Genomic DNA, 271,788 nt, shown 5'->3' with positions numbered 1-271,788 from the left:
AGAATATTTAGGTATGCGAGATATTAAAAGAATTAAAATAATAATAGCATATTACTAATGTATATTAGGTTTGACTTACGACTTAATAAGTTGAACTTTTGGATTAAATTAATATGCAATCTCATCTATGTTAGCCTTGATTAATTTGGCTTAAACTTATCGTTCAACTTAGAATCATAATATGATACTAGAGGTAAGGTTCATAAAACAATGAGTGAATAAAAAATTATAAAATAAATAAATAAACTAGATATTGGCTACAACCAAGTGAAAAATAAATCTAATCTATCCTAAACAATAAGACGAAGACAACTATATCAACCACCCATTTATAGAGAGAGAAAAGAACTAAGGAAATATTCATGTATCAAAAATTAAAGGGACTAAAGAATAATCTTATATTATTAAAAATTAAAACAATCCCATTGATAGATAGGTTTGATTCATAATTTAATAAGTTTTTAGATTAAATTAATAGCTTTTTATAATCTCTCTCTCTCTCTCTCTCTCTCTCTCTCTCTCTCTCGTCTTTGGGTGCCATTCACGCTACAAGTCGGGTGGGGACGGACAATATCGTGCGTTGAAGCTTAGATAGATGAAGAGCTAATCTCATAGTGGCATTCAACATTGTTGTGATGGCTAATGAAGATGTCATAACAGGAGAGGTGATCAAAGCCACCAAAACATGATTGCTAGCTATATCATCTCATCATCTATGGTGCTCCTATGTGCATTTATTGATGATGTACTCGAATAGCTAGCGAGCTAGCTAGCTTCATAATGACAGCATATCCTACGTGAACACGAACGTACCTATTACATGTACTCCGATGAACAAATCTTCTATTTATCTGTTTTTGGAACACAAACAGAAAAAGAAAAGCAAAACTTTCATCGATAAGACATGTCGATTTAGTCGATGGAAGTCTCGTCGATGCGCACAGACTATAGCTGGCTTGACTTTGTTACCTAAGTCCGGCGGACCTCATCATCATCCTTTTACTCGAGGCTTTTACGTTTCTTCTTCGTCATCCTCCTTTTACGTGATCGAAGTGCCTCCTTAGTGTGCTAGCAACCACCACTCAAACATGCCCCAAAAGTGTGTGATGCTTCCTCGGAGAAGATAGGCAGATCCATGTCAACTTTTGCCTTGAAGATATGGAGTGGAGGCATGCGTCAATGTGGCGTGGCGTCTTTAATTAATCCCTACACGTAGGTGATCAAGATTTTATTCCAGCTGAAATTCAATAGGATGACTAGTTGCTTTCGAATTCAATCGAAATTGATAGGATATATTCTAGCATTGTCCTCGTGGTCACAATCATATGGTACAAAGTCGCTTCGAAAAGTTTGAAACGGTGCCATGCGACATCGTTCCGTGCAAGTCGGTAGCACTCGCACAAACGTACAAGCTGACTGCCCGAGGAGTCAACTACCATCATCAAATCATGTACGCTACTGACTTAACCTTCTGAGGGGTTGAGTCAAGAAATCCTCCTCCTGATAACGGAGAAGATGCACTCAGAAGATGAGGCTCAAACTCAACTCGACTCGACAGAGGCTCCCATCCAACAACCAGCCACACTGATGATCCTGCACATCGAAGGTCGAACCGAACCATACAGACACGATTCGAGAGTTCGTCGACAGAAACTGAAAACCAGAACCGTGGAATCGGTTCATCTTGGAACCAAAACCAACGATTTCAAAACCACGGCCACCCGACTAACCCCTACCGCTAGATGAAAAGGGTCGTTTGGATTTACACCCGTGAAAGGCCGAGAAGGAGACGCATTGTTTAGGCGATTGGATTTGCATGCACGAGGTGCTCAAGTGCTGAATAAAGAGTTGGCCTGAGATGATACATATACGGAACCTTTTGCAAAAGAGTTTATTTACCTAACGCTACTGATGTCTCATCGAGATAGTCTCTTTGGATACCAAAAGCATTCGCTTTTGGAGATGTGCACATGAACTAATGAAACCTATAGTGATGCGATGGTGATCAACCTGACACCACCGTCGTCCTCCTGTGGATGAATGACCAAGCACTATGGTCTGTAGAATAATACCCAGAATGGAAAGGGTACACCACCCTAGTGGAATGATCCACTCATCTACTTGCAAAGAGCAGTGGCCAATGAGGAGGGTGAGCATGCAAAGAGGATGAAGCATTATCAGAGTGGACATTCACGGCAAAGCAACATGGGGATCATCCATGGCGTCACTAAAGACTCGACTGCCATCGAGGCTACAAAGGTCTTTGAAGGCTCAAGTGTCATCTTTAACCTCAGACTGCATGTAGATACTGATGAAGGGTGGAAATGCGACTATCTGATACTGATCAGTCTGGGATCCAATCGGTGGAGATGGCAGTGTGAGTAGAAATGATTCCGACTGTGCTTATCAGACCGCAAACTTGAAACTTGTTTGGCCATTGGTTAATGTAATATAATATTTTTGGAAAAAAAAAAAGTTGACCATCTTAAAACCAGACCAAGTTAAACATTAATTTACGGCAACCATTTCGTGAAATAAAATTTTCATGAATGAGATGAGATTATGTTTGGTGAATGTAATTACCATGGTCCCTCTTTACGACTTATAGGACCACAAGGACGTCCGTACGGTCGTAGTACAAATGGTGATTGTTACAAGTCCAAGAAAGAACGTCTTCTGGCCCCAATGGACTGCAGTGTGATGCATGCATTACGATGCACGAAGCATTACGATGATTAATGCCGCACAGCCAATCATCTCTTCTGACCACGATGGGTTTCAGTGCGTTGCATGCATTAGGACGCATCATCCACAAGCATGATAATGCCCAAAGCAGACGTGAGAAGAAGAAGAAGAAGAAGAAGAAGAAGAAGAAAATAGGAACCTGTCCGTATTCCATGTATTCCAAGACGGTCAAAAGCAAAAAGGCTCAGTTATTGTCCATCCGGCAACAGTTAATGGTGTTTGTATTTTGTGACATGTCAGCAGCCTCTTCACAATATTACTCCACTGATATCTTAACTGTGTTTTTAAGAATACTTTTCATGTATCCATGTATCTGTGTTACACGATAGTGAGTAAAGTTCCTTACATGAAGCATGTGTTGTCGGATTGGATCAGAAGGGATCAGTGGCTCAATCCTCCTAAGACCAACATCTCTCTCTCTCTCTCTCTCTCTCTCTCTCTCTCTCTCTCTATGTTAACCCATTGCCTCTTCAGTGTGACTACAAGAAAATTCTGGTGATGTCTGAGTCATTTCCCACCATATTTCCAGGTTAACACCCAACCCTACCTTCGTGCTCCAACATATACTCTGTCTAAACTTGTGCCATTAAACACGGGAAGCACAAGAAGTGTTGCCGTGTGTGTGCTTCTCTCTCTATCTATATATATATACACACACCCACACTTCTCTGACGGGCATCCATGCAAAAAGACGGGTTAATCACTTCCAAGTGTGCTTAACTTTAACAACTTTGAGTTAAAAAGTGGATAAAAATAGAAAATATCTGAAATATCCATCATATTCTTATTATTATGATGTTAACTAACACTTAAATTACTGTATTTAGAGGGATATATATATATAATGAAATTTTAATAAAGTATACACGTAATTTTGATGAACAATTATGATGAATATTTGAAAAAAAATTAAAAACTTTCATTGCCATAAATTATGTTGGATTTGAATCTGAGACCTATTATTTTTACAATAATATATTAGATATTTGAAAGTATTACTAAGAGAGTAAAAAAGAAAATCTTAAATTAAAAGTGAAGAAGATTTTTCTTATTTTATACTAACGGTGTTGGCTTACCCTCTCTATATATATACGTATTGGTTCCGTCCTCTCCTCCTCATCTCTATATCCGAAGGAGAGAAAAGAAGAAGAAGAAGAAGAGGGGAAATGGTGAAGTTTTCACGGGAGTTGGAGGCGCAAATGATCCCCGAGTGGAAGGACGCCTTCGTCGACTACCGGCAACTCAAGAAGCACGTCAAAAAGATCAAGCTCGCCCTCCTCCGTTCTTCCCTCCCTTCCTCCTCCTCCCCCGATGGCAACCCCGACGGCGTCGCTGGCTGCTGCGACAGCGGCTATGGCTTGTTTCTCTTGGACTCCGCTCGCGCATTCGCCGCCCGCTTTTACGCCTGCCGCGATGACCATCATCTTCCGGTAAGATCCCTAATCGATCTATGCAATATCTGTCTCTCTTTACATAAATCACGTCGAAACCTCATTAGGTCGGTCGTTCAATTCCTTTTCTTCTTCCCCGTCTTGCTTCCGATTCTCGGTTTCTTTCGGTTTTCATCGGATGAAAAAGGGGGGAAGAGACAATAGCAAAAGATGACGCTTTTGCTGTCAAAAGGCAGCGGCAGTTCATCGCGCCGTCACCCCATCGATCGTTGCATTCGATTTACTTCTGGACACGATGTGGTTTTCCTCATGGCACGAAAGCCACGCGATGATATGTACAACGTATACATGCGTATGTATGTTCGTGCGCGATCGATTACGCCCTCTCTGTTCCTCTTGGTCGGCGATACTGATTTGTTGATCTGTGCCGTCGATTTTGCTAATCGAATCGAATGGAATAGAATCGATCCGTATTCCTTGGCACTGAACGAAGGGTGTGAAATTTGCAGAACAATTGCAGACGGGACTAATCAGTGGCTCTGTTCCTTTTGTGTTTGTTGGTAGGCCGATGAGGAGAATCTCTTCGAAATGGTTCTCGTCCAATCCAGAGAAGATGAGGTAATTTGCTTATCGCATTTGTGTTGTGCATGTAGAAGTCGGAAACGTATAGCAGTAACAAAATGGATGGGTGGAAATTTAGGTGAAGGAGTTTCTCGAGAAGTCGGAGCAGGAGTTGAAGAAGGTGAACGCTTTCTACGCCAACAAAGAGAAGGAGTTCTGCGAGCGGAGCGAGATACTGAGGAAGCAACTCCGGATCCTCATAGACCTCAAACAGCTCCTCCACGAGCATCGCTGCAGCCGCCACCAATGCAGCGTCCCGCCCTCCTCCGGCGGCGGCAGCGTGACGTCTCTCCTTAGCGACGCCTCCTCCGTGTCCGGTGAGCGCGTCGACTATCGCTAACTCGGATGCTGATGCGTATCACTGAGCTGTTTTGCACCGGTGGCAGTGGGAAATCCCGAGAGCCCAGCGGCGGGAGCAGAGGAGCGGGACAGCCTGACTGAAGAGGTGATATCGACGCTAGAGAGGAACGGCGTGAGCTTTGTCGGTTTGGGGAAGGCGAAGGCGAAGAAGTCCGCGAAGCCGAGGGCGGCGACGTCGCTAAGGATCGATATCCCGGCGACGACACCGGCCCGGGCCATATCGATGATGTGGGAGGACCTCGTCAACAGCTCCCGGAAGGAGGACTCCGGCGGCGGGGATTACCTCAACCGGAAGAAGCTCCAGCGCGCTGAGAAGATGATCAGGGAGGCGTTCGTGCAGCTCTACCGAGGGCTGGCCCTGCTCGGCACATACAGGTTGGTCGATTACTCTGTTTCAGATCAGGCAACTCCCCATTGAGAGGGTGGGTGAGGTCGTCAATCTACATGGTAATGCATGCAAGAGTTGGACGTGGAGACGAGCCTTGCGTGCAGGTCGAGAAGACTGACCGATTCAATGACACCTGTTTCTTACTATTGTGTCATTACAAGACCAAAACAACACCGTAGTGCACAATTTCCTCCTCCTCACCTCCTCTCTTGGTGGAGGGATGACACACTCTGTGTCCATGGAAAAGTTAATTTCTCGGTTTAGTCGCATACATTTGTTTGTCAAATTAATCGATCGATTACTTACAAAAGGTTGTTCATTTGTACGCAGCTCCTTGAACATGGAGGCCTTCAGGAAGATCCTCAAGAAGTTCGAAAAGGTAATGCAGCACTTAACTCTATGGCCTTTAATGCGTAGCTTTAATAGATGACAACTTGGTCAATAAAGTGGCATGCTGTTTCTCTTCCTCTTTCGTTTGTTTCGTCTTTTCTTGATCTAATAATGATGACAAATGCAGTTCATCAATGTACATGCTTAATTCATCAATTAGATCGGGACACCGAAAGCTGTTCCAGCTAGCTATCATTCTGAATCCTACAGGAGCGAACGTCCAGGGCCATCAATTTATAGATACCTCACTCACTGCTGTGGTTGTTGGGTGGATGGGATAAAAAGCTGTGCCCAAGTATGGTAGAAAGGTGGCTTCTGCCCCTTTTACACATGAGGGGCATGAGGTGTTAGGTTTTGTTGGCCATGCCTATAAAAGATGAAGGAAGGAAGCTACTTTTACTCCTCTTCGATCTCTGCCATATATTTTTCTTCATTAAAGATATATTTGGGGAATGGTGATATTGTAGCTTGCATGATCATTAAGTAAGTGGCGGAGACATTACCAAGTATTAATTGAGATAGGACATTCTCTGTTTTGAAGGTGTCGAACCATCTGCAAGAATCGGCCGCGTTCTCGAGCAAGGTTAAGAGGTCGCACTTCATCAGCTCGGATAAGGTAACAATCACATCCCAACCCCACGTCCCTTTACTTATGGCTTTATTTATGGCATCTCTTTAGCTGCTATCATACTCTTTGTGCTTCTCAGACTAACCTATCCATGTGTTGTTAATACGATCTAATTTACCACCTAGTAGGATGAGCACTGCTTATCCCATGATCTAAGAATCATCCATGCATGAGGAACCAAGGAGGGGTAGATGTTGCCTTCGGATATGGAGAAGAGTAGACTCCACCACCTTATCTGCTCAAGGAAAAACAAAAAGAAAGATCAATAAAAACAAATTAAGTGGCTAAAAGGAGTATGATTGAAGTAACACGGTTGCCCACAGGTGTGCACCAATAAAAGATTAGCCCGGTCTTGTAGATGACCTAAAACTTTTAAGTCTCTCTCGGCATGGCATGGTTACTGAAATCTCCTGCAATTAATGCTCTACGTGACTGATAATGGGACCATAGTGGAAAATCCATTGACGGAGATCACAATCGTTGTCGTGGCCATATGTCCTTTGTTTTGTGTTGGAATCTCTTTTTCTATTTAAGAATAATGAACAGGGTCTCGTGCAGGTGATGAAGTTGGTGGACGAGGTGGAATCCATATTCACAAAACACTTTGCTGGTAGTGACAGGAAAAAGGCCATGAAGTTCCTGAGACCTCAGCAGCCCAAGGAGTCCCACACTATCACCTTCTTCGCGGGTACGTCGCTTTGGTTCTCGTCTGGTCTGTTGTTGTTGTTTTTTTCTTTAATTAAAAATAATTTCATATAAGGAGAGAGAGAGAGAGAGAGAATATTTTAAAATTTAAAAAAAAATCTAGAAATCATTAATTAAAGAGTATACTACAATATTTAAGATTAATGTGATTCAACAACTTTCATCTTATATAAAGTCAATTATAATATCCTTGAGTTATTGTCACTCAAACATAATATTTTTTTTCTACACCTCTCATATAAATTATGAAGAATTTATTATTATTATTATTTCAATCTTTTAAGAAACCTTGGAGAGCACCTCAACATATTATATAAAAATTCAAAGGCACCCAAAGAATGTTTTGAGTATACGATGGAGTACCGGAGAGAAAAACCTATTGCATGGTAGCCAAAGCATTGTGTCATCAGGTAAAACAAGCCTAAAGACATGGAAATTAAGGAGAAGAGTAGCCAAAGCTGGCATCTACTATGAAGAAAAAGATAGATAGCAGGGATCTCGGTGTTTGTTTTTGTCTTCAGGCTGCTGCCGTGCAGCGTGGACTTTGGTTTCCTTCCTCTGATGCCTTTGGGTTGTCTTTTCTGCTGCATGCAGGCCTCTTCACAGGCAGCTTTGTGACTCTATTCACTGTATACGCAATCTTGGCTCATTTTTGTGGCATCTTTTCTTCCACCGATGGTGAAGCCGGTTATATGCAAACCGTGTACCCTGTTTTCAGGTGCTCCCCTTCTCTTGGTCTTTTTTAATGCCTCATACATGACTTCCATCTTTGCACATCTGCTTTGCTTTCCCAGAGAGTATTTATTGGAGAGTAGAGACATCACTTGTAGAGTTACGTGCAAGAGTTTCCGGTCAACTGCTTGGTCAACTGAATCTATTATGTATCATGTGGTCTCTGCAGCATGTTTGCGCTCCTTAGCCTGCACATATTCTTGTATGGCTGCAACATATTCGCGTGGAGAGGCACCAGAATAAACCACAACTTCATATTCGAGTTCTCGCCAAACACAGCTCTAAAGCGACGGGATGCCTTTCTCATCAGCGCCTCCTTGATGACCGCGGTCGTCAGTGCTCTGGTCGTCCACCTCCTCCTTCGATCTGCTGGGGTTTCCCAGAAGCACGTTGATGCCATACCCGGAGCTCTCCTGCTGGTATTGAATCAAAAATCCTCAACTTCTTCACCTCTTTGTATCCTTTTCCAACCCTTATACGAAGCATTTCCATTATGTTTCCTTACAGGTATTCACGGGCCTGCTCTTCTGCCCATTCAACGTCTTCTACCGCTCGACGCGATATTGCTTCATCCGAGTGATGCGCAACATCGCGTTGTCGCCCTTCTACAAAGTAAATGCTCACCTTTTCCCACTTCTTCTCGGTTTCCCTTAATCCAGCAAACTACATGGCTTATGACACGGTCCATCATTTCAGGTACTGATGGTCGACTTCTTCATGGCCGACCAGCTAACCAGCCAGGTGAGTTACAGCTACCTGACAAAAGTTGCGGCAATAAGAACTTGCTCATGGTGAACTATCCGTGACAGATTCCACTGCTAAGGCACATGGAACTCACTGCGTGCTACTTCATGGCGGCCGCATTCAAAGTGCACCCTTACGAGACGTGTACTCGCGCCCAACAGTACAAGCTGTTGGTCTACGTTATCTCCTTCCTTCCTTATTATTGGCGTGCCATGCAGGTATGTGTGTATATATATAGAAATATACATGCCCACAATGTGTTTGTTCTGCGGCGCCTACCCGAGTAGCTGAACTTTGCATCGCCCTGCTGTTTCCAAGTGCGTCAGGCGGTACATCGAGGAGGGGCGCGACGTCAACCACCTGGCGAACGCCGGGAAGTACATCTCGGCCATGGTGGCGGCTGCAGCCAGGTTGAAGTATGCGGTGGAGGCCACGCCCCTGTGGTTCGCCATCGTCATCGTCACGTCCACGGGGGCCACCTTCTACCAGCTCTTCTGGGACTTCGTCAAAGACTGGGGACTACTTGACCTCAGCTCCAAGAATCTCCTCCTCAGAGACGATCTCATTCTAAAGAACAAATGCGTCTACTACGCCTCCATGGTGGGTGAAATCTCTCCGATTTCACTTCTCACTTCAAGTAGATCCGATTTCAGTTCCTAGATTTTGAAAACTAGAACCACATAATATAAGAAGAAGGCCGGTTTGGGAATATAAAAAATATATATATTCCAAAACCATATATTTTAATTTTAATTAAAAATTAAAGTATTTTTTTTATTATTTTTAATTTAAAAATATTAAAAACATATATTTTAATTATAAATCATCGATTTCGGTTTCAAAAAACCAAGAATCATTAACCGAACTAATCAGGTCTGGTTCGGTTTAGAACCGATGAATTAGCAATCTGATTGGGATTTTGTCCCAACCCGGTTTAGTTCCGATTTAAATTGGAACCCAACTGTCGTCGCTACCAACTCTTATAGATCGAATGTGATTTCTGGCTTGCAGGGTTTGAACTCGGTGCTTAGGCTTGCTTGGATCGGGAGCGTGATGCCGCTAAGCCTGGGGCAGGTGGAGCATCGATTGCTGGATTTCCTGCTGGCTTCGCTGGAGATCGTCCGACGTGGGCATTGGAACTTCTACAGGTCAGTCTCCTCACCCATTCCCGCACCTTAGTTGTTGCTATCCACACGTCAAGAAAGCTAATGTGGTGGTTTGTATCGGTTCGGTTCAACTTATTTACAAGTAAAGGTTGGAGAATGAGCACCTGAACAATGTTGGCAAGTTCAGAGCTGTGAAGACCGTCCCACTACCTTTCTGTGAGTTGGTTTCGGATGACTGAGGAGGAATAGGGTTTAGGGATTCGGATGGTTTGGTCCTGAAGCAATTCCGGTCATTCCAACAAAGTGAAGTACAGAGGATTTCTCACCGAATGCAGCAATCAACTTCGATGAAATAAAGCATGATTTGAGAAAAGAGTCCTAATTTTCGAAGCACGTTTAACATCCTGACCAAAAAAGATCAATGTGAGATTGAAGTTGCACAAGAGTAAAAATCCTACTTCAAGGCACATGCTGACTTCACTGCGTCTTACGTCATGGCGGCTGGATTCGAAGTGCACCCTCACGAGACGTGTACTCGCGGCCAACGCTACAAGTTGTTGGCCTACGTTATCTCCTTCTTTCTATATATATTGTAATATTTGGATTAATTTCAAATTCAGTAGGACTAAAACTATGATTGGTTTATAAAGATATAATAAATATGTTATTATCAATTTTAATTTAAATATTTTGATTAATAATTTAGATTGAAATTAATATATCAATTAACTCATCATTGTGACATTTAATATCAAAATCTATCTAATATTTAAATATGATGATATGAACGAATAAGAAAAGACTATTCGTGGATCAAGTTATAGAACTCATCCTAAAATGAACCGGATTACATCGAAATTATAATGCTCAAATGAGTCTCACATCAGCCTTGAACAAAATTAATATTAGGTTATAAAGATCTAATAGGAGAGAGAAGCATTGTTGAGTGCAATTGAGATTGAATTTTACACAAGAGTAAAAAAATATTATTTAATTCAATGATTTTTTTTTTTGCATAATTTAACCAAAATTCACTAGAAAGAACTATAAACACATTCATCAAACAAAGTTGACATATCAAAAGAAACAAAAAAAAAGTCCAAAGAAAAACACCAACACATAATTATTTTTAATCTTTATCTAAGTAGCGCTAATCGATTCGAACCGAAAGCTAATCAAGTTAGAATCGAAATCAAACCTAAACAGTTTGATTATGATACCTGATTTTTTAGAACCAAAATCATCAAAACAGATGATTCCAATCAATAATTTATAACTAAGAAAATATATAAATTTTATTTTAAATTATTGTTCACTAAAATAAAAAAAAGCCCATGGTTCCAACCAATTTGATTCCAAAACCAATCACACACAGTCAACTCAATTCCAGTTCTGATTCCTAAAATTTAAGAATAAAAATTATTAGTTCTAGAACCAAGACCAAGCCTAGATCGAGATAACCAATAGCATGCAAGGATAACTGAACAAAGTGTCAGGATATAATTGATAATAATAGCAGGGATTCAACTTTTAAATTGATAATTAAGAAATAAATAAATAAACGTTCTTAGAGATAAAACAAACATTAAATAGTACAGACCAAAGAGTTATATCGAACAAATATAGGATAATTCTGATAAATATTATAAATACCTCCATAAAGCTGGGCGATCTCTTGATATGACAAGAACTCTGGATCCACAGTAATCAAAAGTGGGGCAGTATAGATCATCGGGGCCAATGCTTTCCTTCACGCATACTGTATTCCCCCGATCAAAGCAAAAAGCTTGGGATCTTTCATCCTGAAACGCATCAAACACAAAAAGTCCCATCCCGCAAACGCCCATGACGACGTTGGTGTTTCCCCATACCTGAGTTAACGAAGAGTAGTGTGAGTGAGCATTGAATTCTGGCAATTCATAAGTCGTCACAAGCTTTCCTTTACGCAAGGAGAAATGTTGGACACGAGACCGTGGGCTGCCTTTGGCCAATCTTGCTTCTGTGCTACCAACCAATATGGAATCCCCACGAGAGAAAATTGAGTGCCCGATCCCTCCATGCCTAGAGATTTTTAGACCAACACCTGCCGGGACACGGAAATCAAGTACGTTGATACTTTCTTGCATGCAGAACACACCATCGTTGCCCTCCATTTCGGATGAACTCGCTCTGCAGATTAATTCAAGAATCAGCAGATGCTAAAATGAGGCAAAATGTAACAAAAACAAGAAGTGGACAGCATTCAGGTCATCCTTACACAGACACACGAATGTAATGCATTAAACCACTAAATATATATATATATGTTGAAAATAACATTAGAAATTAGAAATTCACCTCTGACGAACACCGCAGCCCGATTCAGCATCAGTATTGTTGACATGAAGGGAATGGACCTTTTTACCGGCACAGGTGACAGACAACAGAGGCTGCGGGGTAAGAGAATTTACATCCCAAAGGCTAATGGCTTCACTTCCTGCCACGACCACCTTTCCCCTACTTCGCCATTGTAGAGGGCTCGAGTACTCCATCCCCGTCACTGGGCTTTTGACTTCCCACTTCATTATTAGATCCCCATCGCGGATATCATAAGCACTGACAACCTTTTGCCCACTTCCAGTGCAGATTAAGAGTGGTCCACAGGGCCTGTACCACCACTGTGGTTGTCCAACAGTCTGCATTGAACATGAAGCACTTCTGCTAAAACCTCTATTGCTCAGCGAGCCAAGGACAATCCTGGATGATGATGGTGAGAAAGAATTAGTTGTCACATCCCCAAGAGAAAATGCTTTCACATCTCCTGTATAAAAATCCCATGAACAAAATCCAGATTCCAAAGCATTCCCAGCTGATGCAGCGACAACATATTTTCCAAAACATCCATCTGTACCAGGTGCACGGATTAACCAACAATCACCCCATATATTATGGGTCACTCCTGGTGGATTGTATACAGCCTTGAACTGAAAACAGAGAATGTTAAAGTAAATTAGTAGACAGCAGTACGAGTTTTTAGTTTGAGTTTGTAAGCATCATATTATTAAACTAAACCAAGAACTTCTTGATGTTTTTCATTGACTGCATACAGAGTATATCATATCAAAGAACAGAAGCAACATACAGCAATACTGCATCTACGAAGTAATTAGGATGGAACAACCAATGATCTCATCGGTGTGTCCTTAGACCAAGAGCTGGGTAAATTTTAATGCTTCTTGGGCCTATGGACTCAAATCTTCATTGAAAAACAAAAAAAAGATGCTAGCTATAGGATGCTGTCAACCAAGGATAAAGCAAAAGTGTTATGTGAGCATTATGCAATGGTCTCTGAGTAAGAAAAGAAATCAGAGATGTTTTAGGAAGCATTTTTGCAACCTGGAAACACTGTTTAGGAAGGTACTTGATGGAATAAACCTAGAATAAGGGCAAGATTTGGGTTGTTTGATCAAATTTTCAAGCTGTTGCATCCTTTACCAGGTATCGACCTATCTCAATCTGTACTTTGTTTCATTATTGTTCTATAACTCATGAATATATCAAGTCTCTTTACTCACAGAAAAGGAGATACATATAATGTTACAATTGTAAACTGCATATTGCTGCCATATAGCAATAGACAGAAGATTATTATTATAATGCAAACATGGGATGTTAATAATTAAGTCATTACAAAGCAAGTTATATGTCCAGCACATTTGTCATATCCAACAAAAAAAAGAAAAAACCTAAAGAAGAGTTGAGAAAGATACTAATGTAGATTAAATGTTCAAAAGTTTACCTCATTATTAGCTATGTCATAGTAGGAACAGGATCCTTCATCGTGGGCAAGAAGAATGGCTTCTCCTTCAGAGACAAACCATCCACCAGTTGATGGTTTTTGTCCAATCTCACATAAATGCTTCACGCAAGGCTCCTCGTTATCTACATGCAACATCATTGCAGTTTTCTTCTCTCGGTCCTCAAACTCTTCATGTTTTTCATTGAGTTCAATTCCAGCCTTGCAATGCTCAATGACCTTCTTCCTTGAAACATACCTTTCATCTGATGAGCCCTTATCAACCCCCAACTCTCGTACTGCCACATGACCAATGGAGACACTTTTGCTAGGCTCCGCTTGTACAGAATTTAGAGAAGCCAAGAACTCCAATGCAATGGGATTTGCTTCGATAGGACTCCCTGGCCCATCTTCCACATCTGGATTGCTATTATGATTTGTTCCAAGTCGTCCAGATGATCTCCTGTTCGTTAGTAACTTGTGATGAGGAAAGAGCCTTTCTTGTAATCCTTCATCAATCGAATCATTAACTAAATGACCTGGAACACTTATTTCCTCACACTGACGTGATACCACATTATGATTATTGTGGCAATCGACTCCTTTCATAATTTTCGATGGACCAAATTGACATATAGTACCATCAATTGTGCAGCCTACAGCTTTCTCAATCCCAGATATCTTGCTCTGGATATCAGACAGTATCAGCTTAGATTCATCTGGGTTGTTGCTATCCAACATTTCCTTAGTTCGTTTGATTTCAGAAGCAATTTTCTGAACTTTCCCTTCCAACAGAGCCAGCTTCTCATGAAGCTTGCTTGGCTGCTTATTAGCTACAGGAGCACCTTTCATGTAGTCCTTTACTTTCTCGAAGACTGTAACATCTGCAGATGATTTTTCTGGAATCTTCACTGTTGGAACTGAATCGATACACCTTTTCTCAGAAGGATCGTTCTTAATGTCAACATCACCACCCGCCTCCTGTGAAGTCTGTGATTGTACAACTATGCAATCTTTCTTCTTGTCGTTCGACAGAACAGGGGCAGTATCTTTGTTAATATCATTTAGAGCTTTTGAATTAGATGCTGTGCAACTCCTGCCCTTCAAGCCATTTCGATCAGAAACATTCTCTGCAGTTTTGCCATCAGTAGATGTTGAACATGATACCAGCCATACCTTATGTTTGCTTCTATCGGAACACACTACTCCGGATTTTTGCGCCAACAAGTTGGTTTCCTTTTTCTGTTCTGCAGTTGTTCCTTTCTCTTTGGCACAATCATCACCACCGTCTGCTACCAATAGCTTTATAGCGGCTACCTCTTTGCGGCTATGTTTCTCTGAAGCCACACCGGCGGCAGTTCTGCCACTAAGTTTCTCCGAGGTAGCAACCGTAGCTTTTGCATCTTTCTTAGCCGCTGGCAAGCCGATAAACCCATTAGGCTTAGGGTTTTGCTGCTGTGAGACGGCGATCCTCGTAGCCTGTCTCTCGTTATTTTTCTTCAAATTTGAGCCCAAAACCCCCTTCCCCTGGTGGCAACCATCCGAATCCCTAACCCCACCCGATCGGCCGGCCTCGGCTTCCAGATCCCTGCCTAAATCTCCTGCCGTCCGATCGGATGAGGAAACCCTAGGAAGGCGGCGGTTGCCACGGAAATCGGAAACCAACCTCGAGAGATCAGAAGGATTGACAGCCTTACCTCTCGGCAAAGACGACGTGGACCACCGGACGCCGACAGCCGCTGCCGGCTTCTCGACGAGCCTGGGCACAGGAGTGGGCCGGATGGAAGATATCTTCCCGCCGGAGAGGGTCCTAAGGTTCTCCTTGCCGGCAGCGATTGGGGTCCTACGGGCGGCGGGGGCAGCTTTGTCCTTGGGGGTGGAATGGAAGGGGAGCTTTTGGGGCTTGGACGCCGGAATCTTCCCTCCGCCGCCGCATCTCTCCTTGATCCGCGACGACATCTCCCGTCAACGGCAGGGATGGCGATAATGTTAGCAAGGGGTGAACGTGACGGGAGAAGAGAAACCGAGTTGGAGGTGAGAAGGAAAGAAAGAGAGAAGAGAGGGAGGAGAGAAGGGAAAGGACAAAGGAAGGCCGTGCCGATTTGAATTCGAAATGGAAAGAGGATCGAGCGGGGAGGCTAGGAAGAATTAAAAGAAGGAAAGCGGCAGCACAAAGTTAGCTCCATCCAACGGCACGGCTTTGATGGAATAAGCACGTGGACGGCCTTGGATGATCCATGTGAATACTTACGGTTCGGAGATGGGAAAGAACGGTGTTGGGTCTGAAAGATGGACGGCTTTGATCATTCATTCGAGTGAGACTGATTTGGTTGGTTGGTAACGAAATGAGAACACGAGCATTTTAATATAAAGTAAATATACACTTAATTATTTTTATTTTTATTTTTTACACCGAAAGAAACATTGAGTTTGAATTTCAGAGATAATCTCTCAAGACAACGATTTTTATTTTTTATTTTTTATTTTTAAAAAGAAAAAAATATTGATGTTGCAACCAATAAGTGATTCAACTGCATTCATCTTGTTATTGTAATTACTTCAATAAAGTCAAATAAATCACGACGATAAGTTTAAACATATAGTTTTACCATTGATAGTGATAATGGCGATGGGATGAGGGTTAACGTCAGTTGCGTCCGGATAACGCCTCGCGTCTCGGTTGACCTGACAGCGCCTGTTCAAAACAGACCGGAACACCGACCGAGGCACATTAACATCTTGTGCGAGCCCGGTCCTTCACGCCACGCCAACATCGGTGTCAGACGTTACCAGGAGTACAATCCTGCTCCCTGCAAGTGGACACATTACAACAGTAAAACTTCCCTATAAAAACTCTCACGTTCGGATAAGAGAGGGAGGGAAAAAAAAGCCCCCTAAGATTATCCACTGACTTGATCGTCAAAGGGGTCGGGTTGATCCTCCCGACCCGACCTGTGTGTAGGGACGAAGACGGGGCGCCTCTCACAGCATGCCCAGGCGAGGAGTTCCCTCCTAGAGGAAACGACTGACGGGGCGCCTCTCACAGGGGTCGGGTTGATCCTCCCGACCCGACCTATGTGTAGGGACGAAGACGGGGCGCCTCTCACAGCATGCCCAGGCGAGGAGTTCCCTCCTAGAGGAAACGACTGTCCCATCACGATCGGACCACCACAGTCGGCCACCTCAGCAGTCTCAAGGGTCATCCCGAGAAGATCCCCAATCATTCGGACTCGAACCAAGCCGTGTCGGCCCCGAGGCCCCGACTTAAGGTTGTTTATACTAACAACCATCGTATTAGTGACGATGAATCATTAATGTCAGGAATAATTGATTGTCATTTTTTTGTTTATTTTATCATTACAGTAGTTTTAAATTCATATGACTATTTTTTTTTGTTTTTACCATTGCACCACTCATTCGAATTTGTCCCCGGTAGCATGTTATTGTTTTCGACTTAAAAAAGCTCACTTTCGTCATTAAAATAATAATAATAATAATAATAATAATTTAAAATTTTTGAGTGACTTCGGATGATTTGAGTCTTTTGTTTTCTTCTTATACATATTTTTTATTATATTAAATAAAAAAATTATTTTCTTCTTCCATCAAGTCAAAAAAAATAATATATCAAGAGGATCTAAACTCCTCAAGCAAAGAACCCCTTACGCAAAAAGAAATAATGATCCTTGTATATTTTCTTTTTTTGCTTCAAGTTTACTAAATTTATACCATAATATGATAGCCTTGACTAAAAAAAGATCATCGATCAATCTAAGTTAAGTGTGGTAGCAAAACAAATAATTCCATAGGATCAAGAAAAATATATATGAAATCCTTGAACGTCAAATGAAACTATATTTGGATCAACAAAAAACTACTTTGTGTCCAATTTGACCTAACTTTATATACTGGTACGTAAATATGGATCGAATACTTGCCTTGGTTAATAAGACGCAAAAACCTAAGAGTATTAAGGTTAATCTTTATATTCATCAAGTTTATGATATCTCGGGGTGTAATGGATCTTATGATAACTCGAATTCTTGTGCAGCTATAGGATTCATCTCCGTTATTACTACGAGCGACAACCCTCTCAACTGATGCCAAGTGTATGTATCATTAATCATTGATTATACCATAAAATATTTCCTTTAGTTGAATAAATTGCTTTTTTATTTTCCAAAAAATTAAAATTAAATATGGGTTTGTACACGAATGGACGCCTCGTAGGATGCCTACACGGCGAATACATCGCTGATGAACGGTGTGGAGCGCATCACAGAATAATGATTGGCGTATGCTCCCAAGGCAGAGAAAATAGCCGTTGCTCGGTGTGGCCGTAAGACGACGCTCCCTCTCTCCTGCTTACGAAACGTCTATCATCCCCTCCGTTTCGAAAGGGAACCCATTAAACCGTTCTGTTTCCCTTCTCCTCTCTTCTTGCCCGATAACACCACCACCACCATCTCGATCCACATCCCACCGTCGCACTCCGATGGCTCCTCCCAAGCCGTCTCCACGAAGCGCTCCCACTACCCCTCACCACCACTCCAAGGCCACTCCCACTCCTCACCACTCCAAGCACCGGCTTCACTTCCCCAGCCCCAACCCCAAGGCCCCCGCCGCCACCGACCACCCCGTCGAAGTCATCGGCCTGATCCGCAACCTGCCCGCCGACCTTCGCAAGGACGAGGATGGGCCCGCCGCCTGCTCCGTCCTTGAGATCTCCGGCGACGGCCGCTCCCTCCGCGTCCGCGCCGACGTCGGCTACCGCGACTTCACCCTCGATGGGGTTTCCATGTCCGAGCACGAGGATCCCGAGGCCTTCTACCGCCGCTTCGTGGCGTCCAGGGTGGAGGGCGTCCGCCTGGGCGCCAAGTGCACCATCATCATGTACGGGCCTACCGGGTCCGGCAAGAGCCACGCCACGTTCGGCTGCCCCAAGCAGCCCGGGATCGTGTACAGGGCCCTCAGGGACATCTTAGGAGAAGGAAGGGATGGTTCCGATGGCAGCTCCACTGGCGCCGCCGCCGCCGCCTCTGCCAACGACGACGAGGACGGCGGTTTCGGTCCTAGGTTGTTCGTCCATGTCGCGGTCTTGGAGATTTACAACGAGGAGATCTACGATCTTCTTTCGGGGGCATCCAATGGGGGAGCGGGACACACCGTCGGCCTTCCCAAAGGCAATAGCACGCCCAAGGTTCGATTCGTTTGCTGCTTTTTGCATTTATTTGATGAACTTTCTGAACCAAATCGTCCAGCTTGAATTATTTCTGCCATCCTTTTGAAGGAAGAAGCCCTGCTTGTGGTGTTCTCCATACAGTTTCACCTCATCGATGAATCTTTCTGTAGCTCCAACATTCTGGCCTGTATACATATTCCGGAGATTAATTCTACTCATTTTCCTGTGCTTAACAGGTTCGGCTGGAGGTGCTGGGTAAAAGGGCCAAAAATGCAAGTTACATATCTGGAAATGAGGCTGGAAAGATTACAAGGGAAGTTGCCAAAGTTGAAAAGCGGCGGATTGTCAAGAGCACTCTTTGCAATGAAAGAAGCTCACGGAGCCACTGCATGGTATATTCACTACCAATTTAGTGATTGTTCTTATCTTCTAATTCTAATAATTGTTCTTCAGAACCACTAGACTCATTGAATTTTGGAAATTTAGCTTACTATTATTATTATTATTATTTCTCAACAAATATGCAGATAATCTTAGATGTTCCTTCTGTGGGAGGAAGGCTGATGCTTGTCGACATGGCTGGTTCTGAAAACATAGAAGCAGCTGGTCAAACTGGTCTTGAAGCAAAAATGCAGGTATCATTCTCAATTCACAAATTTACCTCTTGTTATATTTAGTACCCTTGACTGCTTAGCTGTTGGCAGATCTTTTCATACATGTATCTATATCAGTCACTCCTTTTGTAAATGTTTCTATGCATGTATAATCTGACATGCAAAAATGTATTTTCTTGCTAATCATGTCGATTTCTATCATTATTGCTTTAAAAACTTGGTCCAATTTTGAGCAAGTGAACTCGTGTTGAATTATACATCTGTTTCTGCGAAGTGTTTTTCTATGGATTCTTGTGGCATTGTTTCTGCTGTTAAATTTATGATATGTTCATGAATCAGATATTTTGACTTGAGTGATGATGGTGAATCATTGGCAGACAGCTAAAATAAACCAAGGGAATATTGCTCTTAAAAGGGTGGTCGAATCCATTGCAAATGGTGATTCTCATGTTCCGTTCAGGGATAGCAAGCTCACAATGCTTTTACAGGTATTCATTCATATGATCTTACCGATTGCAATCTTATTCGACGATTTCTTTCAGTATAGAAATGAATAGTGATCAAGAAATTCTTGCCTTTTGTTTTCATTTTCTCAGGATTCCTTTGAGGATGACAAATCAAAGATTTTGATGATTCTGTGCGCAAGCCCTGATCCCAAGGAAACCCACAAAACCATTTCTACTCTCGAGTACGGAGCTAAAGCAAAATGCATCATCCGTGTTACTCGTATGCCAACACCCAAGGAGAAAGTTGATCCTGAGGAATCCTCGCTACTCCTTCAGTCAAGAATTGTAGCAATGAACCAGGTCATGTATAAACTTCAAATGGAGAACAAGCTTAAAGAGAAAGAGTGTGATGATGCTCGCAAAGAGCTCTTGCAGAAAGATGCGGAACTTGCAAAACTCGGAGCAAGGCTCCAACTCATTGAAGAAAAGGAATCAGAAGTCGAGGAGGCAGACATCAACTTGACGGTTGACGAAAGAACCAAGACTTTAAAACTTGAATTGATGAAGATGGAAGAGATAATGTTACAACAGCAAGCGGAGCTTACTATGCTAAAGCAGAGACTCGAGGAAGTGGAACTTGGAAGAGGAAAAGCCGGTGAGGATACATTGCATGACATGGACGGAGGAAGATTTATGAAGCGGCTAGAAACTTATGCAGGAGAACCAGGTATGGTGAAATCTATGGATTTGGACATGGGAGATCAACAGGACAGTTATGATGTAAAGGAGATCAGAGAGGACTCCTACCGGCATGTAAGCTATCCGAAACAGTCCCCACTGGATGCTTGCCTTTCAGCTTTTGAAGAGGATGCTGACTCCAGTGTGCTTAGATTCCCAGAGAAGGTGAGTTTGAGCACTGTTTTTGAGGGAGATGAAGAAGACATAGAAAGCACCGAAGACGAGGTTGATAAGGAAGTAGTCGAAGAGAACATGAGCCATGCACGCGGGATTGGTTGCTTGATGCCGTTTGAAGATTCTGGGTTGAACGATGACCATGATGGGTGTGGTAGTGATTCAAAGAAAAAGCAGGTAGGAGCAGAAACCAACTCTATCAAAAATACAATAGATGCCATCTCTGCTAGAAGAACATGTGTCCAGAATATTTTCAGACTCTGTGGAAACCACAGAGAGCTATCACAACAGGTGAAAGTTTCCTCTCCTCTCAAGAGAGGTAATCAAGATGAAAATAGACGACCTTCTTCTTTGATGCTTGGCGAAGAGTATGAATCAAAGTTAGGCTTGCGACTGGAACAATCTCAGCTCGCACCTCAAGGCAAGTTGCTCTCCGAATCAATAGTTACAGAAAGTGCAGTTTCCACACTGCTTGTTACATTTGCGTCGCTTGAACTCGGAGATGAGCAAAAATCAGCTGATCAACGACTCAAAAGATGTGTTTCTTCTGAACCACCAAAAGATTTGATGGAGAATTGCAGCCCTGGAAAGGTGGATGCAGATGACATTGTGAACATATATGTAAAATGGGAGGCCTCGAAGGAAATTTCAGGCAGTCTGATCAGGAAGCTTAAGGTGTTGAGGGACTCAACTCTTGCTGATTTGCGCAAACTCATCGATATAAATCTCGAGGAAGACAACAAAAAATTCACATTTCTTTTGCTTGGGGTAGGTACAGTACTTTGTTTTCCTTTTGTTACTTGGTTTTGAGTAATTGTGATTAGTGCAGCGCACTTCCTTATGAGCTTCGATTGGTAATATGACATTCCATGTTCCAAACATACTTGACCAGTTTCAGCTGAGATGTTTAGTTCAAGAACGAAGTTATCTTCTGCAGACCATGAAGCCAATTGTGCATGCCTTGATGATATCGTTTTCGGTGGATGTAACAGGATCCCTCAGGAGCTCCGGTAGCTAAGGAAAAGGAAGCACGTACTCGAGTGAACGAATTGCCCATCTGCAATAATCAGCTGAATGGTCGTCTTGCCTGCTTGCGTCCCGTCAAGAAAGCAGTCCAGAAACCAGATCATGTTCCATTTGGTTCGTTAGAGAATACACTCCCACTTGGGCTAAATTCTCCACCCTCACAAGTAGTTTTACCTAAAGTGAGTCAAATCAACACAAACTATGTAACAGGATTACAGGTATAGATCAAGGCATGTACTATAAGCAAGTGTTGGGCCACTTATCCATTACTGGTGGTTTACAGAGGTATTTTTTAATGTAATTTTAGCCCCTACATAAGTAAATTCTCATCTAAGCGTGATAAGTAAATTCCTGCACAAAATATTTTTTGCATGCGTTGGTTCAAACTAGCTTTTTCGCTTTCTACTGTATGACTTTTTTTTTTTTTCGTTTGCTAACTCAATTTATCATCACATTTCATGTCAGTGCCTCTCAGTCAGCTCAATAATGGTAAAAATTCAATATATTATGATGTGACCTATATGAGGAAAATATTGGTGGTGACCTGGAAGACCAATCAATCTAATACACCTCGGAGAGTTAGAAATGAGGTAGATCTATACAAAGATCGATATTGGATGTGGTTTTCAACTTGCTACTCATGTTAGATATCCTAGTACAATAAGGGAAAGTGAGGACGAATGAGGTCTCACCTTGATAACTATCATTTGATTGACGTTTTATAAGTGAAGAGAAAGTGATATGATTTATGATGTATATATTTTATAAATATGATAAATGATATGTTCATATTTTCAATATTTAAAGTTGAAGTACATACTTTCTAAAAATATTGTTCTCAATATTCTACGAAATATTTGTTGAGCATATATAAGAATTAATATTTATTTTAAATATATTTTATAATAAAAAATGTATAGTTCTTCCGTGTAAGAAGCTTAAGTGTATTAGCGGCTTTAAGTATAAGATTATGTTTTTATAATAAACATATATATATATATATAATAATATATAATATGAGACTATGTATATACTATGACATATGATATAGAAATGCACGTATATATTACAATGATGTGTCGTATGGAAGTACATACATATATTATGATATGACATATAAAAATTCATAAATTTATTATGTTTTTTATATATAGTATTTTAAAATATTTTAATATAAAATTTTATATTTTATTTTTCATATATTATGTTATAAGATTATGTTTGCTATATATATATATATATATATATATATTGAAAAAAACAGTAAATGCGCAATGTATGTTTGTTTTGGGTTGTGAACAGGATATTTTTTAGTAAGTGCATAAAACAATAGTTCATTTTATTCAGTATTTATGACTGACTTGAGTGTAACGAGAACTCCTGACTACCCATGGAACGGTAGTCATGAATGCTACGCACATCTTCTTCCTCGATCCTTCGATGGTAACGAGCAATCCGACCTGTTTCTGATGTAGCCTTCAATTTGCATCGTAAGATTTCGCCCTTCTGATCTCCTCGGTGACCGTGCAGACTCGCTATACCTTCCATCCGTCTCCAACAGCCATAGAGAATAGATCCGTGCGGGTGGTGCGACGGAGGGCAAATGCGTCATTTAATCACTCCTTTTCCCTCTCTTTGTCTCTCCAAGTCCGTGTGGGCCCTACTCATAGTGCCAACCAGCCAATAATAGTCTCTCATCTTCGTCGCCTGCTGACAGTGCAGATCGATCGGTTCACGACGCGATTCGCACTCGCCATCATCATCCCTCTCATCTCAAGCTTGTCAATGTACATGCGAGTTGCCGACATACCCAAATTTAGCACCGACCCATCTGATTTGATCTCCATCATCCAAATGTTCTTATATTTACATACTTCGACCCTCACCAATCTATGTCGTCGCCGTTGCGAGTAATTTATCGTAACATTCACCAGAAATAATATATATCTCCCATCGCTCTCCAAACCTCTCAGATCTGCTTCTCCTCCCTCACTTCACTCGCCCACTCTCTCTCTCTCTCTTTTCCCCCTCGTAGCAAAAGCCCGTTTCGATCCGTTCTTTTGGAGATCCCTCGCAGGGTTTTTCCGATCTCAGATTCCGGGTGAGTACTCCTACATCTGGATCGGCTTGCGTTTTAGGGTGCGAACAGAGATTTTTCTGCTGGGATCCTCTCGACGAAGTTGGATCCGTTTCAAGGGTTTCTTGCGTTCTTTATATTGCTTCCCTGGATCAGGTGCTCTGCTCTCTGGTCTTAATTGCATGTTGCCTTTCTTGATTTTTCTTAGATCGTCGTCGGATCTTCTCCGTGGTTGGTGGCGTTGTTGATTCTTTTACCAAGTCGAGAACTGTAGAGATTTATCCCCAGAAAAATTTCCGTAATTGTATCTCCATTCCTCTTCTGTCGGTGATTTAAGTACCGCGGGGCTTAGTATCGTGGATTAGCCAATCTCTTTTTGCTAGTGGATTTATTATTGCTTGCGTGATGTTTCTGAATCTTTTACAAAGAGACCCCCGATGCTCTCTGCCACATATAGCAAGAAGGTTCTAATTTGTGATAACTTGGCTGCGATTGTCGCTCGTTTCGGCGCTTGGTCTTAGAAATTTTTTCCCAGAATCTGTACGTTTCTTCGACATCTTCCATTGTAAACTGAAGCTTAGTTGCATAAATTCCATCTTTCCCACCTTCTGTGTTTGCATAAATGATCAGTCTCTTCATCTTTTCTTTTTTTGCTCTCCACTCTTATAGATACTCCTTGAGCTTGCACATATCGTCATATTCACATGAAGAAGAACATATGAATTTTGGTTACATCTTTTCTTGTATACATTCAAAAAATAAAATGCTGATAATGAATCAAGTATAAACATCTGGTTCTTGCAGGTCGTTTGCTTTGAGTTGGAACAGTCAGATCAGAACTTGTAGGTATTGTCATTCCACCTCAGCAATTTAGTGTTTGGCAGGAAAGAAACATATCAGAGACTTTGAAGGTTCACCACCCTGTTCATAGCTTGTTGTAGGGGTTCAATATGTTTGATTACGTGGATTGAGGGGTGTCATTATAAAGTCTATTGAGAGTTTTAATAGAACGTCCTCTGCTAGAACTCTATTCCAAAAGATGAGGGGAAGAGATGGAGGCCAAAAGAAACACTTGGTCCCATCATTGTGTGTTGTGGTCCTCTTTATAGGTTTTCTGGTTCTGTACTATGGCTCTTTCTTTGGCCCCCGTGGGCAGCATGCTAACTCCGCATTGGAGTATGGTAGTAGAATTTCAAGATCATTTGGTTGGTCTAGCGTTGATAACGGAGAGGTAGGTGAATCAAAAGAGTCCATTCTTGGTCAGGAGGGTGGAGAGGATGGTCTCGTACCCAAAAGTTTTCCTGTAAGTGAATTCTGAACTAGCTATATCTCTTTATGAGCACCGGTGATTGTACAAGCTTTAGTTGATTTGTTCTGTTTTCCCTAAGGTCTGTGATGATCGGCATTCGGAGCTCATTCCCTGCCTAGACAGAAATCTTATTTACCAGACAAGACTGAAGCTGGATCTAGCTCTAATGGAACATTACGAGAGACATTGTCCACAGCCTGAGAGGCGTTACAACTGTTTGATTCCACCTCCACCTGGATACAAGGTTGGACGAGGAATAATTGCTGCAAAAGATGCCCTTGGGCACATCCTTTTCATCATCTTCTGCTTAATGCTACTGTTTTATGTTCTCTTGGGCAATTAATGAGTGTTTTGTGATTATTATGCTATAGGTTCCAATGAAGTGGCCAAAAAGCCGAGATGAAGTTTGGCAAGTGAATATTCCTCATACACACCTTGCACATGAGAAGTCTGACCAGAACTGGATGGTTGTCAAGGGAGACAAGATTGTTTTTCCTGGAGGTGGCACTCATTTTCATTATGGAGCTGATAAGTATATTGCACATCTTGCAAATGTGAGTCTGATTTTCACGTGCTGGTCATATCATGCAAAATTTTATCTTTTTTATACATTTAGTTGCTGTTATCATTCTTGAAATAGTTATGGACTTCTGAAATTAACTCTTTCTTGATATATTCTATTGTCTTCACATTTGTTATTTTATTGGTTCTTTGATTTTTCGGTAACTTTGGAACTCATTCTTCATTTGGATCAACAGATGCTTAACTTCACCAATAATAATTTGAACAATGAGGGAAGGATCCGGACAGTTTTTGATGTTGGTTGTGGAGTTGCCAGCTTTGGAGGATATCTTTTGTCATCTGATATCATATCTATGTCTTTAGCACCTAATGATGTTCATCAAAATCAGATCCAGTTTGCTCTAGAGAGAGGAATTCCTGCTTACCTTGGTGTACTAGGGACAAAGAGGCTCCCTTACCCAAGCAGATCTTTTGAATTTGCACATTGTTCTCGATGTAGAATTGATTGGCTTCAGAGAGATGGGATCCTTCTTCTTGAGTTAGATAGGCTGCTTAGACCAGGAGGCTATTTTGCCTACTCATCTCCTGAAGCATATGCACAAGATGAAGAAGACCTCAGGATATGGAAGGAGATGAGTGCTCTAGTTGAGCGGATGTGTTGGAAGATTGCTGCCAAAAAGAACCAAACTGTGATATGGGTGAAACCTTTGACAAATGATTGTTACTTGAAGAGGGAGCCAGGAACACGACCACCTCTATGCAGATCTGATGATGATCCGGATGCAGTTTGGGGTGTTCCAATGGAGGCTTGTATTACCCCTTACTCTGAACGTGAGTGCTCAGCTTTTGTGGTGATCTTCATTTTTCTATCCTCAACATGATTTTCTTTTGCTTGAGGCTTTCTGAGCTTCTTACCATTTGAGTTTTTTGCATGCTACTCTTTGAAGACTTCCGTTAACCAAAGTATTCTTAATGAGATCTTTCTCCGGAATACTTGACAATGTTGATTTAAACATAACAACAAATATGGCCCTACCATTGGACTCGAAGATTCAAAAGAATAACTTAATTAGAAACCAATTATGTCATGTTACACTTGAGCCAAAAGATTTTAAAGATGATGACCAGAAGTCCAGAAGTCTCTAATTCTTTTCTTTAGCAAAGATGTGATGTAATTTAGCCTATGCTGCCTGAGATTATTTGTCAAATTAACAGTGTATTGAGGCTTTGTTGATTCTTAAATCACCCATATAGTGGTGCCTAACAAATGTTTTCCCATTTTGCCTAATGGATATTCTAGAGTCCCAATAAAATTATTAGCCTATTTTAGTATGACACGGTGAATATATAAGGAAAGCTGCTGTCATCGTCACACCAGATCTAACGATAATTTACTTGCTAACCAATAAAGATTGGTAGAATAGTCATACTCGTGGGCATAAATTTCTTGATCATCATTGCTTTGCTATATTCATGAAATAACTGTGATTACTATAGGATAAAAAAGATGATGTAATGTAGCTATTAGTACATAGTCAATTACATTGAAAGTTCCTGAAGTAAATTTGGTAATGAGAGTTTCACTTTTGCAGAGAACCAAAGAGACGAGGGAAGTGGATTGGCTCCTTGGCCATCTCGCCTAACTACCCCACCTCCACGCCTTGCTGATTTTGGTATTTCAACAGACATGTTTGAGAAGGATATGGTAAATAACGTGTATCATTTGTAACATGCAATTCTTAGTGCTTGCAATTTGATATTGCTTCTAGGTGCGACTACAATCATGAAGATGGTGACACATAACTGATCCTCGTAGCAATAAATTTTGTTTTCTGAACGCATATGATTTGCAGGAAATTTGGCGGCTGAGGGTTGATAACTATTGGAGCCTTTTGGGTACAAAAATTCGGCCGAATACACTGAGAAATGTGATGGATATGAAGGCAAACATGGGATCATTTGCTGCTGCTCTCAAAGATGAGCCTGTTTGGGTTATGAATGTTGTACCAGAAGATGGTCCGAACACTCTCAAGATAATATATGACAGAGGCCTTATAGGCAGTGTGCATGACTGGTGAGCTTTATATTTATTTATTATATGAAATGGGAGTTTGGTTTGTAGGTACTGTAACTAATTAGTAAAGACTTGCATTTAACTGGTTGCATAATTTTTCTATACCTATCTTTCCTAAACATTCATAGACATGTTTTTCTGCTTGGTTTTTTCTCTCCTAGCTACTGGATAGGCATGTGATACATGTTTGCAAGTATCAAAATTGAAGGAATGACTTCTTAAAACTGAGCAAAATAGTTTCTTTAGAGCTTTAAGTTTCAGAATAGCTTCTTTGAAACTGCCAGACTTCCAATTGTGGATAACTTCCAACTGTGGATAACTTCCAAGTCATTTGTCTTGGTTTTCCTTCAAGCAACTGAAAATTTCCATGTGTCTTTCTCCATGCTTGTATAACCTCAGAATGGTCTATAAATTGATTGAATCCTTTTCTGCCATAGTTTGATGTGAAAATATGAACTAAATATGACATACCTGTAAATCTGATCATGTCACAAGTTTCTTCCCTCTTTCTGCTATTACTTTTTGTTGGGAAGCTAAGAAAATGTATAATTGTTTTACTATTATTTGAAGTCCCATATTTTCCCCAGCCGATGCAAAGCTAGGGGCATCTCTAACGACTGTCTGAAATTTGGTTCTTATGTGATGATATTCCATGTTAGTTCTAAACCAATTGAGATATTCTGCCATTTATTTAGGTTGCCAATTACATTAGCTCCTTATGTTGCAAGTCCATATCATTGGTTTTCCCTTGTACATTGAGGTACTTTTTTTATTCATTATTTTTTTCTTGCTGAATGTAGCGAGAACTGATTCTAGGTCATGCAATTGTTAAATTCATGGTCTTGGTACTTTTTGCCTCTTCAAGCCCTCATTGCTGTTTCCTTTGGGGACTGGCCTCACCACCTTGTGGAAGCGCTTGCGCAACATTGAGTAGTTTGTAGTCATCCAGAATACTTTTAGGACTAATCGTCATAATATGCTTAGATGTTCTGACCAAGGCAGCGGAACCTTGGTGAAATGCTATAATTTTTATGCAAAATCACTTGGTTTGTTCTTTTACTTATCATCACCAAACAATTGACAGGTGTGAGGCATTCTCGACGTACCCACGAACCTATGACCTCCTTCATGCCTGGACCGTCTTTTCTGACATAGAGAAGAAAGGGTGCAGTGCTCAGGACCTGCTTATTGAGATGGACCGCATTCTAAGGCCAACCGGTTTCATGATTGTCCGAGACAGGAAGCCAGTCATAGACTTCATTAAGAGGCATTTAGCAGCATTGCACTGGGAATCGGTGACGGTTGAGGATGCGGAACCCAATTCAGATTCAGAAGATGGGGAGATGGTATTCGTGATACAGAAAAAGATGTGGCTTATAGAGGAAAGTGGCAAGGATTCTGCTTAAAGCGTCTGAATTCCTTGTTCTCTATGGAGTTGGGTCCGACATGAGTCGCCTGCATTGGGATTGATTCTTTAAGGTCGAGCCGCATCATGACCCGTCTTACTTCCACTGTTGCTGTTATTTGTAGGCTAAGTGCTGTCATTTAGCATATTCTTGTTTTGTTGTTAGCTTCTGCTAAGACAGTCCGGTCCTTCCTTCCATACATGCTGAATCAAACCCTTCCTTTTTCCTTTGTTCCAACCAAATAAAAAGGTTATTTATCTACTCTGCTCGTTCGGATACTACATGTCATCTCAAATGACAATGTTGCATTTCTTGCCTTTTTATATATATACATGCATGAGGCCATTATGGAACTGCGCGTCAATGAATTCGAGACAGTAAAATAAGAGTGTCGTATGTGTTGGCAGCGTAGAGATGCGTCTTAATCAATGTGGGAGCAACCTCTCGTGGAGTCGTATTGGTCACACTCGCCACTGTCACCCCTCCGTCTCTTCCTGTTGGTTTGAAAGTGTCAGAGTTGATCCAGGTGGAAGCCATTACGTCGCAAGGGCGAGCACGGATCACTGGCTGGCCCGTGATCCATAGTCCCTCGTGAAACCGATTAAAGATTTCAACTTGACTCGGTCCTACGAGCATATTCTCGCTAACATCTGTCGGTTTCGAAATGTTCCGATGAGCGTCTTTTGATGCTTTATTCTGTGTCTCTACCTGTCTGTCTTGTGTCTTGGATTGTTCTTGTTGGTTGAAAGGTTGATCTCGAGTGTTGAGTGTGTGCCAAAAGGATCATATGATTGTTTTGTTGAAATGATTGGTTTTCTGATCAAAGGCTGACCACCCCATGTCACGAGATAAATTAATTTACACATAAATAATTATTATTTTTTAAAAAATAATATATTATATTAATTTTTAAGTTTTTAAAATTATTATCGATTATATTTAATCGAATATCGATAGTCGAATTGGAGAACCAAATAGTCAATATCTAATAAAGAGGCAAATGACACATTTTAAATCATGTAAGCCGTATTATATACATATATAGATATATATATATGTTTAAACATATAATAAAAGCAATTTCGTGTGGATTCTTCAAAAAAAAAAAAAAAAAAACACTTTTTCATGTACTCGGGGCTGCCACCATCCAACATGATGCGTGAAGAAGCACTGTCCCTACGACGCTCCAAACTGCACTTGCATGCTTCTGATCATTCATGTTGCCATGGAAATGCTTGGGAGAATCTTGTCATTCCCACTGTCCTGCGCAAAACTTGCAGACAGCGATCTCCCTCCTTTCCACGCTGGCTATCTATCTATCTATCTGTCACATGTCCTCGTTGCTATCTACTTGTCGTTCGACTTGGCATCTGCATTTTAATTACGGCTTGTCATCGTCAAAGTCAAGGTCAAGGTCAAGCCAAGCCGCTGCCAACTCTGTAAGGGAGCAGTAAACCATCACGTGAAAGGGGGGCGTATCTCTTACCATACGTTTAAGTCCATCAAAATTGACGTATGTCACTTCTGGGGATCACTCTACCATTCGTGCATTTACTTTTACATGCCACACTGTGCATGTCAATGTATCCTCGCTAAGATAACGCAAGATTCCCTGAGCCTCAACCGCGGCATCGGGGACAAAGTTTTGTTAGATTCGATGTTCTATCAGCAGAGTCACTTTCCTTTCAACATTATGCCATCTTTCCTTCTTTTATTGTTTGTTTATTTGTACTAGTGTGATGATAATGACATAGATGGGTGGTGGCTCATAATTGTCATCCTGAAGCAGTGTAGATAAGAGGACTACAGTTGCCCATAGCATTTACCGAAGCACAATGATCGGAATCCTGAATGATTAGGCTGCCCAAGTAACTGACAACGTCGCAGCAGAGGTGCTGTGTGTCATCCATGGAAGGGTATCTTTCGTTGATTTGAGGAAGGTTGATTGCCGGAAGAAAGAAGAGTGTGGAGGCGTCACTCTTCCTACAACATCTACAGACAGCAGACTTCGCCATGATTCCCGATCATACAGCACATTGATGTTTAGCTGCAACAAACAGAATGAAATCGTCAACATCTCGAGAGGAAGAAGAGTGAAAGAAAGGAGAAAGTTTCATTAGTTCCTCATGTGAACTGCATTCACGTGCATGTCTTCTTCTCGGATCAACTCGATGGTGGGTCGTCAGCTTATCTGAGCGTCCTGAAAACTCTATTTCCTGAGATTTAGTTGCTCGAGATCCAAGATGTTTGCATGGATGGCGAATGTACAGGTTGTCTTGCCCACTGAGGTGGGCGCCACGTTCCTTGGACATGGCGACTGCACACTGCCGCCAAGTCACCTTCCCCTTCGTCTACGCCTGAACCCTGACATGGTTAACGGCAACATTAGAATACTGGATCGCGTCGGTATCCCACCGCTCATTGGAGGAGATATTCTTCTCCAGTTCAGCATGAGGACCCTTGCTGCCTCCCAGGTGACGGCGACGACACCTCTGAAACAGTAGAGACAGCTTGACGGTCTCACCAACTACACTGCTCGTGGCCTTCTCCTCGTGCTATATAAATATGTATCCGTGTCTCGGTTCCCCATCCTCCTCTTTGTGTGTCAATCTGACTATATTCTCTGGTGCAGCAAAGATTTATGGATCTAAGGGACATCGAGTCCACCCTCCCACCAGGGTTTAGGTTCTGCCCGAGCGACGAGGAACTCGTCTGCTACTACCTCTTCAACAAAGTAGCTAATGAAAGTGTTTCAGGCGGCGGCACAATGGTCGAGGTGGATCTGCACACTCGTGAGCCATGGGAACTTCCAGGTCGATATCTGCTTCTCTCCTCCTCCTCCTCCCCTCCCCCGCTCCACATGATTCCAGCTATTTGGTGCACTTCTTTGGACACTGATTACAGATCTACACTTCGATGTGGTCAGAGGTGGCTAAACTCAGCAGGGACGAGTGGTACTTCTTCAGCTTTCGGGACCGGAAATACGCCACGGGATTACGCATGAATCGAGCAACCAGGTCGGGTTACTGGAAGGCCACAGGCAAAGACCGTAGTGTATATGCACCCACGACGCGCACCTTCGTCATGGGGATGAGGAAGACCTTAGTCTTCTACAGTGGAAGAGCTCCCAATGGGGTGAAGTCCGACTGGGTCATGCATGAGTTCCGACTGGAAGCTCCACATACACCTCCCAAGGTATTCATCCGGCTTCTCTTCCCCTCGGCATCATAAACAACTATCAGTCACTGACCTGAACAAACTGCAGGAAGACTGGGTACTGTGCCGAGTATTCCGGAAGAAGAAAAAGAGTCCAGTGGTTTACAGCATGGAGACCGAGGAGTCTTCACCTCCTCTTCCTCTGCCTGAGAGTGGCGTTGCCGAGGAGTGGCAGGAACAGATGATGACGACGCAGGAGAGACAGGAAGACAACGGTTCAAACACCGTCCTCAATTGGGCAGTATTGCGTGGCAGCCTTGTGGACTTCCCTCGGGAGTTGGGGAGCGGTAGGACGATGGTGATGGGAGTGGGCTCGAGATGTGGTGGGGATGACTACGAGATGCTGCTGGATATGAGCCTGCAGGACCTCGATGCCATGGGAGGAGGCATTGCAAGTGTAGGGTGTCTGAGGTTTCAAGGGAGTAGAGATCAGCTCCTGTTCTAGAGGGGATGTGTAAATGTTGGATGTCCACCGTGTTCAGTGTCTGAGAAGCTCTGCTTACAGTATTGCTAGAAGAGTGAGTGATTCCAGTAAAGTTCCTTGTTAACTCTCTTTGTGGGACAACCCATTTAATTCGATTCCCATTTAAGTTGGACTATATAAATATAGCTCACATATAAATCTTGGAAGCCCAATCGGACTTTTGGTAGCCCAAACTTGGCATCATCCCAACTAACAAGTATATGAGTTGGCTCCAAAGTTAAGAGATCCGACATCATGACGACTTGGATTGCGTCTCGACCAGGCTCTCTCTTCTGTTTTTGGTCTCCTGCTTTCATGGATGTCACCTGTCTAATACGTGGCGAGTTGGATTGCGTCTCAACCAGGCCTTGTTATGTTTTGGTCTCCCATTTGCGTCTAAGCATTTGACCAGTCTAACATATATCAAAATAGATATCAGCATAAATTTTGGACTGAAGATCCCTGTTGAACAAACGATTACCCACTTTTCCGATGTAGATTTGATCGGTTTAATTAGGATTCATCATATAAAATCTAATAAATAAAAAATATAAATACCCGTAATATCAATCTTAAACCTAAACGAGAAAGGTGAAGGGTTATTTCAGGCCACTTACAATCTATGTAAAACTATGTTAAATCTTATGAATATAGATCTTAACCGATTTCAATATAAAGCTAGGTCATCACTCGCAAGTGATGCTTTACCGAGATTACTCGAAAGTGGCTCATCATTTTGGATCGATTTCAGTTTCTAAATGTGGTGCCAAGTAATTAAATGTGCACTCATTATTTTGGACCGATAATAGCAAATAAATTAGTCTAACAATAAAATGTCAAGTTAGCAATACGAAATATATGAATACTTTAATGAAAGATATTAGAATGGATAGACATTATGATTAGAATAATAATAATTATTATTTACTTATAAGCGACTATGCGGATTAGAAAAAATTGATAGTATTAAATTTAAAATTTGGTATACTGAAAAAGTGAAACACAAAATTGCTATTGATAAGGATCTTAAAAATAATACTATAGATGTAAAAAGATTTTAAAATAAAATTATAGTTCTAAAACATATATAATGATAAGATATTTTAATGTCATTAGTGCTTATACGCCTGAGTCGAATTGAATGATCAAACAAAAAGAAAATTTTAGAAAAACTTATATGATACAATTCAAGGAATGTATATAACAAAAAAAACTTATAATAAATATAAAGGGATGCATGAGAGCTTTAATTATATAAAAAAAAAAATAAAGATAGTGGTATGATTTTGGATTATACAACTTCGTATATTCTTATTATTATAAATAATCACTTTAAGATGAAAGATGAACATTTAATTACTTATAAGAATGGCCATAATTATAGTCAAATAAATATTTTTCTCACTTAAAAGGTATTAGATATTGTAAGAATTGTAAAGTTATATCTAACGAAAATTTAACGAATCAACATAGGTGATAGTATTAGATATTTACTTCAGAAAATGAAAGAAGATCTTGATAACAGAGATTCTCTTAATTATTTATTTTAGATCATCTGCATTTGCTTATAAATAAATAAGAACCTCTAGGAATTACATATATTCTCATCTCTTTTTATCACCTAGTCTATCATTTATAATGATCTTATGAATGATAGAAAGAGAGAAGAAGACGAATCTAATTCTTTTTTAGATCGATATTACTGTGTTCAACGAATTAAATAAAAAGATTTTTGGATGGCATCAAATCGAAAAATACATATCGATATATTATTATTTGATGTTAGATTTTGACACTAAATCTATTCTATATAATGACATGATTATAATTTTATGCTTACACATGATCCCACGAGATCAATGACATGGGATCGATGGGATGTTGATTCGACACCAATAGACAACGCCAAGATTTAGGTGAGTCATTGCCATGCAATCATAGACTGGACGGTTCGATGCGATGTTATGATCCATTGATTGCCAAACAATTTGTGCAATCATTCTTGATAAATATTTATAGTAATCTTAATGTAATAGTTATCTCAAATGGCTATAAAAAGGTTTCTCTTTAGAGGAAACCACTTTATTATTTTACTAAATACTTTAAATTCTATACTAATTTAAGCAATCTTTATCGGATATATATTCCCCTGACACTATTTTTGTAGGGTCATCCGAATTTCCAACTTCGAGATTCCTGGGGCCTGAGATAAGCTCAAAACTGAACATTGGTTAACTTCAAACTCACTCTACCTATCGGATAACTAGCATTTATACTTAACATCATCCAAGTCTCAAATGCAATAAGATCAAGACGAAATAATAATAATAATAATAATAATAATAATAATAATAATAATAATAAAGAGATCGAATCAAACTTTATCAAATTGGGTTGACAATCGCAAATCTTGCACCGACGGATTTTGAGTTGACGTCCAGGATTTGTGCTAACAAATTCGAATACCTGTTGTCGCCTTTCCTCGTCGCATTGTTTCTATCTGAACACTTGGAACGTGCAGATTTTGGTTGAGCCTACCCGCTCGCACTACAGTGCAAAGGAAGAAGAGTATCGTAACATTGACACTTAACTACAGCTGCAAACAACCATCTCCATCAAGCCTCACATGGAGGGCCTGATTCCGTCGCTCGCTCAGCAGATTAATGGCCGCTTTAGTATGGTATCTATCCGAGTCGAAGGTCATGATATGATCGTTACTTATTCTGCCTCCTGTGCTGCTACTGCGATTACATCGACAGCGTACTTGTGCTGCTGCTGTGGGTGGAAGCCGGGAGAAGTGACAGAAGAACCCTTGCTGCTGCTCTTCCGTTTATTTGTTCGGGCGATGAAGCGGCTCTCGCTGTTCGTCCCCTTCTCCCACCCTCATTCAACGCTGTGGTGGGCAGAGTCTTCTTCTTCTTCTTCATGTATCTCTTCTTCTCTACATCTCTCTCTCTCCCCCCTCCCTTCTGCCTTCCACCTTCTGGTGCTGCTGTACTTGATGAGGAGAAGAACAACACCACACTACTGTTCCGACGTAAGCACGCCAACAAACACACACAGGACATGACATGGAGGAGGCAGCGATGGAGACGGAATGGGGGCGGGGCCAGCATTCGCAACATCATGCTCGGTCGGCCGGGCACTGTGGGTTGATCGAACGTCGCGCAGCTTAGAGCATGGAAGGAAAGGGAGCGATGGGGTTATGTATGTCACCATCATGCGAATCGTCAATCAATTTGGCGATGTCTTAAAGATGCATCCATCCATCCATCCCAGTATGCATTATATATAGTAGAAAAGATTTTACCGATTTGACTCATGTGAACCACAATTGTGCAAACCGAAATTTCGATGGCTTTTGCACAAAAATCACTGTTGTGGAAATATACAGATAAAAAAAAGAGCACCGAAAAATAGTCCATATTATTAGAAATCGATAAGTAATATTACATCAAACATTTAATTCAAAGGTTTCACTTTATTAGATGAATTAATTTTTAAATTGATTTGTGTTAATCATGATTACTTCCATTCAAACTCATTAATTTTTGACATGATATCAAAACAAAACAAAATGTTCAGAGTAAAAAAAATAAATAAATAATGTTGGCCATAATCAGTTGAACAAAATAGTTTCGACCTACTCTTATAAATAAAAAAGGGAGATAGATTGAGCTGCACATATGAATAGAAAATGATATTAATAAATATTCATGTGATGAAAAAATATTAAAAAGAGAAATAGTTCGATATTGGTAAAAATTTAGGAGTTTGGATGATATATACCGAGTTTGTCAAAAACAAAAAAAAAACTTAATAATCTTAAAAAAAATTTATTGAATTGGACATACTCATAAAATTGAGACATTAAAAGATCATTGACTCTTGTTAGATCCAATTCCATCTTCGTCACTTAATTTTCTAGAGACATATAATATGGTAAAAGAAAAAAAAAACTAGACATATGTTTAATAAGGTAATATATGCTATAATAATATTTATAAGAGCAAATTGAGTACATGTATAATTTTTTGGTGCATAAATAGAGTAGGTGCATTTTTTTTCTCTACTTGAATTTATAGTTTTTATTGATAATTCAGGACTTGATTTAGTTTTAACAAACAAGTCTCCCTATAAGTTCAATCAAATTGTGTGTATGTAGGATCAAGTATGGGATATGCCTTTCACTATTATCCGAATAAATATGTTTTTATCATCATTCTAAGGTTGAACATGTCCTGGACAATGTTGTTCTACAGCTTTAACCTATTATTGCTTTTCTCTTTTCTTGGGATGTTTCAGTTGAGTACTGGATGTACTAGAGAGAGAGAGAGAGAGAGAGAGAGAGAGGGAGGGTTGTTTTGATCGCTTTAACTATTGTAAAACTATATTCCACAATGAGGCTCTTTAGAGCATATCATAACTCCATCTTAATCCATGTAACTCTTTTTAATGCTTGATAAATTAATTTGGTACTAACTTGTCATTCAGATGGTCACAAAGAATACAAATACGAATAAATAATTTTTTAAATTATTATTATTTTGTTAACAATCTATAAGTTCATAATTTTTTGAATAAACTATAATTATCTAGCACATTTTTTTAAAAAAAATATATATAAAAATTTAAATATTTAGTTATTTGAACACATATTATCTTGTGCATTGTACTATTTTTTTGGTACTAGTAATAAATTATAAGAACAACAATAACAACGATAACAAGAAGTCCGTGAATGTACATTGTCATATCCTTTTCATACTCAGTCTCAAGATCTTTTAAAAAGAGCAGGATTGCATTAAGTATATGACATCAAGAGTCATATGAATTCTTTATTATATCATATATCCGATGATTTATTATTTTTTATTTAGATCATTTTATTATATTTTTTAAAAAATATATAATAACTAATGTCTCAAACACTTATCCCTATTAAATAAGCTTTAGCCATTGAAAAGACTATGGTACACCCATGTTGGGTTGTGGGCCAACCACATGCCCGCTTGTGGGTGGAGGTACTTTAATTTTTTTTTTAAAGATAATAAAAGGTTAGTTAATTACAATTACTTATGAAATAATAAATAAATAAAAAAATCATAAAAATTCGTCAAACATAATAATGAATAGCTCTGATGACAAGGTGTTGATATACCGAGGAAGATTTTTAAAAGATAATAAAAGGTTAGTTAATTACAATTACTTATGAAATAATAAATAAAAAAAACCCTAAAAATTCGTCAAACATAATAATGAATAGCTCTGATGATAATGTGGTGATAAACTGAGGAAGAGATGTGTGTTTGTGGTAAGAGAATATAGTGGTGGTATTATGTAGTTTTGATGAGAGAGAATAAGATCGGAAGAATTAATACGATGAATGATCCATACAAAAAAAGGGAGGGGGGGAGGGTGGAAACGAATGAAGAGGAGAAGGAATGTTAGGAACGAGATGGATGAATCATGAAGGTTTATATATATTTTTTGTTGACAATAATGTCAAAACTGATTTGAAGATCAAATTTATTATATCACTTTTTATTTTTATTTTATATTATATAATTATTTTTTTAATATTAACAAATCATAGGAATGAGTATTGGGCTATTAGATAGCCCCAACGTATCATTCATTAAATATATTGATAATTAGTTCTTCTCTTATTAAAAAAATAGATCTCATGAGCCATTAGAATAAAAATAGGAGATAATAAAGATGATAAGTTTGTCTTATACTCAAATCAAATGGATAATAAGGCATGTTTGGATTCATAAACAATAATTCAACACCATTCTATCCTTTCTAATAAAATAAGAAAAACATTTTATTTCGAACATGAAACTTATAATTTATATAATAAAATACTAATAAATTCGAGTATCGCAAATATTTGGTTATATTTAATGAGTTCAGCTATTGCATGAGGATAATACAAGAATGTTGACAGCAAAGAACGGCCCAGACAAGCTTAGGGTTCCTTAATCGTAGGAAGTACTCGTGAAAGAGTAGAGTTTTGATTAAAGCTACTAATTGTCATCTCGAAAAGGACGCTCCATTCATTGAACCCAATAGCTATTTCACTGTCCTTCACACACACACACACTGCCCCCTGTCACCATCATCTTCCACCCCACTGCTGCCAACCCCTCCCTTTCACTCTCATATCCCCGCCCCCCCCACCCTTTCGGGCCAGTCATAGTATCTTCTACCTTCTGAACTCCCTCCCTCTGAGATCATAAGCATGAGATCTACCACTCTCAGAGCCTCTCGTGTTCTCTAGCAGCATCAGCTAGCGGAGAGAGAAGTGACCTGATCAAGTAACAAAAGCCTCTCCTTCTCCAAAGATCTCGTCTTCGGCTCCCATCAACTATACTTCTCCGGCCTTTCCCTTAAACGAGTACTTTCCGTCTCCCCCGTCTATCTATCTGTCGCTGCTGTGGTTTCTAGAAGATCTCACCTTCCTGACTTCCGCATCATCCTTTTGCCAAAGGAGATCCAACTGCTTACTGCAGGAGCGACAGTGTTCATGCCCACTTCCACCTGAATTATATTTCCGGTTTGCTCTCTCTCTCTCTCTCTCTCTCTCTCTCTCTCTCTCTCACTGTGGTGTGTGTGTGTGAGAGAGTTAAGGATGGTATGCAGTAAGGAGGCAAGAAGGGAAGTATAAGCGTGTCAGGTCCAGACTCAGTCGGCATATATTTCTAGATCAAATCATTATCATCATCATTCCAAAATCATTTTGTAGCAAGTGCAGAAACTATATATATATGTGCTGTATCTGATCTATAATACTTGACGGGTACTTCATCTAATAGATCAGACCAAGGAAGAGGACACCAAGTTTCATGCATCATGGACATTATCCCGAGCCCTGCCAGTCCTTCCTCCGATGGTTTTACAGTCAGCCCAAACTCCGCTGCCCCGTCATCCTCCTCACCCACCCCATCGCCAAGCAGATACGAGGCGCAGAAGCGGCGCGACTGGAACACCTTCTCTCAGTACCTAAAGAATCACCAGCCACCGTTATCACTGTCGCGGTGCAGCGCCGCACATGTCCTCGAGTTCCTTCGGTACCTGGACCAGTTCGGTAAGACGAAGATCCACACCCCAGCGTGCCCCTTCTTTGGCCACCCCAACCCACCTGCCCCTTGCCCTTGTCCGCTCCGTCAGGCCTGGGGCTCCCTTGACGCCCTCATTGGCCGCCTCCGTGCTGCTTTTGAGGAGAACGGTGGCAAGCGCGAAGCCAACCCCTTCGGTGCACGGGCTGTCAGACTGTATCTCCGCGAGATCCGCGAGCTGCAGGCCAAGGCTCGGGGTATCAGCTACAGGAAGCATCGCAAGAAACCACAAAAGACTACTTCCCCGACACCGTCACACCCTCACAACCCACACAGCCCACCACCCGGCACCAGTTCAGCTGCTTAATTCAGAAAGAAGCACGGGCGCAGCATTCGCCATATCATCCAGCCATCGTCTTTTATGATCTATTCCTCAATTCTCATATGATGTGCATGTCAGTAAGTACAGGGTTTCAACTCGTAGCTTAATTGTTTGAATAGGAGGTACCTTCCCTTCATCTGTTGTTGCTGAAACTTAAGCTTTCGTGGAGTTGCTGACAGGGACAAGCAGCTTAGATATTGCACTATCATGATCAAGCGAAGTTGCAGGCCAGGAGGGCTAGTAGTTAACTATGGTTCTGGACCGTAGTTGGTAGTCGTGTTAGCATACTGTTACCGGTGGTAAGTAATGGTAGAGCACTGTGTCTTGAACTGATAATTCATCGTGTACTTTTTTTCTTTGCTTCCAAAGATGAAGATTGTTCATGGTGTACTTGAGATCTCAACTATGGGAGGTTCAGGATTCGGCCACCATATTTGAATTCCCTCTCCTTCCTTTTGTCTCTCTTTATGGTAGCAAAGGTGCGGGAGACGGTGAAGAACGCAGTGTTGAGGTGTTGAATCGTCCGCATGAAAGCGATAGAGGTAATGCGATCAACGGTTCTTTTCGGGTGAAATCATTCCATCGACCTTTTCTTCGGTTTCGACTTTACTTGCATTGCAAGTGCTTCCGAGAGGAGTCGTGAGGCGTTTTCTTTGTTTGACTTCTTTTACTTCATATGGAGGATGAAAGGACTTGACTCTTTGAAGGAAAGTCTGCTCAACCTTGTCTTATCGGGGCTGTTTGGCCTCGCCATGTTTGCGAGAAAGGAAGTAATCGCCATAGGATTCGCCCACTTTCAGAATTTCTATTGCTTTGCTATGATGTATATGAGCGGTTGGTGGTGAGAACTGTATGTATGATTTCCCATCACATATATGAAGCCACATATGGTTGGGGACTTGCTCATATATGTCAAGGAAACATCCAAAAGACATTCTATTCATATCCCAGAAAACATATCCATTGGAAACTACAACGCTGCCATACTTAATTCATATTGTGCACCGCCTTCGCATCTTCCTATCTAGCAAAACAAAAACTGGGGAATCTTGCTACTTTGTTGTTGCAAATTGATGGTCTTTTATCCTCCTATACGCTTCAAGCTTTTCGATTTCCTATTAGTTATCTGTGACCTCCTCCTGTGTGTTCTGATCACGTGCTCTGCCATGTTTATGTCTTGTTACGACTTCGTTGTGCAGATCAAGAGAAGCGAAAAATAGCTGTTTGTGTCTTGCTATACCTTTCTGGATTGATCCGAAGGTAAGGTTCAGATTCACACTGCATCATCAGAACATATGCTTTGTGATGTACTTGCTTGCGTTATATGGTTGCTGCACATCATCATGCTTTAGGTGGAATTAGTTGGCCGCTAATGTTTATACTCATCAGCCACACATGCTACGACACAATTACTCTGCACAGTCCTCGCAAAAGGTCATCAGGTTCCTTTCTTTTTTTTGTGAACGAGTGAGTGACAGATTGAATTCCTTGGTTTCATGTAAGATGAGTAGAGATGATGACAATCTAGGACGAGCTACCTAGTAAGGTTTTATGTGGATATCAAGTGGTCAAGCAATCCTTGAGCTTCGAACGCAATGAAATTGTAGGCGCAGAAACACTACAGAAGATGATGATCAAGATAGAAGCCAAAAGGAACTTCTTTTCTGCATGAGCTGAATGAAATGTGAAATTTAGCATTTGTAGATCAAAAGAAATTGCTATGGCAGAGTGTTCTAAAATCACATCATATTCACTAAGATATCTGGGAAAGACAGGTAGCAATCCTGAGATCCATCTAAAAGCCAAACTAGACTCCGGTGCACTCAAATTTTCTTATTGTTGCTGTTGTGCATTTGAGGATAGCTTTGTGTTGATGGTTTTACTTCTCACTTTCGATTGGATTCTGCTACCCAGACTTTTGGCTGTCAGTTCTTTGGTGATAATGCATTATCGATGGTTTAATCATGTGTGATAATGCATCAATTTGCATTGAGTCGACATGTTTGTTTGTTTGTTGTTAGCTCGAAGCTATGAAGCTCACTTGCCAAGCATTAATCTCTCATTTTCGTCTATCAATAATGTTCAATATGTTTTTTATTTTCCTTAGAAAATGGGAGTTCACATCGAGTTATCACCGCATTATACAAAGGAAAATTTCCTCATTAAATAGCTTTCTCTTGCAAGCATGATGTTATCTACTCCTACTTTCTTTGGTTCTTCAAGAATATGTCATTCGCCAAAACATTCCTCCAATTGGGTGCTTCATATATATGTTTAAGTGCAAAGAAGAATTAAACCTCATCCTTGATGTGAACCAATTGCATGAAGTGGCTCGAGCTCACCATAAGGAGTTCTCTTGAGGGCATTTGGTTACTTGCTATACCAAATGGCTTGCTTATAATACATAAGCATGCATGCAACTAATGCATTGCATGCTGCAAGTACATCTGTGAAGTGCAAGTCAAGACTAGATCTACAGCTCCTCTTAGCTTCTTCCTACGTTGATTTGGCTAATGGTATACAAGAATTGTTTACCAAATAATAAACTCCAAACAACACAGGGAACTTGAGAAGCGAGAAGAGGGAGAGAGAGAGAGAGAGCGAGAGAGAGAGAGAGAGAGAGGATGTATTCTTGGTGGTTCAAGTAGCTCGCTTGATTCATGCATACGCGACAGGCAGAAGCGTAGGCGAGACATCCACATGCATGTACGTACTAATTGGTATCATGACACTGTCGAATGAAAAGATACATGCGGTTAATTTCATTTAGTGCAGCTGCACTGATGCATAGCGTAAATCTATCCATCACACCCCATCTCCTCTTGCGAGAACTGCATACATACAGCAGTAAAGATCGATGGATCACGCGGTAGATGGGAGCTGCACAGCTTACTAAAGCTGTGCACGAGACTCATGATAGATCGACAGGAACTAAAAGAAATCAGAAACAGGAGGGAGTTCGGGAGTGCCTTTTTGACCGGGAAGAGGAATTCTGTAGATGGGAAGAATGTCCCGTCCTCCTTTTCCAGGGTTTCTGGCCCCCCCCGTTCCTTCACTTATTTGATCTTTATACTGTTCTTTGGGGGGCCTGCATGCAGGCTTCCGGTCCTTTGAACCGGCGGGGAACAAGCAGAAAACATCACCTTCTCCACTGTCCTTTGTCTCATTTTTGCTCCTCAAACTTACTCTTGTTTCCGGAAGAGCAATATCCAAGCGTTTTCCAATATCTCTATCGAATTTGATAATAAGAGTTTTAGAATTCGATACCATTTTGTGGGGAAGGATGAGATGCGTTCCAAATATACCGGAAAAAAATCTTGATATCAACAATCAAAGGAATGAATTTATCGAAAATCGATAAAACAATTTTATGTGGTTTGGTGTTTCTTATTTGCTTAATAGAGAAAATTAAAATTTTCATCATGTAACATCAATTACAAATATCATTGAGTTAAATTTATTTTATACACTCTCTTATATAAATATTAATAAATTTCAGTTCAATAAGAACTATTATTTTTATTTTAAATTTTTAATCATAATCAACAGTCTAATCCATAAGTAGATTTTGAATCAGCATTATATAATGTTGGATGTATCTCTCTTATTTGAATCGAGGATATAATAATTTTCTTTGGATCTATCTTAATTGAAAAAAAAAATCTTTTTCTATAAACAATCTTTTTTCTTATTTTAAATTTATATTTTAAAAATACTTATCGATCAAAATAATTATCGAAAAATAGAATAAAAAAATATTCTCTTTATCGATCTTTGCTACTGAAATGAGACTGACTAATAAGGGACGACCATCTCGTTCCATCCTAGGGTTTAAAGGTTACTTTACATTTATAGCTTAAGCTTCGACGGCTGTGTCTGTGTTCATCTCGACCACAAGATTAACAGAACTCATCAGACATTAGTATACAGATTACGTTAGATTTAATCCCATTCCTTATCGATGAACATGGCACAGTGTTGGAAGCTTTAGGACCTGCGTTCACTCGCAAGAATACGAAGCTGACGCAGTACATTTCCGTCTCAGAGGTCGTGTGTGACGTAAGAAAGAATCCGCCGCCATGGTGTCATACTCTGTATTCTTCACTGGCAGAAGGTAATCCTCAATGGCGTCGTTTAGTTGGGGAGACGAACGTTTCTGGCTTGCTGCAAGGTACGACATCAAACGCTGTGCTGTCTTCACGTCGCGGTCAACGTCATGCTCCAATCTCCATCGCTTCGACCGTGGAAATAGACCGACACCCACAAGGAAGGAGAGAAGGAAGCGGACTTGTGCTTGCATTTCAACCCACAGAGATCCATCATCTATATGCTGAACGCCAACATTGCTCAACACAAATACGCATTAAATCATAGAAATAGTTAGTTACTCTAATAGTTTCCAAAAGAAAAAAAAAATCCAATTTGTTGGATGATGAATTGGTTTGGTTTGGGTTTTTTTTTTATGATTTAGTAAACCGGTTCAAGGGCTCTAAGTTTTCATATGTATTTACTTTTAAAAATTCCTTCACTAGCAATGACAAAACTTTTAATTTTTAAGTTTCCTATCAAAAACACCTAACTAGACGAACTGATTAAACCGGTTTGATGTTAAATCGAACCGCGCTCATAGTGTTTTTTTGATGAAAATTATAAAGGCCACTGACATAATTTTTTTTTTCGTTTTATCTTAAATTTAGATCTGAAAATTTTGAATATATTTTAGTATAAGATATTTATAATATTTTATTATGATAATATAATAATAATAAAATAACTAAGGACTTATAGTATTTTTCAACAAAGTTACAGTGTTTCTACTTCATTAATTAAAAACACTATATATATATGAAAAATATTATAAATTGATAAATACTATAATTCTATTTAAAAATATTATATTACTAAATTTTGATAGAGTTTTTAAAGGTATTTTGATTTTTTTTTTACAAAGAGAGGAAATTCTCTTTGAGAATTATAAATAAATGAAGTCACCCATTAAACAATAAGAAAAGATAGATTTTGACTAATTGAAGCGAGGTCAAATGACCAAGTAAGACCGCTGGATTGCAGTCAAATGAACACTACAGTGGTCTTGAGATCAAAAGGGCACACTATCTTCCCTTCTCTCTCTCTTTCTGGCATTTTGGTCTGTCGACAGGGGTTCATGGAAGGAGAGGGCTGCGTCGACGCAGGGGCATGTCACGAAATCAATAGCGTCGAAGTCGATTGATCTGAAGACCTGGATTTGTGCGTCGCAGTTCATAGTCCTCGACCCACACGAGCGGAGGTATGGTTGCTTTGCGATTCATACTTCTTGGTTGGGGATAATTTGGAGGGAAGCCGTGACCTGAAATTTGGGTTTTCCTCTTTTCCCTTCTTGTTGTTGAATGTGCTTGTCAAGATTCTTCTTTCTGTTGTTTCAATTCGAGCCCAACGTGACCTTAGACCAAAGTCGGCGGCTGCTCCTTTCTGGTGGAACTGTGGGGAAAGATTGCTGTTGGTAGTTCTTGTCAACCTATTCTGTTTCAACTCTTCATCTCGACTTGGTTCTGCAAAAGATTCAACTTTTAGGAGAAAGAGAGAACAGAAAATGAAAACAGGAAAATTGAGATAGATATACGATGCATGAGCTTAGACACCGCCATGGTAAATCTTAGCGTACCTTTATCTCCTCGGAGAGGTATTCATGTAGCATAGCATTTAGGCTTGTAAATTCTGTTCAATCTTTCGGTGAGGCTTTTAACACTACCTAATCAGACATAAAATTTATGTCTTAATTCTTCATTACAAAAGGAAGAATCAGTGCCTATGTTGTGCTCATAGTTTTCATCCAAGTTCTATGTAGTTCTTCCTTTTGACGCTCCCGTGACTCTTTGCTGTTGAGTTTTTTTTGTCTTTTTCCAGTTCTGTTTGTGAGTTGAGCTGTATTCATTATATGTTGTGTTTCCACTAAAACAATAGTAATGGATGGAGACGTCACTGGCGGACTCATCAACAGCATTTCTCGATTTATTCATCTGGTGGCTTGCCAGACAACAAAAAGTGCCTCTTTAAAGGACTTCAGAAAAATAGTTGGTATATTGAAGCTTTTGAGGCCTGTTGTAGATCAAGTATTTGATCCCGAATTGCCTTTTGATGAACATCTCATGAAAGAACTTGAGGAGCTAGATGTAGCTGTGAATGAAGCTAGAGAGCTAGTGGAGAAGGGACCCCAAAGAATGAGCAAGATATACACTGTAAGTGCCTTTTGTGTTCTATGTTTTTTTTTCTTTTTTTCTTCTAGTGTTGTTTGTTCGGTTTGTCTTTATCCATTTCCATCTCACCATTTTTCATCAATAATGATGCTGGTTATCCTTTTTGATCTGTTTGGTTGCTCAAATGCAATCTGCGTCTCATTTCGTGTTTTTTCTTAATTGATCTGTCGACTAATTTCAATAGTTCTTTAGGTTATATTTTCAGAGCTCTCTCCACAAAGATGCAATCTGTTGAGTGCATGAAACGTGTGGGCATGCTTATGACCTTGCTGGAGTTTAATTCACTCACTGATGGTGCCTTGTTAGTTGAATGCAATAGTAATGTTATAATGTGAGTTAGAATTATGAATTTTAGCTCCTCCAAGACCCCAACTCCTTATCGACTTGAGTTTGATTCTCTGTATGATACCTGCCATATCATCTTAACCATTAGAACGTGAGAAGTTTCTTAGATGAGGTCATGTCTGTCTTGAAACCTGGTCATGTTTACTACTAATCCATCAAACAATACTACTCTTCACAAACCACATGCAGACAACTGCAAAGTTCAAATAATGATGATTAAAGCATAAAACACCCTGACATAAACCTGTTGATGCATAGTTTTTCATGGTTCAAACTTTTCATCAATTGCAATAACAAATGGCAATGCCGTGTCACCTATAATCATTTGTCTGATGTGTGCAGAATGAATGACTGTAAGTCTTAAGTGTTATGTTGAGTCAACCTAAGGAGAACCTATGTTGTATATGCATAAGTGGTGTCCTGGTCACTTCCTCATGAAAACTAATACGTATTATATCTTATGGAATGTACGATGACTGTTTTCGACCTAAGGAGAAGCTATGTTGTATATGCATAAGTGGTGTCCTGGTCACTTCATGAAAACTTATACGTATATATCTTATGGAATGTAGAGATGACTGTTTAGAAAAATGAGAAATCATATTGCACGAAGAAAATTTATATGATTTGGTTTGTAAGCCGACATCCATGGCCGGACACTGAGATGATGCACACATCTGAAAGATGTGTTGTGCAAGAGTCTGTCACATGTCTAATTATATAAAACCCAGAATTCCATTAACTCGAGACTATTCAGATTACAAAGAGAATCTTAACAGGGTCTGATGCAACAATGGATCAACAAAATTGAATCTGGCCATATCAGCCCATGTTCCTTTTGCTACTGACATAGACCTCTTGATATTTTTGATAATTAGTTTGTTCCAAAATTGTCAGCACAGGTAGGTCAAACATAAGTATTCCTGAATTAATGCTTAGATTTGAATATATATACAACATCTCTGGGATAGTGATGTTGGCTACTGCCCATGTATCATGATCCTCATTCTTTGATATAGTGCTTATGTGCAGGTTTTACAAAGTGAACCCATCTTGTTGAAGGTCCAAAAGTCAGCACTAGAGATATGTCATTTCTCGAGTGCATTGCTACAGTCATCTTCGCTCTCAGCTCACATCCAGGTATTTGGTGTGCGACAGTCCGATCTTTTAGTATGGAGGCATCTTTTTTCAATCGCTAGGTCTTAACTCAAGTGATACCAATCTCTTGTACTCCAGGTAGTAAAAAGCTAATGTCTACAAATTATTTTCTAGAATTGCATTCAGGAGCTTCAATATGCGGAGCAGGACACAGTTTCAGAACTGATTGATCATGCTCTTAAAGATCTAAAGGCAAATATCATACCTAGCATTGAAGATCTCATAAAGATCATGGCTACTCTTTGCTTGACATCAAATCAAGAACTCCTGATGGAAAGTATAGCTCTTGAAAAGGAAAGAATGAAAGCTGAACTCAAATCAAAAGCAGAAGTTGTGGACCATATAAATCAGGTCATCGTGTTAGTCACACATATCTGCTATTGTATCGAGAAACTCGAACAATTTGGTGTTCTCAATGGGCATCCCGTTCCCTCGCATTTCCGCTGCCCTCTCTCTTTGCAACTTATGTTGGATCCAGTAATTGTGGCCTCAGGGCAAACATATGAAAGATCTTTTATACAGAAATGGCTGGACAGTGGCCTCAGAATTTGTCCGAGGACCCGTCAAACTCTTGCTTACATAAGTCTTATCCCCAATTACACGGTTAAGGTGCTTATTACAGATTGGTGCGAGGAAAACAAAATAAAGCTAGATGTTTCTGCTCAGTCCGGCAATGTCACAAATCCTTTTCTATCTTCTGCAGCTTTTGAAGACCACATGCATGGTGATGACCTTAAGCATTCAATGGGCAGACATTCAACCCACAAATCCTCTCTTGAAGGCCATGATCAGACTCAACATCACAAAACTAAGGTATCACCTAAACGTGATAAAAAAGATTGTTCCTATTCTACTGATCACCAAATGATGCCAAGTATGGTCAATATGGAAGCTGATGCTTTGGTTGGAAAAAGTGGTTGCCATAGTCACAATGAATCAATGTCAAGTGTCATTTCAAGCATCGGGATCATGAGTAAGTTTGAAGACAACACTTGTTTGGTAGGAGACACTACATATCCAGCTTGTTCTCCCTTCAATAAAGAGCTCAGTTCTTCTCCATGGTGTGGCCAGAACCAGCTTTTTGGCTCTGAAAATGGGCATGAAAAGAATGTCACAGGGAAATTCTTGCTTCACAGCTCAAATTTAGATGACCTTACCACTTCTCATCATGTCCAAAAATTAACTGATGGTCTAAAGAGTGAATCTCCTGAATTGCAAACAGCTGCTGCATCAGAGTTGAGACTTCTTGCAAAGCACAATATGGAAAACCGTGTCTTAATTGGGAAGTTTGGGGCTATTCCTCCATTAGTCTCCTTGTTGCATTCTATGGTAAAGAAAGTTCAAGAAAATGCAGTGACTGCTCTATTGAACTTGTCCATCAATGATGATAATAAAATTCTTATAGCAGAAGCAGGAGCTATTGGAGCACTTATGCACGTTCTAGATTCAGGTACTACAGAGGCCAAAGAGAATTCAGCAGCAGCTTTATTTACCCTTTCTGCCTTGGAAGAATATAAAGCAAAAATTGGTCGATCTGGTGCAGCCAAGGCATTAGTTCATCTTTTGGGATCTGGCAACCTTAGAGGAAGAAAGGACGCTGCTGCTGCTTTGTTTAACCTCTCAATCTTCCATGAAAACAAGGTGAGGATAGTTCAAGCGGGTGCAGTTAAATACCTCGTCGAGCTGATGGATCCAAGCTCAGGAATGGTTGACAAATCCGTGGCTCTTTTGGCTAATCTATCGACAATTCCTGAAGGACGCCTGGCGATTGTTCAAGAACGTGGTATACCACCTCTAGTAGAGATCGTCGAGACAGGGTCTGCGAGGGGAAGGGAAAATGCAGCATCGACTTTGTCACAACTGTGTCTGAATAGTCAGAAAATTTGCAGTCTAGTACTGCAAGAAGGTGTCGTGCCACCTCTCATTGCGCTTGCTCAATTTGGAACACCCAGGGCGAAGGAAAAGGTACGAAATCTGAGCTGCTTATTGTTGTCTTGTGTCTTTGGTTGAGTATTTTTCTTTGAAAGAAAAGATGTATGTCAAAATTATTACATTTCTTGGATGAGATCTTTGACCTCATTCTTCCATGATTTTTCAAATTCGTCATTGCAAAATGGAGTTTCAGGCTATGGCATATCCTGCTTTGCAGGCACAACAGATCCTAAGTCACTTGCGCAGTCAGCGCGAGGGGATCGGACGAAAAGCAAAATCTTGATACCTTTTTCTCAATGTCATGTTCTTGGAATCTATCTACACGAACTAGGATAAATTGGGCATTCATGTGAAATCTCCATTGTTATGGGATGGATGGATTATCCGTGTTTATTGTTGAAGCTAGCAAGCAGCGCTCTCCTTCAAACGAGATGATGATGTTGGAGGCAGTCCAAGAAGATGTGGAAGGTGCAATGCTTTTACTGTTTTCTTTTTGTTGTGTGGATTGTAAATGAAAATAGTATGAATATTGATGCACATACTCTCGGGTGTAATATCAACTCCAGCTTGTATTTTTGGACTTTTCACACGTCTCCTTCTTCGAGTAGTGCAAATATTCTCACATGTATATATATATACATGTGTATATATGTATATATATATATACATGTGTATATATGTATATATATATATGTGTATATATATATATATATATGTGTGTATATATATATATGTATATATACATACATACATACATATACACACATATATACATACATATACACACACATATATATATATATATACATATATATATATATATTGTGTGTGTATATATATATATACATATGAATGTATGTATATATATGTATATGTGTATGTATATATATGTATGTGTGTGTATATATATATGTATATATATTGTGTGTGTATATATATATGCATATGTGTGTGTACATAACATATACATAATTGTTCATTATTCTAATTCTAAATGCATGTTATTTAAATAATTTCTGAAAAATAAAAAGAGGAAGGAGTAATTATATAATTGTGTTGTTTATTATTTTAACTGAGAAATTTTAAATGGACCCAAAAATATGAAGATGGAGCATACTATAAAGAAGTATGAACAATGTATAAACATAACCTAATGAGAGAAAAAGAAAAACAGAACAAAGGAACCACCTCCATAGAGACCTAGGATTATTATTATTATTATTATTATTATTATTATTATTATTATTATTATTATTATTATTATTATTAAGGTGCAGTAGAAAAGTTTCAAAAAAAACAAGCTAAAATGTGAGAAAACAAGCTAATATTCTTCATTAAGAAACTGAAGAAATGAACAACTATCAATCCAGTCATGGTTAAACTTTGGATGCAGAATATATCATTCATCGATCTCTCTCTTGCATGGCGTCAATTTTTCAACGTGATCTCACAATTGACATATACCAAAACTAACATGGTGCTATTTTTTCTCACACACATTGATGCATCCCGAAATTGTGAACAAAGAAAACAAAAATATTTTCGTTGATATTATCTTCGTAAACCAAAGATTCATTACATCGAAACGACACAAGAAGCAAGCGAATAATAATAAGATTACAAATTAAAATAAATACTAAAGGTGCTCACTGGAAGGAAGGGATTGAAAATGGCTAGAATTCAATCTACAAACCTACTTGTTGTATGTCATGGTCGGGGTTCCCATAATTGGCCGGATCTGTCATTCCATCTGAGAGGACAGTCGGGTAGAATTAGGAAGTGGAGCATTAGAAGCGGCATTCCTCGGCAAGCACCACGTCTCCATCGATGAGAAGATGATGATTCGCCTCCCAGCCCACGTCGAAGGCCCCGCAGCGACGACTTTAGGCAAAGCCCTTATATGTGTATATGATCAAGTCATGCACGATCCAACCTGCTCGTTAATTAACTCTTCCATCATGGTGTGAAAATTGTATGTGTAATCCGTCGACCCCATTTCGCATTAACTTGTTCGATTGATCATAGTGATGACAGCAACGACAGCAACGCATGACCACGACGGTTCGCATCCCAATTGCCAACCTTGGGACGAAATAATTGGGCCAACTACTGGATCTATCAGACAGAATAATTGTGCCAACTACTTCAGTCCGACCACACTCATTAAGCAATGACCAGGAGTAGTAATTAAACCGATCAGCCAGCATGAAAGCAAAATGCTTTATTTCCATATGCAATCGGAATGGAAACATTTATATCAGAGTACGTCCGAAATTGATGATGTTGCATTCAAATTATGAGCAAAAAGAAAAAAAGAAATCTAATGTTTATTTTGCTTCGATGATAATGGAGAAGCTGATTTGTGCCGTTGGTCGTCATCTCCAAGTGGTGGAATCCCCACTTGCACATTCAACCTCTGCTTCGTCGAAAAACAACTTGGAAAAATAAACAGCATCCACATCTCTCGAGCAATTTGAATATATCTGAACAAAGAGATGTACAACTAATGATAAATGGTCATAATTTTTGGATTCTAATCTGGTCCAGTTTCTTGATCCAAAGAAACTGAAGCTTAGTTACTTGGTACAATAACTGAAGCACTATTTCTCACTTAAATGATTCCAAACAGGAACAAAGAAAACAACAATTTATTGTAGAAACAAATGGCATCAAACTAAACCTCCCAATGGAATTTACTATACAGATGTCTAAGACTTAAACAACTGCCGTCATCCAGGATGAACGACGAGAACATCACATAAATTAAATCCGTCATCCTCTTTCCCCATTAGTTGCCATTAGGAAGGTATTTTTCCTTCAGCTACAGAGTTGTAAGCATTGAGCTTCGGCTTAAGAAAGCTGAAAAAGAGAATAACACATCAGAAAGCATTTTGTTCCAGTGTTAAGAAACACGACTAACAAGAATGACGAGAACGAAGCAACTTGGAAATGCAAGTAGATGTACAAAAGAAAGAAGAAACAATAACATCCAAAATAAACATAATTTCACCCACAATAGGTCACGAGATTGCAAAGTTGCAATTGCAAACCATCATTTGGTTATCACAAAAGAGACACAAGCCGGTGGGACATGATGGAGGATCCAAGATACAATTTACAATGATAGTGCAGAGTACAGAAAAGCCCAAAATAATTTCCTTAGAGAATCAAATCAAATGTTCTCCTGTTTTCGCTTGCTATTCTATGAATGTTTTATTTTTCTACAACAGAATTTATGTTTCCTCAGTCAATACTTGTAGCATCCTAATAGTTGAAACTATGTATGCACGCAACCATCACAATAATTCCTTCTGTAACAAGCTAGTTTAGTGGTCATAATTGCTACATCTCTATAAAATCAATCAGAAATACACTACAAAGTTGGTGAAGATTTCCTTGTATCATACAGTATCATCTTGTATAATTTTTAAGACACCTTTCAAGAATAGAAATATGCTTCCTTGTAACGAGATTAAATAATTAACAAAATTAGACCGGCAATAAGGCCCTATTATTTGGCAGCCTTTCTTTTCAGGCATCTTCACTCCTGTGTTGACTTGATAAAAGTTTGCTGCCATTTAACAATTGATAGCAAGAACCTGCTTAAAGAGGATTACTGCCCCAAAGTAATAAACCACAGAATGAGATCAGATCATGACGATGACGATTATGCAAACGACAAAGATGAGCATGTCATAGCTTTAATGTCGAGTAAAGTGGACTGAAGATGTAGATCAGATCTCTCATGTATGTAATAACTTCACTGATCATGTGAAGTGACATCAGATGAACTCAAGCGAACAGCCCTATAAGGTTTGTTAACTCGCGCCTATCATCCTTCACATCTCCACCAAGATAAGTTCAAGTTCAGGGTATTCATGCTCTCCACTTTGTAGCAACCTTACTGGATACTTCAATTTTAGGTTGTTTGCAGTGTTTGACATTGAACAACTTGAACTTAGGGACTTAAAGACTATTCATAATCAACTGATCTTAACAAAACAGGATGTTATTCGGCATCATGCATGAACATGAAACCGTTGTAAAAATTTCTTAAAGCCATACATAGCTTCCACAGACGATTAAGTGATTTTGAAGATCAATTCTTCCATCGAAAACCCAAAGAACAAACAAATAAAAAAAAATTACAATCACATGCATATGTCCACATGTCATTTTTATGAATTTTTATATGACAGGTTGTAAGAGACACCTGGAGATCTGACAGAATGACACTCATGCTTCAAGACCAAGAAATATATATCCTTTTGTGAATATATTGTTTGTTGATATATCTGAAGCAGCACATCCAAGCATCTACTAGAGCTCATGCGAAATAATTTCTTTTCAGAAAAACAGACACAGAACCACTACTTTAATAATGTTAGCTTAATAGTTAAACATTATCTGAAACTGAAAGATAGGAAGGACATTGCATGACATGACTTCCATGCATGATCATTATAGTATTAAAAAATTAATGAGTTTTTAAATTTTCTTTGAAAATCAACCATGAACTCTTTCACCTTCTTTTTCTGACATATTTGCAGCTCATTGATAAAACATCCTTTATCAACCCAAAAATAACAAATTTAGTTAACCATTATATATCTTTGGTGAAATTTAGTACCTTTACGCATCCATCATTTTACATTGCATCCTAAAATGAGGAAATTCAAGTTGATTGCTATTATGTAGTTTCAGTTACAGCATTTCTTTCAGCAGCAAAACACTAGCCCTTAGATTTATCCTCCTGTGGACCTAGTTCGCTTTGTTACATAATGATTGAGCAATCGGTATTTTAAAGAACAAGCAGAATACAACTCTCTTCCGCTGTTATTAATTATGAATGACTGTTGAGCCCAGAGTCTCTCCTGTCTATCTGTACTCATCAAACATGCAACACTTTTTCCAATTGGTCATAATAAGTTGTAACAGAATCGATGTCAAAATGATTTAATGGTATGACACTGAGATAAATCTTCTTGGTTTACATTCTTTTTGTTGTCGTACCCAAGCCCAGACAAAAGAGAAGGCAAAAAATGCTGTCTACTGATATTTCACCCATATTACATGATACATACTGGTCCAAGCAAAGATCAGTTGCATGTAGATCGCCTAATTTCAGGTGAGATAAGTTTAAACCCTGGAATTAGTTAAAACTCCAAGATTTTTCTTGGCTCCGGCCAAACTAGGATCAGTAATAACCATATCAGCAAATATTGGGTCAACCGATTTTGGATCCTATCGAGATGCCCGGCTATGAACAGTCTCACCAAGCACCAATTATGAACCTCAGCACTTGATACTGCTCAGTATATCATTTATTTTTATTTTTTATATTATTTTATCCAGCGAGATCAGGTGGCATAGGCCAGTATACAGTATCTCAGTATCATACTGGATTAATAGGTAATTGAAACCTTGGAATTAACCAAAATCGATTGGACAACCACCAAAATTACAATTCTAGCATATCAATCAACAGTTGTTGACAGCTAGACTTATCCAAGTGTCCTTTTTTTAAGTGAAAAAGAGTTATTTTCATGGTTTATCCTCTTGCCTCCTCATTTTATACCTTTTTTCCCAATCAGTACTTGCAATAAACCTGATCATATTGACATAAAGTACTGATCGATAAATGAACCATGCTAAAACTCGAAAAGGAAACGTGTGAGGAGGATTGCGTTAGACATCTCAAAAAGCCTACAAAAAGCTGAGTCCGATTAAATGTGAACTTAAATAGACTGACACCAAACATTTGAACATGACTGCTTTGGTGATATTTGTTAAATGGCATTAGTAAAAGTATGATTGTTGGCGAGACACTTCTAAACTAATTATGAAAAAGAAAATACATAGTATGAACTTGACATGTTAAGCTCAGTTTCTTAAGCAGCATGAGACTTGGTGGTCCCAAATTTTGTGATGCAAAATTCAAGTAATCTAGCTCTTTGTAACTCCTCTATAGTCGATTAAATTTTCAGAAGCACTCAAGAATAATAACGCCCTAAGAAGTCTACATATAAATGAGACCAGAATCTTGACAATGTTTTCCAGTACTGGTACCAAGCCAAGAAATTATGTAGAAAAAGTTCCAGGTACTGTATGCATTAGCAGGCTTCGTAGCAAAAGAAATTGCAACTTGGAGATTTGTTTCTCACCAAAGAAGCGGCATGTATAAACCTTTTTTTTATTTTCGATATACCCTTCTAGAACTAGAGGTCTTTTTTTTTTCTGGCATGGCGAATGTATATCTCAATGATACAATCACGGAAACATCTTTGGCATTTTTTTTATAACCAATTCAATTAAGGAACAAATTTCCATGGATCATATTTACAGCGGAGGGGGGGAACATCGAGGTACCTGTCGTAGAACTCGGTGGCGGATTTGGATCCATTGTAGAAGATGAACCAGAGCAAGACAAGAATCAAGATATCTAAACCCCGAGAGCTAAAGCAACCCATCAACAATCAACAAAGAAATCACGATCGATAAAGTAATATATGGAAAAGAATCGGTGGATGAGGCCGCAGCGAATAAATCGGGAAAGGATACTGAAAAGGTAGCGCTCCCACCAATCGAGCATGTAGAGACCCATGGTGACGTTGTAGAGGTGGATTTTCCGGCTGATCCAATTCATCCTTCCTCTTGGCTTTCCCCTCCGCCCACACCCCAACGCCGCAGCCGCGTCCTCTTGTTCTCGCCGCTCTCAGCCCCTCGTCCCTAATCCGCCGTTGCCGATCTCGATCGGATCCGTCACCGTATGGTGGATTGAAGAATAGCGAACGAGGAAGGGGCAGCAAGTTGGTGGTGGTGGTGGTGGTTAGGTCAGAAGCAGATCGAAATGATGATGACGACGACGACCGCGGACGCCTCCTGCACAGAAGCAGAGCGTGTGATGTGAGATCCAACCCGTGAGTCACCCGCAGGATGTAGTTAACGTCTCGGCCGAGTTAATTACAGTTTACGATTATTATTATTATTATTATTATTATTATTATTATTATTATTATTATTATTATCTCGACGAGTTAATTGCAGTTTACGATTATTATTATTATTATTATTATATTATAATATTATTATTATTAAAATTGTAGGGTAATTATCATAAAGAAGCCCTCTTTTTATTATTATTATTATTTTCCGAGAGACGCCCACCTTTTTGGTTTTTCTAAAAATTGTCCCCAAAATTTATATGATACCAAAACTACCCCTGCATCAATACCTTGTGGATCGATCCAAAACGCCCCATAAATTGGTTGCCTCCCCCCTTTAGTTCGATTTAACGTTTACATCCCTCCGTCTTCTCTCCCTTGTCTTCTGAAACATGGGACTTCGTTTTTTTGCACCCCTTAGCTCTCCCAATTAGCTGGTTTTACATGATTTCTCGAGCCTATCTTCCCCTGTTGGCGATTTCCACATCAATCGCCCCCCTCAAGGCCTAATCTCTTGTTGCCTCTTCTCGTGCCATAAACCTAATTGTTTCCTTGCCTCTCTTATCATGGGGTGTGTGTCGTCGACTCTTTATTACCATTTTGCTCTCATATTATTTTTTCTCTTTTCACTCTTGTATCTTGTTTTTTCTCTTCTCGTGTCCTAAACTTTAAATCTGAAACTCTCTCGTGTTGTTTTCTCTTTTATTGTACCTTAAACTATAAATTTTTGTTAGTTGTTTCCTCTCCTCTGGGATTGTAAACTCTAAACTTCTGTTGTTTGTTTTCTTTCTTCTCACGTCGTAGTTCTTATCGACTCTATTTTTTTCCCTCACTTTGCTCAAAGAAACTAGAACATTTACATTCAATAATTATTTGAAGATAGATATTTCTCTTATCCTGTGAGGGTTTAGTTTTCCTCTATCATAGGTTGTAGAATATTCGTCGATCTTCTCTTGTGAGGGTTTAGTATAGGGTACGAGTGGAGAGGAAACAATAAGATATGAGAGTTCAGGATTTAGGCAGCAAGAGGAGAGAAAATAAGATGAAAGATAAACAGTGAAAAAGAGTCGATGACACATGCCTCTTTAGAGAAATAGAGAGAAGAAAGGAAATATGCAAGTTTAAGGTGCGAGTTTAGAGCTTATGGATGATTAGTGTGAAAACAATTGATGAGAGAAAAAGTTCTCAAAATTACATGAAACCAATAAAAGGGTGTACTATTGAAAATGAACGAACACAAAATTATTAATCGTGTGCTTCAAAATATTATAAGGTAAAAGAAAAGATGAAGGGTCGATCAAACTAACGGGAGCGAACTAGTCTATAGGATGAAATAGTACCCCGAGACTAATCCAATGATAATTTTGGATCATTGAAATTAGAGGGTACCATTCGAAAAAAGTTAAAATATAGGATGCCTTTAAGAAAATAAAAATAAAAATGAAGGTTTTTTTAGAGAAATTACCTAAAAAATATAAAATAAAATAATTTATTTATTTGAGATAAAATATTTTTTATATTTTTATAAAATATAAAAATATAACACAAAATAAAAACTATTAAAGGGATGGTTGGCTTAAACTTTCATTCATTGACAGTCAAACCCCACTTAAAAAAAATATATTTTTTAATTAAATTCCTAATCACGATGAGAAAAAACATGTATACCAATCGCTGACACACGTCCATCCGACAGATCGGGCAACGTACGAAATACTCATCCCTTGCTTTGGCATCCCTATATTCTCTACATTATTATGCTTGTTAAATACGGGATCAAAGACGTCATGATATCATCCTATGCTCATTATGTTATGGTAACAACAACACCTTCTTATTTGTGTAATCTTTACTTATTGCGAGCCCACTTTATCTATTTATGTTGCGTTCTTCAATGTCTTTTCAATCGCTCGTGGTGATTCTTCAATCACTCCTCCAATGCTTCTCTCTCTCATAAGAAGCTCATTTTGGCCATAAAGAAGAGGATGATGGCCTTCTTTTCCTTCTTCTTCAATCACTCCTCCAATGTTTTATCTCTCATGAGAAGCTCATGTTCGTCGTAATGAAGAGGAAGGCCTTCTGGTGCACCCAATTCAATGGTTGGACGTAGTTTGCACGACTCATACGTAAATTCTATCTATCACGGAGTTGATACCTTAGCATTATGCGGTTAACACCTTGAGTAGCATGCGATTGACACTCCATCGTATGTTTAGTAGTTTAGAGTCATGTCGATTAATTTCTCAACATCGTACGATCGAAACGATGTCACGATTTTTACGTGTATTTCGAATTCAACATAATATGATTCCAAGAAGAATAAGAGAGGCATATAATCATCCTCGATGTTTATATGCATATTGAAGCATAATAATCTTGAAATCATATTATAAAAATCTTGTTTATTTTTTGAGGTTTAACATCTTCCGTAACAAAAGAGAATTTGATACTTTCCGAACCCTAACCAGAGATAAATACAAAATAAAATTTTGGTTAATTCCGAGCAGACATCGCAAGCGGATAATCAAAATATGGGTTACTGCCTTTCTATTTTTAATATTTTTACATTTAATTAATGTAATAAAAAAAGATACGTAGGTTCGACAAACGACATGTCAAACAAATAAAGTGTCACATCATAAGCTGAATAATAATATTTCCTTTCATCAACCTCATAAAAATATTTAATTCTACAGTATCTGTTCCACCATGTGACGATGCATACAAAACGAACGAGTCACTTCTTGGCTCGTTGCCGGAAAACTGGGTTCATGTTCTCGAGCATTCGTCCGCCGGCGAAGACTTCTCCTATATGTCGACGTCACCCACTCACACTTTTTATTTTATTTTTATTCTTCTTAATTCCTCCTCTTTCAACCTATTTTACTAGTTTGCCCTTCTCCCGTTCCCCTCAAATCTCATTATATTTCCGGCCACGAACACTACGAGTCTTCGACACCGCAAGTTTTTTCCACGTCTTTACCCACCGTCATGTTGCTTTCGAGCATCGATGTATCTGCATATCGACTTGGTCATATTGGGTTAGGAGTGCATGATGCCAATCATTTAATCGTCTTCCCCTTATCTGATGTCACGCGAGAGAGACCCCTCGATCCGATCCACAGACACAGGGGATCTCTCTCTCTCTCTCTCTCTCTCTTTTCAAACATGATTAATTCGCAGGGCCCCACTGCTTTGCCGAAGCATCCATCGACTCCATCCTTGTTGCGGGACCCGCCTCGAGTCACAGTAGCCAATTCAATGAGGCAAACAAATTAGTTGGCAGCGCAAGTGGCAGTGGTGGTGGTGGTGGTGGTGGTACGTAGTAGGCACGCACCCATCGAAGCGTAGGGATCGATGACTCGTGCGTCGCCCCTTCTTTGGTTGTTTCTTTCCTGCTCTCGCCATCGCGTGCGTGGAGATCCAGTTGTGCAGCCCCCATTGGTCCGTGAAGTGGGCTCCATGTCGATCGACGCGATGGTTAATGGCCCAGTTTAATACCCTCTACTGACTGACCCAGGATGATGGCTCGACAGTGACATCATGCGAAGAGTAAAATTGGCCCTGTGGCCCACCATGGTCCTCTCACACCACCAAGAGTTACCCGCGAAACAAATACGAGGGCAACAAAAAAAATAAATACATCAGTCACAATAATTAAATACCAAGATTTATAAATAGATTTATATTGTTTTAAAAAGACATCAGTTTATAGATTCTATAAACAGTCTTTATGTATAATATTTCAGAAATTATAAGAAATAGGGTTATTTTTAAGAAATATAAAAGATCACATCTTAGAGAAAAAAAAGGGGGGATTTTTCCGAAAATTCGTCCAGATAATTATAGCATTTTCAATTTAACGAATGAATAATCGGGTCGCTGCTGTCATCTGCTTCCCCTAAAAGTCTCTCTGTCATAACCACCGCCAGCTTGTGTGTGTGTGTGCTTGTTATGGCGGCAGGCGCATAAGATCTCTTTTTCTTCTTCTTCCAGCGGAACCCTCGGCTCCGTAGCCCCCCGATCCCGGAGCTCGATCTCTCTGTTGATCCACTTTTCCCCGCCTCTTCTCTTGCCGGCCTCGAAAAAAATATTGAAGGAAAGAAGAATAAAAAGATGGTGGGAAGCGGGTGGAGGAAAGCCAAGCTCGCCCTGGGGGGCTTAAACCTCTGCCTCTACTCCTCCGAGGCCGTCGATGGCAGCGGTGACGCCAGCCCCCCTGACAGGCGGGACGACGACGCTTCGCTGGAGACGGAGTTCTCGGATCTCGGAGCCCCGGCGCTCAACGCTCCTAGCCTGTCGTCCTCCAGCCTCTGGGCGCGGGCGTCCAGATCTGGCAGCGGATCCTCCAAAGTAAGATTCCATTGTACTTATCACCTTCGAATCGGTCGGTCAACCGATCGACGGACGCATTAAGTTAGGCCTCGAATTCCTCTTTGATTTACATGGGACTTGCGATTTTTGGGGTCTGGCGAGTGCCTGAGGTTTGCTCTGCCCGCAAATGAAGCTCTACATAATTCCCTTGTGGTATTCAACTCTGGATCTGTTTAGGAGCCATCTGCTCATCCATTCGGTTGCTGTAGCTTATTTCCCCTTTTTTCCCTCTCTTATATACAATCCGAAGAGCGTCACGATTCATTGGCCAAAAATTTTTCCCTTGGCTTCAGTTCATCCTTTTAGATCCATGCCCTGGTTTTCTCTGTAGCAAGCATCACAGATTAAAGACCAACGTAAAAGGGTAAGAGCATAAACATCGTATGATCTAATTAGTGATAATCTTGTGCTTGTCCAGCCCCTCTTCTTTCTTCCGACCTTTAATATCGCATTCAACATTGGCGATTTTGCAGTTGTTTCCCTAAGTCATTTGTTAATCCAGTACGCTTGCTTTAATGGTACCATATTGGGAATTAGGCTAAAGCAATTTGATGTTTTCTTCTATATGAAATTGCTAACTCATTTGTTATTCCAGTATGCTTTCTTTAATGGTACATATTGAATTTGATGTTTTCTTCTATATGAAATTGCTTGTGTTGTGTTTCCCCTATTTGTCCATTTGTGTTTCCTTTTTCTTGTTCTTATTCTTATGCAATTTCTACACTAAAGATAAGTTTCTTCCCTTTGTCCTCTGTAGCAACATAATGTTTACATGCTTCATGAAAGCTAATAACCTTACTTGTATATCCATAGAGGACATGTGCTATTTGTCTGGCGACCATGAAACCAGGGCAAGGTCATGCCCTCTTCACTGCAGAATGCTCCCATAGCTTCCATTTCCGCTGCATTGCCTCAAATGTGAAGTTCGGCAACCATGTTTGTCCAGTTTGTAGAGCTAAATGGAAGGAGGTTCCCTTCCAAGGTCCTTCCTTTGCTGAGTCCTCTCATGTAAGATCTAGAATTAACCCAGTGATTTGGCCCCATCACGGGGGTCACATGAACATTCGGCGCCAGAACTCTGTGCCCCCGTTGCGTAGCTCAGAGCGTAGCGTCTTCGATGATGATGAGTCGCTGGGCTCCCCATCCAAGGTTTCTGGAGTTCCCCCGCATGGATGTGCCAAGATGGTGGAGATAAGCACATACCCGGAGTATCCAGCCATTTCGCAGTCAGCTTCTACGGAGAACTTTACCGTTCTGATTCATCTCAAGGCACCTCTTGTTCCCAGAACACAGAATCCCGGCAAAGATGTCCATGGAGATGCCCAAGTTCCCAGAAGCTATCGAGCTCCAGTTGACCTGGTCACGGTGCTTGATGTCAGTGGTAGCATGTCGGGCACGAAGCTTGCACTTCTGAAGCAGGCTATGGGGTTTGTGATCCAAAACCTCGGTCCGTCGGACCGTCTTTCAGTGATCACTTTCTCCTCTACAGCACGAAGGCTGTTTCCTCTCCGCCGGATGTCGGAGTCTGGCCGCCAGGAGGCCTTGCAGGCGGTCAATTTGCTGACAACAAGTGGCGGAACAAATATAGCAGAGGGACTCAGGAAGGGTGCCAAAGTGATTGAAGATCGCAAGGAGAAGAATCCCGTCTGCAGCATCATTCTCCTCTCCGATGGGCAGGACACCTACATATTTACTCCCACCATTCGCAACGGACAAGCGACGGAACCAGACTACCGATCACTTGTGCCGTCCTCCATTCGAGACGGAAGTGCGCATCACGTGCCCGTTCATGTATTTGGCTTTGGCTCCGACCATGACTCCGCATCGATGCATTCCATCTCCGAGACCTCTGGCGGGACATTCTCATTCATCGAGGCTGAGGGTGCAATCCAAGATGCATTCGCACAGTGTATCGGAGGTCTTCTTAGTGTGGTGGTGCAAGAAATGCAGGTGAGGCTGGAATGCTTGCACCCTGATGTGCACCTTCGATGTATAAAATCAGGCAGATATCCCAGTAGGGTTGCAGATGATGGACGCAGTGGGACCGTAGCCGCCGGGGACATGTACGCAGATGAAGAGAGGGACTATCTGGTTTCAGTCAATGTTCCTGCCGCCGACGTCGACACTCCATTGCTCAAGGTTAGCTGTGCCTACGGAGACCCTGTTACGAAGGAGGTAATGCGTCCGGAAGCTGTACAAGTAAAGATCCCTAGGCCAGTGTTGGTGGTGTCACAAACGATGTCGCTCGAGGTGGACCGTCAAAGGAACCGGCTCCAAGCTGCAGAGGCCATGGTGGAAGCAAGGGCAGCTGCCGAACGTGGTGAACTATCGGAGGCTGTTTCTGTGCTGGAGGATTGCCGGAAAAGAATTGTAGAGTCCGAGGCTGGGAAATCAGGTGACCGGTTGTGCGTAAGCCTGGACGCAGAGCTGAAAGAGATGCAGGAGAGGATGGTGAGCCAGCAAAGATATGAGGCAACTGGTCGGGCATACGTTCTGTCAGGGTTGAGCTCACACTTGTGCCAGAGAGCAACTACACGTGGGGACATGACAGAAAGTGGCAGCTTTGTTCAATCCTATCAGACGCCTTCCATGGTTGACATGCTGCAGAGGTCCCAAACATTTAGTCCTGCCACTCGGCGTTCAAATCCGAAGATGCGACACACAAGGTCATTCCCAGCCGGGCCAAAACCGAGATAGTTGGTTTCCAATTACTTGTGGAAACAGATGGATCTGTCCTGCTATTTGTACTCGGTGTCCTATTTTCTCCTGTTCTTCAGTGACGAGGGAAGATTGGGTGGGATACATTGAAGAAAGAGGAGAGAGGGAGATGATCCGGAGGATTTTAAATTGGTGCTGGAGTTATTGTTTTATTGCAAATGAATAAGTTGGGATGGTTAACAAGAGCAGGAATTGGGCTATATGTGTGTGTGTATATGTAAGAAAAAGATTGTACTAATAATTATCTGGAACAATGTTTCGCTTTGTCCGCAGAGTTGACGTCCTGAGCTTCTCTTCTTCGTAATCCGCTGTGATTCAATGTGATGCAAAACTTACGAGTGCTCTCCAGAGGAGCCTGCAATTGATGTTTGTCTACTGTTGCTTGCTCTTTCGCCATCTTAATATGATTCCAAATGGAACCACCTTTGTGTTCGTCCTTCCAATTGGTTTCATGATCTTGGCAGGTTTTTGTTCTCTCGTTGGTCTGTTAATTGATTGGGCCAGAATCAGGCTGATGCACGATGGAAGCGTGTCCTCAAAATTGGTTGCTCTAAACACCGTAAAATTGGACCAGGATCGTTAGATTTGTAAGCATATAAAAAATCTATCATCGTGCAACTGTTATAAAAAAAATTTGACTCATATATATTAACATTAATTTTTTCTAAACATATATATTAGCTGACTTATTCAAGTCTTATTTATCTTTTTTAACCGAGGAAGAAGAAAATTAAGAATAAACTATTTTAGGAAAGACTCATCTATATTTATATTGGTTGACAACTTTACGAGTACCCTATAGGGCCAATTGGTGTGTGCGTCATCGTGCAAAACTTCTATCACAATGCCTAAAGGTGTTGCACGTTGTCCACTAATGAAACTTCGACCACTTACACCGCCCTCAATGTTGTTGCGATGTAGTCCATCGACCTCTTCAATATAGTGATGGTCACGATCAAAGTGTTGAGTGTACCCTCAAACACATGGGCCACAGTAATTTTCTTTTTGGGTGTTACCTTTGTGAGTATCATCAATAGCATTAGCCTTTATTGTAAATCATAACGGGCCATCACCCTTCGTAATGTTGTAGCTAACGGTAAGCTACTAACTACAACCCATTAATCAAAATCGAGTAGCACGCTTTCATCCGTGTGAACAAGAAACCTTCACCGCTCATAAGCAAGAAACTAAGACGGACAAGATAAACTAAATAGATTGGAACACCCTTCACAAGCAAACGATGATAACACAAAATAGATCTAATATAAAACAAATCTAATGCTTCGACAATATAAGATATTTGATTTCAAAATATGCTCCGATATCAATTGTAAATATAAAAAATATAATCATGTTATTGCTATATGAAAAAATTAAATGCTAAGAACTAAAATCAAATAACAATGAATCGAATATCAGATCTGCATACCTTTCGATGTCATTCAAAAAAATTTATTAGGTCCAAAAATACGCTATGTAATCCAATCAACAAGCAACAATAACACAAATATATAGGATGAACTAGGCTCTCATCTTCTCTTTCAATTCTTTATAAGGAAGATTAAGAGATTCTACCTACCTATAGATAAGATCAGGAAATCTAGAATAAATAAATAAATAAGAGAGTTCTTACCATCAATAAGAGAGTTCATATCATAAATGAATTTTTTTTTTCTATTGATTGATAATTATAACTAAAATCTAATTAAATTTATAATATATTTTATCTAATTAAATAGAATCATATAATCTAATAAAATTATACTTCTACTGAATATAAAATGTAAGGAGGATTAATATATATAATCTTCGACATTCTTTGCTCATCCCAAATGCTTCCCTTTGTGTCGCCTGTAGCATCGAAGCAGCATCAACCCCCACTTCCACCTCCACCTTCCCGGGCCCTTTTATTTTTTCTTATTCTCTTTTTTTATATTATCTTTCCATTACATAACCCATCGCTTCTTCTCTCTGTAAGGAATTTATTTAATTGGTTAATGGATGAGCTCATTTTTGGTCTGTTGTTTCTTTCTTTCTCCTCATTCGCCGACGCTAATCAAATAAAAAGGCAAAAATACAAAATGATGCAGAAATAAGCTGCAATAAATACCCGCCGGCCGACACATAGTGAGCGTACGATTGCGACGACTAACCCGCTTCTGTCGCCGTAAATAATTGCTCTTGTTCTCATCAGCCTTTATGGCGTTGGTAGAAAGTTTGGAATCAGCTGCTGCTTTTGCAATGGACAATACTATTTGGGTTGGCTTAATCGTGCTCAAGAACAAAAGTTTCTTTATTTTTTTTCTTCTTTTTATTGATAACATCAATCACAATCCATGGAGTAGTACATCGAGATCTACCGCAAGGCCCTCGAGATCCAACGAAAGCAAACTGCAGGGTTCGGTAAAAGGGAAGCTGCATTCCACGGATCGGTTTCCGCGCATGGGGAAGGAACGAAGTCCGGGCGACACAACCACCTCCTGGAGAAGGCGCCCCCCCGCGTCACGGTGATGTCGGAAGTTGTAGTGCGGGCACGGATCCCCATCCACGGATCATGCGTCGATCCCCCTCGGATCCCGCTGACACTGTGACCTGTAGCGGACACAGCTGCGCTGCGGTGGACCCGTAATCGTACGAAATATAGTATCAGTTAATTCGAAAAGAAGTCAAAGAGAATCTAATCTAATTCAGCTGACTCGCTCGCTAGCTTTGCTTCGGCAATAAATTCGTTCACGAGGAAGGAAATCCATGAGCATATCGTTTTCTTGCAGACGTCACTCAAAGATTTGCCATTTTACCCGTACATTATTATTGCTATTGTTGTTATTTGCAATACGATTATGTCGGTGGCGTGGATTCATAAGTGCCTTGGAAGCGAAGTTGTCCTATTTCCCTCTTCTTTTCGCTTTCTCTGTCGAAAGAGGAAGTAACCGTTGATCATTTTGAACATTTGCTGCAGGAGAGAGAGAGTTTCTTGTTTTCTTTTGTCGCTGCCAACCCAGCCAGAGAGAGAGGGAGAGAGAGAGAAAAGGGGTTTGATTTAGTTTCTCCTCTCGTTGATAGCGAGAGTCGCATATAATGAGAGGAAAGATACTTGATTGTAAATGGGGGGGACGGTTGAGAGGCCGCTGTCAGGTTGGTGAGGGGATTCCTTCCCTACGTTTTTCTCTCTTTCGGAGGAAGTGAGGGAGAGGTGGTCGTTTCTTTCTTTTGTTTCGATTTGGGTTGGACGAGAGGAGTTCTCCTGCTATCTGCATCATCACCATCGCCTCCTATTTGCTTCGATCCAGCCATCCAACCATCCAAAAATCCAATTTGGCGAGTTCAGCTGCAGCACCAGCAGCTGATTTGTGTCCGCCTGCCTGCCTCTCTTCTTCTTTCTTGGATTTGGGGCGCCACTCCACCTAACCCATCCATATTTACCCAACCTCCTCCTCCTCGAAGGTGCTTGTTGAATTGTCTTACCGTCCTCATCGGCAAGCATCGGCATATGGTGAGGGGATGTCGCCGAATGCTGGAGCTCGAGCCCCAATAAACAAAAGGAAAAGGGGAAAGAGAAATGATTGATGCTTGAGATCAACTCTAGCGAACGAGGCGGATTTCTGTTCGGCCGAATACGACTCCTACGTGTTGGTGACTTTCCTTTTTTTTTTTAGTTTCAATCCATCATTGGTTTGGGTTTTATTTCTTGTTTGGTATGCTAATTATTTTTTTATGGATAACCATATAAATTTATGATGTGTTCGCTGATTCATGCTTCATTCATACTCTATTCCTCCTTGTGGCTTTTCTATATGGCGGCATGTCAATTTGTGTGGCTAAATAGCATTTGGATAATTTTTGTGGCAAGCTGGGATCAAACCATCTGGTCAAAGATCATTAAGTAAGGCCTTTTAAATGTTTGACTGATACTTCTTCATAATGCTTTGCATGTTTTCTAAAACTATCAGAGTGATGATTTTTTAACTAAAATCGAGGCCACAAGGAACTCACCTTTTCTTGTAGTGGTTTTTTTAGTAGGTTAAGCAACCTTAGGATGTTAAATAGGGAGCTTAATAAGCTGTTGTTACTCTGCTACATATAGGTGGGTGAGTGACTAATGGCCTACTTTCTAATTTTTCATGAAGGATCTGATTTCTTCGTTTCAGTGGTCTTTATGGTGTAGTTTTTGTTCTAGTCTATACCATGTTTTCCGTTACCATGCTAGAACATGAAAGGTAAAAGTAGTTCCGATAGATCAATGCTTAATTTTGCTAGTAGATATTCATTGTGTGTTATGCTGATATTCCATATTCACTTTGATTTATACTTCCACAGGCACTCGTTGGAAGCGTAGATTTTAATGCCTCTCTGACAGAGGGTCTGGATGAAGTCGATGGAATTACATTCAAGAGTTGCCTTGGCTTCTATTAGTTGGCTTCTCTTAATTCAATTTACATCCTGTGGTCAGTATCAAATTTCTTCTATATTGAAAATAAGTTGAGGTGGTTGTCTCTCCATTTTCAACTTCCATATACAAAATTTTAGAACTTAATGATCTTTGTGCAGCGTCAATTCTCAGGATACATCACTAAATTTGGTTCTCTTTTACTCGTTACAGAGGACACCAGAGATCAGCCAGATACAGTAAAGTGGACTTGTGTATGTGCTGCTGGTCCTATAGCTGCTTCAAATTATACTCCTGCATCTAATTGTTCGGAATCCTGTGGATGCACTCCTGGTATAACTTTAATCAGCTACCCTAGACTTTTTAGTTCACCTGGAACTCTGTTTTCTTTTATGACATCCTCGACTGGATTTTAAGTCAGCTCAGAATTGTTACTATCATGATTTATTAATTTTTTGATTGGTATCCTTTGTCATTGCTAATTAATTGCTTTTGCTGATTTCACTGATATTTATGTCAAGAAACGGCATGCTTGATTCATAGTATAATGAGGGATTGGTTATCAAGCCCATGATCATGAGTTGATCCAATGTTTATTCGATCAATCAGATAGCTTTTCTCAATGAATAGCGAGGATAACAAATGACATTAGAAAAAAAATGCCATTTTGCATGGTTTGTCAAAGCATAGCCTGGCATTGTTGATCTAATAGCTTTAAGCTCTTGGGATTACTGGTCATTGAATTAAATTTTTATGATGGTGATAAATCAAGTATTGAGTTTGAATCATATATCAGGCCCTCTTTCGCAGTGTTTAATTAAAAATATTCTTGCAACAATCGGTCTTCATTTGGGTTTATGCCATACGCTTAGGCTTCATTCACACCTCAGGTGTAATGACTTGCTCATGAGAAGGGATGTTAACGCATATATTAAGTCCTTTTCTAACCATTGAAGCTTTTAGGATTTATGATTACCCAATTAAATGTTAAGATTGTTCATGTCTTCTTTGTTTTCAAGAAGGCTTAAATGTCATCGTACAACATCAATAATTGGATTTTATGGTCTAACTAATCATGATAAGCAGAAAAACTGTTTTGGTTTGTCATGCAGTGGTTTATTTTGATCTAAAATAACATAAAATGGATATAAGAATGGGTTTTTGAAAGGATATTGAAGGAGATTAATATGGTTTTTGTGTTAGTGTAAAAAAGAATAAGACGAGCAGACTATCTCGTGCATGGAATACATTCAATCCTTTATTTTTACAGAAACATTATTGATTGGTATGTCCATTCTTTGATGCAACATGCGTCTGATTGGTGACATCTGTAAATTAAAGTACAGTTAGTTTATATAATGGAAGGGGGACTAGTGCACAAGGCTTCATCCAATGTGGGGTATGGAGAGGATCAAGTTAGGAATATTATGGCTTGTAGTGTGAAAGTCAATAGGAGCAAGTTAACAGTCAATTTTATACATGGATCATATTTGACATCCTTGTATTGATTTTGCATACTCTTCAAGACTATATTTTCAAAACCATTTTGGTGAACTCAGCTTCACGGAAAATATCATGTTCTGAGAAGGTTCTTTGAGATCATTTGGTCCATGTTAGTATTTTAGATAGTTTAAGTACTACTGAAACCTGAAATGAAAGGGTTCAACCTATTGTTAAGACTTAGAAACAATTTGTAATTCTCAAAGCTTATGCATCTACAGTAGGAAGTCCAGTAATGAGTGCGAGGGGGGCTAGGTTGACTTCTTTAACACTACTATGAGTATTCTTTATCTTACCTACTACCTAGAACCTCTTCAAGATGAGGAAGGAATTCAACTAGGCCAAAGCCTTGTTAGTTTCTAGAGTAGATTTTTTTTCTAATCCTTGCTATTCTTAGACTCCATACGCGTTCCTTTTCCTTTTGTATCTCATATGGTGCTCTCTGCATATTCAACATGGTTTTTCCTGCATTAAGAGCATTACAAAATTAACTTTTCTCTTGTGATAGTAACAGGAGGTTCAGATAGAAGTACATGGAATTGCTCATGTGCAATACTAGGTCCTCAGGTCCCTGGCGACATCCATGATACTACTTGTTTTACCACCTGCAACTGCACCTCAGGTAACTTCCTATGCTGTACAAAGTTGTGTTCTTTTTGTCTGCTTGATGTTATGTAGCTGAACATAATATTCTGCCAAGTCAGAAGCTCACTTTGGGGATCATATCTGGCGGACATTCGTTTTGTTGTTGAATGCTCATAAATTCCATATTATTTGTTGATTCAGGTTACAATCATTATCTTTTGTGTTTTGCTTGGGTTACTTATCAATTCTTTTATGCCTTGTCCAGATCCCACAGGAACATCTGTGGCAGCAAAGAAGCACCTATCTAACAGAGGTGTTTTAGTCATCTTGCTTCTCTGTGTTGTACTTGCAACCATAGCATTGTTAGCTGTGGCTGCATATTGTTTCTATTACAAGGATAGACTTTCCATGCGACAAGTGCAAATTTCATCTGAGAAAGACTCGAGTTGGAACAGTACAATAAACTTGATAAGTCATCGATCTGCTTCGTTTCCACAGCAACGAAACAAGATCGGTCTTTTTTTCAAGCCTATCTCAGGTATAGTATAATTATCCAGGTAAGTTTCTGATTAGGATTGCAGAAGATTGTTTTTTTTTTTTTTCAGTTTCGTTGCTCTTGCTTCTTTCTTATTTTCCCTTTTGAGATCAGAGAAATTGTTAGAAGGGAAATTCTGTTTCTCATGGGTGAACAACCTATTGTAAGATCTGTAAAGTCGGCATACCTCCGTTTTGTCTGTTTAGCACTTTTTGCACTTGATATGATTTGCTGACTCATTGCCTGTTTGATTGGCAATAAATGATTTGGACGCAGGAATGTTGAATGACTCATTGCCTGCTGCCATTCTATTACAGTTCTAATAAGCAGAAGAAACATCAGAAGCCTTCTTGTTTGCGTAGTGCATGATATTCCTGCACTGTTTGAAACCTCATGTATTTGATTTAGTTGGTTCAGAATTGTCTGATACTTTTGCTTTTCAAATTTTTGCTGCTACATCAACTTTATTGTTGGAAAGCAAATATTCAATTTTGTTGTATGTGCTTTTCTGAAGCGAAACTCGTGCATCCATCTAGTGGTTGTCACTAATGGTAAAAGAAATTCTCTATGCTGCAGGAGTCATACAAAAATTGACATACATATTTGGAAGTGGAAGTGGAATTTTACCTGGTGTAATTGTCCAATTTTCCTATGTTGAACTGGAGCAAGCAACCAATAGATTCTCAGATAACAATCTAATAGGGGTTGGAGGGAGCAGCAATGTCTACTGTGGTCAGCTTAAGGATGGAAGAATTGTTGCTATAAAAAAATTAAGACCGCTAGGAGGTTCAGAAGCTGATTCTGAATTTCTATATGAGGTACTGTCTAAACGCCACTCGTAAGTGTCCAATTCTTGCTCATTCTTTGTGAGTGGTCTAATCATGTTCTTAACACTCTAACACAGAAGATTTTCTTTATTATAAGCTTCATTCTGAATTTTACATCTGGTTGGTCTGTTCAAGCAATATCCTATGATTTTACTGTTTATTCTGTTTGGGTGAAAGTGTTGCTTTATATTGTAGGTTATTCTGTTTTGGATCTTGGTTACCTTGTCTTTGGCATCCGTATTACGTCTTCTGGATGAATTTTTTTCTTTTTAGCCAATGGCTGATTTAACATAAAATAAGTGAACTAAACAAAAGTCAGAAGGTGGCACATTGTTGATTCATTTGCATTGTTATCCATATTCCTGTTGTTCCGAGTATCTAAAAGCAATTACATTTGAACTTTTCAAACCTTCCTTTTACAGATTGAACTGATATCAAGGCTTAACCATTGTCATGTGGTGCCTTTGCTTGGATACTGCATTGAAACCCAGGGAAGGCAACTGGAAAGGCTCCTGGTATTTGAATATATGCCTAATGGAAATTTGAGAGATTGTTTGGATGCAAGAGGGGGAAAGGAACCAATGGATTGGGAAACACGTGTACGAATTGCATTGGGAGCTGCAAAGGGCCTAGAATACCTTCATGAAGCAGCTGCTCCCAGGATTCTGCATCGAGACATCAAGTCCACCAACATTCTTTTAGATGACAATTATAGAGCTAAGGTGAGTACTTTTCATGAAGCAGTTGTCTCACTATTGATGTGCTGAAGAATATTCCTGCCTGTTTTGTAGGCAGCCCTGATCATTGGGAACACAATGATCTTAGTTGATGCTTTTGTGCTAAAATATTGTTCGTACCCCAGTTGATCCATTAGGCCAGAGCTATTTTGAATCTTAGTAAAGCATAACTAAAATAAATAGGACAATGATCTTAGTTGATGCTTTTCTGCTAAAATATTATTCGTACCCCAGTTGATCCTTTAGGCCAGAGCTATTTTGAATCTTAGTAAAGCATAACTAAAATAAATAGGAGATCAAGTATCAAGAAACTGTCGGGCTAATTTGTTCCTCTTTCTCATCTTCTTCTTTTCTTGATTCTTTTATAATTAAAATAGAATATGTTTAACCCTCCTGTCAGTCAATAACAGCATTTAGAGTTGAAGCCACTAGGAGGCTGCATCTATAAAAACAGTGTTGCATACTTGCAGTAGCATTTTAAAGTTGCTCCTTCATCATCAAACTATGTAGCATGAGATCTAAAATTCTTGTAAATCAAAACTCAAAATTTCAACTTGCTTTTCAATGTCTCAGTATAATATAATGAAAATTTAAATTTTCAACTTTAAATTGGAAGGCCAACTTATTAAGTATTATGTGAAATTTAATATTTTTTTGGCACACTATGGATAGGTATAATTTCTCATGGTTGCTCCATTTTCAATAATCTGGCCTTTGTAATGTTTGTAGTCTTTTCCTTTGTCCTTGTTCTTTAAATCTGTGTTGTGCCTTTTTATTTTTCATGCAGATAACTGATCTTGGTATGGCCAAACATCTCATGACTGATGATCTCACTAGTTGTTCCAGTTCACCAGCAAGAATGCTGGGGACATTTGGATATTTTGCACCAGAATATGCTATTGTAGGAAGGGCATCACGAAAATCAGATGTCTTTAGTTTTGGAGTGGTTATTCTCGAGTTGATCACTGGTCGGAAACCCATCTTCAAGTCTTCAAATAAAGAAGAGGACAGCCTCGTGATATGGGTAAGTCCCCTGAGCATCATATATGGGTAAGTCCTCTTTAGTTTCAACTTTAAGAGACTTTGGTTTGTATCAATCTTTCCCCAGGTGCTGATTTTTGTTATTCTTTATTAAGATCTTAACATGATGCAGTAAACAGATTAACTTGCACGCAATTTTTCCGAGAATGTTTAAATATATGAAAGAAGGGGATTTCATTTCAGGTTACTGTCCTACTCCAATCCTAGTGGATGGATTTTAAATATTCTAGTTGCACTGTGTCCATCTCTAGTGAGATAAAAGAAAATTTATCATCAAGGGTGCATAAAAAGCAAGTCAATTTTGCTACCATATGCAATTAGTTTAATGCTGCTTTTTTTTTTTGTTTTCATTGTTCCTTTAATTTGTTCAGATCTACATATCTGAATAATTAAAATGTTCATAAAAATGTAGGCAACAAGTCGACTGCAAAATAGCAAGCTTGTTGTGTCAGAACTACCAGACCTACTTCTAAAAGGGAAGTTCCCAGAAGAAGAGATGCAAATAATGGGTCACTTAGCCAGAGAGTGTCTCCAGTGGGATCCAGATTTAAGACCCACCATGAGCGAAATTGTTCAGATCCTCCTAACGATTGCTCCCGACAAGTCTAGAAGGAGATACATACCAACAGGCAATACACTTCTCTGGGTATGCGTATACGCTTCTCTTTCGCTATCCTAACTTGTGTGAAATATTAGTTCAACCATGATTCCCATGTCATTGCGCAATCCTAACTTGTGTGAAATATTAGTTCATCGCTATCCTAACTAGTGTGAAATATTAGTTCAACCATGATTCCCATGTCATTGCGCAATCCTAACTTGTGTGAAATATTAGTTCAACCATGATTCCCATGTCATTGCGCAATCCTAACTTGTGTGAAATATTAGTTCAACCATGATTCCCATGTCATTGCTTCATTGTTCCTGCTGCTTGCTTTCCAGAAAGTTTTCATGACTAAAATGCCTGTTGTGCCTGTCTCTATACCAAAATTTAGCAATGCATTTATTCTCTATACCAAAATTTAGCAATGCATTTATGCACAAATTTTCCCACCTTTTTGTTCTCAATCGTTCATACACCGACTTAAACGTCCGCGGTATATTCACAAGCACAGCTACATGAAGATTGGTTTTTTGGCACAGCTACATGAAGATTGGTTTTTTGTGCGCGTGATGGTGCATGATACATGACATGTACTACTTGCAAACACATACTTGAAAATTCTTGTTATTCTTGTGCGGTATTATCTCCAGCAGAATGACTATTCAGTAACAATTCCACATTACTGTGATCAAGAGTAGTTATAAGCAACTTTTGATAAATAGATAGATCACTGTGATACCTGGCTGATAGAGTACCAGATTATGCATTTACTTGCAATATCTGTAACAGGCTACATCACACTGAACATTGGTTGATATATGACCAATGTTCATGTTATGTAACACCTTTATTTGCTTGCTTCCAAAGGTAAAGCTGTGTACGTAGATCTTCTTTACTTCCAAAGGTTCATATAAATGGTTCTCTTTTGCACTATTCAGAGTTCATACTCTCACAGCATTCGCGGCACCAGCGGAAGTCAAACTCCAGAAGTTGCAGTTGAAAGGAAGGATCCAAATCGAGCAGTCTCCGGGAGATGCCATAATCCATGTTCATTGCCAATGCCAGTTGAAAGAGACTCCTGCGGTGACCACCAAGCAAAACCGGAGCCGGCTGTATCAGCTGAGCACATGGAGAGGCTGATCCTGCTGACATCAAATGGTCGGAGTTGGCGCTCATCGGACGATGAGACGGTGGACCTGACGGAGCCCCGTCTGGAATCCTTCATGCAGGCATATATGTCGTCCCTCTAAGTAGATGGTTGGTATCATTCATACAGATATGACTCGAGAAGATGTCGCAATTCTGTGCAGACCACAAACACAATAGAGGCGATCATAAGGAAGACAGAAGAAGTACAGCACCTACACTGCAGTGGGTATGGAGAGTCTCCTGAGTTCTCCCGCCCGTAGAACCTGGCAAGAAACCATGCCGACTTTTTGTTTATCTTTTTATTGGACAACCGACGATGTTGATAAGTAGGAATGAATTGTTTTGTTTTCTCCTCTTGATCTCAGTTCTGATGGTAGAAAGATCATGGCAATCACCTGTTCTACAAGAACATCGAGTGTTTCCTTTTTCTTTTATTAGATCAATGCTTCAACCCGTAAAGAACAGTCGATACATCAGACAACAAAACTATGAACAGAGGAAACTTTCATGTATGTGATTTCTATGTATAAACAGGAAACTATGGATCAACATCACTCCACCAAGTAGGTATAGCCTTGCCTATTTCAGACATATCATGGACTCATGGTAAATTCTCTCAGCCATAAGACCACAACCATGGAGTCCGTATGACCACCAATCAGTACAAAAAGCTGATGCTACTCACAAGAAAATGGATCTTCACGTTAAAGATTTTATCATGACAATAGGATTTGGTAATTTCTAGTTAATCTACCATTCAGGGGTTATTGTGACTCTCCACTGATGGAAAAATTTCATGATTATTGTTAGCGTCTTCAACATTTACAATAAAAGGGAAAAGAACATTTCAAAATAGTGGACCTACAAACATTAGGAGCAAAAAAACATGACACTTATTAAAAGCCAACACAGATTACACCATACAAAAGAAGATGCTGACCATGTTTGTTTTACTCAATTCTTGCTATCTTTCCCTTCATTTGGTCTGGGAATTCTCTTGTACTCATAATTGCTGATGTCAATCTTTTGTTGCAGAGCCTGCAGGTTGGTTGAGCAAAAGTTTGGATCACAGTTAAGGGAAACATAGTAGTAGTCACCAACTTATAAGCGATCAAGTACCTTAAGCTCCTCCTCCAAAGAGAGCTTGCTAGGCTTGTAGCTGTCCTTGGGGCCGGTTCGAGTGAGTGCTTTTGTTGTTTCGATAATCTCCCACTCCAGATCATCTTTTTCTTTTATTACTTCTTTGCTGAGCAACAATGATCGAAAAGAACAGGTAAAATACACATTAGCAAGACGATCGCATTTTAAGAAATCATAAGCTACAAAACATTGTTAAGATATTGAAAAGAATACTTTTGATGGAGAACTGCTCTTGCCTGCCTTGTATGAGATGCGCAAGACCAACAGATCCCAACACTGTAAGGGAAATGAGTGGAAGACCATATCGAAGGAAGGGATATTTCCTGCCCCAGCGTTTAAATTGAGAAGCCTTATGCAAAATCTCAGCTGGAGGAACCATCGGACCAACTTTGCGGGCAGCACTAGTCTTTGATTCAGTTGCCATATCGATCGATCGATCGATATAGGAACCCAATTCAACAGACTCCCGGGGGTGCCAGTTCTAGAAAACCCATTTAGAACAAAAGATTAATCAAGCTAGCAAATTGATCAGAGATCTCACACTTTGGCACACGATTTTCACAAAAGTATTTCGAGATCCAGATTCTTTCGATTGGAAAAGGGAAAGCGAATCACAAAGCTTCTAAAAATCAAGCCTTTAGAGGAGTTCAGTAGTTCGCCAAGCATCCAGCCGTACCGGACATGAACCCTTGCAATCAAGTCGATACTAATGTATTGTTAACAACCGATGTCATCTTCTAATTCGATACATCATCCAGCAAACATATAAAGTTTGGCACCGAAGGATCGGGGAGGTGACGAGATAGCAGAAGAGGGTAAGAGGGAAGAGAATAGGAGAGGAGAGGTGGACGGTGAAGAGAGAAAGGAGATGGCACGAGACTTGAAAAGAGGCGACAAGAGGAGATGGTACCTTCAGGAAAGGGAGATGGCGGCCCGCGGCAAGGACAAAGAAGAGTTGATCGGCCGGCGACGTTGGCGACGGTAGCAGCAGAAACGCTAGGGTTAGCGTAGATGGTCGACAGGCCCTCCTCGCTGAGTTATTCCTCCTCTATTTTAATACTTGATAAGGAGTTTATACGAGATTAGGAGAACTCGACCGATTTCACCGAGTCGACTCGCGATTCGTCCACCATATATCGGAGCCGCCCAACCCGCCGGGCCTATATATATATATATATATATATATATATATATATATATATATATATATATATATATATATATATATATATATATATATATATATATATATATATATATTGAACCGGACCGGAGCGGTCTGGTCCCGTCCCGCCTCTGACACGTCTTCTTGGTTTGGGAAGCAGTCGTCGCAACCGATTCCCATACACGGGGCTGGTGGACTATGACTCGGAGAAGCACTCCTCATCAACGAGGCCTCAGTACTCGATTGATTCCTGCCCGAGCCATTCTATCTCCCAGTCATACGGCACCCTCCTAAGGGTACAAGTGGTCTGCCACGAGCGCCGGCCATCAGCTCCAGTCTCCCCGATGTGATGATGATGGTGGCCAGGCAGCCCCGACTACATGAACGGTAATCAGAGAACCTTCATCGACCACGCTGTAGCTTCTTCTCGCCTTCCTTCTCCCACGGTAGAAGACAGATGAAGAACAACCACCTGCCTCAAAAGCCGACCCAATCATCACCCTTTATTGATGCCACCATGTGGGTGATGCTTACTGTGGCCAGCAGCCCGTATCATCACGGATGACCATGGCAATGGCAGCTTGTCTTTTCGGCATACCCATCGATTGGCTGAAGCCTCCTCCTCTCGTCCATCTACTCTGTCACTCCCCTCTTCTGGAAGCGGCATCCATCTCTGCTCCCACATGATCCTAATTAGCCTCACGATGGCACCTCTTTTCTCAGAGCATGCAGCGATTAGGAGAGGTGGCGAAGAAGCAAAGTTTAATCATTAGGTCCAATATAAAGAAGCTTTGAATAGATACTGCCATTTCCCTCTTTCGCATTTGTATATCTTGGCTCTGAATGGCCAACAGCAGGGCCTGGTGATGGCCCCTCTGGTTTCTTCAGCCATTCATTGCATTCGGGAACAATCATCGGATAAGGAACGATCGAGAATATTGAATCATTCGGTCGAGCAATTGGAGGCTTATGGAGCTCTCACTCGGTTCCCTTGTTGCTTGTCAACTTAAGCACCTTGTCAGCGACTAGTGGGCTGTGGAGATGCAGCCGCTTGTGACTGGTGTGTGCTGCTGCTGTCTTTCGTCTCAAAGAAGAGAGTTGATTTGGCCATCGAATTCTGCTTCGCGTGTATAGGTGCACGTCTGTGGAGCAAGTCTATTCCATTCCGAGTTATGGATATCGAGAGGATGACCGGGAAAAGACACCGAGTAAACATTTATCCATGTCCTGCATTACAGACAAGTACAAGTAAGCTGCAGGTTATGGGCCTCATCAGATAGTGAGGTCGGCAGTTGGGAGGGCCAAAAGGATCTTTCGTCTCAGATGCGAGACGCGTAGGAAGACAAAAGACACCAAAACAGACAACGGAGGCAGTACACAGAGGAATTCAACTCGGACGTGACAAGGAATCCGCATTTTTGCCTAAAACTAAGATGGAAGCATGCTTACCTGCGGTGAGAGTGGGATAAGAGAGCTTAGTTAGCTCCTACGAGCTAGGGGAATGGGGACGGATTAGAAAAAGGATTTTGTAGGAGGGAATGGGACATTGGATTCTGGATTGGTTTAAGTTACAAGGTATCGGAGGATGAGAAGAATGATAAGGGGGGAGGGGAGAAGAGGGCAAAGTATAATCAATGGGAGGGATGGCGTGGATGGAGGAGGGCATGCTTGGTCTGGTGAGGAGGGGGATGGTGGTATGGGGGAATGGAGAGGGCGTGTCCAATAAAAATACCAATATGTTTCCTCTGCATGCAGCAGGACATGTCCGGCAGGTGAAGCTGCAGATAAGGAGGAGCCTTTTTATTATATTGCTCCTCCTCCGTTCACCACCCAAATGCATGCGGAGCCATCTGCTTATTTTTAATCTCCTCCCTCTGTCACTGTGCGAGTGAGTCACTGAGTCTTCTTCCTCAATACATACCACAATAATTGAATGAAATATACACGTACTAATTCCCAGACCAGTCTCACTCACTCGTCCAATTTTCTTGTGCAGGGAAACCAAACCGAGATGCAGTGGAAATGGAGGGAAAAGACATCAGTAACGAGGAAGGGAGCAGCCGGGCCCTCCATTTCGAACACAGCTCCATAATCATTTACTCTCTGTCCATGGCGTCTTTTGTGACTCTCTCTCTCTCTCTCTCTCTCTCTCTCTCTCTCTGTCTCTGGTTGTGAGCACGTGTTGCCTTTATAAATCTCCCTGGAGAGCGCACCGAAAAGTGCCTAGTGTGGATGTTTGCATTGCGCCAATGACGCTTGCAGCAGCATAAGGAAGACGGAGGTAAAGCTATAGGAAACAGAGGCAGAGGAGGAGAAACAGGGGAGCCAAGAAGAATGGAGGGGAAGCAGGAAGCTAAAGCATCCAAATTTACGAGGATCTGCGTCTTCTGCGGCAGCAGTCAGGGGAAGAAGAGAAGCTACCAAGATGCTGCCATCGAGCTAGGCAAGGAACTGGTATGCTCCCTCCTCCTCCTCTTCTTCTTCTTCTTCCTTGAGAGATCTACGGTTGTGGTGTGATGCACATCAAAACTCTGGCGAGCTATAGAGAAACTTGCAGTCTCTCTTCTCTTCTCTTCTCTTCTTTGCCGCCGCTAAACTGGGTGGGATTCCTTCAGGTGTCGAGGAACATCGATCTGGTGTATGGTGGGGGAAGTGTCGGACTGATGGGGTTGGTCTCTCAGGCCGTTCATGATGGTGGGAGGCATGTCACAGGGTAAGCTTCGGACTCATCTACTGTTCTTTGGAGTAGACTGTGTCGCCTCGGTCATGTGCGGTTCACTCACTCTTTGTCATGCTACTTGTCTGACCGCGCAGGGTTATTCCCAAGACACTCATGCCTCGAGAGGTATGCTAAGCTAAATAAAGCTTTCGGCCTTTCTCTGTCTCTGCTGGTACAAAAGCTACGTTCTACAGTATGTTTGTATTCATGCTTTTTTGGGCCTTGGGGTGGTTGCTTCTTACAGATAACCGGGGAGACCGTAGGAGAGGTGAAGGCAGTCGCCGATATGCATCAACGGAAGGCAGAGATGGCGAGGCGCTCCGATGCCTTTATTGCTTTACCTGGTTAGTGTATAAAAACCTGCAGATTTCTCTGCACTGTCACACGCAGGGCATCTCTCTCTCTCTCTCTCTCTCTCTCTCTCTCTCTCTGCTTTGTTTTCTCCCCCTAAACATCAGCACAGCCACAGAGTCTCATTTCTCGTTCTTCTGAACGTTCATACGTGATACTCATCTAAGCATCGCTTTGTCTTCCCTTTTCACCTTCCTTTGACAGAAGTGAAACGTAGAAATTTTGCTTAGATAAGATGATCATGTATGCATACCTGTTGTGCTATGCGATGTACTTTTGCCAAATCTGCATGGAGCTGAATGAGATGTTGGTGTGCAGGAGGATATGGGACTCTTGAAGAGCTGCTTGAGGTGATAACGTGGGCTCAGCTTGGCATCCATGACAAGCCGGTAGGATCGCTGAACGTCTGGTGGTGTTAACGCTTATTTAGATCAATCATCTGGTGGTGTTCTTATCCCTCCCAAGCGGTCTTGTGCAGGTAGGATTGCTGAACGTCGATGGATACTATAACTCCTTGCTATCGTTCATTGACAAGGCAGTGGAAGAAGGTTTCGTCAGCCCAAATGCCCGTCATATCATATTATCCGCTCCAACGGCAAAAGAATTGATGAAGAAATTAGAGGTAAACATACAAATGACATTACGGAGATATATTATGTTTTAGTGGACGATCAAACTAGCAAGTGTACAAAGCCAACTGATGTCTGTCTGTTTGGTGTCATCAGGAGTACTTCCCTCGACATGAAAGAGTGGCTTCGAAGCTGAACTGGGAGACGGAGCAGCTTGGTTACTCCAAATACGAGATTTCACGATAGAGATTGATGTTGGGAGTAGCAGGTTTTTGTCAAGAAATTAAGGTGTTGAAATTGGAGTGGACCAGAAGCAAGTGCTTGGGATTCTTTCCTCTGTAAATTATGACAAAATGACTGGAAAAATTTTATAAAGCTTCACTTCCTTCTTCCTTGGAAATGGGGGGATTGTCTTTTTCTTATATAGACATGGAACTAATTTATGATGAATATACTGTCTTCTAATGTCTAATCAATCATGCAATATGATTTGACTGTGATTCCTGGGAGCTTGGAGGATGAGCATCTGGAAATATATATATATGCTTCATGGCACTCATCCTAAATAAGCAGCTATTTATATCTCTCGGTAAATATTTCTTTTCAGGAGTTCCCCAAGTCCTGCAAGGATCAAGTAAGTATATATAGCATTTGAATCTCCAGAGTTGTTCGAGTGTTAGAACATGCTCTTATTGTGGCTATTTAAAAACAAACAAGGTTGGGTCTCCCAAGTCCATATTACTGACTATTCCATATAATCATATTTAATCTGAAGAGTTGGTCTAATAAAATGATCAAAGTATATGATTCAAGAAGCAGATGCTTCCACCCTGTGACCAAAGAAAAGAAAAGAGGCAAAAAATGAACTAACAAACGACAAAGAGATCATGCCATCTAACCACTGCTGCTATTCCAATTAACACCACCGGCACAAAATGAGGTGCATTTCTTATCCTTATTAACCCATAGAAAAAACAGGTTCTTGAACTCTGCTATAGCCACAGCATCAAAGCATCTGATTGCCTTTTATCAGTGACGTCCTCTCCTTAGTCAGAAAAACAGCATCTAATACTTCAATCTTCCAATTGTGGATTCATGTAGCAGTTGACAGTCAGTATGATGGCCTCCTTATTACCACGATCTAGTCTGCAGAGTACTCAGAATATAGTCATTATTTGGGCATGAAACCGGACACATCTTGCTTTTTTTAACCGCAATGAAGCTTCCTCTGTTGAGGAAACCAGGATTCCTGCTGTTAAGAATATAGCTTGCTTACCAAGGAACAATAAGTTTATTACCCACCAGCACGGAAGCAAAAGGAGGATTTGAATTGCTGCTTGCATACGAGGGTTAATCAAATTGTGCATGAGAATCTGAAGCCAGTATTGAGGATTTTGTTGGACGATACGCCTCTTTATTCTCAAAGTTGGGTTGAAGATTAATTGCACTTGCATTCCCATCCTTTAGTTTTGATTTGTTTCAAGGATTCAAACTGCTTCTGCAGTTTCATGTTTTCCTGACAGCAATAGTATCTAAGAAGCAGCAGCAAGGAGCTGAAAACTGGAAATGAGATACCATGACTGCATAGATACCTTTTGCAGCATGCTGAACCTCCTAGATGCCCCAGCTAACGAGGCCTTGACCTGCAAACAGGATAAATTATCAGACTTTGAAAAAGTACAAATGAAAAAAAAAAATATATATATATATATATGGACTGAGGTACAACATATGCATAGCAGAACAGCTTAAACATCGGAATAAGGCAACATATGTAGCAGAACAAAAAAATGATGAAGTCTAAAAAGTTCAATTAGCACAAGTCAATTTGATAAAAAAACTGGAACCAGCAAAACATTGCAGCCCAGTCACTGAAAACAAACTGCAATATCAAAATGCAGAATAATTTTAGTAATGCACCTTAATGTTATAGGAAAACAACACTATGGAAGCAGATTCAAACAAAAAGGAATCTGATTTATTCACTTTCTCACCATAAACAGCAGAAAGAATGCAACTATCACGAAAAGAGAACAAATCTGAGAATAGATAAAGGAGGGAGATACTATAAGGTCTCCTGCCAAGGCAAAATTTACACTTTTATTTGTCTACCTGGGAAGTCCACAGGTTAAATTGATTAAATCTGAAACTGTATGGCTTCATCTAAGATTATTATGGTGTATCATTATATACATCACCCAATTTTATATAGAACAATGAAAAAATACCTTCCAAGCTTCAAGATTTTGTGATGGTAACATACTCACTGATTCCTCTGTATGAAAATAGTTGTCAATTGACCTCCCTGCTCTTCTGTCATTTAGTGGTGCATGGATTCGTTAATTACTATCCTACATGATCGCAGGTTAGTTGAATCAGTTGCATCTCAAAATCATAGAAGATAGGATGTCCAAAACAATCTCAGCAACCATCCTTATTCTATCCATTTTTGTAAGAAAAAAGACTTCTTGGTCAAAACAAACAAACTTTTTCTCCTTCCAGAATTGGCAGGAAAAATTTCAGCTAATTAGTGCAGTCTATTTTCTATTTTATTGGAGATCACATATCGAAAGTACCCAACAAGAGCAAGCACAAAACAATGGTAATTGCAATCAAAATTTATAATTTAGTACAAGCATTGAAAATGAAGGAAAGGGAAAAAAAAGGGTGTACCTTTAGGAGTTCATCCTGAATTTGCCTACTTCTATCCACTTCCACATCATATCTCATTCTCCATTCAGCAGATTCATCCATCGCTTCCATATTTGCATGTTCAAATTCTCTTCTGCAAGGTATATATAAAAGTTGCATAGTAGAATAACTTAGGAATGACACTTTTGGACCTGTAGGTAATGCTCAAAACAAGATTCTTTGCTGTACTCAGCTTGTAACAAAAGAATCTAAAGAAAAAATATCAACACGATTTATCCAACATATGAATACAAGTTCAGTTATTAATTGCTCAAAAAGGCAATGATCCTGATTATAAAGGTAGATACTTTGAGCAGGCCTTTTCTCAGATGCATCCTAGTGAAAGACACATAGATAACTAGCTTAAGAGCATATTTGAGAACACTGGAATGAGAAGAGTAACTAGCTAAATGTAAAGTCATGCTTATGGTGTCATAATATTTTAGATTGAATTGCATATTTCAGCTAAACAACTTCCTACGTTGACAACTTATCGTGTGCAAAACTTTTCATTTCTTTTTTGCATGGCAAGTAATCACTCAAATGATGCCAGAAACTGGTCTCTCAGACGACAACCAAGGGCAACAATTTTTTGCAAAGGCTTCATTACCCTGTCCCCCAATCACCTGTACAACCATCGAATGAGTTCACATGAAGAAAGTCCTAGAAAGACAGTCAAGAAGATGTTTGACTCCAACATGTGTGTGTTAACTCGTATATTGTACACCTAACATGCAACCAAAAGAACCTTTAATCGATATCGGTGGTTAACTAGTTCCTCGATTTTGAGCATAAGAATGTTTCCGTTGTTTTGACATACGACAATTCTTGTCGCCAATACAATGATGATATCCTGCCCAAGAAATAAGAGGGTTATCAATGTAGACCAGAAATGGACTCCATAAATCTCTAGAGTAGGAGCCATCAGACCTATCAGAGGTCAGAGTCAGCATCAATCCCAACCCCATAAATCTCTAGACATCACGATTGCCAAATGAGCATATTGCCATAAAGGACAAGTAGATGTAGAAAAGATAGCCATCCACACACATTCCTTTCGGGAAAGCGATTACCCCTAATTCATGATTACAGTTTCGAGTCGACACCGATGATACATGCATAAACATGAGCGAAGATGAAAAATCCGATCAGGAAACAGTGGCTAATGAGATCGAGACCAACTGATGTCAATTCACTATGATCGATTAATGAAAACCAACACACAAAATAAGCAGATTAAAGAACAGTAGTTCTTGAAAGAAAGGAAAAAAAAAAAAAATCAAGTTGAAGTAAAAGATTCCGCTTGGAACGGAGTATTCGGCTCAACCCCCATCAGATTGGGGTTCCTCGGGTCTTCAATTCTAAAAATTGATAGAATAGCAGAAAAGATCTTATGAGAAATGAATATTACTTGTAACAATTACATCAAAGAAACTGAAATCCGATGGAGAAACAAACACCCGAAAGAAGTAAGAAGGGAGAGGCAGGCTGAGGAGGAGGAGGAGGAGAAGAGGGATTCAGACCGAAGGGCGTCTCTGTCGTCGCCAGCGGAGAAGTCGTCACCGTCGATCGACCAAATCCGAAGATAGATACCGATGCCGGTAAAGAGAGCCAGCACGAACCCCAAGAGCATCCTTCTCCTCAGCACCATCGGATCGAGCCGAGCACTAAATCAAAGTAATGTAATCAATTTATATGCGTTAAATCCAAATGGTTCCCATCCATAATCCCCCACAATTACTCGTTCCCAGAGACCTAACCACGAACCCACCGCCCGTTTGCACCCGCTCGGATGACAAGCCATCTTTGTTTGACTCGACGCGACGGTATCCGTCAGGGTTTGCAGTAAAGATCGCGTCATGGGTTGCAAATGGTGAAAGGGAAGAGGATGTTCTCATCGATCGAGCACAGAACTTGAGGGCTTATATAGTGTATGGACAATCTCACAGGCCGATTGCAATCCTTAGTTAGGTAGCAGAATGAGGTCGCCCAATGAGACTAAATTAATAGGGAGGAGATATAAAAGTAAAGCATTGTATAGATGGTGAAGAAGTCAAACCTTTCAAGTACATAATAAGAAAGCACAATTGGGACAATGAACACCGATTTGGCGCATCACTGTCCGTTAGTTTCTTAATCATGACATGACATGACATGACATTGTTCTTCGTGTATTCTTGTCATGTTTATCTCAAATCATGTTGATTTTGGATTAGGATAGGGAGAAACTCCTGTTTATATTAAGTGATGAAGAGAATGTTAGCTACACATCACCGATCATGGATCTTTAATTTTTTATCGTTGAGGAAGGAGAGAAAATTTTTAAAAAAATAAAAATAAATAAATAATATATTAAAAAGTTGAAATAAAATTTAATACCCTCATTTATATCTAAAAAAATTTAAAATTTTTAGTGAGATCAATTATAAAAATCTTAAATTATTTTCATTCAACTTTTCCTGTATACCCTTTCAGAATTTATACATTTCTCTCGTCTTCTTTAGTTCATTATCTTTTTAGAATACTAGCGTAAGGTATTTTAATTTTTTAATTTTTTATCTACTTTTGAGAAAATACTTTTACCTCACATTTCTTTCAATTTTCATCACTCACTTGTAGAACAGATCTTTTGGACTATAACACCACTTTGTCGAAAAGAATGAGAAAAACTCGAGAATCGAAAAAGAAATTTAGAGCAATAAATAAGTAAAGTACCAAAAAATTAACATAAGATTTAACATGATTTGATAACTCCAATCTATATCCACATCCATGAAAAAAAATCAACTTCTTAACATTGTGAAATCTCTACTCAAGTATGACTCCCTTTATATACTCTCTCATATTAATCAAAAAATTTATATCTTTCTCTCACCCTCTAAAAAGACCCAAAGAGCGTCATCCAAAGTATTTCTCATATATTATTTTTTATTAAAATACGAAGATATATAAGATATTTATCTTATAGAATCGTTCGTTTAGAAGATTTTTTTAATATTAAAACTATAAAAACTCATAGGATTTCTTGTAATCTTCGGATACTGACTTTTAGAATCACAAAAGCCGCATCCAAATCAATTGTGCATTCGTTAGAAAGAGAGAAAGAGAGAGAGAGAGAGAGGGAGGGATGCACATTGCAACTCTATCTATCCGCAAAGAACTTGCGTCGTGTGGTTCTTTCCAACCTTCAATCATTCCGTCCTTGAAATGATGTAAACCTTCTTAATGACATCAGCTGCGACCTGCTACAAAAGAACAAGACGCTGTTTCAACATTTCATTGTCACTTGTACCACCTGCTTTCAGTTTTCCATACTTCAATTTAAAGACATGATATGATTAGGTAACCATAATCCACAACCTAAAACCCACCTAACTTGGACATATTTAATGTGTTCAGCATCTCAAGTTTATGATGATGAAGATTGTTCTTAATAATGCTCACAATGGCCGACTTTGATCTAAAGAATGTTAGATGAATGATTGCAAAATGCTAATAACCTAATGCTAAACTTGTCATTAACCTTTGTCTTAAGGGTTCACACAAGAAAATTAATAAAGTGAAGAGGTAAAGAGAGTTAAGAATTAATATTCTCTTGGATTTCTTTCCACTCCATCAGTTGTGGAATTTGGATGTCCTCCGAATCTTGAAATTGTTTCATATCTTCTCGATTCATTTCTTCCTATATCTATTCCCTACTATGCGCTTACATGATCCATCAAAAAGATGCAGTGGCTTATCTCTTCCAGGAATATCTCCTTCAATCTTTCACTTTCTTCTCCGCAGATCCATCTCCCCATAGCCTTTCATCCTTCCTGCCAAACTCCATAACAACAGTTTGTACCTCATGGCATAATCCAGGCATGGAAGGCGAATCAGGCGGATACCGACGGCCCAACGACGCTCTCGGGTTCTTTGAGAAGAAGCAAGAAGACCACTCCTGCTCCTCCTACCCTTCTCCTGCCATATCCTCCACCACCACCACCGCCGCCGGCGAGCCCGTCGTCAACCCACAGAACAAGCCACCTCCCAAGAAGATCAGGAACTCCAACAAGGACCGCCACACAAAGGTGGAGGGGCGCGGGCGACGGATTCGCGTGCCTGCCCTCTGCGCCGCCCGCATCTTCCAGCTCACCCGCGAGCTTGGCCACAAGACCGACGGGGAGACCGTCGAGTGGCTGCTCCAGCAGGCTGAGCCCGCCGTGATCGCGGCCACAGGCACTGGCACCATCCCCGCGGCCGCCGCCTTCACCTCTCTCAGCACTATCTCCCTTCGCAACTCCGGCTCCAGCGTTTCCGCTTCTCCTCACCTCCTTGCCGCTAATTACTTTAACAGCGATCGAAGCTTTTCTTTCTCCTCTGATGGCCAGTCAACGTCAACCTCTATGTTTCTTAATGTCAATCCATGCAGTAAGCGCGGACGGGAACCGGAGATTCGTCAACACCGACCACATCCATTGCAGAATCAGATAGCAGTCCACGGCCAAGCTAGCCATGGACGGATGCCAGGGACACTATGGCCGGTGACAAACCCTAATACACAAGATACGATGGGTGGTGATGACCGGTCTACTTGGACGCTCCCTGATCAATTGGGCAGCAGCAACATGCTCAGAGTGTCTGCCTCCAGTGGCCTGCATTCCATGAACCTTTGTACATCCATGGCTATGCTGCCGAGCCAGCAGCTAGATCTGTGTTGGGGTGGTGACGGTGGCACTCCTGCTTCACTCGATGGGTATCGATCACTGAGCACCGCAGAGAGGATGCCATCTCCAACCCGACAAGCGCACAGAGACGGTAAACACCATGGCAGGATTAGAACCGGTGATCCATAGATCATCGAGCCCAGTCTTTCTTCATTAATTGTTATCTTGATGATGATAACAAGACAGCTTTGTCTCTTAAACATGAAGGTCTATGCGGCGGGACTTCTGGAAACTTAGCCAAGCAGCTCATCCAAGAATACAACAACAAGAACATGTAATTTCCCGACAAGCAACGTTATCGTGTGCTTTAGTTTAAAGACTATCTTGGGAATAATATATATGTATATATATATATATATATGTATATATATATATATATATGTATATATATATATATGTATATATATGTATATATATATATGTATATATATATATGTATATATATATGTATATGTATATATATGTATATGTATATGTATATATATACATATATATATATATATGTATATATATACATATATATATACATATATATACATACATATATATATATGGTTGGACGCCTCCTTGAATGATACATCTATCGTGTTGAGTTCTAAATGCATATATGCTCACCTAGCGAACGACGGAGACCTTTTGCCTTTTCTAAGTTGTACGCATCCAAGAAATATGTTATGCTTAATTACTTCAAGTTAAAAGTTCTAAGTGCTTCACAACGAAAATATCTATCTTTTGTACTTTGGATGCTTATTATTTATCTTTGGAAGATTTAAAAAAATAATCTTTTTTTTTAGATTTTTCCTGAAAGGTGTCAGTTTTCTATTTATGTTTTCTCTAATATCCTAAATACTCCTCAACCACATCTCCTCCTTCGAATGGTTATTGTCGATCATTACTTTTCGCCCCCATAGTGGTCACCTTCCGCCCATCGTCTTTTCTCCGGTTATAATTGTTTCCTTCCTCTCCGTGAGATCTTATCGCTTCCATCTCATCGTGTTCACCTCTTTCCCCTCCACGAGGTATGTCGCTCCTTTTCTATCACCTTCACCCCACAACGACACCTTGCCACCTTCGTCTCATTGTTTTCGTCCCATCGTGACTATGTTCTTCTCTTTTGTAAGCCCATGTTAATTCCATCCCATAATGACCATGACCCTAGCCCCTTTGTCCCCTCTACGAGGCCTCAATGCTTATACGTCATCACCTTCGTCAAACTACTTCTATCTCTCTACTACAACTATATCGTTTTCGTCCCATTGTGATCATTTTCGTTTGATCGTGACGACTCATTGCCTTGATCGCACCACCATTGTAACGAAAAAAAAAGAAAAAGAAGAAGGTGGCAGTTGGCGAAAGATATTTAAAAGTGTTAGAGAAAAATGAGTATCAAATAAGTAAATTAAAAAACGAGGATATATACTTTTCAAGAAAAATCTTTAAAAAAAAACCTTTTCAGAAAAATCGTCCATTATCTTTGATCGCAAATTGAGATATAAAAGCCACAATCGACTAGGCCACTTTCTGTTCTCTCTCTCGTCTCTCTATACAAAGATCTCCCTACCCCCTTTTGGAGCGTTCTATACTCTCAGATGATGCTGAGACTGTTGATCTCGTTCTCATCCACCATTAAAAGCACGTCGCATGGGACATGAAGATGAGAAGATGAAAGGGTCAGCACGCACATGCACCGCACGGGCGGCCCTCGGATTCTTGAAGTGCGTGCAGCCTACCGATGCCATCTACTTCCTCTGTAGCAGAACACCAACCTCTGGTTCCCTGCATCTCTCTAGCTGTAACTTGGACTCTACATCTTGTCCTCATTAAGAGTACGCATATCTTCTTTGCATGTAGTCCACCGGTTCGTCCTTCCACCTTCTCTCACTACCACCGGCATGCATGTTTTCCTTCTCTCTTCTGCGAGATCCAATGATACATGTCCCTCGCTCCTATGCCCTTCATTCCAATCTCTCTCCCACTTTTATCTCAGAAAAACAGAGGCTCATACCTTTCCCTTTCACCAGGACAACAACAAGCATCCACCAGGACTTTTCGTGTCTGTGACCTGCAATGTCTCACAATGGAATGCCGCCATTCTTCTCTGCAAGCTTGTTGTCACGGATTCCTTACGAGGAGAGCCACCACGCACCCCACAACTCCACGAATCCACTAATGCTACCCACCTATCCACAGGACTTGAGAGGTGAGATCACTGTTTTCAAGATCTGGCACTGAGGCTTTCGTCAAACGAATGCATGGATGCAGGGAGAAGATCCACGTCCTTCTCGGGGATGGAGACCTGCGAGGAGCTGAACCTGGAGGATGATATTTCCGACGACGGACTGCAGCCACCGGGGGAGAAGAAGAAGAGGCTCAACTTGGAGCAGGTCAGGACGTTGGAGAAGAGCTTCGTGATGGGGAAAAAGCTGGAGCCAGAGAGGAAGATGGAACTAGCCAGATCTCTCGGGCTGCAACCGAGGCAGATAGCTATATGGTTCCAGAACAGGAGAGCGAGGTGGAAGATCAAGCAGTTGGAGAAGGACTACGATGAACTCAAGAGACAGTTTGAGATGATGAAGGCACAGAATGATGCCCTGCACGCCCACAACAAGGAGCTTCTTTCTGAGGTACTCCACTCTCTCCTGTAGGGAGATTTGATTGAATTGTCATGAATTGCCTTGGAGCACTTGTCATTCTGTGGATGAATACGCATCGCAGATTTTGAGTCTCAAAGGCAAAGATGTCTCCGAGTCCATCAATCTCAACAAGGAAACAGAGGGCTCCTGCAGCATGAGGAGCGAGAACAGCCCTGACATCAGTCTGGAGATCTCAAGGGAACCAATGAACCATAACCCGTCGGATCTCCACCAGCAGAGCAGAACCTTCTTCCCGAGTGCTTCCCAGCTTCTTCATAGCTCCTCCAAGTCAGAAACACCCAAGGTGGAGAGCAGCGTCCAGAGAGACAACCTCTGTAACATGTTCTACAGCACAGATGATCAATCTGCCTTCTGGGCGTGGTCAGAGCAACACAATTTTCATCAGTAGGCCATCTTTACATGCTTTCTTTACGATGACAGGGATCATCATCGAAAAGAAAGCTGCCAGTTAGAATTGGAAATGTGATACATCTTCTGTGAGTGTATCTGTGTGTCACCTCTCACCGGACTAAAGTTGCAGCACACTAGGTTTTAGCGAGTGTCATTCATGGTCGTTTGCCGAACCATCATCATTCTTGTAAATGAAGCTTCATTCTTGATCGAAGAAAATAAATGTGCTCGCTTTCGAATACAAATTCGGTTGCCTGATGGTTTGTTTACAAGCCAAGAACAGAAAAGAAAAAGAAGAGAGAAAAGAAGAACAACTACTTGGTTGTGAGTTTGGTGACAAAATAAGGTTGAAGAGCAAGTAAATGTGAAGTCGAGGAATTAGGAGAAAGGTAACTGTGAGATATTCCTCCGCCATGGACTATTTTGACTTTGGTCAGGAACATTAAATGATTGACTCCTTGTTTTGTTGAATGTAAATTCTTCCATGTTTTTAGGCAGGAAAATAGTGTAGATGCACGTACAATCGAATCATGTAATTTTTTGGTTCTTGGAGATGCGAAGGACGGTGTATTTTCTCGTTACACTTTGTAAAGTTTAGTTTTCTTTTCGAAAGAGAGAAAGAAAAAAAGAAGTGTTCTGAGAGATCGTTTTCTGTAGTTTGGAGTTAAATGTTGTGCTGACAAGGGAGAAAGAAAAAGAAGGCTACCTTCGACATCACAGCCTTGCATTAATGCTATGAATGATTCTTAAACCTGCAATAGAAAATGATTCTTAATCTCTCTTCCCGTCACGAAACTTGTTCCTGATTGATGAATCTTCTGTTGTTGCTAAGCAGCCAAGGTCCTCGTGGTTTCTTTCTGCAGAGACGGTGGCCTCTCTAGCACACAGTAGGAGTCCTTCTTGGACCAAGTAAGGAATTGAGCATGCGGAGTCGGAGGCCTTCGTTTTTTTTCCTCGAGTACAATTAAGTAAGCCATCATTTAACACTAATCATGGACATCCGAAGATGTATCATCGAGAATCTCAATAAAGAACAATGGAGCGTACGACCATAGGTAGTATAGTCATGGAGAGGGACACCATCGGCTCCTTCTTCTTCAAGAGAGAAAGAGAGATGGTAAGGAGAGGACGAGCATTCCATATGTATCCAATGGAAGCATTAGGAGAGAAATGGTGAGGCTGTTGCATTGTGTTCCTTCCTGCACACCAAAGGACGTCCTGATCCATGTGGGAGAACAGTGATCGCAGCGTCTCTATTAGGCGACATGTCTATCTGGGACAACGATGCTTTCGGAAGATTCACGCACAGTTTCTACGTAGTAGATGAATGCGTCTCCTCCTACCCGTCCTCGTTAATTCTTCTTTTACATGAGAGAATCAAATATTTCGTTCAATCCTCTTATCTAAATTGGCTATATGTTTCTAATTGTTGTACTATTTAAAGTTGGTGTAGGAGACAGCTTTGCAAATTCTCAAAAATCCAAGCTCCAGGGAAGTTCTAATGTCTTTGTTGGAGGTAATCGAATCATCTATTTGTTGCACAAGTGTCCCTTTTTTCCAGTGTATACATCTATTTGTTGCACAAGTGTCCCTTTTGCGGTGATGCATATTCTTTTCCAGATGGATGTATCTAATACAGCAGAAATGATGCGTTGACAATCTAGCTTGCACAAGTCTTCCCGTCGACCTCCATGCCTAAGAGCATCGAAGCTTATCTATGCTCGTGAAATGGTGGAGTCGCATGGCATCTCTGGGGTGCTATGACACGAAGGACATAGGGAGTCGGCCAAAAGGATACATAGCCGGAGGTGGCTTTGTGGTCACACCCCTGAAGGTTCTCTTCCTCCCTCCTTATCGATCATGAGACCTCAAGTGTGTAGGTTCAGTGAACGACGAAACGTATGCACCCACAGCTCTGGGAGCAACCAATCGGATAACCGGCTCTTACAAAGGGAATGGTTATAAATAGGTCGTAGCATGCTTATGAAAAGAGCAACAAGAGTTGGATTACCTCTGGAGTCCCTCAAACAATTCAGTAGGGCTCTTTGAGCTTAAACTTGAGAGCTGGTTCTCACTGAAGTGTTTGGGGGAACTCTGGATGTCATCCAACACCTCAAGAACTATGTGCTATTGTTTAGATCAAGCCCTCTTTCTTTCTCTCTCTCTCTCCTCTTTAGGTGTTATCATATCAACTTTCACCTGGAAAAATAGTATTACATTAGGTAAAGTGCTGAGAAAATCTTTACAGCATTTTTAGAATTATATTTTTTTTATTCTAATATAATAACGATCTTATAGTTGTTCCGTCTTTTCAAGGATTTTACATGAGGATAAACCTCCAGTCACTTGATATCTAACTTGTCATAGATTTTTTGATTTCTCAGTGACTTCATGTGTAGTTCTTCAACCACACTCTAAGAAAAATGACTACTAATCATTAACGAAAAATATCATTATTTTTTTATATGATAATTCTGTCAATAAATTATATTTTTAATGATAAATATTAGTACTTGTGGCTTAAAATTTACGACTGACAAGGAGGTTTTTTTTAATGACAACATGCATTTATCGTCATAAAAAATCTGAGGTATTTATCTTTATATATATATCATTTTCTAGAGGAAAATAAAAAAAATAGGTGGGTTTTTTATTAGATACTAAATCCATAAAATACCTGCCAAATCTTCTCACCAGCTGACGGAAAGTGGATCTCCTTGTGATCATCATCATCCTCAAATTTCGTGCTATCATTTGGCTCCGTGGTGATTCCTTGTTCATACTCTACTTCTTCAGCGATTCCAGACCTACGTGTTACTATCTCATTGGGCGCGGACATATTGTTCTGTACGGACTCCATCATCCCATCACATTGATTTCACCTCGTTCCCTCTAATAAAAGCCGGCAGATTCCGCTACGTTCGCGATGTCCGAGACTTCGGCTGTATCAAAGCGGGCCCCACACGCCAACGCGTTATAAGGGCGGACGCGGAGCATCTCTAATAAGCGAGTGGATATATCACAGTGATAAGCTGCGGACCTTATCCCCACCTTTACCATGAATCCAACCGCTCTCGGCTCCGAATCCTCCTCTGACAGTCCGATTTCTGTAGGTTTCGATCGAAATTGCTGGTCGCTCGTCTCGTCTCTGGTCTTTGCCTCGCTCGGATCGATCCGTCTCGCCGTCTTCCCGTTCTTCTGCTCTTAGGTGAGCTCGGATCTCCCTCGCCTTTTCGTTGGAATTTTCGCTTCCCACTCTGGCCCTCTTTTCTCCTGTTTTTCTTATTCTTCCTCGATTACCGATCCTGGTGCTGTTCTTCCTTCGTCGATCTGTTCAAGCCCTAACGGTTCGGTCCTTGATTCCGGTGCCAAGCTTAGTTGTCTCGACGGAAGCGATAGAAGAAAATTTGGCAAATCGAATGCTGGTCTCTTGGTCTTCTTTGCTTCTGGTTCAAGTTTGGATTCATCGACGGTTCCATTTTTCAATTATTTTCGAAATTTGGTTATGAGTTGTTCTCCAAAAATTGATTTTTTTTTATTCAAGTTCGTGTGGTTGATGGGAAGATTTATCTTATTTTGTCTTCTGTATTTCTTTTATTTGAGGAATTAGGGTTTTGAGGTGGAGTCAGGGGCAAGACAATGTCGTCTCTCAGCAGAGAGCTGGTGTTTCTGATTCTGCAGTTCCTCGATGAAGAGAAGTTCAAAGAAACAGTTCACAAGTTGGTGACATCGTTAAAAATTCGATTTTTGGTTGATTGATGGGTTTTTCTCGTGGCTATCTCGTGACTTTTTCTTTTTGGGATTTTTCTCTTTTTGTGGGGTTTGGATGCAGGCTTGAGCAGGAGGCTGGCTTCTATTTCAATATGAAGTATTTTGAGGATGAGGTGCATAACGGGAATTGGGATAACGTCGAGCGGTACCTCTCTGGCTTCACCAAGGTTGATGACAACCGGTACTCCATGAAGATATTTTTCGAAATAAGGAAGCAGAAGTATCTTGAAGCATTGGACAAGTACGCTTCAGTTTATTATTTTATTGTTCTTTTTTTTTTTGAAGAATTTTTTTTTTATAAAATTGATCCTTGTTTCTGTTCCCTAGGCATGACCGAGCAAAAGCAGTTGAAATCCTTGTCAAGGATTTGAAGGTCTTTGCCTCATTTAATGAGGAGCTATTTAAGGAAATCACACAACTTCTAACTTTGGAGAATTTCAGGTTCAACCATTTATATTCTCATCACTTATGTTTTATCTCGATTGTTTGCCTCATCGTTTACTTCTGTGATGCCTAATACAGTAGCTTTTCAGGGAGAATGAGCAACTCTCAAAGTATGGGGATACAAAATCAGCACGGACCATAATGCTTGTTGAGCTCAAGAAGCTGATTGAAGCAAACCCTCTATTCCGAGATAAATTACAGTTTCCAAACCTAAAAAGTTCTAGACTACGTACCCTAATTAACCAAAGGTAAGACTCTAAGAGGTTACACCATGTGCTGTTAGCGATACTTGGATTTTCATTCTCTTTACTGAAGAGAGCAGCAAGTAATCTATTATTTCAAGCATGAGGTAGCAGCTCAAAATTATTTCACCTACATAAAAGCCCTATAAAGACAAGCACTCAGTAACATTTGGCACATTGCATATCTAAAATAAACTCCATTTTTTTCCTTTTGGAAATCTTTTCCAGCTATAAACAAAGAATACCATCTAACCCTGTTCACTTGATATCTGATCTTCAGATTCCTTTTCTACAACAGTAGTGTTTACATCATCTTTTGGTTTGTATTTAAACAATCACAATAAACTTCTCCTTGTGATTTTTTATTGTCATCATATATAGAATAAATAAAAAATGTTGTATAGTACCTTTTATGAATCGGTTAAGCCAACTGTTGGAAGTGAAAGCCAGTAAATGCAATTTCTCTGAGGTTATCTACATAACTTGGGTTTGAATGAGGCAATAGAAGATTGCCTGATGTACCTGGCACCAGATGGTGGGGTGACGAATCCATGCTTGCCAGTTATTTGATGATGATATAAGCTTGCTCAAGTGAATTTTGCCTAAAATACATCATTAACATGAGGAAGTTACTATTATATATGTACATATATTTCATTAGCAAACAGTGATCTTTGGTAAAGAGCAAGATGGTGCAGTCATTTCCTGAATATATTGGAAGACATCAATGTCATGGATATAGATCCAGTTGCAGATAGAAAGAACTAGGAAGAATGCTCAACTTAAAGTTGCACAGATGGCATAAACCTGCCGTGGTGCATTTGGAAGCTTGTTTTTAATTTGCATCTCAATCCATTTAATCTTGAACAATCAGATGAGTCATCTCAATTTTCTAACTATTTGGAGTTTGTTGATAAGTACTCAGTTTCACTAATCATTATGTGATATGACAGTTTAAACTGGCAGCATCAGCTATGCAAAAACCCTAGGCCAAATCCAGATATTAAAACTCTTTTTGTTGATCATTCATGCGGACAACCAAATGGTGCTCTTGCTCCATCACCGGCAAACAATCCACTACTTGGATCCATGCCCAAAGCAGGAGGTTTTCCACCGTTGGGTACTCATGCGGTAACTTACCTAATCTTAATTTACTTGTTTTTTTATCATGAGATCACTCTCAAATGTTTAACATATCATTCTTCTTCAGCCTTTTCAACCAGTGCCAGCACCAGTTCCTACACCCCTGGCTGGCTGGATGTCTAATCCTTCAGCTGTAACCCATCCAGTTGTCTCTGGTGCAGCTATTGGACTCAATGCACCTACAAATCCCGGTAGTGTGGTGGACTCTGTGATAGCTGGTAGCACAAGTTTATGGTGGAATGTCAGTTGTTTTGAACTTTTTTTTTTTTTTTTTCTGTGTAGTGGCAATTTTGAAGCATCCAAGGACTCCTCCAACAGCCAACCCTTCTATAGAGTATTCATCAGCAGATTCTGACCATGTATCAAAAAGAACAAGACCCATTGGAATTTCTGATGAGGTATGCTGGATGTCTCTGCTCCGTACGTGTACTTATGCACTGCTTAATTATGTTACTTGCTGGGTAATCCTAATGTTCCTTTGAATGTTGGCTACTTAATTCAGGTAAATCTGCCTGTAAATATACTGCCAGTTTCTTATCCTCAGAATCATAACCAGGCTACATACACTATAGAGGACTTGCCAAAAACAGTTGCACGAACGCTGAGTCAGGGCTCGAACCCCATGAGCATGGATTTTCATCCATTACAACGGACTATTCTTCTCGGTATGCTTTTTGTCATTCTTGTGCTCCTCTGAGTTATAAGTAATTTCCTTTTCATGACTTGCTGAGTCTGGTTGTTCTTTTGTTGTTGTCATATTGTAGTTGGTACAAATGTGGGAGACATTGCTTTATGGGATGTTGGCACTAGGGAGAGATTAATTCATAAGAACTTCAAAGTTTGGGAGCTTGGAACTTGCTCCATGTCTCTTCAGGTTTGGGTTTTATTTTCTGATACTACACACTGTTGAATGGTCCTCTGGTGTTGCACAATGGATCTGAGTTCGGCTCCATTATTCAGGCATCTCTGGTTAAGGATCCTGCTGTATCAGTTAATCGAATAATATGGAACCCAGATGGCTCCTTGTTTGGTAAGTTTGTAAAAACAATAAGTTTTTATGTGGCTCCTTATTGGTATGTTTATAAAAACGAGGAGTTCTTTGTTTTTGGCTTTTTGTATATGAATATTCTGCAGATAAAAAGGGACTGTTAGGGAGTTGTCATTAGTATTCCCTAATTACTCCTTAACCATTGCGTAGGTGTTGCTTATTCGAGGCACATTGTCCAAATATACTCTTATCATGGTAGTGATGATATCAGGCAGCATTTGGAGGTTTGGAAATCTGGATTCATCTTTAAATGCACTACTTTCTCTGTTTATTCTTATTGATGGCTTCTTTGAACATTCAATCCGCAGATTGATGCTCATGTTGGCGGTGTTAATGATATTGCATTTGCTCATCCCAGTAAGCAGCTTTCTTTTATAACTTGTGGAGATGACAAGACAATTAAGGTTTGTCCTGAAGAACGATAGAACATTAGACTCTGAAGTATATGTGCTTGGTTGCTTGCTTGACATTTTAATCTAATTATGTGTTACGTTAGGTGTGGGATGCAACTAGCGGCACAAAACAGTATACCTTTGAAGGGCATGGGGCACCTGTGTATTCTGTTTGCCCTCATCACAAGGAGAACATTCAGGTAATCTACGCATTTAGTCTTTTAAGTAAGTTATTGATACAACTAGGTATTCTTCTTTTGGATGAGTTTTTGTGTTCAATTTAATTCTTTTTACCTTTTACCTTTGTTGGTCATACAGTTCATCTTTTCAACCGCACTAGATGGAAAAATAAAGGCATGGTTGTATGACAATCTGGGATCCAGGGTGGATTATGATGCCCCAGGACATTGGTGTACTACAATGGCCTATAGTGCTGATGGTTCGAGGTATATTTCCGCTGCTATTGCCTGTTTTTATGAAAATTTAGAATAAATATACAGTGGTTCTGCATTTTTCAATGAATGTTTCCTCTCATTTTCTGTAGGCTGTTTTCATGTGGGACTAGTAAAGAAGGGGAAACATTCATAGTGGAATGGAATGAAACTGAAGGAGCTGTGAAGAGAACATACCAAGGATTTCGAAAACGTTCTTTGGGTGTTGTGCAATTTGACACCACACGGAACCGGTTTTTGGCTGCTGGAGACGAGTTTTTAATCAAGTTCTGGGATATGGATAATACTAATTTATTAACAACCATTGATGCTGATGGTGGCCTTCCAGTCAGTTCTCCTTTTACTATCCTCATAAATAAATATTTTTAAATAAAGTCCCTGTTTATATATCTTCAACTTTTAACTTCAGGCAAGCCCAAGGATACGGTTTAACAAGGAAGGAACATTATTAGCTGTTTCTACACATGATAATGGAATTAAAATTTTGGCAAATGCTGATGGAATTCGTCTGTTGCGCACACTTGAAAATCGTTCTTTTGATGCGTCTAGGACTGTTTCAGAGACTATAACAAAGGTAGGCTTTTCTGGCCAACTACTTGTTTTTGACAAGGTGAGAATGTCATGCCATTATCTTTGATATCTGATACAGCCTATGATGAGCACATTGTCTGCTGCTGCTGTTGCAACTACCTCTGGAATAACTGATAGAACTGCTCCACCTATGCCAATATCTGGAATGGTTTGTGAACTATTCTTTCATACACAACTTTATTCAAAATTATCATTTTAATCTCAGAACCCTGCTGTATTGCAATCCATTTTGAATTCAGGAACTTCTATAGACTATTATTGTGCTAACTTTGTATTCAATTTTGGTAGAATGGAGATGGCAGAAACTTGGTGGATGTAAAACCTAGAATTACTGATGAATCGATGGACAAATCAAAGATCTGGAAGCTTACAGAAATCAATGAACCAACTCAATGTCGGTCTTTAAGGCTTATGGATAATCTTAGAACAAGCAAGGTTAGTTCTCTGCAGTCAAAATTTTACTGAAAATTTTATTTGGCATTTATCCATATGGGAACTTGTGATTGATATGCATTGTCAATTCAAGAACCTTTTCTAAACTTGCTCACAGTGCATCTCATCCTTTTTGTTTCTTGGAGTGTTCCACAACTTTGCATTCTATTGAGACAAGACCTTTGTGCATTTATCAGGGAAAAAAGTATGTACCATCACTGTCATATATAAGGTCCATAGATGCATATCTGTATGGCAACCTACATTACGTTTGTTGTAAGAATTTATTGCTCTATGGTTGTCTTTGTTGAACTTGAAATGAGTCTTACTTGCTTTAGTAACAATATGATGAAGACGATTCTAATCTTAGTACTGAATCATTCAATAATACGTGCATTATTGACCTCTGAAAAGATGCTTGGAATTTGACTGCATTTGTTCTTTGGATCAATCAGTTAAACGATTTCTCCATTAATTTATGTAGATATGTTTTTCAATGTATTATTTTCATTGATGGTGATTTGGGCTTGAACTGCTTCATGCTGAGGTTGTGTTGCTAGGCAAATAGGTGTCAGGTTATGGCGTGCAGTTCAATTTATAAGGTATGAGCATTCCTTTCAGATTTTACATCCATCGGAGATAGCTTTTGGGAAAGCAAACCATGTGCATAACTTTCCTTCAGATTTTACCAGAATTTAGAAGTAAAGCTGTCGTCTCAACAAATTGTGATAACAAATTGTTATCACAATCTGTTGACTTTACAACAATCCTTCTTTGTTAAGGTTATCCAACATGAAATTCATTAACTGTGATCCTTATTCCACTTTACTAGATAGATTCTATAACATCCTTGTTAGCTTCTGATCCTTTGCCTTCACTAATTGCACAAGGCATATCATAAAAGCAAATGAACTAAGAATATGAGTGGTTTCTATGCTTCTTAAACATAGATGAAAAGTAATATATAAACCTGTAACAAGCCATCGTGGCTGCTTATTTTCTTAAATCAAAGAATAATCGAATGTGATACAATATTCAACTGAATACTGACTTTAGAAAAAAGTAAAGTACATTTGTACTGGAGGATGATTTTGAGGCTAAAACAAAGTAAGCATGAAGGAATACCTTATTAGTCTTGTAAGATAAGCTAATAAGAAATATTATTTGGTCCATGTGATGTGACCATAGGTCACTAAACTTTGTCTGAACTTTAACCTAACTATTTTTGGTATCTTGAATTTATCTATTGCCACAGATCTCATGATTGTTGTTTGAGATCCGAGAGTTGCTTTTGGTAAACAATACAGAGATCTAGGTGGTCCATTAAAAAGTGACCTTTGTGGTTTCTTGATGTGCTTGATGAGCTTCCAAAAATTGATCATCTTCGAATGTAGACCTATTGTCATAATCCTGAGATGGTTGGATGCGACAAATACTTTATTTAGAATTTTAGATTATACTAGATGCTTCTAGGCTCAAGTGCTCATGGCTTATATATTAGGCGTAAAACATTTTCTTTGTTCCTTTTTCTTCATGTGACCAATTGCTTGGAGAATGTTCTAGTAGTTTATCAAGAAATGTCTTGCCATTGATTGAATCTCATGGTGCATATAAAAAATGTACCAACCATACTGTTAACAGTTTGATCATGTACAGGTATGCATTATATTTTATGTACCATGTTGAGATATACGGACACTTGCGTTAATGCTTCATTAATTTCTTTTTGGCAAGAATGCTTCATTAAGTTTTTTAGTGATATACCAGAGTCTATTCTACTAGTCAGAAGGGACAAGTACGTGCTTGGTTTTTAAGATTTAAGTCCTTGCTTCTATCTACTGTATGTTCCCTTTGATGATTGTACCTGAAGTCCTTAATCTAGATCTAAGAATCATTAGCCAATCTACTAGTGAGATAAGTTGGTCATTCATTTAGGAATTAAAAGACGTTGTTGGTTATGCACTTGGAATAGGATTTCCATGTGGCATCAAAGTTCTAATGATTTTGGAACATCATCGTTTTGACTTCTTTTTGCCATTGGATCCTAAAGTTGCATTTATCTTAGTTGTCATGCAAGAAAAGTATTGTTTTTCAAGGCCCTGTTTTGTTACAGATTTCGAGACTGATCTACACCAATTCTGGTGCTGCCATTTTGGCTTTAGCATCAAACGCAATTCACCTGCTCTGGAAGTGGCCTCGTAATGAACGCAATTCAAGTGGAAAGGTAAAAGAAACAATAAATGCCTCCATAAAACACCATCCTTCTTCAATTAGCATAAATCCAAAATTCTGCCGATACTTCTCACAAAGGGAATGCTTCATTTTGTAGGCAACGGCAAGTGTTGCCCCTCAATTATGGCAACCACCAAGTGGCATATTGATGACTAATGAAATTACTGACACAAATCCTGATGAAGTTGTCCACTGCTTTGCATTGTCAAAGAATGATTCATACGTCGTGTCAGCATCAGGAGGGAAAATATCTCTATTCAACATGATGACTTTTAAGGTCAGACATAAAGTTTACATCATGCATTACTGCTTTGTTCTTGCTTAAATATTGACCATTTTGTTTTAAATAACAGACTATGACAACATTCATGCCACCACCACCTACAGCAACTTTTCTCGCATTTCATCCACTAGACAACAATATAATTGCTATAGGAATGGATGACTCTACAATTCAGATATATAATGTTCGAGTTGATGAGGTACTTTGCTATTAAAGCAACATGTGACTTGTGCGAAGAAAGAATGTTGTTTACAAGATATGCTTATGCAGGTCAAGAGAAAACTTAGAGGCCACTCGAAGAGAATTACTGGTCTTGCCTTTTCGAATGCCTTACATGTGCTGGTCTCATCTGGAGCTGATGCTCAGGTTATTCACTGATGCTTTATTTTTGAGGGGGATATGGGACATGTACCATATAATGAGCTCACATATGGTTCTTTAATCACAGGCTAACCTCTTTATGTGTACATCCGCTTTCCTTCTTTCTTTTGCTACAGTTGTGTGTTTGGGGAACTGAGGGGTGGGAGAAACAGAGAAGCAGATTTCTGCAGATCCAATCTGCTCGCACTCCATCAACCATCTCAGACACACGTGTTCAGTTCGATCAAGATCAAATACACTTCCTAGCTGTGCATGAGACCCAGATTGCTATATATGAAACTACTAAACTAGAATGTGTCAAGCAGGTATTCATGTCAGCTTGTAAATGTTGGAGCATATAGGTTATGCAATGTTAATCCTCATAACAATAGTCCTTTTTTGTCTTTCAGTGGTCTCCTCGTGAAGGTTCTGCGCCCATATCACATGCAACATTCTCTTGTGACAGTCAGTCGATATATGCTAGTTTCTTAGATGCCACTGTATGTATATTTAATGCTGCAAACCTCAAGTTGCGTTGTCGGATCCTTCCGGCTGCATATCTCCCTGCCAGTGTCAGGTACGACGAAGAATCAATTCATGTAGTCTAGTGTTTTTTGCACTTTTCTCTGAGTTGATATATAATGGATACAAGTCTGTGCACTAACTTGCTTTGCAACTGTAGCCTGGTTATTCATCACATAAAATGATGCAATAAGATCATATATATAATATATATATATATATGCAGCATGCCGTATTTTGTCACCCATGTTTTTGCATGCTTTTAGGCTCCATTCCTCCAAAAAGAAAAAGGCACAATAAAGATCCATACTACATGTTTTGATGATTATGGTTATGGTTTTAGTTTAGTTGCTGATGGTGCTTCTCGCCTTGTGAATGTAGCTAAGAAGAGTCATAGTTGTTTTCTTTCTCAACTTAAAACAGTCTGCAGTTTTACCTGCACACGATTGATTACTGTCTGCTTGTTTTGACAGCACAAATGTACATCCGCTCGTGATTGCTGCACATCCATCAGAGCCAAACCAATTTGCCCTTGGTTTGACTGATGGTGGTGTCCATGTGGTAAAGCCACTAGAATCTGAAGGCAAATGGGGTGTTAATCCACCTGCTGAGAATGGGTCGGCAAGCAGCTTGTCCGCGCCGCCCACCACCGCTGGACCCTCTAGCTCAGATCAACCTCAGAGGTGATGCAAATTATTGCGAGCACATTATTTGACCCTTTTTGCTCTCATTCTCTCTCTCTCTCTCTCTCTCTTGAGTGGCTAAGGTAGGCAGTTCTTAACAGTCAGTAATGACCCGTTTCAAACTTTTAAATGAGTCAGTCCTATTATTTTTCACCTGCATTTGCAGTCAGGGCATGTAATCTCATGGAGTTAGTTGTAGTTGGCTAAATCCTACAAAATAGCATGTAATCCTTTTTTTTTTTTTTATACGCGTTGTTTATGTATGCTGTAAAAGAAATATTACATGGTAGAATTAGATATGCTTATTTGTTGCGAGAATGTTGTCTTTGAAATGAATTGAATGCCGCCGATATGTTGCAATCTCTAGCAGGGAGGCAATGGCATGAAAACATTTGCAGCAGCCTTTGCCTCATTGTAATTTTCATCTCTCTTAAACTTAAAATTAGGTCGAGCTCATTAATCTAAGATTATTTGAAACTTAAGTGTATGGAAAAGTAGTGATGACAAAGAATTTTATTATTATTATTATTATTATTATTATTATTATTATTATTATTATTATTATTATTAGTGTAAATAATGTTTTGTTCTTTATTTATTTTTTTTTACCTATTTTTAACTTTAATGTATTTATTTTAAAAAACTAGAGTAAGTAACAAAGATTTGGTTTGACCCGAAGATATCTTTATATTTTTTTTTACAAAGAATAAATATTGGAAGCGAGATTTGAGTCTAGAATATTACAATAAACTGTAAAAAAAAATTAACCAATTAGTTTAGCTAATACCTTGTAAAATATGTGAGATGATGTTTTGAATCTTTAACCTTTGATAAGTGAAGAACCTAATACACCATCACCACATCAATGTTTAACATGATACCTAACTTTACCTTCTTATACATCACCACCGTATCTACATCCAATAACAGGGAAGAACTCGAAACAAGGAACATAAGGTAATCGAGTTAGTAGGTATCACGTTTAGCACCGATGTAATACTCTCATGCATCAGTGTCTTTAATTATCCTAACAAATTACAGCTAAATTTGCCTCAAAAATATCCATAATCCATCCTCACACAAAATTTGGTTTGCCTCCACTATCTATATTGAAGTAAATCATTAAAGGCTTTCATGATGAAGCCTCAGTAACTACCACTTTCAGCACCCAACTCTTGACTGCATCATGCATCGTATAGGACGAGAAGAGCATATATGTTTGGTAAACTACTGCTAACCATATCGAAAATACTTAGTGTCATCACCGTGCTATCAAAACATCATCTATCTAGTACAAGAAAATTTTGGTCGGCCACAGACCATAATTGGCACATCCAGGTGCTGACCTAGATGATATCACAGTAAGACAAAACCCATGTATGATAAAGAAGGCAAAAATGGTAAGCATAAGTTCATACCACCAATAGCAGAACTTGGTGGTGGCCGAGGAGTGTGTTCTTGAAGAAGCTGCAAACTCCTCTTATCCTTGTTCGCCTGCCTGCCTTAGAACATCTTGAACAGCAGACCACCATGAGCAGCGAAGAATGGTGCGAAAACTAGAGATTCCACTGCCATCAGCTTGATGAGGATGTTAAGTGATGGCCCAGATGTGTCCTTCAGAGGATCCCCGATGGTGTCGCCTATCACAGCAGCCTTATGGGCATCTGATCCTTTAGGGCCGAGCACCCTAGCATGCTCCGATGCACCAGCCTGAACAATCCGACATGACATTAGTAATGGTTGCTTACAGGTGGGAACAAAGTTTAAAGTGGAGAAGGCTGAAGGCGCATGATCTTTGAACATTATCATCATCCTAAATGGCTTGAAGTAAAAAAATATAGTATCATTCATATACATGTCCTCGTATATACCAACCAGTATGAGAGTCAGGGAAAGCTAGAAAATGCAACATGAAATGTTTAGGGTGGAAGAACCTCAATATACTTCTTTGCATTATCCCATGCACCACCAGTGTTTGATGCAGATATGGCAATCTGTTTAGCACAAAGAATAATCACCAATAAGAGGTACACAAATTTTCTAGTTCATATAAGCTTAGCTGATTCTACATACCTGAACTCCAGAAACAAGGGCACCAGCAAGAACCCCAGCCAGAGTCTCCACACCAAAGAAGGTTCCAACAATTAGAGGTGTGAGCATCACCAGAGCACCAGGAGGAATCATCTCCCTGATTGAGGCATCAGTGGAGATCTTAACACAGGTGGCATAATCAGGTTTAGCATTACCCTCCATAATCCCAGGAATGCTGTTGAACTGTCTGCGGACTTCTTCTACCATCTTCAGAGCTGCACTACCAACACTCTTCATGGTCATGGCTGAGAACCAGTAAGGCAGCATGGCACCAACAATTAACCCAATGAAAACTTTTGGTGTGAGAACATCCACGGTGGAGATTGCCGCCCTACTCACAAAGGCACCAAAGAGTGCAAGCGACACCAAAGCAGCAGAACCAATGGCAAAACCCTAAAAAAGAGCAAGCAATATAACCACAAATTTCAAGTACAACAACTAATATAAGAAAAATTACAAATACCCTCCGATTGGTTTTCAGATTGGTTTTCAAAGAAGCCTCTGAATAAACCAGGTAAGCATCATTTCACAACATGTTTAATCAAAGTATGCAATTGCCAAGTGAATGATGACTTCGCAGCTATGCTCATCACCACCATAAAGTAAGTTAGCCAGTCATGTTTAAATAGATTAGTGATAATAGAACAACAAAGATTTTTGTTTAAAGCTAATCACACCTTTCCGATGGCAGCAGTAGTATTGCCTGCAGCATCCAATGCATCAGTTCTCTCACGAATCCTGTGGCTCATGCCAGCCATCTCAGCAATACCTCCAGCATTATCACTGATCGGACCATAGGCATCAATAGCCAGCCCAGTTGCAATGGTGCTCAACATGCCAAGGGCAGCAACCGCAATGCCATACATGGCAGCAAGACTAAAACTAACAAATATGCTGACGGCAATAGCAAAAATTGGGATGATGACAGATTTGTATCCCAAAGCAAGCCCAAAGATGACATTAGTTGCAGCACCAGTTCGGCATGAGTCAGCGACATCTTGCACAGGGCTGCAAAAAAGTTGTAAGAAGAAAACTCTCTTAATTACAACCACACACAATCTTGGATAAATTTATAGAAAACGAGTTTCTAACCTGTATGCATTGCTCGTATAGTACTCAGTGACAAACCCAATAACCAGGCCAGCCCATAATCCAATTGCAACACAGAAGAACAGCTCCCTAGCAGTTAAAAAAGGGTGTAAATTGCTGCTTAAGACCCTAATCTATTAAGCAAATAAGTGTATATTTAGTTACCAATTCTTCACTTGCTTCTGCTCACCAAAATTGAAGATTGTGAAGGAACTCGGAAGAGCTATCCAACTAACAGTTCCAATACCAATGGTCATAAGAGCAGTGGAGATTATGAGCTGCTTCTTAAGTGTAGGTTCAATCTCTTGCACTGCCTTTATTTCAAAAAACTCAGTAGCAAAAAGTGTAGTTATCAAGCAAACAATGATACCCATGGAGCTAATGAGCAAGGGGTAGCACATTGCAGTAAGGTCATGGTTGATTCCGAAGGAAGAAATAGAAGCCACAACCAGGGCAGCACATGAGGACTCAGCATATGAGCCAAAAAGATCAGACCCCATCCCAGCAATATCTCCGACATTATCTCCAACATTATCAGCTATCACCTGTAACACATATCCAGAAGCTTAATTGGACAAAAGAATTAGTGTTTAATACCTTAGGATTACCAGCACAAATTGAATATGACATCTAGTTATCTGTGAGATAATGCTGAGAAGTAAATATAAATGAAAGAGAAGACACAAAATTAACAAAATATAGTAATAATAGATATTCTGCATTGTTCAAACAACTACCAGTTGTACAACACTAAAGGAAGTTACTGATAAAAAGAACTTTTCAGATATTAAACTGATAAGAAAAGATACTACACTTGATCTTAGCCAAAAAGCCGAGAAAGGTATAAGAACTTTTCGAATAACACACTAAAAACTTACAGCTGGATTTCGAGGGTCGTCTTCAGGAATGTTCCTCTCGACCTTACCAACCAGATCAGCACCAACATCAGCCGCTTTTGTGTAAATACCTCCACCTACTCTTCCAAAAAGAGCCATGGAGGAGCCTCCAAGACCATAACCGGTTATGGCTTCAAATAGACCTTCCCAGTCATCACCATAATACAATTTGAATAGGTTAATTGCAATGTAGAGCACCAGAAGGCCATTTGCTGCAAGCAAAAAGCCCATAACTGCTCCAGACCTGAATGCGGTAATAAAAGCTTTTCCAACACCCTTCCTTGCTTCTAAAGTTGTTCTTGCATTGGCATATGTTGCAATTTTCATCCCAAGAAAACCAGATACTACAGAAGTGACAGCACCAAGCAAAAAGGATGCAGTACTAAAGAGAGCATTTGCAAGTGCCGGTTTGCAGTACTTATCCTTGCTATAGGTGCATGGCTGGCTTTTTGTGCTGAAGCCTTCCACAGAGCCAAGAAAGAGGAAGATCAAGACTGCAAAAACGGCCATGAAGACTCCAACATACTGGTATTCAGTGAAGAGGAAGGAAGTTGCTCCTGTTTACAGGTATGACAGGTGAATGTCAGATATCTATTTTACAAGTCCAAAGTTAAGCAAACATATTTTCTTACTCCCTTTCGTTAAAAAAAATAAAATGGGTAAAAAGGAATCAGCAATGAAAGTAAGACACCAAAACCCAAAACGTATTCAATGGATTTAAACATTTTAACATATTAACCTATGTCTTGCCATGTTGACAAGGTCAATGGTCATAGGCAACAACTCAGTGTGATCTATATATCATAATATGAAACACCATTGCAAGTTCTTCACCATTAAATGGGTTAAAAAAATTATTTAATACATCAAAATTAGATGGCAGCCAGTTATCATGAGAAAATAAAAGCTGACTAACCTGACGTGCTATTAATATTGACATATCAACATTCAATAGATCATGGATCAGAATATTAGTTGATTTTAGCGCTTCTCTAATACTGTCACTGACAAGCTTCACGGCCAGATCAGCTAGGAACAAAAGCCACACTGACAAATGTAACTTGCATCTTATTTGTAGTGATACTGGAACTAGGTGATATTGTTCTTGCCCACAATATAGAAGCAAGTTCCATGACCCACTAGAAATATAGATATTCATCTCAATGAAGTGATGAACACAAAGCAAAATTATAGTTGTTTCGCATCCCATGATCAAGAAACCTCTAGATGGCAAGCAGGGCAAAAGTGTTTTTCTCTTTACATGCATTATTCATGAATTTGCACGAACCAAATTTGTGCTATGTACAACCAAGAATGACACATACAACACAAGTAATAGATCTTAAACGTCGGATAAATTTGTTAAATCCATGTCACCTAAATTTCTAATTACTTCTATTTCTATTTGCAAGTTTTGCCAAAGTGAAAAGTAACTTCAGATGTTAGCTTTCACGAACCATTAAACTGATTATTTCTGATTCAACAACAAACTATGCGAGCTAAGAGTCGGCAACCAGCATAGCCAAGTGAATCAACATACAAAAAAACTTGTGTCAGGAATGCTGTAACAGCCTTTGGAATCCATTTAAAGGCCTGTTCTTCCATCAACTCAGACGAACAAACTCTAAGGAATCATTATAAGCTTTTTCAATGACCTTTGAGCAAGAAAATTACCAGAACAAATTCATAGCGATAGAAGGCATGGCTTCTAACAACCAAATACAGTAGCCAAATTGCTACTACAAACAGTTACTCGTATAACAAGACAGATGGTGAAAAAGGAGTATCAAGTCAAATAATATATACAAGGAAATGAGACTAAAGGATGTCAAGTTAAAGCAACTAGAACAGCTATGCTGGATTTTAATATGAAGAAAAGAGGAGGTTTAACATGAATTCACCGGAGCACAGATTCGAAGATAAAGCTATTCTTAACACTATACCACAAGGTATTTTTAGACAAAAGGAATTAACAAACACATGGACAACAAAAAACTAGTCGACACAAATAATCTTTCATTTTCTAAAGAAGACCTTCGGAAATGGCGCTCTGGATCTCGGCGCACTTAACCACGACGTTGTGATCGTTGAGCCCTTCCTCCTCCTCGATGAGGTAGTCGGAGTACTCATTCTTGTCGTTGCTTCCGCCCCCCGGCTGCCTCTCCGGCGAGAGCTTCACGGTCGACACGAGCAGCCACTGAACCAGCGCGAAAGCGATCCCGATGACGGCGGCCACCGGGATCAAGACCTCGGTCACCTGGTCTGTCAGCATCGCCGCCCCCATCGGATGGTACCTGTGACGGGAACTCAGGCGGCGGGCAAGGCGAAGAAAGAGGATGAGGGTCGAGGGTTTGAAGGCATATATATAGGGTAGACGTTTGGGCGCCTCTCCGACGCTTAAATAGAGAAAGAAAGAGAGAGAGAAAGAGAAAGAGAATAGAGCGAATTTTGAAATGGACAATTTGTGGGAGATTTGTTTTTTTATTCAAAAATAAGAAATGAGATGATATAATAATGAGACGACGACGACGACAACATGGCGTCCTCGGAAAGAAATAGAGCATCGCCACCGCAGAGTGATGGTGGTCATTCCTGTTGGCTGTTCCTTCTTTTTGACCCAGGCGACACAAAGTGCATCATCGCCCACTAACGTGTCGACGGCTCGTTAAAGCAGAGAGGGATAGATAGTTTACGACTGGGCTGGTAGGTAAGATGGGTGGGTGGGAAACGGCTGGGCGAGGCAACAAAAGCGGCCCCCATAGCATGTGAACAAAAGAGGCTCAGATTCTTCTTCTTCATCGGATGCCCAATTAAAGGGTGCCTCCTCCTCCTTTCCTTGTCATATAACTTTTTATGTCCACCTTCTTCCTCGATCGATTCGATGGGGAGGATAACGAAAGTTTCCTATTTTCCTGGAAAATAACATTGTAATTATTTAAATATTAAAAATATAAATATATTCTCGAACGCAACTATAGTAATTGTCCGAGGGATGGAAAGCAGATCCAACAAAAGCATTTCTTCTTCTTTGAGATATCTCTTGCCTTTACGATTACGAGCACATAAACAAAAGCTATGCCCTATTTCTTCAATGCGTATGTTCCTCGTTGCTTCGGGGAAAAGGCATCAACTTTAGTCGTATGACTTCTTCACGAATCATCCTCCACACCGCACCTCATCTATACACTTTGGTGCTGCTATTTATTCCTGCATCTTCCTTCCTGTGAAGGCAAACTCGCTTCGCACGAAAACACGAGGTTGGGTGGTGTCATCGCTGCTAAACTAACGACGGATGAATCTCGGGACTAATTACGTATTGTCCAATAGTTAGTTTATTTTAATATTACGATCCTTATACCTTAAAAAATTATATTAATATTTCTATAGTTATGAAATTAAAATAATTATATTTATTTACCGTAAACGATATCTGTTTCATCGACGGAAACATAAAAATAAATGATAAAAAAATAATTTTAATATTTGATAATAGGCAACATCGATGATAAACGACAACACAGCTAAGATCGATGGTGGCAAACTCCTCTCCTTTTACATATATGTAGGCGTCGATACAAATATCGAATGACTCTTTTGATCTATGCTTTCTTACCATGCTTTATACCGTGTCCAACCACCTCCCCGACGAGTGGTTGCTATTGTTGGACAAGTCCATCACCTCCACTCGTGCCTCCCCGATCATCCACAGCACCTCCCACATTAGAGGTTGCTTCTTCATCTTAACTGCGACACATACCCCTCCTCCTCCTCCCCGACCTCACCCCATGATCTCATCACCCCCTCCTCTTTCATTGCATCCTCCTCTCTCTTCTACCACACGCTCGAGTCCTGCCTTCCCAAGCCTTCCTTCACCCCTCTCTCTAATGTCTATAGCTTTATCGTCCTCCTAGAGTCTATCACCAAGAAGACCTCATTCCAAGACCTAGTGGAGGAGCACGACGCTAACATCCCTCAGTGGGTTTGCTCCATATGAGAGGAGGAGCGGAATGGCTCTAGTGAGGACCCTAAGTCGTCCGAGAACAAGGCATCTGAGGAGAAGTTGACAATGTTGCTGAACATCATGGTGGCATGCATAACGGTCGAGACAGAGAAGCGATCGCCAATGCAGGAGGCATGGGCAGAGGTGATGTTCTCGTCTAATAGCACAACCACTCATCGGGGAGGTGGTCATACACGGTGCAAAGCTTGGCGAGGGAGCACGGATCGGAGGGCAATGATCGCACGACATTTGTGTTAACATCGACATAGATGCAAAGGGGGAGGGATCCGCCACCACCAATGCCAACGATGCTACCGTTCGCCATCGATACTATTCACCATCAAATATTAAAAATATATTTTTATCCTTTATTTTCATAATTCCATCGATAATACTAACATCGTTAGGGTATATAGATATAATTATTTCACTTTTGTAACTAAAGATATATCAATGTAACTTTAAAGTATAGGGACTAGGATGCTAAATATAGCTAACTATATGAGGTAATATGTAATTAGCCCCGAATCATGTAGCATCGCTCCATCATCACGTGCATTTTATGATCATTACGTGGTTGACATTACTATTTTCGATCAATGTACTTTTTATAATTTTCATTTGAAATTAAAACTAAAATAGAATTCTTTGTATCATATACCCAACAATGATCGTACCAAAATAGTTCATTTATCGGATAGAATGTGTTGAAAAATCAAGATAAATCAATTGACAAACAAATCGATTACAAAAAGCTGATCGGATAAAAAATTATCTGAATATTCTTAACTTAATTATTTATTTGAGGATATTTTTATCAATGACGAAATTAGGGTTAGCCTTCAATGTGACTTATGATACTTACGATCTTTGTGACTTGGATTTTAATACGATGAAAAAAAAAAGATGGATACCACAAATAAGAAGAATGAGATTTGAGGATCAAATGAATATGAGGAGAATGAAACAAATATTATAACAAATAAAATTGAAATTATAATACAGAATTGACTCGTTGTGGTATAATTAATTAATATCATTTTGATGACTAAATCATCTTCATATTAAAAATTCATGTGTTTGTGTTATTTAAGTCATCACAATTACGTTAGATAAACTTTTTTTTATCATTGAATAATTTATCTTGGATTGGATTAGTGTAATAACTATCAGGACAAACATTTAAACAATGTTAGTCCGTATTAATAATTTTATATAATTTTTAATTAGTTTTAACACTTTAGAGTTTTACTATATATATAATTTTAAATTATCAATATATTTTATTTTTAAATTAAACATGTGATTTAGTTGATCCATCGATATGACCAATGATCGAATGACTCAAGATTTATCTGATTTTGGTAACTATATTTCATGTACTTATATTTATAAGCATACTTATTGAATGTATTTAAAGTAAGGATTAAAATTTTATATCGTATTAGAGTTTCGAGATTCACTCGTTACGGATATGATACTATATACCGAACGGTATATTTAGATATACCACTCGATATATATATAAGTGAAAAAAAATATTTTCGTCGAGGTGTCTCCTCTCTTCTCCTCGTGATATCGAGGATTCCTCTCCCCGCACGAATGAAAAGTTTCCAATAGACGAAAAGGGAGAGCGATACCGATCTCCATATTCTCTTCTTCTTCTCCTTTTTCTTTCTTCTCTCGCGATCACCGCCCGACAATAACAAGACAAAAAGAGTATCATCCGATACCTGATTTAAAGCCGGTGATAATTAATATGATGATCTTAATTAATAGAGGGGAGAGAGAAAGAAGATAATTTGAACTCATCTTCGCTGGAGGTTAATTACTTCAATTTAGACAAAAAAAAAATCATCTAATATAACTCAAATGACTCCAACATTTGGATAATTAAGCCTCTAATTACCGTATCAAACCCAACGAAGTATGGCCATTGATGTCCCACCCGGTCTGATTCGCGTCTGTCACGCACACGATGATGATGCCATGTGTTGGTAACGGCGGAAAACAAAAGACTCGAAGTGAGCAAGACAGACAACACACATATACATAAGACAAAAAACCGAAACTAAATCGATCGAAATGGAGAATTCCCCTCTCTCTTTTCCTTTTTGTTGCCGCTGTTGATTGCGAGGAGGAGAAAGAAGGGATCGTAACACAGACCAGTTGTTTGTTCTTTGTTGTCTCCTTTCGCTCCCTGCTGCCGAGAATCGAGAGGAAGGCGGAGGCAGATCGGTCACCGGTGTGATGGCGCCGAAGGTCGGGCCGCTGCTGCCGGTGTCCGATCGCAGGGGCGGCGATGATGGCGCCCTCCTCTTCAAGGGCTCCGCCATTGCCATGCGAGGCGCCTTCGCCGCCCTATCCTACATGACCTGCGCCGGTCTCCCCTTCACTATCCTCTTTTTCTTTCTTTGATCGTTCTCGAGCTCGCATATTTTGTTTCTTTAATGTTTTGAGATTAACGTAGATCTTCAACGAATTTGCTTTGGAATTGTTGTGATTCTCTTCAGCATTTAGCAGAATGGCCCTTCTATTGTTCCGACATTGTGTTTCAGTTAGGTTTTATGCGCGGCTGCTTCAGATTTGAAGCTCGTTTGCAATTTGATTTGAGTTGGCAAGTGATCTGTAGGTATTTGTGTGAATTCGATAATCGTGAGGTTAGAGGTGTTCAAAGAGGTTTGAACTGAATCATTAAGGGTCGAATCGAACCAAATTGAAAAAACAGTTCGGTTAGTGAAAGGTACATGTATACATGTACATGTACACATGTGTGCATGTACATGTACACACACACACATATATGTATACGTATATGTATATGTATATGTATATGTATATGTATATGTATATGTATATGATTGCCACAATATCATCACCTAGATGACATATAAGTGCCAATATATTAGTCCATAGAATGAGAGGAGTCATGACTGATTGTATCTACTAGATAATACATCGATTACATAATCCAACAGCAACTTTGTTGGGAATTTTGGCTGAGATCATCATGTAAGGCTGACTGCATATCTATACCTTCTTGGATAATGCTAAATTGAGATCAACGGTCATCCATCAAGAATATCATGAAAGGAATCATGGTTATATTGCTGAATCAGTTATGGCTTTTGCAACTTCCCCATGTAGACATACTGTATCAGTTATCATATAGCAAGCACAAAAAAATACATTCATTCATTTAGTGGGAATCAAGTTCTAAGGAGATGAGCCGAGTAATGAACAAAGAGGAAAAAAGGAAGACCCTTTTGTTGGGTGTGTGGAACCTAAAGCATTTTCAAATGAAAAACATAATTACTTTCTCCAAAAGCCGGTAATGTTTAATAATTATATATATGGTTTGATTTAAGGAAAGTGGAGCAGTTGGTCTCGCTAATTCTTTTGGTGAGTCCAAGAACTAAGTCTTAGCTTCTGCATACAGTATAACAAGTTGGAAGTATTCAATTGTTTTATTATGGTATCGGTTGATCAGATGTCAAATCTTTCTATATCTTGAATCCACCATCAGTGAAGGACAAAATTTCACTAGGTAGCAGAAGCTGTAATGCATCAATCAGGTTTACAATTGCACAGATATGAGTAGAATAAATTGAACAAGAATTTTGTTCAAATACTTCATAGATAGAACTTAGAAGGCCATTAACAGTGGTACTATTGTTTTCTTACAGAGCAAAACTTAGTTTCAAAATAATTGGTATTTATATAGCACAAATTGAATATAGAAGATTGGATTTTTATTTAGAGGAAGTGAAAATAGGTGCACAAGGAGTAACGGATTCACCACTTTGCCTAATAAGCAAGCCAATTTATCTTGTTTTCCTGGCATAAATACCAGGATCAAATTATGTGAGTTTGTTTTAATTGTCAAGTGAAGTAGGCGCATATATTACATGTTATTGATGAATGCATTTTACATCAAACAAGCAAAAGGAGCTGCATTCATCATGGTGTGTGTGTGTGTGTGTGGAATTTATCACTTTACCATTGTTTCCCATTGGTTTAGAATTGTCCTTTCTTCTCTTATTTTTATCATCCCATTTACCTTTTGTGTTGGTTGTACCTTTTGCAGTGCTTCTGGTTATGTTCAACAAAGCAGTTCTATCTTCATACAATTTCCCTTGTGCTAATGTTATTACTCTTTTCCAGGAATTTTATATTTTTTATGTCATTCTTCCCCTTTGTGACTTGAATGTTTATCTGTTACTGATCACTTTACATGACACATTAGGTTAATGATATCATCCTGGGGCGATCCCATGGATGCTTGATAGGGTGAGGAATAAATTGAAATCAAGTAACGTTAGGATGGCATCAGCTGGTTTTTGCTAGCTTGGAAAAGATGAAGTAAAAGTTTAGAAAATAGAAGGAGAACAGGCAGAAATCATGGAGAAGAGACTATGCCTCTAATATCTGTTCATAACCATATTTTATCAAAATAAATTTTGTATACAATCTGAAAAAAAAAAATTCACCCCTCTATTTTATAAAAATTGTCTGGCTACTTTTTTACTTATTCTAGGGCCACCATGCCCTCCAGGACTTATATAACTAATGTATTTTAACAACCTAGTATGAAGGAACTGTTTAAAAAGTGAAATGCATGAAGGAACTGATTAAGAATGCACATGTGCTTTGGCCACAGAACCTAATATCTGTTCTCACTTCTCTGTCCAATTATATCATTGTCTGCCTCTTTCTAACCATAAATTGATGATAAATATAAAATCCAATTCTATATAATATATTACCGTTGGAGCCACCATATAATCAGACCTCAGGATAGCGACTTTTCATCAGTTTTTATTAGCCATTAGACAGTTTCACTGCTTATTTGTGAAGATGAGCAAAAACACAAAATGATAGCAACCACTAAAATATACCATGAAACATATTACAGAATTTAGAATCTTAACCCTGGTCCAAACTTCTCTGCCTTGCTCCAAGCAAAATGTAAGAATCTAACACCAGGAGAATTAACTTCCCTCATCTTATGGAGGAATTATGATGTATGATGATCAGATTGTCTATATGCATAGTTTTAAGCGCTTCTAGCATCTCTCCCACGATGAAAATGCTATCAACTACTCGTTTGTCTAGGTTATTTTTTGTTTTTTCTCTCAGATGAACTTCTTGTTTCATTGCAATGAAGCGTTGTAGAATTATTTGTTTTTGAAATGGTGAACCACATAAAGCAGGCCTTGTACCTCCTGAAACCATATTGCAGACTCTTCCCCTTTCCATTGCATATTTGCTTTACATGGTATGCAGCACATATTCTCTATGAAAATGAACTTGGCTATATTTTTGTACCTGCTACTATTAGAATCATCAGTGATATCATGCAAATCATCATGGCAATAGCTGGCTACAATGGAGTCTGTACGTCGAGTGAATGTTCCAATGTATACCACCCTTAGGCGTACAACTGTTGTGTTTACAATGATTGTGGAGTATCTACTAACAAGGCAAAAGTACACCCGCCATGTTGTCGGCAGGTAACTAAATTTTTGAAAACTTATTTTTTCTTGAGGCTTAACATTTTATCAAACCAACTAAATGCATGTGTTTTATGGACCACAGTGCTTAAATTTGTAAAGTGATTGTTTCTGAACAGTTTATATATTGAAACATAGATCAACATTCATTTGTGTTTAATATGACCGAAGACTAAGAGTTATTTTGAGGTGCAGCTGGATGCATTTTATTTTTTGCTGACAGTATTCAAGGGCAATGTCCCTAACATTTTTTTTCAAATTGAAACATATAGCACAGTTATTCTCATAGTGGTCTGATCTAATTACTAATATCATAAAAGCATTTTCCATTCATTTTCTTATTTCATTTTTGATGGCATGACCAAGGGTTTTACCAGTGTTACATTGATTGTTCTTGGAGCTTTTGTCACCGGAGCTGAAGACTTAATCTTCCAGTGCTTATGGCTATGGCATGGTTTTTGCTGCTAACATGACAACTGCAATATATCTGGCATCTGTAAACCGTGTTGGTAGTATCCCTACAACACACTTCTTAATTTTCATTCTTTGATTCATCTTCACATTTTTGCTTGATTTCTCTTTTCAAGGAATATCCAGTGGTCTCAATAGCTTTGGTCTCATGTGTTGCAATGGTAATCATGCTGGAACAGCCTCAGTTTAGACCCATTCATTTGACAAAAATTATTAACAATCATTTAACAGAATGAGGTTTATATTTTTTTATCATAGTTGTTTTTCAGGAATAGTGTGTGGACCAATCTTGTTATTATGGACATATTTTCGTGGTGATTTAGGGCTTACAATGAATTTTCCCTATCTTCATTCTGTTGGATTTCAGGTAGGTCTCAGTGTGTGTGCATACGAGCTTGCCCTTGTGTGTTTGCTTGCAAGCATTTGTGGTCTTTCTTCTTTTCTTTTACTTCTTTCCTTTTTTTAATTATATTCTGTTTGTTAGATATAGAGCATAAAGCAAAGCACAAAGTAGCAAAAGATTCAGCTTCTTCACTGAGTCTACACTGTTAGAACAATTGCTGGTTGATTTTTGCAGGTTGTGATGCTACTTTCCTGTATACTGGCATTTTTTTGAACACAAACTTGAATTCTGCACTCACACAGACAATGTGCGGCAAACTGAAGGTTTGATTTCCTTTACAGCTGGCCCTTTTTGTTACTCATTTCTTGCATTTAAATCTTTTTATGTGGAATTCCGTCTGTGTTTCTTTAGGATCTATTTACCATCGGACTTGGCTGGCTGTTGTTTGGTGGGCTTCCTTTTGATGTGGTAAGATCATATTCTCATCCCCATTCTGTGGGCTTTTTCAGTTTCACAGTCCTGAAGTTCTGAGTCACTTCCTCTCCAGCTGAGTGTCACCGGCCAAATTCTTGGTTTTGTGGGCTCTGGTTTCTACGCATACTGTAAAATCAAGGGAAAGTATAATTTCATACAGCTGAGCCAGATATATGACAGGATAAGCCACCGATGAGGTCCTGGATTTCACTCTTATCTCACTTGTGAGATGGAATTAGCACTTGGTGGTGCCAGCTCTCCTCCAGGTATGAATTTTTTGTGGATGTTACATACGCCTCTTGATGATCCATATGCATGCATGTGAAACAGAACCTTCGCTTAGCTGTTGAGGTTATCAATTGCATGTGATTGCATTATTATTTTTTTCCGCTGACCTAGTAGTATGATTATATTTCAGGCTTTGATTAGAAATGAAACTAGTTCTTCTTTTCCCTCTTTGAAACGAAGCATGGTTCATTGAACTGGTTGATTCAAATGTTGACCAATGGGCTCCACATGGCTGACACATCGGAGCCACTTGGTCGATACGTCGACTCCAAGTGGAGGACATATAAGCTCCACGTGGTCAACCTATGGGCTCCACTTGGTTGACACATCTAAGCCACCTGTTCAACACGTTGACTCCTAGTGGATGACACATCATCTCCACATGATCGATAAGTTAGAGTCATTTGGTTGACATGACGGAGCCATCTAGTTGATCATTCATCGTCACCTTAGTGTCACATCCTAGAGAGTAAAGCCATAAGGTTGCATTCGATGAATGCCACGTGGAGAACAATTATGTAATCTTGGGTTCGACATCGGTTTACTGGTGAATATGGTCGAACTTCACGCTCTCATTACTGTATAAACTAGGTGATGAGCGAACGTAATGGTCTCAAGCACCTATTATAAAAAGTGATGTATAGGTACGTTTCAACACAATGACCACCCTAAGTTCGACTTGTCTGATTTATTTGACTTGTTGATTACTTAAGTCTTGGAAGGGTATTGTCAGGAGTGCCCGCAACATAATCTTGTAGGGATCAGATGATACTCAAAGGAGTTTGCCTTGAAATCGACTAGAAAAAAGGAATCAGGTTGGATCTGAGCTAGGACAACCAAAAATTGAACTAACGGGAAGCAACTGCAAAATGACTCTTGGGCCTTATAAGGAGAACCTTGACATTAAAATTATATGGATCTCTCAAGAGAATGCGTATTTCGTTGGTGTAGAGATTTTCTTCGTTCATTGAACTCGAAATCTTATGGAAGGCCAAAGAATATGTATTTGGTTGTTGTAGATTCTGGCATTTATCATTCAAGCTAATCCTTTTCTTTCTCGAGTTGGTATTTTAGAGTCTGTTCTTGAAGACGTACAAGCCACCATTTTCAACCATGTTTCACAATCTCTCACCTAACGCTTCTGTTCTTCAAGTCATAGTCTCTCACCTAATGAAACCGACACGACCTGTTGCTTCCGTCGTTTGTCAAAAAGGCCTTCTCTCCATCCTTCTCCATCAGTCACCGGAACATACTTCCACCTGTTGCTTCCAACAACATTTGACCTTCTTTATCTCAAGGAGATATTTTAATGGTTAAAACTTGATACGTAGAGAATCTGTGGTTCATAAACACAAGGAGATATGCTTATGTAATGTTTGAGTCATGGTAATCAGAACATATTTGACCTTCACTATGGTTCTTCTTTTGTCTTTGCTTATAGAAGTGGCACATCTTTTTGCCTCGGGAACTTCTACTTAGGATCCTCTCGTAACAAAAGCAAACTCTCGATCTGTGTAGAGTCCCACTGAAAGGTTTCCTTGGTTGAGTCCGGCTAAATAGCAAGCCTCCTATTTACTTCATCACTTCTTGTCGTCACTGACGTACGAGGAGAGTGAGGGAGAGTTTGTGAATCCCCAGAAACCAAACAGATTTAGTTCTATTTTTTTTAATATTAAATTTATAGTATGCACATCAACACGTTCTTGTCGTGATACATAAAATTATACGGATAGCTTAGATGGTTAAGGGTGTATTCAGGTCTTTTTCTAAGTGGTTGTGGGTTAAGATCCTCTCGTGACCATCTGTTTCGGCGACAGATGACTGTCTCCATTCATCATATGTGCATGATGCAATATATATATCAGCTCTTCTTTCTCTCTATTCTTTTCCTAGTTAATTTTTCTTCTGAACCAAACCCATGATACACCGAAGGGAAAAGTAAATATCAATGAGCGATAGATGCTCCATGTGGGAGAGAAAGCGTCAGCTGGTCTAATGATTGGTTGGGCAATCCACACATCAATTGGGCCGCCTAGTTTGACTTTGACTTTGTCTTACCTTCTCCTGCATAACCTTTCTGTATCATACATACATAACTTCAGCACTCCCAAGTATTTTTCCATACAAACTCTTAGTTTTGTTATCACATTTCCTAATAATCGATTCATGCACTACTAATGTGCGCGCTGGGAATCATTCTTCTTCACCTTCATCAATCAAGTTTATAATATATACCCAAAAGCCCGAAGTTTAGTGGAGAGTTGGTGGATGGGTGACCAAGCACCAACTGGTAATGGAGAATCGTATTACACACAGCCACCGTTTCTATGTCTGCCGCTATCATCACCAACCATCCTTGTGGGACCTAACGGGGACCCACACCACTCCCACCCCATCGGTGTTGCCCGCCTTACCCGACTCACCACCAACTCTCTCTCTCCCTTTTCCCATTATAAAAGTCTTGGGCTCTCTCCCCTGTCAAACCCAGGCGACGCGGAGAAAGCAGCGGAACCAAATCGGAGAAGGAGAGAGCAATGGCATCGGAGAACCAGAACGGCGACCGCAGGCACCAGGAAGTCGGCCACAAGAGCCTTCTTCAGAGCGATGAGCTCTATCAGGTACATATCTTTGTTCTTGCGATCATCATCTCTCCCCGCGAGTCTTTTACGGTCGTAATCCCGGATTCAAGTTTCTCCTCGATCCTACCGCAGTACATATTGGAGACGACCGTGTACCCTCGTGAGCCTGAGGCCATGAAGGAGCTCAGAGAAATCACTGCCAAACATCCATGGTACGCACGCGCATTCCTGCCATTTCCTCTTGCGTGAAAGACTCCTCTGCCTCCCAGATCTTACATGGTGGTATCTGATGCAACCAGGAACTTGATGACCACCTCGGCCGACGAGGGGCAGTTCCTCAACATGCTCCTCAAACTGATCAACGCCAAGAACACCATGGAGATCGGCGTCTACACGGGGTACTCCCTCCTCGCCACCGCCCTCGCGCTCCCCGACGACGGCAAGATCCTGGCCATGGACATCAACCGGGAGAACTACGAGATCGGCCTCCCCGTGATCCAGAAGGCGGGCGTCGCCCACAAGATCGACTTCCGCGAAGGCCCCGCCCTCCCTGTCCTCGATCAAATGATTGAAGATGTAAGTCGACGTCCTCGATCCAGATCTATCTTTCCGCCATTCGTTTGTAGGTCGATCGACGAGTTATGAAATGGGATCCTGGGAACCGCAGGAGAAGAACCATGGGTCGTTCGACTTCGTCTTCGTGGACGCGGACAAGGACAACTACATCAACTACCACAAGCGACTGCTGGAGCTGGTGAGGGTGGGCGGCGTCATCGCCTACGACAACACGCTGTGGAGCGGGTCGGTGGTGGCGCCGCCGGACGCCCCCATGCGCAAGTACATCCGCTACTACCGGGACTTCGTGCTGGAGCTCAACAACGCGCTGGCGGCGGACCCCCGCATCGAGATCTGCCAGCTCCCCGTCGGCGACGGCGTCACCCTCTGCCGCAGGATCAAGTGATGATGATGATCCGAGGAAGAGGATTCAGATCTGTGTCCGACGCAGTGACTCTTTATGTTTTCCTTTTGCTTCACTTCGTTGTTGCCGGGTCAAGTTTACACAAACATTTACCGTCCTTTTTCATTTTAATTGCCTCATCGAGACTTGTACTATTTTATGCCCATCATTGACCCACTCTTAAAAGTTGTGTTGCAGTATTAAGTTACGGGGTCCTATTTACTTCTCTTGCTACTGGGCTTGTTGATGCTGTCACGGCGTCTTCTTCTTTTTGTGTGTAGCAGCATGTGGTTTAAGAGTTGGGAAGCCGTTGTTGACGGAGTCGGCGAACGGAAAAATAAAAAGGCTTGCAGCAACTAGTGGTCCAGATGGACCACACCAGACACGAGGAATGAGAGGCCAACCACGAAGACACACGTGGCGATGGGATGGCTACAATGTTTGGTACGACTATGATGGATGCGTGTGGACCGTCCGTCGTGTATTGCCACTCGATATTCTCTGGACCCGGTTCATTGAATCGGTTTGGATCAGTTTCAGTGAAAATTTGATTTAGGTGGGCACCTTCTTTCTTTCTCCTTTCATCGATCGCTGCCATATTTGGTAAAAATTAATTTGATTTGATAACTGCATCCATGTTGATGCAGATACAGTAATCATCCGCTGCATCTTATTATCATTAATTAAAATATTAAAATCATTTTTATTTTTTTATTTTTTATTTTTATTTTCGTCGATAAAATCGATAATATTAGATTAAATGAATTTAGATCTCAATATAGATTTAAAATATTAAAAAGATAAAAATAATATGTAAATTAAGCCAAGCATTTGTCTCACATCTTTTACCACTTAAGCACCTTTTTGGTTCTACGTGGCGTAATCCGCGAGAATGAAGCTGGATGACGATATCGATTGTGTGGCTCGGTTGATGCTTCCAATCGGGGCAACAAAAGAAAGCGGTTCACGAGTCGCTCTCGTCCCATCGCAAGCATTCGATTTCAACCAATCCCATCGTGACAGCAGCACCGGAGCGATTCACGGCACAAATAGGAAATAAAGAGATTTTAGTGGTGTAATTGTATCATAGGATTGAAGTCATCATCTTTCTGATCTAAGGATTATTGATGATATAATATTAAGCTATCAGATAGTTATTTTTACGTCGTTATAATACTCATAATTAGTAAATGTTAGGTCAAGCAAAATTGACTGCCACGAGCTCTAGAAGCTACGTTACGAGCTGGCCTGCCCCAAATCCCCCGCACCGCACCGCACCGACACACTTGCCGTAGCGGTCAATTCTTATTTCGAGTCCATTATTTGCCTTTCATTCGCTCCCTCCCTTTGGTCCGCCATAACCATTACCACCATCGCCCTTCTTCTTCTCCTCTCTCTCGTCTCGCATCATCAATTGGGTAGTGGTTGGTGCTTCTCTCTCATTCTGACATCGCCTCCTCTTCCTATTATATTAGATCTGCGCCGTTCTCCTCCTCATTCTCTCTCTTCGCTCTGCTGGATGGGGAAGATGATGGCGCGGCCGGCCACTCTGCTGCTTCTACTAGTAGTAGCTGTGACGGTGGCGGATGCGTCCAAGTCGAAGCAGAAGACGTGCGACAAGGGGTGGGAGTGCAGCGGGAGCGTCTACTGCTGCAACGAGACCATCACCGACTACTTCCAGGTGTACCAGTTCGAGAACCTCTTCAGCAAGCGCAACGCCCCCGTCGCCCACGCCGTCGGCTTCTGGGATTTCCAGTCCTTCATTACCGCCGCCGCCCTCTTTGAGCCGCTTGGTTTCGGTACCACCGGCGACAAGCAGACCAAAATGAAGGAGGTCGCCGCCTTCCTCGGCCACGTCGGCAGCAAGACCTCCTGTAAGTCATCTCTCTCCCCAATTTATTGCTGCACCTAATCGAATCTATTAGTTGCATCCATGAGAAATTGCATCGGTTTAGGAGTGATTTCGGTACCAAATTGTTACGGAATTGTGGGTCAGTGCATTGACTAGTTCTGGAATCATGCGAAACTAAAAGGGGAAAGGAGAAATAAGAGGATTGGCCGTTGTAACCTATGCCAAAGGCAAATCTTTGAGACACCAAAAGCATGGCGGATGATAGAACGATACGAACAGGTCATGCATAATATTAGTTTCTTGGCCAAATCTTTGTGCGTCCATCAACGTATTTAACATCTTTTGTAATGCTGTACGTTTCTGCTTCAGTAGGGAAAGATTTTGGGTCTCTATTTGGTTAGGCATTTCGTCTTTAGAACAAGAGATAACTATCCACCTTGCTTTTATGCGCAGTGCATATCAGGGAGCCACACATCATAGGCATTCATTCTGTCTATTATGCAGATCTGACGAAATATATCAGTCGATGGCTTCTGCTTTAGTTAGATCTATATACATATAGGTTTTGGTTTTCAAGAACAATAGTCTTAGGTAATTGAGCACAGCAAAAAAAAAAAAATGCAGAGACTAATAGCATATATCTAAGACAAGGGAGATAAATTAAGGGAAAAAAACATATGAAAATAATAATCAGGCAACTCAAACAATGCCATTTCTCTCAGCCAATCTCTGATGTCTTTAAATATTTCAACTACAACCCTAAGTGAAATAAACCACATGTAGATTTGAAACAATTGGACAAATTAATATAATAAAAAATGCATCCTAACTGGACTCTTTTGCACTCGTCATCATGTCTGGTCACAATAAACAAGAAATCAAGAATGAAGAAAGAATTAAACCAGACATTTGGAGATATATGAACCTAATAACATTGACACATATTTACTCAGTTAAGACTTTCTAGTTGAAAATGTAAACAAAAGTTGACCGAGGAAAGCTAATTTTGGTGATCCAATAGGTGTGTAATATCACCATTTCCCTGCACAATCAGATTTCTTTGATAGATGGGATTTGAATTTGGCTTCTGCAGAAATAAGATTGAAGGTATTCCTGCAGCTGTTGCTCCCTCTTGAGCTTCTAGCAGCTATGCCCAGACTAAATGTAGTGATGCCTGTTAAGGGACAGACATCTTGTTCAAAGAACTGTTGAAAAAAATGTTAATCTTTATGGAATCCTGATCGTGGAGAGTTATTGACTGTACCTAATTCTGGGCTGCATTCTGTCTGATGATACCTCAGATATCTAGGAACGACTGTCAATAGCTACTTTAATAATTTTCTTATTACATATATACATTACCGATGATCTTTGTTATAGGTGGGTATGGTGTTGCCACTGGCGGTCCACTAGCGTGGGGATTGTGCTATAACCATGAAATGAGCCCAAGTCAAGACTACTGTGATCCAAACTACCTTTATCCCTGTATCGATGGAGTTCAATATTATGGACGTGGTGCTCTGCCTGTGTACTGGTATGTCAAAGATATGCTTCTAGTTTGTGTTTGGTTTAACGATGGAACGTGGTCATTAAGCTCATTGCTGGATTCAAATAAATCGAAAGCTTCCGAATCTAATCATTGCCTTTCAGGAACTACAACCATGGACTTGTTGCTGATGCTCTAAAGGTAGATCTGTTGAGCCATCCAGAATACCTGGAGCAGAATGCTACCCTGGCTTTCGAAGCTGCCATCTGGAGGTGGATGACCCCGATGAAGAAGAAGCAGCCTTCGGCCCATGATGTGTTTGTTGGAAACTGGAAGCCCACAAAGAATGACACTTTGTCGAAAAGGTTACCTGGCTTTGGGCTTACGATGAATATATTGTATGGAGACAATATTTGCGGCCAGGGCTACATTGATCCCATGAACAATATCATATCTCATTACCAATATTACCTGGACTCGATGGGAGTAGGGCGCCAATTCTCTGGAGACAATGTGGACTGTGCTGAACAGGTGCCTTTCAATCCATCATACAAAGCTGCTACATCCTAAGCCACCATTAGTAAGCTGTGAGAAATACCGGTTGATTCTTCAGCCACAATGCCCCAAATAAAATGTTGTGTCGATTACCGCTCTGCCGTAAGACATGTTTGTTTGAACGCTTGCTGCTAAAGCTCAAGCAAGCATCATGTGTTATTCTTTATAGTAACTGGACTGCATTCAGAATTCATCATATATCATTTGCAATTGTCCGTCGTGCAAGTGGTGTCACTCATTATGTATTCACTCAAATGTATATGATAACTACTCTCGTCTTTGTTGTGGAATTTACAATACATGTATATCTATGTTGTGTTTCAAGGTGATGGTTGCCCTATCGGTCACAAATCCAAATAAGATCTTATGCTTAGAGTTCGTAAAGCCTCTGATCTTAAAAAGTTGCAAGGCAGCTGTGTGCAAAGGCTGTTCCTGTTTTGCTTTCCGTCAATAACTGGTTACTTTTCCATGGTGATACTGAGATTTTATCTGCTATTGTGATGCAGCTAAGTTTGTGCCGGTGGCCATCAGTTTCTTCCAAATGCTTATCTATATATGTCGAATAAACCTCCTTAAATAGAATGCTTATATGTTGGGTTTTGTCTCAGACATGATATAATATATGTTTGCACCAGCTCAAGCAGGGATTTGCTTGCTTGGCATTGTAACTGCGAGACGAGAAAGCCCTTCCGGTGCTTCCATCAACCACCCGCATCGCCTACCGACCTAAACGCCACCCACCTTCCTGCTCCCTTCGCGTTTCTTTCTTCTCTTACGCTGGATCTCTCACGTTCACCGTCTCCATGAAACACGCTTTTAAGTTCTCCATCCAACCAAGCTAGCTGGCCGAGGGCTCGACCTCTCGCCCGTCCCACGTGCTTCCTCCTCCATTCCCCACAGCAACACCCTTCCGCGAAGTCCCACACAAGCCAAAGTGAAACGATGAAGTTGTCGGAGATGCTTCTTCCTCATCAGGGGTTCGAAATCACAGTTCGACGCTTCGGATTCTAAGAAGAATACAATCCAGTCGTTGACCTCCTCTCGTAGCGTCAGTTGTTTGCATGCGTGCATGGAGACTCCCAAGTGAGCACAAAATGAACCGCCAGTGGCTTCCGCGTTGTGTGTAGGAAGACGAAGCCTTCACACGTCGGAACTATTGAGATATCCATACAACCCCAGTCGTGTTGTACTACTTGAGTCAATGCTACATTGATTACTGGAACATGCAGTGTTTTCAGATCAGGCGTCGGAATAAAGTAATGCATGATTCCTGACCTTCTACCTATATAAAAGCACCACCCCTCCCCTCCTCCTCAACATTAACGAGTCCAACAGGAAGCGGCAGTACTGTGCAGCGAATGGGGATCGGCATGACGAGCTTGGTGAAGAAGATGGTAGTCTGCGGTGGCGGCAGGAGCTTCCCGGGCGGGCTGCCGGAAGGCCGTATCTGGGTGTGCGTGGGCACGGAGGGGGCGGCGGTGCAGAGGTTCGAGGTGGAGGCGAACTTCTTGAACCACCCGCTCTTCGAGGACCTGCTGCGGCTGTCGGTGCCGGAGTTCGGCTACGCATACGAGGGGGCGCTGCGGGTCGCGTGCGGCATCGACTTCTTTCTCTACTTGCTCCAGCGGCTGAGGAGCAGCGACCCCTCCGTCCACTACATGGAGCTGCAGGACCTGATGGCCAGCTTCTACGAGTCGGCGGGCGGTAGCGGACAACATCGTCCGAGTTGCCACCACCACCGCCGCCGCCGCCGATTCTAATTTTCCTATAACAAAACTATTCTCTAATTCTTTTTTTTTTCTTCTTCTAAAAAAAAAGAAGAAATATTTGCTCTCTCTGCTTGTAATTAAATATTATTATTGTTTTACTTATATACATACATTCTTGAAAATATTTGGGTCGTAAATTCTAAGAAAAGAGATGTTCTCTGCTCAAAAATAATTATAATGAAGTGTTTTTTAGATAAATTATCAATATATATATATATATATATATATATATATATTCCAAAATAAAATTAATTTATAAATTCAAGGGCCTAATAGGCTAATACATTATAGCATCAACACTCAAAAAAGAGGAGAACGGATTAGGCTAATTCATATTAACAAGTCCAATCTAATTGTCTTGCCAATTAGACCGATTCAAACCCTCACATAATAATAATAATAATAATAATAATAATAATACATATTAACAAGTCCTCCAAGAAAACAAATATAACAAAGGATTGCAAGGACTTGAGCACATGTAAAAGCTCCCAAGCTAAGCTTGCTTTCCAAAGGAGATAATAATATGTATGATATGAAGTAGGACATGGTGGGAACGCCTATAGATAGATAGATAGATAGATAGATAATAATATAAAATGATGATAAAGAGAGCCTATATTAGCGACAAACTACAAAGATGGATTGATCCTTCATTAAAAATAACAAAAGAAATTGATAATAATATGGATTGATCTACAATCATTTCCTTGCGAATCAAATTATGCTGTGTGAAGATTTTGCTAATCATAGACGTCTCGTAAAGAAAGGAAAAAATAAAAAGGAAAGATCACGTATAAATCTAATTCGTTCTCGGAAATAGTAACATAGTTGTGGCCTACGATTCAAAGCTAATTTTTTTTTTAAATACTTACAAGAAATAGATAAAAGAAGGTTAAAAAAATCCTCTATCATTGATCACTACATTAGTATTCATCAAATAAAATATATTTAAAAAATATTTCGTGTTACACTTAATATTCCCTTAGGTTACACACCAATATTAACTTGGGTGTAATAGAGATCATGCTGAGGAGCCCCACTCGTCCTTGGTCTTCCACACTAGATTAGATGTCCAAAATCTTTTAGACCATACTTAAATTTGACAAAAGCCATTAACTTAATTTGTGGTCTCATAATCAACCAAAGTAGACAAAAGCCATCGACCATCTATCGCTATTGCAACATTCAACAAATAAAAACAATTTGCATAGATTTAATCGGACGATGAAAATATACCTAATTTGCGATAAAAATGCCCCCATATAATTATAAAAGATAACAAAAGATAAATTATTATCTTGAAGTTATTGCATAAGGGTTATTACTAGTTGTGAATAAAGACAAGTCAGAAGATCGATCAACTTCGCACCCTTGAGGACTAGTCAACGAGGGCATCATGGTAATATGAGTCGAAGGATAACGTTGGTAAGTTACCTCGATTGCTATTAATAATAAGAGGCTTATTATTTAGAGCACTTTTTTACCATTCGTAATTCCTTAAAAAAATAATACTTTATTATTTATAGCCCACTATTACTAATTTTATATATATTTTTCCTTCCCCACAACCCTTACGATCATCACCATATGTATCCTACCGATATCGATGCACCCCCCCCCCCTAACGATTATTTTCCTATACTTCACCGTTGCTCCCCTCTCCTACGATTATCGCTCTATGCTTTGCTAATGAACTCTCCTCCCATGCTTCCTATGGCTCCACACTTCATCGATGATTCCTTCTTACTAGCTCCCTATGGCTTGCTTCATCAATGCTTCTATCTCCCACACTCTTTGTCACCCTGTGCTTGGTCGATGCTCTCCCCTCCATTGTTGTCGACCTTCTATGGGATCGATCATTGTCACCTTGTTGTTGTGAAGAAAAAAAAGAAGGAAAAGGATCAGGAGGATATTTTCCTTCATTTACGAAGGATTAGTTTAAAAATATTAAAAAAATAAAAATAAGATTATGAAGAGTAATTAGTAAGTTACGAATAGTAATATTGAATAATAATAATACCTTAGCGGCAAAATTTAATCGGAACTAACACAATGCTATACCCCAGTCTATATCTGCCGGGCCCCACCATCTCTTGGGGTTGATCTCACGCATCTCTAGCTCGCACCTGCAAGCAAACACCACAAGTCTGAGGAATGAGGCAAAGAAACAAAAAGAAACGGCATGAAAGGGAACGAGAATGATAGAAAGTGACTGCACCTACGCGGAGAGAGAGTGAGAGAAAGAGGCAGCGCTTAGTCGCGAACTGGAGAGTGGCCGAAGACGGTGGGAGCACACAGCAAACGAGCAGTGACGAAGAGAAGGGGAGAGAGAGAGAGAGAGAGGAGGGACGGCGGGACCTACGGACACTTGTGCTGCTTCTCTTCCTCAGTCCTGACTCGAGCCCGGAACTATAACCCACGCAAAGCAAACTAGCAAAGGCCTCTACTTCTCCTCCTCTTCCGAGTAATCTGATCATCTGCGGAGCAGAGCAGATCCTGCTCGTTCCAGAGACGACAATGTGAGCAGGAGCAGCAGCGGTCGCGGATAGAGAATGGCCGGAAACGGCGGTGGGGGAGCGGCGGCGACTATCAGCGCTGCGGCAGCCACGGGCATTGGCTCCGTGGAACCGAGGCTGGGTCCTCAGGACACAGTACGTATGATGCGCTTCGCTCTCTTCGCTCTCTCGATCTTCGCTTAATAGCTTGCTCTGCTTCTTTTATAGTGAATGGTTAGGTTTAGAGCGACTCTTTGTGCGTTTTGGATTCGGTTTGATAGCAATTGCAGTGCCATGAAAAGAAAAAAACAGATCGGAGACCACGTCGCGCGTCCATTGCTTCGTCGCGGGCGTTGGTGGTCAGATCTAGGGCTTCGATGTACAGATTTTGCTCGTCTTGTGTGGATGACAGCTCTTTTTTGGCATCATCTACCTAAATGCTGCCCCTTTTTTTTTGTTTTTTGGTGGATCAGTAACTTTCTTAAAAAATACATATAGGTATTTCTTTTAGAAAGAAAAAGAAGAACTTCAAAGTGGGGTTTTGGTGCTGGGAATTAGGAAACTGACATCTGATCTCGTGATCAAAAGTGATTAGTCCAAGACTTTTCACGGATCTTATTTACGTTGATCTTTTGAAGGATAAATAAGACAGGTTTTGCCTTAGTATTTGGATCTTCAAACTCTTTTCGTTTACCATTAACTTAGTCCGTGGAGCATCCACCTAATATTCTGGATAATGTTTTGCTAACCAATTTGACGTTTGGGATCCACAAAATTATCTTCGTAAAGGTGCTACTTTGATGGCAAAATACTGCCCTTATATTGTGTGTGTATCTGTGATCACAGACTAATGCAAATTATGCTGATGGTGTGGTGCCTGCCTTTTCTTGTATGAACTGTTGGTTGCGTTCGACCTCACTATCCTACTTAATTAACTGAGGTGTCTACCTGTTCTATTAGACTGTTGCAAAGCCAATCGTCGAGTCATCAAGGCTTTTATGAAGTCTTTGGAACACGAGCGTATATTCAAGTTTCAGATTTCATCATATCTGTAGTTTGGTTCACAAATTCTTGTTGCCTTTCTCCGAAACATTACCCATTATTATTTCCCATTAATCCAAGAAAACAGTGAACAAGATGTCTGCACTGAACAAATGTGTTCTATCAAATGTTTTCTTGAGAAGCAAATATCATCCTATTTCTTTTAGTCCCTCATCGTTGGAACATAAGTAGTTGCTATGTGTTAGTTCTGCTTTTATTGATAAAACATGTGGTTGCTATTTGTTAGTTCTGCTTTTCTTGATAGAATAGAGCAAAATCCATGTTCTCAATTGAAATAGATACTCTTGAATCTCTTTTGGTAAACGAGTTAGAGATGAGATTTATGTTTTTTTTTTCTTGTCAATTGAATGCATTGTTATGTTGTCTCATTCTAGCAATGTGCCACCGAGTATTGGACATGTTTCTTTATATTTGTGGTTGGTCAAACGTTTTAAGAAATACAGCCATTATCTCAACAGAAGGGGGCCTACAAGTTGTGTTTTATCAAGTCCTTAGTCTATAGATTAGGTCATCACTGGACTTGCTTTGTTGGTTCTGGTTGGCTCATTTCCTTTTTTAAGCTTAATCTGTTTGATTTTTAATGTGACTGATTGAAGCCGTACATCTATTTATCATTTGGTTTTTAGTATTTGCAATCTTGCATAATTAACAGTGATTTTACTGTAGTATGAATAGTGATACAATAACTTTATAGTCTTCTTTTGTCCTTTAGCATCCTAAGTGGATCCAAATCCTCCTCCCTACTCAAAATAGTTATTAGATTAGATTGAAAAGTGATAACTGGTGGCTACAAATGCATCTATAGACAGCACATTCTTGTTAGACAACAGGATAATGAAGCAAAGTTAGGGCTATAATTTGTTGTTCGAAGTAAACTATATTAATTCTTTAGATAATCAACATGCATGGTACTTCCGGGTATGATTATCCTCCATTTGGACATTACTTCCCATAATTGATTTAGTTGAAGTTATGCAAATGCATGGTTGGAATACAGGTTTGTTTATTTGCATTATTTTATGTAACTCATGCATGTTTCTCTTTTCTTTTTTTTTTTTTTTTGTGCCAGCTGAGTCGCTGGGGTGGCTGCTTTGGTGGACTGTCCTGTTTTGGATCACGTAAAAGAGGGAAACGGATTGTTCCAGCATCCCGTACTCCAGATGGAAATGCATCAACTACTCGTGCAAGTGGGCCTCAATCTGTTGGAATTTCTAACGAAAATACAACACTGAACTTGTCTATTCTTGCCCCGCCTTCATCACCAGCATCTTTCACGAACTCTGCACTCCAGTCAACTGCCCAATCACCCAACTGTTTCTTGTCAATATCAGCCAATTCTCCTGGAGGACCATCATCAGTCATGTTTGCAACTGGGCCATATGCTCATGAAACTCAATTGGTGTCACCTCCTGTATTCTCTACCTTCACAACGGAGCCATCAACTGCTCCACTAACCCCTCCACCCGAGCTAGCTCACCTTACAACTCCCTCATCTCCAGATGTGCCTTTTGCACGGTTTCTATCTTCATCTCTGGATATTAAAAGTTCTGCAAAAAAGAATGGCGTGCCTTGTTTGCCATCGGGTTATGGGGTTGGCGGTGATCTCCGGTTGAATTATTCGCTTTATCCTGGAAGTCCTTCAAGCAGCCTTATATCACCTGCCTCAGGAACCCCTAGAACTGGGCTATCTTCACCTTTTCCCGAGCAGGATATTTCTACACTGTGGGATGCTTCTGCATCTGCACGTGACTCTCCCTGCTCCACGAATAGATCATCCAAGCTGTTTGGACTTGATTCAGCTACAACTAGAAATTTCATTATGTGTCCTGATTCCAGCTTCTTTTATTCTGCAACATCTGCTCAATTTCATTTGGACCAGGCACAGCAGTCATTTCCTCATGCCGGAGGGAGGCTTAGTTTTTCCAGGGAAGCTGATGTTTACTCCAGTGGCGGAAACAGACACAACAAAACTTGCAAACAAGATGCGGAAGAGATTGAAGCCTACAGAGCATCATTTGGGTTCAGTGCAGATGAGATTATCACGACACAAAACTATGTGGAGCTATCTGATCCACTCGATGAGTCCTTCAGCATGTCTCCATTTGCAAATAGTAAAATCCGAATGGAAGAGTGCCCCATTACTGAGTTTGATGTCAAAGGTAAAATGGTGTCTAATTTGCTGGATCCTATGAGCCCAAAACGAATGACAGCTCAGGTTGCAGTCAAAGTTGATTGCAAATCTGACCGCAACTACATGTATGCAGGTAATCTTAATTATATTGAAGTTGGCAATATAATGAGATTGAAGTTGATTTATATACTGACTAAAAATTAACTCCCCAAATATCACTGTGGAGTGTAGACGATACAAGACAGATGCTACGGAATACCACATCTATTGCATCATCTTTTTTTTTTTTCTGTATAAATCTAATGCGTCCATAACTTTAATGCTGCCCAGGTCCTAAACCAAACTTGCAGTCCGAAGATACCTCTCCTTTGCTGGTTGTCAACCCTGATACAAATGGTGGAGAGGAAAATGACCTGGGGGCCCCAGACCACCATGTTGGAAAGCGAGCTCATCTAGGCCTATCATTCTCAGATGCAGAAATTGATTATCAGAGAGCACGGAGTTTGAGAGAAGCCAATACCCTACTGGTATGGCGGAACTCACTGCATTAACTGAACCGCTGATCTCTCCTAGTTGGTAAGATGTTCGTATTTCTAAGTTATCAAATGTTTCAGCTGGCAAACCTTTCTGTCGATTCTGTTCACGACTGCTAGTTGCAGACAGTGCAGGGTTATGGTGATTGGTGAATTCTACTTCCAATTCCATTTCCATAGCCAAGTCTTTGTCTGGATGAAGACATTAATCCCATTGTTAAATGTTGTATGGAACTGCCAGCTTGTAGGCTATGCTATTTATGAAGTGTAGCTGCTCTTGCTCTCATAAATATGTTGGTTGTAGAATTTGCAGCTTATAATGATGATCCAGCTTTCTGAATTAATCCGGGAACTGAGAGAACCATCCCAAGTCATTTCGGTAGAGGACTATTGCTTAGATTTCGATCTTGCAGAGTGCAGTTGAAGTTGATCTCGCAGGATTCAGTTTGTGGTGCCAAGTCTGTGAGTGTTTTTTTCTTTTACCCTTTTTTGGTTGATTTCATTGCATCACAGATGACTCGAATCTTTCAGCGACGGTGTTTGTTGTATCTATCAAGTGGACTTTTGGTTCTTCTTGTCCAAGCTATGCATTCAATGGATGTGATGTGTACTCCGATCATGGTTGCGTAGTTGCACCTCCTTGCTCTTTGTTATTATATGTGGCATCACAATTGTCTCCTCTCTGCTTGTCCTCGTTAGTTCTTTGGTGTATATTTGCTCCCCGGTAGCCAAGCTGACGTCAAACAACAGGGAAAGAATGAACACGTAAATTTTCGAGTACACAGCAGAGCGCGGTTTAAGGTTTGTGGAGGGAGAGGTGACAGGGCCAGATTACATACATACATGCATGGCTTGCGTGATGTGCTTATTATATTTGTATGCGTGTTGATTGTGTCGAACCAGATTACATGCATGGCCAACGTGATGTGCCCCATCCCATCCTCCATCGTCCTACCACACCATCTTGTTCTTCTCTGTCTCACTTAGCACGCATTCACCAGCCCATCCTCCATCGTCCTACCACCATGCCACACGCTGCCGTCTCAGTGTTTAAGGTTGACTATCTGTTATGTAGATTACGTCGATTTCGGAAGTCTTGGACTCGTGCTTACGAGCGTGTGCAATCGTACCGTGTCACTGCCATTCGGTCTTCACTGCATCCTGGGGGGGCAGAGAAGGCTCGTTTGGGTCTCTATTTTCTTCGACTGGGAGAGAGAGGCTTTCTCCTGCTCCTGTTTTGGAGGAGGGAGGTTGACCACTTGTTTGACTTCAAAGTTTTGACTTTCATCAACCTCAAAACTGCGCACCCTATTTCAGTTCGTCTTTCGTGCTTTACCGCAACTTTGGAAAAGACACTTTGATCGCATATGCTAAACCAGATACTCTTTGCCTCATCAGCTCATCCTTCTTTACATGGGGAGGATTAGAGAATTCGGAGGCTACGTTTGTTGACAAGCAAACAACAAGCAAACAAGTCTACTTTACACATGGTTCAAGCATTAGAGAGAGAGAGAGAGGGGTCCCCATCGATCACTGGCCTGCTTGTGGTGGCTCCTGCATGCGTCTCCACCGAGCCACAGCTCGATGTGATGTACCGGAGCTCGACCGGTGGTTGTGGCACAGTCACACAACATCTGTTGGCTTGGTAGACATCTTGTTCTTCACAGTAGACCTCCTTTCCACCCTATCTCATGAGAGCTTTTAGGTTCAACTCTTTGCAAAGATGTCATCGTGCTCGCTGATTCATCTTCTCTTTAGCCTCAAAGAATCAAACTTTGTATCTCTCGAGATGAACGTATCCTAGTCGATATAAGATGCATGAAGCCCACTTCTTCCTCACACTTCCATTATGTCCAAATAGGAAGGAGAAGAAACTAAGAACCACACACTTTGGTTTCGTTATTCCTATGGTGTTATATATTCACGGTACATATCCACAACCTTAGAATGGAGCCCGATGAGGCACGCCCTTCCGTCGGGATGTCCGGTAGCTGATGACGATGGGAGGAGTCCCGGAAGAGATGCTGCTACCTTCGTTGCCCCATTTCGCTGCAGGGAGCTGGGTGATGCTTCTGCTAATGCCTGAGGTCTTTCGCAGCTTTCGACCGGTCGATGACTCGTCGGATTCAGAGCCATGCATCGGCTCGCGGCGAGGCTTGGGGTGGAGGGTGAAGGTGAGCTCTGGGTCCGTCCTCATACCTTCTAGCTGAGAACACCACCACCACGATATACAGGGGGCGATAGACGTTGAGATTGATTTGGATTAAAGGTGTGAAACGATTCGGAAGAGGAGGAAGAAGCAACCAACCTTGCAGCCGATGGAGCAAAACCGGAAGGAATCCAAGAGGTTGCGGCTGCAGATTTCGCAAGCGTTGGTGACTCCCTTTCCGGGCCTCGACTGCGGCCTCTCGTTGAGGAACACTATCTTGGCGCTGTTGATAATGTAGGTTTGGATGCAAGAGATGTCTATGAATTTGGACACCTCCGACACTCTGATCACATTGTGATACGAAGACCTCCGAATCTACGCAAGAATTACCGACGGATTCAATGGAAATTCTCTTTCCATGAGAATAAAGACAGAGAGCAAGAGAAAGAACCTGAACGACGTTGTGATCCTTGTGGCCCGGGAGGCAGTATGAGCAGAGCGCATTCCCCATGCAATCCAAGCAGTACAAGTTACACTCGCTCTTGTTGGAATCCCCATGGAATTGGCAGGGGACGAAGAAGCTCGCCTTCAGGAGCGGCCGCAGCCATGGCGGACCCGTGTCCTCGTTCCCCAATCGAAACATAGGGCTCATCATCACCTGGAAACTCAAATCCTCATCCGTCAATAAAAGACGAAGAGAAAGCGCGTCAGAAAACATAAAGATGCCGCCTTTACCATGTCTTCCTTCTCTCTGCGTCTAAAAACGCAATCTTTTAGCTACTCTCGATAGCGACCACCAGCTCGGCCTCTGGAGGAGTATTCCAGCGCCTGGCAACGAAACAGAGGACTTCCAAGTCTCAAACCAAAAGACCAAAGAAGACGCACTCAAATGAAGCTTCCTGGTCACCGATGGCCACCGGAGAGATGAGGAAAGCGGCGTTGATGTAGAAAGAGGGGGGGGGGGAAGAGGAAGTTGGTACAGAACACAGAGAAAGCGTGTTATTTATATATGGCTGTTTGCCGAAATGTGCCGAGCATTTTCCTCGCAAGAAACAAAGAAACAAAAGACAAGGAGGAGTTCATATCCAGCGAGTAATTCCACTGCGGTAAACATTTCCCGAGGTATCAATCATTGATCACTACATGCCTATACCGGCTTTCACTTCGCTTGTGTGCATGAATGTGTTCACCAAAGGAAATCCAAAGAGAGAGAGAGAGAGACAGAGAGACAGAGAGTAATTTTCACATACAAAGAAAGAGACTGAATTCACTGCATCTTTCATGCTCTGGTTAAGCTCCTGCTACGGTTCAATGCCGAGAGACGGTCATCGGTAACCTGCAGCTAAGAAAGGACAAAAAGATGAGAGGATGGTTTGAGCATCACAAATCATTTTCCCAGAGGCTGTAGGATGCTCAAAGATTTCTGAAGAACATATGTGGCAGAACCATTGTGTTGGAAATAATGCCAACTAATTATATGACAACGAATGGATGGATGATCTGTTCATCGAGAATTGAAGGCTGAATTATTGGCTGAGCTGTGTGTACATTTGCAAGAAAGCTACATTCGGAGGAGACACCGTCTTCCTATTTTATTTAATCGTAGTAGTTGAGTGAAAAGAAAAAGGGAATCCAGTAGTAGTTGCTCGCCCAATAGAAAATCTTGGGATACTCGGATCGAAATTTCTAAGAGTATGATCAACATATACAATATTATGAACTATGCAATGAGTGGGAGATGTAGCCATCAACATCAATCAAAATGAACCAGTGGTTGGCTTGAAGTGGAGCTCTAACCCCAAAAGAAACCAGTGGTGTAGCCATCGCCGGGACACATAAGAAGAAAAGAAAATTGAACGCTAAAGCAAGGAATCTTAATTTCTTCCCCTCCTTCTTATCATTTCTCCCTTTCAAGTGTGGTTGGAGGTTTGCAATTGAAAGTCAAATCGTGTTCCTTTCTTTGCTAAGTTCCATAGTGTCCTCTTCCCATCATGTATGCCTGCGGATAGAGCGAACACATTCATTCTTCCCCATGCGGAACCAACTCTTCCCTCTGCTTCGGTCGACGAGCGCTTCTACTTGCGATCAACATGACATGGTGGAGCCTTGGAGATTACTTTTACCATCGAGTCATCGCTCTTCTCCCGTTCCTACACCTTTAGGATTCCAGCAAAAGCCATGGCAAAGAGCTCATTCGTACCTTTGCAGCACTCACACGGAAAGCGATGCAAAGATGGAAGAGATGAGACGACAGATATAGAGAGAGTAATAGTTCATGAAAACAGTCAATTCAGAATACCGATTGTGCATCAAAATCTTTTTCTTTTGTTATAGTGTTTTTGGCGACTTCAATAAAACCCACTTGATAATACTGTAAATTATTTAAATAAACTTTTAACCTCAACTCAATTAACTACAAGCCTAAAATATATGATATTATAATTATCTAACAATTAAAGGTTACGAAAACTGATAAAAAAATAAAAAAAAAACATTTTAAGTATTTTTTTACATTTAAAAAATGTTTATTTTAAAAAAGAAAAACTTAAAATGTATTAGAATTGATTATTAGTTTTGTTTGAATTCGAAGATATTTGTTGTATTCAGATTTAGCATATTTCGGTTATAATTTTAATTCAAACAATTGATTTTAATATATTAATAAACTATTATAAATATAATTAAAAGTACTATAAACGAGCCAATCTGTACTAGTGATATAGAAAATAGCGAAAAAACTTTTAAAAGAATATTTTAAGTATTTTTTACATTAAAAATACTATTCAAAAAATAAAAAAAAATGTTATAAGAAAATACTTAAAATGTGAATATTTGTTAGGAAAATCGTGATTGCATTTTACCCTGCTTCGATGTGATTGATCCACCAATGGACACGTACTCCCATCAAATGGAAGACGGAGGAGGGAACCCGCGAGCCGCCAAGTCATCTAGAACCTTCCAGCTATTTCCAACCCCACCTTTTTCTTCTGTTTATTTGAAGTAATGGCACGCCCCCTTCTCCAAGCATCCGCCGCCGTCTCGAGGGTTTACTTCTCTCTCTAGGGTTTTATATTACTCCTCTTCGCCCTCAAGAAACAAACCCCTCCTCCTTCCGCCCCCCATTCTCTTCGAGGCTCTCGACTCTTCTTCGATGGCGATCGGCTCCGTGCTTCTCTCGAGGATGGCCAGATCCAGGTCCAGGTCCAGGTCCTTGGTCTCTGCCGTCACCTCCGCTCTGCCGCAGGTCCTTCGCTACACCCTCCTCTATCGAGTTTCTACTGGAGAACTCCAACCTTTTCTAATCTGATCTATCATTTTTAAACCCAAGACTGGCGAAATGATTTGTTGTTGTTTTGCTTTTGTTTTTCCTTCTGTGAGTGGCATAAGACCGGTCAATCTGTTGTTCGAAACACAATCTTGGCAGTATTCATTTTTCATGACAGGATTATATGTTGTCTTGGGTGTAGAGGTCATTTAGTTTCTAGTTCATACACCCTGTGAGCTCTCGCCATTCCTGTCCTAATCGATATAATTTGTCACCGCCGTGAAAGATTATGTATGAGGTTTTACTGTTTGTGTGGTCGGATCTGGAGGCTTGGTTGACATCAAAATATTGGGCGGGTGATTGGGGTTTCCGAAGGATGCATGAAGCCGTTCAAAATTGGCGATGTTTGTTTGGTTTTCTTTACTCGAGGACATAGTGAGTGTCAATTTGCAGAAATGATTGCAATGATCCTTTATGAACCTTGTAGAATATCAAGCTTAAAGTTTTGAATCTTTCTGGGGCTCAGCTTATCTGTGGTTGTGCAAGTTTTGTTCTGTATGCGTGTTCTTCACCTGTCTACATTTTCACATTGTTGTTCTGTATATCCAGACTTCTAATCTTCTGAAGGCATCACATGGCACTCCATTAACGCAAAGATGGGCTGCTGCTGCAAGAGCATTCAGGTAACGCAATTTGGCCTCTTCACCTTTCGTTAGATCCTCTTTTTTTGTTAATTTGTATGCCTGTCTGATAGTTGTTCCACTGCCTTCTTGCATCTGATCTTTTTAAACTGACTGATTTTTGCAGCTCAAAGCCTGTAAGTTCAGATGTTATCGGGATTGATTTGGGCACCACAAACTCGTGTGTCTCTGTCATGGAGGGAAAGGTACACCTTTGTTTACATGTTTTGTTTTCTATACTGGGCCATTTTAGGGCCTTCTTGATTGTGGAACTAGTACAAGTTATAGTAAGACTTTATTATGTTGTTGAAATTATCACTTGTGCTTAGAACTTTTGCCTGATCCAAAGATTTTCTAATAGAATGAATATATCTTGGATGATTGTATCAGAGTCCAAAGGTGATTGAAAATGCAGAAGGTGCAAGGACCACACCCTCTGTTGTTGCCTTCAATCAGAAGGGTGAACTTTTGGTGGGTACTCCGGCAAAGCGCCAAGCTGTGACAAATCCAACAAACACTTTATTTGGCACCAAGCGGTTGATAGGAAGAAGGTTTGATGACTCCCAGACACAAAAGGAACTGAAAATGGTGCCGTACAAAATCGTCAAGGCACCCAATGGAGATGCTTGGGTTGAAATGAATGGTCAGCAATACTCGCCGAGCCAGATTGGTGCATTCGTCCTCACTAAGATGAAGGAAACAGCAGAGGCTTATCTTGGTAAATCTGTTTCAAAGGCAGTCATCACTGTCCCTGCATACTTTAATGATGCACAGCGTCAGGCAACAAAGGATGCAGGGAGGATTGCTGGGCTCGAGGTCCTGAGGATTATCAACGAGCCCACTGCTGCTGCCCTTTCGTATGGAATGAACAACAAGGAGGGCTTGATTGCCGTCTTTGATTTGGGTGGTGGTACTTTTGATGTCTCCGTCCTGGAAATCTCCAATGGGGTGTTTGAGGTTTGTTCTTGACATGCTTGTCTAAATTCTTTGTTATCATTTTTCATTTTTTATAATGTGATTTTCGGTTTCCAGGTCAAGGCTACCAACGGGGACACATTCCTTGGTGGTGAAGACTTTGACAATGCATTGCTGGACTATCTGGTCAGTGAATTTAAAAGAACCGATAACATCGATTTGTCCAAAGACAGATTGGCATTACAAAGGCTAAGAGAATCAGCTGAGAAAGCAAAAGTGGAGTTGTCATCAACCACCCAGACGGAGATAAACCTTCCTTTTATTACTGCTGATGCTTCTGGAGCAAAGCACTTCAATATCACACTGACACGATCAAAGTTTGAATCTCTTGTTAACCATCTTATTGAGAGAACCCGCATCCCGTGCGGCAATTGTCTGAAAGATGCAGGCATCTCGGCAAAAGAAGTCGATGAAGTACTTTTGGTTGGTGGGATGTCAAGGGTCCCAAAGGTTCAGCAAATCGTCAGCCAGATATTTGGGAAGACACCTAGCAAGGGTGTGAACCCTGATGAGGCTGTTGCCATGGGAGCTGCCATACAAGGTGGCATCCTGAGAGGTGATGTCAAGGAGCTTCTTCTGCTTGATGTCACCCCGCTCTCCCTTGGTCTCGAGACCCTCGGAGGGATCTTTACCAGGCTTATCAACCGAAACACAACCATTCCAACCAAGAAGAGTCAGCTCTTCTCTACTGCAGCTGATAACCAAACCCAGGTCGGCATCCGAGTACTGCAGGGTGAGAGGGAAATGGCTTCGGATAATAAGCTTCTTGGGGAGTTTGAGCTCACTGGAATTCCTCCTGCACCAAGAGGTATGCCCCAAATAGAGGTTACCTTTGACATCGATGCAAACGGGATCGTGAAGGTCTCAGCCAGGGACAAAGCAACAGGCAAGGAACAGGAGATCACTATTAGGTCCTCGGGCGGGCTATCTGAAGAGGAGATAGAAAAAATGGTGAAGGAGGCAGAGCTTCATGCTCAGAAGGACCAGGAGAGAAAGACACTGATCGATGTCAAAAATACAGCAGACACTACGATTTACAGTATCGAGAAGAGCCTTGGGGAGTTCCGAGATAAGATACCAGCAGAAATTGCCAGAGAGATTGAAGATTCTGTGGCTGATTTGAGGGCTGCAATGGGCGAAGACAATGTGGAGAAAATAAAGGAGAAGATGGATGCTGCAAACAAGGCTGTCTCAAAGATCGGGCAGCATATGCAACAAGGCGGAGGAGGTTCTTCTGGTTCTGGATCTGCCGGCAGCAGCGGAGACCAAACTCCTGAAGCCGAATACGAGGACAAGGAAGCTAAGATGTAGGCTCTTGCTGCAGGTTTTCTGCAAGCATATGCTTTGGCTTTTATTTTGGTAGGTAACGGTGATACATTCACTGAAACAAAGAGCTAAGCGATGAATGTGTTGTAATAAGACGAGTCTTTTTAGTATTGTTTAGCTTAGTAGGTATTGGTGATGCATTCACTGAAAACAATTGATGTCACAGAATTACATGAGGAATCGTACTTCATTTATTTGGCTTCTCATGGGTGTAGTGTAATGAGATGGACTAATTTGTCGAGAGTTGTGGCATCGTGCTCTTGATTCAAATGTGAGACGGAGTTCTTGTTCGGCAGTGTTCCTAAGCTGATAAATAGAAATGCTAATTGTAATTGTAAGTGTAATTGGCTGAGAGGAGCAAAAGAGAAGCAAAGCAGCGGCATGGTCATGCCGAAATGCTCGCCTATTGTCGAGCCACGGAGTCGCCGTTCACGGAGTACGTAAGAGCTCGCATGTAAAGATCGATGCACGGACTCTCGGTTGCATTGCGCACCTAATAATTGCTGTTGGGGGGATATGGAGTCACACAATTGCACGGGAAGAGGATAGGAAAAATCGAGGAGGCAACAAAACTGTAAAGAAAGCAAATACCTTCCCTCAAAAGGAGGAAAAAGAATCTAAAAGTGAGACAAGTGGGAGAAATAAGAGGCTTCGATTTCCGCCCTTGTGTTTCCTGTCTTTGGCATGCTGGCTTTTGGAGCTCTCCGTCAAACGGGTCAGCGAAGTTCCGCCCCTTTCTCTTACCAAACTTTGACGTTTTTCCTCCCCGCTTTCTCCTATTTTTCGTAATTAGAGGCAATTTAATGATTTTTCAGCGAAATTGGAAAACAAAAAAGGCTGGAATCTTGGGAAGAATCCAGAGACGATGGTGTGGTAGGGTATTTCCCTGACTTTTTTTTTTTGGGTAGATCCTGATTACTTTTAGGGTTTTTATTATGCTGCCATGGCCTTTCCTTTTTATCTCGTTTAACTCATTATTTGTTGCTTCGTATTTCTTTTGCTTTGTCACTTCTTGCTTTCTACTGTTAATCGAAGCTCGATCCTGTTGCTATTGCTGTAAGTCTAGGTAAAAGATTGGATTTTCTCCATAGCTGTTTACTGCTAGTATTTTCAAGCTTCCTGTTAGTGATTTATTTGGTAAATATTGCTTTCCTGATCTTGTTAGTTCTTGATTTGAACAGTAAAATTTCGTGACTTCGATGGAAATAGACGAAGATTTTGTTTTTCTTTTCTTCTTTTTAGACTGGAAATGGTTGTGGACTGTGATGATCTATCATAATAATGAAGAGTAGAGCTAGAATTCCCAGTGATGGCCTCTGGAGCTGCTGTTTGGTTGCGTTGATGTGAGTTCCAAACCGGGAATCATGGCCTGTAGGGAATCCTTCGACGTCAGCATGCACAAGTGTCCGGGGCAATCCCCACGAGGTGGATTCAGTGCAGGAGGACCTGATGGAATGTCCTCGGCGATGCCTGCACATGTTCTAAACATCAATATGGAGGAGCCTGTGAAACGAAAGCGCAGGGAAATATGGTCCTGATGGTTCAATGGCCCTTGCCCTGACCCCTGTACCGACTGCCGCTCCGTTGCTGCCCGGATCTGGTGGATTCTCACACTCTACAGAGGCTACTAACACCGTGACATCGGTCTCAGCAGATACTATAAAGAAAGCAAGGGGCCTGCCAAAAGGTTTTGGCAAGAAGCTGCAGATGCTTGCTCTGGGTAATCTCAGTTGCTCCACTTTGTTAGCATCGTATTCATCATAATAGACCTCTATGTGCATTTATATGTCTAATCGGTCTTTGAATTTTTTTCCAAACTATCATATCGGTGACATATATGTGCATTTATATGTCTAATCGTATCAGTTGCTCTGATGAACTTTTTCATTATCGTTAATGAAACATGGATAGGATCTCTAATCGGTCTTTGTTGATCTGTGTCATCGGAGTTATACTATTTTTGTTATAGGTTATAAAAACTGAACCTTTTGATGGTGTAGGAAGCATAGGAACTATGTCAAAGGGGTGAGGAGGTTTTTGGGTACTGCCAGGACTTGAGTTTCTGGGGGATCTGACAGTCCAGAAATGACTCATTGGAGAATTACCTCTATGCCTTCTCCCTTCTTGTTATTAATAATGAAGTCTGCCATATACTGAATGATCTTTTCCACACTAAACGGTTGGAAGTTGAAATTTTAAACTGCAAAATATGATTGTATAGCATAAATTTATTTAGTTGTGCATTTCTCGGAAAAAGACGTCGACCTGGTTATTAAATATATGGTAGACTTTAGCTTATAGTCAAGAGTTCCATATGCGATCTATTATTAGGTAATGTCATGTTTATTGTTGAACTTGCTGGATTCATTTTACGAGCGCATTATAATTCATTTTGTTCTCTTGGCAAGCGAAATAATTATCTCTGTCACCATAGGTAATTTATTTTGTTAATTATGATTGTCTAAATTAGATGCACTTTTGCAAAATTTTCAAGCGAGCATGTATAGTCTGTTTGTATTGGCACAGTTTGTGTATATTACATTTTTCTGAGGCTTCTGATGTTTGTTGTGTCTTTGATCATCCATATCAGTTGATCCTGAAATTTTTGGATAGTTTACTTATAATCCAGATTGTTAATTCTTGTAACAAGAAAATAACTTGCAGGATCAGCAGGGGTTGGGTTTACTCCTCATGTGATTACAGTAAAGACTGGAGAGGTATCTTATGTTTTGGATGATAAGCTTGTTTTTTTATTTGGAAATGGGTAAAATGCTAGCAATATTTTCCTTTTAGCTAGCATCACACTGTTCTTGGATGTCTTAACATCCTTTATATAGATTTCTTTTACTACAGTTATTATAAAAAATCATGGAAATGACTGCACTTTTTGGAAGCTCATCCCTGATTCTTTGTTTCTGATCTTATGGGCTATGAACCACACATGTGATATGTTGCATGAGCTTAAACTTCAACCATGCAGATATTTACCTGCCAATTTGCCTCTTAAGACAAGTTGCTCTTACCTAGTTTGTTTGTTTGTTTGTTTGTTTTTTTTTTTTTTGAGTTGAATCAGGCACCAAGAACTGCAGAATCTTGACATTGATTTGATAATTTATTTTATGATTGTTAAATTCTTGAGAACCTTAATGATTATATGTTGTGCTCTAAAACTGGCCCCATTGTTCATAGCAAAAAGCTTGGATGATGGCTATGACAACTTTGAATTTCCTGCTGACTAGTTGCCAAATGCTTCAGATTATTCAGTCGCTTTTATGCATAAAGTACATGAACTGGAGCACAACAATTTAGGCTAGTATTTTCTGTTTTATTTTTAAAATGCCTTTGTTTGGATTTGAGGATGACGATCTTGATTACAAATACCTCACTGAAATTGGATGTCCAAGAAGAAGGTCCATGAACTTCTGCAAGATCTTGATACACAAGGGATGATATAATAATCGTTCTAAATTTTATATTTTCAGGATGTATCATCCAAAATCATGTCCTTTTCTTAGAATGGACGACGTGCCATATGTGTCCTTTCGGCAAATGGTGCTATATCAAATGTAACTCTTTGTCGGGCATCAACATCCGGTGGATCTGTAACTTATGAGGTTTGTTACTTAATAACTGATACGGCTTAGTTTTGAGTAATTTCAAAAGCTATATAACCATTGGCAAGTTATAAGATTTAGTTTCCTTTGATTTGTGTAGATTCATTTCATGACTGTGAATTTAATCCATATACATGACCAGAAAGTGTCCTGGATGCATATGACATTTTGGCCGGCCAAATAGAAAAGAACAGTTTTTTATGCTGAAATAACTATCGATCTTGTTAATTAAACAGTGTTCCTTCATGTCTTTTTAGAATACCAGCCAAAAATGTGATTTTCATTATCAGATCTTGTAATTCAGAGACCTACTCCACCTGAAGGTTTTAAAGACAAACTCATAATCCCGTTGTCTATTGTCTCCCTTTGACATTCAGTATTCAGGATATTTGACTCTCTATTTTCTTTCTCTGGCTTCTCACGTGTGTACACATTCTTATGCAGGGACAATTTGAAATCTTATCATTATCGGGATCATTTCTACTCACGGAGAGTGGTTGGTGGTCAGCATAGTCGAACGGGTGGCTTGAGTGTTTCACTGGCTGGTCCCGATGGACGTGTTTTAGGTGGTGGAGTTGCAGGACTTTTGACGGCTGCATCCCCGGTCCAGGTTTGTCATTGTTTCTATTGCATAATATTTCTCTTATCTTTGGCATACTTCACATTATATGAGCTTCTAAGTCTGGTTTAGATTTGTCTTCATTTCTACTTTGCCCCTTTTTCTCTTGCTTAAAATTCCTATAAAATCAACATTACTGCAATATAAGTTATACATAACTGCTAAGTAATTGCTGATTCCCTCAATTCTACCACCTTTTTGACATTCCATGACAAATTGCTCGGGTCAACCCTTTTCTTTTTCGAAATTGCTTGTAATCTGTCAACTTATTGTTGTTGAGAACTTATCCTGCACCCCAGCTCAGATGCATGTGAAGTTGTCTCTAATTCTACAAACTTTCAGTTAACAGTTTAACCCTTCAATTCTGTCCAATTTTCCTGATCCTTCCCGATAAGATGATTAGTCGGTGGCCATTCAGAAGTTATCCTAGGTTTTTTTATTATTACAAAAAGCGTAGCATAAAAAAACATAGCACGAAACTCCCACCAATACAGGGTCAGAAGAGGGTCAATGTATGCAGCCTTCCCTCATTGTATCCGGCTCGATATATCGTCTGTAAGTCACAAAGGAACAACCTTACGAAAAGCACAGCATATTAAATCTAAATCGCCAATGTGCTGACTTTGCTTGTAAATTCAGTAACGGAAGCAATTCATTGTTCTTTGGCAGGTGGGAAAAAAGAGTCAAAGCAGATTAATGACTTAGATTCGGCATCTGCCCCTGCAAAGCTTTCTCCAGGAGGGAGGTCGCCGGCAGGCAGCGGTCCAACCTCACGGGGCACCTTAAGCGAATCCTCCTGCAGGCCTGCGAGTCCTCTCAATGGGAGCACTGGGACACTCAACAACAGCAACCGGCAAGGCTTCTCCAACATGCACTGGAAATAGCTGACCCTGACACCACCGTGGAATCTTAGTTCTTGGTGAAGAAATTGCTGGTCATTGCCTGCACCACCTCAGATCTTTGCTCAGTACCGTGTTGTAGTTTAGAGGCAAGCAGATCATCTTTGTAGCTACATTATCTAGCTGTTTGTGCTCCTAACAGTGTGTAGATGTTGCATGGAGTTAACCCGTGCATTATTATTTCTCTGGTTTGACTAGCGACTGCTTGTCTCCGTAGTGCAGATTCATTATTTACTAGTGGATGGGCATCAATTTTTTGTTCCATTGTCCATTAAAATTGAATTATACAAAGCAAGAATCATTACCAAATGTCCAAGGCGACAAGATGGGCATCAACCTGCGAATGTCTATAACCCAATAAAAAAGATTTGTTATAATTGATTTATTAACTCTATAAACCATAGATCTCCCAGTGTCACTGAGCTTTATATATATATATATATATATATATATATATATAGAGAGAGAGAGAGAGAGAGAGAGATTTTTATCTATGTACGTTACTTTTAAATTATATTTATATATTTGATAGAAAATATTCTGATTGTCATAAAGGTACTAATATGATTTTTTAATACCAATCTTATTCCCTCGTTTGATTGTCATAAAGGTACTAACATGACAAAATGAGAGTGAGTCATCCTTCACTAGGTGTCGATATGGAGGAAGATATAGCTTGTCGGTCCCGTGGATAATAATCCACGGAGGGCCATTGGACCAACCCAATCAGTCTATGTAAACAATAATCTACGGGTGACCGACTGAGTCTACCCACCCTCCCTTCCTTCGGTCGATTCGCATGGGCAAAACACTAGGGGAATGACTTTACAAATGTTACAAGCTTGTCGCCCCATGGAAGGAACGCCAAAGCAGAGGCGTTACAGTCGTTACAGGCCTGTTGCCACATGGAAGGAATGCTAGAGCAGAGACATTACAGTTGTTACAAGCCTACTACCCCTGTTGAAGGAACATCAAAGGAAAGATGTTACGACCATTACAGGCCTATCGCCCCCATTGACAGAATGTCAGTGGGAAGGCGTTACAAGTGATTCCTCCATCCATGTATAAAAGGCTATAGAATTCTAAATTTTGAGGATGAAATCAATTGATGAAGTTATAAACTAATGAGTGTTTGAGATGAGTAACGCAAGAGAAACTTCGATCATATACTTGAATCATTGAAGCAGGAGAATCAGTCAACATGCCGGAGGATGGACTTCATGCCATGAGTTCAGGCATTAGGCCGGAAGGATCGGGTATTATGCCAAGAAAATCGAATGCTGCGAGAGATCAACATGTCAATGGATTAGGCAATACGCTAAAGAAAAGGATGATACGCCGAAAGTTCGAACAAAGTGCTGGATGAACAAATGATATGTCGGACAATAGAGGCTTCATGATTATAATTATTAAGTCTTGATCAAAGTAGTTTTAGAGTATAATTAAGTTATTTTTTGGTGTAATCATGCCAACATGATTAGGAGCCCATTGGGCCTAAATCAAGGTTGAATTGGGCCTATTGGAACATCAATTCAATGACCTAAAGTTGGGCCAGGCGATAGCACCGGAGAACTATTTCTCTCTCAATTTAAATGACCCTAGCTAAGGATTTGTTTGAGCAAGAATATATAGAATGTTCCTCTCATGATACCGAGAGTAGATGATCATATATCAACACTTAATAATTTTATAAGGTTGGCACCACTCTTGATAATCGGTTGTGCTAGATCTGAAACTTCTATGCCTATAAGTCCGACATTAAAGGGTGGAGTACTCATACAGGACATTCTTAGTGACTCAAGTCTAAGGACCAGAGCAATACTGGATGACGAAATCACTGTCTAATAATGAGGTATCATTAACCATCTAGCATTCTGTGAGCGGATCGATTAGTGAACTCATTTTCAAATGAGCACATGCACTGTATCCCTAGTATCCCCCATATGAGCAATTATGAGACCAGCCACCTCTATTATATGGACGAGTATTCAGCAGATTAGTCTGTCCTGTTATCTCAATGTCCCTCTCGAGTAACATATGATTAGGATTATTTAGAGTCTATGTTTAAAGAAGAATCGATCTTATTATCATGATCTCATCACGATCTGATTCCAAATCAATGGACATTACAATATATGTAATAGGCAACATAACGTGAGAAAAATATTAATAAATAATAATAATTAAAAAGAGTGTGTATCGTGTTACGTGTGTCATCACTCACGTGATTGACTTGCAGGGCATCTATGACTAGCAATTCTGATCGAGTTTAGAAGAATAGGACCAACGCCGAGAAGGGGAGAATGAAGATTAACCCGCCCTTCCGAGACAATATAAACACTCCTTTAGAGATCTAGGGGAGGCAGGATTGGGAGCTCCTAACATCCCAAAAAATTTGGAGCCTAGAGGCCTAGGTATGGAATGAGCCTTACTCCTTAGTGAGCGAGGGATTTAAGGGGGAGTTATCAATCTCTCTCCTCCCACAATCGACACAAGTGTCCCCTCTATAACAAACCTCAAAGGGTCTCAATGGTTGGATAACCCGAAGCCCACCTTAATGAGAGATACCTTGAAAATCGCCATAATGTTATAAGCCTCGAAATCCACCACAGTGGAAAGATCCATGAAATTAACTGTGTTAGAGTGAGGCTTCAAAGCCCACTATGAAGGAAGCTCGAGATCCACTATGATGAAGAAGAAAAAGAAGGCCCGCTATGACGCAAGCTCGAGATTCACTACAACAAAGAAGGGAAGAAGGCCCACTATGATGAAAGCCCGAGATCCATTATAGTGAAGAAGAGAAGAAGGCCCGCTATGATAAAAGCCTAAGATCCACTACGACGGAGAAGGGAAGAAGGCTTGCTATGGCGGAAGCTCGAAATTTGCTATAACGGAGACGCCCGACCAAGTGCACCTAAGGATTGTGAGTTGGGAAAATTTGGTCCATGCCAAATCCGCTATGGCGAAAATGTTGGGCCAAATATATCCGTGGCGAGTGAGTTAAGAAAATTCGACCCACGATAAATCCACTATGATGGAGACATCGAGCCAAATGTGCTAAAGGAGAGTGAGTTGGAAAATCTAACCTATGTCGAATCTGTTATAGTGGAGACAATGAGCCAAACATGCCCGAGAGTGAGTCAAGAAAATCATACCTGCACCAAATCCACTACAATAGGATTGATACGCCAAACGTGCCCGAGGTGTGTGGGTCGAGAAAATCTGACCGACACTAAGATTAATCCGCAACGGACAAAGTATAAAACCAATATGCCAGAGACAATTGAATCGAAAAAACCCAACCCACAAGACAAAACCCGGAATGTTCTCATATCATATGAGCTAAATAATGTGCTTCGAACCCATTTTGTAAGTCCCGAAGCACGCCTTTGGGGAAGGGACAAATGATAGAAAATATTATGGCAACCAATCTTATCCCTCCAGTTGGTCGCCACAAAGGCACTAACATGAAAAAGCAAGGGCCTAGTCATCCTCCACGGGGTATTGATATGAAGGAAGATATTGCCTCTCAACCCCATGGATGATAGTCTATGGGGGGCCATTTGGGCTTGGCCTGATGGCATTCGTAGATAGCAATCTACAAGTGATCGATCGGGTTTGCTCCCTCTCGATTAGTCCCTGCAAGCAAAACGTCAGGGGAATGACATTAGCCCCTACAAGCCTATCGCCCCCGTTGACAGAATATGAAAGGGAAGACGTTATGATCATTACAAGCCTGCCTGCCCCATTGATGGAACGTCAGTGAAAAGACGTTATGACTGTTATATAAGTTATTCCTTTAATTAGGTATAAAAGTTGACCATCAGCTTCAGTCCATGGGGTCGAATCTCTTTGCAACTAACCCTCTTACATTATAAAATTGTCCCAAAGCTAACTTAAACATCGGAGGGATCATATCGAGAAACACCCATAACACTAACACTGATCTTTGTATAAGGACTCATCGATGTGTTGAAATTCACCTTGGCCCACTCTTAGACTTGCCTCGAACACTTTGACTCCATTCAAAAGATCGATGTCACCTCATCCACCTCGAGCTCGATCAATCACCTCGAAGAACTATCTCGTGAGTTTCTACAATTAGGTCAACTCACGATCGATAATACGATCCAACAACTATATATATATATATATATATATATATATACACGTGTGTGTGTTACGTGTACAATACGTTCGTTACTAACTAGCGCAGGGCTTCTTTTGGGCCAAACGATGAGCTCTTTGTCGCTACTTCGTCTCCGCCCTTATCGGCATCCCGACGCCCACGGAACCCTAATTGCCGGCCATGGACGGAGTTCGCTACCTCCAAGGCGGCAGACGCGGCAGGGAATTGTGGCCGCCATACCCACCGGAATCGTCATGAGAGATCGGGCCAAGAACCGAAAGCCCACCCAGAGGGGCCGCTACCTCAGCACCGAGGCCATCCAGGCAGTCCAGGCCCTGAAGCGGGCCCTTGGGACCGTCGGAGGCGGCGGCGGCGGGGACTCTCTGGAGCGCGTTCTCGCTGCAAAGGTCCGGCGGTTGATCAAGGGCGACATGGTCGCCGTCCTCCGCGAGCTCCAGAGCCAGGGTGAAGGCCTCTTGGCGCTTCAGGTTCCGCTTGAAATATCCTTCTTTTCATCGAAAGTTTTGGTTTTTAGCATACATCTTCTTTGAAGATTGATTGAGTACTGAAATGCCTCATTTTTTTCCTTCTAATATCGGGGTTTGCTTTGAATTTGGAGTTATTTTGAACTTCCTTTTGGTCTTTTTGGGTCTTTGAGACTAGTGTGGAGACTCTGCGCCCAGTGGTTATATGAGAGAGATTGTTTCATTGGCTCTGTGGCTTAGTGATTAGAGCAATATCTCTATTTTCTGAGTGCAGGGGGCACACTAACATTTTTTCCACACTGTTCTCCAGTAACTAGACGTTGTGTTCTACCTCTTGTGACTGAACTTTATATGTGGAGGACCTGTGTGATCCTAATATCTGATCTAACAAAATTTGGCTTCACTCATGAAATCCAGAAGAGGGTGATTCTCTAATTTTATATATTTTAATGAAATACAATGTAATATATCTTTGACCTCTATATACCCAACATGCCACTCTAGAAAGGCTGTAGTATTGTTTTCTCAAGGTCAACAAGTATATGACCTTCTTGCCTCTTCAATGGTTGAATCCAGTCAGTTTGAATGGTGCTGATTAATGTAAAATAGGCATAAAGCTTAATTAATTATGATACATATTGTCCTTTTTTGGGTACATTCAACTTCTTTTTAAATATGTCTTATTGGAAGACCACTTTCTAAGGGTGAAAAAGAATATCTTTAGTTTTTGAATGATTTATTAGGTCTGGCATTACAAAGATACATATAGGTTTGGCACTGTAATTACAGATTGATTGGTACATGGACCAAATTGCTGGTTTGCCTACTTTAACTTTCTGCAAGATCTTATGATTCAATTATGTAAGAGTTGAAGTTTAGTTTATGGTAATGAACTTGAGATTACCAAAGTTGTACCTAGTAGCAATAGAGCAAATTCTTGTATAGTATAGCTATGTTTCTGTTAGGTAATTTAATTTACAAATGGAGCTAGATCAATAACCACCACATCCACACTACACAACTATGTTCTTGTCAGCACTGTTTAAATTCTCTGATGCAGATTCTGGAGGCCTGGAGCACCATTAAGATTAAGCTCTCATGTTTGAGTTTGAAGCATATGATTAATCTAGTCTATAGCAGAGCCCAAGGGATATGGATTTGCACATGCAAAATTGTTTGTGGTCGAAGAGATGACCTTAATTTGCTGATGATTTGTTTAAGGAATAGTTCCTTTTTGTCATCATTGGATAGATCTGGTGGCTTGGTCAAATGCCACGATTTCTCTATATGGTGATCGATTAGTTTCCATAACGTTTTACTTTTCTTGTTTTAGTCTTTTTCCAATTCTAATTTTTATCTTTGGCAGTTACTGGTTACTTTTCTTATATGAGTAATATTTCTCAGAATATCTATTCTAGATTGCAATCAAAGTGCTGAGATGATGCTGGACATGCTAATTGCCAACCAGGTTTTTGAGGAGGTTCGAAGGGAGCACTGGTATAAGCCTCAATTATCAGTGTACAATGATATGATCAAAGTGCTGGCATCCTGTGGTTTGCCTGAAAAAGTGGAGAAGGTATGCTCATATCTAAAGATGGAGCATTTGGATGCTGATACTGAAGGTTTTAATTTGGTCTTGAGGACATTATTGGATTTTGGTTTTGTACAAGCTACCATGGACTGCTTTCGGCTAATGAAGCTATGGGAAAGTGAGCCTGACGAGTCAACATATGCAATATTAATCAATGGCCTTAAAGCTGAGGGAGAAGTAGATCTTTCAATTTCGGTAAGAGAGGAAGCAGAGCAACATCTTGGTGGGCCTTTGGTATTCTTAGAGAAGATGGAAGATGAGATGGAATTGACTGGCTATGGCAACGTTCATTCTGAACCCTGAGCTGAACACTTTCAAAGGAATATATGTCAAAACAATGTCCTTATGACACATCATCAGGAATTGTAAGTTTTCTATACCTTTTGCAGTTCAAGTATTCGACTTCATCACTGTAAAATAGGCTATAATCAATTTCACTGATTATGTGATACCTTCTTCTTCCTCAGGTCACTGACCAAGGAGAGTTGCATTGCAGCGTGTAGTCATTTCCGTCTTACGAGATATTACAATGGAGAATCACCACCATAATTTCTTGCTTCCCTTTCTTGTAAGGTTAATCACTCTGCTCTCCTTTCACATAACTATCATGAAAGTGGAGAGAAGGCCAGACCCCAGCACCTGATATCGTCGCTAAAGCTTAACACATGTTTTTCTTTTTCTGCCAGAATTTCCAGTACCTTAGTAATGGCTTCTCTCCTTTTTATCGTTTCTGCTCATCTCAACCTTCTCTCTCGTATGCATATTGTATAACTTGATGATTTGATCATACTCAGGAAGTAGAGAAAGCTCGTGTATCTTTGTTATCTGCATGATGGTTGCACCTGTCATTTTAACGTGTGCTGATTATATTTTGTGAGCAGATAGAACTGTATGAGAGGCAACGCCAAAAACATTCTTTTATTATTCTTAATTCAACTAAAAATTGTATCCTAGATCCATGTAGTGGGTCACAGATATGATGTTTGGAGGGTGGCGAATCTTCTTACGACACGTGTTCCCTTCGAGCCTGTAATTACGATGACCCATATGTAACCGTTCGCAGATGACGACGTGTTGCCGACGAGGTCGCCTGTGCAGACGTGACAAAATCTGTTGCATGGGATGAATGCGATGTACCGCCGGAGGTCTCTAAGCGACACTGTTGCATCGTCCCCGACTAATCAGCGAGGGAACCTATAGATGGAAGAAGGAAAGGTTTGACAGGAGGCAATGAGAATTAGAGAGACGCGTGCTCCCTAACCACGTTAAGACAAAAACTATTCCGGTAGTTGCAACTAAGTTGACTTCAACGCAGCCTCGTGCAAAGCGCACGAGGACGGCACATGTCTCTCGTTTCTCCCTCGCCCCCTCCGGATTCGTTGCAGCGACTCCTCGGACACTTGGGTCAGAGACGAAGCTTCGTTCCGCTCTATACAGCCAACCCCTTCGTGCCCCCTCTCCGACTCGCGCTGCTGCTTCCTCATGGATCCCAACTTCTTCTCGAGCCACAGCTCCTCTCCTCCGGTCATCTCCGATGACTCCTTCCTCTCTCCTCTCTACGAAGTCGTGTTCCCCTTCTCCGCGTCGACCACGGCATCTGCCATCCCATGTAACCCTCGCACTGCCGTTTCTGCCTTTGGTGAACTATCCACGAGGATTCCTGCTGGATCTTTTACCTCCTTTCTCACTTCAGATCATTACGAAGGTTTTACCTCAACTGCGTGCCAGAAGCCCGCCCAAGACAATGCTTCTTCCATGGCGTTTCCTCCTTTTCCTGTTTCGTGCCTTCACCTCCCTTCCTCCACCATGCCGAACTTTTATGATCCCATCAAAGGGGGCCTTGAACTTGAGCTTGGCCTCCAAAGCTCCAGCAGCAGGCCCTTCACACCTTACTTTGACCCAAATCCTCTGGACTTGCCTGATTCAACTTCGGAGCATGCTAAGTACAAGTATAGTTGCGAGGCATGCCAAGTCGGCTTCTGCACATCGCAGGCCTTGGGGGGACACATGAGCTCTCATAGCAAGGAAAGAAAAGGAACGACAGTAGCAACAGCAAAGCCAAATGCAACATCATCTGCCTCAAAAACATCGAATAAGAAGAAGAAGATGAAGAATAAGCAGAAGAAGAAGAAGAAGAACAAGTCCAGCCTTAGTCCGATCTCCAAAAAAATCGACAAGGGCAAGGTGGTTGTGAAACGTGTTCCAGAGATGTCGAGCACCATTAGGCTTGTCGCCAAAAAGAACTCATCTCCAGAGCTTCCTATCGAGAGTCGATCTGTGAAGGAAACCGCGACCGTCGAGCAAGAGAGGCTTAGGAATAGTGCGACAAGTGTTGCAGCGGCTACAAACCCTCCGGAAGAGATCGACAGCTTGAGTTACATGATTGATGCAATATGGCTCAGCGATGTCTGTGACATGGACTTTTCTTCCTTGTTTGACAGTTAGATGATACCAATCCAACGTTATGCTATGGTGTTTCTTCTCTACATGAATAGTTTGGTTTATTTTCATTTCTACCAGAGATGATGCATGTCTCTTTCGCTGGTCCTTAGTCCTATGACGACACCTCTCTATCCTATTCGAAGCCCTCTTATATAAGACTATGAAAACGTGACTAAATTGGCCCAAATCAGACCAACAAAAAAGTGTAATTTTTAATAAGAAAAAAGGTGTAATTTTTGTTATTGTATTCGGTGTGAGTCTAAGATTACTTATTTCGTTATTTTTATTTTTATTTGTTTAAATTCCGAGGAGGAAAAAGAGAACAGTCTCGCTGCTACGCTAAACAAACCCTCTTCTTCTTCCCCGCCTTCCCCGCCTCCAAATCCATTCCCAAATCTGAAACACGCGCCTCAATCTCTGCGCCGAGAAAGAGAGAAATTCCCGCCCTCTCAATCCCGCCCCCCCTTCCCAAATCGGGGACTCCCAACCTTTTTAATCGGAGCCTCCGCTTGGGATCCCTCGATTCGATCATCAGGAGGGGGGTGAGGGCGCTTGGTAGTGTTGTGGCAGTGATTTCCCCATCCATCGATGAAAGCTTCGATCAAGTTCCGGGAGGATCGGGCCCCCTTGGTGCGCGCCAAGGTCCCCGTCGGCGTTCTCGGCCTTCCCTTCGTCTCCGGCGTCACTGCCGCCGCTGGCCGAGGCGGCGACGAAGATGCCCGTGAACTCCGCCTCGACCTCTCCACCGCCTTCCGTGCCGGCCCCTCCGTACGCCTCTCGTACCGCCCCAACGATACCATCAACCCCTTCTCCCTCGTCCTCAAGATCGGCGTCGGTGCCCTCGGCTCCCCCTCCGCCGGCTCCCCTCTCTCCATGGCCGCCGAGTTCGGCCTCCTCGGGTCCCGCCCCACTTTCTCCCTCCTCCTTAAGCCCCGCATCGGCGACTTCTCCTTCCGGAAGTCCGTCTCCGCCGCGGTCCCAGCCACCGCCACGGGCGCCTCCAACGCCGTGGCTGTCACGGTCGCGCCAGTCGGTGACGGTCACGCTATCGGGGCGCCGATTGAGTTCCGCTCCGATAATGGGATCCACCCCGGAAGGAAGTACAGCAGCTTCCCAGTAGACCTCTCCGCGTTCGCGGCCGGCAGCGGAGGCGGGATCGATGGGCTGCTCTCCGGGTACGAGATCAGCGCGAAGAGCGTCCTTCCGCTCCAGAACCGCACGACCGTCCGGTTCAAGTGGGGATTGAAAGTTCCTCCGGAGCTCCGCACTTCGTTTGATGATCCAACTGCCGGGATCTCGCCGAACAAGCTGCCGCTCCTCGTGATGAACAAGATCTCCATCGAACGCTCGACAGATGACAAGAAGGCGAAGGAGAAGAAGCCTTGTGGAATCACTGACGTGAACGATGCGTGTATGTCAGTGAAGCGTGAGGTGGAGACGCTGCAGGTCGAGTGCGGTCTGCTGAGGAGTTCCGTGGATGGGCTCCGGGCAGAGACCGGCAGCCGGAAGCATGCTTCGGTAGCTTCACCGGTGGTACGGAAGAGGGACTGCCGGAGCGATGGGAAGTCGTTGCAGAACACAGGGAAATCTGAGGGCACGACCGAAGAGCTAATGCAGCTTTCGACAGCAAGCACCGCCGCTATGGCACCTTGAGAATGGTAATGAAGGTTTGGTACTTGTGTTTATATATTTGGTGAATCCATGCGACGATAATAGCTATGAGATAGATTATGTGCTATGTTTGCTTTGGCATAGTTTTGGTAGAATAGTACTCGTAAATGATGTCCATGTTTGCTATCGTAATCAGTTCATGCTATTGCATTTAGTCCTCGTTTATATTCAATTAATGACGTTTTGTTCTCAGATAACCGCTCCATTTGACTGTTGATTATCCTTTTGGTATGTTTGTTTGAGAAATTGGCTTGGATTTGTAATGGAGGATGCGTGCCATGCCCTAGTATAAGGAACATGACTGAACAGAGGTGAGATTTTGCTTGATGATGATAGCAATTCAGCATTGTTCTTTATTAGAATTGTTTACATGTGAAGTCAGCATACTGAATGTTACTGGCAATTACGTTTAGTCATTGTTTGTATTCAATCGATGGTGCATTGTTCGTAAATAACTGCTTGATTTGACTGCTGATGATCCTTTGAGAAATTGGCTTGGATGTAATGGAAGATGTGTGCCATGCTCTAGTATAGGGAATATGAACCGAACAGCGGTGAGATTTTGTTTGATGATGATAACAATTCAGCATTGTTCTTCATTAGAATTGTTTACATGTGAAGTCAGCACACTGAATGTTACTGGCAATTGCATTTAGTCATTGTTTGTATTCAATCGATGGTGCATCGTTCGTAAATAACTGCTTGATTTGACTGCTGATGATCCTTTGAGAAATTGGCTTGGATGTAATGGAAGATGTGTGTCATGCTCTAGTATAGGGAATATGAACCGAACAGTGGTGATATTTTGTTTGATGATGATAACAATTCAGTATTGTTCTTCATTCGGATTCCTTGCATGTGGGAGTCAGCCCACTAAATGTTACTTGCAATTGCATTCAGTCAGTGCGTGCTATAGCATTTAGTCATTGTTTGCATTCAATCAATGATGCTTTGTCCATAAATAACTGCTTGATTTGACTGCTGATGATCCTTTGGATACATCTGTTTGAGAAATTGGCTTGGATGTAATGAGATAGGGAGAAATGAGATATTGGCCGATAAGCATGGGGATGTCTTGTAAAGTCAGGACACTGAATGTTGGTTTATGGTTGTGATACCTGCATATAGTGCTAGGCATGATGACAATCTCTTGAGGTCTATCTGCAGGTTAATACATCGAATGGAATAGCTACCTCTGAAATCATGGTATTTCATTATAATTTAGCATGTTGACTCTGATTTTTATTCCGTGTAGAATAAGGTTATGTTTAATGTTCCGTACTCTTTCAACATTACTAAATCGTGTGTAGCTCTGCATTCTTATTGGCACTTGGGATGGCTATCTGCATTCATGTCATTTTATATGGTGCAAATCTAGATGATAATTGGAAGTGTTCTTTGTTTTTATCTTATTGCTTGCATCCAAATTATAGATCCTTTAATTCCTGCTTCATTTGCGTTTTCTTTTGACTGGCTGAGAGATAGTGTTGATGAAAAAGGAAGGTCACCAAAATGATGCTGCAGGCTGTCTTGGTGCATAATATCATCAATGCATTGTGAACATGGAATGAAGCGAGGATTGACGCAATCATGCCTACAGTTTCAAGTCTTGTTTTAACTTATTCACCGGAACTTTTATTTAAATGATTATTTATTTATGAAGATATCGTAGGTAGATTGAGATTCTTTGTAATTTTAGATTTTGATAAGTGTCGAGGGAAGGTGTCGTTGATGCTCGAGTCAATCTGGTTTGGTCTTGACTTGGAGGCATAGAGATGTTCGTGGATCTCATTAGTTAGGTGGCTTTGAAATGATTGAGGTGGTTTTTGTACAACTTTGAGGTGGCTTTGTGGTAGGATTTGACTTCTTGGGGGGTTTTGATATAAAGATCAGTGTTGGAGGGAGAGGTTTTCAATTTGATTTTTTTTAATGCTTAAATTAGTTTTGAGGTTTTTATAGGATGTGAAAGGTTTTTTTAGAAAAAAAAGTATGATTCTTGAGTTGACATCGGAGGGTTAATTTTTATACATGATCGGTTGAGAAAGTTTTTTGAAATGGTCTTAATATCTTTTGCTTTGGTGTTTTGTCCTCTAGGACGACAAAGGGGAGATAAGCTCGAATAATATTATGTGGACTCTTGTCCATAGATATCGATAAGTTATAACCATCTTGATGTTAGCAATAGGGGGAGGATGAGGATGATCAGGTTCCTTTTCTTCACCCAAAACACTCATTAGATTTGGATGGGGTAGATATAGGTTTCTTTTCTTCACCCAAAACACTCATTAGATTTGGATGAGGTAGATATAACAATTGAAAACCGAAGTATATCATAGCCGATGAATATTGAAGATTCTAATTAAGAAAAAAAAAATGGAGGAACGAGTGGATCTATTTCTATTTTTTTTTCTCTTTTACAGATTTTATAGATTTCTTTTATCCTCTCGTTGGGAGTTTTTGAGTTACGAAATTATTATGAAACTTTGAGTTTCTTCTATGTCTTGAATATTATATTTTCATATCTCTTTGGACATTCTCTCCCTGCTTTCTAATCCTTCCAAATTGCTACTTATTTTCATCACTTGCAAGTGCCGACCTTTTTCTTCACGTGGCTGTTTTGGTAATTACGCAGTCCCAAGCACACAGCCATTCGACAATATTACGAGAATGCCATGTGATCTAAATGACCAAAACACCTTCCTCGGTGACGCCCTGTGGCTCTCATCACTCGTCATTTCATTTCAATCTCGTGGTCATTTCGTGGAGATATGGGTCGCCACAGTGCGTTCCAGAGACGCGTGCTGCGGTAAAATGGAAAATATGCGAGCAGCCGACATCTCCGCCGGAGCACCCGCGCCATACACTGGCTTCTAACCCGAGGCAGGGAGGTGAGGGGCCCGCTTCAAAGGACCTTTGTCTTCTCAAGACGTGGCAAGTACGACGGAGGGTAGCGAGCGTGCCATGCCGCCCGCTGCAGCCGCCCAGGCGACGCCCTTCTCTCACGTAAGCGCGCGTACCGTACGTGATGTGCAGCTCCCGGTCTCCACCACGTGTCTCCACCGCCAGCTCGCTCGCACGTGCCAAAACAACGGCCCAAAGAAACCGCACGCGAGAAGAATTTGGAGGACGCTAAGGCCCAAACTCTCTCCTCTTTCCCTCGACTGCTCGACTCCTCCGTCCTCCACATCTATTTCTGGTTCTTCCTTTTTTTAATCTTCTCTCCCACGTTGAAATGGCGGCCACCTCCACTTTGTTTGTAGCCCTCCTCATATCGACGGCGCTCCTCACGTCACCTCGTCTCATCATCGCTTCGCGCTCCAGTACGTACATCCATCCCTATATCTTGGCATCACTCTTCGAACGCAGAATGCATTGGCCATCATCTTTCATGTGTTCATGTGTATGGCAGGTCTCCAAGCTAAGAAGACGGTGACACCAACAAAGTTCTCAAAGGTGAGAGACATCAGAAAGTCGATGAACATACAGAAGAACGATGTTATTTTGTTCGACATGCAGTTGATTATGTACATGAAAGCAGGTCGAAGGGGAGAAGAAGCTGGTGGGCGGAGAGCACCATGCCGGTACGCCGGCGGTGGTGGCGTCGGAAAGGAAAGTGCCCACCGGGCCGGACCCGATTCACCACCACCAATCTCCCATCCGCCATTTCCGTTGATGTTCCCTCGTTGCATGAACCATATTGTCCTCCTCAGGAGGTACTGCTCTGGTCTCCGAGTTTCTTTTGATAGGATACGGGTGGTTTCATTTTCCTCTTCTTTTGTCGGTGGTGGGTGGAGAAGCTTTATCGATTTGCTTTTGAAGATGTGCTCATCGTTGTTGGCCGGACTAAATAGTTTTGATGGTAAAAGTATGTCACTGTATCCAAGAAAGGAAAGGGGGCAACCTGCTATGCCCGTTTCGACCTTTGTTGTTCTTTTGATAGATGATGGTGATGATGATTAGAGTTGCGAGTAGATTTATACGCGCTGTTTTCATAAGAAGTTATCTTTTTCAAATACATAAAACATCATTCGTTCCGTCATATATAATTATTTATATCAAATCTAGACAACTCGAATGTAATGTATTTGAATAAAGTTACGATTTTTATTTCGACGAATCAAATATAATGAGTTACAATGCTTTGTTGAGTACTAGAAAACATTCCAACTTCACTCAAAAACTTTGTAATTCATTTTTTTTTTCTTTCTTCCACAACGAATGAAACAAATATTATAAAATTTTTCAAAATATATAAACATTAGTATAATGCTAAACCAGAAAAAAAAAATTAAAATATTTTTATTGTTTATTTTTGAAATATATAAAGACATTTATAGTCTTTATCAAAATCACTCACTAACCTTAACCCCCATTTGAATGGAATCCTAGAATGGCCCCATACATCTCTGCAAAAGCGTAAACGTATTAACCGAGATTAGAAGCTGAAATTTCACCTCTCCCATCAATAGGTTTAGCCAGCCCATGGTGGATTCACAATCCACTGCCTTGATCCACTTGGCTACGTCCGTCCCCTTTTCTAGCTAAAGGATTTGTCCGTGTCAACAAACAATTCGGAATACCTCGACAGTTTTGGTGCTTTTTACTTTTATTTTTTTTAATTAAAATAATTTAAGATAACAAAAAACATAATTTATCTATTGTTAGAATCGTATTGACAGATAGTGTTTTCGTTAAAATCTCAGTTTGAAATTTTCATTGGATGAAACCATATTAAAAATAAGTTTAAACTTAGAGAGCAAATGAGAATAGTAGATAATTAAATCAATAACTAATAACAATAAAAAAATTAAATAAAATGTACATCGAATTTATAATGGTTCGATCGTCGCGACCTACGTCCACTCTATTAAGACAATCAGTATTCACTAACGATTTTCTTTCAATAAGAAAAGACCAACTATCCTCTTTTTCTCCTTTTCATAGGTTCGGAGAGAACTTTTACATCTTTTTTATATATAAGATCTCACTCCTCCCTTAGAAAACTTCTACCTTTAGGAGGAAAAGTCTCTGAGCCACCTTTTCTATTATATTTTTTTATTATTCCAAGCAAGAATTAGTGGGATATTTATGGCCCCAAATAATTTTAGAAATGAAGAAAAAAAAAACCATCGATGCAAATGAGAAGCGACTTTTTCGTCGCTCTGCATGTACGTCGATACAGACATAGATGCAAAGCGACGAAAGGATCACTTGATAACTATGTTGACGTTAATGTTGATCCAGATGTCACTCGATATTTGTGTCAACATCGATACAGTTGTCGAGTAATGAATGAGCCTACAATACAAATGTCGAGTGATCATTTTGTCGCTCAGTAATTGCATTGACATTGATGCAGATGCAAAGTAATGAAAATATCGTACAGTAACTACATCGATGTTAACAAAGATGTAGAATGATCCTCGTTGCTTTATTCGTCCACAACAATCATCCATGACCATCTACCACACATCATCCGCTACCACCAACTGAAATGTTAAAATTATTATTTTATTTTTAATTACATATTTTCGTTGATAAAACCAATAATTTTACGATAAATATATCTACATACTTCACTTTCGTAACTATAAAAATGTCAATATAATTTTTTTTAAATATAAAAAATAAAATATTAAATATAATTAATCATATAAGCTAATATATAATTAGTCCGGTACAAAAGATTTTTCTCGACTAACTTTTCGTAATGCTTGGAAACCATCCATTTCCCGTGAACACGTTTACTTGATGATATGGCATATGACGACCGCGATTCTACGCCCTTTGCCAACTTTGCAGCATCGACACCACAATGGAATAAATCCCAAGAGCTCGCTTGCAGAAAGAAAGTGACTCTCTGTTCATCAACAAATTCACCGTAACATGCCTGATTATTGCAAATGCAATGCGAGATTAGGATGTACACATGGTTGTACATGCAATTACTGGAGCGAGCCTTTTCAGGCATCAGAACCCCGAAGGAAGGAGGAATATACAGCTCCATGGAGTCCCAAATCCTCCTCTAATGGCGCCACCAGTGGATGCAAAAACGAAGGAAGGGGGTTGTTAGTCGAGACTCGCTCTCACCTAGCCCTAAGCCCAAGCAGAAACTCAGATGGCAGAGGAAGAGCGGATCAGCAGCACCGGTGTCCCGAGACCAAGTAGATCTCAGGAGGAGGTCAAGGTGGTGGCGGTGGTGGGGCACGAGGCAGCCGAGTTGCTGCTGGCTTCATCTCGTCCATCCCATCGCTGTGAAACGAAATATTTCATTCATCGCATCGACATCAGAGTGCGCATGGCCTTCCTCGCAGGCGGCTTCGGCGCCCTCTTCAGGTTATCCAGCACAAGCCTTTCCATCTCCGATATGGTGCTCTGCAGCTTCTTCTCGAATTCAGTCGGCTTCGGATCTTCGGTTGATGGATCGGCGAGAACACGCTCCGTAGTGGAAAGGGGGGTCTCGGAGGAGGATGGGGTGCGGAGTGGCTGTTGGGTTGGAGTAAGGGAGGAAAGGGTGGATGATGCAGCAGGGCTTGGGGAGGCATCAGAAAAAACATCCGACGGGAGGGCTTCACCCACTGGAGTGTGTTCGGAAGCATTCATTTCATCTACCGCAGGATCAGTCACAGGCGACGCCTCAGGGTTGGCGTTCCTCTGCCTGGCTCTTGCGGCCCTCTCACGCATCCTTCTCTCCAAGGCCTGCAAGTTCCCAAAATCCAATCGACTTAGAGATGGAACAAAAGCAACCCAAACCCTATCATAGAATTCACATGTTCTGGGCGAGAAAGTTCACGTTGACGATGATGGTGATGTCACGGAGAGGCGTCCGAGGATACCAACTTGGCAGAGGACTTTTCCTGTTCCTGGGACGGCGTCGAGCTGTCGCCGCCCGTGATGGGTGTATGTTCTCCTTGTCGTCGATTGCAGCCAACAAACTCTGGATTCGCCTTCGTCTTGAACCCGGCATTGCCGCTGGGTAAGCTGCTCTCCGGATCCAAAACCCTCCAGTGAAGTCACCCGTCGTCGCTCGTCTCGCCTCTGGCATTCCTTCCCACCTCTGCGACCACCAATTAGCACGAGGGCTTCAAGATCATTTGCCCGGCAATTTATAGAGAAATAGAATTGGACGTTCAAGCTACCGGATCTTTCGTACATGACGAGCTTACTGTTTACCTAAGAACGGTTCGGATTCTTCCCGATCCTTTTCCTACTTCAACATCCAGAGGAAAAAGAGAAGAAGAAAAAAGAAAATGGAGATTTCCACTTCAAGATTACTTGAAGCAAGAAAATGCAAATCGGCGCCCAGATGAATTCATAGAGAAAAGGTTCTTGGAAAGAAAAAGATGATCCCATGTTCTACCAATATAACATTCAAGATCATCTATGTCTTTGTTCCCTTGTAACTCCAAAAGAAGAAGAATTGAATGCGGATAAGCTAAAGACAGACTAAAACACATGCAGTCGGTATCATACCCTGCTTCAATCGGCAACAGCAGTTTAAAGATCCAAAGGAAAATAGTTAAGGGAAAAAAAGAGTTAATCAATGCAACATTCAAGAAAATGGATCATTGCAATGTAAAGATAAGTTTCTTGCCGAAAAAGATTCAGATTCTTTTCACAGGTCGTCGACGACTCCAATAATCGAAGAAAAAGAGCAAACCCTGTATCGAAACGATGAATAAGTCGGCGAGAAGAAAGATAAAGCAAAAACAAGCTCCTCTCCGTTTAACTGAAAATTGGTTCTTACCGAAAACAGCTTCGGATTCTTCTCTTCTGCTACAATTCCCGATCTATGATCGACTGAATCAAGCAAATACAATCCGAGGTCAAGAGAAAAAAATAGAAAGATTGCGAGAACTGGTCTTCCGAATATATGCCTGTTTTCTTACTAAGACAACCCTCAAGATCTTCTTTTCTTCTTGTTCTTCCTTCCGAAATAACGAGGAAACCCTACGTCAGAATCGAAGTTTAGAAAGACGCGTCAAGAAAATAGGCATTGTTACTCAAAGCAAGCAGCATTTCTTACCGCAAAAGGCTTCAGATTCTTCTCCTTGTCACGCCAACATCAGATCACAGATTCAACAAAGAAGAACCAAATCAGAGCCACAACTCTCGGGAAAAAAGCAAAAAAAGTACCAAGAAGGCGAAGTCTGTTGCACTACAATCCCATTGTTTACCCAAGCAAAGCTTCAGATCTCTCTCTGTGTGTTCTTCTTCTACGGCTTCTTTGACCTCTTCCTCCACGTCGTGTTCGCCTCCAGAAAGAGCGAGGGATACGGGATTGGGAATCGGCGGCTGGAAGCGAGGAAAAAGGACGAGGGTGTTCGACTTAAGTAGCGTTTAGGGGGGAAAGAGGCGGTGACGGGACTCATAACCGCTTGGGCCGCAGAGTCTGGAAAGACGCTGGTGTTGCGGTCGAGGGATCACCCCGGTAAAAAGTTTCGCCCTGTTTCAAAATTTCAAATTTTTGGAAAATGGGCGGTCAAAAGATGTCTGGTGTGCCGCAGGCACAATTTACTTAACTTGTTCACTCTGCATAATGCATGAAACTCCAAATCTGAAACTGTTGCGTAAAAGAATCTCACTTTCGTCATTTGCTTTGCTCTGTATAGGAATATGTTATTAACAATATCTAATGTCACTTACGATTGCATCCTTTAGGAAAACAACTTTATCCTCAACCATTGTGTCTTTGGACTATATACAAATGTATATATAGATATATACATATGTATATGTAGATATTATACGCCTTCCTTATTAGGGGAAAGATTCACCATTTTAAGCTTGATTTGCTGAGCCAAATACCAATCTACATTCACAATTAATAGTAGTCAACCGATCGCAACATCGGCTTCCTTTTGCTCTTATTTCTTTCTTTGAGGGGAACTAATGATTCGTTCTTATCTCGCTTATCAACTTGCAAATCTTGAGAACACTATATATTCATCAATTTGCACATTGACTTAGATGATGCATCAGAGATTCCTAAAATGTCCTCATCAAGAGGTTGACCCTGGAATTTGAATAGCACAAGGGATTAGGGATTTATGTCTCCAGGCTGATGCCACAGATCTGGAAGAACCAGCCAGGCATCATATACTTCGATGCCATGTTCCTTCAAAATATATACCATATATTCGTAAAGTGCTTGCTTTAGAGAGCATAATCACAATCCATTTCAGCTGTGCCTCTCTCATCACATTCTTCGAGTTTGATGTCGATCGAGATTTCCAACAAGTAAGATAGCGATAATGTTGCTGCAGAGTTGTCATGCTTCGTAGCTTCCTTCACGCGGTCTGCAAGTTCATCTTGATCAGAAAAGTCAGCTTCTTAATGTCATGAACCTATCCATTGGAAGCTATTTGCAGTGGCGTTAGAGATGATAAGATGGAATCGATCTCTTACAGTTTGTCATCATCTGATCTTAATCGGGAGATGTGACGGTACTCTCTCGTCTTTGTTAGCTGCATGCTGCATATTATTTTCTGTGTGCCATTTGTTCTTACTTGTAACAAAAATATTTCTTCTCTTATCTTTACTGCAGATTCGATTCCCAATCTGGTGATTGTATGCTTCTGTCCTTCTCATGTCTCAATGTGCTTCAGCAGGTGGGCGTGATGGTCTCCTGTGCTTCGAGCTGAAGGCACTTTGTTCCCGAGACAGGAAGGTGCAAATCCAAGGAGAAGGCCAAGCTTCCCTGCAAGAAGAGAGAGAGAGAGAGAGAGAGAGAGAGCTGAGTTTTTACCAAATGATATTATAACTCCAACACTGACTGCAACATGGGATGACAACTCGAATGAGAAGCTTCCCCAATAGATGTCCTCCCATGCAAATTTGATGGACAACCAAGTTGTTGGTTTACATAAATGACAAGAACAAAAGAAGCCTATACTCAAAATAATTGAACTGATACATAAAAAAATATTTTCTTTGTGGACTCTCATATGTGATTTTTTTTTTTAATTTTTTATATAAAAAATAAAATGAGATTTCAAACTCTCAATTAAATAATTTTTATTTTGTGCATGCTTGATTTCTAACAAATTCTTATTTATGGAGTTCGAAGCCTGTTCAGTTATTACGGGAGAACCTTTCCTTTGGTTCCATATAGCATCTCAGCCGTCGATGTCTACACCTGAAGTGAGATGCGAAACGTGGCAGAATGTGGACGGTCGCGATATTGAATTGCAGGCTTCCAAATCTCCCTGCTAGTTGGAGAGGATCCGTCACTGACTTCAAATTCTTTACACGAATAATTTTGCCGGTTACTTTCTCTACTCATTTCGTTTACCTTGTTTTCTATTGGAGAATTAGGGTGGCGTCTAATAGGTACGTCAGACTTGTGACATGCTTTTTTCCCACCACGACGTCGGGGAAGTCATTATCGCGTCCAACAAGTAAATACTCGTTAGCTCTTGAATCGCCGATTTGCTCATTGCCACATCGGCTTAGAAGGCCGGAAGCGATCTACAAAGGCAAAAGCCAGAGTTTTATGGTTCGATGCAATCGCTTGCTCAACGCTGAAGCGAAGAATTCGAGTTCACCATGGCGTGGGAGCTCCTCCTTTGGCTCCTCGCCTTCGCTGCTGTGATCGCTCTCATCGGGTTGAGCGCCTATCAGGTAAACCCTAAAATCCAAACCCTAGCTAATCCTCTCTCAAGAACATCCCACGCCGTACTCGGTTTTTGGCTTTGTTCCGTAAATTTTGGCGCCTTCTACTTCAGACGGCTGCGCTTCTGTCGTCTTTAGTTTTTGTTGTTGATATTTGGCCTGTGTTGAGATTTTCCATGAAGAATTGCCTTCTTTATGCTGTTCACACTGGTGCTTAGATTATGGTGTACGCTGCTTGCTCGAGTAGTGAATGCTGGTTTTAAGGGGAAAAAAAGATCTTGATTCCTACTTATTTCTTGTGCTCCACCATGAACATTGCATTTGTTCATCATGGCAATGATGAAGTCCTTTGTGGGGACTCTGTTGTGGTGATCCAAGGCACTAGTTTATCGATTTCTCTGACGAAATTCCCTTTAACCACTTTATTGTTATACTGCAAAATAAGAGTAGTCAATTAGGTAATTGGCTGCACCATGAAAGTTAATGCCCTTAAACTAATGCTGTTTTAGATTATTTTTCATCCTAGTGCATTATCTTTATCAATTCTTCCCTGAGCAGCTGAAAATTGTATTTAAGTGAAAGAATGATATAATGATTCGTATACAGGTAGCTCTATGTTTACAAATATCATGTAAGACTCTTGCAAGTCTTTTGGCCGTTTGCTGGAGCTCAATGTTGAGCATGATCTTCTGATGCTATGCGTTAAACCATTCTGCAAGGCATCAAATTGGAAGTCTAGAACACATTCTGACTAGAAATTGTAGGGGTAAGAAAGTAAGAATGTAGAACAAAATAGAAGAATTTTTAAAATCATATGAAGCATATAATACACTTTGAATTGTTCAAGGCATTGAAGTTGACAAAACAAACATCATTAGGGCATCTTTATTGAAACTGCATGATGATGATTGGAAATAGAAACTGGTAGCGTGTCGGAGAAGATGTCGGAAATGGAACTATGTTGGGAAGACATGTTGTGGGCATATGCTAGCCTAGAGATCAAGTCCACAGGTCCTAAGTCCTCATCCATCAGAATAGTTACAGGAAAGTGATCATGGTTACCCCAAGATATCATCTGTGTTTAACTTCCCATAGGCCCAACAAGGAACTTGGTGTACGTGATCACTAAAACCATCATGGAGTGAAACCGTCAAGGAATGCCTTGTCATGTATCAGACCCATACTTGTTGCTAGCCAGATTGGTACGTACCAATTGGCACATGATACACTGTACATATTGGTGTTTCAAAGACGAAGGAGAAAAGGAGTGCACAATGGAGGAGGAAGGAGGAAGAAAAGGGAAGAAGAAGAAAGAAGAGGAAGCAATGGAAGAGGAGGAAGAAGAAAGAAGAGGAGAAGGACGAGAAGAGGAGGGAGCGTACTGAGGAGGTAGGAAGTGGCAACGGCCATGATGACGGTGGCATCGGTTCCACAGGCCAAGTGAGAAGAGGACTCTCTTTCGTGAGCTCTAATAGGTGTTTAAGTTTTTTTTTTTGTTTTATATTAAGTTGGATCGGGCTGTTTGAAATGGATGGTCCAGGTCTTGTAAGTATGGCCTGTTTCGCACCAATCCAGGCAAGACTGACTTCCTTCACGACTGTGACCATTTTTTTACCAAGGTAGTATGAGGCTCTTTGTTTGCTGCTTGTTGATTTACTTGATTGGCTTTGCTGCAAGCCTGCAACATTTAAGTTCTAGTTTTCAAGAAATAGGTCAAGATTTCCCAACACATGAAGGTGGCCAAAAGCAAAGTCAAATGGGAGCTGAGTACACTGTGAGCATATTCCTCTCCATGATAACAAAGCAACCAAGTGAGAGTGCAAGTGCATGGGATAATGGAAAATTTAATGCATGTGATTTTAACCTTAAATAGAAGATTACAAATTGATCTTAAACTTCTCTGTGATTGTTAATCTGAAGGCTGCTGCAGAAAGAACTGTATGATAAATGAAATGGACTCTATGCCAAATTAGCAGATAGATCATAATTGGATAGTTTTGGGGTTTGTTCAGTTTAATATCCCGCAAAAAGATGTGTAGTGAAATACAGGGAAGAGGTTGCTGCTAGTGAAAACAGCATGTGTACAACTGAACTACGGAAAAGAAAAAGATGAATGGGAACCAATTAGATTTGACAGGGCCATACTTGATTGGACCATATAAATAACAGAAACGACTGGAAGATTGATATATAAGTGACCCAAAAAGGAAAAAAAATACAGATAAGGTATTTATAGAAAGAGAAGAGAAAGACCCATCCAAGCCAATTTTCATTGTTCATGTGTCATTATTAAAAGAAAATTCTTCTAAAATTATAAAGAAACATATTATACCTGCTAGAAAGCCTATGAGCCATATTGTCCTACCTAAAGATTTAACTAATGTCGTAGGGCTTAACGTCTTCAACCTGATATATACCTAAATAAGTTCCATAGATATCAGTCCTACTCAAAGTAGAATTCTAGAAGCACATCTAGTATTGCATGAAAAATAATGGCTAAAGTCCATTAGAGTCCTTCTAAGAGAAGGATAAGCTTGTCCGAATGATTCAATTAAATACTCGGAAGTGTTTCAGCTTAGACTTATTTTATTTTTCGTGCATCAAAACTTAGGCAAACTGATTTCCGTGATATAATTTACCTTTATGACACACTTGCTTTATCACCTTTATAATCGATAACTAAAACAAGTTCCATAGATACCAGTCCTACTCAAAGTAGAATTCTAGAAGAACATCTAGTATTATATGAAAAAAGAATGGCTGAAGTCCATTAGAGTCCTTCTAAGAAAAGGATAAGCATGTCCAAATGATTCAATTAAAGACTCAAAGTTTCTCAGCTTAGAATTATTCTATTTTTCGTGCATCAAAACTTAGGCAAGCTGATTTCCGTGATATGATACCTTTATGACACAGTTGCTTTATCACCTTTCTGTTTCTTTTGGTTGATTGAAGTAGTGATTTTGGTGTATTGTTGGTTTATTTTGTCGATATTCTTCAGTTTGATCGATTTTTTGAACTACCTTTTTGTTTCTTTGTTTTCCAGATGTGTTCCTTGCAGTTTCTACAGCCTGTGGTTACCATGATGATATGAGTTTCTAACTATGCTATTTTTTCTCTCTTCTAACCTCTTTTTGGTTGTCCTTATGAAACAGCTAATTTGCTTATCTGATTTGGAATTTGACTATATCAACCCATATGATTCATCATCGCGTATCAATGCTGTCGTGATTCCAGAGTTCTTGGTGCAAGGAATTTTATGCATTTTATTCCTCCTGACGTGGCATTGGTTTCCATTTCTAATAATGGCTCCCATCACTTATTACCATATAAAACTGTATGTATATATCTTGCCTATTGTTATATATCTATTTTTGTTTCTGATGTGTTTTTTAGTTTACTTGAAAATTCTTGGAGCTACCAAGATGTTCATATATGATATCTTTGCTGCATAAGTGGCATCATTATCTGCTGACCCCATGCTAATGTTCAGTTATCAAACTTCTAAGATGTATTCTGGTCTTTCCATGATCTGAATCTGAACACGTCATTATGCCTGATTTATCTGCTTGATGTTTGTGAAACACCTCAATAGTTAAACAAAGTTCTAATACTTCATGCATGTCAGTCTTTTTTGTCACAATTCAGATTTGTTGATCACACATAGAATGGGCTTGGTTCTGACTTAGCAAAGTTTGGATCTATGTACATCCGCTGCATCGTGCTTAGTGGAGGTTTTTGCCTGTACATCTATGTATGGGTTCAAGCACTTACAAAATTATATAGACATCATTTGTTTTTTGTTTATTATGGGTCTTGCACTCTAAAAAGAAGCCTCAGAAACTGAATTTGGTCCCATATCAAGACTTAGCAAACAAAAAAGAGAGAAAGTGTACCTTGATTTATTGTCAATTAAACTTGAATATATACTTATCATACATATTACAAATGAAACTTGTGGAATGGTCATCTTTCACTAGTATGTTATCTTACTGTTGAGTGATCTTTTGCATGTCTTGAACATGTTAATGTGCATGTTCTAATAAAGTGGTTGGCTTTTCATTATTTATCTCATGCAACTCATGACATCTTTTGTTTTCTAAATTCAGAGAAATGGAAGTAACTTTACATATGATGCATTTTTTACCACAGGTATATGAAAGGGAAGCATCTAATTGATGTTACTGAGATATTTAGATTGCTGAGTGGAGAGAAGAAATACCGAGTAATCAAGCTTGCTTTCTATTGCAGCATTTTTATTGTAGTTATTTACAGGTATGCTGCTAGGTGACAATTGTTTGTCTTTCATGTTCAGAAAAGCAAATCATGTGCTATTGTTAGAATTCATGTATGTTTGATTCCTTAAATAACAACTTATCACATCCTATTGATCATGGGGCCATACTTCTGCAATCTGCCAGTTAAAGTGGAGCAAAAAGTATAAAAAATGTTTAACTTCTTCCTCCATCCAACCAAGCCATGAACAAAGACCTAAACAATAGGAACATTTGTTGAACCCCAATTTTTTGCTGTTCTCGAATCTTCACATGAACAATTATTACTTAGCTCAAGGATAATAGTAAAACAATCTAATACAAAGCTGAATTTTACTTAAAGCTGTGAATTGCAACAGTAAACTGTGGTCAAGTGTCTCCATTGACTAAACTATTGCTGTACTGTGCTTAGTCATTGGGTTTCATGGTGTTATTTCTGCATCATTATCATGTTTATTAAAAATCTTAGGATGTTAAAATTTCTGGTCATTGGTAAGGCTAAGATAACGAAGAACATTTATGATTACATGGAAAATATCTTTAATTTCCTTGTGTGATACATGTACTAACATTCTCCAACTCTCATGGGTTTCTTTTTCCTCATTTCTTCTTGTTTCTGCTATTAGTTCTAGTATTGCTATTATCAAAATTGATGTCCTCACATTCATGCAACCCTTCTTGCAGGCTTGTTACAACTTCTGTTCTTTTACTTATAGAAGAAGATGATCAGGCTTTGGAATCTGGGATATTTTAGTATTTGCTTCTAAAGGTACACAGTAATTCTTTGTCCCTAGATTCTTGATGGATGTTGTCAGCTAAATCATTGAAAAATCTTCTGCTTGCCTGAAGGTGCAGAGCATGAATACTTTTGTCATGATCAGCATCTGAAATCTAATGGACTTGTTTACGCTTCACTAGATCAAATCCTCCATTATCGATCTGATCTTCATACTATGCTGTTCAGATGATCTAAGTTCATGTGTCAAAAGTGCTACTTCACTAGATAATCCATATACGTCTGAACTTTCTCGTTTAATGTCATAAAGAGTCAGGGTTACCTTAAATTTGATCCTTCATGCCGTGTGGGTGACTAGGTAGCAATAGTGAATTTTGTGATCAAGAATATCATACAGGCTTTGCTGCTTTAATGTTAGAGAACAATATTTGTCTTAGATGTTGTTAGATTCAGTTTCAGGGGAAGGAGAAGCCTCCAAAGTGATTTAAGCTGCTAAATTGAACTAATATTATCGCTGGAAAATACAAGAAAAAATGATGAGAAAAGTCTTCACATACTTATAGGTCCACAGAGGCCTCTTGTCACATTATCTTAGTATTTTCATCTCTAACTAGACTAGAAAACTTATCAAAGACCAATTTAGCCCATAAACCAAGTCATTTTTCTAGTCTTCTGTAGGAAACACATGATATATGATAAGGCTAGAGACATATGAAAGGTTAAGGTTTGCTTCAAGTTCTAAATTGTATTGTTCCTGTTCCTTGCACCTTGACACCCATTAGTTCCGATGCATCAAATGACCATAGTTGGTTAATAATGAGGGAGTTTTTCTGATTCACTAGTTGCATTTTTAGATCTGTCAAATTTGAGGTGCATTTAACTCGATTGCCAGCTTCAAGAAGTTACTCTTCTGAAACTCCAGGCAACTTCAAGAAGTAAATCGATTAAAAGGTGCTTTGTTACCGGTGAAGCTGCTGTCATCTGGTGTTGGATAATAGGAGGATGCATTTGAGATGATTTGAGCGTTTACTTTTTTTTTTTTTCTCTGACACTGGTTTCATCGATCTTTCACTCTCATTTGACCAAGATATATTATTGTGTATTAACATGATGCTGCAAATTGTTAAGCGTAAATCTCATGTTGTCGACTCTTTTATCTTGTGGTTGCCGTATTGGAGGATTCGCATGTTTTGTGTTGTTGTTTTAACTTTCAAGCTGCTTGCTTAAACTTGTAGTTATCTGGAGAGTCAAAGAGGAATACGTACACCAATTGCTATCAAGTCGATTTATGAGATTGCAGATAAAACTAGAGAATAAGCCACCACGAATAGCGTTCGCTGCTGGTGAATTGAGTGCGAATGATTATGATCAGCTGGAAGAAAAAGGAAGGTACCTCTCTAGTGAGCTTACCGAGTGTCCCAATGCAATTCGGATTCGGGTTGCTTGTGCTTACCGTCGGTGAGCAGCATCTAAATTTGTAACCGGCCTTCCGAATGTGCCCGAACGGCAGCGGGTATGGTCCATGAAGTCCAAAAACTCGCTGTCTGTTTACCTGATGTCAGTCGATACGAGAAAAGTCGTCCCCAGAATAATCTTGGCCCGAGAAATGGTTGTCGAGCGGGTGCCTTATTCCCACCGTCCGTGAATAGAATCTAGATTAGTAACGGGCTTAAATGGGCCCGAGAAGTGTAGATACTCTCTGGTGAGTTTACCAGGCAGGCGTCACCGTTACCAGAAAAATTTGTGTTGCTCCAAATCCTTCGAGTTTGGCTTCCCTTTTCGCACATGCGGTGGGCAGAACACAGACTCGAGTGGCCCCCGGTCGAGATGAGCAATTCGGGACTCTTCTTATATTTGCTCCGTGGCTCAACACATCTCCTTGGTATGTGCAAAAGTAGACAGAGCCAAGTCACCACGTTTTCGGTATCCTAAAGGCCAAAAATCTTCATTGAAACTATAGCTGTGACAACATCAACGTTAATTAAAGGACTTTAAACCTAGTCGACACAAGTCACGTTAAGCATCATCACTCGCAAGTGCAATCAAGGATTGACTCACCTTCGTTATGCTCCACAATGGTACAACAAGATGCACGGTCCTGATTCAACCACGTCGACTCCTTTGACACTTCGCTTATAAATAGGGAGGGTGTAGGCGAAAGGCACTGACGACCACTTTACTCACACCTCTCTTCTCCATTCTCTCCACGCATGCAGTACCACCATGCCCGTTTCTCCACATCCCATGCAGCGCATGGAGGTGAAGCATCAAAAGGGAGAGTGGGAGATGCCACTGATCCATTCGAGTAATGGTCTCCTCCAGTAACAAGTTCGGCGATGTCCTACCTGAGCTTTTTCCTCCCTTCCTTGGTCTTTGTGCGCCCGGAGGCCGAGGAGGAGCCTTCTCTGGCCTGCAAGTCGTGCTGCATTCTTGACCTTGCAAGGCCATATCTCCAAGTGGCAGGTCTTGTTTCTGCTCAAGGTCCGCATGATGGGTCAAAGTAGCTCCGTTTATCTCCAGCACTGTCTATCCCTTCTGAGCTCTATCGACAACTCCCACATCTTTCCTCGTCTTCTTTTCTGCCAAATGAAGTTGCAGGAGAAGGCCACTCATCCCTTAAACTTACTCGTCACGTATCTTGTCGTTGTAACCTGTTTACTACGGCTGTTTAAGGCTCTTATCTGGTCCCAGATGATTGATTCTCCTTTATGATGAGATATAGTGACTGACCGGAGCACTTGTCTTCTGCATGATTTACTACTTAGAAGCCTATACTTGAACCGTGAAAAGGTCGAAAAGTCAAACAGATGCAGTTTATGTGCATGTCAGGTGACGACGTGTTCTCATATGTGAACCATCTCTTAGCTTTTGTTTGGAATCTTGAGTTGTGATGAAGCTCGTGGTTAAAAAGAGAGCTTGATAGAATTATAAATGGCTTCCAGTCCATGCTCACATGCTTGCATGATATGATCCCTAGTGGTGCACACTTTTTAGGGTTAGAACATAGGTATCTTTAACAAAGTTTTTGTTAGGGGTTAGGCCATAGGCTCCTTTCTCCAATCAGCTGTGCGATGGCCCCTCCACCAATTTGTGTTGGGGTCACTGGGATTCCCATTCCCGTGTTTAAGTTGGCAAATGATATGATTTTAGCTCACTTGCTCGTTCATATATATATCTATATATATGCACAATGGCCATTAGTTGAGCTATCCTGCAACGAATTGCCTTCCGTTTGGTCATCTTGAGATATTGATCGACGACGTACTATTGTTTCGATGAACAAGGAAAAGATTTTTAGCAACAGATATTATATGTTTGATGTTGCATGTCGAATCACAAATGAACTCCAAACAAATCCCACCAGGATCTTTCTTTCAAACCAAACCAATGTAGAATGAATGGAAGAAAGAAAAATACAAATAGGAATAAGACAATATCACAAGCAATTATTCGTTCCCGGAACTGTGGGTTCCTTCTTCCTTTCTCCTCATGAAGCTACTGCAAGTAGAAGGCGAAGAAGGAGAGGACGGAGGCCCCGATGACGGCTCCGACGGCGGGGGTGACCGCGAAGGACGCGCTGGCGGGGCCAGGAGCCGGGGCCTCAGCGGCCAGGGCGCCGGTGGCCGAGGCCGCGGCGACGAGGACGGCACAGGCAACCTTTCTCATCTCCATCGCTAGCGGTGGGCGGCGAGGAAGACTTGGGTTGGGGACCGCCCTTTAAGCCGCGGAAGAGATGAGGAAGAGGGACTTGTTGCTTGTGCAGGCCTGAGGAGGAATGCGGAGGGGATGGGAGGGGATTTATAGCGTGTTTCGGTGGCTTCGATGGCTCTTCGGAGACGGTAAAAGCTTGGTGGTGATGCGTTGCAACGAAGGCGGGTTTCACGTACGTGCTGGCATGTGGATGGGAATTGGTCCATGGTCAACGCTATTGACCGAGCCCTTCGTGAGAGGTTACAGGCATGGTTGTGGAAGCAAAAAAGCTTTCTGCTATTGCAGATTCATGAGGACGATATCTGAATGAATGCCCTTCGAAGAACCAAAACCCTAAACGTTATAAATATCTGATCATAGTTTCAGAGAGAATGTTAGCGCAGAGTTCGGAATGCACTCTGAAGAACCGAAATCCAAACAAGAGAAGATGGCAGTGGCAAAGATGTTGGACATCATCCTAGCTACGAGCATGCATGAGGAATAGAGTGGGTAGGGTTCATGTAGGTGCTCATTTGCTGTTCATTCTCTCCTGTGTGCCAGATGACAAAGTCCTTTGATTTAGCCAGTCTGCCAGTGTGGATTTGTTTGGGAGTGACCTGCGAATCTCTATGCTTCACATCATGTCAAGCAGTTGGAACCAAGCTTTCCATGACATATGGCTAGTGTGCAATGATCGACCGGAGCACGGAATACTAAAGTCACAATACTCGATTGTGGCCATCACAAGCACTGAGAAATCAGCTGCCGACACACATTATGGAGGAAATGATTCATTTGCATGCTGTAGTATGGCGGTAGATCAAAGGAGAGTAAATGGCAATATGAAACACCAAGGAAGTATAAGCTGCATTCTGATGCTGGCTAACCAAAAACATACTTTGGATCTGAAGAAACTTAAGCTTAGTTGCGGAAGAATTGACTTAGCATATCCATTCACCCCTACAACATATGATAACAGTTCAATCATCATTAGGGCAGCTGTGCAGTTTTTGAGTGGGGTTGGGGCATATCTTATGAAGAGAGGAGGAATTGAAGTGTTTATTGGTTTCGGACTGGCGCATTTCTGGGACATGCACTCCACCAAAGATGACAAGTTGTCAACCTATATTAATACAACATATTTTAATTATTCTTCCTGGAATAATAATAATAATAATAATAATAATAATAATAATAATAATAATAATAATAATAATAATAATAATAAAATTTTCGTATTGCTACAGATCCAAAACTTTTTCCAGTCCTCATATTTAAGTTCATATTGGCCTATGAATCAAAGTGATTTTGTGATGTTAGTCCTATAGTCGACACAACACTTTGAGATACTCATCATGAAAGAGCTTTCAACACAAAATTTTATAATTAATTTGGACTTTTAATCTGAAAGGCTTCATATTTTCCATGAAAAATGACTATATTTGATAAACCACATGTCTACATGTGTTTGTATTGAAAAAAATAATGTGTCATAAGTTTGTGACTTAAGACTACTATATATGTATGTATATGTATATATATGTATCATCATCATCCGGAAACGATGGATCGAAACAAGTGTAGATAAGCATAGCCAAAGAACTCAACATTTGAAGATACTAATGCTATCTAATATGGAAAATGAATATGTTCGATAAAGAATAGTACTAAAAGGCATTCATTGGATTTTACATGTGTATAATACATAGAGTTAAAAATAATTTGTAACAAGTCAATGACTTTGCAATACTATTTATATATGCATCATTACCTGTAAACTAAACTACAGACTCAAACAAATCTAAACAACCTTGGCAAGAAACTCAAGATTCTGTGATGCCAAGGCTACCTAATCTAGCAATTCGATTGTAATCTATGTATAGGCATCTAGACGGTGGCCAATGACCCTTCATCTCACCGATCGTTGTCATCTCTTGGGTGTTCATATTATAGCAAACCAATATTCTTTTCCGTAGAGAATTCGATAACATCTCCATATAAATCCTATCTCCACCTGTGAATGGGAGGGGTTCAAATAGTTTGAATTCGGATGATACTGTGGGTATGTTCTCCGAATAATATTTCTTGATCCAGTCTCCATCCTTGCTCATCATCCATATTGTTATTGTATTATTTTGCGAGAATCGAGTGCTCGTCAAAACTCCATCATCTGTCACCCCAAGCACATGTTGGGACACCGAATTTTCAGCCTGTGGAAGCAGTGTGTAACCTGCGACATCCTCATCCACGTCAAACCACAGTGCATAGGGATTGCAATTCCAATATATGATTCGTCCTGCACAAAAAATATCCCACGATATTCTTTTGCCTTGGGGGATCATAATCTTGTGATTAGACATAGTCCACTTCCTAGTGCGAGAGGAGTAAATCTCAAAGGAGAACTCTTCTTGGAGCCCTTTTCGTTGTTGTACAAGATTTACTAGTCGATAACAAGCTGGAGTGATCGAAGGATCAAAAGCAAGTCCAACAAACCAACCACGATAGTCATCTTCGGGGATGATATGGCCTTCTTTCGTTACAAAATTCCACACGTAATGGAATTCGTAAATCGCGTCTTGATATTTAGTAGAGCACATACTATCATTTTGCTCATCTCTTTTTCTTTGCACGAATAGCAAGAGGAGGCCATTGACGGCGGCAGTAATCCTTATGCGCTCTGTGCCATTGGGAAGGGGGAAAAAGGATGAGCTGGTGATGCGTACGTTGAGCTCCCCGGGGATGTCGATGGGGATGAAGTTGATGCTATGTTTGTATTGGTAAACGCTGCCGAAGGAGATGGGAGACCCATGGCGCGACTGCTCATGCGCAAATATGACGTCGTTCGAGATGAGGTGATGCCACTTCTTGCAGATACACTTGAATCTAGAGAGAGACTTGTAGGGGAGTCGTGGGAGGATTTTATAGTCGACAACATCACTGGGGATCATCGCCACAATAACATCATCACGATCGCTAGCCATGCTTCTTTTCAAAGGCGATGAAATGACATACGAGAATCTTGAATTTTTAATGATATTTATACGAACGAAGATTACAAAATTGGTAAAGTTCACAAAATTTTGACTATCAAGAATAAAATGTAAAACATACATTCCAATAATACCGTGTTACTATGATTGAGAGAATTATTCTTTATAATATCCTCTCTTTCTTAATATCGAATTTGCTCTGCAAGTTATTGCTCTCATCGATCTTGGACTGAAGTAGAAAAAATCATTGGGAAGAAAAATGATTCGAAAGGAAGGGACTTAGCAAATGAGGGTAACTTGGACATCAAGAAAGTGGGAATAACAAAATTTTTATGAATAATTGGGACCTTTACTTCGACTATTTATCATCAAAAAGAATAAATTCTATAAACTACAAGAACTAACATCTTAATATCTTCATTCCTATTAACCTTTTCTTTTACCACCAAAAACACATGCAAAAATAAATGCCACAGAAGTAGGCAAAACGTGATCAAGAAGCAATAAGAAATATTTTTTTATTTTTATTTTTATTTTTAAGGTGGGTTTACATGAGAAGAGATTGTAGTCAGCCAAAGGTAGGCTTCCTGAGTTTAAGCTGCATTCTTATTATGTTGGTTATGTGCATAAATAGCTATCAAAGTTTACTATTTAAATGAACTCTGTAATTACATCTCATATTTTATCATGGAATCAGAATCGTTTGCAGCAAGCTCTCTTCTTGTTGTCTAACTCCTCACACAACCTCGTTAGTGGAGGTGATCGATGCAGATGCTGCCACTTTGCGTTGGTGCCTCTAGTGCTGTAGACACTGGTGCTTCTTCCCTCACCGACGTTGCTGCTCCATCCTCGCCATCATCCTCGCTAGCAATAGCAAACCACCTCCCTGCAATCGCTGCTGATCCGATCTCTAGATCTGATTCCGATGAGACTCTATCATCGACCACCGAATCACTACTAGTAGATCTCCCTATTGCAGGCCTTGTTCACGCCGGACTTATACTGTTTCGCTGGTCTGCTCGATGGCCTATTCTCTTCGCTGTCAACCAAATCACAGCTTCATTCACCGCTACCAATGTTCTCCTACCTGAGCCAGCGGTCGCCTGTCATTTCCTCTGCCTCGACGCACCTCTGGTAGCATTAATCTAAAGCAACAAAGGTCCTTCTTCCTCTCTACGGCGCATCCGCTTCTTCCTCTCTATGCTGGTTCCTGCAGACTGACGGAGCGATAACCACTACTTCACGGTGCAAAAATCTCTCCTGCATCGCTGTAGAAATCGCTGCAACTCTCTCCAGCATCGCTCCAACACTGCAGATTTCTCCAGCATCGTTGGAGAAATCGTTGCAACTCTCTCCAGCATCGCTGCAGCTTTCTCCAGCATCGCTGTAGAAGCTCTCTCCAGCGCTGCTAACACTACTGCAACTCTCTCACACACTGGTGCAACCATACCTCTCGAAGAAGCAGTGCAGCATTGTAAACAGTTTTGTCGTCTTCCAGCAGATCTATAACACTGTAGCAACTTAGCCTCCGTGTGTATATATATATATATATATATCTTCATCGTCTGCAGCACTTATTTCCTTCAAATTATCTAAAGACGGCAACTACTCATATTAACGGGCATAAGTTTCTAATCTTCTATTTGGATATGATCTCCTAGGCTATGTTGATGATTCTCTCTAGTATCCACATGCAATGGTCAACATCCCAAGAGAACCTAATCCAGTATCAAATCCAGCCCACAAATTGTGGTTACGATAAGATCGCCTCATCCTCCAAGCAATTCAAGCCTTAGCTGTTGGATCTGTTTTTCCACTGATATCTTCATGTACGACTGCTGCAGAAGCATGGTATAAGTTGCAAACCACCTTGGCAAATCGCTCGCGTACTTGCATGCTCGGCCTTCTCTCCAATCGGATGAAAACGAAACAAGAGGGAAGTACTATTGCTGATTATTTACATAATATCAAAGTTATCATTGATGACTTGGCTTTGATAGATCATTCCCTTAGTGATGAAGAAGTTCTAATTCATACCCTCAATGACCTAGGAGGCGAGTACAAAGAACTAATAGCAACACTTCGGGCACGCGACTTACCAATATCATTCGAAGAATTTTATGACAAGTTGACAAACTATGAGATATACTTGAAGCATGATGATAGGTTGCTTGGACCACATATTACAGCTCAGGTCAGTTAAAACTTCAAGAGGAAGAGCAACCAGTACACTTTGAGATACTCATCATGAAAGAGCTTTCAACACAAAATTTATAATTAATTTGGACTTTTAATCTGAAAGGTTTCATATATTCCATGAAAAATGACTAAATTTGATAAACCACATGTCTACATGTGTTTGTGTTGAAAAAAAAAAATGTGTAATAAGTTAGTGACTTAAGACTACTATATATGTATTTTATGTATATGCATCATCATCCGTAAATGATGAATTGAAACAAGTGTCGATAAGCATAGCCAAAGAACTCAACATTTTAAGATACTAATGCTATCTAATATTGAAAATGAATATATTCGAGAAAGAATAGTACTAAAAGGCATTCATTGGATTTTACATGTGTATAATACATAGAGTTAAAAATAATTTGTAACAAGCCAACGACTTTGCGATACTATTTATATATGCATCATTACCTGTAAACTAAACTACAGACTCAGTAATACCAAGGCTACCTAATCTAGCAATTCGATTGTAATCTATGTATAAGCATTTGGATGGTGGCCACGCATCCTTCATCTCACTGATCATTGTCATCTCTCGGGTGCTCATATTATAACAAACCAGTATTCTTTTCCATAGAGAATTCGATAACATCTCTATATAAATCCTATCTCCTCCTGTGAACGGGAGGGGTTCGAATAGGTTGAATTCGGATGATACTGTGGGTACCTTCTCCAAGTAAAATTTCTTGACCCAGTCTCCATCCTTTCCCATCATCCATATTGTTATTGTATCATTTTGCGAGAATCGAGTGCTTGTCAAAACTCCATCATCTGTCACCCCAAGCACATGTTGGGACCCCGAATTTTCAGCCTGTGGTAGGAGTGTGTAACCTGCGACATCCTTATCCACGTCAAACCACAGTGCATAGGGATTGCAATTCCAATATATGATTCGTCCTGCACAAAAAATATCCCACGATATTCTTTTGCCTTGGGGGATCATAATCTTGTGATTAGACATAGTCCACTTCCTAGTGCGAGAGGAGTAAATCTCAAAGGAGAACTCTTCTTGGAGCCCTTTTTGTTGTTGTACGAGATTTACTAGTCTATAACAAGCTGGAGTGATCGAAGGATCAAAAGCAAGTCCAACAAACCAACCACGATGATCATTTTCAGGGATGATATGGCCTTCTTTCGTCACAAAATTCCACACGTAATGGAATTCGCAAATCGCATCTTGATATTTAGTAGAGCACATACTATCATTTTGCTCATCTCTTTTTCTTTGCACGAATAGCAAGAGGAGGCCATTGACAGCGGCAGTAATCCTTATGCGCTCTGTGCCATTGGGAAGGGAGAAAAAGGATGAGCTGGTGATGCATACGTTGAGCTCCCCGGGGGTGTCGATGGGGATGAAGTTGATGCTATGTTTGTATTGGTAAACACAGCCGAAGGAGATGGGAGACCCATGGCACGACTGCTCATGCGCAAATATGACGTCGTGCGAGATGAGGTGATGCCACTTCTTGCAGATACACTTGAATCTAGAGAGAGACTTGTAGGGGAGTCGTGGGAGGATATTATAGTGTACAACATCACTGGGAATCATTGCCACAGAAACATCATCACGATCGCTAGCCATGCTTCTTTTGAAAGCCAATGAAATGACATACGAGAATCCTGAATTTTTAATGATATTTACACGAACAAAGATTACAAAATTGGGAAAGTTCACAAAATTTTGACTATCAAGAATAAATGTAAAACATACATTCCAATAATACCGTGTTACTATGATTGAGAGAATTATTCTTTATAATATCCTCTCTTTCTTAATATCGAATTTGCTCCGCAAGTTATTGCTCTCGTCCATGATGTCGATCTTAGACTGAAGTAGAAAAAACCATTGGGAAGAAAAATGATTCGAAAGGAAGGGACTTAGCAAATGAGGGTAACTTGGACATCAATCAAGAAAGTGGGGATAACAAAAATTTTATGAATAATTGGGACCTTTAGATTGAAAGGTCGACTATTTATCATGAAAAACGAATAAATTCTATAAACGACAAGAACTAATATCTTAATATCTTCATTCCTAATATCTTTTTCTTTTACCACCAAACATACACACAAAAATAAATGCCACAGAAGTAGGCAAAACGTGATCAAGAAGCAATAAAAAATGTTTTTTTTAATTTTTTATTATTAAAGGTGGGTTTACATGGAGAAGAGATGGTAGTCAGCCAAAGTAGGCTTCCTGAGTTTAAGCTGAATTCTTATTATGTTGGTTAAGCAGAAAGAATATGGTCGAGGAAACAAAATATATTCACATTTCTGCACGTAATTTTGATCTCCAGAAACTTATGCTTAGTTGAAGTATAATAGTTTAATCATCATCATCATTCAAGAATTAGAAGAGAGGAGGAATTGAAGTATTGGTTTTCATACACCGCACCAAAGATGACTATAAATAGAATGCATTTTAATATCTTCAATTGGTCGGCACAAGTAATCGATTCTTTTGTTAACCAATCGATGATGAATTGTTCTTCCGTGGAAAAAGATAAAGGATTCATATAATAATAATTATTATTATGAAAGAATAATTTGATAATTTAGATAGTATTACTCTTGTAAATGATGATAGAATAAGAAAATTTGACATAGATGGGTAAGTCATTTAAATTTCATATATCTTATCTGATAGATAGAGTTTGGTTCTTTAAACATTCTTATAAACCTACATATGAAGAGATGAGATCAATGGAAGGGGTGTTTTCTTTTCACCTTCGCTTCTTCTCGTTTAACCAAAATTTGGGGTCGAATGAGTTGTTCTATGGTGGGTGTACACAAATTTTGATTCATTCTATTATTTCCTTTATAAAAATGTCTTCTGGATTCCTTATCCTCCAATAATATTTGTTTTAGAATCCTAAAATACTTATTAATCTAAACACAATGTCCAAATATTTATCTATCTCGAGTTCCTTTCAAGCTTGTATTTTCAACTTGATTTGTTTGTTCATTCAATGTTTTTGCTAAACAACATCTTCTCCTCCTTATTTTTCATAAGGTGAAATTGTTTCTTTCACCAAACTTTTCTATAGAAACAACCACTGACATCTTTGTTGAATCTCTAATCACTTTTGGGACTTTGGGCTCTAACACAACAAAGGACACTCCACTCCACTCCACTCCACTCCAAAGATCAACAATTAAATACAAGTTCTTATCTAAAATCAAATCAAAATATAAGCACATGAGTTAAAGAAGTCAATATTTTGAGATACTAATGCTGTCTAATATGGAAAAATGAATACATTTGAGAAAGAACAAGTCTAATACTAAAGAAAAAGAGTCAAAAATAATTTGTAACAAGTCAATGACGTTCCAATACTGTAAACTAAATTACAGACTCAAACAAGTGTAGATTAAGCCTGGACAAGAAACTCAACATTCTGTAACACCAAGGCTACCTAATCTAGCAATACGATTGTAATCTATGTGTAAGCATTTGGATGGTGGCCAGACATCCTTCATCTCACCGATCATCGTCATCTCTCGGGTGCTCATATTATAACAAACCAATATTCTTTTACTCATGCAATACGATAACATCTCCATATAAATCCTATCACCTCCCGTGAATGGGAGGGGTATGAATAGCTTGAATTCGGATGATACTGTGGGCACATTCTCTAAGGAAACTTTCTTGACCCAATCTCCATCCTCGCTCATCATCCATATTGTTATTGCACTGTGTTGCAACATTTGAGTGCTCGTCAAAATTCCATCATTCGTCGCCCCAAGCACATGTCGGGACCCCCCCAAAGCTTCGAGCTGCGGTAGCAGTGTGTAACCTGCAACATCCTTCTCCACGTCAAACCACAGTACGTAGGGATTGCTAGCCCAATATATGATTCGTCCTGCAGAAAATATATTCCACAGTGTTCTTGTGCCTTTAGGGATGACAAACTTGTGATCGGACATAGTCCACTTTCCAGTGCGAGAGGAGTAAACATCGAAAGAGAACTCTTCTCGGATCCCTTTTCGTTGTTGTACGAGATTTACTAGTTTGTAACAAGCTGGAGTGATCCAAGGATCAAAGGCAAGTCCGACAAACCAGCAATGACGATCGGTTTTCGGGATGACATGGCCTTCTTTGGTTACTAAATTCCACACATAATGGAATTTGCCGATCGCATCCGGATAATTGATAGAGCACATACTATCATTTTGCTCGTCACTTTTTCTTTGCAAAAATAGCAAGAGGAGGCCATCGACGACGGCAGTAATCCTTATGCACTCTGCGCCGATGGGAAGGGAGAAAAAGGATGAGTTCGTGATGCACACGTTGAGCTCCCCGGGGATGTCGATGGGGATGAAGTCGATGCTTTGTTTGTGTTGGTAAACGTAGCCGAAGGAGATGGGTGACCCATGGCGTGACTGCTCATGCGCAAATACGATGTCGTGTGAGATGAGGTGATACCACTTCTTACATATAGATTTGAATCTAGAGAGAGACTTGTAGGGGAGTCGTGGGAGGATTTTATAGTCGACAACATCACTGGGGATCCTTGCCACGATAACATCATCGCGATCGCTAGCCATGCTTCTTTTGAAAGACAATGAAATGACATATGAGAATCTTGAATTTTTAATGATATATATACAAACAAAGATTACAAAATGGGAAAGTTCACAAAATTTTGACTATCAAGAATAAATGTAAAATATACATTCCAATAATACTGCGTTACTATGATTGAGAGAATTATTCTTTATAGCATCCTCTCTTTCTTAATATCTTCATTGCGAATTTGATCCGTAAGTTATTGCTCCTGTCGATGATGTCGATCTTGGACTGAAGTAAAAGAAATTATTGGAAAGAAAAATGATGTGAAAGGAATGAGGAAATGAGGGTAACTTGGACATCAAGAAAGTGGGGATAACAAAAATTTTATGAATAAATTGGGACTTTTACATTGAAAGATCGACTATTTATCATGAAAAATGAATAAATTCTATAAACGACAATAACTAACACCTTCATTCCTAATAGCCTTTTCTACTACGAGAGACACAGGGAATGAGGAATGGGCGTTGATTCGAACCGGGTCCATTATCGGATCGGGTCTACTTGAATCCTACCCGATCCATCCATTGAAAAGAAGTCCACTAAGGATAAGATGAGCTGTGTACTATGAAGCGCTTTCTTCCCCTCTCTTCCTCTCGTCTCCTCGCAAACACAACGAAAACGTGATGGCTTCGACGACGTCGCTTTTCCTTTCCTTCTCTTCTCTCTACAACCGACCCAAAATTGCGCAACTCCGAACCCTAATCCCATCGCTGAGAAATCCAAGCCTCCGTCCTCCAAGACTGAAGGCGTTCAGCCGAAGATGGCGCTCCTTGACGATCTCCGCAGCTCTCCCTCCTCTCGATCTGACGGAGGAGAACATCCGGCAGGTCCTAATTGACGCCAGGTCGGAGGCAAGTGCCGCTTTCTTTTAGTAATCTAAAGCAGGAAGAAAGAAAAATCATTTCTTTTTAGGTTTTTGCAGATTGTTTATGTGGTGCTAATGCCGAATTTCTTTAACTGATGGATCAAATTGTTCCTTTTTTAAAGAAATCCAAAGCAAAATATATCACATTTTGAAAATCTGGACCGGGTTTATTTAGGGAAATGAGAATTCCTGACAGATGATTATCTTCTTGTATTACTGAGTTGAGCATGACTCACGTAGTGATGCGTTGCTTAGGGAATGCTGGTAGTCTTGTCTTTGGCAGGGGAAATCTTCTTCGCCAATAGCAGCTCGTCACATGGCAGTACAGTCAACGGTGAGGAGCAGGATCTGCCGAATGATCGGGCCAAGTGGACCTTAGTCCAAAAAGATGGTTAGGGAATGTTCCGTCCCAGAACATTCTGCGAAATATTCCTCTTTTTAAGCTGCCTTTGACACAATAATCGAGATTAGTTATTCTTTACTAAATTTACTCTACCATCGTCGGGACTGACTTAAGCATCAGATAGATCGAGTTGGAATATCCATTTGGCCTTAATCTTCATTTAGGTCATCTTTGGAGTGCATACCCGAGTCTTCCTCAACCTCCTAAGGCACCGTTGGCCACCTCATCCATCTTGTGCATATAGTAGCCATTGGCCCCCTTGCACAGTCAGAAGCAAGCAAGGAATAACTTGCAGATCAAGGTTATGCTGGCATGGCAGTTCAATCTTTATTTGACTCACTCTTTTTACTTGACTCAGTCCAAAAAGGCGATAAGGGAATGTTTTATCCAAAAACATTCCATGGAATATTTCTCCTTTTTAACCCACTATAAAAAGCTATCTTTGACACAATAATAGGGGTCAGTTATTCTTTACTAAATTTACTCTAGTCTCGTCGAGACTGACATGAGTGTCAGAGAGACTAGGTCGGGCCACCTAACTTCGATCTTCATGCAGATCATCCTTGGAGCATACACCTGAGTCTTCCTCAGCCTCCCAAGGAGTGCTCAAGCCACCTCATCCCTCTTGCCCACATGGGCCCGAACCGCATCGGGTTGATTGAGACATCACTGACTTTTTCCCTAACAATCTTGTCATGACATTTTGTCATGTTAGATATAATTTGGATTTCTAAGTGAATTTGTTTTGACATGACAAGTAGTGACAAATTCAAACGTATATATACTAACATTTTTCTTCTTTTAACATGATTCAGTTTGCACAGCTCTTTGACACATCAGTTGGCATAACAGGTGAGCTAAATAATTGAAAGTTAAGTGTATTCTGTTGGTGTTTTTTATATATAGTTGGAGTGACTCTTAAATGTATATCAGGTCAGGTGGATCTTGCTGAACTGGATGGTCCTTTTGTGAAGATTAGACTGAAGGGTCGATTTTGGCACATGCGAAACACAGTTTTAGAACGGATCAGTAATTATCTTAAGAATCGAATCCCCGTAAGTTACCTTATAATTTATGTGTCCATCTGGAAGCTATATATTTTTCTTTGAACCAGATATTAAAATGACAACGACTCATGATTGGTTCTAATAGGAAATTCTTGAGGTGGATATTGAAGATGAGAAACAGTTAGATGACAGCCCGGAAAACTTTTGAGGTACTTAACTCTTTTTGACAACTCTCATCATATCTACAAACAGTTTAGTCTCTCCGGTTGGGAATAAATTAGTAACTATAATGGTATAATCCCTGCTATCACTCCAGAGACAACAGAAAACCCATCTGGCATTGCATTGGTCAAAAAATTGATCAACACCACAGAACTTGATAAATCTCACTTTTTAGCAGATACCAGTAGACATTTACACATAGTTTGTTCCATTAAAAGTGAAAATTAGTTTGTAGCTTCTACTACGAAAGAAAGTCGAGTACCCAGAAGATCCAGTTCCAATGAGTTTGGTTATTGGTGGTATAGTGGAAACAAATTGGATTCCATTTGTTGTATTGGTTTAGGTGGACCTGAATTGCATTTAATTTATCAGATTAAATACATAGGTTAGCTCGGATCTAGAATCCTCTGGTTGAATTGGGTTATGTAAGGAAAAGTTTGATTGATTTAAATGTGTGAAACCAAATTATCTTAAGTTGTCTTTGAAAAAGATCATATCGATACAATAAACACGCACCCTTAGTTGGAGTTATTTAGTTAATTCTTGAAAGTGGGTTCTTTTGGAACTTATGTCTTAACACAGCCCCATATCCAGAGTGCCAACACTTGTTTTGCCCACTTGTAATCAAAGTGCTGTTTGGGCAACCCACTGCCAGCAAAGCAAATTGCCTGTGTTAGAATTTTTCCAGTTATCATCAAGAATTTAAATCCTCACCAATTATACTTTTCCATCCCTTGACTGATAATATAAGATCACGCTGACCTTACACTGTGATCGCAGAGACAGTAGTTGATTGTTTGTATTAGAATTATAATTTGATAGTTTTGATTGAACCTGCCATGAGATTGATTGACTCTTGAAATTTGAAGTCAGTCTGAGCTTATGTTTCTCACACCACATGATTTGTTCCTCGTTGCTATTATGTTCTCATTTTAAGACTAATTCTTACTGCTTATTCAATTTTTTACTTGTCTCATTTGATATGGAGTGGATCATTCAACTTTCGCTGCAGTTGATCGTCGGTGGAGAAACTTATGAACACCTGGTACATAATCAGCTTAACGAGACGCATGGTGTTCAAGTCCGTGAATACCAGTAATATCCACTTTTATATGTCTGAGATCCACATCTATTAACTGAGTAATCAACTCTTCGACAAGCTGCTCTACAATGTTAGGACATCCTCTGTATTCTCGATACCCAACTTATGATAAAGTTAAAAATTAGGCCAATTATGGTTGTATATAAGTTTCTTATGTATCGAATAATCAAAAATTGATTTAACATATTAGTACTAGTAGAAGAATGACATGACATGATCTCGTGGTTAATGGCCAATTGGGAAGGACGATGTTGTACCTCACAAGAATGTCTGACCTAAGAAAATACTAATCTTGGAAGGAGATTCATCATATTCAACAAACGTGCACCAAATTGCAAACATCTATTTTATAAAAGTTTAAAATTTGATTGAATAAAAAGTTCATAGCCCCATTACATGTTAAGCTCACAGGCAAAAAGAGAGGGGATTCTCGACGACAAAAAAGAAAAAGAAAGAAAGAAAACAAATTTAAAGTGGCTATGAAGGCAGGCACGGACGGGCTCGAGTGCCTCCACCTCCTTGGTTGAAGTCATCGACCACAACAATTGCCTCAGACGTCGAGATAAGTTCAATGCCTTAGGTCTCCTCGGCATCAACAGAAACTTCAGTTGGAGTCACTCCACCCACCAAATTGGGGACCTTCGTGATGACCATGTCTCGGTGCTCCATTGACCTCAGGTCACCCGCTTTTAAAGCATCATCTCCCAAAAGTTAATAGCACATGCCACACACAAAATGATGAGGTATGAACAACATGATCGAATCTAGCCACAACGCTTCAACTTAATAATGATGCGATCAAATTCAATCATGAAGTGTCCTTTGATCCACAAGGCATCGCTTAATAACGTGACCGAATTCGATTACTAAGCATCCCCAATCACGATGCAATAGAATTTGGTCATAAAGTATTACTCAACAATAAAGCAATTAGATTATCTAATCATGAAATACTTCCCTCGATCATAATGCAATCGTTTTCGGCCTTAAAATATCACTCGATAATGATGTGATCGAATATGGCCTTAAAGTATCCCTAAACCATGATGGTTAACCAAATATAGCCATGAGGCATCATTCGACATGATACGATCATATCCGATCATGATGCGACTAACTCTAGCCATGAAGCATCGCACGTAAACAACATAGTCAAAGTCTACCATAAAGCATCTACCAAACGATCAGAAGTCAACATATCCGTATACACAATGGATGACATGGCCGGATAGCCTACCAAATAAGGCATTGTGTGCTGACTCCTAATGGGGAGGTTGATAATACGAGAGTTCTAACAAGTAACAATATAATGACATATCATACATATTAGTTACAAGTGCCCTATAAGTTAATCACGTGAGTTGATGACACGTATGACACACTACACAATCTTTTTAGTTATTATTATTATTATTATATATATATTTTACTTTATATTATGTAATAAATATATATTATGATGTCCTTGGATCTGTGAAGAGAATTGAATTATGATAAGATCATGCTAATAAGACCAATTTACCCATAAATATAAACCCTAAATTTTCTCAATTATAGGTGCCTTACAAGCTAATTACGTAAATAATGACACGTGTGACGTGCTGTACAATCTCTTCACTTATTATTATTAGTATTTTTTCACTTTATGTTATATGTTACATATATTATGATGACTATAGATCTGTGTAATGAGAATCGATCATAGGTGCTAATTATAGGTGCCTTACAAGCTAATTACGTAAATAATTGCACGCGTGATGTACTGCACAATCTTTTTATTTATTATTATTAGTATTTTTTTTACTTTATGTTATATGTTACATATATTGTGATGTCCATGGATCTATGCAATAAGAATCGGATCATGATAATGAGATTGATTCGCTTTTGAACACAAACCCTAAATAATCTCAATCATAGGTTACTCGAAAGGGACATCGAGATACTCGGACAGACTAGTACATTGTATACCCATCCATATGATGGAGGCGATTGGTCTCATAGTTGCTCATGTAGGGACACTAGGGATACAATGTAAGTGCTCGTTAGAGAATGAGTGTGCATGGAGAGGAACATCATTTAGTAATTTGAGGAGCATCGTCGCCCCATCTACCATGTTGATCACTATTAAAGAGGATGATAATTAATTTCCTTCATCTTCTCTTACAGATCTAAAATTTTTTAGGGATATATGATCTCCCTATATAACACATCTCACATGATACGCATGATTTTTTAGTTTTATAATTTTTAGTACACCAATCATTGCATGACGATAAGATATTTTCTAGGAAATATATTTTTTCTATTCTTCTATTGCGCATGTGATGCTCTGATCAGATTTTCTAATAATAGGTACTCGATAGGGACATTGAGATAACCCGATAGACTAGTGTGCTATGCATTCGTTCATATCATGGAGGCAACTAGTCTAAGAGTTGCTTATGTGGGGACACTAGGGATATAGTGCGAGTGCTCATTGGAGAATGAGTTTACTGAATGATCCACTTATGAAATGCTAGTTGGTTAATAATACCTCATCGATAGACAATAATTTCGTAGTCCCAATTATGCGTTTGATCCTTGGACTTATGACACCAAGGATTCCCTGTATGAGTACTTCGCTCTTTGATATCAGACTTATAGGTCTAAAGGTTCTAGATCTGACACAACCTTATGAGGGTAATTGAGTATCAATAGAGGATCATCCATTCTCGATATCATAAGAGAAATATCTCATGTGTTCTCACTCAAGCAAATCTCTAGTTATGGTCAATCGGATCACGATGAATTCGATAAGTGTGAGATTCAGATTGAAAGAGAAAGAGTTCTCTAGAAGAATTCAATTAAAGTGAGACTCAGATAGATTTCATATGGGTCTGACAACGTGATGCTCGGTATATGATCTCTAGGATGTTAGATAGATGAGGGACTATAGATGCATGTCAGCTAAGGGTCAATAGGTCTAATAGATTAGATTTCTCTATATCATCTAAGGACTATGACGCAGTGGCCTATAGTTGATAAATTGAGTGAATTATTATGAAAATAATAATTAACTAAGTCAGAAAGAGTCAGGTCTAAAGGGTCACACATATATAATGAATTTGTTCCGTAAAGCACAATAAGAACTTAGAGTAGATATTTGGAGACTAAGACTTACAATAATTTATAATGTTCTCATGCATGTATCATTATGAACTTCAACTTAAAGTGAATCCGTTCCCGTGAAACCCAATAAAAACTTAGAGTAGATATTTGGAGACTAAGACTTATAATAATTTATAATGTTCTCATGCATGTATTGAACTTAACTTAAATATTTTAGATTGTTGACTTAAGTTTAACAAAATTAACAAATTAGTTATCTTAAGCTAGGTCATGACAATCTTTCTCCAAACTAATTCTTACTCGGGCCAAGCGGTTAGGACGACAACTTAAAAATAATCATGATATAAGTTAATTTAAATTTTTATTCACTTTCAAATTATAAAAATAAATGAGGATGTTATATTCATTGATGTTATAAGGTGTATCACAAAAAAAGATTATCTCATTTGGACTGTTACTCTCTGATCTGTTTTACCGTGGAAAGGGTATGGGACATCATTAGTCTTCTCTCGGAGAAAACTGATCCCCAACCTGTCTGCAATTCTTATCTATCATCTCATCAGAGTCAAAGCATGTCACATCACGATCCTGCTGTTTCAGTGATGTGCATAACATCTGCACGATACAAGTCATGCGTCAAGTGGTTGCGATGTCAAGCTCAGCTGACAGAGCAAGGCAGCTGAACATTCCTTGTGAAGTCGATTGGCCTTAGCCGACCCATGTCACAAGCTACTCGTAAGAGCAGGCTACGGGTGCAGCTAGCTCTATAGTATGACCTCACATCACAGTAATGCTGATGCAGCTCGACAGCTTCGTCCTCTCGGTGGAGTAATGCATTTGTTGGCAGGAAAGAACACAAAGAAGTCTCGATGTTCCATTAGAACTCTTGTTTGCAAAGGAAGACGGAAAGGAGATTCTATGAATCTGATCTCATCTCAAAGATGAACCTTTTCTTCTTGTTTTCCTACATGTCTCTCTTTGTGCTTGTATGTCTTGAATGCTACGAACTAGCGAAAACAATTATGAACTATTTACATTAAATATTCCTCCATTTCTATTTTTCTGTGTGCTACTGTTTGTATTAAACGAGGAAAAGAGGTCATTTTAGCCCAACTTTATGCTCACCCAATATTGGCAAGTAATCTTTATGCCTTGGCCCTTCAAATAATCTTTTTTTCATGTCTCTTCTGTTAGATTGTTTCACCAACTAAAAGAAGAATAAATATTGATATTGAGATCAACAAGGCTGAGACCACTTTTGCTCCAAAAGAAGAGGTTTTCTGTGCCAGATAGAGGCTTGGCACGCCATTCTGGATCAAGATTCAAAGATTTCTCCAGTAACTCTTGCAGAGCTTCCAAGTAATCTTCAATATTAATACAAGAACTAATTGTTAATTCTAAAAACTCAACACCGATTGCTTATCATCTTAGCCTTGTTTAGCTGCTTTCACTTGCTTTCTCTAGGATTTATGTCAGTTGGCCGAGAAATATCTTTGTCCAGATTGTCTTGGACATGTCTTGAATCCAAACACTTCAGCAAGGCCATGGATACTGTGACATCCCGTTAGGCCAACCAATTCTTCTGCCTCATAAAATTGCTAGATTCACCTTCATCTGTTAATTTTAGACGCCAAACCAGCACAGGAATCCTTGTTTTGGGTTGCCGGTCTTTCGCCTGCAACTGGTGGTGCTTCATGTAATCCAAGTCTTTGATGAATCGTCTGTTGGTGATAATTTGACAGTGATATCTAGCTAACTGATGGCAACACAATTGTCTAAATCAATGCTCATCTTCAACTTGTGATTCCTATCTTCCTTTCCCTACTTCGAGCATTTGCATGCCAACAAGTACATCTCGGTAACAATTTCTGCCCTGACTGACCATCGGTCGGCTGCATGCATGGATCGGTCAGTAACAAATGTCTTCTTTGAGAACTCATTCTCACATCATGACTATGTTTGTTTTCACCATTCTTCATCGTCGTTTAGCTTTCGATTGGTATCACAGTTACAATCACCTACTTATAAACATGATTTTGTACATACCATTCAGTGTTCTTTTCCTGCCAAAGAAACAATTCTTTCCCTGCAATAACCATGAAGCATTTACTCACGGATTGGATGAAACTAAATGGTGATAGTTTGGTGATCTGTGAGAGGATAATTTATTTTGTCACTTCAGATTCGATCAGGTATCCACCAAACATTTCACATGGATTGGTTCCTGCTTCAGATACCTATCGAATTTTACGAAATCTTTACGACTGATGCATGAAATGGATAATTTCACCAAATGCAGTAAGCAATTTGGAAATATAATGATGCATGCCTAGGCATATGGTATCAAACTTTATTTCCAGATTGTAGAATGGCAAAGTTACCTGATATTTTCATTTCAGAATCCAAGCATGTCGAAACAAATGGATCCTTTCAGGGACTCCAAGCAGAGGAGTCAGACAGGTCAGTGATGAAATCTAAAGAAAGTGGACTTGCTTGTAAGGTTCATAAGATCCAAAAGATTGATACAAACAAGTGCAACTTGGTTTGCTTTATTTAGTCTGCAATCAAGTCGATGAAGATGCCGAAATGAAAAGGTCACCTCACCGAGCTTCTTCTCCATCTTTTGAACCTTAATTTGTCCATGAATATGGAGTGTGGACAATGGCCACTTGAATGTGGTAGCAATTACTGTGTAGAGTGGCGGTAGATGGGTGCATTTAATTGCTAATCAGTTGGGTGTTAAGTTGGTGAATTCATTGATCACCTTTCTATGCCAAACTTCTTGTGAGGGAGAAAGAATCTTGTGGGTTCTCCAAAAAGGATTTTTGTTTTCCTTTTCCTTTTCCTTTTCCTTTTTTTTTTCTTCTCTTCTGGAATAATGTGGGATCTTTCAAATTTTCTTTTCTTTGTATTTTTTGGGTTTCTAGGATACGACAGTCGAGCTACAATTGGGTGGGTGTCACCACCATCCACCTCAATTTTCAGATGGTGTTGAAGTTCCACCCACTTCTTCTTTTTCAAGAGTTGAAAGCTACTTTTCTCAGGCTCTCACCACCACCACCACCACCAAAGAAGTACCTCGTGCTACCTTGGAATCCCTATATAGAGCCCACAATGTCCGAGCACCAAAGTACCTTCCGGTGTCCAGGTCTTAGGAGAGATGGGATTGCTTCTCTGTCTACCTTTCTACCTCCTGCTCTCAGCAGCATCATCTCCCTTGAACGATGTTCCCAACAGCTCCTGCTCTGCCAACTTCATGGGTACTCTCTCTCTCTCTCTCTCACAATATATACATATATATATATAATCCACTCTGGCAAAAAAGTTTATGATGGTGTTGAACATATTATGTTGATCAGTCAACTTTTAGATGAGATGAATTGTCAAGAAAACTCAATACAGGTTCTTATCGAGGTAGGAAGTTTCAGAAATGTCTTCCAACGTTTTGATGCCTGATTACTTTCCATCTGCTTTATTTTCTTTTGCTTTACGAACCGAGAGGAATTAGATAATTCAGAAGAAGCTCAAACATCATTTTGATCATTGTAGTATTAGAAAGGAAGAGAGAGAACTTTTCTCGTCACATACTTCTTCCCTCGGTCCTCTGTTCCTTGCAATACTTTGGCAATTGGCATTCCATTCATAACAAGCGATTGATGAAGCTGTCTCTTGATCAGGCTGTTGACCAGGAAGCATTCAAGACTGGTCAACAGATAAGCTTCACATGGTTATGTGGAAACGACCAAATGGTGGCAAGTGCAAGTAATGGGTCCACGGTCAACCACCATATATATTCTTGTGTTGTCGACAACCAAGTCTAAAAAAGTCAACAAAAGAAGAGAGAGAACGAAATAAAAGTCATAGTAGTGTTTCTTCTATCCTCTGAACACATTTACACCTATCATATGCGACTCGACCGTTTTTATGATTGCTTGTGTTGACTAACATGGTACATGTAATGCGTTGACTTACTTGCCACACGCAGGTCCACTCCGCAACCTCAACAGCTCGGGCCTCCACCTCACTCTCCATCACCCCAGGAGCCCCTGCTCCCCGGCCCCCTTCCCCGACCTTCCCTTCTCCGCCATCCTCTCCCACGACGAGGCCCGCGTCCGATCGCTCGCCGCCCGGCTGACCAAGTCCATGCCCAAGCCCGTGTCCTCTCTCCTCCGGCCAGCCGCCATCTCCGTCCCCCTCTCCCCTGGCAATTCCATCGGCGTCGGCAACTACATCACCCGTATCGACCTCGGCACGCCTGCCAAGTCCTACGTCATGTTGGTCGACACCGGGTCCTCCCTCTCCTGGCTCCAGTGCTCCCCTTGCAGCGTGTCCTGCCACGCCCAGGTGGGCTCCGTATTCAACCCCGCGTCTTCCGCCACCTACCGCGCCGTCTCCTGCTCCGCGTCCGAGTGCGACAGCCTCGAGTCCGCCACTCTCAACCCTTCCGCGTGCTCCCAGTCCAATGTCTGCATTTACCAGGCCAGCTACGGTGACAGCTCCTTCTCCGTCGGTTACCTGAGCAAGGACACGCTCTCCTTAGGCTCCGGCCATAGAGTGGCTAACTTCGTCTTCGGCTGCGGCCAGGACAACGAGGGCCTCTTCGGGCAGTCCGCCGGCCTCATCGGCCTGGCGCGTAACAGGCTCTCCCTGCTATCTCAGCTTGCGCCAAGCTTGGGCTACTCTTTCTCTTACTGCCTCCCCACCACCGGATCCACCGGATACCTGTCGATCGGCTCCTACGAACCGGGGCAGTACTCATACACCCCCATGCAGTCGAGCTCGTTGGACGACACCTTGTACTTCGTCAGGCTCACCAGCATTACCGTCGGCGGGCGAGGTCTGCCGGTGTCGTCCTCGGCCTACACCGGTACGCCGACGGTCATCGACTCGGGGACGGTCATCACGCGGCTCCCGTCGGACGTTTACGACGCATTGAGCAGCGCGGTGGCAGCAGCGCTGAGGGGCTACCCGCGGGCGCCGGCGTACTCGATACTCGACACCTGCTTCAAGGGGGGCCTAAGTAGGCTGGCGGTGCCGGCGGTGGAGATGGTGTTCCAGGGGGGCGCCACGCTAAGACTGGCGCCCAGGAACGTGATGATCGACGTGGATAGCTCGACGACGTGCCTGGCGTTCGCGCCCTCCGGGAGGGTGGCGATCGTCGGCAACAAGCAGCAGGAGACGTACAGCGTGGTTTACGATGTGGGCAGGTTGAGGATTGGGTTCGCCGCCGGTGGCTGCGGCTAAGATTGTGGCTGTGGTGCTTGCAGTGTGATATGATGTACGGTGGTGTGCTATGGTATAAAAATGCTAAAGCTGGGAGGTTGGGTGATGTATAACTGGACAGTAGAAATACTTGTTTGGTGCATCCTGATGGAATCTAGCGTTCCACAATAATACGATTGTGGGGATTGAGTCACCGCCACGTCTACGCTAAGGAAGTCAGACGTGGCCGTGACAGTATTAAATAAATGGATCTCGTTGTTTCATATCTCGCAACGTTTATTATAGACAGAGCACCTTGTGGTCACAGTGAGACCACCGGCGTGGCAGTGACCTCCCAGTTGTCGCATTCGGACTACTTGTAGATGCCGTTGGTCAATGTTATTCATGATCATGGTAATGTGGCCCATTTATGCTACGGCACACACAAGGCCCATTGCTGCATTGTTACTGAGCAACAGTGTCAGGATCACATCATGTGCACCGTGTCATTTCCTACGTGTCCGAAAGCACAAGTAAATATGATACATTTCTCCTAGAATAAATTTACTGCTTTATGTAATTGTCGCTATCTAGATATCCACTGCACATTGAAGAGATGACAAAACAACCATCACAGGAGGAATAGCAACTCATGATATATATATATATCAGTATAAAAGAAGAACAAGTTATAAGATGGTGGTAAATATCATGGTTTGTATCCAAAGTTGGTTCACCAATTAAGGTATAGCTTATCATTGTAATTCTAATATTACGCAGGGTGGACATCATGTACTGCTAATTGCCCAGCAAAGTTTCCAAGTCTTCTTTCTCCTTATTGCAGCAAGCCTACCTAGTCTTGCTATTACCAGTGAGGAGTAGCGAGTAGCAACCCTTGGTCATCAGCTAGAGGATTCTTATCCCATGGCATATTTCTGGGTCCAAGATCGGGCGGTTGCCTCATACTTGACGCGATCAGTCTTGTACATGTGAGCAATTTCAGGAACCAATGGATCATCAGGGTTAGGATCTGTCAAAAGTGAACTGATGGATAGGAGCACCTGCATAACATCGTGTAACATGCATGTATCAGTGTTGATTACCAAACTTCCTTAATTAAAGCGTCAAGAAGCAAAACTGTAAGATGGCAATCTCACATCTTGCCAACTCAAGTGACTCTCTTACAATACTGACAATGCAGAACTAGCTCTAATATAAAATTTACTCGCTGCTACGACCTATATCCATTTACAGTATTCATGTCCCCCCTGAGTTTGATATAATCCATTCTTACCACTGGCCTTCTCCATTCCAAACAATATAAAGCATTATTACTTCACTCATGACGTGTCCATTTACATTCATGTTCGCAAATTTGACATAACCCATTCTTCCCATTGGCCTTCTTCTCCATTCCAAACAATACAAAGCATTATTGCCTTGAACTTCGACTGATACCACTGTAAACCTCTAGGATAACCCATGGTTTAACATATTCAATGTCATAGTCAACATAAGTTGCTACCTGTTTTACCTACCCAAAAATCATTATATCTACAAGAGGATACCCAATGTTGTGACATAAGTCAGAGCACAGATTGACAAAAACATTTTTCGTAAACCGACTTAGAAGGCCATAACCACCATTACTTAACCCTAAACTTAGCCACAGGCAGTTTATATTCCAAAAATCTAACTAACCTGGAACTTCAAAGCAAAATTGATGGGAAAGTACATACAACTTGAGAGAGGCAACAATATCTGAAAGAAGTGCTCAAACAAATTAGAATCACCTTGGATATTGTCAGAGCAGGACTCCACTGCTCCTTTAAGATGTCAAGGCAGATGCTTCCATTGCTGTTGATATTCGGATGATAAACTTTGGTGCGAAACGAGACCTGAAAATTATTATATGACCAAATTTCCCAATGTGATATGTGGCATTGCTATCATAAAGAGACTAGACTTCATTCAATATTAACCACATAAAACAAGTATCGCTTCTGTTTAGATTACATGTTTCACACTCAATTTGTCAAGATTCTGTAGACCAATGTTAAGTTACATGCACATGCCCAGATTAGTTAACATCACATAATAAATTAGCATATATAATTACTACTTTGGCAAAGCAGTGAATGGTAAACCAGATTCTAATTAGCATTCCAAAAACACACATAAAATTGCAAGATGATTAAAGATCAGCCAATGCCAAAATGGATTTGACCACATTCCTATTAGAAAACAAAAGCCATCCTTCATCTGGCTGTAAAGTTTAACCTCAGGTTATGAGCTGGCACAACACAATCAAATATGACTTAGCCAATATCTACATGACGGTAACAGTAATGGCCGATCACTGATATCCAATTATTATGGGGTTCATTAATCTTCTAGGCCTCCAGCAAACCCAGTAAGAACTCTTGGGCTAAAGACGCATCAGTTAGTAGGCTATTCTTGGCCAAACAAAACCAGGGTCTTACAGTAGATAGTGATTGACATAGGACAACCCATAAGAATGCTGAGATCAAGGAATCCCCTTTTCACATTTATGCTCTGCCACAATACTCTCCACTTAGTCTTGTTGGGACTGAACTGTCTTCATCTTCATCATTAATTACATCTTTTACAAGGCTTTTTATATTCCCTTTAATGATGTCTCAATATTCTTATGTCATTATTTATTTATAATGGACTTCACATAAAAAGGGGAAAAAGCAAGAAGTGAGAAAATATAGAAAACCAAAAATATTGCACAAACTGCCACTATTTCTAACTACTCGAAGCTAGGGAAACAGGCGTAGAATCTCCACTATCACAGGAAGTAAAGATATTGCAATATGGATGTCTCATAAAAAAATCTAGAGACAATTCAGGGAAATGCACCATTTGAAGCAATCACTATAAGGATTAGAGGACAAGCATTTATTCCATAGGTAACAACCAACAACAAGCTGTAAAGTCGCAATTATTTGTGTCAAGTACATGGACCACCACTAAACTTAATGTAGAGCGATATCACTATTTAACGACAAGCAATCAAACCTCTTTTTGTGATTCCAGTGAACTTTTCTTAGGTCTTCATATCCTAGTTTCTCAAAACTAACCTTAATCGGAAATGCTCATCCAACTGCGCTAACCATTGGTATCCTTTGAACATGTTTAAAATGGATTTACCTTATTTTATCCTCCAGAGGAGCTATAACTAGTTGTTAGTGAATACAAAATATTTCTTATTCTATACTTTCTCGAGTACAAATTCAGCTTAACAGTTTCATTTCAATGACAACCTTTTTTAACATGTTTCCTATTCAATCAACATACCAGTTCATAAAGCATGGCTGGCCTATGTTATATGATTTATGTTAATTAACAGGGACAAGATCACAAAAATTCCCAAAGTAGAGAATAGCTAGTACTTTAACTGTCTCATAGGATTTTCCTTTTAATTCAAGAAAACTCAACAATCACACAAAACTGTCAAAGCCTATATCCTTTAACCATATTGCTTTACTCTGTTAGATAGTAAAAGTAATGGTCATTATGAAGGCAATGTCTCCATGCATAAGATAACCACATAGAGAAATTAGATAGGTACACAGATTATGCTGAAGTAGTTACCTTGGGTGGCTTGAATGGGTAATCAGGTGGAAAGTGAATATTCACAAGAAATATACCACCTGCAAATGGGCTATCAGCTGGTCCCATGATGGTCGCCTGCCAGTGGAATATGTCCTCAGCCACAGGGCCTATAAAATCAACAAATATGTAAGACAAACCTCTCATTAATAGATTCCTAACAGCTTGCAAAGAAAATGTGGTGATTCACATATCATGCTAAAGACCTTAAAAGAAAGTCGAATGTCTATATCACATTTTGAGGGAAAAGGATCAGAGGCATGGAACTATAAGAACAGGAATTCAATATTTCATCATATTGCTGCTAACTAGACCGAGATTTAGTGACAATTTATCTAAAATTGCTAATAAAACTGAACAGTCCTATGTCGGAATAAGGGCTAATTTTATGTTTCAATGAGCCCCAAAGAGTGAGTTATTTGTGGTCACCATGGCTTTCACTATATTATTTTTTCCATTAGGGACAACAGCGAATGTCAAGCTGCTGATTTGCAGCTCATTTACCAGAAAACATGCTTATAAAACATAATTGTAAGTCTAGATACACATAAGATTGTATAAAAGCAAAGAATATATGAATGTATGTTTTGAATAATATAAAAAGATTGTGCTGATCCATGTTACTAAATTTTGAACAGGCTTCAAGAACATGGAAATGACAGCAAGAACGTGCTCAAGAATAAAATAATTACATTTACAAAAGCTTGATATACCATAGTGAAAATTATGGTCATATCTCATGATAAATATTTATAAGTAATTCACCAGAATTCCTAATCTGTTCATCAAAAGATATTATATTTTAGTCACATACTGCTTGAATATAGAGAGGTTCAAGGTAATAATAATGTATGAAAAATGAATATAGTTAATTAATTAGTAATAATAATTTTTGTTACAAATAATGTATCCAATCATATATTCATCTCATCTAATTCATAAGTAGCATCATTATTAAAAAAAAAATTCTCCCAAAGAAGTATTCATAAAGTGTCCCCCTAAGTGAACAATATCAATTCCTTTCAATAATTAACAAAATTAGGATAATTAAAGAAAACATATACATGTATCCAAGAAATATCCAAGGAATATTATATCCAACATATAACCAATACACAGAGCAAGTAATTAGAAGTATCCATGTTCCAATAAGTGTATAAAAAGCCATGAGAAGCAAAGGATTACCAACATATCATTTGATATTCAATTTATGTAACTAACTAATAAGTAGGAACTGTGACTTTAGTGCCTGCCAAACAGTAACATAACACCTACTGATGGGCATGATATTCAAGATGCTTAATGCATTCACATTATCATCTACGAGATCACTTAGCTATGTAAAAATGAATAGACCACGACATAAGTACCTTTATATGCTGGATAAATTACAAAATGTTAATATTGCTTTCTCACGGTTAACAACACGTTTGAGCTAAAGACTTTCCCTAGAAAATGCTTATGCAACAAGAGAACACAGCAACGCTGTATATACAAACAAGAATACAAAATGTATGCAATGAACAAACAACAATAGAACACGTGGAGAGAGAGAATCATCTACATGAAAAATCAAGAAAAGCATGATGACCAAACGGAGTAGAATTGCTACAGAAGAGAAGCTAACAACAGAAAGAAATTGCAAATAAAACTAACAAAAGGAATCATAAAATTAATTGCACAATTAGCTGAACAGGAAACCAACCCGCGCTGCAAGATGCAGGAGGGTCCTTCTCCAGGTCCTTCAACTCCTTCATGATCCTCTTGGAAGCCATCAGTATCCGATCAAATCACGAACTAAGACAAGACCTGCAACGGCAAGACAAAAGGAACGAACAGAAACAACATTCAGCACAAAGCAACATACACCCGCGAAATAGGACAAGCACGAAAAAGAAGAAAAAAAAAAAGGATTTTACGAGACAAGAAGCATCTGGAAACCGCTGCAGAAAAATCGAAAGAACGCGCACAAGACGATCCAGGGAAGAAAACCCTCGAATGCAATCAACGAACGCAAGGGGGGAAATAGAGCAAGACCAATAAATCAGCCACAGGAACACGAGAAAGATCGACCGCCACAATATTAAATTGGAGAGGGATTCGTACGGTATAGAGGCAAAGGGTCCGCGTCTTAGGGTTTCCTTCCGTCACCTGCGGAGTTCGCCGTCTCCCCCAAATAAACGAGGCCTGTTATTAATAGCGCAAAGGAGTCACAATTCTAATTTCTGTCAAAATCGATTTCCAGTGAACTTGATGATTTCATCTTGGCCGTCTGACGTGTGTTCGGTTAGCGTTCTAATTAGAGGTCAACAGCAAATGAAGGCATGAAACCTTTAGTAGTGAGATAGCAGGCATCTCCCCCGCAATCGCAGTCAATCGCCACGTCAAAGCTGACATGGCATATCGGGAGCTCACATGGTGCACACATGCGATCGTGACACCTCGGACTTGTACGAGACAGTCACCTACACCCGCACTATCAACACACACCCATACGAGACAGCCAACTACACTCGTGTCGCCCAAGGTTGTACGAGACAACACCATAGTACAGAGCCGCTCGAGAACATGTGAAGCGACATCGCGTGGCATAGAGTCGTGCAGGTCGGTCAACGTTGTGCGAAGTATACGGACCAATCGCCCAAGGCATCGACGACTATTAACGGACCGTGAACGACCGGCCCTCGATTACAAGTATAAAAGCTGAACTCCTAGCCAGCGTTGAGGGTCGGATCTTTGACACTCAAATCCACTACATCACTACCATACTAACTTAAGCTTCGGAGGTGTCAAGTCGAGATTCCTTCTCCCGACTTCAGCCTATGTGCAAAAGCCCAGCAAGGAAGGAAAAACAATGCCCAGCTCTATCTTGGATTGGCTCGACAGACAACGTCCTGATCCGACCTAACGCCGACTCTCTCCAGTTAGGAAGCCATGTTGACAACCTTGCACACTCGGATCAGATCGAACCATGCTGACAACTCGGGCACGACGTGAAGTTGCATAATATTTTTTGGCACTAGAAAGAAGACCCGATGTCATAAGAGCATCTACCACCGAACAACCCCAACGAACGCCCTCGCAAGGGGGCACCCGCCACCATCTTCACCTTCGGCCTAGAGGGTAGCTCCCCACTCTCCTGCATGTGGACGAAAGCGCATCAACTCAGACTCCCGGGTGCTATTGGTGTTTGTTCAATGATCCTGGGCTCTCGCCTCCTAGGGCTGGCGTGGGGTAGTTGGTCGTCTTCGCTGAGGCGTTCCTTAACTTCACCCACCAGGTGCAAGCATTGGTTAAGATGATGCAGACCATCACACCCCTCATACCCTATCTAGCTGTACAGACGACTCTCCCCCCACGGTTATTGCCCGTGATCTAACCTACGCTTATCCCTACATGATGCCACCCTAGTTGACTAAGCACCTCTGCTCCATATGCCCATCCCCTAACTAGGGAGCAATCGGGAGACCCGAGGCCAATGGCAGAGCGTAGTGCCCATGTGCCTAGATGTGCTACCTCGACCTTCCCCAAAGCTGACACCCTATTGTTCGACTCGACAAACAACTCATTCCGGGCTTAGTTACAATTGGTGAATCGACGCCTAAACGAGGTTCAAAGGGAATTCCACAAGTCTAAGGAGGAGCTCGAGAAAAGTACCTCGATTGGGTCTCCCTTTGCCCAAGAAATTCAAGACAAGCCTATCCCCCTCAATTTCCACCTCCTGACATCGGAGGCCTATGATGGTGGCTCCGATCCAATGGAGCACATCGCTGCCTTCTGGGCCCAAATGGCCTTATACGACACTTTTAATGCCTTGATGTATCTAGCATTTCCTACCACCCTTCGAGGCCCGGCTTGGATGTAGTACAACTGATCGAGGTTGTTCTCGATCTCGTTTTTTGATCATCTTGCAAGGGAATTTGAGTTTCACTTCATGGCCAAGGGAATTTCCTACCACCCTTTGAGGCTCGTGGCCATGCTCCTCGGGCTAAGGTAGAAGGAGTACGAATCCCTCTCCCTCTTCGCCACTCGCTTTGCTAATGTGATCCGAGGGGTTCCAGATGCCCACCCCTTATTAGTTATACAGGCGTTCCTAATGGATTACAACCTTCAAGGTTATTTTGGTCACTGGTCTAGAGGCCACCAGTAACTATTCCCCAGATGCTCCAGTGGGCTAGCTAATATGTTGCTGCTGAGGCACTAGTGATAGGAAAGCATGAGGAGTCGCACAAGAGGCCCCGGTAGGAGCTACCCTAATGAACAGACTAGGGAAAGAAGAAGGCCCGCCATAACGAGGATGGAAGTAGATGAGTCTGAGGCGTGGAGATTAAAAAAAAAGGCCTACTATGGCAAAACATGGGCCCAAGTCGTGCGTCTCGGCTAATCATGAGCTTGAGTTACGTATCTCGACCATTCAAGAGCCTTAGTTACGTATCTCGACCAATTATGAGTATGAGTCATGCACCTCGGCCAAATAGTGTCCGAATCATGCACCTTGGCCAAGAAGTGTCTTAGTCATGCATCTCGACTAGTCAGGAGCCCGAGTTACACATCTCGGCGAGTCAAGAGTCCGAGTCATGCATCTCGGCCAAACATTGTCTAAATCATACACCTCGGCCAAACAATACCCGAGTCATCAGCCAAATAGTGTTCGAGTCATGCACCTCAACCAAACAGTGCCCGAGTCATGCACCTCGGCCAAACAATGCCTAAGTCTTGCATCTTAATCAGTCATGAGTCCGAGTCGTACACCTTGGCCAAACAGTGTCCGAATCATACACCTTGGCCAAACAGTGTCCAAGTCGTGCACCTTGACCAAACAGTGCTCGAGTCATGCACCTCGGCCAATTAGTGTCTGAATCATGCACCTCGACCAAACAGTACCCGAGTCATGTATCTTGGCCAGTCATAAGTATGAGTCGTGCACCTTAGCCAAATAGTGTCTAAATCATGCACCTTGGCTAAATAGTGTCCAAGTCATGCACCTTGGCAAAACAGTGTCCGAGTCGTGCACCTCGACCAAACAGTGCTCAAGTCGTGCATCTTAGCCAGTCATGAACCCGAGTTACATATCTCGACCAGTCAAGAGCCCGAGTTACACATCTTGGCTAGTCAAGAGCCCGAGTTACACATTTTGGCTAGTCATGAGTCTAAGTCATGCACCTCGGCCAAACAATGTCCGAATCAAGCATCTCAATCAATTAGTGCTCGAGTTATGCATCTTCGCCAATCACGAGCTTGAGTTACGAATCTCGGCTAGTCATAAGCTTGAGTTATGCATCTCGGCCTATAATGAGCCCGAGTTACGAATCTCGACTAGTCATGTGCTCGAGTTACGAATATCGGCCAATCATAAGCTCGAGTTATGAATCTTAACCGGTCATGGGCGTGAGTCATGCATCTCGATTAGTCATGAGCTTGAGCTACATGTCTTTACCAATCAGTGCCCAAGTTATGCATCTCATCGGGTCAGCGCCAGAGTCGCTGAGTCATGCGTCTTGTCCAAACATGGCCCGAACTACGAATCTCTACCAGACAAAAGGCTTGCGGTGGTAGGTAAAGGAAATAAAGGCAAGCCTCTTGGTTCGAAGGGGGTCTACAATAAAGGAACCCACACACACAGTGAAGCTGTGGGTTTGACCAGAGAAAGCACCAAGCCGTACCTCAGGCCCCTCCATGAGGAACTCAAGGCACGCCTCTTTGAGGGGGGAGAGAATATGACAGGGCATATTCTGGCATCTCCCTCGCAATCGCAATCAACCGCCACGTCAGAGCCGACATGGTGCCTCGGAGCTGACATGGCACGCACACGCCAACGTGTTAAGTCCACATGCACTCAGACATTCGACTTGATAAGTGTATTGTATATTGTATTTGTAACCTGCACAACCAATCAGAAAACCTGATAACTGATTAACGATAAATAACAAAGAGAACAAGCCTAGCACAGATAAAAAGCATACGGCACTCGGGATAAATGCGTCTGAATCTAAACAGAAATTTTCAGCAGGAAAACAAGATTGATGAGGTGTGAGCACAAGTGGAAGGCTAGAACTGTCAAATACACCCAGTTAACCATATTCTAGATTGCAGATCCAGTTGCTGACATGTATCACCTGGATGCTGGATAGAACTGAGGAGGTGGTTTCCTAAATCTCTAGGGAGAACATATTGTCACCTAATAAAACAGAGGGGGAGTCAGCTGATATTCTTAGGGGGAGGAACATGATTCTGATACCAGGTAGCTAGCAATCTGCTCATCACACTACTTCAGCTGCAAAAAACTGCAGTTAGGGAACCTAAAATCTTATAAGAAAAGAGTAAATTTTATGTATCAAGTTATTGTCTGTCCTCTGGGATTCTTATGTGGGTAGATTCTGCTAGGTCAATCAGCAAATCCTCATTTGACAAAGGAGGAAAGAGAGAGGGGGCGACCTGCTACTATGACAATTGACAAATAGCTTCAATGATACTTAAGCAGGAGAAGCTTTCGAATTACCCACAGACTCATGATGAAAATTTATTTTGAAGCTCTGAAAGTTGCCAGACTAGGCAGCACCTCTGTGATTGATCCTTCATTCTTATATTTATTTACCTGAACAAAGACATTATAAGCTTTCACCTTAAATGGCTTTGACTATTTATATATAAAAAAATAAAGCAAATTCTAAGAAGTAAAACTACTATATAGTATATACAACTTACTAATCCCTAAAACTACTAAAAGAAAACAAAACAACTATAAGAAAACAACATGTAAAAGGCTCTTTAGTTTCCGTACCAGCTCCTTGTGGAAAGATATACAGCTCTGATTAGACTTGACAAAGCACATAATGGACCAGGTTTCAGATATATAACATATTCCTAACCCCTAAAAGGGCATTTTAAAATCATGCCAACCTACTCTTGAAGTACGAGAGAGATGAATTGTGAAATACAGTACAGGCAATTTATACCATCAACATCCTTTTCCCAGATCTAAGATCAAGGTTTCACAATGCGCAAGAAGCTTACTCTTAAGTTTACTCAAGAAGATCTTAAGAGTCTTAACAAGCCTCATGGCCAAAGATACATAATCTAAAACTGTTCCATTATAGCGGCATTAATGCAACATGAACTATAGAAAGACAAAACTATTTGCATGAGAATTATAAAAGAAATTCCGAGGAACATCAATGATTAAAGCATAAGGATATAAGAGAGAGAAAAATAGAGACCCTTACCTTCAAGGATGGTATTAGAGCATAAACTTCATCAACGGTCTCAGGACAAATGTTTCCGATCATGCATATCTGTATTAAGGTCAAAAGAAAACTAATATAGATGTGCCACTGAGTCAAAACAAGTAATTAAATAACAGTTGCACTTCAAACCTCGGCTTCAGCAACCCCGTTCAGCTTCAAAGTTCTATCACCTAAGTTATGGGCCAACAAGAAGTTTTGTCCAATAGAGCAAATGACAGAATACACAAGCTAACTGATATATGTTAATAATTAAAGGATACCCTAAGACCGGTTTCATGGACTGGACATTTGTGCAGTGACCATTGATCTTGGAGTACTGCAACGCTTTGCTAAATGACCTGAAAGAGAAAAAAGACATCATTGATCCAAATACCTAATTATTTCAAAAATAAACCAATTAATCGGAAAAAAATACAAAATATAATTCCTAGGCAATTTGATCTTTGGATCCATAGACAGAACAGTCATGTGTTGCTGCATTTCTTGTAAAATTTCTGCTGCTTCACAATTCATTGACAATCTAGAGCCCTTTGGAAGTTCAAAAAGAAAATAATGGAAAAAAATCGCCAAATTAAGATATAATCTAGACTTGTCTAGCTGAGAATGAGATGCTATGGTATATGATACCAACGTTGAGGTTTTGAACTAAAATCATGTGAGATTATGTCAGAAGTTCATAAGGAAAACATAACTGTTTCCCTTGGTTTAATATCTCCTCGGTCCTGCTTGCTTCTTATTAAAAGTGATCATTCTAGAAACATATTTTGTCAGCTTACTAATAAGTAAAATTATGGAACCAAATGTTCAATCTTACAAGCATCATTATATTTTCATCAACAAAAACACATATAGAACATAACAACATCAAAGCCACCTACCACAAAAGAAAATTCTGAAGAAACCCTTTCCTCAAGATAGATAAAATATATTAAGTTGCTAAAGTAAAGTGGTAATATGGCAACCTTCATTGCTTTCCATAAATAGCATTAAGTAACAAACTAATAGTTACCGTCCTATTTGACATGGCAACATATAAGCTGTCAATTACTTACTAAACGTCATCATCTTGTAAGTAACATGGCATTAGCACTGAAGGATGTAGACAAGAAACAAGTTGGCTTATGTAATAAAGCAAGTCAAAGAAGGGAAGCATGCAAAGAACTGATCAATATGAATACCTAGCACCAAAAAATGTCAAAAAGTTGCACAAAGTTAATGGTTCTTAACAACCAAACCACTGCATCAAACAGTATGTGTGATAAGTTTTGGATCTTCGACACTGTTTTAACTTTTAAGCACATACAATTGTTGGAAATGTCTAATATTGGAAGATACAAAGCTAAAACCAAGATTAATAAGTTAGCCGTAACTCATAAGAATTGGATAGACTTACGCAAACATGGAAGCACAAATTATGTGGTTAGCATTGCATGAACTATTCACAACATGCTATCAAATGCTTATTCTAATGCAGAATTTCAGAACATGGGACTACAAGAAAGATGCCACTGGATAAAAAAGTTTGATTTTCGCAAATAAGTGCTCGACGGTGAAAATAATTTTGGATTTAGGCGCTGATGGAAGTCGGAAAAGGAAGTTTCCAGGTTTACCTAACGAACAATGGTTGTACGAGGCATTTACTCGGTTGTTTGAACTTGAGTAACGTGTTAAGCTCATAGTAACCATCGAAATGCTACACATATCATGTTTCTACCTCAAGGGGAAGGCAGACGATCGAAAAAACTACAACATTTCCCCTAAGTCATTCTTAGATTTCAATCAACAAATCCGACTTTTAAAACGTATACTAGACGTTACCTACAGAGAGATGGAAGTATAATCAAGGAAATCTAAACCTTGCTTTGGGGACGCTGATTTGGGAGCAGCTTTCCCTCTCGGGAAGGAAGACACCTTACCTCCTTTCTCTGCCATTGACGGGCGTGGACCCAAGACGACTCCCGGTGGAGAGTAGGGGCTTCTCCAGCAACAACCCTGGCGCTCCATCTTTCTGAAGGGGGGATTCAGAACCAACACAAACTGCGAGCAGACCAATGTGGGGATCGATTCGCACCGCCTACCGTCCGATGCCGAGGCTTCCCTGTCGCCACCCACTGCGAACCCCGTCGTCTCCTCAAACCGAAATGGACACTCTCGATCTTACCATCGCGAGAGCGGTTGCTCTTCCAAGTCATCGCAAGATCGTGATGGAACTTATGATACCATCTCGACCGTTCAATTGTCCTTTCAAATCTTGGCCGTTCAATTTCCTATTCAGAGCCTCTTCTTTCCTGACATCAGTATCGACACGCGATACGATAACGCGAACATAGATAGCATTCTACAGTCTCAAAAAAGTGACCTTTCTTCTCTGCAAACAGGCATAGAGCTGCTTCCTCTCGATGTAGTCCTTTGGTTATGGTTTCTTACATCAGCCTAAGGCCATGCTAAGCTGCTTTCTTCGATATAGTCCTTTGTTCATGGTTTCTTTGATCACCCCAAAGCTATTTCGTGTCGTATATATATGAAGAAATATTACCATGTGAATTCACATATGTATTCCAAGGACTAAACCAGAACACAAAGTTTGAGCTTCCTTGGTTGGTAGGCAAACCTGCAGATTTGAAACAGGTGACATCAATAGCATGCTTGGCTTCATGGATTGTTACACCTTCATTTTCTGGTTCTAAACCCCTAACATCTCCACTTATCAACAGGCAGCAGGAGACCTAAGAAGGTGCCACTACAAATTAACTAGCAAAAGTATTTAAGATAATGGAGATGACAGTATAAAGAAAGGAGCCATTTTCCTTGGAGAACTGGTGCAACTCACTATCTCTAGTAGATTCTTAGGATATCAGGGTGGACTAGAAATAACCTTGGAGTCACTGTAAGATCAGCAACACTTGCTCAATCAGCTGTGATGTCGATCTGTAGACAAAATTTCCCAGATTTCGGAATGTCTTGCAAAGTTTGGGAATAAGAAGACATGTGACTGCAATGAATTAGAACTCAGTTAATCGAAGCAAAAGATTTAATGATTCAGAATTCAGTCCTGAAGTAGTGCATGAAGACTAAGCCTATCCAAGCATTGATGTTTTCTGGAGCAGAGAGCAGCCTTTCACCCTTCTAGTGCAATATGTTTGCTTATTATGGAAAGCTCACCACCAATAATTGCCACCATCCGTAAGAGATCTCAAGTCTCAACTGGGTGTCGCCGCCTTTTCTTCCAAGATCCTGTTGCATGACGAATCTGATATGTGCAGCCACTGTATGCTACAGTCCTTACTCTGTCCTCATCTGTCTAATTATATGATGTAAGCATCATATTCCATAAAGAGATGAAGTGTTGCATTTTGCTGACTCCTTCAACTTATGCGTGCATTCAACTTGGTTAAGTTTAATGTTCTTCGAATGATTAGTGCTCACAAAAAAGGCCATAGGGAGAGCCAGTTCATATATAATTTTACCAACAAGATATCTAGATTTAATACTGCGTTCTTTTTTGTCTATCAAACTTGTTGTGACTGCAATCAAAATGGTATTCCAAGAATTAATTGATTGAACACCAGAAGGAGTGCAGTCATATATGTTTCAGAAACTAAAAGTTTATCCTTCTGCATGGAGCCTTCATTAGATGGAATTCTGACTGACAGTTCAAGCTGAATCATGTTGCAGAGAGAGCAGAGGGATGAGGAAGTGAAGGAAGAACACTAAACTCTCTCCCTCAGTGAAACATGCCAACAGATTCATGGAGTCCCATAAACTCTGAATCCAACTCTCATCTGAGCAGATTTCTTCTTGATTTTGCGGAACACAATTTATCTTCGGCTTGTATGTTCTTCAACTTGTTCTGAAGCTTGGTTTCTTCATCTCTAAGTTGGGCATTCTCATGGAGGACCTGATCGTGCTCTCTAATGACGCGGTTTAGATCATCAAGAAGCTTCTGGTTCGTGGACCGGAGATGGACAACCAGCGACCACAGCTCGCTGAGTTGGTTCTGCTTTCGCATGCGCGACCGGCGTGCGGACTCTCTGTTGGATATCATCCTCCTCTTCCTCCTCTCCTCTGCCAGGTTCAGCTGGTACTCCTCGGCCTCGACGATCACCATGTGAGAGTTGAGACCAGAGTTTGAAAGACTGAGCTCTTGCAATGGCATGCTTTGGACTTGGTTTGAAGAGTAACATCCGAAGATATTGCCGAAGTAGAAAGAGGGGACGTCGCTGTGAGCCATGTGGTAGTCAGTCTGGAAAGAAGGCAGATCTGAGGGTGAAAGGTATCTAATGCTGGCAATTTCACCTCGATGCATGGCTGCAACAATACAAGATGGAAGAGAAATCTTTGGAGGGGTTAAGAGAGCTGCTGGACTGAGATGTTTTAGTGAAGAGGAAGGAAGAATGAGGGGAATTCAGGTTAATTTATAGTGAGGGCGTGCTCAGCATTCTGGTATTTTAAGTTCCTACTCTTGTTAAAGAGAGCACAAACACACACATCAGTGAGGTCACCTTCCGGTTTGATGGATGCCAAGCAACGCATGCATGCATTTGATTCATGTCTTTGACATGCATGCAATTTCACATTAACAGCTAAAACTTACCATTTAAGTTTGCTGCTGGTTGGCTTGCGTCCACTTCAAGAAAATAAAGAACAGAAAAGTTATTTGGATGATGGATGACAGGATGATAGGCATCTGAAACAAGAAGCTATGAGAGCACTGTGGGTGTGGGTCAGACCCTCATGCAATGTGGGAAATGCTTTATAGAGGAGCAAGTCGAAAAGGAAAAGGAAAGAAGAGGTGAGAGGAACGTGTTATTAGTTTATTCTTGTTCTGAGCATGGCTTAATTCTGGCTGAGGGACGCAATTGAGGTCACTTTCTGTAAAGGAGAGAAATTAGTCTATCAATTAGAAAGTGATCCATTGCTATGGACCCCCTAACTTTGAATGGGATGCATGATTAAGCGCCTAAAAGCTTATTGCTCAGTAAGTTATTGCATCTTCCAAGTACTTCAAAGGGATTTCATCATATATATGTATATCTTGGGTTTTTTTTGGTTCATTAGAAGATCTCCTTATCTTTGCAGTTGATTATTCCTAAGTTCTTGCATCTTTGAACATTCAGTCAAAAGCCTGCTTTATCTTCTTCTTTCTAGACTTTCTAGATTCTTATTAGCTTCATGACATGCAAACCGCCCTTCCCCACATCCAAGTCAAGATCCTATCTGTAGCCTCTGAGTCTGTTTCTCTATTGGTTTTATTAGCTTTGCTTTCAAGCTTGCTCAGTAATCACTTCATAACATCTAGCATTTGCTACGGCCACTCTGAGTGTGGTGCATAATCTTTATCATTTTATGGATGCTTTTGTCCCTTTAGATTGGAATCTTTACATTGCTGCATTTGTCTGGTATCGTCTCTCGGGAGTATCTTGACATTTCTCACAGTTTATCCTACCAGCACGAACAGATGGCCACTCTCGAGTCTTTTCTTCCTCTGTTCAATGTTACATGAAAAGGTACCGGAAGAATGGTGTTTGATTGCCTTAGGCCTTAGCTGACATGACATTCTTCATCCTGATACAATACACCTGCCCTTTCTTTGTTTAGTTGTTTGACTGGATCTGCTGTAGTTAATGAAGAAAAAGAAGAGGAGCTTTTGATCCTAGGTCTGCTCATCTTGTAATCATCATGTGTAATGCAGCTCAGTTGGCAGTCACTAGTCTTTCAAAGCATCTAAGAATGAACAGCAAATAGAAGCATTCTATCAGCTGAGATAATTTTGACAACATGGATATATTGTGGTTTAAGAAACTCGAAAAAAAGAATGGCATACCAATTTTGATCTTCACTTATCGGTTTCAGACTGGTATAGGGACGTAAACCAGTCTTCCAAACAGTTCATATCTGGTCTAGATCTACTCAACTTTTGACTATGTAGGAAAAGGATGCTGATTTGACAAGTGTAAATTATACATGAATTCTGAGCTTTCAAGCTGGCTAATATTGCATAAAACCATGCTTGTTGATCTGAAGTTCTTAGCTGAATTGAGTAACTGATATTCTAGGTTGATAAACTTGATGGGAGTATCTCTTGCAAGAGACAGTAGTTGTTTGGAAAAGAAGAGGCGACAGCACTCTTCCTGATCATACTTGAAATGCTGGCGTGTTCATTTTCGATTGCAGTTGCTATTACCACTTCATAGTGTTCATAATTCAATCATAAATGATAAATGTCCTCCTCCTAGAGGCTCTTCAAATTTTTGACTTCAGCATGCAGCTGCTTGCTTGCTCTGATGTCATATGCATCAAAGATTCTTGTTTTTTTTTTGTGTTTCAGCTATAAATCTCTGCAGTTGCCCAAAAAACTTCACTTTCATTCTCAATTTAGTTTGAAGGTATATACTGATTTCATCCTTGTGTGGTAAATAATTCTCCAGCAAGCAAAACTCCAATGAAGAATCACAGTCTTTTGAATAGAAATGGTTAGCATCCAAATTCAATTCAAAAGATTCAGTGTACAAAATAATCACATCATAGCAACATCGAAGAACAGCTAAAGGAGACAAGGTTTCAAGGTCAAAGGCCTACCCCTGCAGCCTTTGTTTCTTTAGAAGACAGGAAAATCTTTGGAATGTTTTAGCTTGATTTAAACCAAAGTGTTTCATTCCATGTCCTCCAACAACATGAAACAACAGAAACAATCTCTTGTCTTGTTCTTAGACACCAGCATCTTTAAGTCTTTTTCTGACTCCATCATTTCCAGCCTTCCAAAAGCCACCGACGCATTCATTGTTCTCTTCACTAATTCTTGAAAGACTAGATGATACTTAGGATGGCTTTATGGGGCAGTAGCTCAACTTGCATCACTCGCATTCTGAGGGTGAACAGTGTAACCTGTCGATTGATGGTTAGCTGTTTATGGATTGCTTACCCATCATCCATTTTCCCATCGGAGCTGAATTCTAAGTTTAACACTATCATGGCTGAGAAGCATCGAGCAAATTTATATGTAATAAATGCCTGTCGTCATCTTTTACATATATAGCAAACTAATAAACAATTTAATCCAAACAAAACTGGCAGCTTGTCAAAGTTCTGAGACCAAAAAGAATGCATTTTTGATTTATTATGATAGTTTAGTTGCTGTCCTGCGATCTACTTGTGATTCTATTCGTTGTAGTTGATAGTTAACTTGCATTGTAAAGCAATGATTTGATGATATTATTTCCACAACCTTGTCATTAAAAGAAAAACATGATTTGTATTCAAGGATGATCCATGTAGAAACTAATTTATGGCTTTAAAATCATCGGTCCTTTGGTTGCATTCGGGTTGTAAAATCATGTCAGAAGTAAACTGATATGTGGATATGGACAAAACCTGCTAATTGAAACTTCAGTAGCTGCACTTGTTCAACAACTTATTTTGGAGTCCAGCAATGGGAGCGTGTTCAAAGAACACATAAGAGGGCGTTGAAAGGGTGGGGATGAAAGTTAGATACACGACACTCCTGCAAAAATTTCCGAAGCAAAAAGAACAATGATTGGGTCTTCCACCTGGGTGGAGGTTGTGACCATTACACATCATGGAGTTTTGGAGCAAGGAGGAAGGAGGAGACTGAGAGTTGACAACTGCTATGCCATCTCTGCACTCACACTTGTCGGATGAGTTGGGTTTCCTCTGTCCGTGTTTAATAGGCTTAAACCCCATATGATGTAATAAGTCCCGAAGGATCAAATCCAGTTCACGATATGATGTCTTAGTATACTGATACCTAAAAGTGCCATTATGCAATCCTGTTTAGTCCCTGGGAAGATTGTGATCACTAGGAGTACTCACTCTTTATGCTGTTCTTCGTTATCATCAATACATGATCACGGTACCATTATCCTAAAATAGTTTATTGTTTCCAAGTCCTGTGAGCAGGAACAAGCTTTGGTTGTGAAATTTTTTGACAGTTGCTGATGTAGAACTTGCATTCATTTAGAGAGAACCTCCAAAAATGATCATAACTATGAGCTTCTCCTCTCTGCATTCTCTTGCCACATAAGCTGTCTGCTCAAAAGAAGCATAGCAAGAGAGTGCAGAGAGGAAAAGCTTTCATCAACCTCTGCCTGGCATGCACCGGATTCGTGTGGTGAGTCTCACAGGCAAAGCAGGAGAGCAGGGAAACCAGCTTGGGTGCTGCTTGCACTACTACTCCTCTCCATTACAGGACTGGTCATCTCAGGACTAAGCTTTTTGGGTCATAAGAAATGACCCTCCGACACCTATTTGGTATGGCTCAGCTGTATCCATCCATTACCAAACATTGTCTATCCTGCATTCCTTATGAAACTATGGAGGTTCCAAGCAATGGTATGGCTCAGTACCACTTCACCTCTCTCTCTCTCTCTCTCTCTCTCTCTCTCTCTCTTCTTCCTTTTCAGGTCACTAAAGATTTGCTGGTACCAGCACTTGCATCAAGAGAGTGATCAAATTGCCGCCACACATTATTCCATTCCACTGCCAAACCACACCATCAATACCTTCTTTTGCTAAGATTCTGTCCTTTGTGCTGCTGATGTGCTGTTCCCCGGTCCAATAGGATTGGCTCACCATGGATAAGCCATGGAAGCACTTCTGCTTTTGACTCATCTGCAGTATCAAAGTCTAGTGTGTGTGTATATATATACATATATATATATACACATATATATATAATATAATATAATATCTTGTCGGTGGCTGTGATGTCTTGGATACGTATACATCTGGTGCATGCATCACCATCTTCTCGGAAAGCTTTTCTAGCCTGCTTTAGTGGATATATAATTGTATGCTAATGAGGTTTTTATAATGCTTACATGCTCAGTGGGTTGGAGGTCACTGCAGGCTCATCACACTAATGCAACAGATGTTGGCCTCGATGCACTAAGAATGTGGAAGATAAAGCTTGATTGGCCTTCTTAAACAAATGAGATGCCCTCAAATTGTTGGAGTAAACAATCCATCGGCGTCGTCAGTCACTCTTTTTCTGTGTCACGATTGCGACGTCGAGTGCTTCTAGCCTGCGATGATTGCTGCACGCTTTCGTTGTTTAAATCGATGACAATTCATTCCACCCTTGATAACTTGGAAGGCTACAGGAAGAAGGCCACCTTCCGAGTTCTTGAATGCGGCTGACTAAAAGCGTATGATTCTTATAGCCTTTCTCAAATAAAAAAGATGTGGGAAATGGTGTTCTTATTCTACATTCACAGATTTCTGACAAAACCAGCAGACGATCTACAAGAAGAACCATCTCAAGCTTACTTTTGTTTATATATTGATAGTGAAATCGACGTCGATCCAAACTATAGAGATAATCCCACCTAATTCATTTTTCGAATCTTATCGCCTTCGAGAATCAATCACTCTCCCGACACGAATTAGATGTACACAGAACATACTGCATATGATCCTTGTATTCCAAATCCCTACCCACCCTGTAGAAAAACTAGAAATTGACACTGTACTTTCGAATTAGAACATATCACATCCTTCCACCGGCTTATTTCTCTCTCACCGGCATGTCAGTCCGATTGGATCAGACTTGGCCGGGCTAAGCCAACATAGGATCAGACTAACGATGAATTGTGTTAGATTTAGTCAACACATATTTTGCATGGCGTTTTCCTTCTTAATGGTATATGCCTATCCTGCTAATTTGATCAAGTTAGAACTCGTCAGGTTGATTGAGGCCAATTGAGCCAAATCGAGCCCATTAAGAAGGCCACCGGCAAAGCGCCACGGGGTTCTGAATCTTTGATCTTATCCTGACCGTTGTTTTTGAGTGCCTCCTTCGATCCTCATGTTCGGCCCTCATGGCTCCTCTATGGATGGAGGCCAAGCCCATTAAGAAGGCCACCAGCAAAGCGCCACGGGGTTCTGAATCCTTGATCTTATCCTGACCGTTGTTTTAAGCGCCTCCTACGATCGTTATGTTCCGACCTCGTGATTCCTTAAATCTACGGTCATCTTGAATTTGTGACGTGACCTTATCCCCTGCGACTGACCGTTGGATTCAAGTCTGTCCTCTTCTTCCATCCTCTCCTCCTTCACTCCCCCGACCCCAACCCATTCCTCTCTCCAGAACGAGAAGCCGAATGTTCGGAGTCGGCGTCTTCCTCCCCTACTCCTCCTACTTCGAACCCTCGCCGCACCTCTTCATCTCCAATCCCCGCCTCCCTGTCCTCCCTCGCCGCGCCCTTCGTAAATTTCGGCGACGCAACCCTTCCTCTCGATCGCTTCTCTCCCTTCACCGTTTCGATCTTCTCCGTTGCAGCTCGAACCCTAATTCTCGCGTAGGGAACAATACCTTCGCTTCCCTTTTGCGTTGCGCTTTCGAATCCGGCTTCTAGTTGTTGACGTCTCGTGGTTGTCGTTCCGTTTGTGTTAGGTGAATGCGGACAGTTGTAGCCATCGTGGAGGGTTGGAGATCGACGCCGATGGAATCTTGGAAACTGGGGACTTGGATTTTCCGGTGGAGATTTGCACGACTCGAGCCTTGCCCCCTGCTCTTTCGTTGGCGGAGGGGTTTGATAAGATGAAGCAGGCGGTTGAAGAGCTGAAGTCGAACCCACCACGTATGACCAGTGGTGTCCTGAGATTTCAGGTATGATTCTCGACATTTGCTTGCCCTTCTATAAGGGAAGTGAAAGAAAAAGATAGTCTTGTGTTACGCCCCGATATTACAATGAGACCACATCGTAAGCGAACTCATTTTATGATGCTAGAATCACAGAGCAAGTACTTAATGTTGGGAAAAACGGATTAAAAATATATACGGATACAGACAATTAACTATCAAATTTTTTTTCCCCACTTGTATGAATATGTTAGGAGCACTATTGAGTATACAAACAACGAGCAATGAACAATTAAATCACAATCAAGCACTCAAGAATATTGATAATTTTTTACGTGGAAAACTCCTTCACATTGAAGGATAACAATCACGGGACATCTCTTGGTCCAAATCAAAATTTTCACTATGAAAATATTGTTCACAGCAATAAAGATCCACATACGAATTTGTTCCACAACAAATTCAAAACCCACAACTCAAATACCCGTCAAACAGGGATATAAATCACAAAGGATAGCTATTGTTAAGTATCAGAAAGTGTTTACCAATTTGCAGAATTGTTGGGTTACGTCACTCCAATGTGGAGAAAGCCTAATAATAAATGTTTTGGCCCATGTACTTAAAACCATTAGGGTTACATTTTGAGACACTCATGATGCACAACTTAATTTCAGTAACCACTATAGAGAGAGAATTTTTTGGGTTTTCCTAAAATTTGTTCAGCCATCTTTCTCCGGCGATCGTACAATGAGACTTTTGTCGGATTGTGCTGATTTTTGGTGGAGATATTCTAGGCTCAGTGAACTTCATTCTGAACGGTGAAGATATGGTTTGGAGGTCTTCTTCATAGGGTTTTGGCTTCTTGAATAGTATCTGTTCACTGATTGTTCTGTCACCGATCAGTTTACTTCGACTCCTTGCTGGGCAGTATTCAACTATTAGATTTGGCTGAAATTTTGTCGGCAGGTATAAGGCTTCTGGTTGTGCATTCTGAACAGTGAAGATCGGGTTTGGAGTTTTTCTTTAAGTATCTCTTTTGATGCTTCAACGAAGACTATGCTGCTGGTTTTCTGCTTCGAACAGTTTCATCTCATTCAGCATTTGGACTGTCATTTGTGGTTTGATTTGACTGATTTTTGGTGAGCATGCTCTAGACTAGTGTTTCTTTAATATGAATGGTGGAAATTGCGTTTGGATGTGGTAAACACTTTTTGATATTTAATAGTAGCTACCTTTTGTGATTTTTATCTCTGTCTGATGGGTATTTGAGTTGTGGGTTTTGAATTTGTTGTGGAACAAATTTGTTTGTAGATCTTTGCTGTTGTGAACAATATTTCCATAGTGGAGATTTTGATTTGGACCAAGAGAAGTCCCGTGGTTTTTTTCCTTTACATTGAAGGAGTTTTCCATGGAAAAAATTACTGGTATTTTTGTGTGTTTGATTGTGATTTAATTATTCATTGCTCATATACTCAAGATAGTGCTCCTAACATATTCATACAAGTGGGGGAAATTTTTTTGATAATTAATTGTCTGTATCAGTATATATTTTTTATCCGTTTTTCCCAACACTTAAATCCATCAAATGTTTTTTTATAATAACTAGAAACTACATCATGTTCAAGTCCTATAATCATTATTAACTTAATTAAATCTCTAACTAAACATCCAACGCAAGTTAGTTAACAAGAAATGTCCACTTTTCTAAATCTGAAGACTTCTTTCTATCTTTGCAACCTGCTGTGGATCACCTGAAATATTTAAAGTTTTGGGTGGGGATTTTTTATCAGCAGGAGTAAACACAATAGAAACACGATGTTGGAGGAATCAATCATGTGCCGCGCGATAAGCCTATAATACGAGGAATGAAGAAAAGGAATGCTTCAATTAGAGGGAAGAAAACTGTTATCTGTATAAAATCTAATTGTTGAAAGTAGCTAAATGCTCGCATTTGGTACTTCAATGTCGGAAACAAAGGTTCTTTAAAATTAATAGGCTTATCCTGCTATTGCATTCCTAATATATTATTCATTTAATACAGAAAAAAAAGCAAAATGGCTGCCTTCATCTAGAATGACACTGGTTCTCTCTCTCCCCATTCTGCTATATTTTACCTTTTTTCCTCTCCTTTCTTTCTCTACTTTTCTCTTTGCTTTCTTCGGGGTGGAAGAAAATCACCCTTCTGTTCCGAAGGATGTTCTCTTTTAGTCTTTTATCACAAACTAACCATGTTAGGACACTGATGTATCCTGACTGTAAATCTGCAGGTTGCAGTTCCTCCTAGTACAAAAGCATTGACTTGGCTTTGCTGTCAGCATCACGATCTTCTGGTGTATCCTCATTTTTATCTCATAACTAGGGCATCATCTGATACATCTCTTCAGTTGTATTTATTAGGAGCACTTAAAGTTTGTGGAATTGGGGCTGCAATTTCTGTCCATGGTTCTTCATGGGCCCGACAAGGATTCAGTCTAATTTCAAGGTCAGTTGTTTTTCTTTTATGCCTATTTATGTTCATTTACACATACCCAAGGATTGAAATATTGTATCATACCGGAGTTTTAACCTTTTGTTGGTACGGTACGGTATACCGAGCGGTATATCATTCGGTAAACCGTTCTCTCTCTCTCTCTCTCTCTCTATATATATATATATATATATATATATATTTCGATGACGTCGTCGAGGCGACATCGCAGAAAAATGAGGCGATGTTGCCTATATATATATATATATAGCAATGTGCGACGTCGCCCTCTCTTCTCTCCAGGCAGGGCGACATCGTAGAAAAACGAGGCGACGTCACCTATATATATATATAATCTTTTATTTATATATCTATTTATATATATATATTATATATAATTAAAAAAATGTGCGATGTCGCCTTTATATATATATATATAATTTATAAATAAAAAAATACCGCCTGGTAGCGAGCTGTCCACGTACCGGTTTCATGTCGAATCGGTATGTACCGCCCGGTATCATTCGAAACTATATACCTTCCACATAACTACCTACCCTTGGTGACTTTGAACCCCCCATAAATGATTTAAATATGGTTTTAACACCTGTAACTAGATGCATGGAAAGAGCAATATGAACTTTCGGATTTCAACCATCACACTTGGTCTTAGAAGGATCTTGGAATTGTAAGAGCATTAACTAATCAACCAATGTTTTTTTGGTACATTCTTTTTAGGAACATGTTGGAAAACCTAATAGCATTACATTCTTATTTATTTGGATTCTATTTAATGTTAAGTGTTTGTTGCCATGGCCCAGAAAACATGATGCTTTTACATTGATCATGTAACACATTTATAAATGGTTGTTAATCTGAAAATTATATGGGCTTAATGTTGCTACTGAACTGCGTGGCATGACAAACAGTCTATCATGGTTGATGTGTGTGGTCAAAGTCAAACAATTCCTTCTAATTTTCTTTTAACCAATTGCCATTTCTATCACTCTGTTTGAGTGAAATTATTGTCTAATGCTACCAGAATGTAGAATTTGTAAACCAAATTGTAAATTTGCTCCATTAGAGATTGTAAAGAAGTCTTATGATGTAAAACTTGAATGTAATATCATATTTACACTTGGTAAGCAGATTTGATTCTACTTCATTTATGTTTGTGGAATGTATATACTTGCCATGTGTATCTTACAATTTTATATATGCATACAATTCTGTATCCCGTAGAAGTTGTAGCTAAATAATGCTGTTGCATTATTGATTATCTGCAGATATCTTTCAATTGATTCACCCCTGATAAAGGCTTATGGGTTCTTAGGTATCAATTACAATAAAATGTCATCACTGATGGAGGAGAGACTTGATTCATTTTATCTTTTCATCCCTCAGGTGACATTATTTCCTGCTTTTTTTTGTAAATGATTCTCCATATTAATCTGTTAGCCAATTTTTGAAGGAAAAAAAAAACTAGCTATATTTTAAATATGATAAAAAAATATTGTATTTTACATATTTGTCTCTATAGATCTCAAAAGTCAAAATTGTACACGATACGATACTTTGTGAACTTTATATTTTGTGTTGTATGGTCAATATATTACTCGGTATGATGTGTATGTACTCTATGGTTGGACAAATTTTGTATGAATGGAATTGCGAATAAACCAAATAGGAGGATACCGCGTACAAATTTGATGGACACACATTAAAAAATAATAAGCTGTAAGGTTACTAAGTAAAAGTAAGGGAATGCACAGGTTGCTCGCAAATGGGGTGTTGGGAGAGCTAGCCCATGCAGCCTTATCCCATAAAGCTTAAAGGCTGCTGTTATAACTTGCTTGGCTTCCACTTTGCAAGTTACATAACATTTTGTTTGATGAATAAGCCTGGCTTTCTTATAATATCGCTAGGTCAAAAGTGCTTCTAAGTTTTAGGCTTAGTAACTTTTGGGCTGGTACATGATCAGAGTTATCAAATTATTATTAGCCATAAAGAAAGCAAGAACCCATCTGTCTAGACATAAATTACAATATCCTTTTCTGCAAATCATTCTTCCTAATAGGTGACTCGTGAAATACTTGACATTTTCTTTCCTTAAAAAGAGAAAGCTACTATATGACTTCAGCCCACATTAGCTTTTCTCTATCCTTTTATTCTCTTTGCATATATTCCAGCAAGCAAGCTTATAATCATTATACAGGTCTTTATCATTCAACTAATCCTTCAGTTTCTCCAAGTACATAGACTTACCAATTAGTGCCTTATGTTGATATGATCTGAACTTCCACAGTCAATATCTGTGTGCAAATATCATATACTGGAATCAGAATTCTATCCGTTAACAGGGAAGTTCTATCGGTTTCCAATATGTTTTACCTCTTTCGATGCACATTTTTTGGAGTTCAAGAAGGCTCTTCATCAACAAATGACTGAACATCTAGGTTTAATTGTTTATAAACTTTCGTTTTGTCATATATGAGAAAGGAGCTAGGTTTCCGTCAGTAATGTCTGCTGCATTAATGATTTGTCTGCAATTTCTGTTAGGCCTTGCTTTCTCAGATATCTGAATACTAGATGATGCATTGGAATCCAGGCCAAGGAGTCAAATTTAAGTTGTAGCTTGAGTAGGTTTGGTCTAAAGTAAAATTTTTTTTTTGGATTTTTCAGAGTATCTTTGTTGACATTTTCTGTACTAGTTTTAGATTTTCTCATCTCAAATAAATCTTAACTTCTCATTATCTTGGGTTATATCTTTTCTTTAGTTAAAAGATGACAAGACTAAGATAAACATTTGAGTTCTATTTTAGTTTAAACTTTAAACTAGGAAAGATAAGTTGTGTCCTTTATTATGCACATTTCTAGTAGCAGTTGAAATGTTTTCATCATTCTAGAAAGAAAACTTTGGATGGCTGTGTGAGATGATAGATTATTAAGTGAAAGAATTTTCTTAACAAAAGGCCTTAATTTATCATCTTCGCTTCCTTTTCTATGTTTCTCAAGTTCAACCTTCGAGCCCATCTCATCCTCTCCAAAACTTCTGCTCCTTTGCCTTTTCGTTATAATCCATTTAATTTGGTACTGTTTTGTTTTGTTACATAATACTAGAGCCTAGTTCTAGACTACCACATTGATTGCTTCATTTTCATATGTACTTGATTATAGCACTATGATGAACTCTTTGAATACTAGAATTGTAAGCTCCATCCCAAGATTCGCAATACCGTACCATACCGGTATTTTGATCTGGGCTCGGTACTGGTACGGTACGATGTACCGAGCGGTATACTCAGGTGTGCCGAGTACTGTAGTTCTGCTACAATGCTACAGTATACTGCTACAGTGCACTCGGACCGGTAACAAGCGGTTCGCGTACCGACAACCTGTCAGACCGGTATGTACCGCCCATACCGGGCGATACAGTTCGGTACGGCAGACCCTGCTCCACCCTTATTAGCTGCATTTGCCACACTGATGAGTTGAATCAAATTATAGTGTTCTTGCCTCGAAATTGCATGATAAACCTGCCACTGTCATATTTCAAAAAGCAAAAACTTCTATATTTGATTAACATCATGTTATTTTAGTTATTGTGGCAATTATTATTTATCACTTTATATTTCTATGTTCTATTGTTCTACTGCAGCCAAACCACATCCTAGTTGCTGCAGCAATATATATGTGGCTTGACATCTAATTCATATTCCATTTTGACACATGATGATTTATATGACATGCATGACTAATCAATTGATATTTATTAGCACACAATAACAAATTCAGAAAAATTCCACTTGTTAGGATGATCCATCAAGCATTATGTAGCCTATTGGTTGTTCCCGTGCATCGGGTCTTGTTCTTCTACACTCGTTAATAAGGTGTTAAGTGAAAAGAAATAGTTTGCAAAACAAATTATCCTTAGTGGAAATTAGTGCTTATTTTGGAAAAATATCTTATGCAGTGTGGTTCTGCATTGATCCTTGGTTTTACTTGGACTAATTATCATGCTTCTTAACCAATTTATTCACAGGTTGAGGTGACTGAATATAAGGGTTGCTCAGTATTAGCGGTTACCCTGGTTTGGGATGATTGCATGTCTTATAAATTTACTAATGCAGTTCATACCTTTGAGCTCTATATTCATCAGGTATTTATCACCAACACCCTTTCTAGTGATTTTGTGATGTCAATTTCAATTTTCACAATTATGCTATTACAATGGAATCAGCCTCTACCTGCTTTGACCCTCCCCACACCCTGCTGTTCTTTTTTCACAATGATGGTAGCACGAGGTATCTAACAGAACTGTTATGCCATATTGGCATGTGTACATTTTATTTATTTATTATTTATCTTTGACATGTCATCCATCCATCCTACAGTCGTCATGTCCTTCATCTACAGACAAACCTCATCTCCTGCACTTAACTAACCCACAACAGTGTTGCTTTGAATCTCAGCTCTAGCCATTACCATTACAGCCTCTTTCTCATCTCCTTCATCAGCTGCTAACAGGTGACCCTTTGCCTCCATATGCTCCACCCAATAGCATCACTATTATGAACATGGGTGCCCCTTCACCACCTTATATTACCACCAGATCAATCACTTCTACTTTCCTACTCCATTTACTCCACCTGATGAACTTCTCCACCACTTATCAACTATCATTTCCATCACTGCCATGATGATAGTGGCCACACCACCAGCCCAAACACCTCCCTCACCACATGAGAATCTTCTAGACCACCAACCTCCACCCTCATGACCAACATAGCCGCTTCTACCTTACTATTATTCCCATCAGCATCATTGCTTGAAAGAAGAAGGAAGCTTTCTGGATGTGTCTCATAATGAATTCCTTGACATGAATATCATATTGGTCAATGATTTACTTTATGTACTAGCTCATTCTTGAGTCTATGATGTATGCTCTTTTATGATCTTGTATATGGTTTTAGTTCATCAATTTGGCCGAAATATAGCTATTAACTTGATTATTGCACTTTTTGAATTTTTTAGGCAAATTATTATTATATTTTTCTTGTTATGTTTGACAGTATTATATGATATCATATAAACAGAATACATACTTTAAGTTATTTTTTTGAGAAATTATTCAGTTTGTCATTAATTTCATATCCATTTTGTTTGTCCTTTTATCTTTCTTGCAGATGATAAATTATGTTCACCGAGTTAACATCTATGATGAAGTATTTTGGATGAATCATGCTAATGGGAAGTTACCTTTGATTGCAAAGAAAGATGCTGAAATGGTATGGACATCTCAAATTCTTTTAACACTAATTATTAATATGTTGTTTGATATTAAATTTAAGGGATTTGGTTTACCATGTTTAACAACAGCAACAAGCCAAATGTCATGAAAGACTTATCATTTAAGAGAAAAAAATGCTAGTTGGTCGATTATCTGTTTGCTGTACCTCCTGATATTTTTTTTTGAGATTTTTTTATTTGTTTAATGTTATAGTGATTTAAAAAGGTTACTTCTGTCATTATAGACATAACCTGGTTACAATATTAAAAATGAACCTGTCTGACGTGAAAAGAGTGATCCTGTGAGATCCAAAGTACTCTAAGAAAATCAGGTATAGAATGCTAGCTTTGGTCTATTAGTTACCATTTATGTGAATCTCTGGCGCAACTTGTGAAGCCAATAATTTACTTTAAATTTGTCAGGGGCATAATCCTGATAAAGGCAACATAAGCATGTTTTTGGTCTGAAGAGGTTATAAGCTTTACAAACTACAAAGACACTGAGGCTGTTACCATACCAAGATCCAAGAGTTGCAAGAATTTAACCTATAAGCATCTTTTACTGCCATATGATGTTTTATTTATTGCAATTCTATAACTTCTTTAAGGTTTACCTGAATGATGTTTTATTTATTGCAATTCTATAACTTCTTTAAGGTTTTTGGCATGTGCTTTCAGATCTAATTTGTTTTTGTATTTTTGCCTCTTACAATCATGTTTGGCTTGTATAGGTTTACCTGAATGCTGAAATTGTTGCTCAAAGTGCTCCTCAAAACAATAGTTTTCATAAGGTATTCATTGAGAGCATGCCTGTCCAGATTCCATTGTGTGAAATCGGTAGTTCAACTGTCGTAATTTAACTATGCTAGCATTTGAAGTTATCTAACTTCTCTTGTCATGGTTTTGGTCCATGGCCAGGTCCTGACATCTAATGAAAGCTAAGGCCTAAGAGTGCTTTTGGTTTTATCTTAAGTTTATGAATAAATGATCAATTATTTTGTTGTTTTCTATTGTTTCCTTGCAGAAAAAGGTTCCATCTTCTTGTCAGTTTTATTTTAGGCATGCATGGACAACTTCTATTGGCACTACTATGGTATGATTTACAATATTTTATGAATACACTTGTAATACATTTTCTTTGATATAATTTGTGACTGTTTATACTTTATACTTTATACTTTCTTAATGTCCATTCCATTGATGTTTATGGATTTTAGATGCATTATTATGGTGCTTCTTTAATTGCTAGCTAGAAAACAATTACTATGAGTTACAGTGATAATCTGTATGATTTCACTCTGCAGATGTCACACGTAGTATCTGATTGAATATGTTAAGAGTCAAAGTTAAATATGTGTTGTAATTGAATGATTTCAGATAACATTTTCAGTAGACCAACGTTGGTTGGTTCTTTTTTCATCAGCTTATGGGTTCTTATGGCACCAATTGCTTGATAAAGGACTGTGCCAACATTAATGCTGTATGGGCTTCACTTATAGTTGAAGAATGTGTTCGGCTAGGTTTGACGGTGAGTTCCATCTTTTATATATGTTTTGATTCTTGTATTGAATTTAATTCTAAAACTTGTTTGTTTAGTACTTTTGTATAGCCCCAGGATCCAGATCATCTCCACTTGCAATTTCTGCTTGTGGGCATTCCCACACTACTTGTTATTCTTGTTATGATGAACGGTCACTTGCATTTCATGCTGTTGGGTATGGGAAAGGGTCTCATAAACCTGCAGTGATCATAACGTCATCTGGAACAGCTGTGTCAAACCTTCTTCCTGCGGTGAGAAGTTGAATTCTAGTCGTTCTCTGAAGTTTAATAATGGGATATGCACCATGAAATGGTCCATTTTTTTCTCTGTTTAATCTCTTCACCATCGTAAATCTGGATTTGTCTCGCTTTCTGTTGATGTGTATTTCTAACACTTATTGACACTCTTTAAAGTTACAGTTTCATACTTTCATATAACTTCCATTCTTTCTTCTGTTCTCATTAGAAAATTTTAGATAGCCTAGGATCTGGTGTTTATACATTACACAAAGTATATTATGCAGGTTGTGGAGGCTAGTCATGATTTTGTACCTCTTCTCTTACTCACAGCTGATCGCCCTCCAGAACTGCAAGATGCAGGAGCAAATCAATCCATTGATCAGGTTATTATTAGTCTTTTTATATCTTCTTTGTTTCTGAATTGTTCTTAATCATGCTGATTTTGATGCATTCTGACAGTTCATGGTTTCATTTGTCAGAAATGCACAATGCACCAGATAACTATTAGTTCATGTCTTCTCACTGTTTCTCTTATTGAGCCTTAAAAAAAGTTTAGTTTTCACTAGAACTGTGAACGCTTTTGTTGCATTGCTTCATTTAATAATATGTAATGGGACTCAAGGCACTATCTGGTGCACATATTTGATTATACTATCTGCAAAGAGCTATGACCGTTGTGCATGATTATTGTGTGCAAATGATATGACTAAAGGACCAAATGGTTTATTGAATTATCAGTTAGCTTTATGTTGACAACTGTTATTGGCAGCATTCAGTAATTTTTCTTTTACTTGAGCAACTTGATTGTAATTTAATTAAGTTTTCTTCTTCTGAAATTTTATATGGTCATAGTTAGTTATATATAACCTATATGTATTACTAGGTGAACCATTTTGGGAAGTTTGTGAGGTTCTTCAATCTTCCTGCAGCAACTGATCAAGTTCCTGCGAGAATGGTTCTCACAACTATTGACTCAGCTGTGCATTATGCAACTCAAGTGCCTCATGGTCCTGTACATATTAATTGTCCCTTCAGAGAGCCACTAGAAGACAGTCCAAGAGAATGGCAGTTAGACTGTTTAAAAGGACTAGATTCATGGTTGTCAAAGAAGGAGCCATACACCAAATATATCAAAATGCAACATCTCTTCACAGATGGTCATCATAATGGACAAGTTGCTGAGATCATAGAAGTTATACAGAAAGCTAAAAGAGGACTCCTCCTAATTGGTGCAATTCACAAAGAAGATGAAATCTTTGCAGCTTCTGTTTTGGCAAAACATCTTTCATGGCCAGTTGTCAGTGATATTCTGTCTGGTCTACGGTTACGCAGAGTATTAGCTTCATTTCATGAAATAGAGTCCTTATTTATAGATCATATGGATCATGCTCTACTCTCACACTCGGTTAGGAGCTGGGCCCAGCCGGACCTGGTTCTTCAGGTGGGTCTTTCGATCTTTGTTTCCTTGAATTTTTCTGCTTTTGCTGTGTTAGTTGATCAAGCTACTGAAAAAATAGCTCAAAACAGATACAAGTTTTTCCCATGACATGTTCAATCGCTAGGAATCTCAAGGTATAAATGTGCTTCATTACTAGTTAAAATGTGTTGAAAACTGTTCTGTTTGTACTGCCTTGTTTGTGCTATTATGTATTTAAATAAAAGTTAGTGGGCATTCTTATTGTGGCTTGTTATTTCACCAACTAGGTGAGCAGATTTGAAACATTACTTGTAATTGCATCACGCGAGAACCATTGTCAGGATATTCACACAGAATGAGAGGTGATGGAACTTTCGGGACAATATGCACACTTAATTAGAATCAGAGCCACAAAAAAAGAAAAATAGAGAAATAGAGAATGATTAAAATACAATAAATCAAAACAAATCATCTGTTATTTTCTTCTTCGAAGAAGATTAATTTCCATATACAATTTGGAAGATAATCTTCTTTTTTAATGGCATTCTTGATTCATAATCTTTGTTTTTTTACTTTGTGGAATAATGAATCTTCCTTGGCAGGAAAATCCCCAAGCAAGATTTGTAATGGTCAATAAAATTAAATTTTGATATCTTCCAATTGTTCTTGTGTTTTCTTCACCTTGATTAATCTAGTAAAGTGAATTAGAAATATTGAGATGTCATGTGGCATGTTATGACATATGCGAAATGCCCCCTAACTAATCAAATTTATTCAAATAAGAGATAAAGTCCTATATTATTATGTGGCTCTAATCTTTTACAATTGCACTGGACTGTCATTATTTTTTCATTTTTGATAATTGTCCCGTGTAGATTTTAGTTCCAAGTTTCCAACATCTTGACCTTTATAATCCAAGAGTACTTCTCATCTCTACATCATCAACCATATCTCCTTGTTTGTTTATGGCTAATAAGAATCTGTTGGATTTTGAATTATGGTGGAAATGCTGACTGTCTGAAACCCATCAGGTCAACCCCATCTGACCTAGACCCTACTCCTTTAAGATGTCATTTTGTGTTCATGTCCAAGAAATCTTGATTACAGGTCAGATCTGGTTCAGGTCAAGTACCCTACCTGATCTGACCCATTTTGACTTGGCCTAATCCACTAGATATATTTGGGATTGGATCAATTCAAGAAGCATTGAGGTGCAACTGGTCAGGTCAAGTTCTCTTATATGCCTTTACATATCATCCCAATCCAACCTCGCCTGGCCAATTCAGAGGCCTTAGTGTGAACAATCATGAGGCAAAGTAGATTCAGGTACTTGAGCTGGGTGTACTGCAGAATTAATAACCTAGCACATCTTAGGTAGTTTCTACGAGGAACATTTATGTTTTATGAGATTTATGCCAGTAAGGAGGTAGAAGTACCATTTCAGCATAAGTAATTGCATGTCTGGTCATCTATAGCGAAGTCCTATATTGCTATTAATTATATTTTGCATGTCTGATAGTGTCCGTTGCAACATGGCAATTTGGACCAATTAAAGTCACTGTACACAGATTTTCACTTAAAAGAGTAGCATCAGTAAATACTATGTTACCTGAGTAACTTGCCTTTGCTTTTTTGGAACTTATTGTCAAGGTTCTGAATACCGTACTGTACCAGTATACCGATCAGCTGTCGGTATGATACGTACTGAGCTGTACCAAGCTATACTGAGCATACTGACACATGCTACACTAAGGTGTACTGATGTACCATCCGTATCGGTACTCTATCGGACCGGTATGTACCACCTATACTGAGTGGTACGGTATGGTATTGCAAACCATGCTTACTGTATTCTTGCTTATTTCCTGTGGTTATTCGGTGTTATCATGCTCAATAATATAAGACAAACTAATAGTGAATAAAAGTATTTTTGTAAATCTGTTCATAAATAAACAAATGCATGTGCATAGGCATCAATATCTTCAATCAAGACTTCATATCTTACCCCTACTGGTTGGTACAGATAGGTAATAAGATCGGACAAATTACTGGCATTAAAATAAATAGTTTGTTTCTGGCTTAATGCCATTTATTTTCATTTTTTATTATTATACTCATTGATCCTGATAGTACCAGATGGTATACCACCCTATATACTGGTACCATATTCGTCCAGTAGGTTATGAAACCTGTTTCAGGTTGATATTTAAATCCTCATCTTCTATTATGATTTTGCTAATATTTCTGTTTCACAACTATGACAGATTGGAAGCAGGATTACGAGCAAACGGATTATTCAATTGCTAGAGCTTTGTTCTCCATCTTCATACATTTTGGTTGACGAACACCCATGCCGTCATGATCCTTCTCATATTGTGACTCACAGGATTCAGAGCACCATTATTGAATTTGCTCATATTTTACGAAAATATTATTTCCCAAAGCAGGCTGGAACATGGAACATTTTTCTGAAAGAGTTGAACATGATGGTATGAATTTTTACCCATTTATCTTTTTGATTTTTATTAAGTACTAACTATATGTCCTATTTCGATTTACTTATGAATTCCCAATCACTGTAGGGAAATCAAATATGAACTTCTTTTTTTTAATTTTAACATGTTTTTTTTATTTTAATTTTCTTTTATCGCATATAGAGGAGGATTAAACACAAAGCAAAATCAACATTAGAAAGATCACTTATCAAATCCACAGACTTGAGTCTCAGTTTGTACTTGCTATATGGTAAGCATGCCAACAAGGAACAGCATGGGTCTGTACCATGCTAAGGGAGTAGTAACATTCTTTTTCATATATATGGCTTGTGCTGACCTACATTGGTGTTGAACCATATTTTGGTGATGTGCACATTACCAGGTTGACTGACGCTTGCTAGCAACAATTAAATTCTTGATGAAATAAATGTTAGTTGTTCACCTTACCTTTGGATGAATGATGAAAGAAAGATCACAGAACACAAAACAAATAAACAGAGCTAAGAAGCAGGAACCAGTACTACATCAAGCAAAACTCAAAGAGACATGAGAAATGAAAACATCAAATTCCCAACAACCACCACTTAGGATGATGCTCTTAGAATCTTAAATCCAGTCAAAGACCCTACGCAGAGTAAGCAGGGCATCTTCCACAGGCCTTCCAAAAGTCTGAATATTCATGAATATTCATTTCATTCCAATTATCCAACATAGCAGTAGTTTGAAGCCATTGCCAAATCTTCTACATTTATGAAGGATGCAGCAGTAACCCTGTTATGTGCTTATAATAAGCATATTCTTTCTTGTTAACTATAACTATTATTCTAAGATAGGTTCTTGCTTGGGTCAAGATGGGAATGTTGCAGTAAATACCAGCCCTAAATTCTCAGTCAAGGATGAGAGGGACCTTTATCTAGTGTGAGCAAGAGTGTGCCTTCACACTTCCACATTCTATTCATCCCTTCTGTTAGTAGCAAAAGCTCATCTGAAAGATATTAATGTTTATGTTTTCACATACCTATCTTGTTGAACATGGATATAACACTCTCACAATGGATTTCCTTTGCCTTCTCTAGTTCTGTTTGCATTATTTGGATCTAATAAATATGTATTGTGACAGGTTGCACAGGAGATAGAATTTCAAATTCACTCAGAAAGCTCACTTACAGAGCCATATGTTGCACATGTTATTGGGGAAGTACTTAAAGATGATTCTGCCTTATTCATTGGTAATAGCATGGTGATCAGGGATGCAGACATGTATGGAAGAGGCTGGTTATGTCCCATGAGCTTTGATAGCAAAATGATGTCAAATTTGGATCTACCGTTTCAGGGCCTTCGAGTGGCTGGAAACAGAGGTGCAAGTGGTATTGATGGTTTGCTTAGCACAGCTGTTGGTTTTGCAGTAGGATGCAACAAACAGGTAAGTGTTTTGATTTTTCTGCACCAAGTGAACAAGAAAGAGCAAAGGAAACAAAAGGAATACTTGGTAAAGAATGTTGTTTGAATCCATGATTGCTGATAGCTATAGATGTTGGATAGTTTTCTTTATGTCTTATGTCATGTCATAATATTATTCGGTATTAAATGGTTAAGTCTAGATAAGTTCTGCTTTTGAATAAAAGTTACTCTTGAAGTCATTGGACATGAAAGCCTTTCCTCTATTAAAGATTCCTTTGTATCTGTAGTTCTGTACTAGATGCAAATGAGGTAAAGTGTGGCTCAGTGCACAAGGATTCTGCCAATGCAGCAAATGCCTTACGAGATCACTGATGCAATCCCTGACACCTAAGTGGCAGTGGAGAAATACTAGATATAAGTAAGGTGACCAACCCATTTCTATCATAATTTAAGTTGCTCTATGTTATATAAAAATCATTGCTCACTTGGACATTTAAAAATCAATGCTCACTTGAATGCAAAAGCTTCAATATTTATTATAAAACAACATCAGCTATAACTTGTTCCAAGAATGTCTGAGTTCTAGCAGCATGAAATTTCCAGCTGGTTGCCCAAATGTTGTGTGCCATGTGTCTTGCATGCAATAATGCCAAAGAAAGAAATGGTGGATCTGATTGTTTCTTACCCACTCATAGAACAATTGAAAAAGGACAAAAAGGTTGATTCATATTTGACATATTCTTTAGAATCCTGAAAAGAAAAGGAAAAAAGCTAACATTCTGGAGAGATGTAGATGTCATGTCCACTGCTCTAATTGACTCTCCAATCAAGCTTTAAAGTTTGGATGTCAGTACTCTGATTCAACAATAAAAGATAAGGGAGATTCTAATGTTTCTCAAGTTATAAGGGGAACTACATAATGAGACATAATATAAAATTTTGGGTGATGGCTGGTTGAACAAAGATTAAAATAGAAAACAAGTATTTCTAAAAGTTATGCTTTAAATTTCTACCACAGTAACTATTTATTTGTAAAAAAAAGTGGCAGAAATATATAGAGAGAAGAAAGATTTGCATATAAGATACTGAGCAATATATCAAAGTGTACCATCTAGTATCACCCAAAAAATAATAATAAAATAAATGATATACACCAAGGATTGGCGTTTTGGGTATTAGACTCATTTTGATGATTTGTGGGATTGGTACACACCGATTAGTATCAGTTTACCATGTTGCCACAGACTTAATTGATTTTGCCTAAATTGTGTGGCACCTTTGTATGTTCGTCCGCAAAGGATCAACCATTCCGAAACCTCTTATGGTCCCTTAAGGATATACAAAAGAAAAGACGAGTTAGAGGAAACGTTTAACTCGGGATCTCACAAACATACATTTTAGCAAACACTTGATAGACAATGCAAATTATAAATATAGACTTTGTAAACTTTGAGCGATCACGTGACAAAGGGTTTAAGGTGGTCTGTCACAAACAAAAGTCCCTACAAATGCCCACATAATATTATTGCGGAACAAGGTAGCGAACACTACCCCAAAGGCCCATCCAATCACGTGTTATCCGGGTAGCTCTAGGGTGTTGTGTTGGCTAGCACTCCGCACCATTCTATGGAGCTAGAAAACCCCAAAATGGCTGCCTGGATAGATTGTTTTTGGGAAGTGACTTTGTGCATGACTACACATAACCTGTGTTTGCAGGACTAAAACGACCATAAAAGTAAATTAAAATGGGACTGCCAAACCTATTGTAAACCCTCTACATGCTGTGCAAAGCATGAATAAAACTGAAAGTCACGAACATACACAAACATTATATCAAACACCTTGTGTACAGATTTGTCTATGACAATGTGTTGGTACAACAGTATGTACCAATGTTTTGAAGAGGAAGAAAAAGAGGAAGAAGAGGAAGAGATGGTGGAGGAACAGAGGAGGAAGGAGAAAGGAAGAAGAGGAAGTGATGAAGGATGAAGAAGAAGGGGGTGGAGAAGGAGAATGAAGAGGAGGAGAAGAGGTGGGAGCGTACTTGAAAAGAAGAAGGAACGCAGTGGTAATGGCATTGGCAGTGGCATTCCAAAGTAGCAACATTGTAAAACAGTGACAACAGTGAAACAGCTCCAGTGGCAGCTGCAACAGCAGCAGCATTGAATGTGAGAAGAGGGTTCGCTTTCATGAGCCCAAATTTCAGTTTTAGGTTTTTTTTAATACTGAATTTTGGATGGGCCCCACCACTATTTTCAATTTTTTTATTATGTTTATAGAATTGGACTGGGCTGCTCGAAACGGGTGGTTTGCATACCGGTCCATGCTCGGACTGGTACGTATCGCCTGTTTCATACTATTTCGGGCGGTACAACAACCAATGGTATACACTATTTGTGGCATTATGGAGCTATATAGTCCATTACTAGTGCTTGGTAAAATTGGAAAACACTAGCCAGTATATATTGGTCCGATCAATATTTTAAACCGTGCTTATAATAGAATTGATAGCATATTACTGCAAGCCGTGAGGTTGTTGTTAAATTTTAAAAGTCATTGCATAGTTGTCATCCATTCATCAATCAGTGTTGTTACATTATTAACATTTCTTTCATTCAGGTGATTTGCTTGATTGGTGATGTATCTTTTCTCCATGATACAAATGGGTTGGCAGTTCTTAATCAAAGGTGTTGACCTATCTTTTTAATGAATCAATATATTGTTTTTTAGTGCAGTATTTGATATTTTTCTACTTAATGTTAGACTAGTTTCTGTTATCTTTTCCTGCCACACTTAAACTAAGCCTGTTGATCCATTTTCATAATCATTATTTCATAATTCTGATGGTTAAAATGCTTATAAGCTAGTCATCTGAGGGTAACATGTAACATTGACCACAAACATCCTTGTAGCCTGTTATAAAACTAGGTTTTTTATAACTAGTGTTTTCTGATTCATTCTGGTTTTGTGGATGCTGTTATTATTGGTTCAAGATTATGAAAACTCTTATTTTTTAGTTGTGAAACCTGTTATAAATTGCTAATCTTTAGGATGATTTGTACACATTTCTTTAAGTTATTGCTAACTAGAAGATATTGAATAAAATTGATTATTCAGACAATGATAAAAAATAAATCATGGCATTTTCATGTAAGGTTCTTGTGTCATGGATACAGTAACTAAAATGAATAATTACTGACAAAGTTAAATGAATAATGAACAACATGAATTTACCAAAAAAAAATTTTATGTTTCAGAGACCAAGGAAGTTTGAAAACTGGAATGAGAAATTGAGAATAGCTGTGGTTGAATATGAAAATTATTTGGTCTGGAATAGTTCTCTACTTTGTGGAAAGATCGCCCTTTTGCTATGTGCATGGTTTACACGAAATATTAAAAGCTAGAGAAAAATAAGATTAGAATAACAGGGATCCGTTTTTTTTTGGAAAAAATAAATATTTTTTCACAAATTTAAGGTCTGATTGTTGATAAATCTGTTCCTCTTTCTTTGTAGAATTAAGACATCTGTCTTTATCATTGTTTTAAAATGAGGTGTTTTTTGTTTGGTACAGCACATATTTCCAACATGCACGAGCTTAAAGGCCACGTACACTTTTTGATAAAATGTTAGGATACAGTTTCTGTTGTTTTTTCACTTATCTGGGTTTATGCTTGTTCACCATTGGTAACTTTCAACATTTCTTAACATTGTCCTTTGTTCTTGAAGGGTGACGAGGAAACCTATAACGGTAATTGTAATAAACAATCATGGTGGTGGAATTTTTAGTCTTTTACCAATTGCAAAAAGAGCACAACCTGATGTGCTGGATAAGTACTTCTACACGGTCCATGATGTCTCAATCGATAGACTTTGCACTGCTCATAGGTAAAAGTAACACATTCTTCCTTAAAGTTTAGTGATGGCTCTCTCCTCTTATTATATCATTAAATTTGTCTGGATTTTTAATTGAAATTATGTGGTGATTGGGTTCTATTTTTTGTGGTAAATACAGTTGGCAAAGTTTAGGAACAACCGACTAAGTAATTCTGGATGTAAATATAGGTGATTCTTTTTTATACATGTTAAATGTAAGTCACATGTTTCAACCTCACTTTAGGACCTATAGCATTGAAGAAGCAAAGTGAGTGTCAATGTAGTTATGGCATGAGACTTTTCACACTGGCTATCACTTATAGGGTGTTGATGGAGCCTGATAACCAAAACCCAACCATAAAGTGTTGGGCATGGATTCTTGTTTTAAATTCAATAGATCTATTGGATTGGGTATGGGTCCTGGATCTTTATCTGAGAATTTTGTCTGATAACAGACGTGAATTCGGTCTAAAATTTAAGGTACGGATCCTTGTTTTGGATTCATAAAAATTGGTTTGGATATGGACCCACCTTGACCTAATTCAAACCCAATGATCACCCTAGATAAAGGAAATTATGTTTGAAATATACATTACCAAATACCACACATGTCAAAACTCAAAAGTACCATTTGTGTAGGCTTATACTAGTTTGTGTGAGTATGCTATGTTAGTCAAAGTTTCAGGCTTTGGTATATCAAACCCTAAAGTTTACTTAATTGCTGCGAATAGTGGATTGGCTGCAACATGTCAACCTGAAGAATTTTTTTATAAGTTTGATGGTGGACAAAATTACAAATCATATTTTTGACTCTATATAATATTGTTAGAGGCTAGCAGTTGCATATCAGATCTTTAAGAGTTTTTCCTAGAAGCATTGTTACAATCTGCTACCAGCTCATTATATCAATTATATTTGAAATATTTAAATTCTTACACAGCAATACCTATGTTCCAGGACAATTTTGTAAACTCTTTTAAGTAGTAGCCCTATCTTCTCTATTTGTGTTAAATGGAATTCATTGGTGACTAGTGACTATTTGTTTTACTTTATTATGAGGCAATTCACATCTGAAAGTTTCTGCCTCTTGATCACCAGTTTGGATCATTTTACTTCTCTTACTATGTTAGAGAACCTAGAAAATCATCCTTTTGCTTCAAGTTGATATCGACAAGAATGTCTAGCCAGATGTTCTCCTCTTCCATTACTGGTTTCTTTTTTTGTTTATATTCTCAGAGATCTATTCTGGTGTCTTAGAAGATTAAGTTACCTTGTTACCTTTTTTGCCCATGTTTTATTGTTGCATTCCTTTTAGGAGTTGGAGCTTCTTAGATCTTCATACCAATGTGACAGTTATTTTCTCTTTTTTGGGGAAGTTAGTATATTTGGTGAAGATAATTTATCTCTTCAATTATATAATCCTCTTTTAGCTTCTGTGCAAGTTCTAGTCATCTATTTCTGTCACCATGCTTTTCGTTGTTTGCTCATGCACAGAGCCTTTGCTTACGTTATTTGCAGATAATTTGAATGTTCAACTTGAATAGCATTTCAAAAGGAGGAATAATATGATGAGAGCCCAGTTGTGTTATTAAAATTCAGAAGTTCTATTGAGGAGATCTGAGTATTAGATTTAGACGAGGGAAAACATAAGAGATATTCAAAATAGTGGGAATTTGGACAAATAGTTGGAATTCTTGTAAGGTCCTGCAAATTTTAAGCAAAAGCTTCATTCATTGTATATCTTTTTAACCCTTCTTCATATGTAAATGTGAGTCTTTGGGAGAGTTGCAACAAGCTGATGGCTCAACATCCGTCAAATCTTCTAGCTTGCTTTATACATAAATACAGCAGGATTGTGCTTTGCAATAGATTTAGAACATGATTTATAATAGAAGCAGAAGTTTTTGATAACCTGATTCAACAACAGCTTAATGGTTCCAGTAATTACGTTATTATTAATGTACTTCATAAGTAGTGTGTTGATTAGGGCCTTTTCAATCTCTTTAAATTTTAGCTGGCATGTGGATTGTTATCTTACTACCTGACTTGATTTTATTGATGCTGTAAAGCGGTGTTTTTCATTGTACAAATAATTCATTTGGTTCAACAACTGTAGAAGCATATTCTTGATACACTATCTTTTAAATTAGAGTGACATCTGATTGTGGAGTAAATTCATTTAATCTACCTACATGCATAAGGTAGAATTTTTCCTTCCAAATGAGCCAGAATTCTATTAAGACATCAGCAGAAGGGAGGACATGATTACTCTGTCAAGGATAAATTTCATTCTTTAGTTTGCAAGATGATTAAGGGATGCATCCTTGATGAATAATTTGGTGAGAGATCCTTATGCTTATTGAATAAGAAGAATGCTATATCTGTTGACAAGTATTAGGTGAGTTGACATTAGCCTCCCTAAAATTTTCCAATGTACCTCTCATTATTCCTACCTATGAGTTTTTGTAGATAAGAAATTAACTGTCTGATAGGTTTTTGGAAAATGTCATTGATTTTCAGGACAATTTATTCTTAAGACTTGCACTTTTGGCTTATTTCTTTATGGAATTTTGTAGTGTGAAACATTTGCTAGTGCGGACAAAGACCGAGCTTCATAATGCTTTATGCAAATGTCGGCAGCAACAGACTGATTGTGTAATTGAAGTTGAGAGCAGCATTGAGGGAAACACTTATTTTCATAGGTTTTGTTCTTACAAGGTCATTGCATTTGATTTAGAAATTAGTTATTTTAAATCTTAAAGCACTGAATTGTTTTTTTTCTTTCCTACAGCATAATGAGTAAATTTGCTTGTGAAGCTGCCAACCAAACACTGAATTTTCTGTTGGGACTCCCGCTTTCTGGAAGCTTAAACAATGGCCTATTTCTCAGCAAGATCGATAAGGTGGAGTACTCATTGTATAGGCAAGTTTCTCATCCATCACCTGTTATGGTTTGCCCACTGTTAACCTGATATAAATTCATGTCTGATATTTGTGGCCACTGACTATTTCAATATTCTTCTTTTGACCCAGAGTCCAACTTTTTACCCGGCTCACTTCAAGCCAAGTGAAAAATGATATAAAGAATTTCTTCCGTGAAGGTTTTGTTCTGAGAATATATTTGGACAATGCTACTGTAGGATTGGGTGAGGTTTGTAATGATTCAAGCTTTTTTTATCTTTACCTATTCTTATTTATTGGAAGTAGAAAAATGCATGATAAAAACAGTTGTTGATTACAGTTATTGGATGCTAGAAACCCTCCAATGAATAAGCATATGGATTCTGCCTTATGCCTCTCTGATTTTCAATATAGTTACTTATATACCCTCTTTCTAATGTTATTTAAAGCTGAAAATATGATGCACAATGATGAAAAGTGAAGCCACACTATTACACAATTGCCATAATTTGGAGCTGCAAGCTCCAGGAATAAAGGACAAATCACATAAAATTCAGTATGGATTCTTCTTTTTCTATTGTAATAATTAATTTAAGGTTACTTCTTTTGAGTTGTTTGTTGGTGAGCTTTGGTATCATGTTAAGGTTGCTCATTCGCAATGTAGGTGACCAGGGTTTAAGTCATGAAAACAATGTCATTGCTTACAAGGGTACCATTTGGTACATTGACCCTTCCTAAACCATGTATTAGGAAAGGCCTTGTGCACCGCTCTGCTCTTTTTTTCTCATTGGAGTTGTTCTATAGCTTCATATAAGCATTAATATAGAACTCTTGGATCAGTTTATGCAGGTAGTTGAACCAAGCTTAACAATTTCTTTCATCTTAGAATCTTATCTATCTCCACCGTAAATTATATAGAGCTTGAGATTAACCTCATTGAAGACCATGCAATTTTATAAAAGAAATGTAGTATGTTTTATAGAACTGTATGTTTATGAATACAACTATTGAAAATTGTTGATTCATGCTAGAAAACTCTTATTAAACAGTTTGACAATGGTTAGTGCAGCCACTAGCTGCACTTGCACCATACACTATTGTTTGCATCTCTTCACATTTCAAACAAAACAAAAATGTTTTTGTCAGAAGATTCTTCTTAGATATAGCACATACGTGATTAAAAAGTAATGGTCGACATTTCAACAGGTTGCCCCAATTGAGATCCATGCAGAGGATCTTTTAGATGTTGAAGAGCAGCTAAAGTTCATGGCTCATAAGTTAGAAGGATCTGAAATAAGTTTTGTTCCATTGCTCAAAGGCTCGTTCTCTCAGTGGATCTGGAAAGCCTTAGGAATTCCGGTCAGTGTTCATTTGAAAACTTGTACTCTGTTGCAGATGCATTCATTCTAATAACTTATAGGCTTCCCTTTTTGTTTTTCAGCCTTCATCTCTTTTTCCAAGTGTTAGGTGTGGAATAGAGATGGCAATACTTAATGCCATAGCAGCAAGACAGGGCTCTGGATTTTTGGATGTGATCTCTGGTTACATGAGCTCTTCAAGAGAAACTCAGCTGGTTGCAGGTGTTAATGGTTCAAAACAGATACAAATATGTGCACTTGTTGATCACAGCGGTACTCCTAAAGAGATAGCCGATGTTGTGTCTCAGCTGGTTGATGAGGGTTTCAGTACAATAAAACTGAAGGTGCCATTGACTCCAAATAAATGTCTATGATATCCAAGTTTGTGTGACAAATTCCTGCTAATACTAATCATGTTCATCAAACAGTAAATTATTTTGCATAGCATTTAGTTTCCAGTTGCTCTAAATACACAATACTTTATGGTTCTTTAAGTTAAGCATTTAAATTTTGGCATCAGACTTTACAATAGTCAGCAGTATGACCAAGATGCCATGCTGGTTGTGGTTGGTATAGGTTGGAAAAATAACAAAAGAAAATAGTTATTAATCTAGCATTCGGAGCCTTTGAGGCTAGCCCTCATCAGCTATGTCCAGGTGAGTTTGCCAGAGAGAGAGAGGGGGCACATGTGGCCAGCCAAATCTTGTGGTGATGGCAGCATCAAAAGGTGGTGGAAGAGAAAGGAAGAGAGGGTCAGCAGGAACAAGAGGTAGGTTTCCCAGGGAAGAAACGGTTAATATATCACAGTTTTCCACCAGAGTGAAACCAGTTGGGTTTCACCCGATTTGGTTGGAGCCAGTTGGATATCAACCTGTTTAGGATGGAGCCAGTCTTAAATTGTTTGTCGCAGTTTGCTGCGTACAATTTCTGTGACCCCGTTTGCTGCATACTGCTGGAAACTGCATAGCCTACTTGGTCCCTAGTCAAACCAACACATACTGCCCAGGACAGCCATATACCATATTACCAGAATCCAAGCTTTTATTTCATTGTTATTGATGTTCCTGTTTTTGATGATTAATAAATTTGTTAACTTCATTCTATTCTAGCTGGATGTGTATTAATTATGAACTACATTGTACTTGCTACAGGTAGCACGAAGAGAAAATCCTGTTGAAGATGCAGAAGTCATTCAAGTTATCAGACAAAAGGTTGGATATGAAGTCAAAATCCGTGTTGATGCGAATCGGAGGTGGACATACGAAGAGGCAATGCAATTTGGATCTTGCGTAAAATGTCTCGACTTACAGTACATTGAGGTATAACATTGTGGCATTCCAATCTTTTAGAAATATACTTAAAACTATTAATAAGATAATTTGGTTTCCTTTGTGGAATTTGTATATATGGTACCTAGTATTTCAGTTTCATGGGACGAGATATGCATTAATTGGATATGACATACCTGACCCTCAGCACAGGCCTTGGTGCAACAAGGAACCTTGTTGTCTTGGTATGTGTCTAATGGCAAGAACCAACACAGTATGTGCAATATATGCTGTCTTTAACATACAAGTGATCAAAATGTTAACTCATATGAGAGGAGCAAATTCTCTTAAATACTTAGTAAAGCTGTGTTTTTGGTATCCCTTGATTGTAGTTGTATTTTGAGAAGATATGGTCTCCTTATGGCTGTTAACATTATTGGCCCTCAGTTTATGATGACAGAATTTGGTCATGCCAGTTCTAACTTATGTTTCATAGTGGCACTAATATGCCGCTATGGTGATACCAACCATGCAGATCAAGCCGGCGCATTTTTTTGATGCTGGTGTTTTGCCGTACACCATTCCATGCTGGCTGATACATGCAACAATAAAATTCATGGTTGCTAGGAGCCTATGACAGATCCAACTGTGCTATATATGCTATTGAGAAGCGATATTTCATCACTCGGTCCCCCACTGCACAAAAACACTGAGAACAAAGAAGTCATTCTCATTCTTGATGTGTGCATGAAGGATTCTTGCCAAGCATCATGTTGAATATTCATTCTGCATGGTTTACCATTGTTATGTGTAGCATAATGGGTACAACGCTATGGTTTGCAAGAAGGACATGAGCCATGTGTCAGCTCTCAGCAGCTGTGCCAGGTTGAATTACTAGAAGGATAAGAAGTAAAGCATTATATAGGACATTTATTGGTTCTGATGGCTGACATGACCTTTTACCACAAACACAACGGAAAGAAAAAAAGGGCAAGCATAGCCTATATTGTCCTTTTTTTATATCACCAACTGAAGTTAATTTATCTTTTCCATATTCTTTTTATATGCAGATCTCAAATATAACATGACAAAATGACACTCGATCAATAAGATGGTTCAAGTATATTTGATAAGCATTGGATCTATGTATTCATGGTGGACAGATAACACCTAACATAACTATTGTTTTAGTAATGTTAATGAGGTCTTTATTGGCAACTGGATAGAAATTTTGTTTCTCTTCCTGTTCTGGGTATATCTTCTTTTTTCTCTTCTCATCAGATCAAGCATCTTTGTTATTTTTATTGTTTCAGGAACCTGTTTGTCAAGAAGTTGATATTGTCAAATTTTGTGATGAAAGTGGCTTGCCAGTGGCATTAGATGAGACAATCGACAATCTTAGTGGAGATTTCCTCCATGAACTAAAAAAGTTTGTTCATCCAGGAATTGTTGCTATAGTGAGTGAAACTATCAGAACTTAAAAGGGAAAAAATAATTCTTGTTTCATTAGGTACATTACCTGAATTTCATTTTAATTCCTCAGGTCATCAAACCAAGTGTTGTTGGAGGATTTGAAAGGGCATCACTCATTGCAAAATGGGCTCAGTTGCATGAGAAGATGGCCGTTGTCAGTAGTGCTTTTGAAAGTAGTATAAGCTTATCGACATACATACAATATGCATGCTATCTTGAAGAACAGAATGCTGAAATTTGCAGAATAAAAGGAAGAACACCAGATGCAGCCATAGCCCATGGCCTTGGAACATATTGTTGGTTAAAGGAAGATGTAACTTCCAGAGGTATAGATATCTGCATACGACCATACAGTGACAGAATGGTAGCCTCTGTAGAAGATGCTCGGAATTTCATTCAGTGTGTCCAAATCAACAAAGGGAGTATCCAGAGGAACTACTCTGGCGAACCAGTTAGATCTTATCACATAAAAGTTGATGGAGATTATTTTAGCTGTTCATTCAAGTTGCAAGAGACTGGTGAAAATATAGATGTAAGAAATTTTGCTCTAGAATTTCTTGCCACATATTAGGTGTTTTCATCATTGAAACCATACTCTAAGTCTAACCACACCATAGCCATCAAAAGAGGATAAAAGATGATATAAAATGTTTATTGAACCCAATCCGGTACAAGGACTGGCTTGCTACAAGTGCTCCTTATGCCAGTACTGGGCCAATACTATATATATGCTGCAGCATGTGGGCTGTGCTGTCCAAAACAGATTGGACAGCCCATGTCAAATGCTCGTACATCCTTAGCAAAGCTTTGTGTCTGTGCTGACATCATGCTGGTCTCGTCAATTGGCTTGTGTTTGGACAAGAAACACGGTTATCTCTACCAGTACATTTAGATGAAATAGTGCTTCATATTTTCTTGACAAAAGGACAAGCAGTAGAACCAACATATGTAGGGTATTCTCCTTCTTGCATGATCAACAATTGCTGCCATTTCTCCATCTAGATTCTTATCTATTAAAACAATCATATATTCATTTTGCCACTAGAACCATCTCAGTATTGTAATATAGATATGGATCAAAATGTAAAGATTCATTAGAACATCAGAATAATCTGTGTTTACAAACTCCTCCATAGGAAGGAATATTATTTGCTTTAGCAAATACTTTGATGAATATGCTGAAATTCGATATTCTTTTATGCATATGATAAGCTAAAAGGCAACTATACCAAGTATTTTGGCAAGAATGTTTTATATGCTACTGCTATTGGAAGTCAATTATTAAGCCCCTTGCTTCCAGGCTTGCACATATAAACTATGTTCACTATCCAGTTTCTATATTCGTTGACCGGCAATGTTAGTTCCACTTGTCACCACCTCTTACACTATTGCAGCAAGGTTGGATTTATAGTTTAAGTGGAAAGCAAGTCTTTCAGTTATGAAATTTTAGACCATGAATCATTATGCAGTATCAAGAGTCGCCATTTGATTAATATGCATGTTGAGATGTTAGTCTCAAATCTGTATATACATGTCAGTCGTTCTCTCCTTCAGTCACATGACAAACCATGATACTGTTACCAATAGCTATCTTTCTGTTTTTTCAACTACCAGCATGTGATAAATCAGTATAGAAATAATAGTTCAAGATCTTAACTTGATATATTTCCTCAAAACTTTGAGCTAAATGGTATTTCAGTTGATGCAGAATATAACAATTGTCTATCTTCATGGCTTCTTGGGCACAAGCCAAGACTGGATCCCAATCATGAAGGGTGTATCAGCGACTGCACATTGCATTTCCATTGACCTTCCTGGCCACGGGGAATCACAGGTGCAATTTAGTATGGATAAGAGATCAAAACAAGGAATTGATTTATCAGTCGAATCTGTTGCGGATATGTTGCTGAAGTTGATCTCTAGTATCACTACTGGAGGGGTCATTCTTGTCGGCTATTCAATGGGTGCAAGGATTGCACTACACATGGCACTCAAATTCAAAGAAAAGGTATTCTGAGGGAAACATTTGGTATTCCTTTTCCATGATGAAGTTTAAAAACTAATATGACTGTGATTCATCAAGGTCATGGGAGCTGTCATAGTTTCGGGAAGCCCAGGATTAAGGGACAAAACAGTTAGAAAAATCCGTGGTGCCCAAGATGAATCAAGGGCTCGTTTTTTAGTGGAACATGGTTTGCACAGCTTTCTGGAGACATGGTACTCAGGCAGCCTATGGAAAAGGTGACTGCTTTTCTGAGTATTCTTAAATCTTCTGGCAGGTTATTATCCCCAATTAAGTAATTAGGTGACACAGTTACTCCAAATGAATTGCTTAATCACATATATGTCTTTCTCATGAATGTAGATATATTGACATTTAATTTTTTTATTCTAACTAAGGTTTGCAATACCGAATGATACCGTCCAGTACGGGCGGTATGTACTGGTCTGTCAGCAGATCGGTACATGGACCGCTCGCTACCGAGCAATAGCATCGATTGAGGTCGTTATCGTCGACGTTGATCGAGGGAGAAGAAAGAGGGAGAAGGTGAAAGAAGAGGCAGAAGGGGAAGAAATGAAAAAAAAAAAGAAGGAGAACCTGAGATCGGTGCTGTTGTCCTCGTTTGCGGCGACTTCTCATCCGCGTGCGGGGAGAAGAGTATTGGCATTGCAGGGCGAAGAGAGGCGATGCCTCAGCGAAATTTCTTTTTTTTTTTTTTTCTATGACGTCGCCTCGCATGGGGAGAAGAGAGGTATACCGAGCGGTTTACCTTTCTTATATATATATATATATATATATATATATATATATATATATATGTCGAGCGGTATATCGAAATATACCGCTCGGTATACAGTACAAAATTTCAGTATGGTACAAAATTTTAATCCTTGATTCTAACCACTAATACTAATGTGGTTATAAGTTGATAACTTATCGACATTTTAAGTTGTTAATTTAGAAAATTAGTACTAAATAGGGGATCTTGTTGCTAGTTGTTACAACCCAAAATTAATTTGCAGCACTTGATTTTGAATTGGAAAAAGCCAGTAAAGTCCACTTGTTACTGTAGTGACATCTCGCAACAAAATGAGCTGTTTTCAGCTCAGTGTTTTTAGGCAACTATACAATCTTGTCCAATAGAAAACATCCTACCGATCCTGCAGCAGGCTGAAAACTGCTGAAACTGGGTCGATATGCCCGAACACCTCTGAAGACACTGAGATTTACTAACTCATGTGCCAGAAAATAGCTAGCACTAGAGCCTTTCACTATATGGAATATGAGATTTAATGCATTGCGAAATTAATTAAGTTGTCACAATATTGTTACCCATCCTTTTTTTTAATTACTATTTGTTATAGAAGAGGATAAATAGATATGCATATTGATGAATATGTGTAGAAACAACATCCACACACAGTAATGTCACTAATACCAAGAGTACATGATTTCTGTACGCCAGAATGGTACATGCGACATGAGATGAACCTCACAAACTATGGTTGGAATCCATGATTCCTAAGACGTCATCTTACCTTTTCCTGTTTCCAAGATCATGTTGCAAGCAGGTGATGTCAGTCCTACTTTAGGTGTAAATGGACTTGGAAAGTTTTCTGGTCATTGGACAATTCTCTAATGGTCTTATATTAGTTGCATGTCCAAACAAAACAATTTTTTGTAGGCTTTAAAAGTCATATTGAAGTGTGAAACAGTTATTTAAATAAGATCCCTTATTTCTGCATTTATAGCCTAACTTGTCAGTACATATTTCATTTGTATTGCATCTGTAAAATCATATTAAGATTTATTTAGATGATTATTTAACAAGTACATGCCTCTTTTTCAGCTTAAGAGATCATCCTCACTTCAGCTATATTAGGAGCACTCGCGACAGGCATAATGACATACAAGGGCTTGCAGAAATTCTCTCTAGCTTAAGCATTGGAAAGCAACTGTAAGTGTATCATTTCCCTAGCTAATTTTCTAGCAAGTATGACTATTAAATATTACACCACAAACCAAGGACTGTCATATAGTGTACCAGATCCACATCGGTCACTGGCCATGCTGGTACATCCAGCTCAGTACCAATTGACCAACACATGGTACACTGGTACATACCGATGTTCCAAAGATGAAGAAGAAGGGAAGGAGATGAGGAAGGCACAGTAGAGGAGGACGAAGAAAAAAGGAAGAGAAAGGAAGAAGAATAGGCGATGTAGGAAGAGGAGGAAAAGGAAGAAAGGGAGGCGGTAGAGGAAGAGGAGGGAGAAAGAAAAGGAAGAAGAGGAAGCGGTAAAGGAGGAGGAAGGAAGAAGAGGAGGTAAAGAGATGGGAGTGTATTGTATGATGGAAAGATGCTGGTGAAAGGTAGCGGCAACGACCTCGAATGACAATGGCAACAGTAGTGACTTCACGAGAAGAGGGCTCTCATTCACAAGCCCTAATTGCTATTTTATGTTTTCTTTTTCTTTTTAAATATCGAGTTGGACGAGCCTCACCACTGTGTTAGGTTTCTTTTCTATTTTTCCTTGAATTGGGCCGTATCGCCCGAAACATGATCGGTCCATGTACCAATCCATGCCTGAATCGGTATGTACTGCCTATTTCATACCATATCAGGTGGTATGATAGTTGTCGCCTTAAACTATGAAGCACTAAGGGTTCTTTGTTTTTGTCTTTATACAAAATATGTTATCCTTCATGCATAGAAATTACTCTTTCCGCTATTAAGGAAAGATAAGGAGATGTTTACATTTGGTTTATTGTCATCTTAATAGTCTTTTGTTTGTGTCCTTTTGATCAATATCCTCAAGCCTAACAATGTTTTTTTTTCAAAGATTATTTGAAATATAGATTGTTTTCTCAGTTGATACCACTCACTATGGGTGGTTTGTGCTAGTAAAGTATTAGAACATGGACTGCCCAGTATCAGTGGTGGCATTCTCCAAACTAAAGTGGGCAGTGGTATGTTGATTGGTACAGGTTAATTTCAAATCTAGTATAGATTTAGTGCACTTTAGGGTTCTAGCACATTGCTAATTAAGTTCATACCTAGTTTCAGCCAGCCAGTTCCAAAATTGGCTTATTTTTCAAGTGGGAATTGCTTCATCATGTACACCATCCAATAGACATCCACTCCTAGGACCTAACTGAGCTCATCTTGCCGAAAAATGCAAGGTTTATAACATATAATCACATAAAACAAAGTTTCAAAAGCTACAAAATTGTAACTTCGAATTTGGTGCACTGGGCCTTCCAATCCTCGTTCCATTAATCTGGTTTAGGGTCTACTTACGGATCATTGTATTGCTTTTGAAAGCTTCAACATTGCTGCTAGTGGGCCTTCCAGTTCTCCTTGCCATCAATCCAGTTTTAGATTTACTTGATGAGACATTTTATTGCTTTTGAAAATTTATATATTGGTTTTGATTCATTGAGCTAACATATATTTTTGTCAAGTTATGATGTATTGTTGATACATTTTCTTAACTCATTAAGTTATCGGATCTTGTTGATATCGTCTTTTGTTGAGATATTTTTGCTCATTGTACTTTATTATATCTTAAAAGAATATGTATGAATATGATACAAATTGTAGATGATACAAAAATCATTCAAAACCACTCAGAAGTCAGAACCACTAAAAACATAAAAAGAAAGATAGTTCTCTAGTTGGTCCAGCATCAGGTCAAGCGTATCGACACTCTATGCATATGATACCAACCATTCCAAAAGGGGATTGATATGTGGTTGGTATGCAATACGGAAATTCTTGATTGGAAATTTTGGCACTTTTTAATATTTTTAATATGTAAAACAAATGCTAGCAGGGATGAGTTCTGTTTCAATTTGAGCCAATTCTATATACCTACTTATATACCTAAATGCTAAAGTTAACAGTTTTCTCGAAAAAAGGCTGTGTTCTGAGTTTAAGAATCTTGACATGTAATTGTTGCAAGATCCCTTACCATGAAAACTCTGTTTTCATATAACTAGATTGCTCATAGTCTTCTGCTACATAGATGATCCTGGCAGAAAATAACTATTGCTTGCAAGTGATATTCTCTGGGTTCATTGATTAAATGGTACCGGATACCAAGGAAGAACCACCACTGTTGTTGTAGAGCTTAGCTTTAGTTAATGCACAAAATTTAATGGCCAATAATTATAATAAATTTAAGTTACAATCTCTTGTTTCATGCTAGGTCACTGTGGGAGGACTTGAGACATTTGCAAACTCCTCTTCTGTTCATTGTGGGAGAAAAGGATGCAAAGTTCAGAAAGATTGCTCAACATATGTGCAGTGAAATCAGAGGCTGTTCTAAAGATGATCCCCACCAACAACAAAAACTATATGATACAATCATTGTTCCAGACTGTGGGCATGCTGTGCATTTGGAGAACCCTCTCCCTGTGATTAATGCAATTAGGAAATTTGTAACATCTTTTGAACAGAGATGATCCTGATGAAATCCTACTTGGTTTAACTAGCATCAAGCTAGTAGAGCTTTCCATGGCCAAGAATTACAGAATTTCAATGGGGTTCTCCGTCGCACGTCACAAAGCCAGATTAACATATGACAAATTTTGTAGCCTTTTCTGTGATAGCCGGCCATGTTACTTTTCATTTGTAGGGATACTGTTTATTTTTGCACAGTACATCTGATGATCTTGTAATTTATGACTCCTATTGCTTGTTTGGCCATTGAGCAAAACTATGCAGATCTGCTTCTCTTCTACATGGTAGTAGTTCCTGTGACTCTGGATACTTAGAACATGAAATTAAGCAGTGGTTACGTTACATTACTGTTCAAGGTGTTCCAGGTTTGATGAGGATTTTGGTGAGATTATTGAGCTTACTTACTCCTGTTACCAGCTCGGCCACAAGTGATCTCAATCATGGCTTGGTTGTCCATTTCTCCACAGGGATTAGGTAGGGGGATCATCCATGACCATATTTTGATAGAATCGATTATATAAACATAATTGTTCAAGGTGTTTCAGGTTGGATTATGATTAAACGGATCACTGAGCTACTGACTCCTGTTACCAGCTTCATCTTGAGATCTCAATAGAAGCTATAAGACCTCAAGCATGTGATGCCTGAACAAGAATAGCTTGGAGGTCTTCCATATCCTTGTTCAACTACAGCAGTTCAAAAGGAGGCTAAAGCTGACGGTAACAACAGCTAAGGTTGGGGATTCGAAATACTAAATGCTAAAATACTATATCCCTTTAAGACTCATCCAATGTGGCTAACATCATTTGAAGAGAAGAGAATAAATGTGGCTACTATCGATAAAGGAAATATTTGTGTAATCAACATCCATAAAGGCTCATTTATGTTGCTCGAGCGTCCAAGGTTCTTCTGTACACATTCAACAAGGTTGTATGAATTTTGGATGTTGGCATGCAGAATGTGAATTAGTTAGGTTTGGTCATCTCCCTTCAAATCATGATGTTAATGTCATTCAATATAATCTCATTGTTAGATTTCCGCTAGCCATCAGACCACACTGTTAAAGTTCAGCTGAGATGTGCCACATCTTAACAAAAGGTTCTTCCTTGAGTTAGGATTTGCCCACAAACTGCCCACATCTTAGCTTAAGTTGTGTACTCCACAAACAACAAAGAATATAATAAATGGTATCCCATCAACTTCATCTTCTTGTTTTGGATTTGCCCACTAAAACTGGTCCTTACTTTCCCTCGCAGTTCAATACCCTTTTGCACATGGATTGGTGGGCACAGATATGGTCATGGTAACATTGCAAAGGAGCTACTTTTATTAGGGTTCTTTAAGATCAAGGTTCATGGGTTGGTGCAGCACAAGAAAAAATGGCCCCTGGACCTAACTATGACACACAAAGTTGCTCTGCAAAGGTTGAGATAAAGAATGGCCCTGATCCCCTAGGTAGATGGTGCAGAATTTATCCCATCCCATCTCATCCTGATGTTGTGTTTAGGAGCTATAACATCACCTCCCTCATGTGAAGCAATATTTTTCAAAGAAATCCTCGTTCCATCTTTTCATAAGTCATTCCTGCCTATTTATTTATGTTCCTCATATTATGAAAGAGGCATTAAAGTTGGTCATGACTATAAATTATAAAGAATTCCTAATTTCTCTCTCTACACTGGGGTTTATGATGTGCAGTGTACTCAAACCTAATAGCTTTCACAATATTTTTGCGCAAGCCCAATCATCAAGAGCATACACTTATTATACCAAGGATGCACAATTTAAAATTTCAAACATGCGTTTTGTAGTTTGGACATAGTATTTCATACTTCTTGCTTTAATACCAGGGCTAGAAAACTTTGAGGTACAGTTAACGAATGATTTTGATTATGGATAATCACTCGAGAACACACATGATAATGCCAGAGATTAGAATGTACAAATATCTTATATATCTTTTTATCGGAGGAAAAACTCATCCTCCAATCGTAGCTTATCACGTGATTATCATCTCAACAGAGAGAGTGAGTTTCAGACTAAAATGATATGATAGTCACCTATCTATATTATAGAATATTTTCTTAGGCTTGGCTCATTATAAAAGCCCACCAGTCTACTAATCTACTGTTACGGATGTCAATTACTATTCACTAATAACCCCACTTCTACTTCGGTCCTAACTTAATCATCGGAAGAATCAAAACGAGCACCCCACTCGACTTTAGTCATCTTGTAGGTTGATATTCAGGCAAGCATTTGAGCTACCTCCTTAGGTTCCTACACACATGACCCAAGATCAAATCAAGTTGACAGAGATATCACCAATAAACACTTCATCATTTTAGCGCCAGAAGAAGGGTCTCATATCGTATGAGTGTCAAATTAATCTACTCAATGGGCACTCAAGTGAGGGTGCACCACCACCAATCTATAGCATGTTCATTAAGGGAGGTCAATAGCCGACCTTTCAAACTCTCGATGCCACTACCTCTGCCTAGACTCTAATGCAATATTGGTACCTATTTAACTACCTCAATCTCTCTCCTATGATGGTGACATCGACCTATATGCTAGTGCCGATCGAGGTTTTTATGAACCTTACTCAATAGCTTCAAACATTGACAAGGATGAGATGTAGTCGATCATGTTTTTACTACCACAACTGGCTCAATTGGCACCTATCATCCCTTAGCAGTCGGTGGCATCGCAAACCCTAAAGGAACTGCCTTGATCTGTCTTGATACAAGTAGTGGCCAAGCCAAACATTAACGGACTTCATATCGAAGCTAACATTATCAAGCCCGATCAATGAGGTTGTTTTCCCCACATGGACTCTCTTCATCGATGGTTTAGTGACCATAGAAGGAGAAGTTGCTAAGCTTGTACTCAAGAGGCTTAATGCATATGTATAAGCAAGCGGGCCACTTTAGATTCAAAATACAATGAGGAGTACAAGGCCCTACTATCCAAACTCAGATTAACGAGGGAGTTGGAGGTCCCGAGACTAGTGACCTATAGCAACTTGCAACTATCAGTGAATCAAGTTAGATGAGACTTTGAGGCCCGAGACGAAGCAATAATAAGTTACCTCACTGGGGTATAGAAGCTAATGCTTTATTTCTTTAAGTTTGATTTTTCCAAATGCCTTTAGAGAATAATGTCGAAGCTAATATGTTAGCTAGGCTTCTCTCCTTATTCGAACTTGGGGCCCCCTTCATCGTAAATCCCTAATGAGACACAAGATAGTACTCATTGGTCTTCTTATAGACTAAAAAATAAGAGTAAAACATATTCAGAGTCAAGTTTATGCCAACATAATAGCATTCCCCAAGAAAGGCAATCAAGTAGTGTCATGGGCAACATCTAAGATGGAGAGATCCTCCACTAGCAAAAACACTTTGAGATGAAATGTTTGATAGGGAACCTGAGCTCGGTCTCCAATGCATTGATATTCAAGCAGAGACATCTACACATCAAATCAAATAGGCATTGCTCGGCTTAAGGTACCTTCATCTGATGCTTGGAAGGAATGGAGAACTTGAGGTGCACATACTCTAGGAGCTCGGGGGGTCACAACCGAGTCTTGATTGTAGGATCCTTTCATTATATGAAGGTTCCTGATGACCTTTAGGTTAATTAGAACCACCTATCACGAGGAGGAGGATAAGACCCCCTCTCCTGCCACTAGGCTATTCAAAGGTAGGGCCTTAGACTTCTTAAGCATCGGTTGGCTAAGAGTTCAAGACTCAGACGAGTTGAAAAAAGATATTCTCCCAACTTGCTAAGAGAGGAGGGATTGAGTGCTTCAAAGATCCGAGACACAAGATAGAGGATGAAAGATATGAAGAAACAAGCAAGGTGGGGCTCAAGATGTAAAGTGAGCCCCACCCTCGATGAGGTGGTCCATCTTATACCTTCAAGGGCCCCACTTTGCTTGCCAAAGTGTCATTCATCTGTTGAGGTACTGATTCAACTTTCAAGGCCTCATCTGAACATGACCTTTGGAGATTTTTCTATAAATGGAAGCTTGGCCAAGAGATGCCCCTCTCATGCTAAGCATGAAAAATATTTTCAAAATGCCCCTCTTACACTAAGTATGAAAATAATGCTCGAAATGACCCTTCAAGCTAAGCATGAAAAATGAACCCGAGATGCTCCTCTCAGATTAAGCATCAAAAATAGGTACAAGTCATCCCTCTCGGGCCAAATATAAAAATTATGTTCAAGATACCCCTCATAGGCTAAGCTTGAAAAATATGTCTAAAATGTTTTATTCGGGCTAAGTGCAAAGAACACACTAAACTTAAAAGCTCGCCTGAAGTGCTCTTAAGATAGAGGAATATAAAGTCGTAAAGATCATCATAGCATCTCGGGGTCCTCTAAGTCACATTTAGTATCGTAGAATATTTCCTTACGCTCAACCTACTAGTTTACTATTATGGAGGTCAGTTACTATTTACCCATGACCCCACGTCTACTTCAGCTCTAAATTGAGCGTCGAAGGGATCAGATTGAGCACCCCATTCGACTCTGGTCTTCTTGTAAGTCAATCTTTAGGCGAGCGTCCAAGTTACAATCCTGGATTCCTACACATGCAGCTCAAAATTGAATCAGGTTGATAAAAACATCACCGATAAACACATCATCTATACAAATGGATCTTAGTGTTATGGATTTTTTTTTTTTAACATGTAAAAGACATATGATCGGTATCCTTAAGAATCATAGATAAAAAAAATGTTCACTGATAAACAAATAAGAAAGGAAGATCGAGGACCTTCTTTAATCTGAGGAACAAAATGAGCTGATGAAATTTGTCCTGATTAATGATTTTAAAGTAGGTGCATTGTGTGAGTATGGAACTGTTCCTGTATCTGTTGTGGGGGTCCTTGATGGAAGATTAAAGTGAAAAGAGATCTGAAACCCCCCACTCCTATCCTTGTTAGCACTTTTGTTTTAGCTTTCCCAAAAGCAGTGCCATGCCAACTAATCTCGTGTTCACTAATCTATTTTTTAAAGTCATGTTGGGGTTTGGCCCCAGTAAAAATGTACCTTATCATGCAAAGCTTCCCAAGCTTTCAGCAGGTAGGCACACACAAATGGCAAGACACATTGGAGATGACCATGGAGAGATAACAAAGTCTCACACACTCTAACCAACAGTAAGGCATCCAAGGAATCTACCATTGCCTTTTTTTTTTTTTTTCCCTCTGTGAGTTGAGCTCCATTAGCTTTGTGCTTTCTTTGAGTACTGATTCTTTAATGTTAGCAGGCAGGCCATTACATTGTCTTAAGATGAATTCCAAGGAATCGAACTTGAAGGAAGGAAGGAAGGAAGGATGGTTTGTCTTAAGATTTCATGCTCTCTTTCCTTTTTTTTTTTTGTTCCCTGAAAACATTTTTTTTTTCCTCAACCCACCTAATCAATACTAAGCCATGTTCAAATGTAACATCATCATTATTTTAATTATTTAATGACTAATAAGGTATAAGAAGACTTGATTAGTCTTCGAATCAAGCTCGATTCTCCATGCTGACCAATGATGACATGAAGGAAAAGGCTATGTATATTATTAATGATCTGACTTTAAAAGATTACAAGGATAGAGTCTCACATGTGGTAAAGAGTCAAAGATGTCACAAAGAATATGTTCCCCGAGCTCATTAGTGAAGTCTTGCGAAGTCTAGCTGGATGGCCAACTCTAAGCTGCTAGAATACATACAGAATAAAGTTTCCTTAGCAAGATTTCATGGTAATTGGGGATTTTTTGCTTTTCTTCTCTAGAGTTTGATCTTATCTGTGTACTTTGCAATCCAAAATTTTCTAATATGATAGAGAGTGGCTTCAAAATGATAGTATTAACAACAATAATAATAGTAATCAATAACCAATTACTACTAATGTAGAGAGACATGTGTAACAGGAGCAGGGCAAAAATTTTCCCCATGCATGTATGTCTCTTAGATCTGGGGAGGAACCTTTGACCATTACACAACCAATTGGATACAGTATGTAGTTTATACTCTAAGGAGCATCCAACACTACATTATAAAGCTTATAGACATTCAAAGAGAGTCCATTTGGTGGCCTTTTCTTAATAATGACACAATGAAAGATCTATTCCCTTATCAAACACTTGTATGATTTTAATGTTTTTGTTGACTCTGCCTCTTCCAAAAGAGTATCAGTTTCTTAGCATATTTTCCATTTCCAAGGTTTATTTATAAGGATTGTGTCACTGGAGGAGTTGGAGTCAGTATCCTTCAGTTAGTTCCAGGTGAACTGGGAAGGTTTAAAGTGGAATTGAAGAGGTAGGTTGGCATTGATTGAGGCAAAAAATTCAATATATATATATATATATATATATATATATATATATATATATATATAAAGAGATTTTGAGTAGAAGGCAACCAACCAAGCTCAAGAAACTTTGCTGCAGTAGGAACAGTCAAATGACAGTTGTAGAGCTCCTTGTTAGCTGTTCAGGCTGTCATCTAAAGATTCTGTAGTTACACTCCATTCCAAAAGGACGGATGTTGGAATGTAGTGTTGTCATTCTTACCGTGTACTGAGGGAAAAATAATGGTTCATCTATGTGCGTGCATTTTACAGATGTGCTTGGAATAATTGTGATCCAAATCATTGAGAAGATCTTAATATGATAACACTGGGATGGTTGGCAATGTCAGGTTGCTGACTGAGAGGCAGTAGCATGTTAAGTAAGGAAACAAAGTTGACAAGAGTTGAAAGAAATTTTTACTGGAGTGTTGAAGGGAAGATGAGATGGAGCCTAAGGGTTGATCTTATTTAATTCTTTCTCTTTTTGTGAGACAAAAGCAGCAATGGAGGTGGTTAACCACTCAATTTATCTCCTACTGTTCATTGATTCCCCCCCTACTACTTGTCTCTTTGCTTTTGTGACAGTCTGGAACATGGCAGCATCAGCCTACAAAGACTTGTTCTTGACCATTTGTTAACCGTAAGAATAAGTTCTCCGATCTGTTGCAGTGCGGGAAGGTTTTTGGTGGAGAGCAGGGTGAACAAGGAAGCAAAATCTGGGGGTGAGCAACTGCTGCTTTGCTTGCCAGTTTCAGCTGTTTGAGTTGGCCTTGCTTTACTCGGAATCGAGCAGATTTGTTGTGGTCAGTGTGCTGGCTATGAATGATTTGGCTCTGCTACAGTGCCTTCTCCATCCAATGCAACCGTGGTTCATTTTTCATATGAGGTCAGTGAGTGCTTGTCCCCGATCGATTCCTTCAGTTTCGGGACGAAAACCTGTCTTCGTTGTTCATCTCCACTCCGCTGACAGCAGCATGTGTGAAGCCATTGGTGTCTACAGGTTCCTGTCTCCATTGTTCATTGTTCATTCTACTGGTCATGACTTTTTGGTGTTCTTGGCTTCATTGATCCAGCTAGCGTCGAGAGGAGAACCACAACCTGGTGTCACTACAATGAGGAACTCATCCAGTGATATCCCTGCCATTAGCAAGTCAGTTCTTGGGACTTCGTGGCTTGATCCGTGCTGGAATCCTTCGGGCACATCATCATCCGGAGGAGGAAGTTTCCTGCAAACTGGCCCTGGAACTCTTCCCCCGAGTCTCTCTCATTTCCCAGCTGATTCGGCTTTCATCGAGCGCGCTGCTGCGAGGTTTTCGTGCTTCGGTGCCACAAGCTCAGGCGGCATGGCAGCAGATCCTTTCGGTACATCTCATTCCCCGAGACTTGTTTCTGATGGCCGGATTCAAAAGATTGGGATTAATATGAGATAGTCTTTGGTAGATGCCTCGATGACCGAACGGAAGAAAGGAAGATGGCTTGATGTCGAGCGTGGCCAAGCTGAGTTCAGTGGAGGTGGCCATGAACATGGAGCTAGTTCGACCAGTGGAGCAGAGAATTCTTCTTCCAAGAATCTTGGTGCTAATAAAAGGAGATCCATTGAGGTAGATGTTATCCAAGTTCCATCAAGTTTGATCTTGTTTCTTGTTTCCTTCTCCTTGGTTAGCATTTAAACACTGCAGGATGCGTCAATGGATCAAACACATGGAGTCCCACAAATCTCTACTGAAACCAAGAACAGGCAGAAAAGCTCAACTGTTAAGCCTCATGGGAAGCAAAGCAAAGATTTCTCTGAAGATTACATTCATTTGAGGGCACGGCATGGCCAGGCTACAAATAGCCACAGTCTTGCAGAACGAGTAAGGCTTTCGACACCATTGAGAAGTCCGATGCCTTTCTTTCCATCAAGATCCACAGACATAAATTGATATGCTTTTCCAGGTAAGAAGGGAGAAGATTAGCCAGAGGATGAAGCTTCTTCAAGAACTTGTTCCTGGTTGCAGCAAAGTAGGTGGCTTGATTTGCTCTGCAGTTGCAAACTCTTGAGTTCTGTCGGAGTTCTCTTACTGTTTCAAACTCTTGCCTTTAGGTAACAGGAAAAGCCCTCATGCTCGATGAGATCATTAACTATGTTCAATCACTACAGCAGCAGGTTGAGGTATGCTTCTGTAATCATCGTAGTTATGCATGTCTAAAACAATATAATGAGTTCTTATCTGTTTGTATTATTTCATGCAACAGTTTCTCTCAATGAAGCTTGCAACTGTCAATCCAAGGCTAGACATGAACATAGAAGCACTTCTTTCTAAAGATGTATGCAACAGAGAAAGCTAATCCAAAGCTAGAGTTTGACTGAGTACTAGTTTGGCAACTTACATTTCTTCAACAGATGAAGTGATGCTCGTGTTTTCTGTAACAGCTTCTTCGGTCCCATGGTGGTTCTTCGTCTGCCGTTGGTTTCTCACCTCATGTGGTCGATCCTCAATTACATCTATCACAACAAGGACTCATGCAAACCGGGATATTTGGCGACTTAAACACTGCAAATTCTTTCAGAAGAACGATAGATTCTCAACTGAGCTTATACAAAGGGCGTACGACTCAGGTTCCACAACTTAGTATACACAAAACTCTGCCTTTTGTTTCCTTCACAAATATTGTTATATTGGAAATTTAGAGACAACTTTGGAGTCCATTCATTTCGACAACCATGAGACATGAAAGTGATAATATGTGTTTATCTTCCTGATGTTCCATTTGTTTGACGATCTATGAAGTCATTGCTGCTGTTCATCAAGTTAGATGCTCATCTCACAGTCTAAATAATCTTGAACAACAAATATGGATTCAAGAAATTGTATACAATCAGAACCTGATGAAATATCAGAAAATTATATAACTAGGAAAACATTTTGCATTGCTGAATATTTTGGAACTCCATTTATTGTCAGATATCAGTAAACTGTACTTTCGATATGTGCATAGAAGTGTCTATTAGGGCATCTCCCTGACCTTCAAGACAAGGGTGATTAGCATTGTAAACAACCAACCTACTCATGAGATTAACTACAAGGGTGATCATTAAGATAACAATCTTTTAGGTATCCGTTTCCTAAAGTTGGACCTACATATAATCCGATATACATGAGAGACTGTAGCTATAATTTGGATGTTTTAAGCTGAATGCTGAATGGCACTTCTTGTTTTTCACTTTTCTATGATAGGGGCCAATTTTAGATCATTGTAATACTTAGTGTTTTGTTGTTTTCTTTTCTCCTGCAGATGCCTATTTCATGTGATGAAGAGCTACAAAATGTCATGCAAATGGCTACTTTGTGCAGCAATCATTTCAACAACCGAGAATTTGGTGATAAATCTTGATCTAGTTTCCACCTATGAAACCATCAAGCTATCCTAGTTCAGGTTTGCATTGAAACTCCTCGCATTGCTTCAGGGTGCCAATGTCATATGCAGATGAGCCTTTGAAGTTATCCCGGATCTCTCTGAGCTAGTTGGTGTTAACAGCTACATATTTACAATGATCAGACACTTTAGAGTAGAAAGTTGATTCTTAGTAACCCATAGCATATGTTTATTGTTGCTTGTTGTACAGCAGTGTTTCAAGGCTCTGCTACATTCTAAACTGAATTAATTCTTACATCTGAAGCAGAGAAAGCAAGAGCATGCTTAATACAAAACAAAGTTTCCTCTCTCCACATGTTTAATTCTATTATTGGAGATGGAATGACATCCACATGTTTAGTCCAACAAAGAAAGGAAAATGAAAAGAAAGAGAAACATTGCAGATGATTTTCCTAAAAGTGCTACTCAGATGACATTCAAGCAAGATGAAACAATTGGTAAAAGCTTGATAATTTTGTCTTTTCGTTGAACTGCATGGCTTAGTCGCTTGTCTAGCATTTAATTAGTTGTTTGGGTTGGTCAAACTAGTGTATATATATGTATAAGATCAGAAGTTTCTAATGAACTCAGTTTTCCATTCAGTTTGCAACAGAGTAAGACAGCAGATACCCTTCTACTAATAAACAGCTAATTAACTAAAACTGTGCCAAGTTAAGAGGAAACTCAACAAACCAGCTATCTAATTTGTAGAAGAAGAATCTTCCTACTTGATCGCACTCATACCAGTTCCAAGCAAAAGAAGTTTCTCAAACTTACTGCCTTATCTCTATGAGAATCTTCCTACATCTCTGCCAACTGATAGCCGCTGATAGGAAAGCAGTCCCTGGCTGTTCCACTGTAGCACTTGTCAGCGATGATGGCATTTGCTGCTTGTGTTGGGTGGAAAGAATCCCAGAAAATGTATTGGTCTCTAGTGGTGCATGGCTTTTGCAAGGGCAGGCAGCTCAGTTGCCCTCCATGCCTTCCATTCCCACAGCAAGCTTGGTTACTGATTGAGAACCCTGAGAACAATTCCAAACATCAGATCCGAGGCAAATTAAGCCACAGCTGACTTCTATTTCACATCTATTACGACCAACCATATTTAGAAGGATTTTGGATCATGTCGGAGAAGGTGTCATAGATGTTGTGGTACACAAAGAACGAGCCTGGCAAGGTGGAGTTCAGCTTGATCATCGCAGGTATGAGATACTGATTGAATTGTTTGACCAATTCATTGGCTCGTTCGACGCATCTGATTGTGATGTTGTTCATGGCTAGCTGACTTGGTATGCAACCGAGCGGTCCGATACCGACCAGCAGCATCTTCCTGGCTCCTATGTTGTACATGCTCTGGAAGGAGAGGAACAGTTTTAGCAGAATCCTAATTACACACTCCTCATAAGAATGTTGCCACATCTATTTTTATTGCACAATGTTGGCTGCCATTAAGCACAAAACCTTTTGCTGAAGTTGAGAATTGGACAGGAGTAGCTTACTGATATATAGTTTTCATGGTCCGTAAATTTTCATGAGTTGCTCTCCAAAACCTGGTTTGTCGTAGATCATCATGTTTAAGTTGACAAGGCTCAGTGAGAGAATGGATCACAAACTAGACTGTATAAATTGCTGCTCGTGGATCACGATGTTTAATTTGACAAAGCTCAAAGAAAGAAACGACCATAAACTACAATCTATAAATTGCCATGATTTCAAAACTTATGATATCACAATTTCCACATGGTTAAAATGGAAAAGAGATGCAAGAGTTACTACCCAGCTTGAGATCTCAACATCTAAATCCCAAAATAGTATGGAGTTGCTTCAAGTAGCCAGCAAAGTCTCATTTCTGTTCTATTGCCCTACACAACCAAAGGAAATTAACCTTTTTTGTTCTCTAAAATGAGGTAACAGTGTGTCTTTACATTAGATGACTTAAATTCTTTTTGTTGGACTTCCTAAGCTTTCTGCTCTAAAGCATGTTCTATCCATATAGGACTTTAAGCAAAATCTAAATGTTCCATGTAAACTCTTCTTTTCTTCTTGAGGTACTTAATCAAATGTCGTCAAAGATATATTTAGTTTGTCCAGCTATAGTTTATGCTCTTCAGTGCCAGTGATCTTAACCTTTCCAAGAAAGTACATAGAAGAAGAATAATAAAAGGTTGCAATTTCATATAATTTGGACAGTGAGCTAAAGGAACTGTTCTGAAATTACCGTTAATTGCTGTGCTAAATTGTGGATGAGCAGTTTGGCGAATTCCTCTCCAGAGTAAGTCCTGCTTGAGGTGTAGAGATCGGGAAGAAGATAGTTGTTGATGTAGTCATTGCTGCCAATGTTAATCACAAACAGTGAGCTGGCTAGGTACTGAGTTAGCGCCACTGGGTCTGGAATTAGGAGTGGCAATTGCAGCCTCACTGTCTGGGCAAATAGTTCTATCTGCCTATTAAATGTAATCCTACTTCCCTGTCCAACAAACAACAAGACATCATTACATTCTATTAGGAAAAAAAGACAAGATGATAGTTTTTCCTTTCAGGAAAATTCATAGTTAAAAATTGAAGATGTGAACTTATGATGGAGGGGTTTCTTTTCCCCCTTCTTTAGAGATGGTAGAAAAGTAAAACGAAGATAATGATATCCAACATGTTAGTTTCTTAAGAAAATAGAAGGTGTTCATCTTCGTCTCTATTATATATAAAATGAGATTTACAACTTGTACTAGTCTCCAACCTCTGATGCCGTCCGAGATCCGTCAAAAATAGTGGCAACCTTAACATTCGATCATCTTCATCAGTGTACATTTTGTTTGTTTTCAGCAAACTAGCTTTAAAAACATAGGGGAAAACCTCGAACAAAATTATATTGGAGCAAAAAAGTTCAGAGAAAGAACAAGACAAACAAATTCAGCAAAATAAGTCGATACACTTCTCCAGGTTCTTCTACCTGCCTTCTGAATCTTAAAATCGACTAACAATTTTTTTTGGAACAGTGGCTATTCAAGAAATGAAATTTCAATGAGTAAAACTGACTCGTTAACAGATGAAAGTGCAAAGTGCTCGACACTAGAGATTCGGATACATATCGGAAGCCAGTAAAAGGGTAGGGAATTACGTAATGCCGGCCGGTCTCATCAAGAATGCCTGCGGCAGCCGAAGCATAGTTCACTCCTCTCAATATCATGGTGGTCTGTGATGCTAGACTTAGATACGGTGGTGGAAAAGGCAAGCCCAAACGTATTGCTGCGGCAAATTGGAAGGAGTCAAACTTAGCGAGCGCCTATCAGCCAACATTATTACAAACGGGTGGTGGTCGATTCATTACCAGCATAATCTGTGACTACTAGGCCATTGCAGAATCGGCCAGTCGGCATCCCGAAGTCGATTCCGTAGGGATAATAGTCTGCTCGCGCGATCGACGGTATGTAGTCGTTGTTGCCGTTGTCGATCAGCGAGTCTCCAAAGATGAACATGGCTGGAGCCCGAGCACATTCTGACGCACACAAGAATCCCATGAACGCCAGGACAGTGAGAAAGGAAGGACCAGCTCGGTCTCCACTCAACTTGTCCATCTTCTATGAGCATGAGGCTCCCAAGGACTCCTTGGTAGCAGTATTACTAGTGGCAGCTGCAGAGCAGCAGTAACAACATTCAGACCATGAGCTGAGAACGTGGAATGCATGGTTAGACGTAGCAATCCTTCGTCTCCCTTTCTGGCTGTGTACTTTACTGTCTTTGACTTCTTTTTCTTGTGGGACATTAATGACGTCGTGCAGGTGTATTGATTGAAGTGTAGGTTGCTCTAAACGGAGCATCAACCTATCTCTTCACGTAGGTAGAGAACCATCACCTTCGGGAGACATTGGACAGGTACAGCACCATCATTTCGAGAAACCGAGGAAAGAGACTGTAATACCTTAATTTTAATTAGAGATAAATTAATTTTTTTTTCTTAATAAACCTTATGTTAGGGTTTAATTCCTCTCCATTTATGATCGGAAGAAGGAAAGGAATCGATAGGGTGACGATATAGATCCAGGTAGGGATCCTTTTCTTTTTCTTGCTAATATCCCATTTTTCCTTCTTAGTATTATCTTTTTTTTATATTATGATTTATATTTTATTAGTATTATGATGGATGAGAATATGATATGTTATGATTTAAATCAACTCACATCTTTCTCTCTTGTGTTTGTAAATAAACTTTTATTTAATATATAGATCATGAGAAATATTATTAAAAAGAATAAATCTGCATGAGCCCAACCATGACCAATATTAACTTGATCACAATTGAATAAGTAGAAAGGGATCTGTTACTCACCCTTGCTAATTTCGGGCTATTCCATCCATTCGTTAGATGGATTAAAATTATCATCTTTCGCTTATTTAACTCGATTATTTATCGACTAATAGTTTGGACATGTGGTAAGGAGATCATTGTTGACTAGCCATGTCACTTTTACTATGATACATGCCCCTACTTCTCGATCCGAGGAGCATTAAGAATAATTAATTGGGAAGTATAGTTTGGTCATACATGTCATCTGTGTAAAAGATGATGGAATACTCAACTTTAGTTGCTCAACTCAACAAATCTAACTTAGCAATACTAGTATGACATGTTAACGAAGTACCTCGACTTTATATGTTCCCGTCTATGCATAGTGACATGGTAGGATAGTACAAGCTAGGTGTTGTGGTATGGTGGGAATGTGCAATGGATTAATGAAGACAGGAGGTCGAGTGTCATGGCACAAAGGGCCAAAGTGATTAGGTGCGATAGCACACATAGGGCTAATAGGGTCACAGTGGAGTGATGTTATGGATCAAGTGTCAGTTAGAATAAAGATAGACTCGGAAGAGTGTCATAGTGTCATGAAAGTATATATATCAATCGTAAAAAGAGACACAGATGTAAAACAATGGATAGTATAGTCATAAGCATGGAAACATCATGGAATCACACAAGTAGGACTTCCATAGAGATATCAATCCCTTGCTCTCATGAAGGGAGAGAATATGGTCATAAAAAAGACTGAGAAAGTAGAGAATACATAAGTAAACTCAAAGTACTAAGACAAGGAAGAAGGACAGAAGCTAAGAAACTTTGTAAGACCAGTGTTGATAGACTTCTCATCAAAATAACCAAAAATGATAGATCTCGAATAGGTGCAATAGTGCTTGACCGAGGAATGGAGCAAGTAATATGTAGTGCTAAACCCCTTTGTACTCAAAGAAGTATGCAGTAAAAATAATGAAGGTGGTACAATCCTAGACATGACCAAAACTAACATAGACTTACTCTAGTTGGGATGAAATTTTACTCATTTTAGGTAAAACTTTTTGCATTCCAAAAGTTTGATGATAATGATAAGGAATCACGATAACTAACTCGACACAATAAGTGTAAATATTTCAAGTATTTCAAAAGTGTGAGCAAAGAGCAGATGAAGATTGATAATCGACCTAACATATAAAGTACAACTCTCAAGGAGGTTGGTGAGTCAAATACCCTTAGCCTTCTCAACTCTTAAGAGAATGAGCAAAACTAAATACCATAGTTCTCTTAATTATCTAGCAAAGGAGCTCTATACTTGTTTAAAAACCCTTCAAAGAGATTTAATGGAAGAAAATAGTTCTCAAATCCTCATTAATGATGATCGGTTTTATTGAGAGTAGATTGTCCACTTCATTTTTTAATAGAATATCGATGAAAGCGAAAGTGATATGAACTTATTTGGAGATGATGACTAAGCACAAGAGTAATCGATTGATAAATTTTATAGAGAAAAGACCTCAAAAACTTCAAAGTCTGAAAGGTGATGCTCCTTAAGGCTCCAACAAACATCCATCAAATTTAAGCGGTGTGAGACATTTAAGAGACTAGTGCATAACAGAAAAGGTTTTTTCCTTCACTCAAAAGATTTGTAAAGACCAGCAAAAATCATCATAACTCAACCAACCCCACCAGAGTTAGAGTCACTAATAAGTTGAAGCAACATTGATGGATCAAAGATCAACAACTCAATAACAATGACGAAGAGCAACTAGGAGTCGAGAGGTGCATTACAGTTGGGGCAAAAGATTAAAGATATAGCAGAGTAGATATATCATTCGCAAAGGCTTTAACGAGAACATCAAAAGAAGAAGTTAAGGAGAATGTCACAAATAAGTCTGTATATAATATGTTTGATATAATATTTTTATATATCTGTGTCTCTCGGTTTCGTTTATACTTTGCATAACATGTAGATGATTTATAGTATGCTTGACAACTTCATTTTGGATGACTTTTGTGATTATTTTAGTTTTATATATACAAGTTATATGTAGTTGTAGAGACAAGATTGTCCAAAAATAAATTATTCAAGTAGCCATTTTGGATGTTTTTTAGCTGATGCAAAGTGTTAGCTAGTATATCACCCTAGATCTATCTAGGTGACATATGATTGGATGGGCCTTTATGGTAGTCTCTAAAGTTGGTTCGTTATCTTATTCGATAAAATTATCATATGAGCACTAGAGGGGACTTTTGACTATGACAGACTTCTTTGGACCATTGGTCGCACGATCGTTCAGAGTTTATAAAATCTATGCTTGTAATTGGTATTATTGGGATTCCGAGCATAACATATCTACTAACTCATTTTCTCTTTTGTATATCATTTAAGGACTTAAAAAGTTACGAGTAGGATGACCGATGAACACACAAATGTATCGTATAACTTAAAACAAATCCAACTAAATCCAAGACATGAACATGACACTTTACATAAACCAACAACAACAACACTTTGGTCCTAGAAAACAATGGATGGACTACCCTTTGGTCCTTGATTGCTTAACCAAGCTCTAAAGAAGAGATTAAATTTTGGGTGCCTAGTCCTTGGAACTCCTTAAGATCCCTTGACAAAGTACGTGGTTGGAATCCTTCGAAAAGAGAACATGCAATCTGAGGATATGGTTCAATTGCTAGCCGCATGGAACCTTTTGTCCCCATCTTTCTCGGGGGTTATAGAACTTCCAATTACTGATTGCGTCAAGCTTTTGCAAATTCTTGTTTTTAAATTGGAGCAAACATCTTTTTACGATGATAAATCTCTTTGGAAATGAATGGAAGACTTCAGGAGCAATCCTAAAAGACCAAGATAAGAACCGCTCAACATGAGTCCTTTATTGACTAGAATAACATGTCATTGTACTACTTCACTACCTCTTTAACGTCTGGACTGATTTTTCATTAGTATTTCGAGTATACATTTTAGAGTATATTTTCAAGTGAATTTTGCATCTAAGAGATCCAAAATGGGTTTAGTGCATATCGAGAAGTTATTTTGACGCAAAGTATTCATTCTCTCGGAGTTGTAGAATCTTATTTTAGTAAGATCTTGGGAGTTAGAATCAGATAGCTTTTCTTCCAAAAGAATTTGTGAGATCCAAAGGCCATACTAGGATGCTATGACTCTCTTTTTCCAAAAGGTAGCATTATTATTAGTTGATAGGGTATATTCTAGTATCATCCTCGTGGCCATAGTCAACAAACACATCAGTGCAAATGTGGAGCTTCGAGGTTGAGATGGAGCGTCACATCGGATGTGCCAACTCGAACTCGGGAGGATGGTCGCCCCTTCTCGCATCGTTCGAAGCCACACGAGATAATGTCAGACAGTACAAAGCTACTCTAGAAAGCTCGGAACGACGCTCACACAAAGGTACAAGCTGGTCGCTCGAGAAGCTGACCATCATCATCAAATCACGTACGATTGACCCTCGTTGACAGGTATAAAAGCCCCCCGATCGGCATCAGGCAAGGGGATTCTCTTCTCCTAAAAAACTCTACCCAATACTGACTTAACCTTCAGAGGGGTCGAGTCAGGAAATCTTCCTCCCAATCTCGACCTATGTGCAGGAGCCCAACGACGAAGAAACAGGTCACTCGCTAAGGAAGAAGACCGTACTCAAAAGACGAGGCTCAAGCTCAACCCGACCCAACAAAAGATCCCATCCAACAACCAACTACACCGATGATCCTGCACATTAGGGTCCGACCAAACCGTGCTTACACCTCAACTACAGTTCGTTAACACTAGTGCCGCATGAGCTGAGACTATGAAATGGATGGTTATCCGTAGCAATCTTTCTTCTACCTTTCTAGTTGTTTTTTACTAGCCTTGACTTCTTCTTCCGGTGGGATATTAATGATGTCGTCGTGTTGGTATGTTGATCGAGGGGTAGGTTGCTCTAAACAGGGCGTGAACCTTCCCTTCGGAGACGATGGACACGTACTACAGGCTTACCCAACTCATCCAAAATACTTAATAATCCAAGTCAATGGTAATGCATCATAATGTTTTTATAAAATAATTTTAATCTCTCGTAGGGAATGACCAAAGTAAAAGATGATAGCATAACCCTTTTTAGTCAATGTTTAAATAGGTTTATTTATGAATTACTAATTAGTTATATTTCAATCTTTATATTTTTAAAAATTATATTGAGATTCATATATTTATGAAAGTAAAATATTTAACCTTATTTCTTCACACGTTGT

At 39.8% G+C, this 271,788-nt stretch overlaps 35 protein-coding genes, 2 long non-coding RNA genes and 2 pseudogenes across 68 annotated transcripts; 26 read left to right on the top strand and 13 right to left on the bottom strand.

Moving 5' to 3' along the window:
- The first annotated feature begins 3,885 nt into the window (after window positions 1–3,885).
- Window positions 3,886–10,441, top strand: LOC103989939 (phosphate transporter PHO1-2). 3 transcript variants are annotated; one of them, XM_009408903.3, is made up of 15 exons: window positions 3,886–4,175; window positions 4,701–4,754; window positions 4,837–5,074; window positions 5,144–5,492; window positions 5,836–5,884; window positions 6,437–6,511; window positions 7,082–7,211; window positions 7,823–7,946; window positions 8,130–8,379; window positions 8,468–8,572; window positions 8,657–8,701; window positions 8,770–8,922; window positions 9,023–9,304; window positions 9,716–9,852; window positions 9,959–10,441. In XM_009408903.3, the coding sequence occupies exons 1-15, from the start codon at window positions 3,912–3,914 to the stop codon at window positions 10,047–10,049; spliced, it is 2,346 nt and encodes a 781-aa protein (XP_009407178.2). In that variant the 5' UTR covers window positions 3,886–3,911; the 3' UTR covers window positions 10,050–10,441. The 3 variants fall into 3 exon arrangements, with proteins under 3 accessions (XP_009407178.2, XP_009407177.2, XP_018682563.2); XM_009408902.3 differs by having other exon boundaries at window positions 7,070–7,211; XM_018827018.2 differs by having other exon boundaries at window positions 4,036–4,175; window positions 4,646–4,754; window positions 7,070–7,211.
- Window positions 10,442–11,291: 850 nt separating this feature from the next.
- On the bottom strand, window positions 11,292–15,686 carry LOC135640826 (KIN14B-interacting protein At4g14310-like). The gene is made up of 3 exons (XM_065155594.1): window positions 13,589–15,686; window positions 12,148–12,773; window positions 11,292–11,979 (listed from the first exon to the last, which is right to left on the bottom strand). Exons 1-3 carry the CDS (start codon window positions 15,542–15,544, stop codon window positions 11,454–11,456), a joined length of 3,108 nt encoding a protein of 1,035 aa, XP_065011666.1. The 5' UTR covers window positions 15,545–15,686; the 3' UTR covers window positions 11,292–11,453.
- A 2,302-nt stretch (window positions 15,687–17,988) lies between these two features.
- On the top strand, window positions 17,989–22,108 carry LOC103989941 (kinesin-like protein KIN-10A). Its single transcript, XM_009408905.3, has 6 exons — window positions 17,989–18,785; window positions 19,004–19,159; window positions 19,295–19,402; window positions 19,759–19,869; window positions 19,978–21,507; window positions 21,732–22,108. Exons 1-6 carry the CDS (start codon window positions 18,081–18,083, stop codon window positions 21,987–21,989), a joined length of 2,868 nt encoding a protein of 955 aa, XP_009407180.2. The 5' UTR covers window positions 17,989–18,080; the 3' UTR covers window positions 21,990–22,108.
- A 1,490-nt stretch (window positions 22,109–23,598) lies between these two features.
- Window positions 23,599–29,414, top strand: LOC135641272 (probable methyltransferase PMT3). 5 transcript variants are annotated; one of them, XM_065156547.1, is made up of 9 exons: window positions 23,655–23,866; window positions 24,647–24,688; window positions 24,774–25,145; window positions 25,231–25,395; window positions 25,523–25,705; window positions 25,910–26,504; window positions 27,266–27,378; window positions 27,527–27,747; window positions 28,832–29,414. In XM_065156547.1, the coding sequence occupies exons 3-9, from the start codon at window positions 24,882–24,884 to the stop codon at window positions 29,151–29,153; spliced, it is 1,863 nt and encodes a 620-aa protein (XP_065012619.1). In that variant the 5' UTR covers window positions 23,655–23,866; window positions 24,647–24,688; window positions 24,774–24,881; the 3' UTR covers window positions 29,154–29,414. The 5 variants fall into 5 exon arrangements, with proteins under 5 accessions (XP_065012615.1, XP_065012616.1, XP_065012619.1 ...); XM_065156545.1 differs by adding an exon at window positions 24,051–24,382 and having other exon boundaries at window positions 24,647–25,145; XM_065156546.1 differs by having other exon boundaries at window positions 23,655–23,998.
- A 2,245-nt stretch (window positions 29,415–31,659) lies between these two features.
- LOC135639835 (NAC domain-containing protein 21/22-like) lies at window positions 31,660–32,946 on the top strand. Its single transcript, XM_065153790.1, has 3 exons — window positions 31,660–31,966; window positions 32,080–32,348; window positions 32,419–32,946. Exons 1-3 carry the CDS (start codon window positions 31,795–31,797, stop codon window positions 32,812–32,814), a joined length of 837 nt encoding a protein of 278 aa, XP_065009862.1. The 5' UTR covers window positions 31,660–31,794; the 3' UTR covers window positions 32,815–32,946.
- A 6,073-nt stretch (window positions 32,947–39,019) lies between these two features.
- Window positions 39,020–41,169, top strand: LOC135639962 (protein G1-like4). Its single transcript, XM_065154000.1, has 2 exons — window positions 39,020–39,394; window positions 39,654–41,169. The coding sequence occupies exon 2, from the start codon at window positions 39,691–39,693 to the stop codon at window positions 40,261–40,263; it is 573 nt and encodes a 190-aa protein (XP_065010072.1). The 5' UTR covers window positions 39,020–39,394; window positions 39,654–39,690; the 3' UTR covers window positions 40,264–41,169.
- A 4,224-nt stretch (window positions 41,170–45,393) lies between these two features.
- On the top strand, window positions 45,394–50,556 carry LOC103989945 (U-box domain-containing protein 3). Of its 2 annotated transcripts, none has more exons than XM_009408913.3 (5): window positions 45,394–45,565; window positions 46,240–46,514; window positions 47,910–48,017; window positions 48,150–50,000; window positions 50,185–50,556. In XM_009408913.3, the coding sequence occupies exons 2-5, from the start codon at window positions 46,242–46,244 to the stop codon at window positions 50,248–50,250; spliced, it is 2,298 nt and encodes a 765-aa protein (XP_009407188.2). In that variant the 5' UTR covers window positions 45,394–45,565; window positions 46,240–46,241; the 3' UTR covers window positions 50,251–50,556. The 2 variants fall into 2 exon arrangements, with proteins under 2 accessions (XP_009407188.2, XP_018682345.2); XM_018826800.2 differs by having other exon boundaries at window positions 46,183–46,514.
- Window positions 50,557–52,465: 1,909 nt separating this feature from the next.
- LOC135641702 (uncharacterized) lies at window positions 52,466–56,891 on the bottom strand. The gene is made up of 3 exons (XM_065157342.1): window positions 56,529–56,891; window positions 56,337–56,409; window positions 52,466–52,826 (listed from the first exon to the last, which is right to left on the bottom strand). Exons 1-3 carry the CDS (start codon window positions 56,611–56,613, stop codon window positions 52,766–52,768), a joined length of 219 nt encoding a protein of 72 aa, XP_065013414.1. The 5' UTR covers window positions 56,614–56,891; the 3' UTR covers window positions 52,466–52,765.
- A 3,940-nt stretch (window positions 56,892–60,831) lies between these two features.
- On the top strand, window positions 60,832–64,275 carry LOC135640695 (E3 ubiquitin-protein ligase WAV3-like). Its single transcript, XM_065155389.1, has 2 exons — window positions 60,832–61,264; window positions 62,099–64,275. Exons 1-2 carry the CDS (start codon window positions 61,028–61,030, stop codon window positions 63,980–63,982), a joined length of 2,121 nt encoding a protein of 706 aa, XP_065011461.1. The 5' UTR covers window positions 60,832–61,027; the 3' UTR covers window positions 63,983–64,275.
- A 2,586-nt stretch (window positions 64,276–66,861) lies between these two features.
- LOC135640909 (receptor-like serine/threonine-protein kinase NCRK) lies at window positions 66,862–75,724 on the top strand. Of its 7 annotated transcripts, none has more exons than XM_065155761.1 (10): window positions 66,862–67,632; window positions 68,321–68,448; window positions 68,604–68,723; window positions 70,405–70,512; window positions 70,741–71,013; window positions 71,587–71,828; window positions 72,260–72,559; window positions 73,362–73,598; window positions 74,028–74,261; window positions 75,158–75,724. In XM_065155761.1, exons 2-10 carry the CDS (start codon window positions 68,370–68,372, stop codon window positions 75,467–75,469), a joined length of 1,905 nt encoding a protein of 634 aa, XP_065011833.1. In that variant the 5' UTR covers window positions 66,862–67,632; window positions 68,321–68,369; the 3' UTR covers window positions 75,470–75,724. The 7 variants fall into 7 exon arrangements, with proteins under 7 accessions (XP_065011833.1, XP_065011830.1, XP_065011829.1 ...); XM_065155758.1 differs by having other exon boundaries at window positions 67,050–67,636; window positions 70,399–70,512; XM_065155757.1 differs by having other exon boundaries at window positions 67,052–67,632; window positions 70,399–70,512.
- On the bottom strand, window positions 74,915–77,576 carry LOC135640910 (uncharacterized). Of its 4 annotated transcripts, XR_010497490.1 has the most exons (6): window positions 77,419–77,576; window positions 76,745–76,989; window positions 76,488–76,614; window positions 76,309–76,406; window positions 75,585–75,631; window positions 74,915–75,465 (listed from the first exon to the last, which is right to left on the bottom strand). XR_010497490.1 is itself a non-coding variant. In XM_065155766.1 (5 exons), the coding sequence occupies exons 2-4, from the start codon at window positions 76,930–76,932 to the stop codon at window positions 76,323–76,325; spliced, it is 399 nt and encodes a 132-aa protein (XP_065011838.1). In that variant the 5' UTR covers window positions 76,933–76,989; window positions 77,419–77,576; the 3' UTR covers window positions 74,915–75,631; window positions 76,309–76,322. The 4 variants fall into 4 exon arrangements, 3 of the variants coding, with proteins under 3 accessions (XP_065011838.1, XP_065011839.1, XP_065011836.1); XM_065155766.1 differs by having other exon boundaries at window positions 74,915–75,631; XM_065155767.1 differs by lacking the exon at window positions 75,585–75,631 and having other exon boundaries at window positions 74,915–75,521.
- Window positions 77,577–79,887: 2,311 nt separating this feature from the next.
- Window positions 79,888–81,688, top strand: LOC103989950 (cytokinin riboside 5'-monophosphate phosphoribohydrolase LOG3). The gene is made up of 7 exons (XM_009408924.3): window positions 79,888–80,127; window positions 80,289–80,386; window positions 80,488–80,518; window positions 80,637–80,736; window positions 81,062–81,132; window positions 81,222–81,365; window positions 81,469–81,688. Exons 1-7 carry the CDS (start codon window positions 80,008–80,010, stop codon window positions 81,556–81,558), a joined length of 654 nt encoding a protein of 217 aa, XP_009407199.1. The 5' UTR covers window positions 79,888–80,007; the 3' UTR covers window positions 81,559–81,688.
- A 486-nt stretch (window positions 81,689–82,174) lies between these two features.
- On the bottom strand, window positions 82,175–85,992 carry LOC135581657 (uncharacterized). Of its 3 annotated transcripts, none has more exons than XM_065154132.1 (5): window positions 85,759–85,992; window positions 85,527–85,670; window positions 83,986–84,097; window positions 82,905–82,955; window positions 82,175–82,828 (listed from the first exon to the last, which is right to left on the bottom strand). In XM_065154132.1, the coding sequence occupies exons 1-5, from the start codon at window positions 85,899–85,901 to the stop codon at window positions 82,751–82,753; spliced, it is 528 nt and encodes a 175-aa protein (XP_065010204.1). In that variant the 5' UTR covers window positions 85,902–85,992; the 3' UTR covers window positions 82,175–82,750. The 3 variants fall into 3 exon arrangements, with proteins under 3 accessions (XP_065010204.1, XP_065010205.1, XP_065010206.1); XM_065154133.1 differs by having other exon boundaries at window positions 85,764–85,988; XM_065154134.1 differs by having other exon boundaries at window positions 85,775–85,914.
- Window positions 85,993–87,611: 1,619 nt separating this feature from the next.
- On the top strand, window positions 87,612–89,039 carry LOC103989952 (transcription factor TCP15). Its single transcript, XM_009408928.3, has 2 exons — window positions 87,612–88,800; window positions 88,917–89,039. The coding sequence occupies exons 1-2, from the start codon at window positions 87,714–87,716 to the stop codon at window positions 88,985–88,987; spliced, it is 1,158 nt and encodes a 385-aa protein (XP_009407203.3). The 5' UTR covers window positions 87,612–87,713; the 3' UTR covers window positions 88,988–89,039.
- A 1,362-nt stretch (window positions 89,040–90,401) lies between these two features.
- On the top strand, window positions 90,402–91,998 carry LOC135581655 (homeobox-leucine zipper protein ATHB-13-like). Of its 2 annotated transcripts, none has more exons than XM_065153313.1 (4): window positions 90,402–90,535; window positions 90,731–90,909; window positions 90,972–91,333; window positions 91,425–91,998. In XM_065153313.1, the coding sequence occupies exons 2-4, from the start codon at window positions 90,777–90,779 to the stop codon at window positions 91,749–91,751; spliced, it is 822 nt and encodes a 273-aa protein (XP_065009385.1). In that variant the 5' UTR covers window positions 90,402–90,535; window positions 90,731–90,776; the 3' UTR covers window positions 91,752–91,998. The 2 variants fall into 2 exon arrangements, with proteins under 2 accessions (XP_065009385.1, XP_065009384.1); XM_065153312.1 differs by having other exon boundaries at window positions 90,481–90,567.
- Window positions 91,999–94,781: 2,783 nt separating this feature from the next.
- LOC103989954 (protein TPR3) lies at window positions 94,782–104,666 on the top strand. The gene is made up of 26 exons (XM_009408931.3): window positions 94,782–94,961; window positions 95,364–95,472; window positions 95,586–95,765; window positions 95,852–95,965; window positions 96,058–96,216; window positions 97,164–97,341; window positions 97,421–97,544; window positions 97,636–97,751; window positions 97,856–98,018; window positions 98,118–98,227; window positions 98,314–98,383; window positions 98,552–98,625; window positions 98,710–98,805; window positions 98,898–98,993; window positions 99,112–99,239; window positions 99,338–99,572; window positions 99,655–99,819; window positions 99,895–99,984; window positions 100,125–100,271; window positions 102,382–102,492; window positions 102,598–102,777; window positions 102,854–102,982; window positions 103,054–103,149; window positions 103,281–103,469; window positions 103,554–103,720; window positions 104,139–104,666. The coding sequence occupies exons 2-26, from the start codon at window positions 95,393–95,395 to the stop codon at window positions 104,350–104,352; spliced, it is 3,411 nt and encodes a 1,136-aa protein (XP_009407206.2). The 5' UTR covers window positions 94,782–94,961; window positions 95,364–95,392; the 3' UTR covers window positions 104,353–104,666.
- An 896-nt stretch (window positions 104,667–105,562) lies between these two features.
- LOC135640009 (pyrophosphate-energized vacuolar membrane proton pump-like) lies at window positions 105,563–110,795 on the bottom strand. The gene is made up of 8 exons (XM_065154083.1): window positions 110,459–110,795; window positions 108,407–108,981; window positions 107,694–108,073; window positions 107,532–107,618; window positions 107,117–107,447; window positions 106,422–106,832; window positions 106,283–106,342; window positions 105,563–106,058 (listed from the first exon to the last, which is right to left on the bottom strand). Exons 1-8 carry the CDS (start codon window positions 110,706–110,708, stop codon window positions 105,852–105,854), a joined length of 2,301 nt encoding a protein of 766 aa, XP_065010155.1. The 5' UTR covers window positions 110,709–110,795; the 3' UTR covers window positions 105,563–105,851.
- On the bottom strand, window positions 108,283–108,373 carry LOC135641880 (U2 spliceosomal RNA; annotated as a pseudogene).
- A 5,879-nt stretch (window positions 110,796–116,674) lies between the features above and the next one.
- Window positions 116,675–119,612, top strand: LOC135641119 (UDP-N-acetylglucosamine transporter UGNT1-like; annotated as a pseudogene).
- Window positions 119,613–121,971: 2,359 nt separating this feature from the next.
- LOC135641118 (caffeoyl-CoA O-methyltransferase) lies at window positions 121,972–123,254 on the top strand. Its single transcript, XM_065156175.1, has 4 exons — window positions 121,972–122,131; window positions 122,225–122,304; window positions 122,392–122,668; window positions 122,760–123,254. Exons 1-4 carry the CDS (start codon window positions 122,048–122,050, stop codon window positions 123,051–123,053), a joined length of 735 nt encoding a protein of 244 aa, XP_065012247.1. The 5' UTR covers window positions 121,972–122,047; the 3' UTR covers window positions 123,054–123,254.
- Window positions 123,255–124,327: 1,073 nt separating this feature from the next.
- Window positions 124,328–127,267, top strand: LOC135581653 (chitinase-like protein 1). Of its 2 annotated transcripts, XM_065157419.1 has the most exons (4): window positions 124,328–124,474; window positions 124,579–124,924; window positions 126,283–126,436; window positions 126,553–127,267. In XM_065157419.1, exons 2-4 carry the CDS (start codon window positions 124,579–124,581, stop codon window positions 126,956–126,958), a joined length of 906 nt encoding a protein of 301 aa, XP_065013491.1. In that variant the 5' UTR covers window positions 124,328–124,474; the 3' UTR covers window positions 126,959–127,267. The 2 variants fall into 2 exon arrangements, with proteins under 2 accessions (XP_065013491.1, XP_065013490.1); XM_065157418.1 differs by lacking the exon at window positions 124,328–124,474 and having other exon boundaries at window positions 124,481–124,924.
- Window positions 127,268–127,790: 523 nt separating this feature from the next.
- Window positions 127,791–128,834, top strand: LOC135641742 (auxin-induced protein X10A-like). The gene has a single exon (XM_065157420.1). It carries the CDS (start codon window positions 128,302–128,304, stop codon window positions 128,701–128,703), a length of 402 nt encoding a protein of 133 aa, XP_065013492.1. The 5' UTR covers window positions 127,791–128,301; the 3' UTR covers window positions 128,704–128,834.
- Window positions 128,835–130,917: 2,083 nt separating this feature from the next.
- Window positions 130,918–135,499, top strand: LOC135639738 (uncharacterized protein At1g76660-like). The gene is made up of 3 exons (XM_065153614.1): window positions 130,918–131,366; window positions 133,342–134,536; window positions 134,734–135,499. Exons 1-3 carry the CDS (start codon window positions 131,268–131,270, stop codon window positions 134,952–134,954), a joined length of 1,515 nt encoding a protein of 504 aa, XP_065009686.1. The 5' UTR covers window positions 130,918–131,267; the 3' UTR covers window positions 134,955–135,499.
- A 1,249-nt stretch (window positions 135,500–136,748) lies between these two features.
- Window positions 136,749–138,532, bottom strand: LOC135640275 (protein RGF1 INDUCIBLE TRANSCRIPTION FACTOR 1-like). Of its 2 annotated transcripts, XM_065154570.1 has the most exons (4): window positions 137,821–138,532; window positions 137,537–137,743; window positions 137,245–137,460; window positions 136,749–137,142 (listed from the first exon to the last, which is right to left on the bottom strand). In XM_065154570.1, exons 1-4 carry the CDS (start codon window positions 137,821–137,823, stop codon window positions 136,879–136,881), a joined length of 690 nt encoding a protein of 229 aa, XP_065010642.1. In that variant the 5' UTR covers window positions 137,824–138,532; the 3' UTR covers window positions 136,749–136,878. The 2 variants fall into 2 exon arrangements, with proteins under 2 accessions (XP_065010642.1, XP_065010641.1); XM_065154569.1 differs by lacking the exon at window positions 137,821–138,532 and having other exon boundaries at window positions 137,537–137,814.
- A 1,563-nt stretch (window positions 138,533–140,095) lies between these two features.
- LOC103989962 (heat shock 70 kDa protein, mitochondrial) lies at window positions 140,096–143,537 on the top strand. Its single transcript, XM_009408940.3, has 5 exons — window positions 140,096–140,329; window positions 140,960–141,033; window positions 141,158–141,236; window positions 141,421–141,987; window positions 142,063–143,537. The coding sequence occupies exons 1-5, from the start codon at window positions 140,237–140,239 to the stop codon at window positions 143,314–143,316; spliced, it is 2,067 nt and encodes a 688-aa protein (XP_009407215.2). The 5' UTR covers window positions 140,096–140,236; the 3' UTR covers window positions 143,317–143,537.
- A 673-nt stretch (window positions 143,538–144,210) lies between these two features.
- Window positions 144,211–146,946, top strand: LOC135640276 (uncharacterized). Its single transcript, XR_010497247.1, has 3 exons — window positions 144,211–145,051; window positions 145,996–146,048; window positions 146,814–146,946. It is a non-coding gene; the product is annotated as an uncharacterized LOC135640276 (long non-coding RNA).
- Window positions 146,947–152,676: 5,730 nt separating this feature from the next.
- LOC103990231 (protein THYLAKOID ASSEMBLY 8, chloroplastic) lies at window positions 152,677–155,498 on the top strand. Of its 3 annotated transcripts, none has more exons than XR_010497391.1 (3): window positions 152,677–153,080; window positions 154,546–155,033; window positions 155,136–155,498. XR_010497391.1 is itself a non-coding variant. In XM_065155209.1 (3 exons), exons 1-3 carry the CDS (start codon window positions 152,700–152,702, stop codon window positions 154,769–154,771), a joined length of 513 nt encoding a protein of 170 aa, XP_065011281.1. In that variant the 5' UTR covers window positions 152,677–152,699; the 3' UTR covers window positions 154,772–154,841. The 3 variants fall into 3 exon arrangements, 1 of the variants encoding a protein (XP_065011281.1); XR_010497392.1 differs by lacking the exon at window positions 155,136–155,498 and having other exon boundaries at window positions 154,482–154,653; window positions 154,748–154,841; XM_065155209.1 differs by lacking the exon at window positions 155,136–155,498 and having other exon boundaries at window positions 154,546–154,653; window positions 154,748–154,841.
- Window positions 155,499–157,403: 1,905 nt separating this feature from the next.
- On the top strand, window positions 157,404–158,978 carry LOC103989964 (uncharacterized). The gene has a single exon (XM_009408941.3). The coding sequence runs from the start codon at window positions 157,699–157,701 to the stop codon at window positions 158,761–158,763; it is 1,065 nt and encodes a 354-aa protein (XP_009407216.1). The 5' UTR covers window positions 157,404–157,698; the 3' UTR covers window positions 158,764–158,978.
- Window positions 158,979–164,644: 5,666 nt separating this feature from the next.
- On the bottom strand, window positions 164,645–167,095 carry LOC135640815 (protein POLYCHOME-like). The gene is made up of 6 exons (XM_065155582.1): window positions 166,918–167,095; window positions 166,808–166,831; window positions 166,671–166,731; window positions 166,529–166,581; window positions 165,575–165,838; window positions 164,645–165,480 (listed from the first exon to the last, which is right to left on the bottom strand). The coding sequence occupies exons 5-6, from the start codon at window positions 165,824–165,826 to the stop codon at window positions 165,055–165,057; spliced, it is 678 nt and encodes a 225-aa protein (XP_065011654.1). The 5' UTR covers window positions 165,827–165,838; window positions 166,529–166,581; window positions 166,671–166,731; window positions 166,808–166,831; window positions 166,918–167,095; the 3' UTR covers window positions 164,645–165,054.
- Window positions 167,096–169,184: 2,089 nt separating this feature from the next.
- LOC103989967 (protein cornichon homolog 2) lies at window positions 169,185–175,558 on the top strand. 3 transcript variants are annotated; one of them, XM_009408948.3, is made up of 5 exons: window positions 169,185–169,404; window positions 172,548–172,729; window positions 173,545–173,667; window positions 174,351–174,435; window positions 175,295–175,558. In XM_009408948.3, the coding sequence occupies exons 1-4, from the start codon at window positions 169,330–169,332 to the stop codon at window positions 174,418–174,420; spliced, it is 450 nt and encodes a 149-aa protein (XP_009407223.2). In that variant the 5' UTR covers window positions 169,185–169,329; the 3' UTR covers window positions 174,421–174,435; window positions 175,295–175,558. The 3 variants fall into 3 exon arrangements, with proteins under 3 accessions (XP_009407223.2, XP_009407224.2, XP_009407222.2); XM_009408949.3 differs by having other exon boundaries at window positions 175,257–175,558; XM_009408947.3 differs by having other exon boundaries at window positions 169,187–169,404; window positions 175,325–175,558.
- Window positions 175,559–177,712: 2,154 nt separating this feature from the next.
- LOC103989968 (arabinogalactan protein 23-like) lies at window positions 177,713–178,184 on the bottom strand. Its single transcript, XM_009408950.3, has one exon. It carries the CDS (start codon window positions 178,072–178,074, stop codon window positions 177,898–177,900), a length of 177 nt encoding a protein of 58 aa, XP_009407225.1. The 5' UTR covers window positions 178,075–178,184; the 3' UTR covers window positions 177,713–177,897.
- A 10,296-nt stretch (window positions 178,185–188,480) lies between these two features.
- Window positions 188,481–191,718, top strand: LOC135640521 (uncharacterized). Its single transcript, XM_065155038.1, has 5 exons — window positions 188,481–188,756; window positions 189,989–190,025; window positions 190,107–190,228; window positions 190,326–190,389; window positions 191,415–191,718. Exons 1-4 carry the CDS (start codon window positions 188,529–188,531, stop codon window positions 190,386–190,388), a joined length of 450 nt encoding a protein of 149 aa, XP_065011110.1. The 5' UTR covers window positions 188,481–188,528; the 3' UTR covers window position 190,389; window positions 191,415–191,718.
- Window positions 191,719–197,675: 5,957 nt separating this feature from the next.
- LOC135641077 (aspartyl protease family protein At5g10770-like) lies at window positions 197,676–200,101 on the top strand. The gene is made up of 2 exons (XM_065156107.1): window positions 197,676–197,875; window positions 198,601–200,101. The coding sequence occupies exons 1-2, from the start codon at window positions 197,776–197,778 to the stop codon at window positions 199,857–199,859; spliced, it is 1,359 nt and encodes a 452-aa protein (XP_065012179.1). The 5' UTR covers window positions 197,676–197,775; the 3' UTR covers window positions 199,860–200,101.
- A 352-nt stretch (window positions 200,102–200,453) lies between these two features.
- LOC135641078 (ubiquitin-conjugating enzyme E2-17 kDa-like) lies at window positions 200,454–205,712 on the bottom strand. 3 transcript variants are annotated; one of them, XM_065156108.1, is made up of 5 exons: window positions 205,563–205,712; window positions 205,162–205,265; window positions 203,439–203,566; window positions 201,611–201,715; window positions 200,454–200,878 (listed from the first exon to the last, which is right to left on the bottom strand). In XM_065156108.1, the coding sequence occupies exons 2-5, from the start codon at window positions 205,229–205,231 to the stop codon at window positions 200,735–200,737; spliced, it is 447 nt and encodes a 148-aa protein (XP_065012180.1). In that variant the 5' UTR covers window positions 205,232–205,265; window positions 205,563–205,712; the 3' UTR covers window positions 200,454–200,734. The 3 variants fall into 3 exon arrangements, with proteins under 3 accessions (XP_065012180.1, XP_065012182.1, XP_065012181.1); XM_065156110.1 differs by lacking the exon at window positions 205,563–205,712 and adding an exon at window positions 205,376–205,516 and having other exon boundaries at window positions 205,162–205,253; XM_065156109.1 differs by lacking the exon at window positions 205,563–205,712 and adding an exon at window positions 205,376–205,512.
- A 5,032-nt stretch (window positions 205,713–210,744) lies between these two features.
- LOC103990235 (uncharacterized) lies at window positions 210,745–212,850 on the bottom strand. The gene is made up of 3 exons (XR_010497468.1): window positions 212,617–212,850; window positions 210,961–211,038; window positions 210,745–210,863 (listed from the first exon to the last, which is right to left on the bottom strand). It is a non-coding gene; the product is annotated as an uncharacterized LOC103990235 (long non-coding RNA).
- A 1,439-nt stretch (window positions 212,851–214,289) lies between these two features.
- LOC103989973 (basic leucine zipper 43-like) lies at window positions 214,290–215,069 on the bottom strand. Its single transcript, XM_009408957.3, has one exon. It carries the CDS (start codon window positions 215,004–215,006, stop codon window positions 214,479–214,481), a length of 528 nt encoding a protein of 175 aa, XP_009407232.2. The 5' UTR covers window positions 215,007–215,069; the 3' UTR covers window positions 214,290–214,478.
- A 5,648-nt stretch (window positions 215,070–220,717) lies between these two features.
- On the top strand, window positions 220,718–253,769 carry LOC103989974 (protein PHYLLO, chloroplastic). Of its 4 annotated transcripts, none has more exons than XM_009408960.3 (28): window positions 220,719–221,016; window positions 221,112–221,327; window positions 223,568–223,782; window positions 225,054–225,171; window positions 227,810–227,926; window positions 228,954–229,055; window positions 229,788–229,847; window positions 230,081–230,149; window positions 230,480–230,584; window positions 230,653–230,847; window positions 231,120–231,218; window positions 231,719–232,276; window positions 234,517–234,741; window positions 235,868–236,170; window positions 238,768–238,835; window positions 239,876–240,034; window positions 242,599–242,724; window positions 242,814–242,945; window positions 243,056–243,173; window positions 244,130–244,282; window positions 244,365–244,625; window positions 245,433–245,600; window positions 246,863–247,006; window positions 247,093–247,554; window positions 248,731–249,030; window positions 249,106–249,263; window positions 250,874–250,981; window positions 253,236–253,769. In XM_009408960.3, the coding sequence occupies exons 1-28, from the start codon at window positions 220,819–220,821 to the stop codon at window positions 253,489–253,491; spliced, it is 5,193 nt and encodes a 1,730-aa protein (XP_009407235.2). In that variant the 5' UTR covers window positions 220,719–220,818; the 3' UTR covers window positions 253,492–253,769. The 4 variants fall into 4 exon arrangements, with proteins under 4 accessions (XP_065010747.1, XP_065010746.1, XP_009407235.2 ...); XM_009408958.3 differs by having other exon boundaries at window positions 248,722–249,030; XM_065154675.1 differs by lacking the exons at window positions 246,863–247,006; window positions 247,093–247,554 and having other exon boundaries at window positions 220,718–221,016.
- A 6,645-nt stretch (window positions 253,770–260,414) lies between these two features.
- LOC103989976 (transcription factor bHLH49-like) lies at window positions 260,415–263,544 on the top strand. Of its 2 annotated transcripts, none has more exons than XM_009408961.3 (9): window positions 260,415–260,721; window positions 260,909–261,197; window positions 261,276–261,436; window positions 261,515–261,691; window positions 261,774–261,839; window positions 261,922–261,990; window positions 262,074–262,145; window positions 262,252–262,437; window positions 263,115–263,544. In XM_009408961.3, the coding sequence occupies exons 2-9, from the start codon at window positions 260,948–260,950 to the stop codon at window positions 263,211–263,213; spliced, it is 1,080 nt and encodes a 359-aa protein (XP_009407236.2). In that variant the 5' UTR covers window positions 260,415–260,721; window positions 260,909–260,947; the 3' UTR covers window positions 263,214–263,544. The 2 variants fall into 2 exon arrangements, with proteins under 2 accessions (XP_009407236.2, XP_065011865.1); XM_065155793.1 differs by having other exon boundaries at window positions 260,580–260,721; window positions 262,252–262,450; window positions 263,115–263,270.
- A 358-nt stretch (window positions 263,545–263,902) lies between these two features.
- LOC135640920 (GDSL esterase/lipase 7-like) lies at window positions 263,903–266,805 on the bottom strand. The gene is made up of 5 exons (XM_065155794.1): window positions 266,560–266,805; window positions 266,350–266,477; window positions 265,453–265,701; window positions 264,335–264,587; window positions 263,903–264,256 (listed from the first exon to the last, which is right to left on the bottom strand). Exons 1-5 carry the CDS (start codon window positions 266,747–266,749, stop codon window positions 264,036–264,038), a joined length of 1,041 nt encoding a protein of 346 aa, XP_065011866.1. The 5' UTR covers window positions 266,750–266,805; the 3' UTR covers window positions 263,903–264,035.
- Between the last annotated feature and the right edge of the window lie 4,983 nt (window positions 266,806–271,788).

The sequence above is a fragment of the Musa acuminata genome, chromosome BXJ3-6 (genome assembly GCF_036884655.1).
Source record: "Musa acuminata AAA Group cultivar baxijiao chromosome BXJ3-6, Cavendish_Baxijiao_AAA, whole genome shotgun sequence".
NCBI lineage: Eukaryota > Viridiplantae > Streptophyta > Magnoliopsida > Zingiberales > Musaceae > Musa > Musa acuminata.
This window is presented reverse-complemented; position numbering and strand designations above follow the sequence as displayed.

What these genes read in the sequence shown, in the direction of transcription:
- LOC103989939 (XM_009408902.3), top strand. Translation starts at nt 3,912, where the DNA reads ATGGTGAAGTTTTCACGGGAGTTGGAGGCGCAAATGATCCCCGAGTGG. An exon ending in GCGATGACCATCATCTTCCG is followed by an intron (nt 4,176 to 4,700) that starts GTAAGATCCCTA and finishes GTTTGTTGGTAG; the next exon opens with GCCGATGAGGAGAATCTCTT. An exon ending in CGTTGTCGCCCTTCTACAAA is followed by an intron (nt 8,573 to 8,656) that starts GTAAATGCTCAC and finishes CCATCATTTCAG; the next exon opens with GTACTGATGGTCGACTTCTT.
- LOC135640826 (XM_065155594.1), bottom strand. Translation starts at nt 15,544, where the DNA reads ATGTCGTCGCGGATCAAGGAGAGATGCGGCGGCGGAGGGAAGATTCCG. An exon ending in ATGACATAGCTAATAATGAG is followed by an intron (nt 12,774 to 13,588) that starts GTAAACTTTTGA and finishes CTCTGTTTTCAG; the next exon opens with TTCAAGGCTGTATACAATCC. An exon ending in GGCTGCGGTGTTCGTCAGAG is followed by an intron (nt 11,980 to 12,147) that starts GTGAATTTCTAA and finishes ATTAATCTGCAG; the next exon opens with AGCGAGTTCATCCGAAATGG.
- LOC103989941 (XM_009408905.3), top strand. Translation starts at nt 18,081, where the DNA reads ATGGCTCCTCCCAAGCCGTCTCCACGAAGCGCTCCCACTACCCCTCAC. An exon ending in GCTCACGGAGCCACTGCATG is followed by an intron (nt 19,160 to 19,294) that starts GTATATTCACTA and finishes ACAAATATGCAG; the next exon opens with ATAATCTTAGATGTTCCTTC. An exon ending in TCACATTTCTTTTGCTTGGG is followed by an intron (nt 21,508 to 21,731) that starts GTAGGTACAGTA and finishes TGGATGTAACAG; the next exon opens with GATCCCTCAGGAGCTCCGGT.
- LOC135641272 (XM_065156543.1), top strand. Translation starts at nt 24,882, where the DNA reads ATGAGGGGAAGAGATGGAGGCCAAAAGAAACACTTGGTCCCATCATTG. An exon ending in CACCTCCACCTGGATACAAG is followed by an intron (nt 25,396 to 25,522) that starts GTTGGACGAGGA and finishes ATTATGCTATAG; the next exon opens with GTTCCAATGAAGTGGCCAAA. An exon ending in TATTACCCCTTACTCTGAAC is followed by an intron (nt 26,505 to 27,265) that starts GTGAGTGCTCAG and finishes TCACTTTTGCAG; the next exon opens with AGAACCAAAGAGACGAGGGA.
- LOC135639835 (XM_065153790.1), top strand. Translation starts at nt 31,795, where the DNA reads ATGGATCTAAGGGACATCGAGTCCACCCTCCCACCAGGGTTTAGGTTC. An exon ending in TGAGCCATGGGAACTTCCAG is followed by an intron (nt 31,967 to 32,079) that starts GTCGATATCTGC and finishes CGATGTGGTCAG; the next exon opens with AGGTGGCTAAACTCAGCAGG. An exon ending in CTCCACATACACCTCCCAAG is followed by an intron (nt 32,349 to 32,418) that starts GTATTCATCCGG and finishes AACAAACTGCAG; the next exon opens with GAAGACTGGGTACTGTGCCG.
- LOC135639962 (XM_065154000.1), top strand. Translation starts at nt 39,691, where the DNA reads ATGGACATTATCCCGAGCCCTGCCAGTCCTTCCTCCGATGGTTTTACA.
- LOC103989945 (XM_009408913.3), top strand. Translation starts at nt 46,242, where the DNA reads ATGGATGGAGACGTCACTGGCGGACTCATCAACAGCATTTCTCGATTT. An exon ending in CGCTCTCAGCTCACATCCAG is followed by an intron (nt 48,018 to 48,149) that starts GTATTTGGTGTG and finishes ATTATTTTCTAG; the next exon opens with AATTGCATTCAGGAGCTTCA. An exon ending in CACCCAGGGCGAAGGAAAAG is followed by an intron (nt 50,001 to 50,184) that starts GTACGAAATCTG and finishes CCTGCTTTGCAG; the next exon opens with GCACAACAGATCCTAAGTCA.
- LOC135641702 (XM_065157342.1), bottom strand. Translation starts at nt 56,613, where the DNA reads ATGAATTGGATCAGCCGGAAAATCCACCTCTACAACGTCACCATGGGT. An exon ending in GTGGGAGCGCTACCTTTTCA is followed by an intron (nt 56,410 to 56,528) that starts GTATCCTTTCCC and finishes CTCGGGGTTTAG; the next exon opens with ATATCTTGATTCTTGTCTTG. An exon ending in GCCACCGAGTTCTACGACAG is followed by an intron (nt 52,827 to 56,336) that starts GTACCTCGATGT and finishes TCTCTTTTTCAG; the next exon opens with CTTTCTTAAGCCGAAGCTCA.
- LOC135640695 (XM_065155389.1), top strand. Translation starts at nt 61,028, where the DNA reads ATGGTGGGAAGCGGGTGGAGGAAAGCCAAGCTCGCCCTGGGGGGCTTA. An exon ending in CTGGCAGCGGATCCTCCAAA is followed by an intron (nt 61,265 to 62,098) that starts GTAAGATTCCAT and finishes GTATATCCATAG; the next exon opens with AGGACATGTGCTATTTGTCT.
- LOC135640909 (XM_065155758.1), top strand. Translation starts at nt 68,370, where the DNA reads ATGAAGTCGATGGAATTACATTCAAGAGTTGCCTTGGCTTCTATTAGT. An exon ending in AATTCAATTTACATCCTGTG is followed by an intron (nt 68,449 to 68,603) that starts GTCAGTATCAAA and finishes TACTCGTTACAG; the next exon opens with AGGACACCAGAGATCAGCCA. An exon ending in TTTTTTCAAGCCTATCTCAG is followed by an intron (nt 71,014 to 71,586) that starts GTATAGTATAAT and finishes TCTATGCTGCAG; the next exon opens with GAGTCATACAAAAATTGACA.
- LOC135640910 (XM_065155766.1), bottom strand. Translation starts at nt 76,932, where the DNA reads ATGGCAACTGAATCAAAGACTAGTGCTGCCCGCAAAGTTGGTCCGATG. An exon ending in GCGCATCTCATACAAGGCAG is followed by an intron (nt 76,615 to 76,744) that starts GCAAGAGCAGTT and finishes ATTGTTGCTCAG; the next exon opens with CAAAGAAGTAATAAAAGAAA. An exon ending in CTTTGGAGGAGGAGCTTAAG is followed by an intron (nt 76,407 to 76,487) that starts GTACTTGATCGC and finishes ACCAACCTGCAG; the next exon opens with GCTCTGCAACAAAAGATTGA.
- LOC103989950 (XM_009408924.3), top strand. Translation starts at nt 80,008, where the DNA reads ATGGAGGGGAAGCAGGAAGCTAAAGCATCCAAATTTACGAGGATCTGC. An exon ending in TCGAGCTAGGCAAGGAACTG is followed by an intron (nt 80,128 to 80,288) that starts GTATGCTCCCTC and finishes GGATTCCTTCAG; the next exon opens with GTGTCGAGGAACATCGATCT. An exon ending in TTGGCATCCATGACAAGCCG is followed by an intron (nt 81,133 to 81,221) that starts GTAGGATCGCTG and finishes GGTCTTGTGCAG; the next exon opens with GTAGGATTGCTGAACGTCGA.
- LOC135581657 (XM_065154132.1), bottom strand. Translation starts at nt 85,901, where the DNA reads ATGAGAACATCCTCTTCCCTTTCACCATTTGCAACCCATGACGCGATC. An exon ending in GGCGGTGGGTTCGTGGTTAG is followed by an intron (nt 85,671 to 85,758) that starts GTCTCTGGGAAC and finishes ACTTTGATTTAG; the next exon opens with TGCTCGGCTCGATCCGATGG. An exon ending in TTCAGGATGAACTCCTAAAG is followed by an intron (nt 82,956 to 83,985) that starts GTACACCCTTTT and finishes TCCTGTTTGCAG; the next exon opens with GTCAAGGCCTCGTTAGCTGG.
- LOC103989952 (XM_009408928.3), top strand. Translation starts at nt 87,714, where the DNA reads ATGATCCATCAAAAAGATGCAGTGGCTTATCTCTTCCAGGAATATCTC. An exon ending in CCGACAAGCGCACAGAGACG is followed by an intron (nt 88,801 to 88,916) that starts GTAAACACCATG and finishes TTAAACATGAAG; the next exon opens with GTCTATGCGGCGGGACTTCT.
- LOC135581655 (XM_065153313.1), top strand. Translation starts at nt 90,777, where the DNA reads ATGTCTCACAATGGAATGCCGCCATTCTTCTCTGCAAGCTTGTTGTCA. An exon ending in CTATCCACAGGACTTGAGAG is followed by an intron (nt 90,910 to 90,971) that starts GTGAGATCACTG and finishes GCATGGATGCAG; the next exon opens with GGAGAAGATCCACGTCCTTC. An exon ending in ACAAGGAGCTTCTTTCTGAG is followed by an intron (nt 91,334 to 91,424) that starts GTACTCCACTCT and finishes TACGCATCGCAG; the next exon opens with ATTTTGAGTCTCAAAGGCAA.
- LOC103989954 (XM_009408931.3), top strand. Translation starts at nt 95,393, where the DNA reads ATGTCGTCTCTCAGCAGAGAGCTGGTGTTTCTGATTCTGCAGTTCCTC. An exon ending in ATCACAAGGAGAACATTCAG is followed by an intron (nt 98,994 to 99,111) that starts GTAATCTACGCA and finishes TTGGTCATACAG; the next exon opens with TTCATCTTTTCAACCGCACT. An exon ending in ATGCTGATGGTGGCCTTCCA is followed by an intron (nt 99,573 to 99,654) that starts GTCAGTTCTCCT and finishes TTTTAACTTCAG; the next exon opens with GCAAGCCCAAGGATACGGTT.
- LOC135640009 (XM_065154083.1), bottom strand. Translation starts at nt 110,708, where the DNA reads ATGGGGGCGGCGATGCTGACAGACCAGGTGACCGAGGTCTTGATCCCG. An exon ending in CCAGAGCGCCATTTCCGAAG is followed by an intron (nt 108,982 to 110,458) that starts GTCTTCTTTAGA and finishes ACCTGTAAACAG; the next exon opens with GAGCAACTTCCTTCCTCTTC. An exon ending in TATACGAGCAATGCATACAG is followed by an intron (nt 107,448 to 107,531) that starts GTTAGAAACTCG and finishes ACTTTTTTGCAG; the next exon opens with CCCTGTGCAAGATGTCGCTG.
- LOC135641118 (XM_065156175.1), top strand. Translation starts at nt 122,048, where the DNA reads ATGGCATCGGAGAACCAGAACGGCGACCGCAGGCACCAGGAAGTCGGC. An exon ending in ATCACTGCCAAACATCCATG is followed by an intron (nt 122,305 to 122,391) that starts GTACGCACGCGC and finishes TGATGCAACCAG; the next exon opens with GAACTTGATGACCACCTCGG. An exon ending in TCGATCAAATGATTGAAGAT is followed by an intron (nt 122,669 to 122,759) that starts GTAAGTCGACGT and finishes TGGGAACCGCAG; the next exon opens with GAGAAGAACCATGGGTCGTT.
- LOC135581653 (XM_065157418.1), top strand. Translation starts at nt 124,570, where the DNA reads ATGGGGAAGATGATGGCGCGGCCGGCCACTCTGCTGCTTCTACTAGTA. An exon ending in CGTCGGCAGCAAGACCTCCT is followed by an intron (nt 124,925 to 126,282) that starts GTAAGTCATCTC and finishes TCTTTGTTATAG; the next exon opens with GTGGGTATGGTGTTGCCACT. An exon ending in GGTGCTCTGCCTGTGTACTG is followed by an intron (nt 126,437 to 126,552) that starts GTATGTCAAAGA and finishes ATTGCCTTTCAG; the next exon opens with GAACTACAACCATGGACTTG.
- LOC135641742 (XM_065157420.1), top strand. Translation starts at nt 128,302, where the DNA reads ATGGGGATCGGCATGACGAGCTTGGTGAAGAAGATGGTAGTCTGCGGT.
- LOC135639738 (XM_065153614.1), top strand. Translation starts at nt 131,268, where the DNA reads ATGGCCGGAAACGGCGGTGGGGGAGCGGCGGCGACTATCAGCGCTGCG. An exon ending in GGCTGGGTCCTCAGGACACA is followed by an intron (nt 131,367 to 133,341) that starts GTACGTATGATG and finishes TTTTTGTGCCAG; the next exon opens with CTGAGTCGCTGGGGTGGCTG. An exon ending in CCGCAACTACATGTATGCAG is followed by an intron (nt 134,537 to 134,733) that starts GTAATCTTAATT and finishes AATGCTGCCCAG; the next exon opens with GTCCTAAACCAAACTTGCAG.
- LOC135640275 (XM_065154569.1), bottom strand. Translation starts at nt 137,803, where the DNA reads ATGTTTTCTGACGCGCTTTCTCTTCGTCTTTTATTGACGGATGAGGAT. An exon ending in AGGATCACAACGTCGTTCAG is followed by an intron (nt 137,461 to 137,536) that starts GTTCTTTCTCTT and finishes ATTCTTGCGTAG; the next exon opens with ATTCGGAGGTCTTCGTATCA. An exon ending in TTTGCTCCATCGGCTGCAAG is followed by an intron (nt 137,143 to 137,244) that starts GTTGGTTGCTTC and finishes TGGTGTTCTCAG; the next exon opens with CTAGAAGGTATGAGGACGGA.
- LOC103989962 (XM_009408940.3), top strand. Translation starts at nt 140,237, where the DNA reads ATGGCGATCGGCTCCGTGCTTCTCTCGAGGATGGCCAGATCCAGGTCC. An exon ending in GCTGCTGCAAGAGCATTCAG is followed by an intron (nt 141,034 to 141,157) that starts GTAACGCAATTT and finishes TGATTTTTGCAG; the next exon opens with CTCAAAGCCTGTAAGTTCAG. An exon ending in TCTCCAATGGGGTGTTTGAG is followed by an intron (nt 141,988 to 142,062) that starts GTTTGTTCTTGA and finishes TTCGGTTTCCAG; the next exon opens with GTCAAGGCTACCAACGGGGA.
- LOC103990231 (XM_065155209.1), top strand. Translation starts at nt 152,700, where the DNA reads ATGAGCTCTTTGTCGCTACTTCGTCTCCGCCCTTATCGGCATCCCGAC. An exon ending in AAGGCCTCTTGGCGCTTCAG is followed by an intron (nt 153,081 to 154,545) that starts GTTCCGCTTGAA and finishes ATTGCCAACCAG; the next exon opens with GTTTTTGAGGAGGTTCGAAG. An exon ending in TGCCTGAAAAAGTGGAGAAG is followed by an intron (nt 154,654 to 154,747) that starts GTATGCTCATAT and finishes GTTTTGTACAAG; the next exon opens with CTACCATGGACTGCTTTCGG.
- LOC103989964 (XM_009408941.3), top strand. Translation starts at nt 157,699, where the DNA reads ATGAAAGCTTCGATCAAGTTCCGGGAGGATCGGGCCCCCTTGGTGCGC.
- LOC135640815 (XM_065155582.1), bottom strand. Translation starts at nt 165,826, where the DNA reads ATGCCAGAGGCGAGACGAGCGACGACGGGTGACTTCACTGGAGGGTTT. An exon ending in ACATCACCATCATCGTCAAC is followed by an intron (nt 165,481 to 165,574) that starts GTGAACTTTCTC and finishes GGGAACTTGCAG; the next exon opens with GCCTTGGAGAGAAGGATGCG.
- LOC103989967 (XM_009408948.3), top strand. Translation starts at nt 169,330, where the DNA reads ATGGCGTGGGAGCTCCTCCTTTGGCTCCTCGCCTTCGCTGCTGTGATC. An exon ending in TCGGGTTGAGCGCCTATCAG is followed by an intron (nt 169,405 to 172,547) that starts GTAAACCCTAAA and finishes CTTATGAAACAG; the next exon opens with CTAATTTGCTTATCTGATTT. An exon ending in TTTATTGTAGTTATTTACAG is followed by an intron (nt 173,668 to 174,350) that starts GTATGCTGCTAG and finishes CCCTTCTTGCAG; the next exon opens with GCTTGTTACAACTTCTGTTC.
- LOC103989968 (XM_009408950.3), bottom strand. Translation starts at nt 178,074, where the DNA reads ATGGAGATGAGAAAGGTTGCCTGTGCCGTCCTCGTCGCCGCGGCCTCG.
- LOC135640521 (XM_065155038.1), top strand. Translation starts at nt 188,529, where the DNA reads ATGGCTTCGACGACGTCGCTTTTCCTTTCCTTCTCTTCTCTCTACAAC. An exon ending in TAATTGACGCCAGGTCGGAG is followed by an intron (nt 188,757 to 189,988) that starts GCAAGTGCCGCT and finishes AACATGATTCAG; the next exon opens with TTTGCACAGCTCTTTGACAC. An exon ending in CACATCAGTTGGCATAACAG is followed by an intron (nt 190,026 to 190,106) that starts GTGAGCTAAATA and finishes AATGTATATCAG; the next exon opens with GTCAGGTGGATCTTGCTGAA.
- LOC135641077 (XM_065156107.1), top strand. Translation starts at nt 197,776, where the DNA reads ATGGGATTGCTTCTCTGTCTACCTTTCTACCTCCTGCTCTCAGCAGCA. An exon ending in CTGCTCTGCCAACTTCATGG is followed by an intron (nt 197,876 to 198,600) that starts GTACTCTCTCTC and finishes TGCCACACGCAG; the next exon opens with GTCCACTCCGCAACCTCAAC.
- LOC135641078 (XM_065156108.1), bottom strand. Translation starts at nt 205,231, where the DNA reads ATGGCTTCCAAGAGGATCATGAAGGAGTTGAAGGACCTGGAGAAGGAC. An exon ending in ACCCATTCAAGCCACCCAAG is followed by an intron (nt 201,716 to 203,438) that starts GTAACTACTTCA and finishes AATAATTTTCAG; the next exon opens with GTCTCGTTTCGCACCAAAGT. An exon ending in CTGCTCTGACAATATCCAAG is followed by an intron (nt 200,879 to 201,610) that starts GTGATTCTAATT and finishes GATGTTATGCAG; the next exon opens with GTGCTCCTATCCATCAGTTC.
- LOC103989973 (XM_009408957.3), bottom strand. Translation starts at nt 215,006, where the DNA reads ATGCATCGAGGTGAAATTGCCAGCATTAGATACCTTTCACCCTCAGAT.
- LOC103989974 (XM_009408958.3), top strand. Translation starts at nt 220,819, where the DNA reads ATGTTCGGAGTCGGCGTCTTCCTCCCCTACTCCTCCTACTTCGAACCC. An exon ending in GTGGTGTCCTGAGATTTCAG is followed by an intron (nt 221,328 to 223,567) that starts GTATGATTCTCG and finishes GTAAATCTGCAG; the next exon opens with GTTGCAGTTCCTCCTAGTAC. An exon ending in CAAATCAATCCATTGATCAG is followed by an intron (nt 231,219 to 231,718) that starts GTTATTATTAGT and finishes ATGTATTACTAG; the next exon opens with GTGAACCATTTTGGGAAGTT.
- LOC103989976 (XM_009408961.3), top strand. Translation starts at nt 260,948, where the DNA reads ATGAGGAACTCATCCAGTGATATCCCTGCCATTAGCAAGTCAGTTCTT. An exon ending in GCCACAGTCTTGCAGAACGA is followed by an intron (nt 261,692 to 261,773) that starts GTAAGGCTTTCG and finishes ATGCTTTTCCAG; the next exon opens with GTAAGAAGGGAGAAGATTAG. An exon ending in ACAAAGGGCGTACGACTCAG is followed by an intron (nt 262,438 to 263,114) that starts GTTCCACAACTT and finishes TTTCTCCTGCAG; the next exon opens with ATGCCTATTTCATGTGATGA.
- LOC135640920 (XM_065155794.1), bottom strand. Translation starts at nt 266,749, where the DNA reads ATGGGATTCTTGTGTGCGTCAGAATGTGCTCGGGCTCCAGCCATGTTC. An exon ending in ATGAGACCGGCCGGCATTAC is followed by an intron (nt 265,702 to 266,349) that starts GTAATTCCCTAC and finishes TTTGTTGGACAG; the next exon opens with GGAAGTAGGATTACATTTAA. An exon ending in ATTTAGCACAGCAATTAACG is followed by an intron (nt 264,588 to 265,452) that starts GTAATTTCAGAA and finishes CTCTCCTTCCAG; the next exon opens with AGCATGTACAACATAGGAGC.